At 47.0% G+C, this 288358-nt stretch overlaps 2 protein-coding genes and 1 non-coding gene across 3 annotated transcripts in view; 2 read left to right on the top strand and 1 right to left on the bottom strand.

The window, feature by feature from the left end:
- The window catches only part of LOC144685692 (coiled-coil domain-containing protein 183-like), a 122489-nt gene extending 105730 nt beyond the window's left edge, over positions 1 to 16759 (top strand). Inside the window, exon 10 of the mRNA XM_078550486.1 lies at positions 16375 to 16759. Coding sequence (XP_078406612.1) covers positions 16375 to 16524 — 150 coding nt within the window. The 3' untranslated portion in view covers positions 16525 to 16759. The remainder of the gene's footprint in view (positions 1 to 16374) is intronic.
- A 52268-nt stretch (positions 16760 to 69027) lies between these two features.
- LOC144686182 (small nucleolar RNA SNORA53) lies at positions 69028 to 69281 on the bottom strand. The gene has a single exon (XR_013577879.1). It is a non-coding gene; the product is annotated as a small nucleolar RNA SNORA53 (small nucleolar RNA).
- Positions 69282 to 123063: 53782 nt separating this feature from the next.
- On the top strand, positions 123064 to 244303 carry LOC144685684 (rab-like protein 6). The gene is given in 16 exon segments (XM_078550467.1): positions 123064 to 123332; positions 129190 to 129324; positions 138845 to 138892; positions 162205 to 162257; positions 166851 to 166942; positions 167922 to 168062; positions 186912 to 187017; positions 196793 to 196896; positions 212492 to 212856; positions 214921 to 215068; positions 215508 to 215678; positions 217366 to 217403; positions 217406 to 217725; positions 238457 to 238634; positions 242057 to 242115; positions 243017 to 244303. Coding segments are annotated over 16 exon segments (2334 nt in total). The 5' UTR covers positions 123064 to 123202; the 3' UTR covers positions 243263 to 244303.
- Positions 244304 to 288358: the final 44055 nt, after the last annotated feature.

Raw genomic sequence — 288358 nt, 5'->3', positions numbered from 1 at the left:
GCCCGCTCTGGCCAAAGGATGGGCAGCAAAGTCACCAACCCGGCTTGGGAGGCAGTGGCAGCGGTGGTCAGCGCCAACGCCCTGCAGAGGAGGACAGCCACCTAGTGCCGCATAAGGATGAATGATCTCCTTCGTTCCGCCAGGGTAAGTCATTCTTTTCATCACTCCCAACTCAAACACTCACAAACCCATCACACATTCACAGGGCCCTCACTCACTGCCAGTGCAAGGGACATCACTAATCACTCTTTCACACACACCATCATTGTCCTCATCACCACCCACACAGGCCAGACATACTTATCATCTGGCCTGGCAGACGTTCTTATACACTCTCCCCATCTCTTTCCATTCAGGACAAACTGGCACACAACAAGAGGAAAAGGTCACAGACAGGGGAAGGGATGCTGGAAATTCCTTTCAGCACAAGATAAAAGGCAGGTGTCTCAGTCAGGGCCTCTTTCCTGTGCTCTGTGCAGCCTTCAGACCACAGTGATGGTCCAGCCTCGCACTCTCTGGACACATTACTGATGCCTGCACCTCGGCAGTGCTGGTCATTGCTGCCAGAATGTAGTGGGCAGGCGCCAGAGTTTTCTCATTCTCTCTGTGTGCTCTCACCCTTAAGGTGGGGCTGGCCCCCATCACAGCAGCATCTGTGACCAGTGTTGCTGTGCACCGGCTCCTGAAGAGCCGAGGTGCTGAAGGTGGACATAGCATCAGATGTGTCTAAAGTTTCATGACACCATCTCTGAGATGGCCTTGATCATGGAGCGCAAGTGAGCTGCCCTCGGCCAGACAGGAGTCAGAGGCTATGTGGGGATCTATAGATTGTCCTCATTGCATGTCATCATCATCCTCCTGTGATCAAGTGACTGTTAGGGCCTCCACCGATCTCCATGACAGGAGCATTCTCACAGAGGGTATTCGTGCTGAGATAAGACAGACTGGAGTCAAACGTTCACAATTGCGATGTGAGGATCTATGGGAACACCTCACTGGATGTTGTCATCATCCTGCACAAACCTGGCAGCTATGAGGGCCTCCCGAGCGTGCCTGCCTCATCTGGCCACTGCGAGAGACTCATCCCCATCATCGTCACCACCGAAGACCCCCTCACCCTCATCCCCATTGGCATCCTCCTCATCGGAGGAGATGTGCACCTCCTCCATCTCCTCCTCAGCCAGCCCCATCCCCATTGCAGCGCCAGGTTGTAAAGGGCGCAGCAGACAATGACGATGCATGACATTCCTTGCGGACTGTATTGCAGGGCTCTACCAGACCGGTCCAGGCACCAGAACCACAACTTCAGCATCCCAATGATCTGCTCCACCAAGTTGCGAGCTGCTGCATGAGCCTCATTATAGCATTGCTGTGCTGGATCCTGAGGCTGCCGCATGGGTGTCATCAGCAACAGCTTCTGCGAGTAGCCCTTGTCCCCAAGGAGCAAGGAGCCAACCCTACATCCTCTGTGGACTCCGGAAGACTGCAGGGATCTGTGAGAGACTCAGAATGTATGCTTTGTGCACACTCCCTGGAAACCATGCGCACACCCGCAGGATGCGTTTCTGGTGGTCGCATGCCAGCTGCATGTTCAGTGTGTGAAAGCCCTTGCAGCTGATGAAGTCCATTGAGTGTAGCAACAGAGACCTGAGTGCCACATAAGTGCAGTCAATCGCACCCTGCACCTGTGGGAATCTCGAGGTCAGGGCAAATCCAATGGCCTTTGCATCCTGGCTGTCCCGGTCCCGGGTGAAATGCACAAAGTTGTGTGCCATGGAGAAGATGGCATCCCTGACCTCATGGATGCATTTGTGGGTAGCAAATTGTGAAATCCCACAGAGGTCACCTGTGGAGCCCTGAAAGGAGCCACTGGCATAGAAATTGAGCGCCGAGGTCACTTTCACAGCCACTGGCAGTGGATGCCCTCCATGTCCCCTTGGCGCCAAGTCCTGCAGTAAGTGGCAGATGTGAGCCACCAGGTCCCTTGACATGCGCAGCCGTCAACGACACTGGTTCTCAGTCATCTGCAGGAATGGCAGGCGGTGTCTATAAACCCTGGGCTAGGCGCCGACCAGCCAAGGCTCGCTGTCACTCCTGGGCAGCGTGTGCGGGAGCCCCTGCTGCCCCTTATTCATGAGGTTGCTGCTCCCGCCATTGTGCAGCCAGGTGCCTCAGTTGCTCTGTCCTCCGTCTTCTGTGGTCTCTGTAGGCCATCAGGCTTACAGCTAGGTCACCAGGATCTATGATCCTGACGTGGTCCTCCTGCAGCGTGAAAGAGAGAGAGAGACGTGGTTATCATGGCTGTACTTAGCACCTTTCCTGGCTCTGTGTGACTTCTCCTTAATGCTTCTCGGAGAGTGCTGGTCACCCCTCGGATGAGTGCGCTGCATGGCTGCCCTGTCAACCTGCGACATGGGGGACACTGGTCCAAACCGGGATGCTGAGATTGCAAGGGGCTGTGAGCACCTCTAGCAGTGACTGCTACATGGCCAGCGTTGGCGAGGAGATTGTACAACGTGTGCAGTCCAACTGCTCCACGGTCCAGTAAAGTGGTGGTGGACTCAAAGTCTGTGCTGGGGGGTGGGGATGGGGGGGCTGCTGGGAGGCAGGGGGTGAGGTATGGAGTGCCTGGTGGCACTTTGGTGCCTCTGCATTGCTTGCATGGGTGGGCAGGCTAGGAGCCTGACCCCAGTCATATCTCTGGGGCTGCACCTGATCTGTCTTAGTTGCAGAGACATGGTCAGTTTATATAGGTGTCCGTAATGCGTGACCACTTCCCTTGCTGACCCTGCCCCACCACCTTGATTGTCTGTGCATGGGATGCAAAGCCAGGGCAGCACTTGACACCCCCCCCACCTCAACCCACCACCAACAACGGTCACCTCCGAGGCTGGCCAGCACTTGCCCCCGGACACCTCCACCCCCACCTCAGCAGTCGCCTCCAGGGCCAGGCATCAGTTACCCCCACCCCCCAGCACCTCTGAGGCCTGTAAACAACGGGCGAGCTGTGGAGAACACTGCTCCTCACTCACCTCGGTTCCCCCAAAATGAAGGCCGCCAAGTACACGTCGCATGTGAAGCAGGTTGGTGTGCTTTCCCGCCGATGTGGACGGACAATATGGCGGGCTTCCAACAGCCTGGCGGGATGGCCTTTTAATTATATGCTGATGTATTACAATTAGCTCCCCACCAACCGTCGGGGAAGCAGAGACAGTAGAAATTTTCATGGGGCTTGAAGAAATGACGGCGATGTTGAACAAATACTTTGTGCCTTTCTTCACAGTAGAAGACACAAATTCCATACCAGAAATCTACGATAACCTAGGGGCTAAAATGGGTGAGGAGATTAGGGAAATTAATATCAGCAGAGATAAAGCATTGGAGAAACTCCCTGGGACCTGATGGCCTGCACCCTAGGCTCTAAAAGAGATAGCTGCAGAGATAGTGGATGTACTAGCTATGATTTTCCAAAATTCCTTAGATTCAGGAATGGTCCCGCAAGATTGGAAGTTGGAAAATGTTACACCGCTTTTCAAGAAAGGAGAGAGAGAGAAAAAAACCATGAACTACAGGCCAGTTAGGCTAACATCAATTATTGGGAAAATGCAGGATGATACGGTTTATATATTTAAATCCCCAGCTGCATGTAATAATTTCCTTACATGTCTTAATGGGCTCCATCCTGTGCTCAAATTCACGTTTGAAATGGAGCAGTCAAATCAACTCGCCTTCCTTGACATGCTAGTTGAGAAATCAGCCAGGGGATTCTCTATCGCAAGCTTGCCTTCAATGGTCAATATACACGTTGGGATTCTTACAGTTCCACACTCAAAAGATTGGTCTTATCGGCAACCTCGTAAATAGGGCCCGACATTTGCTCACCGTGCAAGCTTGATGCTGAAATAGGGCGCATCAAAGGCATCCTGCAGGATAATGGCTACCCTTGTCTGATCATTTCGCACTGGATATTGCGCAAACTCACGAATGGGCCTAAGGCTGTCACTTTCGGCCCTGAAAAGGAGTCCAGCACATCAATGCAAAAGATAAGGTTGAAGCATTTGTAGCAATCTTCAGCCAGAAGTGCCGAGTGGATGATCCATCTTGGCTTCCTCCAGAGGTCCCCAGCATCACAGATGCCAGTCTTCAGCCAATTCGATTCACTCCACGTGATATCAAGCAACGGCTGAAGGCGCTGGATACTGCAAAGGCTTTGGGCCCTGACAATATTCCGGCAATAGTACTGAAGACTTGTGCTCCAGAACTTGCTGCACCCCTAGCAATGCTGTTTCAGCACAGCTACAACACTGGCATCTAACCGGCTATGTGGAAAATTGCCCAGATACGTCCTGTCCACAAAATGCAAGACAAATCCAACCTGGCCAATTACCGCCCCAACAGTCTACTCTCGATCATCAGTAAAGTAATGGAAGGGATCATCAACAGTGCTATCAAGCGGCGCTTGCTTAGCAATAACCAACTCACAGACACCCAGTTTGGGTTCCACCGGGGTCACTCAGCTCCTGACCTCATTACAGCCTTGGTTCAAACATGGATAAAAGAGCTGAACTCCCGAGGTGAGCTGAGAGTGACTGCCCTTAACATCAAGGCCACATTTGACTGAGTGTGGCATCAAGGAGCCCCAGCAAAACGCAAGACCTGGACAATATCCAGGCTTGGGCTGACAAATGGCAAGTAACGTTCACACCACACAAGTGTCAGGCAATGACCATCTCCAACAAGAGAGAACCCAACCCTCGGTCCTTGACGTTCAATGGCATTACCATCACTGAATACCCCACTATCAACATCCTGGGGATTACCATTGACGAGAAACTGAACTAGACTAGCCACATAAATACTATGGCTACAAGAGTGGTCAGAGGCCAGGAATCCTGCGACGGGTAACTCACCCCCTGACTCCCCAAAGCCTGTCCACCATCTAAAAGGCACACGTCAGGAGTGTGATGGAATATTCCCCACTTGCCTGGATGAGTACAGCTCCCACAACACTCAAGAGGCTTGACACCGTCCAGGACAATGCAGCCCACTTGATTGGCACCACATCCACAACCATTCACTCCCTCCACCACTGACGCACAGCAGCAGCAGTGTGTACCATCTACAAGATGCACTGCAGGAATTCACCAAGGCTCCTTAAACAGCACCTTCCAAACCCATGACCACTACTATGTCGAAGAACAAGGGCAGCAGATAGATGGGAATACCACCACCTGGAAGTTCCCCTCCAAGTCACTCACCATCTTGACTTGGAAAGAATTCACCATTCCTTCACTGTCACTGGGTCAAAATCCTGGAATTCCCTTCCTAACAGCACTTTGGGTGTACCTACACCACATGGGCTGCATCGGTTCATGAAGGCAGCTCACCATCACCTTCTCAAGGGCAACTAGGGATGGGCAATAAATGCTGGCCCAGCCAGTAAAGCCCACATCCTGTGATTGCATAAAAAATAAGTCGACCCAATCTCTCCTCATATGACAATCCTGCCATCCCAGGAATCAGTCTGGTGAACCTTTGCTGCACTCCCTCTTTGGAAACTATATCCTTTCTTAGGTAAGGAGACCAAAGCTGCACACAATACTCCAGGTGTAGTCTCACCAATGCCCTGTAGAGTTGCAGTAAGACATCCTTGCTCCTGTACTCAAATGCTCTTGCAATGAAGGCCAAAAGACAATTTGTCTTCCTAACTGCTTGCTGCACCTGCATGCTTGCTTTCAGTGATTTGTCAAACATAATTTCCCTTTCATAAATCCAAGTTGACTTTATCTAATCCATTGATATTTTCTAAGAGTATGTTATCACATCTTTCTCCATAGACCCTAGTGTTTTCTCCACTACTGATGTTAGGCTAACCAGTCTGTAAATTCCCTGTTTTCTCCTTTCTTTTTTAAATAGTGGGGTTACATTTTCCCCCCTCCAATCTGCCAGGACCGTTCCAGAATCTACAGAATTTTGGAAGATGACAACCAATGCATCCACTATTTCCATGGCCTTTAGTACATACGAACAAATGAACAAGGAGCAGGAGTAGGCCATTCAGCCCCTCAAGCCTGCAACGCCATTTAATAAGATCAAGGCTGACCTGAGAGTAACCTCAAGTCTGCATCCCGCCTACCTCCGATAACCTATCACCTCCTTGCTTACCAAGAGTCTATCTACCTCTGCCTTAAAAATATTCAGACTCTGCTTCCACCACCTTTTCAGGAACAGAGTTCCAAAGACCCATGACCCTCTGAGAGAAAGAATTTCACCTCATCTCCATTTTAAATGGGTGACCTCTTATTTTTAAACAGTGACCCCTTGTTCTAGATTCTCCCACAAGAAACATCCTCGCCACATGCACCCTGTCAAGTCCCCTCAGGATCTTATATGTTTCAATCAAATCACCTCTTACTCATCTAAGCTCCAGTGGATACAAGCCCAGCCTGTCTAACCTTTCCTCATAAGACAACCTGCCCATACCAGGTATTAGTCTGGTAAATCTTGTCTGAAGTGCTTCCAACGCATTTACATCCTTCCTTAAATAAGGTGATAAATATTGTACACAATACTCCAGATGTGGTCTCATTAGTGGTCTGTATAATTGAAGCATAACCTCCCTACTTTTGTATTCAATTCCCCTCACAATATATGATAACATTCTATTAGCTTTCCTAATTACTTGCTGTGCCTGCACACTAGCCTTTTCTGATTCATGCACTAAGACACCCAGATGCCTCTGCATTTCAGAGCTCTGCAACCTCTCATCATTTAGATAATATGCTTCTCTTTTATTTTTCCTGCCAAAATGAGCAATTTCACATTTTCCCACATTATACTCCATTTGCCAGATCTTTGCCCACTCACTTAACCTATCTATATCTTTTTGTAGCCTCCTCATGTCCTCTTCACAACTTACTTTGCTACCTATCTTTGTGTCATCAACAAATCTGGCAACCATCCCATCTATCCCTTCATCCAAGTGCTTTATATAAATTGTAAACAGTTGAGGTCCCAGCACTGATCCCTGTGGCACATCACTAGTTACATCTTGCCAATCTGTAAAAAGACCCATTTATGCCTACTCTCTGCTTCCTGTTAGCCAGCCAATCTTCTATCCATGCCAATATGTTACCCCCTATACCATGAGCTTTTATTTTCTGCAGTAATCCTTGATGTGGCATTTTATCAAATGCCTTCTGAAAATTTAAGTACAGTACATCCACTGGTTCCCCTTTATCCACAGCACATGTTACTTCCTCAAAGAACTCCAATAAGTTGGTTAATCACGATTTCCCTTCCACAAAACCATCTTGACTCTACCTGATTACTTTGAACTTATCTATGACAGATGCTAAGTTAACTGCCCTGTAGTTTCTTGCTTCGTGTCTCCCTGCTTTTTCAATACTGGAGTTACATTTGCTATCTTCCAATCTAATGGGACTTTCCCCGAATCTAGGGAGTTTCAGAAAATTAAAACCAATGCATCAAATATCTCACTAGCCAATTCACTAGCCAATTCTTTTAAGACCCAGGCACTTGTTAGCCCACAGATCCAACTATTTACTCAGTACCACTTCTCTCGAAGTACCCTGGGATTTATTGGCTTTCCGTCCCATTAATTTCTCCAGCACTATTGTTTTTTTTAATTTCTATTAATTTCCTTCAATTCCTCCTTCTCACTAGACCCGTGGTTCCCTAACATTTCTGGGAGGTGATTTGTGTCTTCCTCTGTGAAGACAGAACTAAAGTAGTTATTTAATTGCTCTGCCATTTCCTTGTTCTCTATTATAAATTCTCCTGTTACGGACGGTAAGAGACCTATATTCACTTTTGCTAATTTTTTTCTTTTTATACACTGAGAGAAGCTTTTATAGTCCACTTTATGTTCCTTGCAAGTTTACTCTCATACTCTTATTTTCCCCCTTTTAAGCAATCCCTTGGTCCTCCTTACTGATTTCTTAAGTGCTCCCAATCCTGAGGCTTGCTACTTTTTCTAGCAACTTTATATGGCTCCTCCTTGGATCTAATACTATCCTCAATTTCTTTTGTTAGTCATGGTTGGGCTGCTTTTCCTGTAGTGTTTTTGCGCCAAAAAGGAGTGTATAACTGTTGCAACACATACATTTGTTCCTGAAATATTAACCATTGCCTATCCACCATCATGCCTTTTAATGAAGTTCCCTAAAATATCTTAGCCAACTCATGCCTCATACCTTTGTAATTTCGATTGTTTGGATTTAGGACTCTAGTTTCAGATCGGACTATTTCACTGTCCATCCTAATGAATAATTCTTTCATGTTATGGTCATTCTTCCGTAAAGGACCCTGCAGAACAAGATTATTAATTAACCCCTTGTCATTGCACAATACCAAATCCAGGATAGCCTTTTCCCTAGTTGGTTCCTCGATGTACTGGTCTAAAAAACCATCTCATAGACACTCCAGGAATTCATCTGCCACAGTATTATTGCGAATTTGGTTTGCCCAGTCTATATGCAGATTAAAGTCACCCATAATTATTGTAGCACCCTTGTTGCATGCATCATTAATTCCCTGTTTAATTCCATCCCCTACCTTATCATTACCGTTTGGAGGCCTATAGACAACACCCACCAATGTTTTCTGCCCCTTGTTGCTTCTTAGCACCACCCAGACTGATTCTACATCTAGATTTTTTGAGCTAATATCCTCTCTCACTATCACACTGATTTCATCCTTAACTAACAACGTCATGCCACCTCCTTTTCCTTTTTGCCTGTCTATCCTAAATATTGAGTACCCTTGGATATTCAGTTTCCATCCTTGGTCACCCTGCAGCCATGTCTCCGTAATCGCAATCATATCGTACCCGTTTACATCTATTTGCACTGTTAATTCGTTTACCTTATTGCGAATGCTCCATGCGTTCAGATACAATGCCTTTAGACTTGTATTTTTTACATTTTTACACATCTTTTTGTACTATAGCCCTAGTTGCTGCTAGCCCCTGTTTCCTCTGCCTTCCAGTTTTGCTTTCTACTTTTCTGTCTTTCATTCTTATCTTTGTTTCCCTCTCTTGTGCCTTCCCGCTCAGGTTCCCATCCCCCTGCCAATCTAGTTTAAACCCTCCCCCACAGTACTAGCAAATACCCCTGCGAGGATATTAGTCCCAGTCCTGCTGGGGTGCAACCTGTCCAGCTTGTACAGGTCCCATCTTTCCCAGAATCGCTCCCTTTAAATCCCTCCCTCCTACACCATCTCTCCAGCCACACATTCATCTGGTCTATCCTCCTATTCCTGATCTCACTAGCATGTGGCACTGGTAGTAATCCTGAGATTACTACCTTTGAGTTCCTGATTTTTAATTTATTTCCTAACTCCCTCTATTCCGCTTTCAGGACATAATCTCTCTTTTTACCTGTGTCGTTGATATTGGTATGGACCACAACCTCTGGCTGTTCACCCTCCTCTTTCAGAAAGTCCTGCAGCCGCCCAGTGGCATCCTTAACCCTGGCACCAGGGAGGCAATGTATCATCTTGGTGTCATGGCTGCAGAAATGTCTATCTGTTCCCCTTACGATAGAATCCTCTATCACTATTGCTCTCCCACTCTTTTTTTCCCCTCCGTGCATTAGCCGCTTGTGGTGCCACGGACATGGCTCTTGTTGCATTCCCCTGAGAATCCATCTCCTGCAGCAGTATCCAAAAACAAATCTGTTAGAGAGGGAGATAGACCCAGGGGACCCCTGCACTACCTGCCTAGTGCCTTTACTCTGTCTGGTGGTTAGCCATTCCCTTTCTTCCTGTGCACTCTTTATCTGGTGTGATCACCTAACTGTACGTGCCATCCACGAAGATCTCAGCCTTGCAGATGCTTCATAGTGTCTCCAGCTGCAGCTCCAGCTCTGAAACATGGATTTCCAGTAACTGCAGCTGGAGACATTTGCTGCACACATGGCCACCCTGGACACTGGAAGTGTCCCTGACTTCCCACATTGCACAGGAGGAGAATTCCACTTGGCCAAGCTGCCCTATCATGGCTTACCCTTAAATTACCCCCTTTACTTTTACTTCCTCTAGTTTAGAGAATATTAAGGACAGAAGAAATACTCACCAGGTCCTACTTACCAAGGTCACTGCTCTTCTTAATGAGGAAAAGTAGAAAATGGAAGGATCCCTCTTTCCCTCTTCACTGAACTCCTTCTCTCACCAAACTCCAACTGAAGCACTGTAATGCAGCCCAAAGCAGCACTCCAGTGCAGAAAAAAGCAGTGCTTGCTTTTATGCTGTCTGAATCTAGCTTCTGAAAACCTGTTTAAGCCAGTTAACTAATTAACTAGCTGCAGTTGCAAGCAGAGCCTAGCTTTTAGTTAGTTGCTAAATTAAAGAAAGACTTTAGATAGAAATTAATCCTTAAAACTCCCTCTCTCACCAACTCCAACTGAAGTGCTTTAATGCAGCCCAAAGCAGCACCAGTGCAGCACTTTCAGGCCACTGAGGGCACTTCTGCACCTGAGCAGGTGACCCTTATCAGGCCTGGGCCCTGCCAAGGTCATCACAGACGTCAGGTCGTAGCAGTCAGCAGTCTGTCTCCACCTCAGCTGCGGATGTCAGAGCTGCACCCAGGCGTAGCGATAGAGTTAGGAAAGTTAAGAAAAATTCATGTCACTTTTAAGTCATGGGTGTGCTATACATGTAAAGAAATTGCACTTTTGTGAATACATTTGATGGTTATGTGAATGTTTTGGACAACTGAAGGCGTTGTGATTTTGATCTTTGGAATCCTCTTATGTCAAGGTTTAGCCATCCTCCCACTCAGTGATAGTGTCCCACTGCGAGATTTACGTTCCTGTGATGTCAACCTCATTTGAACTAGTCTCCACAACCTTGTGTGATGTCAGGGAGATGTGTTTAAATCTTTATTTGAAGTGTGTGATTTAAGTGTTTCTAACCCTTCTTCCTCAAGGAACACCATTGAGTGAGGGCAGCTCATCAGCACTGATATTCTAGGGGCATTTGTGTCTCCTCGGTGGTAGTGGCAAAAGGCAAGACATACATGGGAGGAGGAAATCCCTAGGCATATCCACATCTCAGTCGCAGCAGTGTTTTCATTATTGGATGGCAGCGAAGATTTCAAGTCTCCTCTTGTATCGATCTTGTTCCTAAGTGGATTCTCAGTTCTCAGTTCCCAGAGTGAGCTCACTCACAGGACCCCACAGACTAAAGCAAAGATCATGGCCTGATGATTCACGAGGCCAGAATGCACAATGTGATTGCAGGACTCGTTCTTGTTGCAAGTGGATGGACATTCCCTGAGGTGAAAGTAACTGGTATTGAGGTCTAGGAGAGATGTGGCCATATGCCCTCACTTAACTGTACTCTTCCTGGAACCTGTCAGCATTTAACGTATCATGGGCACGTCTCCACATCTTCCTTACTCCATGGTGAGATCACACTCATACTGACCCTCAGCAGCCTCCTGAGGTTCCTGGGCCTCCGGATCTTCATTCTCTGATGAGCTCTCATCCTCGTCCAGTTCATTTTCTGGCAGGGGTTCACCTCTTTGCATTACCAGATTGTGAAGGGCGCAACATACTGCGATGATGCAGGAAACTCGGTCAGGGGTGCATTGCAGTGAGCTGGCTGAAAGGTCCAAGCATCTGAAGCACATCTTCAGAAGTCCTATGGTCTGCTCTCAAATGGAGCGTGTGGAGCTTTGAGCAGTGTTGTACCTCTCCTCGGAATGACCCTGAGGGCGACGCATCAGTGTCGTCAGCCAGAGTTTCAGTGGATGTGATCAGACCATGTTTCAGTGGGTGTGATCAGACCGTGTTTCAGTGGGTTTGATCAGACCATGTTTCAGTAGGTACCCTTTATCCCCAAGCAGACGTAATGGCTCGTCAAAAATGTCAAGCACCTGGGAATGACTCAGGATGTAGGAGTCATAGCAACTCCCAGGGTACCGTGCACAAACGTGCAGTATGTGCTTCTGGTGATCACATACCAGTTGCATGTTGATGGAATGATAGCCCTTGCGGTTTATAAACACTAGGGGCTGCTGCCATGGAGCCCGTATAGCCACATGGGTACAATCATTTTGCACTCTGCACGCTTGGGAAGCCTGAGATGGCGGTGAAGCCGGTGAATTTCACAGCTTAACTACCTTTGTCCATAGCAAACCTGACATAATGATGTGCATTTCTGTAAAGGGCGTTTGTGATCTCCTTTATGCATCGATGTGTTGCGGACTGAGAGATGCTGCACAGGTCCCCTGTTGATCCTTGGCAAGAACCAGAGGCAAAGAAATTTAGCGCTGTGGTCACCTTCAAAGCCACTGGCAGGGGATACCCTCCAACTCCACGTGGCATCAGGTCTTCACGAAGAATGTGGCATATATGATGTACCAGAGCTTGGGACAAGTGCAGACATGCACAGCATTGCCTCTCACCCATTTGTAAATAGGAGACTCTTCTACGATGAACCCCAGGTTTGGCGAGTCGCCCCATTGCCTGGGACTCTCCTCCTGACCCTCCTGTTCATGTTTGACCATGTCCCTCCTGCTGGAGCTGCGCATGGAGTCGCCTCTCCCTCCTTCGCCTCCTCCATTGCATTAAGACCCTGACAAAGGCAACTTTGAGCCCTGGATCCACATGTGCTTTTGCCTTCTCTCTGAAAGGAAACATTGAAGACATTAATGATTCAAGGAACAAGAAATTGATGCTTATAAAATGAAATGTATGGAAACTGTAAGGGTCCATAGATTTTCCTGCCCCTCTTGCATGGTGGCTGATGCTGCCTTGTGCCTGAGACACCAACACACACTTCGAAGAGACCAAGATGGCATCACAGATATGTAACACCTGGAGCCCTGTGTGGGCTGCTATAGCTTAATTGAGATGAGTGACCCAACCTAGCTCTGTGCTCCAATCTCTGATGTGGCATATTAATGACCAATCAGTTAATCAGTTGCTCATGGTCAAGGAGTGGACGTCGCTTGGCCCTTTAAGAATGTCAAATCTGGTGAACAGGTGACAGGCCTTCATTGATGGAATGCCATATATGATACAGCAATGCCTCCTTCACTATTGCCTGCATTGCCAAATTCTACATTCCTATGTGTTACTCTTGAGATGCAGTGACTGTGATGTGAAGCCACTGAGTTCTGAGTAGCCCTTTAACAGTGCTAATGAAGCCATTGGTTTTCAGTGCCTTTCATTGCAATGAGGTCTTCCTCCTTTCTTTCTAAGCAGACTCCTATTCACCCTTGTGGCAACAAGTTAGTGGGTGACCCCAGAAAGGCCCCCTGGTGTTCGCCCTTCCCCCTCACTTCCATTTCACAGCCTTCCCTCCCCTTGCCCCATTCGTGTTCGACCTTCCCCCTCACTGCCATTCCACAGACTTCCCTCTCTGTTGCCCCCATCATGTTCGCCTTTCCCCCTCACTGCCATTCCATAGGCTTCCTTTCCCATTGCCCACCTTGTGTTCATCAACCCCACCCTCGTCTCACAGCCCACCCCCCTGGTTGAAGTGCTAGTTTCTGAAAGTGGAGGCCTGCATGAGTACCACAGCACAGCGATGTTCTTTGGGACAATGTAGGCAAAGAGCAGGAGCAGACCAATCCTACAGCCCCAGCAGAGTGGCGTTCATCACAAGACCAGCGCAGCGCTATGGCAGATACGCTATGTATGTTGCACTCACCTTGAAGTTAACAGCGAACTGAGATCCACTCCTTTTCAAACGAGTTTGAGGCCGACATAATTTCCCGCTGGCGTGATGCAAGGTTGGAAGGCCTGACAAGATTCTGGTGAGCAGCTGTTTTAATGAGATGTTAATGAATGCAAATGGCGTTTACGCTACTAGTCGGCAGGACAACTGAACTGCCATCGGGAGAATTGCACACTGTTTTTACACTGGCGAATTTCCAACCTTTTGCTTGCCGCTGGATTCTCTGCTCCCGCCTGCCACAGGATGGGAAAATTCTGCCGATAGAATAGTTATAATGGGGAACTTTTACTATTCCAGTCTATATTAGGATAATTATAGTGTAAAGGGCAGAGAAGAGCAAGAGTTCCTGGAGTGGAGCAGAATTTTCTACAGCAGTATGTTTCCAGACTAATGAGGACGGAGGCATTTCTGAACCTGGGAATGAGGTGGGCCAAGTGGATCAAGTGTCAGTAGCGGTACATTTAGGGGACAGTGATCATTGTATCATAAGGGTTAAATTGGCTATGGAAAAGGACCAGGTACAATCCAGAATAATTAATAACATAATTAATAATATAATTAAAAGATTGGTTAATTGGGAAAGGGCAAACTTCAATGGGGTGAGAACAATCTGGCCCAGATAAGTTAGAATCAAAGATTGGTGAGCAAAACTGTAACTGAACAATGGGCTGCCTTGGGAGAGGAGATGGTTCAAGTCCAGTGTATTCCCACGATGAGGAAAGGTAGGGCAAACAAATCCAGAGTTCCCTGGATGATGAAAGAGAGAGAGAGTAAGCTGAAGCAGAAAAAGGGTGTATATGACAAATGCTAGGTTGATAATAAAATTGAGAATCAGGCTCAGTTCGAAGGTTCAGAGGGGAAGTTAAAAGAAACAAATAAGAAGCAAAGAAAGAGTATGAGAAGATCCTGGAAATAATAATAGACGGCCATCTAAAAGTCTTCTATAGACATATAAACTTTAAAATGGTGGTAAAAGGAGGAGTGGGGCCAATAAGGGACCAAAAAGTGGATTTATACTTGGAGGCAGGAGGCATGGCTAAGGTATTAAATACTTTGCATCTTCTTTAACAAGGAAGAGGAGGTAATTCAGACACTTGAAGGATTTAGAGTTGACAAGGAGGAGGTATTAGATAGGCTGGCTATACTTGAAGTTGATAAGGCACCAGGACCGGATCAGATGCATCCAAGGAAATTGAGGGAAGTAAGGGCGAAAAATTCAAAGGTACTGCTTCTTCAGAGACAAGGATGGTGCCAGAGGACTGGAGAATTGCAAATGTTACAAGAAGGGTATAAAGATAAGCCCAGCAACCATGGGCCAGTCAGTTTATATCGGTGGTGGGGAAGCTTTTAGAATTGATAATTCAACAAAAAATGACTCGTTACTTTGGCAAATGCAAGTTAATTAAGGAAAGCACAGATTTGTTAAGGTCAGATTGTGTTTAACTAACATGCTGGAGTTTTTTGATGGTGTCACAGAGAGGGTTGATGTGAGGTACATGTACTTCCAAAAGGCATTTGGTGAAGTGCTGCGCATCAGACTAATGAACAAAGTTGGAGCTCATGGAATAAAAGAGACAGTAGCAACATGGATACGGAATTAGCTGAGTGACAGGTAATGGGAGTAATGGTGAACTGTTGTTTTTCGGACTGGAGGAGTTTCCCAAGGTTGGTGTTAGGACCCCTGCTCCTCCTGATATATATTAATGACCTAGGCTTTGGTATATGGGGAACAATTTCAAAATTTGAGAATGACACAAAACTTGTAAGTATTGTGAACAGTGAGGTGGATAATAACAAACTTCAAGAGGACATAGACAGGCTGGTGGAATGGGTGAATAAGTACAGATGAAATTTAATGCAAAGAAATGTGAAATGATTAATTTTGGTAGGAAGAACAAAAAGAGACAATATGAAGTAAAGAGTAGAATTCTAAAAGAGGTGCAGGGGGACCTGGATTTCTATTTGCACAAATCATTGAAAGTGGAAGGACAGGTTGAGAGAGCATTAATAAAGCATACAGCATCCTGGGCTTTATCAATAGGAGCATAGAGTACAAGGGCAAGAAAGTTATGTTAAAACTGTATGAAACGCTGGTTCTGCCTCAACTGGAGAATTGTGTCCAGTTCTGGGCACCACACTTTAGGAAGGATGTGAGGGCATTTATCAGGGGGTTAAGACCTCATACTCTATATTTTTATAAAATATATGTATATATCCTAAGGCTAATTTCTAAAATTTAAAAACCAGATAAAGACCCTTTCAAAATGGCTGAAGCTATGTCTGCCTGTGACCTCAAACAATACCAGCTAATAAAACAGTTTCGCAGAAGCTGAACCTCTTTATCTCTGAGAGACCATAACAACCCCCTGTGGCTGCAGAGATCAAATTCAAAGGGAACTATTCAAAGGCCATCTATATTTCATAAGCCAGGCCTGGCCAACAAGAGCCAATTCATCTGCTAGGACAAAGGACTCCACAACCTCCCTTTAAGACTTAATGTTTGGAACATTAACAATCTCAGGGACCCAGACAAAGGGATTCACACACTCTTTTCAAACTCAGAGTGGATGGGTGGGAGTCATGTGACATGAACCCCTAGCTGGGGAAACCAGTACTATTGCCTTGTGGAGCTGAAAAGCTCAATTTGTCATTTTTCCATCTAACAAGCAGCAGCACAGGAAAGGGGCGCTGTCCAGGTTCGAATACCTGACTACCATCTACACTGTTTCTACTAGACCTTCTGTACCATCACCTACAAGGCTAAGTCATTTCTGTGGGCCTATCTCATCATGGAAGTCATCTCTACTGGAAAAGTGAATTATCCAGCATCAGTTTTCACCCTACCAGCCTCTGTGAAGGAATGCACCATTGGAGTGTGATTCTGGACTCTGGACTCTCGTGAAACAATAATTCTTTTCTCTATGGTCTTTGCCCTGTAAATCTTTCTTTCTCTATCCCTCTTCTTACTATATGAGTGCACATGAGGCTACGTAGTGAGCCCCCTCCTGTGTTTTGAGTGTTTGCAAATAAATCAACCATTTGAGTTCATCCTATCTTGAGCTTGCTGGAGGTTATTAACAGAAAATTGGATCATACTAAAACTGAGGGGTTGGGAAACACGCCACTGCTTATAAAGGGTGAAGCAAATCAAAACAGCTTTCTGTTTATGGACAGGTGGTGAAAGAAGACATCAGGGCTGTTAAAATTAACCCCCTGTCTCTCTCTAACAGAAATTGGGAGTTCAAATCCAGAATTTGACCAGAGTCTAAGTTAAGACAAGCCAAATCTGATATGAAAAAGTCAATTAGAAGCCAAAAGAGAAAACTTGGTGGCTGGAACGAATTTTAAAACACAAGTAACTTACCACTGCAAATTCCTTTCCCAGCACTAAGAAAATGGCAACCTTTGGTGCCCAGATGTGGGTCAAACAAAGGAAATTGAACAGTGAAACTTTGGTGGACCTCAGCACAGAACAACTGAAAACAATAGCAAGGGAGGTACAGTTTAAATTGCCCAGTAAAGAGAAGTGAACTGATCTAGTTGTTGGTAGAACATTTGGATCTCACATTACTGGTAGAACAGTTAGATGTAAAGCTCAACCATGACTCTGAATCCCCTCCCCTAACCAATTTTGATTTGGAAAAACTCAGTTTGCTTTTCAGGAGAGGGAAAGGGAAAAGCAAGCAAGGGAACAGAAGAAAGAAAGAAAGGGAGAAAGGAATAGAGAAGAATTCCAGCTCCGAAAATTAGAAATGGAGCTAGCAGCCCAAAGGAGAGAGAGACAATTGGAAGCTGCAAGGGAAAATCTCTCTCTACCCGGTAGCACTCCCTGCCTCCTCACCCTGGAACTACTCTCTGAGGCCCTCAAGTATGCGAGATTCATTCCCAAATTCAAAGAGAGTGACATGAAGTCATTTTTTGCCAATTTTCAGTAAATAGCAAGACAGCTAAAATGGCCATCGGATATCTGAACATTTTTAGTTCAAGGGCAGCTGTCAGGGAGAGCCCAAGAGGTCTACTCCATGCTTCCCCCTGATGTGTCCATGAACTATGACCAGACCAAGGCTGCCATCCTAAGTGCCTACAGGCTAGACCTGGAGCAATTCCAGAACGCTCGTAAAAAGCTCACACAAACCCACATCAAGTTCGAACATTGAAGCAAATTGTGTTTGACCGATGGGTAAGGCCCCTAAGAACCCCATGCATCTATGAGGGGTTGCATGAGTTGGTATTGTTGCAGAATTTCAAAAATTGCTTACTCTCCAACCTGCAAATGCACTTAGAGGAGCAGAGAATCCTCACAGCTAGGGATGCAGCAGTCACAGCAGCCATCTATGATCTTACCCATAGGCCTGCAAACGCAGGCAGACCCTTTCCAAACCATTTGCTTGAGCATTGGAAAGATAAGCAGGGTGATCTATATAGGAGAGGACTCCCCAATCCAGAAAGTAAAACACAAAAGAGGGTGTGAGAAGCCCTCCTGCACCCTGAATGGACACCGGTATGTTCCATTGCAATAAAATAGGCCATTCCAGGCCTGAATGCTGAAGATTGTGAGGGAAGCCCATTGGCCTAATAGGACTCCATACGAGTAGTCCCCTGAAGGATGTCCCAATGGGTAGTGCAGCAGAGCAGGCAGAGACTCTCGCTACTGAAACTTACCCCTTGGAGGACGTGGCGCTATGTGTGTCTCAGACAGACAAACTCCGAGAGCTTCCGGAGTTTTGACCTTTAAGGAACAGTGACCCCCTACCTAACCCAAAATGTGAGCAAGTCCATTGTACTGCTCTAGGACAGAGGGGCCACTCAGCCCTTAATGTTGGAGCGAAGCCTAAATCTACCCCACCCGATTCCTCCCTGAAAGCCAAAGTGGGAGGAGGGTCTGTGTTTGCAACCCTCCATAGGGTCCACTGAGAGTGTGACTATGTTTCAGGCCCTGTCACAGTAGGCACTGTCCCTGAACTACCAGTAGCAGGAATCGATTTCCTCCTGGGAAACGATTTGGCTGGCCAGATGTTAGTCAGCAAAAGAAAAGAGGCCAAAGTCAACCAGCAGAAAACTGCAGGCAAACAGAAATATGGGGAAAGTCCAGAGATCCAAAAGAGTGAAATAGTGAGGGCTGCATGAATGTAGCAAAGCCGAAGTCAGGCCAGTAAAGTTAAAAGAGGTCCCGGAAGGGCCAATAGAATTTAAAATAGACTCACAGGACATCCCCGAATTAAATCGGGACCAGAGAAGTCCCAGAGCAGGGAAAAAGATAGTGAGGGAGATGCCCTAGGTAGTTGAAGAGCCTGAAGGAAGGAACATTATTAAACCAGGAAAAAAAAAGGTTAAGGACTGTACGGAAGTATGTCTGGCAGAAACCTTCATTCAGACATTAAATAGGGACAAGGGGAATTCCCAAACCAATGAGCAGATAGGTAATGAATGCCTCCTCCAGTTGAAAAGCCACAAAGGGGTGTAGCTGGAGCTGCACCTTCACTTGAGGGCAGAAGTGTTCCAGGGCATGTGGAACAAGTTAGGAGAGCGTCCCCTCTAAAGCAAAAGGACCTAGCGAGGAAGCCACTGGTTGGTTTAGCCGATGGCTTTCTGGTGAATTTAAATGGGAAGCAGGAAACTTCTCAAATTGGCCTAGAAAGAGTGAGGGTGGTGCCTCACTTAGTTGAAAAGCCACCAGGAGGTATAGCGAGAACTGACCATCCACCAGAAAGCAGTAGTGTCTCAAAAGACACAGAGCCTATCACCCAACTGGCCAGCAGGATCTAAGATGGACAAGAGCAGCTCAGCCCCATAATCAACAGACCTCGCACTCAGAGTGAGATACCCAGTATTCCCCCATAGATAGCCCAGAGCAGCTTGACCATCACTCACCCCCTAACTGCTAACCACCCTGTAAAACCCCCAGGCCCTTTTGAGGATATTCAATCAGGAGTTGGACATGCAGAGTTCTGAACCCAATGGCTTTGTTTATGCCTGATCCCCAGCAGAGGAAATGCAGAACTTTAACCCTGAATAGACTTCTCCAAAAGACAGATTTTGAACCTTCCCAAGTGAACCTTCCCATTCCACATTCCAGGACAGGACTACATCTTTGCTGATGCACTAACCCAGATTTAGACCTCAGAAAGGAAAATGCAGCAAGGAACTGGCATTGCACCTGCTAGCTGGGTGCCTGATGTGCCAATGTGAATGAGAGAATATATGTATATTCCTTTACTTCATATTTTCCCTTTATAAGGCCACACAAAAAAAAATTCTCCAAGGCCACGAGGACAGTCAGGGGACTAAGACCCCGCATTCTATATTTTTATAAAATAGTTATATATATTCCTAGTTTCTAAAATTTTTAAAACTGGACAAAGACCCTTTTAAAACGGCTGAAGTTATGTTATGTCTGCCTGTGACCCTCGAATAATACCAGCTAATATGGCAGTTTCACAGAAGCTGACACCCCGTTATCTCTGAAAAGACCCTAACAACCCTCTGTGGGCTGCAGAGATCAAATTCAAAGGGAACTATACGAAGGCCATCTACATTTCATAAGCCAGGCCTGGCCAACCAGATCTGATTTGTCTGCTAAGGCAAAGGACCCCACAACCTCTCTTTAAGACTTAATGCTGGAACATTCACAATATCAGGGACCCAGACAAACGGATTCATGCACTTTGTCAAAGCCAGCGTGGAGATTTGGGATTCATGTGACATGAACCCCTAGCTGGGGAAACCAGTAATATTGCCTTGTGGAGCTGAAATGCTCAGTCTGTCATTTTTCCAGCTACCAAGCAGCAGTACAGGAAAGGGGCTTCGTCCAGGTTTGAATACCTGACCCCCATCTACACATTCTACTAGACCTTCTGTACCATCACCTACAAGAGTGATTCATCTCTGCATGTCTATCTCATCATGGTAGCCATCTCTATTGGAAAAGTGAATTATCCAGCATCAGTTTTCAACCTGCCAAACTCTGTGAAGGAATATACCATTGGACTTTGATTCTGGACTCTGGACTCATATGAAACAATATTTCTTATCTCTGTGGCCTTTGTCCTGTAAATCTTTCTTTCGCTATCCCTCTATTTACTATATGAGTGCACAGGGGACTATGTAGTGACCACCTCCCGCCCCCCGCCCCCTCTGAGTTCATCCTATCTCGAGTTTGTTTTGTGGTTAGTAATCGGATCATACCTAAACTGAGGGATTTGGAAACATGCCACCGCTTATAAAAGGTGAAGCAAATCACCTGTTTATAGGTGGCTGGCGAGAGAGAAATCAGGGCTGTTACAATTAATCCCCCTCCTGTCTGTAACTTCTAAGAATATTATATGTTTCTATGAGATCAGTCCTCATTATTCTAAACTCCAGAGTATATAGACCCATTCTACCCAAGGTCTCCTGAGATGGGTGGTGAGAGGAGAAATCAGGGCTGTTTAAATTAACCCCCCTTCTGTCTGTAACACATTAGAGTGGGTGCAGAAAAGATTCATGAGAATGGTTCCAGGGATGAGGAACTTCAGTTACATAGAAAGATTGGAGTAGCTGGGACTGTTCTGCTTGGAGAATAGAATGTTGAGAGGAGATTTGACATAGGTATTCAAAATCATGAGGGGTCTGAACAGAGTAGGTAAGGAGAAACTATTCCCATTGTTGAAAGGATCGAGAACCAGAGGACATTGATTTAAGATGATTGGCAAATGAAGCAATTTTGACATGAGGAAAAACTCTTTTATGCAGCAATTGATTAGGGCCTGGACTGCACTGCCTGAGATTGTGATGAAGGCAGGTTCAATTGTGGTTTTCAAAAGAAAATTCAATCATTATTTGAAGAGGAAATATTTGCAGGGCTACGGTGATGAAAAGGCAGGGGAGTGGCATGAGCTGCATCGCTCCTGCAGAGGATCAGCATGGATTTAGTGGAATGAATGGCCTCTTCTGTGCTGTAACCATTCTATGATTCTAGGTAAATAAGTCCGCTCCTAGTACAAGAAAATAAACTTACTCCTATGGGTCACACCTACTAAAAGATATAGATTAGATAGACTGTAATCAAAGGTCACGTTGCATCAGAAGTGTTCCTTGATTACTGGTTGGGTCATTAATCTCTTTTCTTCCCCATAATGCATTCCAAGGAAGTGGCAATCTCTGCCAAAGCCCCCTCCCCCCATGAGTGTGTCTGATATTCATGAAGTACCTCTGACCCTGAACCAGACTGACCATATCTGCTGTGCCATATTATAAGTCTGGTTTCTTTAAGTTAGCTGCTTATTTCTTCAATCTGATTGTCTTCCTCTGACGTAGCAGTAGGCTTTCCCTGCAGCTGCTGCACCAAATGTCTACATCTCATCCTGACTTTTTGTGTACCTCTGCATCCAACTTAACCCACCCTTCCTCGATGCTGCTGTTTGGCTCTGCATATTTAAATACGTTGACCCCCACAACTGAGGGCAGATTGGATATAAGGAGTAGAATTTTAACTGCTGAGGTGTGGAGGACTTGGGTGTGACTGCGGAGTTAAACTCTTGAATAGCCATGTCAAGTCGGAAACCTGATATAATCCTACCCGTTTCCAGGTTTAACTTGGATGGTTTTACAGACAAGCAGAGTTGCAGCTGTCTGGAAAGTTATTAAAATACCCAAACAGGCAATTAGCTTTGAATTTAACTCTGAACTCTGGCTTTAATGCCCAGAGAAAAGATTCATCATGCTCTCTGCATCTCGCCAGTGTCACTGAGGTGAGTGCAGAGCCAGGAGTGATTTTTTAATTAAATTAAGTATTGCTGAAAAAAGATACATGATGTTGAAGCTTTTTGTCTAGCAATTCATCAGGTCAATTTGCAAGAATAGAAACATAGAAACTAGGAGCAGGAGTAGGCCATTTGGCCCTTCAAGCCTGCTCCGCCATTCATTATGATCATGACAGATCATCCAACTCAATAGCCTGCTCCCGCTTTCTCCCCATACCCTTTGACCCATTTCGCCCCAAGAGCTATATTTAGCTCCTTCTTGAAAACATACAATGTTTTGGCCTCAACTACTTGTGCTGATTGGTTGGCAAATGGACTCTGGAATGCACTGCCTGAGAGTGAGGTGGAGACAGAGACCCTTGCCAACCAATCAGCACTCTCTTCTCATGAAGTATAAATTGTTGTTCCTTTTACATTTGGTATTCTTGCGAATTGTCCTGATGAATGCAAGACAAAAAGTTTCAACAACATGTCTTTTTTCAGCAATACTTAATTAATTTAATTAAATTGAAGACTTTGAAGAGTGAAATGACAAAGTTTGTGATATGAGCTCAATTTCAACTTTTTGAAACTACATTCCACTGCACTGAATTGTTCTCCTCTTCATCTCAATGTCTTGGTGTCAACCTGCAATGCAACATGGGAGCGACTCTAATAGTCTGGATCTTTGAACAGTAGGAGCAGGGACTACCACCACCAACAGCAGCAGAACCAGCAATCACACCAACAGCAGCAGCACCAGGAAAAACCACCAACAGCAGCAGCACCAGGAACCACCACCAACAGCAGCAGCAACAGGAGCCACATGAACAGCAGCAGCACCAGGAACCACACCAACAGCAGCAACACCAGGAAACAGACCAACAGCAGCAGCACCAGGAAAAACCACCAACAGCAGAAGCACCAGGAAGCACACATACAGCAGCAGTACCAGGAACCACACCAACAGCAGCAGCATCAGGAACCACACCAATAGCAGTCGCACCAGGAACCACACCAACAGCAGCAGCACCAGGAACCACACCAACAGCAGCAGCGCCAGGAAAAAGACCAACAGGAGCATCAACAGGAACCACAACAACAGCAGCAACAACAGGAAACAGACCAACAGCAGCAGCGCCAGGAAACAGACCATCAGGAGAAACACCAGGAGCCACACCAACAGCAGCAAGAACAGGAACCAGACCAACAGGAGAAGCACCAGGAGCCACAACAGCAGCAGCAGCACCAGGAACCACAGCAACGGCAGCAGCAGCAGGAAACAGACCAACAGCAGCAGCATCAGGAACCACACCAACAGCAGCAGCACCAGGAACCACACCAACAGCAGCAGCTCCAGGAACCACACCAACAGCAGCAGCACAGGAGACACACCAAAAGCAGCAGCAGCAGGAAACAGACCAACAGCAGCAGCACCAACAGCAGCACCAGGAACCACAGCAACAGCAGCAGCACGAGGAACACCACATGGCAGCAGCATCAGGAACCACACCAAAAGCAGCAGCACCAGTAACCACACCAATAGCAGTCGCACCTGCAACCACACAAACAGCAGCAGCACCAGGAACCACACCAACAGCAGCAGCACCAGGAACCACACCAACAGCAGCAGCACCTGCAAACAGACCAACAGCAGCAGCACCAGAACCACACCAACAGCAGCAGCAACAGGAAACAGACCAACAGCAGCAGCACCAATAGCAGCAGCAGGAACCACACCAACAGCAGCAGCATCAGGAACCATACAAACAGCAGCAGCTCCAGGAACCACACCAACAGCAGCAGCACAGGAGACACACCAAAAGCAGCAGCAGCAGGAAACAGACCAACAGCAGCAGCACCAACAGCAGCACCAGGAACCACAGCAACAGCAGCAGCACGAGGAACACCACATGGCAGCAGCATCAGGAACCACACCAAAAGCAGCAGCACCAGTAACCACAGCAACAGCAGCAGCACGAGGAACACCACATGGCAGCAGCATCAGGAACCACACCAAAAGCAGCAGCACCAGTAACCACACCAATAGCAGTCGCACCTGCAACCACACAAACAGCAGCAGCACCAGGAACCACACCAACAGCAGCAGCACCAGGAACCACACCAACAGCAGCAGCACCTGCAAACAGACCAACAGCAGCAGCACCAGAACCACACCAACAGCAGCAGCAACAGGAAACAGACCAACAGCAGCAGCACCAATAGCAGCAGCAGGAACCACACCAACAGCAGCAGCATCAGGAACCATACAAACAGCAGCAGCACCAGGAACCACACCAACAGCAGCAGCACCTGGAACCACACCAACAGCAGCAGCACCAATAGCAGCAGCAGGAACCACACCAACAGCAGCAGCATCAGGAACCACACCAACAGCAGCAGCACCAATAGCAGCACCAGCAACCACAACAACAACAGCATTACCAGGAACCCCCCTCCATGGCAGCAGCATCAGGAACCACAAAAACAGCAGCAGCACCAGGAACCACAGCAACAGGAGCAGCACCAGGAAAAAGACCAACAGGAGCAGCACCAAGAACCACAACAGCAGCAGCAACAACAGGAACCACACCAACAGCAGCGGCACCAGGAAACAGAACAACAGGAGAAGCACCAGGAGCCACAATGAAAACAGCAGCACCAGGAGCCACACCAACAGCAGCAGCACCAGGAAACAGACCAACAGCAGCAGCACCAGGAACCACACAAACAGCAGCAGCTCCAGGAACCACACTAACAGCAGCAGCACCAGGAGCTACAATGACAGCAGCAACACCAGGAGGCACACCAACAACAGCAGCACCCAAACCACACAAACAGCAGCAGCTCCAGGAACCACACCAACGGCAGCAGCACAGGAGCCACACCAAAAGCAGCAGCACCAGGAAACAGACCAACCACAGCGAATCAGGAACCAGACCAACAGCAGCAGCACCAGGAACCACACCAACAGCAGCAGCAGCAGGAACCAGACCAACAGCAGCAGCACCAGGAACCACACAAACAGCAGCAGCTCCAGGAACCACACTAACAGCAGCAGCACCAGGAGCTACAATGACAGCAGCAACACCAGGAGGCACACCAACAACAGCAGCACCCAAACCACACAAACAGCAGCAGCTCCAGGAACCACACCAACGGCAGCAGCACAGGAGCCACACCAAAAGCAGCAGCACCAGGAAACAGACCAACCACAGCGAATCAGGAACCAGACCAACAGCAGCAGCACCAGGAACACCCCATAGCAGCAGCATCAGGAACCACATCAACAGCAGCAGCACCAGGAACCACGCCAATACCAGCAGCACCATCAGCAGCACCGGGAACCACAACAACAGCAGCAGCACCAGGAACAACACCAACAGCAGCAGCACCAGGAAACAGACCAACAGGAGCAGCAACAGGAACCACAACAACAGCAGCAACAACAGGAAACAGACCAGCAGCAGCAGCACCAGGAAACAGACTAACTGGAGAAACACCTGGAGCCACAACAACAGCAGCAATCACAGGAAACAGACCAACAGGAGAAGCACCAGGAGCCACAACAACAACAGCAGTGCCAGGAACCAGACCAACAGGAGCAGCAACAGGAACCACAACAACAGCAGCAACAGCACGAAACTGACTAACAGGAGAAGCAACAGGAGCCACAACAACATCAGCACCACCAGGAAACACACCAACAGCAGCAGCGCCAGGAACCACACCAACAGCAGCAGCACCAGGAAACAGACCAACAGAAGCAGCAATAGGAACTACAACAACAGCAGCAGCAGCAGGAGCCACACCGAAAGCTGCAGCACCAGGAACCGTGCCAACATCAGCAGCACCAGGAAACAGACCAACAGCAGCAGTACCAGGACCACACCAATAGCAGCAGCACCAGGAATCTCACAAACAGCAGCAGCACCAGGAACCACACCAACAGCAGCAGCAACAGGAAACAGACCAACCGCTGCAGCACCAGCAAGCACACCAACAGCAGCAGCATCAGGAACCACACCAACAGCAGCAGCACCAGGAAACAGACCAACAGCAGCAGCAACACGAACCACACCAACAGCAGCAGCAACAGGAAACAGACCAACCGCTGCAGCACCAGCAAGCACACCAACAGCAGCAGCACCAGGAAACAGACCAACAGCAGCAGCAACACGAACCACGCCAACAGCAGCAGCAACAGGAAACAGACCAACAGCAGCAGCACCAGCAAGCACACAAACAGCAGCAGCATCAGGAACCACACCAACAGCAGCAGCACCAGGAACCACACCAACAGCAGCAGCACCAGGAACCACACCAACAGCAGCAGCATCAGGAACCACACCAACAGCAGCAGCACCAGGAACCACAACAACAGCAGGAGCCTCAGGAACCACAACAACAGCAGCAGCTCCAGGAACCACACTAACAGCAGCAGCCTCAGGAACCACACCAACAGCAGCAGCACCAGGAACCACAACAACAGCAGCAGCCTCAGGAACCACACCAAAAGCAGCAGCACCAGGAACCACACCAATAGTAGTCGCACCTGGAACCACACAAACAGCAGCAGCACCAGGAACCACACCAACAGCAGCAGCAACAGGAACCACACCAACAGCAGCAGCACCAATAGCAGCACCAGCAACCACAACAACAACAGCATTACCAGGAACCCCCCTCCATGGCAGCAGCATCAGGAACCACAAAAACAGCAGCAGCACCAGGAACCACAGCAACAGGAGCAGCACCAGGAACCACACCAACAGCAGCAGCGCCAGGAAAAAGACCAACAGGAGCAGCACCAAGAACCACAACAGCAGCAGCAACAACAGGAACCACACCAACAGCAGCGGCACCAGGAAACAGAACAACAGGAGAAGCACCAGGAGCCACAATGACAGCAGCAGCACCAGCAGCCACACCAACAGCAGCAGCACCTGGAAACAGACCAACAGCAGCAGCACCAGGGGCCACACCAACAGCAGCAGCACCAGGAAACAGACCAACAGCAGCAGCACCAGGAACCATACCCATATCAGCAGCACCAACAGCAGCACCAGGAACCACAACAACAGCAGCAGCACTAGGAACCACACAAACAGCAGCAGCTCCAGGAACCACACCAACAGCAGCAGCTCCAGGAACCACACCAACAGCAGCAGCCTCAGGAACCACAACAACAGCAGCAGCACCAGGAACCACACCCATATCAGCAGCACCAACAGCAGCGCCAGGAACCACAACAACAGCAGCAGCACCACGAAACAGAACAACAGCAGCAGCACCAGGACCACACCAACAGCAGCAGCACCACGAACCACACCAACAGCAGCAGCAACAGGGAACACACCAACAGCAGCAGCACCAGGAACCACACCAACAGCAGCAGCATCAGGAACCACACCAACAGCAGCAGCAACAGGGAAGACACCAACAGCAGCAGCACCAGGAACCACAACAACAGCAGCAGCAGCAGGAAACAGACCAACAGCAGCAGCACCAGGAACTACACAAACCACAGCAGCTCCAGGAACCACACCAACAGCAGCAGCACAGGAGCCACACCAAAAGCAGCAGCACCAGGAACCACACCAATAGCAGCAGCACCATCAGCAGCACCAGGAACCACAAGAACTGCAGCAGCACCAGGAACACCCCATAGCAGCAGCATCAGGAACCACATCAACAGCAGCAGCACCAGGAACCACGCCAATAGCAGTCGCACCAGGAACAACACCAACAGCAGAAGCACCAGGAACCACACCAATACCAGCAGCACCATCAGCAGCACCGGGAACCACAACAACAGCAGCAGCACCATGAACAACACCAACAGCAGCAGCACCAGGAAACAGACTAACTGGAGAAACACCTGGAGCCACAACAACAGCAGCAATCACAGGAAACAGACCAACAGGAGAAGCACCAGGAGCCACAACAACAACAGCAGTGCCAGGAACCAGACCAACAGGAGCAGCAACAGGAACCACAACAACAGCAGCAACAGCATGAAACAGACTAACAGGAGAAGCAACAGGAGCCACAACAACATCAGCACCACCAGGAAACACACCAACAGCAGCAGCACCAGGAACCACACCAACAGCAGCAGCACCAGGAAACAGACCAACAGGAGCAGCAATAGGAACTACAACAACAGCAGCAGCACCAGGAGCCACACCGAAAGCTGCAGCACCAGGAATCACACCAACATCAGCAGCACCAGGAAACAGACCAACAGCAGCAGTACCAGGACCACACCAATAGCAGCAGCACCAGGAATCACACCAACAGCAGCAGCACCAGGAATCACACCAACAGCAGCAGCACCAGGACCACACCAACAGCAGCAGCACCAGGAAACAGACCAACAGCAGCAGCAACACGAACCACGCCAACAGCAGCAGCAACAGGAAACAGACCAACAGCAGCAGCACCAGCAAGCACACAAACAGCAGCAGCATCAGGAACCACACCAACAGCAGCAGCACCAGGAACCACACCAACAGCAGCAGCACCAGGAACCACACCAACAGCAGCAGCATCAGGAACCACACCAACAGCAGCAACACCAGGAACCACAACAACAGCAGGAGCCTCAGGAACCACAACAACAGCAGCAGCACCAGGAACCACACCTATATCAGCAGCACCAACAGCAGCACCAGGAACCACAACAACAGCAGCAGCACGAGGAACGCCACATGGCAGCAGCAACAGGAACCACACCAAAAGCAGCAGCACCAGGAACCACACCATTAGTAGTCGCATCTGGAACTACACAAACAGCATCAGCACCAGGAACCACACCAACAGCAGCAGCACCAGGAACCACACTAACAGCAGCAGCAACAGGAAAGAGACCAACAGCAGCAGCACCAGGAACCATACAAACAGCAGCAGCACCAGGAACCACACCAACAGCAGCAGCACCAGGAACCACACCCATATCAGCAGCACCAACAGCAGCACCAGGAACCACAACAACAGCAGCAGCACCAGGAACACCCCATAGCAGCAGCTCCAGGAACCACACCAACAGCAGCAGCCTTAGGAACCACAACAACAGCAGCAGCACCAGGAACCACACCCATATCAGCAGCACCAACAGCAGCACCAGGAACCACAACAACAGGAGCAGCACCAGGAACCACACCAATAGCAGCAGCACCAGGAAAGAGACCAACAGGAGCAGCAACAGGAACAACAACAACAGCAGCAACAACAGGAAACAGACCAACAGCAGCAGCACCAGGAAACAGACTAACAGGAGAAACACCTGGAGCCACAACAACAGCAGCATCACAGGAAACAGACCAACAGGAGAACCACCAGGAGCCACGACAACAGCAGCAACAAAAGGAACAGACCAACAGGAGAAGCACCAGGAGCCACAACAACAGCAGCAGCAGCACCAGGAAACACACCAACAGCAGCAGCACTCGGAAACAGACAAACAGCAACAGCACCAGGAACCACACGAACAGCAGCAGCACCAGGAACCACACGAACAGCAGAAGCACCAGGAACCACAACAACAGCAGCATCAGGAACCACATGAACAGCAGCAGCAACAATCACCACACCAACAGGAGCAGCACCAGGAACCACACCAATAGCAGCAGCACCAGGAAAGTGACCAACAGGAGCAACAACAGGAACCACAACAACAGCAGCAACAAGAGGAACCACACCAACAGCAGCAGCACCAGCAGCAACAGCTCCAGGAACCACACCAAGAGCAGCACCACAGGAGCCACAACAAAAGCAGCAGCACCAGGAACCACACCAACAGCAGGAGCACAGGAGCCACACCAAAAGCAGCAGCACCAGGAAACAGACCAACAGCAGCAGCACCAGAAACCACACCAATACCAGCAGCACCAGGAACACCCCATAGCAGCAGCACCAGGAACCATGCCAAGAGCAGTCGCACCAGGAACCACACCAACAGGAGCAGCACCTGGAACCACAACTACAGGAGCAGGAACAGGAACCACACCAACAGGAGCAGCACCTGGAACCACAACTACAGGAGCAGGAACAGGAACCACACCAACAGGAGCAGCACCAAGAACCACACCAACATCAGCAGCACCAGGAAACAGACCAACAGGAGCAGCACCAGGTAACAGACCAACAGGAGAAACACCAAGAAACAGACTAACAGAAGAAACACCAGGAGCCACAACAACAGCAGCAACAACAGGAAACAGACCAACAGGAGTCACACCAGGAGCCACAACAACAGCAGCAGCACCAGCAACCACACCAGCAGCAGCAGCACCAGGAACCACACCAACAGCAGCAGCACCAGGAAACAGACCAACAGCAGCAGCACCAGGAAACAGACCAACAGCAGCAGCACCAGGAATCACAACAGCAGCCGCACCAGGAACCACAACAGCAGCAGCACCAGGAACAACCCATGGCAGCAGCATCAAGAACCCCACCAACAGCAGCAGCACCAGGAACCACACCAATACCAGCAGCAGCAACAGCAGCACCAGGAACCACAACAACAGCAGCAGCACCAGGATCCACACCAATACCAGCAGCACCAACAGTAGCACCAGGAGCCACAACAACAGCAGCAGCACCAGGAACACCCCATAGCAGCAGCATCAGGAACCACATGAACAGCAGCAGAAACAGGAAGCACACCAACAGGAGCAGCACCAGGAACCACACCAATAGCAGCAGCACCAGGAAAGAGACTAACAGGAGCAGCAACAGGAACCACAACAACAGCAGCAGCACAAGGAGCCACACCAACAGCAGCAGCACCAGGAACCACACCAACAGCAGCAGCACCACGAGGAAACAGACCAACAGCAGCAGCACCAGGACCACACCGATAGCAGCAGCACCAGGAATCACACCAGCAGCAGCAGCACCAGGAACCACACCAACAGCAGCAGCACCAGGAAACAGACCAACAGCAGCAGCACCAGGACCACACCAATAGCAGCAGCACCAGGAATCACACAAGCAGCAGCAGCACCAGGAAACAGACCAACAGCAGCAGCACCAGGAAACAGACCAACAGCAGCAGCACCAGGAAACAGACCAACAGCAGCAGCACCAGGAAACAGACTAACAGGAGAAACACCTGGAGCCACAACAACAGCAGCAATCACAGGAAACAGACCAACAGGAGAACCACCAGGAGCCACGACAACAGCAGCAACAAAAGGAACAGACCAACAGGCGAAGCTCCAGGAGCCACAACAACAGCAGCAGCAGCACCAGGAAACAGACCAACTGCAGATGCACCAGGAGCCACACCAACAGCAGCAACAGAAACCGCAACTGCAGCAGCAGCAACAGGAAACAGATCAACAGGAGCAGCTTCACCAACCACACCAACAGCAGCAGCACCAGGAAATACACCAACAGCAGCAGCACCAGGAACCACACCAACAGCAGCAGCACCAGTAAACAGACCAACAGGAGAAGCACCAGGAGCCACACCAAAAACAGCAACGGGAACCACAACTACAGCAGCAGCAACTGGAAACAGACCAACAGGAGAAGCAACAGGAACTATACCAACAGCAGCAGCAACAGGACACACACCAACAGCAGCAGCACCAACAGCACCAGCACCAGGAAACAGGTCAACAGGAGAAGCACCAGCAGTCACACCAAAAGCAGCAACAGGAACCACAACTACAGCAGCAGCAACAGGAAACAGACCAACAGGAGCAGCAACAGGAACTAAAACAACAGCAGCAGCACCTAGAAACAGACCAACAGCAGCAGCATCAGGCACCACTCCAACAGCAGCAGCACGAGGAACCAGACCAACAGCAGCAGCACCAGGAGCCACACCAACAGCAGCAGCACCAGGAACCACACCAACAGCAGCAGCACCAGGAACCACAACAGCAGCAGCAGCACCAGGAACCACACCAACAGCAGCAGCACCAGGAAACAGACCAACAGGAGAAGCACCAGGAGCCACAGCAAAAGCAGCAACAGGATCCACAACGACAGCAGCAGTAACAGGAAACAGACCAACAGGAGCAGCAACAGGAACTACACCAACAGCAGCAGCAACAGGACACATATCAACAGCAGCAGCACCAACAGCAGCAGCACCAGGAAACAGACCAACAGCAGAAGCACAAGCAGCCACACCAACAGCAGCACCAGGAACCACAACAACAGCAGCAGCACCAGGAACCACACCAACAGCAGCAGCACCAGGAACCACACCAATAGCAGTCGCACCAGGAACCACACCAACAGAAGCAGCACCAGGAACCACACCAACAGGAGCAGCACCAGGAACCACACCAACAGCGGCAGCACCAGGAAAGAGGCCAACAGGAGCAGCAACAGGAACCACAACAACTGCAGCAACAACAGGAAAGAGACCAATAGGAGAAGTACCAGGAGCCACAACAACAGCAGCAGCACCAGGAACCACGCCAACAGCAGCAGCACCAGGAAACAGACCAACAGCAGGAGCAACAGGAACCACAACAACAGCAACAACAGGAACAACAGCTACAGCATCAGCAACAGGAAACAGACCAACAGCAGCAGCACCAGGAACCACACCAACAGCAGCAGCACCAGGAAACAGACCAACAGGAGAAGCACCAGGAGCCACAGCAAAAGCAGCAACAGGATCCACAACGACAGCAGCAGTAACAGGAAACAGACCAACAGGAGCAGCAACAGGAACTACACCAACAGCAGCAGCAACAGGACACATATCAACAGCAGCAGCACCAACAGCAGCAGCACCAGGAAACAGACCAACAGCAGAAGCACAAGCAGCCACACCAACAGCAGCACCAGGAACCACAACAACAGCAGCAGCACCAGGAACCACACCAACAGCAGCAGCACCAGGAACCACACCAATAGCAGTCGCACCAGGAACCACACCAACAGAAGCAGCACCAGGAACCACACCAACAGGAGCAGCACCAGGAACCACACCAACAGCAGCAGCACCAGGAAAGAGGCCAACAGGAGCAGCAACAGGAACCACAACAACTGCAGCAACAACAGGAAAGAGACCAATAGGAGAAGTACCAGGAGCCACAACAACAGCAGCAGCACCAGGAACCACACCAACAGCAGCAGCACCAGGAAACAGACCAACAGCAGGAGCAACAGGAACCACAACAACAGCAACAACAGGAACAACAGCTACAGCATCAGCAACAGGAAACAGACCAACAGCAGCAGCACCAGGAACCACACCAACAGCAGCAGCACCAGGACCCACACCAACAGCACCAGCAACAACAGCACCAGCTCCAGGAACCACAACAACAGCAGCAGCACTAGGAGCCACACCAACAGCAGCAGCACCAGGAAACAGACCAACAGCAGCAGCACCAGGAACCACACCAATAGCAGCAGCCTCAGGAACCAGGCCAACAGCAGCAGCACCAGGAAACAGAACAACAGGAGAAGCACCAGGAGCCACACCAACAGCAGCACCAGGAACAACAGCTACAGCATCAGCAACAGGAAACAGACCAACAGCAGCAGCTCCAGGAACCACACCAACAGCAGCAGCACGAGGACCCACACCAACAGCACCAGCACCAACAGCACCAGCTCCAGGAACCACAACAACAGCAGCAGCACCAGGAACCACAACAACAGCAGCAGCACCAGGAAACAGACTAACAGCAGCTCCACCATGAACCACCCCAACAGCAGCAGAACCAGGAACCACACCAACAGCAGCAGCACCAGGAAACAGACCAACCGGAGCAGCAACAGGAACTATAGCAACAGCAGCAGCACCAGGAACCACAACTACAGCAGCAGCAACAGGAAACAGACCAACTGGAGCAGCAACAGGAACTACACCAACAGCAGCAGCACCAGGAACCACACCAACAGCAGCAGCACCAGGAGCCACAGCAACAGCAGCAGCACCAGGAACCACATCAACAGCACCAGCACCAGCACCAGCAGCATCTGCTCCAGGAACCACAACACCAGCAGCAGCACCAGGAGCCACAACAACAGCAGCAGCACCAGGAAACAGACCAACAGCAGCAGTATCAGGAACTACACCAACAGCAGCAGCACCAGGAACTACACCAACAGCAGCAGCACCAGGAACCACACCAACAGCAGCAGCACCATGAACCACACCAACACCAGCAGCACCAGGAAACAGATCAACAGGTGAAGTGCCAGCCATCACACCACAAGCAGCAACAGGAAACAGACCAACCGGAGCAGCAACAGGAACTACACCAACAGCAGCAACAACAGGATAGAGACCAACAGGAGAAGTACCAGGAGCCACAACAACAGCAGCAGCACCAGGAACCACACCAGCAGCAGCAGCACCAGGAAACAGACCAACAGCAGGAGCAACAGGAACCACAACAACAGCAACAACAGGAACAACAGCTACAGCATCAGCAACTGGAAACAGATCAACAGCAGCAGCACCAGGAACCACACCAACAGCAGCCGCACCAGGACCCACAGCAACAGCACCAGCACCAACAGCACCAGCTCCAGGAACCACAACAACAGCAGCAACACCAGGAGCCACAACAACAGCAGCAGCACCAGGAAACAGACCAACAGCAGCAGCATCAGGAACCACACCAACAGCAGCAGCACCAGGAACCACACCAACAACAGCAGCACCAGGAGCCACACCAACAGCAGCAGCACCAGGAAACAGACCAACAGCAGCAGCACCAGGAACCACACCAACAGCAGCAGCCTCAGGAACCACGCCAAAGGCAGCTGCACCAGGAAACAGAACAACAGGAGAAGCACCAGGTGCCACACCAACAGCAGCAACAGGAACAACAGCTACAGCATCAGCAACAGGAAACAGACCAACAGCAGCAGCACCAGGAAACAGACCAACAGCAGCAGCATCAGGAACCACACCAACAGCAGCAGCACCATGAACCGGACCAACAGCAGCAGCACCAGGAGCCACACCAACAGCAGCAGCACCATCAGCAGCTGCACCAGGAACCACCCCAACAGCAGCAGCACCAGGAACCACACCAACAGCAGCAGCACCAGGAAACAGACCAACCGGAGCAGCAACAGGAACTACACCAACAGCAGCAGCACCAGGAACCACAACTACAGCAGCAGCAACAGGAAACAGGCCAACCGGAGCAGCAACAGGAACTACACCAACAGCAGCAGCACCAGGAACCACAACTACAGCAGCAGCAACAGGAAACAGGCCAACCGGAGCAGCAACAGGAACTACACCAACAGCAGCAGCACCAGGAACCACAACTACAGCAGCAGCAACAGGAAACAGACCAACAGGAGAAGCAACAGGAACTACACCAACACCAACAGCAACAGGATACACATCAACAGCAGCAGCACCAACAGCAGCAGCACCAGGACACAGACCAACAGCAGAAGCACCAGCAGCCACACCAAAAGCAGCAACAGGAACCACAACTACAGCAGCAGCAACAGGAAACAGACCAACAGGAGCAGCAACAGGAACCACACCAACAGCAGCAGCACCATCAGCAGCAGCATCAGGAACCATAACAAAAGCAGCAGCACCAGGAACCACACCAACAGCAGCAGCACTAGGAGCCACACCAACAGCAGCAGCACCAGGAAACAGATCAACAGCAGCAGCATCAGGAACCACACCAACAGCAGCAGCACCAGGAAACAGATCAACAGCAGCAGCATCAGGAACCACACCAACAGCAGCAGCACCAGGAAACAGACTAACAGGAGAAGCACCAGGAGCCACACCAACAACAGCAATAGGAACAACAGCTACAGCAGCAACAGGAAACAGACCAACAGGAGCAGCATCAGGAACCACACCAACAGCAGCAGCACCAGAAATCACACCTACAGTTGCGGCACCATCAGCAGCAGCATCAGGAACAACACCAACAACACCAGCACCAGGAACCGCACCAGCAGCAGCACCAGGGCCCACACCAACAGCACCAGCACCAGCACCAGCAGCACCTGGTCCAGGAACCACACACCAGCAGAAGCACCAGGAGCCACAACAACAGCAGCAGCACCAGGAAACAGACCAACAGCAGCAGCATCAGGAACTACACCAACAGCAGTAGCACCAGGAGCCACACCAACAGCAGCAGCACCAGGAAACAGACCAACAGCAGCAGCATCAGGAACTACAACAACAGCAGCAGCACCAGGAACCACACCAACAGCAGGAGCACCAGGAACCACACCAACAGCAGCAGCACCAGGAACCACACCAACAGCAGCAGCACCAGGAAACAGATCAACAGGTGAAGTGCCAGCCATCACACCACAAGCAGCAACAGGAACCAAAACTACAGCAGCAGCAACAGGAAACAGACCAACCGGAGCAGCAACAGGAACTACACCAACAGCAGCAGCACCAGGAGCAACAACTACAGCAGCAGCAACAGGAAACAGACCAACCGGAGCAGCAACAGGAACTACACCAACAGCAACAGCACCAGGAACCACAACTACAGCAGCAGCAACAGGAAACAGACCAACAGGAGAAGCAACAGGAACTACACCAACACCAACAGCAACAGGATACACATCAACAGCAGCAGCACCAACAGCAGCAGCACCAGGACACAGACCAACAGCAGAAGCACCAGCAGCCACACCAAAAGCAGCAACAGGAACCACAACTACCGCAGCAGCAACAGGAAACAGACCAACAGCAGCAGCACCATCAGCAGCAGCACCAGGAACCACACCAACAGCAGCAGCACTAGGAGCCACACCAACAGCAGCAGCACCAGGAAACAGATCAACAGCAGCAGCATCAGGAACCACACCAACAGCAGCAGCACCAGGAAACAGACTAACAGGAGAAGCACCAGGAGCCACACCAACAGCAGCAATAGGAACAACAGCTACAGCAGCAACAGGAAACAGACCAACAGGAGCAGCATCAGGAACCACACCAACAGCAGCAGCACCAGAAATCACACCTACAGTTGCGGCACCATCAGCAGCAGCATCAGGAACAACACCAACAACACCAGCACCAGGAACCGCACCAGCAGCAGCACCAGGACCCACACCAACAGCACCAGCACCAGCACCAGCAGCACCTGGTCCAGGAGCCACAACACCAGCAGCAGCACCAGGAGCCACAACAACAGCAGCAGCACCAGGAAACAGACCAACAGCAGCAGCATCAGGAACTACACCAACAGCAGTAGCACCAGGAGCCACACCAACAGCAGCAGCACCAGGAAACAGACCAACAGCAGCAGCATCAGGAACTACACCAACAGCAGCACCACCAGGAACCACACCAACAGCAGGAGCACCAGGAACCACACCAACAGCAGCAGCACTAGGAACCACACCAACAGCAGCAGCACCAGGAAACAGATCAACAGGTGAAGTGCCAGCCATCACACCACAAGCAGCAACAGGGACCAAAACTACAGCAGCAGCAACAGGAAACAGACCAACCGGAGCAGCAACAGGAACTACACCAACAGCAGCAGCACCAGGAACCACACCAACATCAGCATCACCAGGACCCACACCAACAGCACCAGCACCAACTGCACCATCTCCAGGAACCACAACAACAGCAGCAGCACCAGGAGCCACAACAACAGCAGCAGCACCAGGAACCACACCAACAGCAGCAGCTCCAGGGTCCACACCAACAGCAGCAGCACCAGGATCCACACCAACAGCAGCAGCACCAGGAACCACACCAACAGGAGCAGCACCAGGAACCACACCAACAGCAGCAGCACCAGGAAAGAGGCCAACAGGAGCAGCAACAGAAACCACAACAACAGCAGCAACAACAGGATAGAGACCAAAAGGAGAAGTACCAGGAGCCACAACAACAGCAGCAGCACCAGGAACCACACCAGCAGCAGCAGCACCAGGAAACAGACCAACAGCAGGAGCAACAGGAACCACAACAACAGCAACAACAGGAACAACAGCTACAGCATCAGCAACAGGAAACAAATCAACAGCAGCAGCACCAGGAACCACACCAACAGCAGCCGCACCAGGACCCACAGCAACAGCACCAGCACCAACAGCACCAGCTCCAGGAACCACAACAACAGCAGCAACACCAGGAGCCACAACAACAGCACCAGCACCAGGAAACAGACCAACAGCAGCAGCATCAGGAACCACACCAACAGCAGCAGCACCAGGAACCACACCAACAGCAGCAGCACCAGGAGCCACACCAACAGCAGCAGCACCAGGAAACAGACCAACAGCAGCAGCACCAGGAACCACAACAACAGCAGCAGCCTCAGGAACCACCAGGAGCCACACCAACAGCAGCAACAGGAACAACAGCTACAGCATCAGCAACAGGAAACAGACCAACAGCAGCAGCTCCAGGAACCACACCAATAGCAGCAGCACGAGGACCCACACCAACAGCACCAGCACCAACAGCACCAGCTCCAGCAACCACAACAACAGCAGCAGCACCTTGAGCCACAACAACAGCAGCAGCACCAGGAAACAGACCAACAGCAGCAGCACCATGAACCACACCAACAGCAGCAGCACCAGGAACCACACCAACAGCAGCAGCACCAGGAAACAGACCAACAGCAGCAGCACCAGGAACCACACCAACTGCAGCAGCACCAGGACCCACACCAACAGCATCAGCTCCTGACCTCATTACAACCTTGGTTCAAACATGGATAAAAGAGCTTAACTCTAGAGGTGAGGTGAGAGTGACTGCCCTTGATATCAAGGCAGCATTTGACCGAGTGTGGCATCAAGGAGCCCTAGAAAAACTGGAGTCAGTGGGAATCAGGGGGAAAACTCTCCACTAGTTGGAATCATACCTAGCACAAAGGAAGGTAGTTGTGGTTGTTGGAAGTCAATCATCTCAGTTCCAGGACATCACTGCAGGAGTTCCTCAGGGTAGTACCCTAAGCCCAACCGTCTTCAGCTGCTTCATCAATGACCTTCCTTCCATCATAAGGTCAGAAGTGTGGATGTTCGCTGATGATTGCACAATGTTCAGCACCATTTGCGACTCCTCAGATACTGTCAAAATGCAGCAAGGCCTGGACAATATCCAGGCTTGGGCTAACAAGTGGCAAGTAACATTCATACCACATAAGTGCCAGGCAATGACTATCTCCAGTAAGAGAGAACCTAATCATTGAATGTCATTACCATCACTGAATCCCCCTCTGTCAACATCCTGGGGTTTACCATTGACTAGAAGCTGAACTGGACTAGCCATATAAATACAGTAGCTACAAGAGCAGGTCAGAGTCTAGAAATCCTGCGACAAGTAACTCACCTCCTGACTCCCCAGAACCTGTCCACTTGCCTGGATGAGTGCAGCTCCAACAACACTGAAGAAGATTGACAGATTTTGGAGAGAAAAGGGAGGTTAGAGATTGAGCGTTGTTTTCAAATGCAAAGGGGTCAAGAGCTATTTTTTGTGAAAGGAGTGATGCTGGCAGATTTGAAGGAAAGAGAGAGACAACTGTTAACAAAATCAACATGAAAGCTTGGAAAGGAAGTTGGGTGGTCAGCAATTTAGTGCGAATACGGTCAAGGGGATAGGAGGTGCGTCTCATGGAAAAGATGAGTTTGGAGAGGGCATGAGGGGAGCTGGGAGAGAAATTAGAGAAAGATGCAAGTTCAGGGCTAGGACAGAGGAAAACCTTAGAGGAAGTTTGGTCTGTTGAGCTAGAGAAAGGAGGAATGTGGTAGAGGCAGCTGAATAGATGGTCTCAGTCTTACTGACAAGTTCCTCAAAATTCCGAACACACAAAATAGAAGAAGAAGTAGGTAATTCGGCCCTTCGAGCCTGCTCCGCCATTCAATAAGATCATGGCTGATCTGTTTATGTTTCAAATTTCACATTCCCATCTACCACCGCCAACCTTTGATTCACTTGCCTAACAAGAATCTATCTACCTCTGCCTTAAAAATATTCAGTGACCCCACCTCCACCACCTTCTGAGGCAGACAGTACCCCAGAGAAATGAATTCTCCTGACCTCTGTCCTATAAGGGTGACCTCTAATTTTAAAATAGCGCCCCCTAGTTTTGGACTCACCCACAAAGGGAAACATCCTTTCCATATCCACTTGTCAAGACCATTCAGGATCTTATATAGTTTAATCAAGTCACCCCTCATTCTTCTAAACTCCAGTGGAAACAAGCCCAGCCAGTCCAACCTATCTTCATAAGACAACCCACTCATTCCAGGTATCAATCTAGTAAACCTCCTCTGAACTATCTCCAATGCATTTACAACCTTCTTTAAATAAGAAGACTAAAACTGCACACAGTATTCGAGATGTGGTCTCACTAATTCCTTGTATAACTGAAGCATAACATCCGTACTTTTATGTTCAATTCCTCTCGTAATAAAGGATAGCATTTCATTAGCCTTCTTGATTACTTGCTGTACCTGCATACTAACCTTTTGAGACTCATGCACTAGAACACCTAGATCCCTCTGTAACTTGGAATTCTGCAGTCGTTCTCTGTTTAAGTAATATTCTGCTTTTTTATTCTTCCTGCCAAACTGAACAACTTCACATTTCCCCACATTATACTCTATCTGCCAGATTTTTGCCCACTCAACTTATCTATATCTATCTGCAAATTCCTCATGTCTTCTTCACAAGCAAACTCCCTGTGTCTTCTTCACAACAAACTTTCCTAACTATCTTTGTGCCATCTGCAAATTTAGCTACCATGCCTTTGCTCCACTCTTCTAAGTCATTGATGTAAATTGTAAAATGTTGAGGCCCCAGCACAAACCCCATGCAGGACTCCACTTATCACATCCTGCCAATCAGACAAAGACCCATTTAAGCCTACTCTCTTTTTTCTGCCAGCCAACTAATCTTCTATCCAGGCTAATATGTTACCTCTTACACGATGAGCTTTCATTTTCTGCAATAACTTTTGAAGTGGCACTTTATTAAATGCCTTTTGGAAATCTAAGTACAGTACGTCTACAGGCTCCCCTTTTATCCATAGCACATGTTACTCCTTCAAAGAACTCCAAATGGTTAAATTGGTTAAACATGATTTCTCTTTCACAAAACCAATTGTTGGAAGAGAGGTGGAGGAGGTCAAGAGAAAGGTTTAATAAGACAGTTTGCATTTGAGAAGAGAAACTGAGATCCTGATGAAAGATCACGGACCTGAAATGTTAACTCATTCTATCTTCACAAATGCTGCCTGACCCGTTGAGTATTTCCAGCATTTTCTGTTTATATTTCAGATTTCCAACATCCATAGTATTTTGCTTTTGTAAAAGAAACAGCAACAGTAAGTATTTTTGGCTTTGGAGAGGACATAATAATGCTTTATGTGGTCCAGTCAGATCTGATGGTGATGGTGATGGAGTTGAATCCACAATCATCAGACTCAGACAAGAGTGCTACCACTGACCATCTGTGCAGAAAGTGAGACACATTCAGAACAATCAACTGGGAGGCCAATAGTAAAGAAATTTTGGGACATTCAGATAAGATTGTTATGAGAGAGTGAGGATACCAGAGGGAGGGGCTTCAATGGCAGAGTTAACATATCAGAGGGAGGGGCTTCAGGCAGAGTTAATATATCAGAGGGAGGGGCTTCAATGGCTCAATGTCTTTTTTTCTTGTTCATGTCTAATGTTATAATGTAGCACGAGTCAATATGATAGAGTGAAGACAAGAATAAGATTTTAAATTTACTTTATACAGGACATTGAGCAGAGGATAAACATGCAGAGTGCGACCAGTGACTACCTGCAGTGGAAACTCAGTCAGCGAAAGGAGAAACGGAGTGACCTGAACAAAGATTTACAGGATCTAATGCTGGAACATGCTGAACTAAAATTTGACCCCAACAAGAACATAGCCAGGTACAAACCACTCATTGTAACCATTTATGAGAAGCTGCAGCCCCTGTGATTCTCATCACTTGTTTTGAAATATCTTTCAGGAATTACCCCCAAAGGGTACCTCTCTCTGCACCTTAGCACTGACTCCAGAAACTCCACCCCGACAATGCCACGTTCCCTTTTCCAACACCGGCCATTTCCATTCTTTGCCTTTTTTCCCCCTCCTCACTGAAGATTTATATAGGAATGGGAGGAAGCTATTGACCCTCTCGATCCTGCTCTACCATCAATTAGATCATAGCTGACCTGTACCTTAACATAATTTTACACCTTTGCTCCATCAAAGATACCCTCACCATCCAGATACTTTTATCATCTACCTTAACATCTAGATACCTTAACGTCTAGATAACCTTCTCATCCACCTTAACATCTCAATACCCTTATCATCTAGATACCCTTATCATCTAGATACCCTTATTTTTTATTTATTCTTTCATGGGATTTGGGCATCACTGGCAAGGCCAGCATTTGTTGCCCATCCCTAATTGCCCTTGAACTGAGTGGCATGCCACACTATTTCAGAGGTCAGTTAAGAGCCAACCACATTGCGGTGTGTCCAGACCCATTGCTGTGTCCAGACCCAAACCCAAAGTCCACACCCATTGCTGTGGGTCTGGAGACACATGTAGGTCAGACCAGGTAAGGATGGCAGATTTCCATTAGTGAACCAGATGGGTTTGTACAACAATCAATAACGGTTTCATGGTCACTACTACTGAGATTAGCTTTTAATTCCAGATCTTTTAAAAAATTAATTGCTATGCTGGGGTTTGAACCCATGTCCCCGAGCATTAGTCTAGGCTTCTGAATTACTATTCCAGTGACTTTACCACTACGCCACCATCTACCCTCATGATAACCTTATCATCTACCTTCTGGTCTAGATAATACCCTTGTCATCTAGCTACCCTTACCATCTACTTTGTCATCTCGATACCCTTATCATCTACCTTATTGTCTGGATACCTTTATCGTCTCGGGACCTTTAACACCTACCTTATCATCGAGATACCCTTATCATCTACCTTATCATCAAGACACCCTTATCATCAAGATACCCTTATCATCTACCTTATCGCCTAGATACCCTTATCATCTAGGTACCCTTATCATCTACTTTATCATCTAGATACCCTTATTGCCTAGGTACCCTTACCATCTACCTTATCATCTAGATACCCTTATCATCTACCTTATCATCTAGACAACCTTATCATCTAGATAACCTTATCATCTAGATACCCTTAACCAACAAAAATCTATTGATTGTAGTTTTCAAAATTTCAGTTGACCCCCAGCAACAAAATCCTTTTCATGAAAAATTCTTCCTGATTTAACTCCTGATTGTCTTGGAGATTGAAAACAACGCGAGAGGAGAGGCAGCCGGGAGATTGAAAACAGTGCGAGAGGAGAGGCAGTCAGGAAATTGAGAACAGCGCGAGAGGAGAGGCACTCAGGAGATCGAGAACAAGCAAACTCCCTGTGTCTTCTTCACAACAAACTTTCCTAACTATCTTTGTGCCATCTGCAAATTTAGCTACCATGCCTTTGCTCCACTCTTCTAAGTCATTGATGTAAATTGTAAAATGTTGAGGCCCCAGCACAAACCCCATGCAGGACTCCACTTATCACATCCTGCCAATCAGACAAAGACCCATTTAAGCCTACTCTCTGTTTTCTGCCAGCCAACTAATCTTCTATCCAGGCTAATATGTCACCTCTTACACGTTGAGCTTTCATTTTCTGCAATAACTTTTGAAGTGGCACTTTATTAAATGCCTTTTGGAAATCCAAGTACAGTACGCCTACAGGCTCCCCTTTTATCCATAGCACATGTTACTCCTTCAAAGAACTCCAAATGGTTAAATTGGTTAAACATGATTTCTCTTTCACAAAACCAATCTATTGATTGTAGTCTTCAAAATTTCAGTTGACCCCCAGCATCAAAATCCTTTTCATGAAAAATTCTTCCTGATTTAACTCCTGATTGTCTTGGAGATTGAAAACAACGCGAGAGGAGAGGCAGCCGGGAGATTGAAAACAGTGCGAGAGGAGAGGCAGTCAGGAGATTGAGAACAGCGCGAGAGGAGAGGCAGTCGGGAGATTGAGAACAGCGCGAGAGGAGAGACAGTTTGGAGATTGAAAACAGCTCGAGAGGAGAGGCAGTTTGGAGATTGAAAACAGCGCGAGAGGAGAGGCAGTCGGGAGATTGAAAACAGCACAAGAGGAGAGGCGGTCGGGAGATTGAAAACAGCACAAGAGAGGCAGTCGGGAGATTCAATACAGTGCGAGAGGAGAAGCAGTCAGGAGATTGAAAACTGTGCGAGAGGAGAAAGAAAGTCTAAAAGTGGCATCACAGGAGTCCCGTAAGTTGATTGGTTGGTAAATATAGACCTTTCCAGATTTGTAACAGAGGAAATTGGTGAGTGACAGGTGAGTTATTATTTGAAATCATACTGTAGTAAATACTTTATATAAAGCTTAAGGTCTGTCAGTGCAGCTCAGCCATGTGGAATGTGCACCCTGTGGGATGTGAGAAGTCATGCAGGCACAAAGCGCCCTCAATGACACCTGCAGGAAGTGTCACCAGCTGCAAAAACTTGTTGTGGAACTCGAGCGGTGACTGGAGTCACTGTGGGATATCCGTAAGGCTGAGGATTACATGGATAGCATGCTTAGAGAGGTGGTCACACCGCAGATAAGAAATACACAGACAGAGTATCTAAGATAAACAGGCAGGTAGTGCAGGAATTCCTTGAGTCTATCTTGCTCTCTTACCATTTTCCTATTTCGAATATTGGTGAGTGAGATGGTTTGTCAGAGGACTGTAGCAAGAGCCAAGTTCGTGGCACCAGCTCAGCTGCACAGGAGGGGAGGAGGAAGAGTGGAAGTGATATAGTGGTAGGGGATTCCATAGTTAGAGCAGTCAGGCATTTCTGCATCTGTAGATGTGACTCCAGAATGGTATGTTGCCTGCCTGGTGCCAGGGTCAAGAATGTCACAGAACGGCTGCAGAACATCTTTTTACGGGAGGGTGAGCAATAACTGGCCTGGTCTGCAGTCCCCTTTCATCTTTGGCCAAATCCGGCATTTAAAAAAAAGTCCTATAAATAGATCCTTATCAGATTGTGCTGCTGCTTTTAGTGAGTTATGTATCTTTTTGATCCTCTACACTATTTGGTTTCCAAGAAATAAGTGGGTTTGTTATTCCACCTACCAAAATGAACCACCTCACATTTGACTCTCATTTGTTATTTAACTGTCCATTGTGCCAGCATGTTTATGTCTCCCTGTATTTTGGTGCAGTCCTCCACATTATTAAATATACTCCAAAATTTGGTATCATTTATGAATTTGACACTACCTTCAATTCAGAGTCACAATCATTCATTAGTATTAAGAAAACAACCATGGTCCTAGCACTGTTCTTTATGGAACACCAGCCACTTCCTCACTTCCTGCCAGCCAAGAAACTTCCTTTAACTCTTACCCTCTGTTTTCTGTATGTAGCCATCATTCAATCCAGCGTTTAAGTCGCTGTCCTCCTCTTCCAGGAATACCTATGAAGTCCTTCTGCTCTTCTGTCTGATGGGATTTCCATTTGTCTCTTTTACCATGTTTGCCTTGATAGTAATTCAGAGGCCCAGGCTCATTCTCTGAGATCATGGGTTCAAATCCCACCACAGCAGCTGGTGGAATTTGAATTCAATTAATTAATCTGGAACTGAAAGCTAGTCTTAGTAATGGCAACTATCATTAATTGTCATAAAAACTCACCTGGTTCACTAATGCCTTTTAGGGAAGGAAATCTGCCATCCTTACCCAGTCTGGCATACATTTGACTCCGTGGCTGACTCTTAACTGCCCTCTGAAATGGCCTAGCAAGCCTCTCAATTCAAGGGCAATTAGCGATGGGCAAAAAATGCTGGCCTTGCCAGTCACGCCCACATCCCATGAAAAAAATAAAGAATAAAAATAAGAGTTTAAATGTCCTAAAGCTTCTCAGCATGTTAGTGGACGGGTGAATGTGTAGGTGTGTAAGTGGGCAGCTTGTCCTGCCTTTGGTGGGAGCTGGTCAGGTGGTGGGGGTTAGTCGTGTCGAGGAGTCGAGGGAGTTGTATAGTTACCCAGAAGTTAGACTAGGATTTTTCTGTTTAACGTTTCCTTGGAAACTATCCAGGCTAGTAAGTTGGAACTGTCTGAAGTTTTCAATTCTAACTCCAAGTTGGAAACTTCCCAGGCAAATCTCACTGAATCAGAGGATTGGGACTTCTGAGGAGTCCTGTAGAGCATCTTGGGGGGTACATCCAATCTCTGACAATCCAGAGAGCAGAAGATTTAGACCACAAACCACTGTTCTCGCTGCCTCCCAAGATCCACACTCAATACCACATGTCACAATATGTATCCTCTCGATCTCTCACTTTTCAGCAGCACTGACTCATCCTATCTCAAAGCTGGCCTGGTTTGCAATTCCTTTACATCCTTCACCTCATCTGATGCTTTAATAAAAATGTTCTTTCTTCCTGTCAGGTGCCAAGGATCACAAGCTTCAACAACTCCTGGATCCTTCTTCCTCTTTGCTTTCCTCTGATCCCATCCCTCCTTCATTATCCCCTTTGACCTTACCTTTTCTGACCCTGAATGAACTGTCCTCAGCAAGAGCCTGTGCTTCATTTCCTTTTGGCTTCACCTCAATGTGTTTCGAGCTCAGCTTTTCTTCCATCACCTCCATACCCACTTCTTTGACCAGTCTTCCCTCTGCACATCAGATTCTCCTGCCTTTAGTATCTCTCTGTACCTGGATTCCTCCCTTTGACCTCTTGCCCTCTTTAGATATTTTCATTGAGAACTGTTGGCATGACATCGGCCATTTTGATTTCTCTGCTCCCGTCATTCACTCTAACCTACCTCCCTCAACTTGCTGCACTCCAATCTCTCTCTTACATAGTCTTTAAGCTGCTATTGTTGTTTGGTAAACTGACCTCTACCTCTGCGGTGGCACCTCCTGCTACCTCCCTCTGGACCATGGCTCATCACTGAACATCAACCATTGTTTTCCAGACTGTAACTGATCTCATCTGCTTTGGAAATCTTCCCTCCCTGGCTTCAAAAAATCCTTCAATCTCAAACAGCACACTTCTACTCTCTTCCCAAGTTCCACAAACGACTTCCCTGGTAGATACATCATTTCAGCCTGTTCTTACTCCCATGGAACTGATTTCTTCTTGTCTCGACTTTTTTTCCTCTTCCCTTTATCCAGTCACTTCTCAGCTACATCTGTGATTCTTCCCATGCCTTGCACCAGTTCATAACAACTTGCAGTTTCCTGGCCCTAACTGTTACCATGAAGATCCAATCCCTCTGCACCTCCATCTCCACCAAAATGGTCTGAGGACTCTTTGCTTCTTTCAAGAACCTTCAATAACCCAATCCACCAGCACCTTCCTCCTCCTGGTTGATCTCATTTCTCACATTGAACAATTTCTTTGACTCCACTCATTTCCTCCAAATGTTTTCACGGGATGTGGGCATCACTGGCTGGGCCAGCATTTGTTGCCCTTGAGAAGGTGGTGGTGAGCTGCCTTCTTGAACTGATGCAATCTATGTGGTGTAGGTATACTCAAAGTGCTGTTAGGGAGGGAGTTCCAGGATTTTGACCCAACAGCAGTGAAGGAACGGCGATATATTTCCAAGTCAGGGTAGTTTTTGGCTTGATGGGGAATTTGCAGGTGGTGGTGGTGTTCCCATGAACCTGCTGCCCTTGGGTGGAATATTCTGTGCCACTGGCGTCGGGCATGTTCCACGGTGTGAGAGAACAATATTGTGAGAAGGCCAAAAATTGGTTTCACAATGTCGTGAATCCAGTTTGCAATTCTCTGCTCTGCCCATCAATGGCAGGCCATGTTTCCCACCGTCGGACATCAGGAACCTCATTGTTAAGCATCTGCATATCATTATCAGGCCAGACTGCCAGAACCATCCCCCTAAGCTGGATCGTCCTAGCACGCCAATGTGCCTCACACAATATACATAAGGCATGCACTTGGCAGGCTGCACTTTGAGAGGAACTCAGAGCTGAGTGCACAGTAACATTACGGAGCGCTTGCGAGGGTCGCCTGTTGGACTTCAAGGTTGAGGCAAGTTGGTGGGGCAGCAAGGGCTGCCCTGCGGTTGATGGTGGCACACAAGCATGAGCGGTGTTGGCGGGGAGGGAAGTGGCCATGCATCAGGGAAACCTTGTTTAAAGTAACCATTCCTCTGCAGCTGAAACAGTTCAGACACAGCCACATTGACATGCTTGGAGTCAGGTCTCTATCTTATCTGCCCACTCAAGCAATGCAGAGGCATGAAAATGCCACCAGGTGCTCCAAAGCTTTTCACCCCTTAGGCACAGACTGCAAATTAATAAGTATTTTAGTGGACTGCAAGACAGTTGGACGAATGCACACATTGTACAATCTCCTTGCTAAAGCTGGACTTGGAGCAGTCACTGGTGGAGGTGCTCACAGCCCCTTGCAAAGTCATCATCCCAGTTTGGACCAGTGTCCCCCACAGTTCAAGCTAACAGTGCAACCTTGCAGTGTGGGTTAGGAGAATGCCTACACCTGAGCTGAGAGCACAGTGTGCAGTCCAGTGGGCAAAGCTGAGGCCAATCGGTCGGGCGGAGTGGGGTGGAGATAGGTGGGGTTTCGGGCACTAAATTCTGGCCATCCAAGTGGTGGCCAGCAATCTCCGGGATGCATTAAGGGCCTTCAGACTTAACCAAGGCAGGTTCTTAGAACACCCATGCTAATCCACGCATCTCTCTCTTTCATCCTGCAGGAGGAGTACATCAGGAGCATGGAGCCTGGTGACCAAGTTGTATGCCTTGTGGCATAGTGGAGATGACGGAGAAGAGAGCGATGGAGATGCCTGGCTGTGCAGAGGGAGGAGCAGCACCCTCAGGAAGAAGGGGTGGCTGGGGCTCCTGCACATGCCGATGAAGGGCCACATCGAGCCATCGCTGGTCAGCGCCAGCTAGACCCAGGGTCTATAGATGCCACCTTTCATTCCTGCAGATGACCGAGAACCACTGTTGCCGAACACTGCGCATGTCTAGGGAACTGGTCGGTCACATCTGCCAGCTGCTGCAGGATTTGGCGTCATGCAGACATGGAGGGCATCCATTGCCAGTGGCCGTGAAAGTGACCACGACACTCAATTTCTATGCCAGTGGCTCCTTTCAGGGTTCCACAGGTGACCTCTGTGGGATCTCACAATCCGCCACCCACAAATGCATCCATGAGGTCATGGATGCCATCTTTGCGAAGGCACACAACTTTGTGCATTTCACCCGGGACCAGGAAAGCCAGGATGCAAGAGCAATTGGATTTGTCCAGATCTCAGGTTTCCCACAGGTTCAGGGTGCCATCCACTGCACTCACGTGGCGCTCAGATCTCCATCGCAACAAGCAGTCAACTATGTCAACCGCAAGGGGTTCCACCCGCTGAATATGCAGCTGGTCTGCGACCACCACAACCAAATCCTGCAGGTCTGAGCACGGTTACCAGGGATTGTCCATGACTCCTACATCCTCAGTCGATCACAGAGCCCTGACATCTTCCAGGGTCCACAGAGGCTGCAGGGATGGCTCCTCGGGGACAAGGGCTACCTGCAGGGGACGTGGTTGATGACACCCGTGTGGCGGCCTCAGACTGCAGCAAAGCGAAGGTACAATGAGGCTCATGCTGCAGCTTGCAACTTGGTGGAGTAAACCATCGGGATGCTGAAAATGAGGTTCCGGTGCCTGGACCGGTCTAGTGGAGCCCTACAATATAGTCCACAGAGGGTGTCGCGCATCATCGTCGCCTGCTGTGCCCTTTACAACCTAGCGCTCCAATGGGGAAAGGAACTAGCTGAGGAGGAGATGGAAGAGCTGGATGTCTCTTCCGATGAGGAAGATGTCGAATGGGATGAGGGTGAGGAAGTCCTCAAAGGCGGCAATTAGGCCATCGCACTGGCCAGACAAGGAAGACACGCTTGGGAGGTTCATAGCTGCTAGATTTATGGAGGATGATGACGACATGCAGTGAGGAGACACCATAGATCCTCACATTGCATTTGTGAACTTTTGTGTAATAATTATGGTTTTACATAGTGTATAATGTACCTTTAAGAATAATACTGGTTAAGAGAGATCACATGTTCTATAGTAATCAATAGGAGAGTAGCACGGGCTATCTCAGCAGTCAGTGTAGAGATTGTCACAACTCACTGGGGGCAGTGCATTGTAATTTCAAGCCTCACTGTTCTCCGAGCCATGACAAATGTGAAAAGTTTGACCAATCCACCAGACTGCCCCAATTTTACCTAACTGTTTAATTTAGGTTAACAGAATATGAGCACCAGGTTTGTAAACTTAATAAATAAATAACTGTTTATTGAACAAATTGTCTTTAACTAATGGCAAAAGAAAGAAATATAAACTGCTAACTTCTAACTCAGTAATTTAAACTCTACCCCTTCTTAAACCCCTATACAAACACACGCACATACATAAGACACACAAAACATGGATTTTAAGGGTGAGATAAAACAGTTCAATAGCACCAATCTGGAGTACAGGATTAGATGAGTTGATTTTGATTGATGTCTTCCCAAATTCCTTGCAGTTCATTATTAATGACAGGAGATAGTCTTCCAGCACTCAGTCTGTAGTTCACTAGTTGAAAACTTGCTTTTCCATGTCTCAATTGGTGATTTTCCCCTTTTCCTCTTGACAGGGGTTTTTCAGAGAGAGCAGGTTACAAAGGTATGAAGAAACTTCCAGCTAGATAGCCTTGTAGATTTACTGGAATCTTACACACACAGGAGAGAGAGGTTTTAGATGTGTTCTCTTTGCAGGCTAGGATTTCTTTGCTCATTGCTATCACACAAAACCTTGGTCAGCTGATCAGAAGCCAATTAAAATTTTGTTGCTAGGCAGTTCCCCTTAGTTCAGAATCCCTTTCCGGCACCACTTTATCCAACCTGGCACACTCTATTCCAGGAAAAAGCAGCATTGTATATTCCTCATCCTGTTCCAGCGAACATGTCTTTCAGCGGCAGCCATGGTAGTTTTTAAGGCCACAGTCCAATTTTAAAGCCACCGTCCAGGAAAATAAAAATAGGTTCTTTACATGCCTCCACCCTTTAAAGGGATGAAATGCCATTTCAAAAATATGTTTCATCACATGGTATGTGACACATGGACAACAAAACACGAGACTTACATTCATTCGTTCTTCTTCCCCCTTATACAATTTTAAGCCTTTCCTACCCGTTTAATTTATTTCAGTATTTTACACCCGGCACAATGCTTCCGCGATCACATTATCTTTGACGGCAATATGAACAATCTTTATATTGAATGCTTGAAACAATAGACTCCACCTAAACAGTCTTGCATTTCGAGTTTTAAACTTTTCAATGAATGCCTGCAGATTATGGTCAGTGTAGATTAAGGTTTCCTTGTTATCGTGTCAGACATAAACTTGAAAGTGTTAAAGAGACAACAACAGTGCTAGAGTTTCTTTTTCTACGGTAGAGTACATCCTCTGATATTGATTTAGTTTCTGGAAAAGTACCCCACCGGCTTCTCTATCCTTTTCCTTGCTTCTGGATTTTGTTCTTTTTTTCTTGATCTTTACTTTTGCCCTGTTCTGCATTATTACTGGATTTAACCCAGCTTTCTTTGTGTTTTTATTCCTTGCCTATTGAGTTTGCATGTTTTTCCCTTGCTTCACTTTTTCTTTTACCCTATCTTTGCTTCTAGATTTGTCCTTTTTCCCTCTATCTTTGTCTTTACTCTGTTCTCTATCTTGGCTTCTAGATTTCGATTTGGCCCGTTTTGTTCTCTCTTTGCTTATACTCTGTTTAGGATCTCCACTTCTTGATTTTGCCTTTTTACTGTTACTCTATTCTGGATCACGTGTGCTGGATTTTGACTTGACTTGTTTCTCCAACTCTTTTCCATTAGTCTGCTCTCTTGCTACTTTATATGCTCCTGCTTTTGTTTCGGGTAATGGCCCTACACAATCTATTAATACTTAACTAAATGGTTCTTCAAAAACTGGTATGGGTATTAAAGATGCTGGTTTGATTACATGTTGAGGTTACCTACTACCTGACATGTATGACACATCTTACAAAATTGCACTACGTCCTTTTGAAGTCTTGGCCAGGTAAAATGCCTGTATTCCTATATGTCCTGCCATAGGAATTTCATGTACTACTCGCAATATCTCCTTACAATATTTGGGCGGTACCACTATCTGATGAACAACTGTCCATTCCTCATCTGCAGGTCTGAGAGGGTGTCTCCACTTCCTCATCAGAACTCCATTTTTAAGGTAATAGCACTCTGGAACTCCTTCCACCTCTGCTTCAGTGTGAGCTGACTGTGCTAACTTGGTTAACTCTGGATCTGCTTTCTGAGCCTCAATTAATGAAGACCTGTCAAACACTTCATTTGAATTATCTTCATCCTTAAAGAAGGTTTCGGCTACCCTAACATCTGATCGTGGTATTCCTTTGACCTCTGGTGATGGACTTTGTTTAGCCATTGCTCTGGTCACCACACACGATGGATAAATACCAGGAACCTGTTCTTGTAACTGCTCCATCTCTTTAGCCTCTCTGGAACTTTCTGTGATTATGGGTGAAGCTATAACCTTCACTCCTGCCAAATCACTCCCCAGGAGTAAAGCAACTCCATCCACGGGTAATTTCTTAACCACTCCAACAACCAACGATCCAGACAGCAAATCACATTCCAATTGCACTTTATACAATGGAACCGGGACATACTCTCCACTTATCCCATTTACCTATACTTTAGCTTTCATTGAACACTCTGGAGAGAAAACTAGGTCCTTCTCCAGCAAAAGAGTTTGAATAGCTCCTGTTTCCCTTAATATAGTTCTGGGTTTGGCTGCATCATTTGATGAAAAAGTGGTTATCTTTCCTTTAGACTAAAGCCCTTTATATCTCTCATCTACCTTATTCACTTCACCAGCATTCACAGCAGTGCTTATTTCTAGACCCTTATTTGTAGTTAAAGCTATAGTTTGATCCATGGAATTTTCTTTTTGAGTTCCCTTTTTGGTCTCGCTCTTATGAAGAACGTTTGAGGACTCTGGGTCTATACTCGATGGAGTTTAGAAGGATGAGGGGGGATCTGATTGAAACTTACAGAATACTGAAAGGCCTGAATAGAGTGGACATGGGGAAGATGTTTCCATTAGAAGGAGAGACTAGGACCCGAGGGCACAGCTTCAAAGTAAAGGGAAGACCTTTTAGAACAGAGATTAGGAGAAACTTCTTTAGCAAGAGAGTGGTGAATCTATGGAATTCATTGCCACAGAAGGCTGTGGAGGCCAGGTCATTGAGTGTATTTAAGACCGAGATATATAGGTTCTTGATTGGTAAGGGGATCAAAGGTTACGGGGAGAAGGCGGGAGAATGGGGTTGAGAAACTTATCAGCCATGATTGAATGGCAGAGCAGACTCGATGGGCCAAATGGCCTAATTTCTGCTCCTATGTCTTATGGTCTTATGGTCTAAGTCTAATAAGTCCCATTGGCTTCCCTCACAACTTCCAGCAGTCTGAGCGAATGTGTCCTACTTTATTACAGTGGTAACACTTCGGCCTTCAAGTTTCACCTCCACCCTCAGTACCTTCCTTCCTGATCTGGGGAGAAGATTTCAAAGTAGTCCCGGCTATCCATTCTTTATCCCAGCTACTTGCCTTCCTTTCACTCTCCCACTTTCTATCCGTTCCAAATTTATGGGTGTTATGGAAAAAAGGTTTAGTTTTATGGATCAGCTCATAATCTTCAGCCATTACTGCTGCCTGTCTAGCAGTTGCAACCCTTTGGTGTTCAACATGGGTTCTTATTACAGAGGGTAGGGAGTTTTTAAATTCTTCCAAGAGAATAGTCTCTCTGAGGACTTCATGGGTAGTTTCAACTCCTAATGCTTGTTTCCACCTGTCAAAACTATTTTGCTTAAGCCTTTCAAATTCAATGTAAGTTTGCCCAGGCTGTTTCCTTAAATTTTGAAACATTTGTCTTTATGCTTCAAGGACCAACTCATATGCACTCAAAATGACCGTTTTCACCACATCATAATCCCTAGAAACCTCCTCTGACAGTGAGGAATAAATTTCTTGTGCTCTACCTGTCAATTTGCTCTGCATGGGCAATGCCCAGTTTTCCTTTGGCCAATTCATCTGTTTAACTATCAAATGAAATAAAGAATGCTTCAACATCTCTTTCTTCAAATTTTTGAAGGGCTTGTCCAAATTTAAACATCTCCCCGATGCAGTCATCTGGACATAAGTCCTGCCTCACCCGCAGGTGTCACTTTTTTAACTGCCCGCATTCTAAGCTGGAATTCTCTGTCTCTCTCTTTTTCTCTTCCTTCTCTAACCTCACAATTTTGCTATGACACAGCAGATGGTAAAGGCTGAGCTGTTCAAGTCCCAGGGGGAAACTTAAAACAACTGTCACAACTAATTTTCAATTTGTATAAATTTTGAGATGCGTGCCTTGAATTCAGTAGTAATAAGACCACCAAGTCTTATAGGTTTTTATAAAACTAGATTAAACATTTATTAATAAGAGAAATTACTTTAAGTACATACATAGATCTACAAATTACTACAATGATAACTTCTAAATCCCCTATTCAATCTAACTCCCAGTTATACTTTCATTAAGACAACAGTAAGACACACACATTTTAAAAGACCCAGGCAAAGAAACATGATACCCTGAACAAGTCAAATTCCAAGTGAGTTTTCTTAACTTCAGTCCTTTGATGACATCAGCTTGAGACATAGACACTGAAGGCTTTTCACACACTTGTAAGATCTTAAAAATACCTTCCCTTACAAACAGTCTTCTTTATACATGTCTTCCTTTTCGAATGCAAATGCCCATTGTTTCACTATGTCTTTGGACTTTATCTCCCTGATAATAAAACCCTCTCAGAGCATACGTTGTACCAGTAACCTTTGGGAAAAATAAACACACTGTTTCTAAACTTAACCTGGCTAGGTGGCACATTTCATCCCTCCTTTGAAAACAATCTAGTCTGGTTTATTTCAAAACCCAAATGTTCCCTTGACACCTATGTTTCTAAACTTCCCCATGTTTGTCCAATTAACATCTCAAACCAAACCTCACTTGTTAGATCAAAGCACCCAGATGAGCTGTCTCTAATTCAATTAAATCTCTCTCACACACACATACACACACAGACACATCCCACTATTACTCTATTTTAAAATAAATTCTAATAACATTACGAGAATTATTATATCTTCTTGACAATTTCTAATTCCCTTTCTTATTTTCTTTCTCTCTCCTGCCTTTCTACCTGTTCCCTTTGAAATGCTCTTTCTCTTTCCTTTTCTCTTCCTGCTGCCTCTAGTTCCAATTTTTTTATTTGCAACTGAATTTGAGCCCGTTCCAATAAACCACCCCTTGGAGAACTCGATCTCTCAGGTATTCCTTCCAGTTATAAATGCTGTGCCATCTCTTCAATTATCTCTGCCATCCTAGCTTTGGCAGGCAATCCTACTCTTAATTTACTTGCCAATTCAATTAACCTGGCTTTTGGGATCCTTTGTAAAATTGTCAGGGATATCTCTTCCACGTGCAGGAAGGTTTTAGCAGTTTCCAGTGCCATCTTATTTTTGATAGCACAAACCTGGTGTTTCCTTTGATTTTAGTACTTACTAAATCTACACCCAAATCATTGTTGTCTTTCATTCCAAAATATCCCTAGCTAGCCTTGTAGATTTACTGGAATCTTACACACACAGGAGAGAAAGGTTTTAGGTGTATTGTCCTTGCAGGCTAGATCTCTCTGCTCATTGCTATCACACAAAACCTTGGTCACCTGATCAAGAGCCAATTAAAATATTGTTGCTAGGCGGTTCCCCTTAGTTCAGGCCCCTTTCCAGCACCATTTTGTCCAACCTGGCACACTCTGTTCCAGGAGATAGCAACATTGTATATTCCTCATCCTGTTCCAACGAACATGTCTTTCAACTGCAGGCATGGTAGTTTTTAAAGCCACAGTCCAATTTTTAAAACCACAATCCACAGAAATAAAGAAAAAATAAAAAGATATGTCCCTTACGAGATAGAGTTGAAGTTGAAAGCACAATTATAGTTGCTGCTGAGTATGTTGTAAATAAACTTAAAGTTTCCACCGAAGAAGTGTCTGCAGATCGACTCTATCATTAATAGTAGCAACCCAGCCACCCTGACAACAGTTTGACTCCAGTCTGGCTTATGGCAGCGCACATACCCTCTGTGATAAGGCTTTTGTCATTGAGATGCAGCGGAGGCCCTCATAGTCACTCAATTGCAGGAGGATGATGACGGCATGCAGTGAGGACACTCCATAGATCTTCACATAGCCTCTGAAAATGTCTGACTCCTGTCTGGACAAGGGCAGCTCAACTTGCGCTCCATGATCAGGGTCATATCATGAAGACACAGCTGTGAAACTTTAAATGCACTTGATTCATTATCAGCCTTCAGCACCTGGAGCACAGAGTCATTGGTCACAGATGCAGACGAGATGGGGGCCAGCCCCACCCTAAAGGTGCTGAGAGCACAAAGAGAGAATGACAGAACTCTGTTACACCTGCCCACAACATTCTGGCAGCAATGGCAAGCACCATCGTGGTGCAGGCATCAGTAATGTGTCCAGGGTGTTTGAGGCTGGACCATCACTTTGGTCTGAAAGATGTACAGGGAAGAGGCCCTGGACTGAGACAGCTGCCTTTATCTTGTGCAGGAACCAAGGTTTTACATCTGAGTGCCACAAACACTGCTCATCAGAACAAGGAACCATAGGCAGGGGGACATTCTTAGGAGTTTATTTACAATATTGAACATGAATGTACAAGTGATTAACACCTGTGCTCAGGCTATGCAACTACATTTTCTTAACCTTCCTAACTCTGCCACTACGTCTTGGTGCTCCCTGGACATCCATGGCGGAGGTTGAGGCAGCCTGCTGACTGATACGCCCTGTCTTTGATGACCCTGGAGGGTGTCCTCTGAAGGGCCGAGAGCTGGTGGGCCCCGGCCTGATTTTGGAGTCCTGCTGTGTGGCAGTGGCACTCTCCTTGGCCTGTTGAGCTGGAGCTGTTGGGGGTCACAGGAAGATAGGATTTGGATGGGGCAGACACTCCCGGAGACATCTGGGTGGATGGCCCTGGGGTGTGCATTTGCTGATCCTCCTCCCTATGGGTGACTGACTCCTTGAGGAGAAGAGGTAGCTGGAGTGAGACCAAGTTGCCCCATACCCCTCTCGCATACAGACTGTTGGAGGCCAACTATGACGTCAGCAATGGAGTCCAGCCCATGGTGCAGTGCAGAAGCTATACCCTAGGCCAAAGTCTCCATGGCGGCTGCCATCCTACCAGTGTTGACCTCGGTGCGTTGGCATGCCGGTGCTATCACCTCAGCCTGAAGGCAGACAGACTTGTGCTCACCAGATTGTGATCCCGAGGCTACTCGAGAACTAGGTTTCCACCGAGGTGTGTATCTCTGCGCTGGTGGAGATTGCGGGTGAGCACCGTGACAGGTCTTCAATGGAGGTGCCTTCAGATTCCTCTTCCGAGGTTTCTTTGGGGCTTGACTGGGGGCCCTGGGTCATGGACCCCACCAACTGTTTTCCAGATGTGCCTGTGAAAGCAAGGAGAGATTATTAGTGCATGGCAGTGGCCTGTGAAAGAGGACACATCACTCACAGCATGGTTGCCTGATGGATGTTGCACTGCTAGATCCTCACTTGGTAGAGCACCACCGACCTCACCATCAGCACAGGACCGGCCGAGATCCTCACCGGCCAGCTAGATGGCTCTATTTCCAAAGTCTGTGAGGACCTTGATTTCAGGCATTCCTCCACCAGTCTGCGACCTCTCTCTCTTGTTGTGTGCCAGCTTGTCCTGCATGAATAGAGATGGAGAGAGTGTACACAGGACACCTGCCAGGCCAGATGATAATTATGCCTGGCATCTGTGGGTAGTGAGTGGTCCCATGGACGGGATGAGAACAATGAAGGTGTGTGTGAGAGAGTGAATGGTGATGTCCCTTGAACTGGAAGTGATTGAGATCCCTGTGGATGTGTGATGGGTTTGTGAGTATGAGAGTTGAGAGTAATGAAAGGAGTGACTTACCCTGATGGAACGGAAGAGATCATTCATCCTTTTTCAGCACTGGGTGGCGGTCCTCTTTTGAAAGGCGTTTGCGCTGACCACCACTGCCACCACCTCCCATGCTGGATTAGTGATGTTGCTGCCCATCCCGTGGCCAGAGCAGGGGTAGAGGACATCATGGTAGGCATCCACGGCGTCCAAAAGGTGATGTGTCGTTAAACCAGGGGGTTTTCTTGCCTTTCGGGGGCATGTCTTCTGTGCAGCAGTCCTGGGCTGGAAGCACTGAGAGGTGTGTGCGCGGCTGCAATTTAAATATGGTGCCGGGCATGATGAACCGACAAGCTGATGGTGTGACGGTGAATGGGAGCTTGCCATCGAAACGGCATGTTTCCCGGGAATGCATAATTAATGCAGCGGGATTGGGACGATATGGCGTGAGAATCCGCCATTGCAGCCAGTGGGTAAAACATCGTTTTTCCCGCCCACTACCACACTTAGTGCAAACCTGGGACAATTCCGCCCCTTGTCCTTCTCGGAGGAAAAGATTGCAGGTTTGGAAGGTGCTGCTGTAAATATTGTAGATGCAGCCACTGTGCATCAGTGGTAGAGGGAGTGAATGTTTAGGGCTGTGGATGGGGCACCAATCGAGGGCTGCTTTGTCTTGGATGGTGTTGAGTTTCTTGAGTGACTTGGAGATGAACTCATCTAGACGAGTGGAGAGTATTCCATCAGACTCTTGACTTGTGTCTTGTAGATGGTGGACGGGCGTTGTGGAGGGGTGGGGGAGGGGGTGGGAGGTGATTGCGGGGGGTTGGTGGTGGTCAGGAGGTGGTTGCGGGGGGTTGGTGGTGGTCAGGAGGTGAGTACTCTCTGCAGGATTTCCAGTCTCTGAGCTGCTCTCGTAGCCACACAATTTATATGGCTGGTCCAGTTTAAGTTTCTGGTCAATGGTAACCCACAGGATGTCGACAGTAGGGGATTCAACAATGGTGATGCCATTGAATGTCAAGAGGATGATGGTTGGATTCTGCCTTGTTCAACATTGTCATCGTATGGCATTTGTGTGGCATGAAAGTTATTTGGCACTGATCAGCCCTATCCTGAGTGTTGCTCAGGTCTTGCCACCTGCTGTATTAGCTGGGTACTTCCGATATGACTTCCTTTTTCCTTAATCGTTGACAGAGCCCTCAGTCATCTCTATACCATTTCCCACACTTTTGCTCTTACTGCTTCCTCTTGTCTTCATCTTCCACCCCACAAGCCTCCCCTTTCAATGTATCATTCCCCTCCATTTCTGCTACCTCCAGCGTGATTCCACCACCAAAGACATCTTCCCCTCCCTCCTCCACTATCAGCATTCTGAAGTGACCATTCCCTTTACAACACCCCAATCTCAATCACTCCTAATACTTCATCCCTTTCCCATGGCACCTTTCCCTGCTAGTGCGGGAGATGCAACACCTCTCCTTTTACCTCCATCCTTCTCACAGTCCAAGGCCCCAGACAATCCTTCCAGTAGAAACAACGTTTACTTGTGCTCATTTCAATTTAGTATAGTGGATTTATTGCTCATAATGTGGTCCACTGGATGTTGCAGAGACCAAATGCAGCCTGGGTGGCTGTTTTGTGGCACATCTCTCTTCAGTCCGCAGATGGGACCCTGAGCTTGTAGTTTCTTGCTATTTTAATTCACCACCTCTCTTATCCTCTGACCTTCCTGACTTTGGCCTGCCGCACTTTTCCATTGAATCCCAATGTAAGCTCAAGTATCGGCACCTTGGCTTTTGATCAGGCACTGCACGGCTTTTCGGACTTGACACTGAGTTCAACAATTTTGGATTGTAACTACTGCCCATTTCTGAACAGCAGTTTTGGTAATTATCCTGCTTTTGCTCATTCATATCTCTTCTAGAGCCAATTTTCTGTCTTGTTCCATTATCATCTCCTTCTCTATCATCCCTTTTGTCATGCAACCTCTTCTGCCTTCCGTCCTATCACAGACCTTCCCTTTTGTTCTTTACTTCCCCACTTTTCCTTCTGTACTTGCTTAAACTTTGTTACATATCGCAGAATCACAGAATTTTAATGGCACAGAAGGAGGCCATTTGGCCCATCTTGTCCTGCAAGGTCATGTTTTACTAACTTTATCAGCAACAGGAAGAGACCAGGTCATTTCAGTGGATATAATATACTTGGACAAAGGCTCTCCAAATGACTTGACATTGAGTTCAACAACTTTGGATTGTAACTACTGCCCCATTTTTGGACAGCAGTTTTAATAATTATCCTGCTTTTGCAGGATAGTGTTAACTCTGAAGGAAGTGGTAACTCTGTTTCTCGCTCCATAATTCCGCTGATTGCTTTCAGCATTTTCTATTTTTATTTCAGATTTCCAACATCTGAAATATTTTGCTTTTATTTTCATATTACCTGACCCCCTGTCTCCAAATACATTGACCTTTGTCACAATCCCTTGTGACACCATCAAAAGCCTTCTCAAAGTCCAAGTATATTATATCCACTTAAATGACCTGGTCTCTTCCTGTTGCTGATAAAGTTAGTAAAACATGACCTTGCTTTTTAGTCCATACTTACTATATTTTAATATACCTATTGTCTCTAGATGTTTGATGTTCTGATCTTTAGGCAAAGATTCTGTTATTTTTTTCTATCACTGATGTAAAGTCAATTTCTGTGAGTTAATTCTATCTCCCTTTTTGAAGATAGAAATCACATTTCTGTTTACCAGTCCTCTGGACTGTTCCCTTTTTTGTTGATTTTTTAAAATATAAAATCACAGAATGCTGTAGTAGAGGAGGAAACTATTTAGCCCTTCATGTCTGTACTAGCTTTTTGAAAGAGCCATCCAATTAGCTCCTGCTCTTTCCCCATAATCCAGGAAATGTTTCCCTTCATTTATCCAATTGCCTTATAAAAGTTACTGTTGAATCTGTTTCCACCACTCTTTCAAGGATTCCAGATCACAGCAACTCATTGTCTGAAGAAAAATGCTCATGTCACCCGTGTTTCTTTTGTCAATCACTTGATATCCACGTGCTTTGGTTCCCAACCCTTCTGCCACTGGAAACAGTTTCTTCTTACTTACTTTGTCAAATCCCTTCATGGCTTCTGAATACCTCTGTCAGATCTCTTTTTAACATTCTCTGCTCTAAGGAGAACAATCCCAGCTTCTCCAGACTCCCCACGCTAACTGAAGTTCCTCATCCCTGATCACCTTCTAATAAATCTCTTCTACACTTTCTCTTAGGCTTTGACTTCCTTCCCAAAGTGCAGTGCTCAGAATTAAACACAATACTCCAACTGGCACAGTGCTTTATAAACGTTTAGCATAGCTTCCTTGCTTTTGTGCTCTATCCCCCTATTAATAAGGGGGATATTAATATATCCCCAGGATCCCAATGCTTTTTAGTATTCTCCTCAACCTGTCCTGGCACTTTCAAAGACTTGTGCACATGCACCCCCAGGTTTCTCTGTTCCTGCACCCCTTTTAAAACTGTACCTTGGTTTAAATTGCCTCTCCTTGTTCTTTCTGCCAAAATGTTTCACTTCTCTCCATTAAATTTCATCTGCTACGTGTCTACCCACTTCATCGGTCTATGTCCTCCTGAAGTCTGATACAGTCCCCTTCATTGTTTACCACATTTCCAAGTTTCATACCATTTGCCCACTTTGAAATTCTGCCCAGTATACCCAAGTTCAAGTTATTAATATATATCAAAAGAGCAGTGCTCCTCATACCAGATCCCCGGGGGAACACATTGGGGGAAATTTTATGGAGGTGATAGGGGTCTCACTTGCTGGCTGGAGAGTTAGGGAGAGACCCAAGTTGCCCACTTTGGGGAAGATTTGCCAAACCACAAGCCAATCAGGCAGTTGTGAGGCCAGCAACGGGCCTTCCACCAGGATCAGACTTTGGAGGGGTGGGGGAAGTCCTGCCCATCAAGAACTGCTGGCCAATCAGAGGCCAGCAGCTCTTTTGCTCATCAAAGTTACCGGGGAGACAACAGGATCGTGGGGCAAAAGCAAAAAACTGCGGATGCTGGAAATCCAAAACAAAAACAAAAATATCTGGAAAAACTCAGCAGGTCTGACAGCATCTGCGGAGAGGAATACAGTTAACGTTTCGAGTCCGAATGACTCTTCATCAGGACTAAGAAATATAGAAATGAGGTGAAATATAAGCTATTTGAGGGGGGTGGGACAGGTAGAGCTGGGTAGAGGGCCAGTGATAGGTAGAGGCAAAGAAGAGATTGCCAAAGATGTCATAGACAAAAGGACAAAGGGATTGACGGTGGTGATAAACAATCCTGTTGCCTCCCCGGTAACTTTATCACCACCATCAACACTCCTTTGTCCTTTTGTCTATGACATCTTTGGCAATCTCTTCTTTGCCTCCACCTATCACTGGCCCTCTACCCAGCTCTACCTGTCCCACTCCTCCTTCAACCAGCTTATATTCCACCTCATTTCTATATTTCTTAGTTCAGATGAAGAGTCATTTGGAATCGAAACTTCTACTGTGTTCCTCTCCGCAGATGCTGTCAGACCTGCTGAGTTTTTCCAGGTATTTTTGTTTTTGTTTAGGATCATGGGGCACTCAGGCCAGAGGTAAGTGATGGTGAGAGGGGTTTCATGGGGAGGGATGTAGGGGATCAGTAGCAAGGGCAGGGGGTTGCTCTCAGCGACCCACCCCACCCTGCTCCCAGTCCTATTGCTGGGTCCCTCGATTGGGCACTGAGTGCCTTTGAACAAGGGACCTCACACCCCCCAGTCCCCTCCCTACCCCCCACAACCCCCTCCCTCTCCCCCACCCCTGGGAGACCACACACAATCTGCCAGGGTTTTCTATTCTTTTGTTCCATCTCAACTACTTTAATATCTGTTTTGGTATCTTCCACTATTGTCCTTTATGTTAACTTCTTCACTGAAAACTGAAGAAAAGGGGAATTTTAACCCCTCCAACCCACGTCACCATCCCCCACAATGATGGCAGGGGAACTGGTTAAAGTTCGAATTTATGAAATCAGCTGCACAAGTATCCATTTATGTTTGAATCAGGTCTGAACCGTGTCTCACTGAGCCTTTAGGAGAGGCAAGTCCATCACAATATTGAAAGGAACCTTCCTTCCTGAGATATTGGCCATGATTTGAAATTAACATCTCCTGTCAGTGAAATGGAGGGAAGATTAAATGATGTTTTGTGGGATAGTTGAAAGTCAAAAGGTAGAATTGTCCCAGATTTGCACTAAGTGCGTTGGTGGGAGTGATCATACCTCAGCTGCTGGGGCTGCAAAGGCAAGCTCGGGAACATCAGGAAGGGATGTCCGCTGCACTCCTCAGATTGCAAGGCACAATGGAGTCCGCCTTCAGTCTGAGGTGATAGTGCCGGTATGCCAACGCATCGAGTTCAACACTGGTAGGGTGGCGGCCGCCATGGAGATTTTGGTCCAGCTCGTCACTCCTGCACTGCTGCCCGGGCTGCACTCCATCATTGATGCCATATTGGCCTTCAACAGTGTGTGTGCGAGAGGGGTGCCAAGCAGTTCAATCTCATTCTAGCTACCCTTTCTCTTCAAGGAGTCAGCCAAGGGCACTTGGGAGCCCATAGGGAGGAGGATCAGCAGGTGCACATCCCGGGGCCATCCACCTAGGTGACTCCGGGAGCGCCCGGCCTATCCGAATCCACTCTTCCTGTGACCCCAACAGGGGTCCAGCTACACAGGCCAAAGAGGATGCCATTGCCACACAGCAGGACCCTGAAAGCAGGCTGAGGCCCTCCAGGTCTCAGCCCTCCAGAGGATGCCTGCCAAGTTCATCACAGACAGGCAGTCACTGTCAGCAGGCTGCCTCCACCTCCACTGTGGCAGCAGGGCTAGGAAGGTTAAGAAGATGTAACTCTTTTGTTACAAAACAAATTAAATTAACAAATTAAGGGACAAAGTAAAAAGCAGAAACTGTAAAAACAAAAGACAAAATGCAAATGAAACTTACCAACATTAAATCAAAATGCAATTAAAGGGGATTAAGAAGATGTCGTTGTATAGCCTGGGCATGGGTGTTAATCACTAGTACATAATGTTCACTATTGTAAATAAACTCTGAAGAATGTCTCCCTGCCAATGGCTCCTTGTTCTGATGAGCAGTGTTCGTGTCACTCAGATGTGAAACATTGGTTCCTGCACAAGGTAAAGGCAGGTGTGTCCAGGGCCTCTTCCTTGTGCAGTGTGTAACCTTCAGACCAAAGTGATGCTCTGGCTTCACACTCGCTGGACACATTACAGATGCCTGCACCTTGATTGTGCTTGTTATTGCTGCCAGAATGACGTGGGCAGGAGTCACAGAGTTCTGTCATTCTCTCTGTGTGCTCTCGGCACCTTTGAGGTGGGGCTGGCCCCCTCATCTCTTCAGCATCTGTAACCGGTGATGCTGTGCTCCTGGAGGGGTCAGGTGCTGAAGGCTGACAAAAGATCAGGTGCATTTAAAGTTTCACGGCTGCATCTCCATGATATGACCCTGATCACAGAGTGCAAGCGAGCTTCCCTTAGCCAGACAGGAGCCAGACATTCTCAGAGGCCATGTGAAGATCTATGGAGTGTCCTCACTGCATGTCGTCATCATCCTCCTGGAATCTAGTGACTATTAGGGCCTCTGCCTCTTCTCCAAGACAAGAGCCTGAGCACTGAGGGTATGCACACTGCCATCAGCCACACAGGGGTCAAATGTTCACAGAGGCAAGGTGAGGATGTCAGGGCTGACCTCATTGCATCTTGTCATCATCCTCCACGAATCTTGCAGCTATTAGGGCCTCCGGAGAGCAGCTGCCTCAACTGGCCAGTGCGATGGCCTTATCGCTGATATCCTTGCCTTCGTGGATCTCATCACCATCATTCCATTTGGTGTCTTCCTCATTGGAGGAGATGTGCAAATCTTCCATCTCCTCCTCAGCCAGGTCCTCCTCCCATTGCAGCACCAGGTTGTGTAGCACGCAGCAAGCTAGGATGATGTGCAACACCCTCGGGGGCCTGTATTGCAGTGCTCCATCGGACCTGTCAAGGCATCAGAACCTAATTTTCAAGGTGCCTATTGTTTGCTCCACCAAAGTCTGGGTTCCAGCATGAGCTCGTGATACAGTCGCTTTGCTGTAGTCTGAGCTCGACGCATGGGCATCATCAGCCATATCCCCTGGATAGCCCTCATCCCCGAGGAGCCAACCCTGCAGCCTCTGTGGACCCTGGAAGATGTCAGGGATCGGAGCCCTGCTAAGGATGTAGGAGTCATGGACACTCCCTGGGAATCACACACAGACATATAAGATGCATTTGTGGTGGTCGCATAGCAGCCGAACATTCAGCAAGTGGAAGCCCAGTTGACTGCTCGTTGCCACGGAGATCTAAACACCATGTGAGTGCAGTTGATGGCACCCTACATCTGTTGAAAACCAGAGATCTGTGCCAATCCCAGCGCTCTTGCTTCCTGGATTTCCTAATCCCGGGCGAAATGCACCAAGTTCTGTCCCTTCGAGAAAATGGTGTCTGTGAACTCCTGGATACTCTTGTGTGTGGAGGCTTGTGAGATCCCACACAGGTCGCTGTGGAGCCCTGGAGCCACTGGTGCAAAAACCGATCAGTGCAGTCACTTTCACAGCCACTGGCAGTGGATGCCCTTGATCTCCCCATAGCACCAAATCCTGCACCAGGTGGCATATGTGACCAACCAGTTCCCTAGACACGCGCAGTCTTCAGCGACACTGGTTCTCAGTCATCTGCAGGAACGACAAGCGCTGTATATAGACCCAGGGTCTAGTGAGGCACCTACAAGCAATGGCTTACTGCAAGATCTTCAGCTGCATGCGCAGCAGGCCCTGCCCCCCCTTCATCTTGAGTGAGGTGCTCCTCCCTTTGCTGAGCCAGGTGCCTCCACCGCACTCTTCTTCTCTGCTCCCTGTAAGCCATGAGGCACACTGCTAAATCACCAGGTTCCATAATCCTGATGTTCTGCAGGATCAAAGAGAGAGGCATGTGGGTTAGCATATGTGTCCTAAGAACCTCTCTTGGCTAAGTCTGAAGGCCCCTTCATGCATGCAGGAGAGTGCTGGCCATCACTCGGATGGTCAGTGTGTAATGCGCACATTGGCTGCCTGAAACCCCACACACCTCTGCCCCACTCCACTTGACCAATTGGCGGCAGCTTTGGCCACTGGACTGCATTCTGTGCTCTCAGCTCAGGCGCAAGCATTCTCCTAACCCACGCTGCAAGGCTGCACTGTTAGCTTGAACCATCGGGGAGGCTTAATAAAGACATTGCAAGGGGCTGTGAGTGCCTCCACCAGTGACTGCGCCATGGCCACCTTTCACTAGGGGACGGTACAACTTGCCCAGTCGGCCAATTGCTCTGCTGCCCCTAAAATGCACATTAAGTTGCATTCTGCACCTGAGGGTGAAATGTTCTGGAGCATTTGGTGGCACTTTCATGCATTTGCTTTGCTTGAGCAGACAGAAAAACTTCAGAGGCCAAACTCCAAGCATGTCAATGGAGCTGCTGCTGAGCGCTCTCAGCTATAGGAGAAAGCTCACTTTTGACAAGCTTTTTCAAGTGCATGGCCGCTTCTCTCATCACACCCCGCCACCCCTCCTCCTCTCCCTGGCATGTGCTTGTGTACTTCCTTCAGTTTGTGCTGCCTTGCCCTCCTTCACCCTCGCCCTTCCCCCACCTGACCTGCACTGGAGGCCTTGTCCCAGCACCGCACTGAAAGCCAGCTGGAAAAAAGCGACTTGCCTGTGCCCCTCTGCCCCATCGAATGCACGATGCTCACGAGTGCTGTGCAAAGTTGTGTGCATTCACCTCTGAGTTCCCCTCAAAGTTCAGGCTGCTTATGTACAGTTGTGAAACACATCGGTGTGTAATCATGCTGATGTGCCCGGATGATCCAGCGTGGGGGGATGATTCTGGTGAGCAGGGCTTATAATGAGATGCTAAAGCATTGAAATGAGGTTCCCGACATGCAGCAGCAGGAAATGCAGCCTGCCTTTGACGGGTGGAGCAGACGATCACAAACTGGTTTCATGACACTGTAAAACCAATTTTTGGCCTTCTTGCCATATTGTCCCCAACTCCCACCTTCCATGATGCTCAACGCCAATGGGACTGAACAATTTCACCCAAAATTTCTGAGATTAATAAAGGCTCAGTGCTCTCAGCTGCTTTTTCAACTTATTCTGAGAAATGGAAACAGAAGGCAGCACCTGTGGAGAGAAACAATGTTAATGTTTCAATTTTCCAACTTCCACAGTATTTTGCTTTTATCCTCTGGGAAATGATTTGCAAAAAGTAATTGTTGTGAGAGACTTGTTTGTACAGTTTGGAGATATTCACACGCTGAACTGGGAGGCACATGCTGCTTTAAATTAGACTTTGGATGGGGAGGACTATCAGCAGCAGGGCTGTGGTGTGGAGGGAATTGCAGAGAGGACAGCGGCAGTGGAGAGATGATCAGCTCACAAGGGGCACTACTCACATCACAGGGTGTACAGACAGCGGCTCAGTTTCCTTGATCTCTCAGAAGAGGATTGCTCCTAAAGGATGAGGTTCTGCATCAAGCGATGGCAGACAGCTGCAACAGAAGGCTATGTTGGACCTAATGTCCACCTATTACCAGTTACTATGAAAGTCACCACTGCCTTCAACGTTTTTGCCTCTGATTCCTTCCAGATCTCTGCCATAGACATATCCAAGAACTCCAGTGGGCTGTATATAAATGAATAAAGCAGGTGACGGATTGATTGTGTGTACATTTTCCTGCTGATGACAACAGCCAGAATGTGCAGACACTTGAGATTGTCTCTCTGACTGGCTTCCAACAGCTACAGGATACCATCAATTGCACAAAGCGGCAATTTGAGCACCACCAGATCAACCAGGGGTATTCACCAGAAGCAAGGGATTCCAGTCCATCAATAGGCACTTGGTGTGCAGCCTCAAGAGAAGGTTTATGCAGCTGTGTCCCAGGGAGCTGCCATGATGCTTTCATAGAGGAAGAGAGAACAGAGGGAACAATAGATCAGTTAGCATTAATATTAACAGTCAGGAAAATTTTAGCAATTCATTATTAAGGATGTGGTATCTGACACAAAAGTGAAATACTGCAAATGTTGGAAATCTGAAATAAAAACAGAAAATGCTGGAAATACTCAACAGGTCAGGCATCACCTGTGGAGAGAAAAACAGAGTTAATGGGCAGTATTTTCTGCCTATCGGGCAGGCGGGCCCAACCCAATCGCCAGCGGGCGCGGACCCGATCCCCGCCAACGAAGCGGGCAGCACCACCATTTTACATGGGTGGGCCAATTAAGGCCCGCCCAGCGTGACGTCCGCCAGGAAGTGCTATGCGCTTCCTGTGCGGGCAGGGGGAATCCCTAAAATCGAGAGTGCAATATTTAAACCAGATGGATTTTGATAAGCGTGTCCACACAGCAGCAAAGTCCTGATGGCAGCAACAGCCTGGAGTAACAGATTGTTCACATCAGAACTGAGGGTCTACCGTGCAGCTATATTACTTTAACATGCCAATGACTCAAGCACCTTTGACTGTACAACCACAAGTTGATGAATGTCATCTGCGTTGGGACATGTTCATAATTTACACAATAACTTTATTACAATTTTTAAAACCCTGCATGAAAACTCATCCCACCGCTGGATGAGGTTTCATGTTTTCTCTATTTGCCGCCGGGGCTTTAATTGGTTAAATGATCCTGTCAATGGCCTCAATTGGCCAGGTCGGCAGGCCCGCAGCTGATTTTGCTGCGCCCCCGCCTTCCTGAAAATTTAAATGGGGCGGGGTGACGTCAAGGGTTCCACCTGACGTCATCCCGTGTCATTTTACGCGTAGGCGAGCGGGCCCCGCCCCTTGCTCGCCGACGGCAAAATTATGCCCAATGTTTCAGGTCTGCACAGAGATTGAAGATTAGTTAACAGACTGGAAATGGAGCAAAAATAAATGGCTCATTTTTGGGATGGCAGTGTGAAGTAGTGCAGTGCCACATGGATCAGTGCTTGGGCCTCAGCTACTCACAGTCTATATAAACCATTCACAAAAATGATTCCTGGGATGAAGAGCTGTAGCTATGAGGATAGGTTGGAGAGGTTGGGACTGTTTTCCTTCACGAAAGGAAGGCTGAGATGAGACTTGATGGAGGTAGTCAAGATCCTGAGGGGTATGGACAGGGTAAATAGTGAGAAACTGCTCCCACTCAAGAGAACATCAAGAACTAGAGGGCACAGATTTGAAATAATTAGCAAAAGGAGTAAATGTGATGTGAGGAAAATTTTTTCACCCAAAGGGTAGTTGGAATCTGGAACAAACTTCCTGAAAGGGTGGTGGGGGCACCACAGTTGAGGTATTCAAAATGGAATTGGATTGCTACCTGAAAAGAGAGAATGTGCAAGATTATGGGGATAAGGCAGGGGGGTGGGACTAGGTGGAATGCTCTTTCAGAGACCCAGTGCAGACTTAATGGACTGAATGGCCTCCTTCTGCACTGTAAAGATACTGCAATACTGTAATAGATGGGGAGACTGAATGTGATGTATCCAAGTCTGGTAATGATATAAAGTTAGGTGGGAAAATAAGCTGTGAGGAGGATGCAAAGAGGATGTAAAGGGAAATGGACAGGTTAAGTGAATTGGTAAGAAGGCGCTAGAGTTCCTATAATGTAGGGAAATGTGAAACTATCAATTTTGGTAGAAAGAATCAAAAAAGAGAATAAATCTATGCCTTTGTAACATTATGCTTCTATTTACCATGCTGCCATTGGCAAATGTGGATATGTAGCTTTCTATCCCTTCATCTAAGTCATTAATAAATATGGTGAATAATTGAAGCCCCAATACAGATGCATGCGATGCACCACTACCCACATCCTGCCAATTAGAGTACCTGCCCATTATCACTGCCACTCAGCCAATTTCTGAACCAGATCCATGATTTGCTTCAGTTCCATGAACTTCAACTTTAACTCCTTCTCCTTCAGTTCTCTGCCTGAAGGCAGGTCCCACCCACAGCGCCACAATCCCCACCATGGGTAAGGCTAGGAGGTAGGTCCTGGATCCACCCCAGCTGGAACGGGGATCGAACCAATCTGATCCACACTGGCCATCCAACGAATGTAGCCAACCGAACTCCCAAGGAGTTTGAGTTGCTGTGGCAACATGCATTTTTACATGCATGTTGTCTCCAGAGTAATGGTTAGTGACAGTAGAGGCTCCAATTTTATTTCCAATTTTATATGGCTGACCAGGAATCTCTCCCGCTCTTACCGCCTGCCATTGGCATGTTTTGGAAGGATTTTGCAGGTTAATGCTCAACCTGTTTGGCCATGTTATGATGCATCTTCCTTGGCCATCAAGTCCTGGAGTGGGCCTTGAACCCTGAGCTTCTGGTTCAGAGGCAGGGACTCTACCCATTGCACCACAATAATGGGCAGGTACCTTTAGCTAACAGTTTTTTATGAGGGATTTTATTAAATACGTTCCGGAATTCAATATAAACAACATCCACAGACATTCCCTGTCCACCACCTTAGTCACCTCTTCAGAAGATTCTATCAAGTTCATCGGCTATGACTTACCTATTACTCTCTGATAGCTGAAACTTTCAAGGTGTTCAGTCACTCTTTCTCTAATTATTGACTCTAGTAATTTCCTGAAAGTTGTTAGGTAACTTGTCTATAATTCCTTGTTTTCTCTCTCTTAAATGGCAATTTTCCAATCAGAAGGAACAGTTCCAGAATTGAGAGCATTTTGCAGATGCCCTAATTATAATTTTCCAATGTCCTCATTCATCTATTTCCTTTAAAATCCTGGGATGGGAGCCATCTGGTTCTGGGTATTTGTCATTCTTTGGTACCATTATTGTCTTCCTTGCTGTTACTTTGCTGAGATCCTGACTCTGATTCAATATTAGTTTCTCAGGGATGTCTGGCATGCTGACCTCTTCCTCTACAGTACCTACTGATGCAAAGTAAATTACTCAGCATATTGTTCCTGACTACCCTCTTTTCCCTAATAAAGTTGTTAAAAATGCTTGTGTTGATTTTGATATTTCTTGCAAGTTTCTTTTCATATTTCTTTTTGTAGCTCTTGGTCCTCCTTTATATATTTCCCATGAGCTAGGATTTGTGCTAGTTTTTAAATTTTTGTATGCTTATTCTTTTAGTTTTATGTTGCCTCTTACCTCTCTAGTTGTCCATGGCTGTTTTTGTTGGCAAGTAGAGCCAACAGGGATATAAACTGGCCTGTATCATATTAAATTCTTTTTTGAACACCTCCCAGTGATTTTCTGTTGTTTTACCCATTAACAGACTTGCCCAGTTTACTGTGGACAATTTCCATCTCATCCCATTGAAGTCAGCCTTACCTAAATCTAGGATCCCAGTAGCTGTTTTGTGTTTCTCCCTTTCAAACAGTATATTGAGCTCGATCACATTTTGCTCACTATTAGATAAATGTTCATGCATCCAGAAGTAAAAGTAACTTAAATTTCTTACTGGAACAATTGTATCACAACCGCCCCTTACCACCTCCACTTCTGGACACTTAACTTCATGGATTCCTTTGCATAATGGGAAGGAAGCGTGACTAACGATAGAACTGCCATTGTTACTTTTGAGATTGTGTGGGGAACTTTTTATTTAAGTCAAATAAAATGTTCATTGCAAGAGCAGTGCATCTAAATGTAGGTCTGCTGAGGTCTTAGAATACATTCTGCAGATCCGTGTAAGTAAGTTTGATCATCTGAGCACATGATTCAGCAGTTGAAATATTAAAATATACAGACAAAGCTGCACTCACAAAATGCCTTCAAGGTAAGTAGGAGCCGACACTGAAGATGATGAAAGTAAGGTCTAGCAAGTAAATCTACGATATGCAATTGGATATTGCAAATATGGTGTGGACCAATTGCATACGGACGCTTGGAAAATCATTCATCAGAAATCGCTGCTTCCAACATAGTCCCAAATGGATTAATCAATTACGCATGGCTGGACGGAGGATGTAAAGATTTGGATGGTGTTCTTCTCTCCAATATTTCAAAGTAGGCATTAGCTAATCAAAGGAAATGGGTCATCGCCTCTGTTAAAGTTGTGGAGAGCAGGATCACAAAGGAAGGAAATTAAAATTCCTCTGTTCTTACGCGACCAATAATTTTAACCCTTTGAATAAATGAAGATAGTCTCCCTGTATTAGTGAGCAGAAGAATTTCATGCAGGTACTTTAATCCTTGAGTTGCAATTATTTCACGGTACAGAGCAGCATCTGGTGGAAATATCTTGGGTAGATTTTCATCTGTACCACATAGGTGGGAACTACTGTAAGGAGGAAAATCAGTCGGGGAAATAAATGATGTAAATGATGATCTGCGAAGGGTCGAGTGGTCTTTAATCGGCCTTGGGTTATGAGTTATTCTATAAGGCTATAGGAGCAGCGCAGCAAAGAGCAACATTAACTCACTACTTTCTTAACTAGTATGCCAGACCAGGCCGTACCGACTTACTTTCACCTCTGCACGCACCGCTAAACTATTAACTAAATTCGCCTTATTGCTAAACCTAATATGGCCTGTGCCCTACTTGATTTTAGGATATATTTTTGCAGAAAACTCTCACGGACAAGAAATTCCCTACCTTTCTGACATGTGCTAGTCTGCTGATGCCAAACTACCTACAAGTTAAAATCCCCCCATTAAACTTTGCCTTTGCTACATACGTGTCTAATTTCTACATTAATACAATTTACCACTTCACAGCTCCTACCAGGGGGCCCTGTACATAACTTCCACTACAGTCTGACATCCTTTTCTACTCAATTCCACTCTTAAATGTCCACTGCCTGCTTATCTCTTATTATACTCGCTTATCATTGAAATGATTTCATCCTTAACCCTCCACCCTATCATTTTCTGTATCTTTCCTGTTGACCTTATAAGATGGTCCACTTAGTTCTCAGTCTTGACTGTCTTACAGTCGTGTCTCTGTATTGGCTGCCATGTTGCAGCCCCCAAGTTGAATTAGCGCCTACAATTTTTTCCGCTTGTTCCATATACTCCGTGCGTTTCTATGTTACATGTTTCTGATTTCTCCCTCCTGGTTTAATGATTTTGTGTATTGGTGTTCCCTTTATCTGTAATACCTGAAGCACAATTACTGACTTTTTTTTTGCAAAAATATACTTTATTCATAAAACATCTTCAACCACATTCCAAACCATTTCAAAATCACCATTACAAAGGTACAATCAGGTTCAACTTTTACAACATGTATCACAAGGTGCATCAGTACAAACAATGAATATTACAATCATTTGCAGACATTCATTTTGGGCTGTACAGCCCGAGGGGCTCTACACAGTTCCCAGTCCCTCGATGCACTATGGCTGAAAGGTCTTAGGCAGCGACCCTTCCCCATTGCACCTTTGCGGCAGCTGCCCCAAGCTTTAGTGCATCCCTCAGCACGTAGTCCTGGACTTTGGAATGTGCCAGTCTGTAACACTCGGTCGGGGACAACTCTTTGCGCTGGAAGACCAACAAGTTTCGGGCAGACCAAAGAGCGTCTTTCACCGAGTTGATGATCCTCCAGCTGCAGTTGATGTTTGTCTCGGTGTGTGTCCCTGGGAAAAGCCCGTAGAGCACAGAGTCCTGTGTCACAAAACTGCTCGGGATGAACCTCGACAGAAACCACTGCATCTCTCTCCAGACCTTCTTTGCAAAGGCACAATCCACAAGGAAGTGAACAACGGTCTCTTCCCCACCACAGCCACCTCGAGGGCAATGTGCCGACGAGGTGAGACTCCTGGCGTGTTGGAAGGATCTGACGGGGAGGGCCTTTTTCACCACCAGCCAAGCTACGTCTTGGTGCTTGTTGGAAAGTTCTGGCGATGAGGCATTCTGCCAAATGACTTTGACAGTCTGCTCGGGGAACCATCCCACAGGATCCACCCTCTCCTTTTCCCTCAGGGCCTCTAAGACGTTACGTGCCAACCACTGCCTGATGGACTTGTTGTCAAAGGTGTTTTTCTGCATAAATTTTTCCACGAGGGACAGGTGGTACGGCACGATCCAACTACTTGGAGCGTTCCGCGGCAGCGTGGCCAGACCCATCCTTCGCAACACCGGGGACAGGTAGAACCTCAGCACGTAGTGACACTTGGTGTTTGCGTACTGAGGGTCTACGCATCGCTTGATGCAGCCACACACAAAGGAGGCCATCAGTATGAGGGCGATGTTGGGCACGTTTTTTCCCCCTTTATCTAGGGTTTGTACATCGCGTCCCTGCGGACACGATCCATTTTCGACCTCCAGATAAAGCGGAAGATGGCTCGGGTGATCGCCACCACTCAGGAGTGTGGAATGGGCCAGACCTGCACCACGTACAGCAACAGCGAGAGTGCCCCACACCTGATGACCAGGTTCTTACCTGCAATGGAGAGGGAGCGTCGCTCCCACATGCCCAGTTTCCTTTTCACCATAGACACTCGCTCCTTCCAGTTTCTAACGCATGCCTGGTCCCTCCGAACCATATCCCCAGCACCTTCAGGCCGTCAGCCTTGACAGTGAAGGGGACAAAGGATCGGTCAGCCCAGTTCCCGAAGAACATGGCCTCGCTCTTCCCACGATTTACCTTGGCTCCCGAGGCCAGTTCGAACTGGTCGCAGATGTGGATTAGTCTGCGCACTGACAGAGGATCCGAGCAGAAGACAGCGACATCGTCCATGTACAGGGAGGCTTTGATCTGAGTGCCTCCACTGCCTGGGATCGTCACTCCTCTTATGCCCGGATCCTTCCTGATGGACTCAGCAAAGGGTTCTATGCAACACACGAAAAGAACAGGCGAGAGAGGACAGCCCTGCCTGACTCCAGATTTAATCGGAAAGCTATCTGGTTCCCACCCATTGATTGAGACTGCGCTACTGATGTTAGTGTAGAGCAGTTGGATCGAATTGCGAATTCCCTCCCCAAACCCCATTTTGGAGAGCACATCCACCATGTAGGTGTGTGATATTTTGTCAAACGCCTTCTCCTGATCCAGGCTGATGAGGCAGGTATCCACACCCCTGTCCTGCACATAGGCAATCGTATCCCTGAGCAGCGCAAGGCTGTCAGAAATCTTCCTGCCCGGCACAGTGCAGGTCTGGTCAGGGTGGATCACCAATTCCAGAGCGGATTTGACCCGATTGGCGATGACCTTGGACAGAATCTTATAGTCCACATTCAACAGTGAAATGGGTCGCCAATTTCTAATTTCCTCCCTTCCCTCCTTGTGCTTGTAGATGAGGGTGATAATGCCTTTCCTCATGGATTCTGACAGACTGCCGGCCAGGAGCATACTCTCGTACACTTCTAGCAGGTCTGGGCCGATCCAGTCCCACAGAGCTGAATACAACTCCGCCGGCAAGCCGTCGCTTCCGGGAGTTTTACTCTTCTCGAAGGACTCAAGGGCCTTAGTCAGTTCGTCAGGAGTTAGTGGTTTGTCCAGGCTCTCCCGTGTACTGTCATCTAAGACCTCCGTGATAGAGGACAGGAAGGACTGGGAGGCCGTGCTGTCTGTGGGCTTCACGTCATACAATCCGGCATAAAAGGATTTGCTGATCCTCAAAATGTCAGACTGTGATGACTTTACTGAGCCGTCTTCTTCCTTCAGGCTGCTGATCACAGAGCTCTCCCTGTGTACCGAGCATGTCTCATCCTGCTCCACGGAGCAGACTCTGGAACGGAAGATGATCTTGGAGGCCTCCGAGGCAAAGAGCGAGGCTTGCTGGCTCTTCACCTCTTGGAGTTCCTCCTTGACATCGACTCCCATCGACTGCAGCCAGAGCAGATTGTGCATGTTTTTCTGGAGTCGGGACATTTCCCTCTGTTCCTTTCTAGCATTTTTTTTTTGCAAAAATATACTTTATTCATAAAATATCTTCAACCACATTCCAAACCATTTCAAAACCACCAATACAAAGGTACAATCAGGTTCAACTTTTACAAAATGTATCACCAGGTGCATCAGTACAAACAATATTACCATCATTTACAGCCTTTCATTTTAAGCTGTACAGCCCGAGAGGATTTAAACAGTTCCCAGTCCCTCGGTGCCCTGTGGCAGAAAGGTCTTAGACAGCGACCCTTCCCCATTGCGCCTTTGCGGCGGCTGCCCCAAGCTTTAGTGCGTCTCTCAGCACGTAGTCCTGGACTTTGGAATGTGCCAGTCTGTAACACTCGGTCGGGGACAACTCTTTGCGCTGGAAGACCAACAAGTTTCGGGCAGACCAAAGAGCGTCTTTCACCGAGTTGATGATCCTCCAGCTGCAGTTGATGTTTGTCTCGGTGTGTGTCCCTGGGAAAAGCCCGTAGAGCACAGAGTCCTGTGTCACAGAACTGCTCGGGATGAACCTCGACAGAAACCACTGCATCTCTCTCCAGACCTTCTTTGCAAAGGCACAATCCACAAGGAGGTGAACAACGGTCTCTTCCCCACCACAGCCACCTCGAGGGCAATGTGCCGAGGGGGTGAGACTCCTGGCGTGTAGGAAGAATCTGAAGGGGAGGGCCTTTCTCACCACCAGCCAAGCCACGTCTTGGTGCTTGTTGGAAAGTTCTGGCGATGAGGCATTCTGCCAAATGACTTTGACAGTCTGCTCGGGGTATCATTCCACAGGATCCACCCTCTCCTTTTCCCTCAGGGCCTCTGTTCCTTTCTAGCTATGCTATCTTTCCTTTCATTGATTTTTGAATGTTTACTTATCCTACTTTTTTCAACTGAACCCCTGCCCTTCTTATTACTTTTAAGTCCATGTTACTGCCTGAATTATCCATATGCTCGGACTCTGGTTCCAGTCTGGTTCAGGTGGAGCATGTCCCAATGGTAAAATTCTTTCATCCAGGTGCAGTACTGGTGCTAATGTCCCTTATCATGCCTTCAAAATGTGTTCACCTTCCTAATCTGCTTATCTTTATACAAACGTGAACTTAGTCTAGATAATAAACCAGAGGGCAGAAATTTTCGTTTGGCAGCCGCGGGCACACCCAACCTGCTGGAGCGTGAAATAACGCGCGATGATGTCAGCCATCAACACGCACTAGCATGATATTTCGGTAGGCGAGCACACAATGGAGACAGAGGCGCGCCTGCCATTAATTAAGAGGCCAGTTAAGGCCCTTGACACACCAATAGTCTCTGGGTTTATGTAGCCCGTGTGATTTTTAAGCTGTTGCTCAGGCAAAACAGGCAGGTGGGCAGGCCACAATTAGCAAAACCTCATCCACAGGCAGGATAAGAAGGGTCAGTGACCTTGTCAATGTGAGTAGTGAGGAGTTTTGGATCAAACTTGCTGCTGGTTGCTTCTGGGAGCTGGACAGCTTCATCTCGCTTCGGAGCAGCATTCTGAGCATTTCTAGGTTTCATTTCAGGACTCATTGTTGTCTTCCAGGCCCCCAGAGGATTCAAACCATGTGGACCCTTCCAGGTATCAGACAGCCTTCCACAACCCTGGTAATGGGGATTGTGGTCTCTGCTGGGGGCACCTCCTCTGAGGAGGAAGAGAGGGACAGAAGGAAGGGGAGGCCAGATGACCCAATGCAGCTTCCAGGGGAATGACCTGTGGGAGGAGAGGTGCAGGCACAAGGGGCGCAGGGCCAGCAGGCAGTGCAAGGTGGAAGGGGCCGCAGAAGATGCCACTATCCTGCTGCCAGGGTTTACAGGCAGTGATGCAGCTACCTCAATATGCCTGAGGTGCAGTGCCAAAGGAGGCTCCGTCTCTCAAGGCAGACAGTGACCTCCATCGGTCAGGGGATCGGGCCTGAGATCAGCTCCAACTGTGTGGGTGGACACCCCACGCCAGTGGCTTTGAAAGTCACAGTGACCCTTAACTTCTAAGCCTCCGGCTCTTTCCAGGGCTCAGTGGGGAATCTGTGTGTGGAGTCTCCCAATCAGCTGTCCACAGTTGCATCAAGCTGGTGACAGACACTCTGTTCAGGTGCGCATTGACTTTCATTTATTACCTTATGAACGAGGCCAGCCAGGCTGAGCGAGCCAGAGGCTTCATGGCGATTGCTGAGTTCCCCCACATCTAGGGTGCAATAGACTGCACACATGTGGCCATCAAGGCATCAGCAGGTGAGCCTAGTGCCTTCATCAACAGGAAGGGCTTCCACACCATGAACGTGCAGATATTGTGTGATCACAGGATGCAGATTCTACAAGTCTCTGCAAGGTACCCTGGCAGCTCCCATGACACTTACATCCTGAGGCACTCCCAGGTGCCGGGGCTCTTCAGTGCTCCAGCCCAACTGGATGGATGGCTGCTGGGTGACAAGGGCTCTCCCCTCAGAAGGTGGCTCATGATGCCTTTCCACCATTCAAGAACAGAGGCCGAGCAGCAGTACAACAGGAGCCATGCCTCCACAAGGGCTGTGGTAGAGAGAACAATAGGTCTTCTCAAGATGTGCTCCGTTGCCTGGACATTCAGGGGGAGCACTGCAATACGCCCCAGAGCATGTGTCACTGATAGTGGTTGCATGCTGCGCTCTATACAATCTGGCACTGGCAAGGGGGGACCCAGTGGAGGAAGAAGATCTTGACACAGCTGCACAGGCCACAGATGATGAGTCCAGTAGTGAGTCTGAAGACAAACACGGTGAGGAGAATGCTGAGGGCATGGATGCTGACCTGGGCAACCTCAAGTGAGGCAGGGACACCCGGGATGCTTTGTTCCAACGCTCCTTCAGCTAGCCTACCAAATAAGACCCACCACCACATGCCAGGACTGCAGGCTCCCTACTCGATCCCTGACAGGTACAGTTCCTTGGTCAACAACATATGCTCTGTGCCTGTGCAATAAGGTTTCAGGAGACACACGTCCATCATAAGATCATGGCCTTCCCTGCGCCAACAGAACAAATGAAGCTTACAGAAGCCAATAGCATAAAATAACTTCTCAATTAATTGTGAATGTGAAACATAGCAGAAATTAACATTAACTGGTATTTTTAATCACATCATGAAAATATGTAAACCAAAATGGGAAAGCAAAATATCACTTGTGATAAGTCCGTCTTGTGCTTAAGATGCTTTAAATTTATGTTTGCAGGTGCTACATCTAGGTGCTCCCCCCTCACTGACACCAGCATTGGAGACAGTCTGCAGACTCTGCTGTCTTGTTAGCCTTGATGGTCCTGGCAGTCGTCATCTGCCCATGGAGCTTGTGAAGGCCCAGCCTGGAGGGAGTGGCCAGTGCCATGGCTGGCATCTACCCAGTCACCGCACCCTCAGCAGATGCCATGGTCACTGGCAGAGGGGCAGAGGAGCTGCTGCCCTCATCCGGAGCGCCCTGAGAGGAGCCTGCAGAGATGACAGGCAGCCCGTGCACCAGGTCATATTGCACCTCCCTGCTCACCATTGATGGCTGGGCACCTAGCTGGGATACTGGGTGCCCAATCCATCTCCCACACTGACAATGACCAGCTGAGTTCATTGCTGCTGTGTGGGCTTGCAGGTCCAAGCGTATCCCCAGGAACCCCTAATTGAGTCTCTGGAGGAGCCTCTCCATGAGGGTCGCCGCTCTCTCCATGGAGGAGGCATTGGGCTTGGGTCAATGCAGTGGTCATGCTCCACAAGGACTCCTCCACAATGGACACCCATGGCATGCATTCCCTCATGTATCTCCTCTGGCAGATCTTCCCACGCACCCGCTGTACTTCCAGCACCTACTGACTAATGGACAATTCCAGAGGCCCATCATCAGCCATCAACTGAGCATGTTCCTTGTCCCCAGCATTCCTCCGACTGCCATGGCCCGGGCACTCTCCACCTCCGCCTGCACCTCAAGCGAGTGTGAAGTGCTCTCACCAATGTGCACCGATAGACTACACGGCGATCTTATTCCCACCAAGGTACTGGTATCTGCGCTGGTGCCTGCATGACATTAGGGTGTTATGCATGTGCTTGCTCAGCATGGTGGCCCTCCGTAGTCAGGGGTGGGCCTTCAGGCTCCTCATAGTGACCGCCTGCTGGTGAGCCTAAAAGGGACAAGAAGGACATGTCATTAGTTTAAGTCATGACACTATCACTGTGCATGCCAGGCTCCCTGGTGAGACAGAGGTATGCATCATGGTGTCCTCATCTTTCCATTATCAATGGGGATTCCAGGTTCAAGGCTCACATCAATATAGAGACTACGCTGGAATGGTTGCAATAGCCGACATTCTCACCTCAGTGCACTGCACTCTTACCTTCCTCTGGCACTCCAACCTCGCTGCGGCCACTTGACCGAGATGCATGGCACCTCTCGAGCTCCAGGGCCTCCTGCTCGTATTGCATGAGGATGAGGAGGTGTGGGGTCCCCCGCCAGTCCGCAACCTCTCTGCATTGTTATGGAATGTTTTCTCCTGAAAGGACAGAGGAGCATTAATTAGTCCACTCTCTACCTGCAGCGCCAGTGCAGCCTGGCCAACCCCACCTGAGGAAGACCTCGCAGGGCTCAGCCGATTTGTGACCCTGGAGCCGCAAGGCACTCAGTCCAAGTAGCCAGGGCTCACCCCCTTGGCCAGCTCCTGCCTCACTGACATTTGCCACTCACACTCTAACACCTCTGAGGTCCATGGAGGGGATGGGCACCTCTTAACCACTCTGCAGAGTGACCTATGCCAACACGGTACTCACTCTTCTCAATCGCAGCAGATCGTTGAAGCACTTTAGGGCACTGCACCCATGTGTGCCTCATCACATCACGGCCGCTGACCCTGGCTGCCGCCTCCTCCCAGGTCTTTTTGATGAGGTGGGGGGGCCTCCTCCTCCCGTCCCTGGGGACAAGGGTTTCTCTCCGTGCTGCCACCTCCTCCAGGAGGACAGCGAGGCACTCACCCGAAAAACGTGTGGCCGACTGCCCCGCCATCCTGCCCTCCCAGCTGACGTGTCCAACTGCAATGGATCCATCTCCAGTTCAGTGTCCTTCCGTTGCAGCCTTCCAGGGGCTGCCTGGGCAGGTTTTGAATCAGCCGCCGGGTCGCCGGTGGACATCATGCCTTCACCCCCAACCCACCTCTTCTTGCTGATTCCCCAGCCGCCTTTCATGCTGGGCAGGCCTTAATTGGCCAACCCCCGTCAGTGTGAAATTGCGGCTTCCTGACCGCCACTGCCCGCCCAAACTGAACCCGCACGCCAAGAGTAAAATCCTGCCCAAAGATTATAACCCTTGAGAGATATTCTTTAATTTAGCTCCCAGTTCCAGGTATTCTCCAAGCAGGATCTTTTTCCTGCTCTTCCCTAAGTTGCTAGTCCGAACATGTATTATAATGCTTGTATCCTCTCAAATACCGTTTCAAGCTGGTTTGAGATGTCCTTCGCTCTAGGACCAATTAGGCAGCATACCGTGTAGGACTCTCAATCCTGCTTGCAAAAATCTGTTCCCTAATTATTGAATCCACTACAACGACCACATTTTGCTCTCCTCCACCTCCCTGCTTTGGACAGCCTCCTGCTCCAAGATTCTTGTTCTTCTGACAGTCTTTATCCTCATTCTCACAAGAAGAAAGTACATTGTACCTGTTGAATAGGATTAGTTTCTGCAGATTCTCATTCTCTATTTCACCTCGGGTTCCCCTTACTTATTGGTCACACCAGCCCCATTCTGATCCTGCACCCCTCTACAAAATGTATCCTAAGTCTGGAACCAACTGTCCAGACACTACATTGCCCTCCCTTATGTCTCAGAGTGTTTCCACCTTGTGCTCAAACTCAATGACTCTGAGCCAGAGAGATTTGAATGGAGACATCTCCTGTAGATGTGTTCACTCAGGACAGTCTCACTGTCTCTAAAAACCCACATATAACATAGCCTGCTCTGCCATATCTTAGTCTAGATTGTTTACATTCACTTTTTAATTTGTTGTAAGTTTTGTTTCTTTCTCTACAATGTTACATACAGGAGAGAGGCAAAACTGAACTCCTTTATTCTCTTGCCATCTACCTGTAAGCAGAAGTGTTTTTTGTTTTAAAATAGGCTGTGCTTATTCCAAAAAACCTTTGGTTTATGTAGTCAATTTTTCAAGTCACGCACAGTGAATTCTCTTAGGATTAAATTGGAAGTTTAGTTTATTCAAATATTCAAACCCAGAGGATGATCACAACTTCACACATACACACGCACATAAGTATACAGTGAGCTATGAATAACTTAATAGCAAAAAGAGCCACAGAAATAGATATCAGTTCATGTGATTTCCAGAGTCCAGAAAGTCCAAATCCAGAGGGGGTTCCCTCATGGAGAAGTTCCAATTCAGACGGGTTCCTGGCTGAAGGCAGAAGTGCAGAATTCCTTTAAGATGCTGGCGCTGTGGTGAGATGAGGTTGATATTCAAAGACTTGGTCTGCTTGGAAGGCAATGGCCAGTGGCTTCCAGATAAACAGTCTTTGAAAAGGGCTTGCTGCAGTCTGCTTGGTCAGCTTGGAGTCCTGCAGTTGAATGGTTGCAGGTTGGAGTTAACTCAGCAGACTGGCTTGCTTCTGAGTTCTCTATTGTATGCAGAGATTTCAAAATGGTCACTCGAGTCACATGACCTCCTTCCTCCGCAATGATTTCATAAAGGGATTTTTATCTGGTGCCTTGACCTGGCCTTTGTTTTATGGCTTATAATGTCCCAGTTATTAGCCTCTGAAAGAGTCAGTATCCATATTAAAGACCCCATTCAGGCTCGCTGTTATCTTGGGAGACCCTAGGACTCCGCTAGAGGGGTAAACTTATCAAGATGCAAATGACATTCATTTCCTTTCAATAGGTCTTTTTTGAAATGGACCTTGACAGTCCCAGGTGTGAGATTCCATGAGCAACATGTCAGCGCATGTCTCAAAAACAAAAATAGCTAGAAAAACTCAGCAGGTCTGACAGCATCTGTGGAGAGGAAGACATATCTCTATGTCTCCAGTGCAATCCATATAATGCCTTAGTGGCCCCCTTATAATTCCAGATATCAGGTGGTCATCTTTGGGCTCAGCAAAGTTCATTTTTAAATAAGAAAAAATACTAAAGTTTGATTTTCATAGTTTATGATTTCTTTCATGTCTTAGGGACCTGTCAACACCACTAACTGGAACTAAAACAACGGACAAAAATTTTAAATATTTACTCCCTCACACTTTCCCGAACTGTTACAAGTATCGGAGGAGAAAAACAGCGTCTCCTTCCCCCTCTGCACCAAATTCCCAACTGTTGCACTCTGTTTAAGATGCATTCTGTGCCAAACAGTCAGTGCATTGACAAATACTGTTTATGTATCTTTTGGAGTCACATGCAAGTTGCAAGTGCTCGTTTAGCTTCACCTCAAAATAATTAGCACCTATTCAGACCATAGTAGCACTGACATATGGTTCAGTGTAACTGACAGTTTCTTTTAAGTGTTGACTAACCTGCAGTTTCTTATATAGTTTTAAAGTTCTAAATTAAATCCAAAAGGTTAAACAAAAAGCTCAAAAGTTAAACTAAATTTCAGTCAGATGCTAATTAGTACTACTTACCGACAAGTCCTATTTGCGCCAAATTCTCAACTTTTGCACACTGCTTATAACGCATTCAGTTCTAATAATCACTCAGTACTGACCACTATCACATTCCCTGCCACCTCTCACTCTCCCCACCCCTAATGGCACCAAATACTTTACCTCTTCCTAACACTTCTACATGGTGAGATCCCTGCTCTGCCTGTTATGATGCTCTTGTCCGACATCCTCAGGGCATTGGAGCTGAAGGCCCTACCAAATACTGCTCCACCTCCACCTCTGCAGGAACAGACATGGCCATTGGAAGAGGAGGCAGCATGTCTGGTACTGGTTGAGGGCGGGGGCAACAGGTGAGTAGTGGGAGCACTTTGAGTGGAGTTCCCACTTCAGTGTCTCTTTACAGCATCATCCCTCTCCTGAGCTGGCTGCACTTCACTGCCACCATTCTGCTGGAGAGCTACTGGGTACAGATCAGTGAGGTGCTGTAATGTTAAGGTATTTGTCATCCTGTTTAAGCAGGCAGACATGTTGATATCCAGAGTCTGCACGGGCACAGTCAAGGTCCCTAGTGATTGATTAATGTTCTGTGATTGATGTTCCAGGGAACATGATGTTCCAATCTATCGATGGAAGACAACCTCTCAATAGCTTGTGACATCAGTCTGAAAAGGCTTGACTCCTGCATCTTCTGTGTTATTGTGGACGATGTGCCTGGTACATCTCTCAGTACCTTGCACATCTGCTGTTATCTCTTTATCATTCTTCTTTTCATTGATGGATGCCTGGGTTCAGCATCTCTGTCTGGCTGAGCAGAGCTTGGACAGGATTGCAACCCTCCGATGTGGACTCCACATTATCACTGTCTCCCTATCTGCTCCTGCTCACTTGTGAACCATGATTCACCAGGTGAAATTCCACCTAACTCACACAGAATCCACTGCAGTGCAAGATTCTGCTGCGTGATGCCTGGTTAACATGTCCTGTGAAACTTCTCTGAGGAATCCTCATCACCCCTGGGCCAGGGCTGCTGTTTTTGTGTGATGGCCCCGGAGAAGAGCAGGGATAGAAATGATTTAATCATGAGGATGTAAAAAATGTTGAAATTAATATTATCAAATATTTCACTCAATGCTGAAATCAAGTTGTACATGATGAGGGTGGGAGAGATATAATGTTGTCACATTGCAACAATGAAGCCCTGTTGGATCCTGGTCACTAGTTCAGTTGGACTAATGGATCCAGGTATACACTTGTTTCGGGGTGACCGAGTTAGCACTATAGACAGAGTAGATCAGCAGACAGTTCTTATGTAGAACACATTCTATTTATGAACAAAGGAACTTAGCAGTTACACTTGTGTGCTTACATCCCTGTCTCTACATTACAGACTCTAACTCTAGATGACTCCTATTGACTACTGACTACTAAGGTAGCCCACGCTACTCTGCTATTGGATGCTAAGATCATGTGATCTTCCATTATAACATTCTTCTTAAAGGTATATTACCACATCCCTCCCCCTTTACTCAGAAATACATATATTTACAATTACAATTTTTCTCAAAATATCAAATTATTTACACAGATTATTTACAAATTCAGTCTTTCTGGGGGTTTTATTATGCGTGTTAAACAGAATGACAAATACCTTAACATTACAGCACCTCACTGATCTGTACCCAGTAGCTCTCCAGCAGAATGGTGGCAGTGAAGTGCAGCCAGCTCAGGAGAGGGATGATGCTGTAAAGAGACACTGAAGTGGGAACTCCACTCAAAGAGCTCCCACTACTCACTTGTTGCCCCCTCCCTCAACCAGTACCAGACGTGCTGCCTCCTCTTCCAATGGCCATGTCTGTTCCTGCAGAGGTGGAGGTGGAGCAGTATTTGGTAGGGCCCTCAGCTCCAATGCCCTGAGGATGTCAGACAAGAGCATCTTAACAGGCAGAGCAGGGATCTACAGCTTCAGATGCTTTGTCAGGAACCTCCTTTTCTGGTGTTGTCCAAACATCAGGCTCTGCAGTGGGCATCTGCAAATCTGTTTCCTCAACTCTTACAGGTACAGCCAATCCTTCAGACACATCTGTACTCAGTTGAGCTCTTTCAACAGGAGATGTTGACGCAGTCGTAAACACTGGAAGAATCATTTCCTGATACTTTGTTTCTCTCCTCCTTATATGGCCTATATGTCTCCGTATGACTCGGTCTTCTACTTTCATGTGGTAAGAAAGAGGTCCAGTAACTGCACTTATTTCACCTGATAACCACTTGGGTCCTTCTCCAAAATTTTTCACCTATACCATCTCTCCTACGGTAAACTTTCTGTCACAACTATGCCAGTCCTGTCTAGTTTTCTGACTTCCCTGACTCCTTTCCACTTTCCCCGCTAAATTTGGCATTATTAAGCTCAATCTCGTTCTGAGACGACGTTTCATCAACAATTCCACAGGTGTGACACCTGTTGTTGTGTGAGAGGTGGTCCTATAATGGAAAAGAAAATGTGCTAGCTTGGTCGCTATGGAGTCTCCAGTTAATTTCTTCATGCCAGTTTTGAGTGTTTGAACCGCTCTTTCAGCCAGTCCATTCGATGAAGGGTGGTACGGTTTTCACATGAGTGATAACGATGAAGCTGAGAAGCCGTTGAAACTCAGCACTCGTAAATGCAGTGCCGTTTTCTGATATGACCACTTCTGGTAGTCCGTTGATAGCGAAACTTAGACATAGCTTGTCAATTGTAGCAGAAGATGCTGATGACTTCACCTCATATATGTCCATCCATTTTTCATGAGCGTCAACAATAAGGAGAAACATTATTCCCATAAAATGTCCCACATAGTCAATTTGTAATCGCACCCATGACCTTCCTGGCCACTCCCAAGGGTGTAACGGAGCTGTTGGAGGTAGCTTTTGCACTTGCTGGCACTGCATACAACTTCTCACTAAACTCTCTATTTCTCCATCCATTCCAGGCCACCATAGATAGCTGCGTGCTATGGTCTTCATTCGGGAAATACCTAGATGTGTGCTACGTAATTCAGTTAACAAAGGCTTTCATCCTTTTGGAGGAACAATCACTCATGCTTCCCACAATAAGATATCATCCTGGCCGGTTATTCAGTTATTTCATATTTTCTGTGGAAATACGGTGGCATTTTGTTAGATTCCTATTCTTGTGACCAACTGTGAAGAACTTGTTCTTGTACTCTAGATAAGACTGGGTCTCACTTGTCCAATCTCTGATCTGTCTAGCACATACCAGTGAGGAATCTAAGAAGTTTAATAATAAAATGAGTCTTGAGGAGCTGGAACATCTTCATCGTTTTCTTTCAAAGGCAAATGACTAAGTGCATCAGCGTTTCCAATCTGATTTCCAGGCCTGTGGATGAAAGTATACTCATACGCTGCCAGGATCAACGCCCATCTCTGTATTCTTGCCAAGGCTATGGGTGGTATAGCCTTGTCCTCACAGAACAATCCTAGCAAAGGCTTGTGGTCCAAAACTATAGTAAAATGACGACCGTGTACATGCTGGTGAAATTTCTTGACACCAAAGATGATTGATAAGCCTTCTTTTTCTGTGAGTATCCCTTTTCTTCTGTGTTGAGCTTCTTGATACATATCCAATAGGCTGTTCTGAGCCATTGTCCATTTGATGGGAGAGCACTGCTCCCACTCCATAAGGAGATGCGTCACATGTCAAACTAACTCTTTTCTTTGGTCAAAATGTACTAATAGGGTGAATGAGTGTAACAGTTGTTTCACCTTCATGAAAGCTTCTTTCTGTGGTGTTCGCCAAGGCCAATGTTGGTTTTTCTTAAGTAGGTAATACAGGGATGCCAGTCCTGTTGACAAATTAGGCAAGAAGCGTCCACAGTAATGGATCATCCCCAAGAATGATTTGAGCTCAGAGGTGTTCTTTGGTGCTGGTGCCTCTCTAATGGCTCTCACTTTTTCCTCAATCGGGTGGAGGCCCTGTGAATCTACCCTGTGACCTAAATAAATGACCTCTTTTGCTTGGAATGTGCACTTTTCTTTTTTTATATGCACTCCTGCCTGTGAGAAACATTTCAAAACTTCTTCCAAGTTTGCCAAATACTCCTTTGCAGTGAGTCCTGTCACCAGAACGTCTTCTAAATAAACTACAGCGTGAAACAATCCCTGCAGTAAACTTTCCATTGTTCCCTGGAATATGGCACAAGCTGATGATACACCAAAGGGCAAACAGGTTTTTTGGTACAACTCTTTGTGAGTATTAATTGTGACAAATTTCTGGGAGGCCTTCTCTAACTCCAATTGTTGATAAGCATGACTCATATTAAGCTTTGTGTAGGTGGTTCCACCTTCCAGCTTAGCAAACAGGTCTTCAATTTTTGGTATAGGGTGTCTGTCCAACTTAGCCACTTTATTAACAGTCAATGTGTAGTCTCCACAAATTTGAAAGCTTTGGTCAGGTTTCAGTACGGAAAGTATTGGTGCTGCCCATTCTGAGAAGTGCATAAGTTGTATAACTCCCATTTTCTCTAATCTATCTAATTGGGCACCTACCTTTTCCCGCATTTGTACAATGAATAAATACCTGAATCTGTTACTTCAGGCTCTTCTACGTTATGGATCTCATGGGTTTTTTTCTTTTGATTGAAAATCTGCCTGATTCTATCCTTGCAATGTCTCATGGGTGTCCATTTCGATGACTGTAAAAACATTCTACATTTTAAAATTTCCATCCATTATAAGGTTGTCTGCTTCCACCTCTGTTACCATTATTCCATGTTTTTGCTGCTAAGTCAATTCTTTTTATCTGTCTGCAAGCGATGGCTGCTTCCCACTTTTCATCAGAGCTGTGCATTTTCACGCCCTTTTTGGCTAGGGTTTCCCACCCAACGTGGAGGATGGCGCCATTTTGTGCTCTCTATGGCTTTCGAGTCCTTCACTGCGCTTTCCATAGCCAGTGCTATTTCTAGCGCCTTCTGAAAATCCAAATTTGTTTCAGACAGTAATCTCTTCTGAATTGCATCTTCATTTATTCCGCACATGAAACAATCTCTAAGCATATAATTTATGGATGTACCAAACTCGCAATATTCTGTTAACTGTTTCAGACTTGCCACATAACAAGCAGCAGTCTCTCCCCTGGGGCTTTATTTCTTGAATTAAATTTGAACTGTTGTACCTTTACTGAGGGCTTGGGCTGCTAATGACTCTTCACAAGGCTCACTAAGCCATCAAAACTTTTTGAATCCGGGGCACTGGGTGCCGTCAAACTTCAAATCAATCCATAGGTCTTACTCCCACACGTGGATAAGAGAATCGCTTGCCTCTTCTCCTGGGCAATGTCGTTAGCTTGGAAAAAGAATGTGAGGTGTTCAACATAATGAGGATAATCGTCTGTGGTTGGGTCAAAAGAATCAACTCTTCCAAACTGTGGCATGCTTCGAGGGGACTGTTTCAACAATCAGGACGGAAATTTAGCTTACAATTACCGTGCGTGGTACGGCCTGATTTTGGTCCACTTGATTTCCTTCCTTGCTTTTTCTTGCTTTTTTCTCATCCTTCCTTGCTTTCTCTTGCTTTTTCTCTCATCGCCAGTTTGTTGGATCCTGGTCACTAGTTTAGTTGGACTAATGGATCCGGGTTGCACGCTTGTTTTGGGGTGACCGAATTGGTACCATAGGCAGAGTAGATCAGCAAACAGTTCTTATGTAGAATGCATTCTATTTATTTACAAAGGAACTCAGCAGTTACATTTATATACTTACAACTCAAACCCTGTCTCTACATTACAGACTCTAAATCTAGACGACTCCTACTGACTGCTAAGGTAGTCCATGCTACACTGCTATTAGACACTAAAATCACGTGATCTTCCATTATAACATTCTTCTTAAAGGGATATTACATATCAGATTACCACAAGTCCCAATCTTGCAAACTCCAATGTTCAGAAATGCAGTTTATGTCCAAAGCTTCCATTTTGGCATTGGTGAGTTCCATGATTTGTGGTGGTCTCTTCCCCTTCCCTTGTATTTTGTGCTCCCTTCTCCTGCAAGAGGCCTTGGTAGTCTTGTGTCATAAGGTGTGTGTGCATTCTTTTTATTTTTCATGGGATGTGGGCATCGCTAACAAGGCCAGTATTTGTTGCCCATCCCTAATTAACCTTGAACTGAGTAGGTTGTTAGACCATTTCAGGAAACAGTTAAGAGTCAACCACATTTCTGTGAGTCTGGAGTCCCATGTAGGTCAGACCAGGTAAGGACAGCAGATTTCCTTCCCTATAGTGAACCAGATGTGTTTTCCCAACAATTGATAAGAGTTAAATGATCATCATTACTGAAATTAGCTTTATATTCCAGGTTTAAAAATTGAATTTAAATTCCATCAGCTTCCATGGTGGGATTTGAACCAGTGTCCCCCAGAGAATTAGCCTTGGCCTCTGGATTCCTAGTCCAATGATATTACCACTACACCACCATCTCTCCAATGGATAAAGTGCATTCAGTGAGGATGACTGTTAGGAAGATGCATCATGAGTGGCACTGGCAGCGTTTGAGGATGTGTGCTGAGAACTGGGGGAGCTGATGATGTGGGATCACTTTGCATTGGGATGCATGTCAATGGTCAATGGAGGAAGTGTATAGAAATGAAACAAAGAATGCTGCTGAACGTGATGTGACTGTGAGGAGTGATGTAATGGATTACACTTGGCAAGTCAGATCAAGAGGTGGGTACGCTACAGGACGTAGGCAAATTCATTTTTTAAATTCATTCATGGGATGTGGACTTCGCTGGCTGGGCCAGCATTTATTGCCCGTCCTTAGTTGCCCTTGAGAAGATGGTGGTGAGCTGCCTTCTTGAACCACTGCAGTCAATGTGGTGTAGGTTACACCCACAGTGCTGTTAGGAAGGGAGTTCCAGGATTTTGACCCAAGTCTGCAGCTGTACACACCTTCCCTTACCTGCTTAGGTTGTTAAAATGCTTTCCACACTACTTGCTGGTCCTGAACACAACACTCCTTTTGTTTAACTCCTCCAGCCACCTTCAACCTTGTGTTCTTTGTTAGATTATTTACTGGGGAATAGGCCCTCCTTCCTCACCCTCATTGCACTCAGTTGTACCTCGTTAAACTGGGATGTAGCCTTTGCCTTTCCTGAGTGCATTTGAAATTATTTTTCCTCTCCCACAATGCTCCGAACCACTTCAAATCCATCTGCATCGACCCTTTAATTAGTCTCAATGCAATCACGCCTTGTGAGTGTTCATCATGCCCACTCTCACACATTGGAGACATGAAACCCAGAAATAAAATGATCATGAAGTGTCTATTGAAATTGGACATTCACATATGTCCCCCAGTTTTCCATGTTTCACACCCACTATCTACACTCTCCACATGGTACCAGCTGCTGTAATTTTATCTTGTTCATGCCTTTGCAGTTGTATCTCTCTCTTAATTCTTTATTTGTTGCTATGTGCCTATAACAATAGTAACTATTTGCATTTATATAGCGCTGATAATGTAATAAAATAACCCACGGTGCTTCATTGGAGCATTATTAAACAAAATTTGACATCAGGCTACAGAAGGAGATATTAGCTGGTGATCAAAAGCTTGGTCAAAGCTATAGGATTTAAGGAGCATCTTGAAGGAGGAGAGAGGTGGAGAGGCTTAGGGAGACAATTCTAGGGCTGAGGGCCAGGCAGTTGAAGGCACATCCTTGTTTCTCAAAAAAGATGAGAATTTTAAAATTGAGGCATTGTCAGACTGTCAACAAGCACATGGGTAATGGGTAAATGAGACTTGTAGTGAATTAGGACACTTCACTGTTTAATTTCATATTTCCTGTTGCCTTCTGAATTGCCTTTTTTAAATATCTTTCCGAAGCTCACTATATTCATTTTTGTCATCCTTTATTGTTTATTTATTTGCTTTTACCTTTAGAAGGTCATTCAGATACAAGGGAACAGAAACTGGAGCCTAGAAAGCAGCAGGATCAAATCTAACTTAGTGTGGAGGGAAAGTTTACCAATACGTGAGCAAAAATCTATGAATGCTGAAGGAGCCTAGAGGTAGTCCAACAGAGGATACAGTTTCTATAGAAATAAATTGCAATGGTGAAGGTCACAGTGAACAGTGAGACTCTGGGCTATGCCAGGGGAGAGCAGGCGTGTACAAACTACAGGCCGAGAGTGGAGGCCTGAGCAGACTACAGGCTGAGAGTGCAGGCCTGATCAGTACAGGCTTAGCAGACAGGCCTGAGCAGACTACAGGCAGTGAGTGCAGACCTGAGTAGAGCACAAGCTGAGCAGACAGGCCTGAGCAGAGTACAGGCTGAGAGTGCCAGCCTGGGCAGAATATAAGACGAGGGTGCAGGCCTGAGCAGACTACAGGCTGACAGTGCAAGGCTGAGCAGAGTGCAGGCCGAGCAGAGTATAGATCATAAAAGCAGATGTAGGCTGTAACAATCTAGCTTAAAACTTGAGGCAGCTGAGGAGCAGGGAGGTGATTTGGAAGCTGAGTCTTAGGGTGTCACCCAGCAGAGCAGCAACAGAGGAAGCCAGGAAGATAAATTTGAGTAATGTACCAGCTGTTGAAAGAAGATCAGTAAACACTCTGAACAAGTGGTGCCAGGCAATAGGGCAGTATGCTCTACACAGGGGCTGGGATTTTCTGGCCCTACTGCCATTCAAGTCTAATTAATGCATCCACTGCTTTGCATAAGAGATCTTAAACAATGGAGAAAGGAAAGAAAAACCTTGCATTTCTGCAGCATCTCCCATGACCTGAAGACGTCCCAAAGCAATGTACACCAAATGAAGTACTTAAGAAATGTAGTCACTGTTGTAATGCAGGAAATTCAGCCACCAATTTGTGCACAGCAAGATCCCAAAAACAGTAATGAGTTAAGTACCAGATAACCTGATTCAGCGATGTCGGTTGAGAGATAAATATTGGCTGGGAGAACTCCCCTGCTCTTCCAATAGTGTCATCAGATTGTCCACTTGAGAGGGCAGACAAGGCCTTGTTCAACATCTCATCCAAAAGATGGCACCTCTGGCAGTGCAGCACTCCCTTAGGTCCCTGCAGTGAGACTTGGGCCTACAACCTCTGACTCAGAGGCAGAGGTATACCCATTGAGCTTCAAAATGGAGGAGAGGAGACTGTGGGAGGAAAGGGCATTGGATAGTTACATTGTGAGAGAGGAGCTGACAGCTCATGATGACTCAGCGCTCCTGTACATTCCCAGGCCAAACAGCACAATGGCCTCCTAAATCAGATCGTTGTGCAGGACAGAATCAATCGTACTGTGAGGAGGCTACATGGCAAAGTGACACTCTTAAAAAGAAAGTACTAGCCTGCATTAAATTTTAAATTGGTTGCTTAAGTAGCTGCTGAGATGAGCCAAGAGATTATAGTTACCACAAAGTGACCATGACAGTATTATGATAAACTCTCTGTTTCTGTCCTGTCAGCCTGACCAGTTTGAAGGCGGGTACAGAACAACAGTTGAAGCTTGAAAAGGACAATCTCGCGACAGTGTTACAACGACTTTGCAACAGTGACCGTCTCCTACTGATAATTGAGAATGGGATTGACAACCTGTACTACTCCCTGTACGGCATTCCTGGTACTACTGAGGTCTGTGCTAAATATACCACTGTGTAGAATAATTGTCATTTGATCCATGGTGATGAGAATAATTGGGTTTATAATTGACATTCTCTCAGCCACATCGCTGTGTACATCGAACACCGTATGCTCTACATACAATAACTGGGGTCAACTGATATCATTGGAACTGGAGGAGGCCATTCTCCCCCTCCTGCCTGGCCACGCAATTAAATCACAGCTGATGTATATCCTCAACTCCATTTACCCAACTGTCATCATCTCTCTCGATACCCTTGCCCAACAAAACTCTATCAATGTCAGTCTTTAAAGCTCCAATTGTCCCCTGGCATTCATAGACTTTTGGGAGCAAATGTTCCAGATTTTCACTGCCTGAAGAAGTTTGCTGCTATCCCTTTAAATGTGGGGTGATTACAGGATTCAGAATTGCACAGTGGCTCAGCCCACAGACTCTGTGCCACTTGCCCCATCATTCCCATGCAGGGAGGAGTCTACTGAAGACATGGGAGCTCTGGTTGCAAATCACTGGGGTCTCATAAATATGAGTTTAGAACCCAAATGCCATTTTCATTTCTATCAATGATTCTATCACTCCTTCCTGGACAAGCTCACAAACTGTTAGGCAGTCATTTCCAGCGGTGCTGAAGGGGGTTTGTGCTTACGGGGCTTTAAGGGACTTCTGGCAATGCAGTTTATTCATGGGGTGGGAGCGTTCCTTCATCTGAGATGGAGGAAGTGGACAAAACAGAGCATATCAATTTTTTCCCCACCCCTGAAAGTGACATACACTGACTCTCACTGGGCTACAGTTCCACACACAGTGACGATAACTGGGGTACAGTTCCACACACTGACACTTACTGGGTACAGTTCCACATGCACTGACTCTCATTAAGGGCATCAAGGGGTATGGAGAGAAAGCAGGAATATGGTGTTAAGATAGAGGATCAGCCATGATCACATTGAATGGTAGAGCAGGCTCGAAGGGGCGAATGCACTACTCCTGCTCTTAGTTTCTGTACACACTGACTCTCATTGTGCAACAATTCCAAATGATGACATTCACTGGGGTACAGTTCCACAGGCATTGACTCTCATTGGGGTACAATTACACACACACTGACTGTCACTGGGGTTCAGTTCCACACAAAGTAACTCTCACTGTGGTACCGATCTAAACAATGATACTCACTGGGGTACAGTTTCACACACAGTGACTCTTACTGGAGTACATTTCCACACAAACTGAGTCTCAATGGGGTACAGTTCCACACACACTGACCCTCACTGAGCAACAGTTCCAAACAATAGCATCCACTGGGGTTCAGTTCCACAGACACTGACTCTTATTAGGGGACAGTTCCACAGACACTGACTCTTATTAGGGGACAGTTCCACAGACACTGACTCTCACTGGGAACAGTTCCAATCAATGACATACACTGGGGTACAGTTCCACAGACAATGGCTGTCACTGGGGGGTACAGTTCTACAGACAATGGCTGTCACTGGGGGGTACAGTTCCACAGGCACTGACTGTCACTGGGATACTGTTCCACACACAAACACATTGGGGTACACTTCCACAGGCACCTAATCTCTCTGGGGTACATTTCCACACACACTGAATCTCACTGGGGTACAGTTCCATAGATACTGACTCTCACTGGGGTACAGTTCCACACACACTGACTCTCACTGGGCTATACTTTGAAACAATGACACTCACTGGGGTACAGTTCCACACACAGATTCTCACAGGGATACATTTCCATACACATTGACCTCACTGGGGAACAGTTCCACACAGACTGCCTGTCACTGGGGTAGAGTTCCAAACAATGACGCTCACTGGGGTACAGGTCCACACACACTGAGTTTGTCTGGGGTAGTTTCAGACGCACTGTCTCTCATTCAGATACAGTTCCACACACAGAGTCTCACAGGGGTACAGTTCCACACACACTGACTCTCACTCAGCTACAGTTCCGAACAAATGCTCTCACTGAGGTACATTTCCACATACACTGATTCTCACTGGAGTACAGTTCCAAACAATGACACTGACTGGGGTACAGTTCCATACATACTGACTCTCACTGCAGTACATTTCCAAACAGTGATACTGACTGGTGTACATTTCCATATACACTGACTCTCACTGGAGTACATAGAACCATGGAAAAGTTACAGCACAGAAGGAAGCCATTCGGCCCATCTTGTCCATGCCAGCCCGAGGACACCCAGGTGCCCTTTCTAATCCCACCTTCCTGCACCCGGCCCATAGCCCTGCAGCTTACAGCTTTTTAAAAGAGTTTAGAGCTTCTGCCTCTGCCACCAACTTGGGCAGCGAATTCCAGACACCCACTACCCTCTGCGTAAAAAAGTTCTTCCTCATGTCCCCCCCCCTACACCTTCTGCCACTTATCTTGAATCTATGTCATCTGGTTCTAGAATTCTCCACCAAAGGAAACAATTTTATCCTGTCCACTCTATTTATTCCCCTCATAATTTTGTACACTTCAATCAAGTCACCTCTCAGCCTTCTTTGTTCTAAGGAAAATAACCCCAACCTATCCAATCTCTCCTCATAGCTACACTTTTCTAACCCTGGCAACATTCTTGTAAACCTCCTCTGCACTCTCTCCAGAGCTATTACGTCCTTCCTGTAATGTGGTGACCAGAACTGCACACAATACTCCAGTTGTGGCCTCACCAGTGTTTTATACAATTACAACATTATATCCTTACTTTTATATTCTATACCTCTGCCAGTGAAGGAAAGCATTCCATATGCCTTCTTTACAACCTTGTCTACCTGAACTGCTGTGTACTTGTACGCCAAGATCTCTCACTTCATTTACCCCTCTTAGTATATTCCCATTTATTGTGTAATCCCTGTAACTGTTTGACCCCCCTAAATATATGACCTCACACTTCTCTATGTTAAAATCCATCTGCCACTTTACCGCCCACTCCACCAACCCATCTATATTGTTTTGGAGATTATAGCTATCCTCAACACTATCCACTACTCGGCCAATCTTTGTGTCATCTGCAAATTTCCCAATTGTGCCCACCACGTTCACGTCCAAATTGTTAATATATAACACAAACAGCAAGGGTCCCAACACCGAGCCCTGTGGAACACCACTTGAGACAACTTTCCATTCGCAAGGGCATTCATCAACCATTACCCCTTGTTTTCTGTTATACAGGCAACCTTTTATCCAGTTTGCCACATTACCCTGAATCCCATGGGCTTTTACTTTCCTGACCAATCTGCCATGTGGGACCTTGTCAAATGTCTTGCTAAAATCCATGTACACAACATCCACTGCACTACCTTCATCAACCCTTCTTGTCACTTCCTCAAAGAATTCAATCAAATTTGTGAGGCAAGACCTTCCTTTAACAAATCCATGCTGACCATCCCTGACTAGTCCATGCCTTTCCACATGACAGTTAATCCTATCTCTCAGGATTGATTCTACTAATTTGCTCACCACCAATGTAAGACTAACTGGCCTATAATTGTTTGACATTTCCTTTGATCCCCTTTTAAACAATGGAACTACGATTGCATTTCTCCAGTCCTCCGGTACCTCCCCTATATCTAGTGAAGATTGGAAAATCATCCTCAGAGCATCTGTTATCTCCTCCCTGACTTCCTTCAGCAGCCTCGGAAACAATCCATCTGGCCCTGGTGATTTATCAACCTTCAAGGATTTCAACCCTTCGAGTACTTCCTCTCTCTTTATGACTATCCCGTCCAATATCTCACGGTGTTCCTCCTGGACTACTATATCTACATCCTCCCTTTCCTTTGTAAACATGGAGACAAAATATTCATTCAAAATCCTTCCCACAGCCTCTGCATCTACACACAAGTTTCCATCTTCATCTCTGATGGGCCCCACTTTTTCCTTAACTAACCTTTTAGCATTACTGTATTGGTAAAACATCTTTGGGTTCTCTTTAACTTTACTTGCTAATCTTTTTTCATGCCCTCTCTTTGATTTCCTTATTTCCTTTTACTTCGTCCCTGCACTTCCTATATTCGTCTAGGCTATCTGCAGTGCTTAGTTCTTTGTGCCTATTGTACACTTTCTTTTTCTGTTTGATCTTCCCACGTATTCCTCTAGACAACCAGGGGGGTCTTTGTACAATTAGGATCTTGCTTTTTAGTGCTTCCCACTGGTTGTCCACTGTTTTATCCTCCAGCAGTGCTGTCCAGTCCACCTCAGCCCTTCTCATTTCTGCAAAATTTGCCTTCCCCCAGTTCAAGACTTTTACTCCTGCCTTATCTGTCCTTTTCCATGGTAATGCTAAATTCAACTGAATTGTGATCACTGTCCCCGATATGGTCGCCAACTGTCACTTCACCCACTTGCCCTTCTTTGTTCCCCAATACTAGGTCTAGAATTGCATCTCCTCTCGTTGGGTTTGTCACTAATTGGTTGAAAAAATTTTCCTGGACACACTGCATGAATTTTTCTCCCTCAGTGTCCCTTGTATTGTTTGTATCCCAGTTGATATTAGGATAGTTGAAGTCTCCTACTATTATTGCCCTCTTGTTCTTACAAGCAGAAATTTGCCTACATATTTGTTCTTCTATCTCCCTTTCACTATTTGGGGGTCTGTAGTATACTCCCAGTAGTATGATTGCCCCTTTTTTATTTCTAAGCTCAATCCATAAAGCCTCGTTTGTTGACCCATTTAGTATATCATCCCTTCTCACAACTGGAACTGATTCTTTAACCATTAGTGCAACCCTCCTCCACCTCCTTTTTTATCTCCTACTCTATCATGTCTGAAGACTTTATAGCCAGGGATATTAAGCTGCCAGTTTTGTCCCTCCTTTAGCCAGGTCTCCGTTATAGCAATGACATCCTGCTGCCATGTGTCGACCTGTGCCCTTAACTCATCTAGCTTGTTTGTAATACTCCTTGCATTGAAGTATAAACAGTTTAACCCGGTCAATTTCCCTTGCTGGACACTTTGTAAACTTTGCCTCTCCTGTAAGTCCATGCCTATCACAACGTCCCTAGCTAATGTTCTACCTCCATTTTTCTGGTCTGAATCTGACCTATCTGATCCTACTCCTGGGATCCCATCCCCCTGCCACACTAGTTTAAATACTCCCCAAAAGAACTAGCAAAAGCCCCCGCAAGGACACTGGTCCCAGCTCTGCCTGGGTGCAGCCCTTCCGGTTTGTACAGGCAGGATCAGCCATGATCATATTGAATGGCGGAGCAGGCTTGAGGAGCCGAATGGCCTACTCCTGCTCCTAGTTTCAATGTTTCACCAGGGAACAGTTCCACACAAAATGAATCTCACTGGGGTACAGCTCTACGCAATCTGATTCTCACTGTGCAACCTTTCCACACACACACACTGACTTTCACTGGGCAACAGTTCCAAACGCTGACATTCACTGGGGAACAGTTCCACAGACGCTGACTCTCATTGGGGTACAGTTCCACAGATACTGACTCTCACTGGTGTAATGTCCAACACACACTGACTTTCGCTGTGATACATCTCCACAGACACTGACTCTCAAGTGGGTACAGTTCCATACACGCTGAGTCTCACAGGGTTACAGTTCCATGCACACTGGCTCTCACTGTGGTACATACCCACAGACACTGACATTCACTGTGATAGAGTTCCACCCACACTGACTCTCACTGGGGTACAGTTCCATGCGCAGTGACTTTCACTGGAGTTAGGTTCCATAGAAATTTAAACTCACTGGGGTACTGACTCTCAAGTGGGTACAGTTCCACATACGCTGACTCTCACTGGGGTACAGTTCCATACACATTGACTCTCACTGTGGTACAGATCCACAGGCACTGACTCCCATGGTGGGTACAGTTCCACAAACACTGACTCTCACTGGGGTACAGTTCCAAACACACTGGTTCTCACTGGGGTAAAGTTCCACAGAAATTTAAACTCACTGGGGTACATTTCCGCACACAATGACATTCACTGTGGTACAGTTCCACAAACAATGCCTCTCACTGGAGTACAGTTATACACACGCTGACTCTCACTGGGGTAAAGTTCAACACACACTGACACTCACTGTTGTACAATTCCACAGACACTGACTCCCACTGGGGTACAATTCCACACACACTGACTTTTAGTGGAGTACATTTCAACAGACACTGACTCTCACTTCAATACAGTCCCAAAGGCACTGCCTCTCACTGAGTTATAGTTCCACATGCACTGACTTTCGCTGTGGTACAGTTCCAAACAATGACACTCACTGGGATACAGTTCCACACACACTGACTCTCACTGTAGTACATTTCCCCGGATCTGACTCTCACTGGGGTACATTTCCACAGATACTGACTCTCACTGGGGTTAATTTCCACATACACTGACTCTCACTGGGGTATATTTCAAAACAATGACTCTCACTGGGGTTAATTTCCATATACACTGACTCTCACTAGGGTATATTTCCACAGACACTGAGTCTCACTGGGGTACAGTTCCACACACACTAACTCACACTCAGATACAGTTCCACAGAGACTGCCTCTCACTGTGATACAGATACATGGACACTCACTCTCACTATGGTACAGTTGCACACACGTTGACTCTTACTGGAGTACAGTTACACACACTCAGACTCTCACTGGGGTACTTTTCCAACCACTGACTCTCACTGGGATAAAGTTCAACACACACTGTCTCCCACTGTGGTATATATCCACAAACACTGACTCACTTTGGTACAGTTCCAAGCATACTGGCTGTCACTGGGGTACAGATTCATGGACACTGACTCTCACTTTGGTACATATCCACAGACACTGACTCTCACTGAGGTACAGTTCCACACACATTGGTTCTCACTGGGGTACAGTTCCACACACACTGACTCTCACGGAGGTACAGTTCTGCAGAAACTTAATCTCACTGGGGTACAGGTCCATAGACACTGCCTCTCACTGTGGTACACTTCCACTGGGATACAGTTCCACACACACTGACTCTCACTATGGTAGAGTTTCATACATGCTGAATGTGACTGGGGAACATTTGCACACACACTGACTCTCACTGGGGGGCAGTTCCACTGGCACTGTCTCTCACTGGTGTACAGATCCACAACCACTGACTTTCACTGGGATACAGTTCCACAGACACTTAATCTCACTGGTGTGCAGTTCCATAGACACTGCCTCTCACTGGGGTACAGTTCCACATGCACTGACTCTCACTGGTCTACAGTTCCACACACACTGACTCTTATCGGAGTACAGTTCCACAGACACTGGCTATCATGGGGGCACAGTTCCTCTCATTGCGGCATATATCCATGGACACTGACTCTCACTGGGATACACTTCCACACACACACTGACTCTCACTGAGGTACAGTTCCACATACATTGACCCACACTGGGGTACAGTTCCACATACATTGACCCACACTGGGGTACAGTTCCCCACACACTGACCCACACTGGGGTACAGTTCCCCACACACTGTCTCTCACTGGGGTGCACTTCCACACACACTGACTCTCAATGGAGTACAGTTCCCCAGACACTGACTCTCAATGGGGTACAGTTCCATATATGCCAGCCTTCTCTGAATTGTTTTCTTCGTGTCAACATTCTGCAGAGGTTTACTTCAGATTTTGTGAATGGCTCATGTGCGAGAAGTATGTTTTCCCGAAACGGCTGTGTCTCATATCCTGCTGTTTGTGCTGGACTTGTACCTACAGTGAGCAATCTATCCATCTCTGTTTTGTGTCTCAGCTTTCAACTGGTGAACCACAGGATACCTATGAGAAGTTATTAGTCTGTGAGGAGAAATTAATTTTCTTGGAAAATAAAGTAGCAGATTTCACCATGGAAGAGTGGATGTTAACTGAACAGGAGAAGGTAAAGTTTGGTTCAGTTACCGTGAATCAGTCATGTCCCTTGCCTGAACTGCAATGAGTTTGTGGGTGAGGAACTTGTCCTCTGTTAAACCCAAACAACATTTTGGGAGAAATAAGGAATAGATCAAATGGGGACACTTTGTAAAGTGTAGAAGAGCAAGCGACTTCTAAAATAGGAGGGTCAAGGTCGTAAAGATGTGAAGGATTCGGGTTAGATCCTCACCTTTATAAATAAGGATCCAGCATAGGAAAAGAAGGCAGTGACAGTGAACCTCCATAAAATCTGCTTTTGGTTATTGTGGGGAATTGAAGAATCAGGGAGAGATTCCTGAAGCAATGAGATCCTGAAGGAAACTAATAAAAGGATCCTGATAAAATGTTTGAAATTGTCACAGACTCTGCTCCTTGGGACACAGGCTCAAAATGGAATGGCCTAGGTGGGTTAAATTAAACTATTTTACACAAGTGGGTTGAGGAGGTGGGGGCAGAGTGTGGCTAGCTTCAGACAGATTAAGGAGAGTGGGTGATTTTGGGTGTTAGTATTAGGGAGCAGGCTGTAGGGCTTTGTTTATCATGGTACTTTCCAATGTTGGTTGGTGACCAATCTCCAGGGATTCTGTCTCCAATAATGGGCCTTGGGGAAGAGGACAAAGCAGCCAACATCCAGCTGACCTTCCTGGAAGTTCCAGAAAGGCCCAAATTGACAACAGCCTGAGGCGGGGCCCTACAGACCTAATTGTAAAAAGCAGCACACCTATCTCAGCTGCAGAGAGGTTTGTAAAGTCACCCCAGCAGTCCAGTTACAACATGAACTAGCATTCCAATCTATCTCCTGTGAATTAACATTGATCATTCATCTATTTCAGTTAACAGAATTAATTGAGAAGACATTTGGTGAGAATCAACAGAACAGAAACGTCATGGTTGATATAGATGAGTTTGAAATACATGGTGAGTAATGAGGTGAAACTTCCACAAACCGAGATCTCCTGCTTACTAACATGAACCTCTCAGACTAGGGGGTGTGTGATGTAAAATTAGAGCTTTTCCTGTACCCTTTCCTTTCATGAAGATGGGTGGAATGAGGTGTAAGTGATTCCCCCCTCCCAAATTATGGCTTGTGGGAGCACATAAAACCTTCTCACTGTGTAGGACTAAATGCCTGGTGAGCTGGGATGAAGGCGGTTACAGTCATGGAAGGAGAGCTCTTGCCGCCTCTTGACAGACTTAATCAGACCACAAATTCTTCCACTACTTCACACTGTCCTCCAGGAGAACAATGTGGATATAAACACAATGGTTTAGCTCATATATAAGGCATAAAATGTGTGACCACTGCTTACTTTAGGCTCTAAAACCTCTCACATTCACAGACAGTGCACAAGAAACAGTTTGTTGAAAGATAGATGAGATGAAAAAAGAGATAAAAGAGACAGGAAAATAAAGGGAAAAAAATTAAATTATTTTTAGTTATTTCCAACAATAATTAAAATCTGAAGAAATTAATCTCTATATCTGTGAAAGCTAATACTTGATGCCAGAGAATGTGTTTGATAGTAATTAAGACTTATTGTGTCTTGCTGAAAAAAGAGACATTTTTGTGAAAGCTTTTCATTTGTCTTTATTCATTCACAAGATGCGGCTGGGCCAGCATTTATTGCCCATCCCTAGTTGCCCTTAAGGGTGGTAAGCTGCCTTCTTGAACCACTGCAATCCATGTGGTACAGGTACACCCACAGTGCTGTTAGGAAGGGAGTTCCAGGATTTTGACCCAGCAACAGTGAAGGAATGGTGATATATTTCTAAGTCAAGATGATGAGTGACTTAGAGGGGAACTTCCGGGTGGTGGTGTTCCCGTCTATCTGCTGCCCTTGTCCTTCTAGATGGTACTGGTCATGGGTTTGGAAGGTGCTGTCGAAGGAGCCTTGGTGAATTCCTGCAGTGCATCTTGTAGATGGTACACACTTGCTGTTACTGTGCATCAGTGACGGAGGGAGTAGATGTTTGTGGATGTGGTGCCAATCAAACGGGCTGCTTTGTTCTGGACAGCATCAAGCTTCTTGAGTGTTGTGGGAGCTGCATTCATCCAGGCAAGTGGGGAGTATTCCATCACACTCCTGACTTGTGCTTTGTAGTTGGTGGACAGGCTTTGGGGAGTCAGGAGGTGAGTTACTCGTCACAGGATTCCTAACGTCTGACTTGCTCTTGTAGCCACAGTATTTATATGGCTAGTCCAGTTCAGTTTCTGTTCAGTGGTAACCCCCAGGATGTTGATAATGGGGAATTCAATGATGGTAATGTCATTGAAAGTCAACGGGTGATGGTTGGATTCTCTCTTGTTGAAGATGGTCATTGCCTGACACTTGTGTGGCGCAAATGTTTCTTGCCACTTGTCAGCCCAAGCCTAGATATTGTCCAGGTCTTGCTGCATTTGGACGTGGACTGCTTCAGTATCTGAGATGTCGTGAATGGTGCTGAACATTGTGCAATCATCAGCGAACATCCCCAATTCTGACCTTATGATGGAAGGAAGGTCATTGATGAAGCAGCTGAAGATGGTTGGGCCACAGATACTACCCTGAGGAACTCCTGCAGTGATGTCCTGGAGCTGAGATGACTGACCTCCAACAACTACAACCATCTTCCTTTGTGCTAGGTATAACTCCAACCAGTGGAGAGTTTTCCCCCTTATTCCCATTGACTCCAGTTTTGCTAGGGCTCCTTAATGCCACACTCTGTTAAATGCTGTTCTGATGTCAAGGGCAGTCACTCTCACCTCACCTCAGGAGTTCAGCTCTTTTGTCCATGTTTGAACCAAGGCTGTAATGAGGTCAGGAGCTGAGTGGCCCTGGTGGAACCCAAAATGGGCATCAGTGAGCAGGTATTTGTTAAGCAAGTGCCACTAGATAGCACTGTTGATGACCCCTTCCATTACTTTACTGATGATGGAGAGTAGACTGATGGGGTGGTCATTGGCTAGGTTGGATTTGTCCTGCTTTTTGTGTACAGGCCATACCTGGACAATTTTCCACATAGCCAGGTAGATGTCAGTGTTGTAGCTTGTCATTGGGACAATTCGCAAGCATACCAAATGTAAAGGGAACAACAATTTATACAATTTATGAGAAGAGAGTGCTGATTGGTTGGCAATTGGACTCTGAGTGGTAGAGGAATTGCTCTGGAGAATGCACCAGCGAATGGCGGTCACATATTTTGTTTAGCTGAAACAGTCACAATGTGTATACATGTTCTTTCTGTCTGCAGAGAACAGGGCCCTGTGTATTAATATCTGTAGCTTCCAGTACACGCAAATGCGCCACACTGCGAGCCTGAATGACAATCTTAAATCAGTTATCAGCATAATTCTTAGCACACTGAAGATTATTTAGCAAATCTTGTCTAATCGCGGAATCACATCTAATGTTGGACACTGTGTTTTGAGTTTTGCATGCATGGGCTTGCGAAGCCATTATCCTGCAGGATGCCTTTGATGTTCCCTACTTCAGCATCAAGTTTGCATGGTGAGCCAATGGCTCGGGCTCTACTCATGAAGTTGCCAATACGTCCAATCTTATAGCATGTGGAACTGTGAGAATCCCAATGTGCATATTGACCAGTGAAGATAGGTCTGTGGTAGACCTTGGTAGAGAACCCCCTGGCAGATTTCTCAACTGGTACGTCAAGGAAGTGGGGTTCATTTGACTGCTCCATTTCAAAAGTGAATTTCAGTGCAGGATGGAGCTCAATAAGCCATGTTATGAAATTATTGCATGCAGCTGCAGATTTAAATATAGCAAATGTATCTTGCACATATTGGAATATCCTGCTGGATAATGGCTACCCTGATCAGATCATTTTGCACTGTATATCACGTAAACTTATGAACGGGCTGCAGGCCATCACCTTCAGTCCTGAAAAGTGCCCAGTCTACCTCAGATTATCCTGGAAGGACAAGATATGTCAAAAAATTTGAGCAACAGGTGAACTATGCAGTAGCAACACGAGTGGTATTTGCCACTAACAGGAAGCTACCGTCAAGCCAAAAAGACGTTCTGCCTACCACACAAATGAGTAATGCAGGATATGAATTTCAGTGCCAATGTGATGCTAGATATGTAGGCCATACATCCCAAAGACTGGCAAATTGTATCAAACAGTATGTCCCTTCCACTGTTCGCAACGGGCAAGGTACAGACTGTACCCAACCAGCCGTGATTGCAAAAGTCAAAACACAGTGTCCAACATTAAATGTGATTCTGCCATTGGGCAGCATTTGCTAAATAATCCTCTGTGTGCTAAGAATTAAGCTGACAACCAATTTAAGATTGTCAGTTGGGCTCCCAATGTGGCACATTTGCATTACTGGAAGCTACATATATTAATACACAGGGCCCCATTCTTTGCAGACAGAAAGAACATGTACACACATTGCGCCTGTTTCAGCTAAACAAAATATGTGACAGCCATTCGCTGGCTCATTCCTCAGGGCAATGCCATGACCAATCACAGTCAAGCTGCTGGTTTAAATTTCAAACAATGAAGTTGTCAGTCATCATCATTGGTGCATTCTCCATGGCAATGCTTTTACCAATCAGTGTCCACTTGCCAACCAATCAGTACTCTCTTCTCATACAGTATAAATTGTTGTTCCCTTTATATTTGGTATTCTTGCAAATTGTCCTGATGAGTGCAAGATGAAAAGCTTTGACAAGAATGTCTTTTTTTCAGCAATACTCAAGTTCTGTACAATCAAATGACTACTTATTACGTCGTTAAAAATTCACTGACACTTGAATGGACAATCCCAAACTGTTATGGACGGGGAGAGAAGGTAGAATAGCTCCCCCTTTATCGTCCTTTTGAATGACCAAAGATGGACATGTTCTTAAAAAGAACAAAAGGTGTTATAACCCCCTGAGTTCTGTTACTGTTAAGGATAGAAAAATGACAGGTTTTAAAAACAATACATGTTTGTTACCTAGCAGCCAAAATGTATTCGCAACTGCACCCACTCTCTCACACATACACAAACATACATGCACACACATGAAAAGATGGTGATTACAAAAGAGATAGCATGCACTTAGGTCTTCAAAGTCAAAACATTGACTGTCACACTTGCTTCTCTTGAGATTAAGTCTTGAAAGGTGGCAGACCTGTGATTCCTTTTTGGTCCACTGAAGAAATAAAACCTGAAGGTTGATGAAGATGAATTCGAAGTGGTTTGCCACCTGCAGTAGTAGGTTTCTCTCACTTCACTCCAGACAAACTGCAGTCGAAGCCCTGTAGCTGAAAATCTGATTTGGTTCTTCAAACAGATGGGTAAAAACCAGCCTGAATTCTCTGCCTTCTGATGGATCTTAGGCAGAGATCCTGTTCCTTTGCTGGTCTAGAACTTTCTCTCTGTCTTTGCTCTGAAAAATGTGTCCTGTTAATGTCCCTTATCAGAAACATGGTTTCTGTAATGTGACCATAGTATCTGTTTCCCATTGTCCTCACAAATGGTCTCTGAAGACCTGGCTATTGACATACTATAGGGTCCAAATTTCACCCATTCACGTTTCATTGAGATAGGATAGGGCTCTTCACACATTCTTTGAAATTCCACCCTGAAGGCAAGAAGTCTGCAAGCCTATTATGAACCAGTTTCTGTAATTACTTGGATAAGGGTAGCCATTAATCCACAGGAAAGTTTTGTTGCATTTTAATGATTTCGATATGAGATGTCACAAAAGTTCATGTGCATTTTAATGTCTTATCTAGAGATGAATGCTAGCTCCAGGGTCTTGTGTAGTTTCATGTATATTGCCAGGAAAGAGAAGATCACCTCTTAGCTCAATTTTGTTTTAAAAATAAAATGTCCATTTTCCATAAATCCATGAGTCTACATTGCGTGAGCATGACACCTCCCTGCAAAATGCTGCCCATTGTCCCACACGGGATCGGAGGAACTAAGTCTAAGTAAGTCAACCTGCATGGGTTCTGTTTAGTAGGTGAGGTCTCCCCTATATCCACATCATGAAAGACCAAGGAAGTACAGCCTGGCTTGTTCCTATACATTTCCCTAAACTCCCCTAGCAGTTCTGTTATGTCATTCTTCCATTTGATATTTAAATAATCAAGTACTGTGTTTAACCTCCCTAAAACCTCTGTGTCAGCTAGTTTCATGGGGTTCAATCTGGGAATTTTCCAGGTCCTCTTCTTCCCCTAGCTCTTCGTCACTATCCTTTGCATCCTCACTACCTGCCATACATTCACCGGTTTTTCTTGTTCCCGATTATAAACATGTTTTTTTAAACATGTTATGCGGCACAGCTATTGTTTCTATCTCCGGTCATGGTGTTGATCAGGTAATTGACCTTGCTGATCTTCATCCCCATGCAGTTCAGGCCACTTGACCTAGCTTTTAGAGGTTCACCCAGGACCGGCAACAGCACTTGGACCCGATACCCTGGTTTGAATGTCTGAGCTTCAGCATGTCTGTCTGCCTGCCTTTTCATGATTTGCTGGGAGGCTTTATGGTGTTCCACAGTCACAGCAAAATTCTGTAGTGAGTTGCTCATAGAATTTGAGCCTTGATCCAATTGGGTCTTTTTAGGCAATCTGTAGTGGATGAAAAACTGAGTTAGCCCCTCAACCATGGCTTTTGTTGTGCTTTTCCTTCGAGATATGGCCTCTGGAAATTGGGTGGCCATGTCCATGAGGGTTAGGAGGTATTGATAACCTATCCTGGTTTTTGGTAGAGGTCCCACACAATCTACCAGAACTCTGCTAAAGGGTTCATCAAAAGCAGGTATAGAGATTAGTTGGGTGGGTTTGATTACAGTTTGTGGTTTCTCAAAAACCTCACAGGTATGGCAGGTTGTACAAAATTCAACCACATCTTTGTGGAGGTGCAGTTAATAAAAATGCTGGCTTATCCAAGCCTAGATCTTTCGAATACCCAGCCATTGGGAGTTTGTGGGCAGTCCTCAAGATTTTCCTATGATATCCAGGAAGAACTACAATTTGGTGAACAGCTGCCCACTCTTCCTCTGCAGTTTGCTGAGGAGTCTCCACTTCCTCATCGCTACCCCATTTTTAAGTAATAACATTCAGCTTCTGCCTCAGAACAGGTAGTCTGTGCTATTCTTTTTAGGTTGGGCTGTTGAATCTCATTCAAGGAGGCTGAACATCACCTTCTCCTCATTCAAATCCTCAAAAAGTCTAGGACAGCTGGATCACTGGGTCACCACACCGAGGTGCTGACTCAGCTCTCTCCACTGCAGCTAGTTACCACATAGTCAGGGAATATACAGGGAATATACCTTCCTCCTGTAACTGTTCCATCTGCCTGACCTCATTTGGTTTATCTAAGATGACCGGGGAGGCTACTCTACCCCCAGACAAATCATTACCCAAAAGCAAATCTACCCCAGCCGCAGGCAGACTAGGGACAATCCCTATTGTAACCAGTCAAGAGATGAGGCCACACTCCAAGTGGACTGGATATAGGGGTGGGCATGTACTGACCTTCAATACTCTTTACTAGAACCTTTGCGTTCACCAAACTCTCTCAGAGGAAGGTCATAGCTTTATCCAGAATTAATGATTAGGTGGCCCCTGTATCCCAAGCAGGACAACGGGCTTGCTCACCTCATTAGAGGGGCACAGGATCACCTTTCCCTTAAAGACAAAACCCTGGTAACCCTCAGGGATTTTGTCTGTTTCTAGCACACTCACGGTGGTAATCCTTGAGCAGTCAATCACTGTAGTTAGAGCCACAGACTTGTCTGCCATGCCACCTGTTAAGGCATCCTTCCCTGGACTAGTTTTGTGAACCCCAACAAAACCCACTGTCTTTCCCTTCAACTTCTAGCAGATGGCTTTGATGGCTTTGCTTTACTACAGTGAAAACGCACTGGTCTTTGGGAATCATTCCTACCCTCTGCACCTTCCTCCTTGACCTGGGGAGGGTTTCCTACGTTCTCATTTTTATTCTCCCTTGCACTACAACCCCACTGCCTATCGGTCTCCCACTTACTGTCCTTCCTGGACCTCTGGAGACAATTAGGAAAGTGTTTTTCTTGTTTAAAGGGTCTTGATTTTGTAATCATTTGCAATTATAGCACCATCCCTCACCTTTCAGATCCTTTATTCCTAAACATGGGTCTTAATATTAATTGGGGTACTGTTTTTAAATTCCTCTAATAGAATTGCCTCTCATAGGTTCTCATAAGAAGATCTAGCTTTAAAGACCTCATCCATCAAAAGTAATCTATTTAACTTGCTCAAATTCAATGTAGGTTTGGGCAGGCTTTTTCTGAACATTGCTAAAGTTTTGACTGCATGCCTCAGGTACTAACTCAGATGTGTTTAAAATAGCAATTTTATTCTGTTCACAATCTAACTCTTCTGATAGCATGGAGTAAGTTTCATGGGCCCTTCCAACTAATGTAACTTCTAAAAGAAGGGTCCAAAACTCTTTTGGCCATTTTACCCTATTAGCAATTTTATCATAGAAATCACAGAAAATTTATGACACAGCAGGAGACCATTTAGCCCATGCTGCTTGTGCTAGTTGACAAAGAGCTACCCAGCCTTAACCCACCTTGCTGTTCTAGCACAGCTTCTGGAGGAGCAGGGGTTTCAGGCAAAAACTCCCTGATTTCTGCGTTTTAACAGTGCATGCAGCAGTGCTGGAAGTTGCTGCCTGATTTACACCTGAATGATGGTGAACACTGACGGTCTCAGTGTTATTTTTATCACAAAATCTGGGCCCTTGTGCCAGCCATTCAGACTGGGACTGACCCCATGAGGAATGTTCCAGACCACTTTGTGACCAGACCAGAATTTGACACCATTCTGAATTGTGTCCCATTCTCCTCTTCTTCTCTTCCAGATGATTTAGACTATTTAGCAGTAGGAACTGATGGTATTCTCACAAGAGAAGAAATTAAAAGACGGAGCGAGCTTCTGGTGCAAGATAAAACGAGGATAGTGAGGAGAGTGAAGAAGAAGGGCAGGAAACGATATGTCAGCAAGAAGAAGGTCGTTTGTGATATGGGTGCCTGAGAATCACAGAAAATAAACAGCTGTCTATTTACTGCAAGAATAAATACCTCTTCATTGTTACAAGAGCAAAATACTGCAACTGTTGAAAATCTAAAATCAGAACAGAAAATATCAGAAATACTCAGCAGGTCAGGCAACATCTGTGGAGAGAGAAACAGAATTAACATTTCAAGTTGATGACCTTTTATTAGAACTGGGTAATAGGTTTTAAGTGAGGTAGGGAAGTGTGATAGGTTTTAAGTTAGATAGGGAAGTGGGAGGGGAGGAAAGAACAAAAGGGAAGGTCAGTGATAGGGTGGAAGGCAGGAGAGATTAAATGACAAAAAGGATGACAGTAAAAGACTAAGGGAGTGGTATTGGGACAAGTAAAATAATCAAAAGATCTGTCCAGAGGAGATGTAAATGGAAAAGCAGAATCACCACCAAAAATTGCTATCCAAAAAAGGGACAGAATATTCCAACCCTGCCCACCGCTGGGATTGTCCAGTCCCACCAAAAGTCAATAGATTTTTGGCTGGGCTGTCGAATCTCCCGCAGCAGGTCCCCCGCCACGATAGGGCCAGAAAATCCCGGCCAAAGTTTCTGATCTGAAATTATTCAACTTCATGTTGATTCCAGTTGACTATAAAAAACCTAGTAAAAAGATGAGGTGCTGTTCCTCAAGCAAATGTTGAACTTTCGTGGGTTGTTGATGTGCTGAATGGGAGTGACCAAGGACAGGGAAGTCAGAGTGGGAGTGACTGACATTCCCAAAATTGCATCATTTCACAGACCTTCTTCTGTTCTGTGCTTTCCTCCTCTTCCCTTTTTCCCTGCCTGCTTTACGAGGGGTTGCATCTCTAAGCAGTACCAGTTCTGATGAAGGGGCACTAACTTGAAATGTTAACTCTGTTTCCCCCTCCACAGATGCTGACAGACATGTTAAGTATTTACACCATTTTCAGTACTTGTTCATTCTATTTATACATCAAATTTTGGACAAGAAAATAGAGTGGAAAATGTTTATCTTTTCAGTGCTCAAAATACAGTCAGAGCAGGATGTAAAGGATAATAGACTGGACAAATATCTCAGCATCTCACTGTACCAATGTGGGTTCTGTGTACTTATCAAGATTAGTGCTGGTAGGGCTATGCAAAAGAAAGGATGCTCCAAAACCCATCAAACACTCCCAGGACAGGTACACCAGAGGGTAAGATACAGAGTAAAGCTCCCTCTACACTGTCCCCATCAAACACTCCCAGGGCAGGTACAGCCATGGGGTTAGACGCAGAGTAAAGCTCCCTCCACACTGTCCCCATCAAACACTCCCAGGACAGGTACAGCATGGGTTCGATACAGAGTAAAGCTCCCTCTACATTGTCCCCATCAAACACTCCCTGGAAAAGGTACAGCATGGGGTTAGATACAGAATAAAGCTCCCTCTACACTGTCCCCATCAAACACTGCCAGGACAGGTAGAGCACGGGGTTAGATACAGAATAAATCTCCCTCTACACTGTCCCCATCAAACACTCCCAAGGCAGGTACAGCATGGGGTTAGATACAGAGTAAAGCTCCCTCTACACTGTCCCCATCAAACACTCCCAAGGCAGGTACAGCATGGGGTTAGATACAGAGTAAAGCTCCCTCTACACTGTCCCCATCAAATACTCCCAGGATAGGTACAGCACGGGGTTAGATGCAGAGTAAAGCTCCCTCTACACTGTCCCCATCAAACACTCCCAGGGCAGGTACAGCACGGGGCTAGATACAGAGTAAAGCTCCCTCTACACTATCCCCATCGAACATTCCTAGGACAGGTACACCAGAAGTTTAGATACAGAGTAAATTGACCTTTACACTGTCCCCATCAAACACTCCCAGGACAGGTACAGCACGGGGCTAGATACAGAGTAAAGCTCCCTCTACACTGTCCCCATCAAACACTCCCAGGACAGGTACAGCACGGGGTTAGATACAGAGTAAAGCTCCCTCTACACTGTGCCCATCAAACACTCCTGGGACAGGTATGCCAGAGGGTTAGATACAGAGTAAAGCTCCCTTTACACTGTCCCCATCAAGTACTCCCAGGGCAGGTACAGCACGGTATTAGATACAGAGTAAAGCTCCCTCTACACTGTCCCCATCGAACATTCCTAGGACAGGTACACCAGAGGTTTAGATACAGAGTAAATCTCCCTTTACACTGTCCCCATCAAGTACTCCCAGGGCAGGTACTGCATGAGGTTAGATACAGAGTAAATCTCCCTTCACACTGTCCCCATCAAACACTCCCAGGACAGGTTCGGCACGGGGTTAGATACAGAGTAAATCTCCCTTTACACTGTCCCCATCAAACACTCCCAGGACAGGTACAGCATGGGGCTAGATACAAAGTAAAGCTCCCTCTGCACTGTCCCCATCAAACACTCCCAGGACAGGTACAGCACGGGGTTAGATACAGAGTAAAGCTCCCTCTACACTGTCCCCATCAAACACTCCTGGGACAGGTACGCCAGAGGGTTAGATACAGAGTAAAGCTCCCTTTACACTGTCCCCATCAAGTACTCCCAGGGCAGGTACAGCACAGTGTTACATACAGAGTAAATCTCCCTCTACACTGTCCCCATCGAACACTCCCAGGACAGGTACAGCATGGGGTTAGATACAGAGTAAATCTCCCTCTACACTGTCCCCATCAAACACTCCCAGGACAGGTACAGCGTGGGTTCAGTACAACAACAACTTGCATTTATTTTGTTTTTTCAAAGTAGTAGAGCATCCCTTGCCACTTGAAAGCAGCAAAATCAAACAATATTTGATGCCATGAGTTATAAGGACAAGTGACAAAAAGCTTGGCCAAAAAGGTAGGGCCTAAGGAGCTGCTAATAGGAGAGAATAGGCTTGGAGATGTTTAGGGAGGAATACGAGAGCTTAGACGGCACCAATGGTGAAACGCTTAAAATTGATGATGCTCAAGAGAGCAGAACTAGTGAAGCGCAGGTAACTCAGAAGGAGGAATTAGGTGATGGGAGGGGTTTGTAAACAAGGATAAGAATTTTCAAATTGAGGTGTTGCCAGACCAGGAGTATTGTAGGGCAGTGAACACAGGGGTGTTGAGTGAACAAATCTCGTGCGAGTGAGGACACAGGCAACAGAGTTTTGCATGAGCTCAACCTTCTGGAGGTCAGAACATTGTTTTTAATTCAGTCACGGGATGTGGGTGTAGAGGTGGGGGAAGTGAATGTTTGTGGAAGGGGTGCCAATCAATTGGGCTGCTTTGTCCTGGATGGTGTCAAACTTCTTGAGTGTTGTTGGAGCTGCACTCATCCAGACAAGTGGGGAGTATTCCATCACAATCCAGCTTGTGCCTTGTAGATGGTGGACAGGCTTTGGGGAGTCAGGAGCTGAGTTACTCGCCGCAGGATTCCTAGCCTCTGACCTGCTCTTGTAGGTATATTATTTATTTAGCTAGTCCAATTCAGTTTCTGGTCAATGGTAACCCCCAGGATGTTGATAGTGGGGAATTCAGTGATGGGAATGCCGTTGAACGTCAAGGGGCGATGGTTAGATTCCCTCTTGTAGGAGATGGTCATCGCCTGGTACTTGTGTGGCATGAATGTTACTTGCCACTTGTTAGCACAAGCCTAGATATTGTCCAGGTCTTGCTGCATTTGGACATGGACTGCTTCAGTATCTGAGGAGTCACAAATGGCGCTGAACATTGTGCAATCATCAGCGAACATCCCCACTTCTGACCTTATGATGGAAGGAAGGTCATTGATGAAGAAGCTTAAGATGGTTGGGCCATGGACACTACCCTGAAGAACTCCTGCAGTGATGTCCTGGAGCTGGGATGACTGACCTCCAACAACCACAATGATCTTCCTTTGTGCTGGTGTGGCTCCAGCCAGTGGAGAGTTTTCCCCATGATTTCCATTGACTCCAGTTTTGCTAGGGCTTCTTGATGCCACACTCAGTCAAATGCAGCCTTGATGTCAATGGCAGTCATTCTCACCTCTCCTCTGGAGTTCAGCTCTTTTGTCCATGTTTGAACCAAATGAGGACAGTAGCTGACTGGCCCTGGTGGAACCCAAACTGAGCGTCAGTGAGCAGGTTATTGCCAAGCAAGTGCCGCTTGATAGCACTGTTGATGACCCTTTCCGTTATTTTCTTGATGATCGAGAGTAGACTGATGGGATGGTAATTGGTTGGGTTGGATTTGTCTTGCTTTTTCGTACAGGACATACCTGGGCAATTTTCCACATAGCCGGGTAGATGCCAGTGTTGTAGTTGTACTGGAACAGCTTGGCTAGAGTTCTGGAGCACTAGTCTTCAGTACTATTGCCAGGCCCCGTAGCCGTTGCAGTATCCAGTTCCTTCATGTGGAGTGAACCGAATTGGATGAAGACTGGCATCTGTGATGCTGGGGAACCTCTGGAGGAGGCCGAGATGGATCATCCACTGGGCACTTCTGGCTGAAAATTGTAGCAAATGCTTCAGCCTTATCTTTTGCACTTAATGTGCTGGGCTCCCCCATCATTGAGGATGGGGATGTTTGTGGAGCCGCCTTCTCCAGTGAGTTGTTTAATTGCCCATCACCATTCATGACTGGATAAGGCAGGACTGCAGAGCTTAGATCTGATCTGTTGGCTGTGAGATTGCTTAGCTCTGTCTATCACTTGCTGCTTGTGTTGTTTGGCATGCAAGCAGTCCTCTGGTTTAGCTTCACCAGGTTGACGCCTCATTTTTAGGTATGCCTGGTGCTGATCCTGGCATGCCCTTCTGCACTCTTCATTGAACCAGGGTTGATCCCCTGGCTTGATTGTAATGGTACAATGGGGGATATGGTGGGCCATGAGATTACAGATTGTGTTCGAGTACAATTCTGCTGCTGCTGATGGCCCGCAACACCTCATGGATGCCCAGTCTTGAGTTGCTAGATCAGTTCAAAATCTGTTCATTTAGCACGGTGGTAGTGCCACAAAACAGGATGGAGGGTATCCTCAATGTGAAGGCGAGACTTTGTCTCCACAACGACTGTGCTGTGGTCACTCCTACCAAAACTATCATGGACAGATGCATCTGCAGCAGGCAGGTTGGTGAGGATGAGGTCAAGTATGTTTTTCCCTCTTGTTGGTTCCCGTACCACCTGCCACATACCCAGTCTAGCAGCTATGTCATTTCGGACTTGGTCAGCTCAGTCAGTAGTGGTGCTACCAAGCCACTCTTGGTGATGGAAATTGAAGTCCCCCATCCAGAGAACATTCTGTGCCCTTGCCACCATCAGCGCTTCCTCCAAGTGATGTTCAGCATGGAGGAGCACTGATTCATCAGCTGAGGGAGGGCAGTACGTGGTAATCAGCAGGAGGTTTCCTTGCCCATGTTTGACCTGATGCCTTGAGACATCATGGGGTCCGGAGTCGATGTTGAGGACTCCCAGGGCAACTCCCTCCCAACCGTATACCACTGTATAGCCACCTTTGCTGGATCTGTCCTACTGGTGGGACAGGACATTCCCAGGGATGGTCATAGAGTCAAAGAGGTCTACAGCACAGAAAAAGGCCCTTCAGCCCATTGAGTCTGCACCGGTCAAACAAGTACCTAATTATTCGAATCCCATTTTCCAGCACCAGGCCCATGGCCTTTTATGCCATGGCATCGCAAGTGCACGTCCAAATACTTCTTAAATGTTATGAGGGTTTCTGCCTCTAACTCAGGCAGTGAGTTCCACATTCCCACCACCCTCTGGGTGAAAAAATTCCCTCACATCCCCTCTAAACCTTCTGCCTCTTACCTTGAATCTATGCCCCCTGGTTATTGATCCCTCCGCCAAGGGGAAAAGTTCCTTCCTGTCTTCCCTATCTATGCCCCTCATAATTTTATACGCCTCAATCATGTTCCCCCTGAATCTCCTCTGCTCCAAGGAAAATAACCCCAGTCTATCCAATCTCTCCTCATAACTAAAACTCTCCAGTCCAAAAAGCAACATCCTGGTAAATCTCCTCTGCACTCTCTCTTGTGTAATCACATCCTTCCTATAATGCGGATTCCAGAACTGTACGCAATACTCTAGCTGTGGCCTAACCAGCGTTTTATACAGTTGCAGCATAATCTCCCTGCTCTTATATTCTATGCCTTGGCTAATAAAGGCAAATATCTCATATGCCTTCTTAACCACCTTATCTACCTTAAGGGACCGGAGGACATGCACACCAAGGTCTCTCTGATCCTCGGTATTTCCCAGGGTCCTACCATTCATCATGTATTCCTGTGCCTTGTTTGTCCTGCCCAAGTGCATCACCTCACATGTATCCGGATTAAATTCCATTTGCCGCTGATCAGCCCATCTGACCAGCCCTTCTATATCCTCCTGTAATCTAAGGCTATCCTCCTCACTATATACCACCCCACCAATTTTCGTGTCATCCATGAACTTACTGATGAACCCGCCTACATTCAAGTCTAAATTGTTTATATATACCACAAATAGCAAGGGACCCAACACCGATGCCTGTGAAACCCCATTGGACGCAGGCATCCAGTCACAAAAACACCCCTCGATCATCACCTTCTGCTTCCTGCCACTCAGCCAATTCTGGATCCAATTTGCCAAATTGCCTTGGATCCCATGGACTCTTACCTCCGTTATCAGTTTCCCATGTGGGACCTTATCAAAAGTCTTGCTGATGTCCAAGTAGACTGCGTCAAATGCATTGCCCTCATCTGCACTCCTGGTCACCTCTTCGAAAATTCAATTAAATTGGTCAGACGTAACCTCCCCATAACAAAACCATGCTGACTGTCCTTGATTAATCCCTGCCTTTCTGAGTGTAGATTAATCCTGTCCCTCAGGATTGCTTCTAATAGTTTCCCCACCACTGAGATTAGACTGACTGGCCTGTAGTTCCCCAGTTTATTCCTTCCTCCCTTCTTGAATAACGGTACCACATTGGCTGTCTTCCAGTCCTCTGGCACCTCTCCTGTGGCCAAAAAGGTATTGAAAATTATTGCCAGCGCCCCTGCTATCTCCTCCTTTGCCTCACTCAACAGCGTGGGATACATTTCATCCAGGCCTGCAGATTTATCTACTTTTAAGCCTGCAAAACCACTTAGAACGTCCAGCATTTCTATGCTAATTTCTTTAATTGTATCACAGTCCTTCTGCCTGATTTCCATACCCACGTCATCCCTCTCACTTGTGAACACTGACTCAAAGTATTCATTTAGAACTCTACCTACGTCTTCTGGCTCCACACACAAATTACCACTATGGTCCTTAATGGGCCCTACTCTTTCCCTAGTTATCCTCTTGCTCTTAATGTACTTGTAAAATAACTTTGGATTTTCCTTTATTTTACCTGCCAGTGTTTTTTCATGCCCGCTTTTTGTTCTCCTAATTTCCTTTTTAAATTCTCCCCTACACATTCTATACTCCTCTGGGGCTTCCGCTGTTTTGGTGATGGTGATGGTGGGACATGATCTGTAAGATATGATTCTGTGAGGATGACTATGTCAGGCTGTTGCTTGACTGGTCTGTGAGGCAACTCTCCCAATTTGGGCACTAGCTCCCAAATGTTAGTAAGGAGGACCTTACAGGGTTGTCAGGGCTGATTTTGCCATTATTGTTTCCAGCACCTAGGTCGATGCCAGGTGGTCCATCTGGTTTCATTCTTCTTTTTGTGACTTTGTACTTTGCGGTTTGATACAACTGAGTGGCTTGCTAGGCCACTTTAGAGGGCATTTAAGAGTCAACCACATGGTTGGCTGGTCAAGAGTGCATTGGAATAGTCAAGTCTAGAGGTAACAAAAGCATTGCTGAGGATTTCAGCAGCAGATGAACTGAGGCAGGAATGAAGTTGGATGATGTTACCAAGGTGGAAATTGGTGGTCTCAATAATGGTGTGGTCATATGGTCAAAGTGTCATCTCGGGGTAAAATATGACACCAAAGGTTGTGAATGACCTGGTTCAGATTCAGAGAGTTGTTAGGGAGAGGAATGGAGTCAGGACCAAGAAAACAGGGTTTATGGCAGGAGCTGAAGACAATGGCTTCAAACTTCCTTGTATTTGGAAGAAATGTCTGCTTATGTCTGGATGCCGGACAAGCAATCCTACAATTTTGAGACAGTAGTGGGGTTGAGAGAAATGACGATGAGGTAAAGCTGGGTGTTGTCAGCATACATTGTGAAAATTGACACTGTGGGCAGAATTTTCCGTGCTCGCTAGCATCGGGCGTGCTTGACAATGTGAGCGGACAATAAGGTAAGAATGGCAGAAATCGGGTTCCTGACGTCGTGAAACCAGTTTGCGATCGTCCGCTCAGCCCGTCGATGGCCACGTTTCCTACCATCAGACATCAGGAACCTCATTGTAATACATCTGCATATGATTATAAGGCCAGCCCACTGGCTGCATTCTGAGGGGAACTCAGAGGTGAGTATGCAGTAATGTTGCACAGCGCTTGCCAGGGTCGTCTTTGGACTTCAAGGCTGAGGCGGGGGTCGGGGAGGTGGTGCAAGGACTGCCCTGCGCTTGAGGCAACGTGGGGGTGGGGGCAAAGGCTGCCCTGAGGTTGAAGATAGTGCACAGCCAGGGTTGCGGGGAGGGAAGCCTTAGGGAAACCTTGTATAAAGTGATCATTTGTCTGCAGCTAAGACAGCTCAGACACAGCCACATTGACATGCGTGGGGTCTTTGATGAATTTATTAGATATTTTTGAGGATGTAACTAGTAGGGTAGATAAAGGGGAACCAGTGAACGAAGTATACTTGGATTTCCAAAAGGCATTCAATAAGGTGCCAGACAAAAGGTTAGTAGGCAAAAAAAGGGCTCAGGGAGTTGGGTATGATATATTATTATGGATAGAGGATTGGTTAATGGACAGGAAACAGAGTAGGGATAAATGGGGCATTTTCAAGTTGGCAGGTTGTGACTAGTGGAGTGCCACAAGGATCAATGCTGGAGCCTCAGCTATTTACAATCTACTTTAATGATGACTTAGACAAATAGACAGAGAGTAATGTATCTAAGTTTGCTGATGATATAAAGCTAGTTGGAAATGCAAGCTATGGGAGGACACAGAGGCTACAAAGAGATATAGACAGGTTAAGTGAGTGAGCAACAAGATGACAGTTGGAGTATAATGTGGGAAAGTGTGGGGTTATTCACTTTGTCATGAGAATAGAAAAACAAAATATTATTTTAAATGCATGAAACTTGTAAATGTTGATGTTGAGAGAGATTTGGGTGTGCTGATTGCACAGTGAGTGGTTAGGATCTGGAATGCACTGTCTGAGAGTGGTGGAGACAGGGTCAATCGAGTGGTTAGAATCTGGAATTCGCTGCCTGAGAGTGTAGTGGATGCAGGGTCAATCGAATGGTTAGGATCTGGAATGCACTGTCTGAGAGTGTGGTGGAGACAGAGTCAATTGAGGGGTTAGGATCTGGAATGTGCTGTTTGACAGTATGGTGTAGGCAGGGTCAATCGAGACGTTAGGATCTGGAATGTACTGTCTGAGAGTGTGGTGGAGACAGGGTCAATTGAGGTTTTCAAAAGGAAATTTGATCATTAGCTGAAAGGGAAACTTCACATTGCTAAGGGGAAAGGGCAGGCGAGTGGTATGAAGTGAATTGCTCATTCAGTGGTAAGCTCAGTCATGACTGGCTGATGTGCTGCAACCATTCTATGATTCTATGATAAAATTCATAGAATGTTTCCTCTTGTGGGGAAGAGCATAATTAGAGGCCATCAACATGAGACAGTCACCAAGAAATCCAATAGGGAATTCAGAGGAAACATCTTCATCCAGAGAATGGGGAGAATGTGGAACTCACGACCACAGTGAGTATAGAAGTGAATCATTTAGATGCATTTAAGAGGAAGCTAGATAAACATATGAGGGATAAGGGAATAATGGGTTTTATTTATTCATTTACAGGATGTGGGCAATGCTGGCTAGGCCAGCATTTATTACCCATCCTTAATTGCCCTTGAGAAGGTGGTGGTGAGCTGCTTTCTTGAACCGCTGCAGTCCATGTGGTGTAGATACACCCACAGTGCTGTTAGGGAGGAAGTTCCAGGATTTTGACCCAGCGACAGTGAAGGAACGGCGATATATTTCCAAGTCAGGATGGTGAGTGGCTTGGAGGGGAACTTCCGGGCAGTGGTGTTCCCATGTATCTGCTGCCCTTGTCCTTCTAGATGATAGTGATCAGGGGTGTGGAAGGTGCTGTCTAAGGAGTCTTGGTGAGTTTCTGCAGTGCATCTTGTAGATGGTACATACTGCTGCCACTGTGCGACGGTTGTGGAGGGAGTGAATGTTTGAGGAAGAGAGGCCAATCATGCAGGCTGCTTTGGCCTGGATGGTGTCAAGCTTCTTGAGTGTCATTGGAGCTGCACTAATCCAGGCAAGTGGAGAATATTCCGTCACACTCCTGACTTGTGCCTTGTAGATGGTGGGTTGGCTTTGAGCAGTCAGGAAGTGAGTTATTTGTCGCACGATTCCTAGCCTCTGACTGCTCTTGTAGCCGCAGTATTTATATGGCTAGTCCAGTTCAGTTTCTGGTAAATGGTAACCCCCAGGATGTTGATAGTTGGGGATTCAGCGATGGCAATGCCATTGAATGTCAAGGGACGATGGTTAGATTCTCTCTTGTTGAAGATGGTCATTGCCTGGCACATGTGTGGCATGAATGTTACTTGTTATTGGTCAGCCCAAGCCTGGATATTGTCCAGGTCTTGCTGCATTTGGACATGGACTGCTTCAGTATCTGAGGAGTCATGAATGGGGCTGAACATTGTGCAACCATCAGCCAACATCCCCAGTTTTGATAAAAACAAAAAACTACTGTGGATGCTGGAAATCCAAAACAAAAAACAGAAACAGAATTACCTGGAAAAACGCAGCAGGTCTGGCAGCATCGGTGGAGAAGAAAAGAGTCGACGTTTCGAGTCCTCACGACCCTTCAACAGAACTGAGTATAGTTAGGAGAGGGGTGAAATATAAGCTGGTTTAAGGTGGGTGGGGGGAGAGAGAAGTTGAGGGGGGGGGGTGGTTGTAGGGACCAGCAAGCAGTGATAGGAGCAGATAATCAAAAGATGTCACAGACAAAAGGATCAAAGAGGTGTTGAAGGTTGTAATATTATCGAAGAAAATGTGCTAATTAAGAATGGAAGGCAGGACACTCAAGGTACAGCTCTAGTGGGGGTGGGGTGGGAAGACTGACAAAGTATTAGTTGTAGATTTTAAAATAATGGAAATAGGTGGGAAAAGAAAAATCTATATAAATTATTGAAAAAAACAAAAGGGAGGGGGAAGAAACGGGGTGGGGATGGGGGGAGGGAGTTTAAGATCTAAAGTTGTTGAATTCAATATTCAGTCCGGAAGGCTGTAAAGTGCCTAGTCGGAAGATGAGGTGCTGTTCCTCCAGTTTGCGTTGGGCTTCACTGGAACAATGCAGCAAGCCATTTTAACACTCCATCCCATGTGGGCAAGAGAGCAGGGTGGAGTGTTAAAATGGCAAGCAACAGGGAGGTTTGGGTCTTTCTTGTTCCTTTTGTCTGTGACATCTTTTGATTATCTGCTCCTATCACTGCTTGCTTGTCCCTACAACTCCCCCCCCCTCCCCCCCCCCGCCAACTTCTCTCCCCCCACCCCCCCCCCACCTTAAACCAGCTTATATTTCACCCCTCTCCTAACTTTACTCAGTTCTGCTTAAGGGTCATGAGGACTCAAAATGTCAACTCTTTTCTTCTCCACCGATGCTGCCAGACCTGCTGAGTTTTTCCAGGTAATTCTGTTTTTGTTCTGGATTTCCAGCATCCGCAGTAGTTTTTTGTTTTTATCTATGCGGAGAAATTACTTCACTCAAAGGGTTGTGAATCTTTGGATTTCACTGCACCAAAGGGCTGTGGCTGCTCCATGGTTGACTATATTTAAGGCTGGATAGAGTTTGGGTCTCTCAGGGAATTAAAGGATATAGGGAGCAAGCGGGAAGATGGAGTTTAAGGCCTAGATCAGCCATGAATCGATTGAATTGTGAGGTAGGTTCGATGGGCTGAATGGTCTACTCCTAAGTGTGTTCCTGTGCATGTTCCGGGCAACCGGAGCGTAACGCAGGCGCGGTGAGGTTAGCGGAGGCACAGTGCAGACGAGCAGTCGGCGCAGTGCGTTGCGCTGAGGACGGCACAGGCGCAGTGCGGTCAATCGGTCGGCGCAGGCGCGGTCAAGCGGTCGGCGCAGGCGCGGTGCGGTGTGGTGAGGTCGGCGCAGGCGCGGAGCGGTCGAGCGGTCAGCGCAGGCGCGGTGCGGTGTGGTGAGGTCGGCGCAGGCGCGGAGCGGTGTGGTGAGGTCGGCGCAGGCGCGGAGCGGTGTGGTGAGGTCGGCACAGGCGGTGCTGTCCCCGCCCCCTGAGCCGGAGTCGGGCCCTGCTGGGTTGATGTTGCTCCTGTGGTCGTTCAACCTCTCTGTCCCCGGCTCCTGACTGGATGCTGAGTTGAGGCCGCTTCCCCGACGACATGTTTTCGGCACTGAAAAAGCTCGTGGGCACGGAGCAGGCCCCCGGCAGGGAGAAGATCATCCCGGCCGGGCTCCAGAGCATGAACCAGAGCCTGCAGCGGAGATTCGCCAAGGGAGTGCAGTACAACAGTGAGTATAGCAGAGGGCAAGGGTGGCAGGGGCAGAGGGCAAGGGTGGCAGGGGCAGAGGGCAAGGGTGACGGGCTGGGGCAAAGGGCAAGGATGATGGGCAAGGTGCTACGGACGGGGGTAACATGTCTAAAGGTGACGGGGCTGGGGTGGAGAGTGACAGCTGGGGACTATACTGACTCCATCCCTCTCCCTGGCAACAGCCTGAGACTGATGCTGATGAGAGTCATTGTGGCAGGGCAGAAACCTGACTGGAGGGATTCAAACATGGAGTTCCTGAAAAGATTGGCACGGATTTGAGAGGTGATGACATGTTCAACAACTTTGGGAAGGAAAAGTAGGTTGGTGATGCGGCAGTAGTTTGCGAGGGTTGTTATTTTGAAGAGGGGGATGATAAAAGCCAATTTGATGGAGAGAGGGACACTGTACCTGAATAGAGAGAATCACATTGAAATCTTATTGGGAAAACGGCCATGCACATTAACTGAGACACCCCCAAATTGAGGGGCCGGAAGTTCATTTGGATGGAGAGTAGCACCTTAGGTTGCATGGAAGGGCAGACCCTGGAGTTCAGGGTTACTTTCAGTGCCATGCAAGCAGCATTAGTGATGGAGTCATTGGATGGACAATCCTATTTAATTTCATACTGCACTCTCCATTTGTACATAGAGGAATTTGTCTCCAAGGGAGGGTCACTCCCTGCACCAAGGATGGAGCATCCCTAGCTCAAGATTCAGGTGCCTGTCCCTCCACCTCATCATCAACCTTGATCCTTTTCCCACCATCACACCTATTTCCCCCAGATTCCTTCAGTTATCCTTCCCTCAGACATGGTTGCCCCCTCTATCAAAGTCACATGTGACATCCTATGTGACTGATAACAGTAAACCTTCCCACCACATCCTTCTCAACCTGTCTGCAGCCCTTTACGTGGTTGACCACAGCATCCTCCTGCACCACTCCACTATCTTCCAGCTGGGACTGCGTTCACCTGATTGCATTCTTATCTATCTATTCATAGCCAGAGAATCCCTGCAATGGCTTCTCTCCCCGATACTGCACTGTTACATATGGTGACCCCCAATAAACTATCATTGGCCACCTGTTTCTCATCTATATGTTGCTTCTCTGTGGCATCAATTGAAAGTGTTATTTTCCATCTGTACACTGATGACAACAGCTCTACCTCGCCACTAACTCTCTTGACCCCTCAATTGTCCCTAAATTGCCTTAACTGCTAGTCTGCCATCCAATACTGCATGAGGAGAAATTTCACCCAGCTAAATACTGGGAAGACCGTTGTCTTTGGTCTCTGCCACAAACTCCATTTGGAGCCACCGACTCCATTCCTCCCCTCGCAATTGTCTCCGTCTGAAGCAGACTGGTCACACAACCTTACTGTCATATTTGACCCCAAGATCAGCTAAGGTCCGGTCCACATATCCGCATCATGACTAAGACAGTCCCCATAAGATTACCAACTCTACCCTACCTCAACTTATCTATTGCTGAAACCCTCATCCATGCTCTGTCTACTTCCAGACTTGACTATTCCATGAAACTCCTGGTCAACCTGCTATAAGCATGAGGTCATCCAAAACTCTGATACCCATGCCCTAACTCTAACCAAGCACTTATTCACCTGCCTTCCTGTGCACACTGACTTACATTGGCTTCCATCTAACCAACACCATGATTTTAAAATTCTCAACCTGGTTTTCAAAACCCTCCTTGGACTTACTCCCTCCCCATCCCTGTAATCACCTTGAGCCCTACACCCCTCCACAATATCTGCACTTCCCCAATTCTGGCCACTTGTGCATCCCTAATTTTAACTGCTGCTCTGGAATTCCCTCCCGACACCTCTCTACCTTGCTTTCCTGCTTTAAGACTTCCCTTAAAACTTAGCTCTTTGGCGAAGCTTTTGGTCATCTGACCTAATATCTCCTTATGTGGCTTGTATCAAATTTAGTTTGAGACTCCTGTGAAGAACCTGGGATCTTTTATTACATTAAAGATGCTATATAAATGCTGGTTGTTGTTCCATTCAGGTCTGTCGCCATATAACACTGGGTACACCATATGGACTCCAGCGGTTCAAGAAAGTGACTCACCATCACCTTCTCAAGGGGCAATTAGGGATGGGCAATAAATGCTAGACTTGTCAGTGACACCCACATACCATGAGGAAATAAAGAAAAAAAAAGATAGTGGCAAGGGTTTAAAATGATAGAATCCAATGCCAGGCTGCAGACACTGAGCTGTGCCCTCAGTTCTGCAGGTTCCTCTCCCAGAATGTACTGTCCAGCACGATATATGGATGATTCCTGCGTATTCTAGAGAATCTGAGGTAGGGGGGCTGCTGTCTGCTGCATTGCAGCTCCTTCACTTATCTTTACCAGTGCCAGATTCCACATCTGATGGACTGTCTTAAGCCAATGCCTCAACCAATGCATAGCAATTCATTTAATAGTCACACTTACTGTGATTGCTGAGTTAGTACAGGCATTCTGAAGGTGACTGGCAGAGAGATGGTTGATCTGCAGTCCGTGCGGATTTGCATCCCAGTGTTATACAGTGACAGACCTGTCCCCACCAGTGTTGTACCCCAGTGTTGTACAGTCACAGAACCTGTCCCCATCAGTACTGTACCCCAGTGTTATACAGTGACAGACCTGTCCCACCAGTACTGTACCCCATGGTTATACAGTGACAGACCTGTCCCACCAGTACTGTACCCCATGGTTATACAGTGACAGACCTGTCCCATCAGTACTGTACCCCAGTGTTATACAGTGACAGACCTGTCCCACCAGTACTGTACCCCAGTGTTATACAGTGTCAGACCTGTCCCCACAAGTCCTGTACCCCAGTGTTATACAGTGACAGACCTGTCCCCACAAGTCCTGTACCCCAATGTTATACAGTGACAGACCTGTCCCCACAAGTCCTGTACCCCAGTGTTATACAGTGACAGACCTGTCCCCACAAGTCCTGTACCCCAGTGTTATACAGTGACAGACCTGTCCCCACCAGTCCTGTACCCCAGTGTGATACAGTCTCAGACTTGTCCCCACCAGTGCTGTACCCCAGTGTTATACACTGACAGACCTGTCCCCACCAGTCCTGTACCCCAGTGTGATACAGTGACAGACCTGTCCCCACAAGTCCTGTACCCCAGTGTTATACAGTGACAGACCTGTCCCCACCAGTCCTGTACCCCAGTGTGATACAGTCTCAGACCTGTCCCCACCAGTGCTGTACCCCAGTGTTATACACTGACAGACCTGTCCCCACCAGTCCTGTACCCCAGTGTGATACCGTGACAGACCTGTCCCCACCAGTGCTGTACCCCAGTGTTATACAGTGACAGACCTGTCCCCACCAGTGCTGTACCCCAGTGTTATACAGTGACAGACCTGTCCCTACCAGCACTGTACCCCAGTGTTATATGGTGACAGACTTGTCCCCACCAGTGCTGTACCCCAATGTTATACAGTGACAGACCTGTCCCCACCAGTCCTGTACCCCAGTGTGATACAGTCTCAGACCTGTCCCCACCAGTGCTGTACCCCAGTGTTATACAGTGACAGACCTGTCCCCACCAGCACTGTACCCCAGTGTTATACAGTGTCAGACCTGTCCCCAGCACTGTACCCCAGTGTTATACAGTGTCAGACCTGTCCCCAGTACTGTATCCCAGTAATATACAGGTAACACAACAATCAGCTAAAGTTGTGATGAATGAGATGGCAGTGTGTATATATGTGGATAATTGTGTCATTTTATTAGTTGCTGTGCGGATATAGATAGCGCAGAATTTTGCAGGCTGCAGGATCCAGGCATTGTAATTAGAAGACCTGTGTTCATACAATGTCAGCTTTCAGTTTCTCTGTCAGCTGCCTGCAAAAGGCTGAACCTCACCACGACTTTACTTAAACACCTTGTATGCTGGTTTTGATTGATATAAAATCAGTGGAAATGTCACACTTCAAAAAAAGACTCCCTTTCTCTCTGGCCTCTCATCCCTCAACTTGTCTTGTGCAGTACCTGGTGTTTAACTGTTGTGTGGGCCTCGGAGTGTGATTAGAGGAGTACAAAGGCTTATTTCCCTTGTGATTTATGCTGCGACTTTAACAGGCTGTATTTCTACAGGTGAGTTCTGTGAGGTGTCATGGGTAACAGTTCGGTAAAGTATTCCCTGAAACAGAATTGTTGGGAAATACTGTGTTCTTCTGCTTTCTCCAACACTAGCTATATCCCTCCCACACTGCTGTCTTCCGCTGTTCCTGCCACTCTCTCCTTCCCCCACCTTTCCACCATTTCCATTCAAACCCTTCTGCTCATGTTTCCCCTCGCCCCTTCCCCAACTATTTGTTTGCTTAAGTATGAGCTGTGAAACCCTCCCCTTCCCTCCCCTCGCCAATTGCAATACCGCACACATTGTCCGTTATCATAGACTGATTGAGCAGGGATTCCTGGTGATCCATCCCTCCGAGCAGGGATTCCCGGTGAACAGTCCCTCTGTGCAGGGATTACCAGTGATCCATCCCTCTGAGCAAAGATTCCTGATGATCAGCCCCTCTAAGCAGGGATTCCTAGAGATCCATCCCTCTGAGAAGGGATTCCTGGTGATCCATCCCACTGAGAAGGGATTCCTGGTGATCCATCCCTCTGAGCAGGGATTCCTGGTGATCAGTCCCTCTGAGCAGGGATTCCTGGTGATCCATCCCTCTGAGCAGGGATTCCTGGTGATCCACCCCTCTGAGCAGGGATTCCTGGTGATCAATCCCTCTGAGCAGAGATTCCTGGCGATCAGTCCCTCTGAGCAGGGATTCCTGGTGATCCATCCCTCTGAGCAGGGATTCCTGGTGATCCATCCCTCTGAGCAGGGATTCCTGGTGATCCACCCCCCTGAGCAGGGATCCCTGGTGATCAGTCCCTCTGAGCAGATATTCCTGGCGATCCATCCCTCTGAGCAGGGATTCCTGGTGAACAGTCCCTCTGAGCAGGGTTGCCTGGTGAACCACCCCTCTGAGCAGAGATTCCTGGTGATCAGTCCCTCTGAGCAGAGATTCCTGGTGATCAGTCCCTCTGAGCAGAGATTCCTGGTGATCAGTCCCTCTGAGCAGAGATTCCTGGTGATCAGTCCCTCTGAGCAGAGATTCCTGGTGATCAGTCCCTTTGAGCAGAGATTCCTGGTGATCAGTCCCTCTGAGCAGAGATTCCTGGTGATCAGTCCCTCTGAGCAGAGATTCCTGGTGATCAGTCCTTCTGAGCAAAGATTCGCTCTGAGCAGGGATTCCTTGTGATCAATCCCTTTGAGCAGGGATTCCTTGTGATCAACCCATTTGAGCAGGGATTCCTGGTGATCAGTCCCTCTGAGCAGTGATTCCTTGTGATCAGCCCCTCTGAGCAGAGATTCCTGGTCATTAATCCCTCTGAGCAGAGATTCCCGATGATCAGTCCCTCTGAGCAGAGTTCCTGGTGGGCAGCCCCTCTGAGCAGGGATTCCTGATGATCAATCCCTCTGAGCAGAGATTCCTGGTGATCAGCCCCTCTGAGCAGAGATTCCTGGTGATCAGCCCCTCTGAGCAGAGATTCCTGGTGGTCTGTCCCTCTGAGCAGGGATTCCCGGTGATCTGTCCCTCTGAGCAGTGATTCCTGGCGATCAGTCCCTCTGAACAGAGATTCCTGATGATCAATCCCCCTGCTCTTGTTCTCCAGTCTGATTTCCTCAGTTGGACTGGGACATTCCATGGGGCAGAGTGTAGGAAACAGAGGGTTGCAATAATTGGTGAATGAAAATTGTTTTTACAAGTTAGTGAATCTTGCTGGCATTTCTTTTTCATTCTTAGTGAAAATCCTGATTCGCGGTGATAGAAACACAGGAAAGACAACACTATGGCACAGACTGCAGGGCAAGAAGTTTGTGGAACAATACATTCCAACTCAGGAGATCCAGGTCACCAGCATTCACTGGAGCTATAAAAGTAAGTTGCAAGAACAGCAAATTTTAGAAGATTTAGAAAAGAGCAGATAAAGTGAGTGTTGGTCCTGTAGAGAGTGACGGGGGAGTTAATAGTAGCTAATAAGGAATTGGCAGTTGAAATAAACAAATATTTTGCTTCGGTCTATAGAAGATACAAAAAACATTTCATTAATTGGTGTAAATCACGAGTTGGAGGGGACAGAGGGAATTGGTGAAATTACAATCATTTGGGAAGCAGTACTGAGCAAACTAATGGAGCTGCGACTGACATGTCTCCAGGCCCCAGTGGACTACATCCTAGGGTCTTAAAAGAAGTGGCTAATGAGGTGGTTGATGCATTGGTGTTAATTTTCCAAAATTCCCGAGACTCTGGAAAGATTCCATCAGGCTGGAAACTAGCAAATAAAACCCCTGTATTCAAGAAGGGAGGAAAGCAGGAAACAGAAACCTGTAGGCCAGTTAGGTTGACGTCTGTCATGAGGAAGGTATCAGAGTCGATCAATAAAGAGGCTATAGCTGGGCACTTAGAAAAGCTCAAGGTAATCGGGAAGAGTCAGCAAGGTTCTGTGAAGGGAAATCATATTTAACCAATTTATTAGAGTTCTTTGAAGCAGTAACATGCATTGTGGATAAAGGGGAGCCTGGAGAGGTACTGTATCTGGATTTCGACAAGGCATATGGTAAGGTGTCATATCAAAGGTTATTGTGGAAAATAAAAGTTCAGGGGCAAACATATTAGTCTGGGTAGAAGATTGGCTGGCTGGCAGAAAGCAGAGTACGCATAAATGGGTCTTTGTCTGATTGACAGGATGTGACGAGTTGGGTCCCACAGGGGTCTGTGCTGGGGCCTCAACTTTTTACAATTTACATCGATAACTTCGATGAGGGGAGCAAAGACATGGTAGCTAAACTTGCAGAAGACACACAGATAACTAGGAAAGTTTATTATGAGGAAGACATAAGGAGTTTGCAAATGGATATAAATAAGTTGAGTGAATGGGCAAAAATCTGGCAGATGGAGCATAACGTGGGAAAATGTGAAGTTGTTCAATTTGCCAAGAAAAACAAAAAAGCTTAGTATTACTTAAACAGAGAACGACTGCAGAATTTCGAGGTACAGAGGGATCTAGGTGTTTTAGTGCATGAATCACAAAAAGTTAGTATGCAGGTTCGGCAATTAATCAAGAAAGCTAATGGAATGCTATCCTTTATTATGAGAGGAATTGAACATAAAAGTAAGGGTGTTATGCTTCAGTTATACAGGGCATTGGTGAGATCGCACCTCGAATACTGTATGTAGTTTTGGTCTCCTTATTTAAGGAAGGATGTAAAAGCATTGGAGGCAGTTCAGAGGAGGTTTACTAGATTGATACCTGGAATGAGCGGGTTTTTTTTTAATTCATTCATGGGATGTGGGCATCGCTGTCTGGGCCAGCATTTATTACCCATCTCTAGTTGCCCTTGAGAAGATGGTGGTGAGCTGCCTTCTTGAACCGCTGCAGTCCATGTGGTGTAGGTACACCCACAGTGCTGTTAGGGAAGGAGTTCCAGGATTTTGACCCAGCAGCATTGAAGGAACGGGGATATATTTCCAAGTCAGGATGGTGAGTGACTTGGAGAGAAACTTCCAGGTGGTGGTGTTCCCATCTATCTGCTGCCCTTGTCCTTCTAGATGGTAGTGGTCGTGGGTTTGGAAGGTGCTGTCGAAGGAGCCTTGGTGAATTCCTGCAGTGCATCTTGTAGATGGTACACACTGTAGTTACTGTGTGTCGGTGGTGGAGGGAGTGAATGTTTGTGAATGCGGTGCCAATCAAGCAGGCTGCTTTGTCCTGGATGATGTCAAGCTTCTTGAGTGTTGTTGGAGTTGCGCTCATCCAGGCAAGTGGGGAGTATTCCTTCACACTCCTGAACTGTGCCTTATAGATGGTGGGCAGGCGTTGGGGAGTCAGGGGGTGGGTTACTCGTCGCAGAATTTCTAGCCTCTGACCTGCCCTTGTAGCCACAGTATTTATATGGCGAGTCCAGTTCAGTTTCTGAACAGTGGTGACCCTCCAGGATGTTGATAGTGGCGGATTCAGTGATGGTAATGCCATTGAACATCAAAGATTGATGTTTGGACTCTCTCTTGTTGGAGATGGTCATTGTCTGACATTTGTGTGCTATGAATGTTACTTACCACTTGTCAGCCCAAGCCTGGATATTGTCCAGGTCTTGCTGCATTTGGACATGGACTGCTTCAGTATCTGAGGAGCCGTGAATGGTGCTGAACATTGTGCAATCATCAGCGAACATCCCCAATTCTGACCTTATGATGGAAGGAAGGTCATTGATGAAGCAACTGAAGATGGTTGGGCCAAAAACACTACCCTGAGAAACTCCTGCAGTGATGTCCTGGAGCTGAGGTGACTGACCTCCAACAACCACAATCATCTTCCTTTGTGCTAGGTATGACTCCAACCAGTGGAGAGTTTTCCCCCTTATTCCCATTGACTCCAGTTTTGCTAGGGCTCCTTGATGCCACATTCTGTCAAATGCTGCCTTGATGTCAAGGGCAGTTACTCTCACCTCACCTCAGGAGTTCAGCTCTTTTGCCTATGTTTGAACCAAGCTGTAATGAGGTCAGGAGCTGAGTGGCCCTGGCGGAACCCAAACTGGGCATCAGCGAGCAGGTTATTGATAAGCAAGTGCCACTAGATAGCACTGTTGATGACCCCTTCCATTACTTTACTGATGATGGAGAGCAGACTGATGGGGCGGTAATTGGCTAGGTTAGATTTGTCCTCCTTTTTGTGTACAGGACATACCTGGGTGATCTTCCACGTAGCTGGGTAGATGCCAAGTGTTGTAGCTGTACTGGAACAGCTTGGCTAGGGGCATGGCAAGTTCTGGAGCACAAGTCTTCAGTACTGTTGCTGGAATATTGTCAGGACCCATAGCCTTTGCAGTATCCAATGTCTTTAGCCGTTTCTTGATATCAGGTGGTGTGAATCAAATTGGCTGAAGACTGGCATCTGTCATTCTGGGGACCTCCGGAGGAGGCCGAGATGGATCATCCACTCAGCACTTCTGGCTGAAGATTATAGCAAATGCTTCAGCCTTATCTTTTGCACTAATGTGCTGGGCTGCTCCATCATTGAGGATGGGGATATTTTTAGAGCCTCCTCCTCCAGTGAGTTTAATTATCCATCACCATTCACGACTGGATGTGGCAAGACTGCAGTGCTTAGACCTGGTCCATTGGTTGTGGGATCGCTTAGCCCTGACTATCACTCGCTGCTTATGCTTTTTGGCATGCAAGCAGTCCTCTGTTATAGCTTCACCAGGCTGACACCTCATTTTTAGGTATGCCTGGTGCTGCTCCTGGCATGCCCTCCTGCACTCTTCATTGAACCAGGGTTGATCCCTTGGCTTGTTGGTAATGGTAGAGTGGGGCTTGTGCTGGGTCATGAGGTTACGAATTATGTTCGAATACAATTCTGCTGCTGATGGCCCACAGGGTCTCATGGATCCCCAGTTTTGAGTTGCTTTCAAAATTTATCCCATTTAGCACGCTGATAGTGCCACACAACACAATGGAGGGTATCCTCCATGTGAAGGTGGGACTTCGTCTCCACAATGACTGTGCGGTGGTCACTTCTACCGATACTGTCATGACAGATGCACCTGTGGCAGGCAGGTTGGTACGGATGAGGTCAAGTACATTTTTCCCTCTAGTTGGTTCCCTCACCACCTGCCGCAGATCCAGTCTAGCAGCTACGTCCTTTAGGACTCGACCAGCTCGGTCAGTAGTGGTGCTATCGAGCCACTCTTGGTGTTAAACATTGAAGTCCCTCACCTAGAGTACATTCTGTGCCCTTGCCACCCTCAGTGCTTCCTCCAAGTGATGTTCAACATGGAGGAGCACTGATTCATCAGCTGAGGGAGGGAGATATGTGGTAATCAGCAGGAGGTTTCCTTGTCCATGTTTGACCTGATGCCCTGAGACTTCATGGGGTCTGGAGTCGATGTTGAGGACTCCCAGGGCAACTCCCGACTGTATACCACTGTGCCGCCACGGATAGAACATACCCATGGATGGTGATGTGGTGTCTGGAACATTATCTGTAAGGTATGATTCCATGAGGATGATTATGTCAGGCTGTTGCTTGACTAGCATGTGAGACAGCTCTCCCAATTTTGGCACTAGCCCCCAGATGTTAGTGAGGAGGACTTTGCAGGGTCCACAGGGCTGAGATTGCTGTTGTCATGTTCGGTGCCTAGGTTGATCCCGGGTGGTCCGTCCAGTTTCAGTTCTTTTTTGTTACTGTAGCAGTTTGATATAACTGAGTGGCTGGCTCGGCCGTTTCAGAGTCAACCACATTGCTGTGGGTCTGGAGTCATGTGTAGGCCAGACCAGGTAAGGACGGCAGGTCCTTTAAGGATTTCCTTCCTTAAAGGACATTAGTGAACCAGATGGGTTTTTACAACAATCAACAATGGTTTCATGGACATTATTAGGCTTTTAATTTCAGATTTTTATTGAATTCAAACTCCCTATTTGACGTGGCGGGATTCGAACTCGGGTCCCCAGAGCATTACCCTGGGTCTCTGGATTACTAGTCGGCTGTCTTATGAGGAAAGGTTGGACAGACTGGGCTTGTTTCCATTGGAGTTTAGAAGAGTGAGGGGTGAGTGATTGAAGTATGGAAGATCCTGAATAATGTTGACGAGTGGACGTGGAAACAATGTTTCCCCTTGTGGGTGAGTCCAGAACTAGGGGGCACTGTTTTAAAATTTTAAAATTAACAGTTGCCCTTATAGGACGGAGATGAGGAGAAATTTTTTTCTCTGAGGGTTATGAGACTTTGGAACTCTCTGCCTCAGAAGGCGGTGGAAGCTGAATGTTTTTAAGGCGACGGTAGATAGATTCTTGTTAGGCAAGGCAATCAAAGGTTATTGGTGTTACATGGGAATGTGGGACTCGAAAGACACAGATCAGCCATGATCTTATTGAATGGCGGAGGAGGCTTGAAGGACCAAATGGCCTACTTCTCCTATTTCATATGTTGAACACAATGTGAAATAATCCCTGTCAGTATGGGGAACACTCAGCAGATCAGCGTCTATGTAGAGCATGGATAAGATAATGGTTCAGCTGTGAAACTTCATCAGAGGCTTTCAGGTTTGAATCATTTGTGTTTTACAGGGCAGTGGAATCAGAGTCAGGGAGAGTGAATACACGCACATGCAGTGATGGCTCTGCCTTCTCAGTTGCTGTTAGAGATCTTACAGCAGTATCTGGATATCAGTGTCTTTGGTGTAATACACAGGAGAGCACCTCCCCCATCATCCTGGGATCAAATGTTGCTGAGGACAGTGCGTCAGTGTCAACATATCGAGTAAAGTTCCTTCTGCACTGTCCGCATCAAACACTCCCTGGGCAGGTATAGCACGGTGTTAGATACAGAGTAAAGCTCCCTCTATACTGCCCCCATCAAACACTCCCGGCACAGGGACAGCACGGGGTTAGATACAGAGTAAAGCTCCCTCTACACTGCCCCCATCAAACAACCCCAGGATAGGTACAGCACAGGGTTAGATACAGAGTAAAGCTCTCAATTCTTGTAGATCTGAGGGCAGTGACTCAAAGGTGTACAAGATTTGGTTGGCTCAATAAGCCTTTTAAATGACCCTTTGTCTACTGATATACAACCTCTGTTGTTAAGCATGTCATTACAGGAGATGATTAGTTATGAAAAATCATTCTAAACATTACCCTGTGCATCTACTCTGCTTTTAATCAAATAGTCAGTTTTCATTAGGCTATTGCAAACGGATTGAATTTTAGTTGGAACATGTACAGATACTTTGATTCCTGTTCAGAAATTGATCTGTCAAATGTTGCGTGCACGGGCAATTTCTGGAAGCAATAATTTGAGTAAGCAGAGTGCCAGATATCACTGCTGTTTATTTGATGTCAGCATTGCTGCATTGAATTTCATGGAAATGATCTGACAGAACCTACTGCCTTTCCCCCCTCACTGGCCACTGCTGCCAGCAATTGGCATCTGTTATACACTGAGCCCCTTCAAAACTCATCAAATTCTTTGTTTTTCCCCCAAGTGTTCCCCGTATTCACAAACATTAAGAAGAATTGGACTGCACTGAGCTCCTTGAGTAGACAGATCAGTATTATCTGTTGCTTGCTGAGTTAGCTGAACATTGTAGGACAGCCACTCCTGGCCCCAGGACCTTGAGCTGGGTGAGCGGGCATCAGGGTCCCACTCTGAAGAGCTATCCTACCAGCGGAGGAAATAAACAAGAATGTAAAACTAAGCCGGACCGATGATTTTGAGTGTAATGTTCTGGGACGATAGCTGAGCCGATGAATGCTGATTATTGCACCAGGATCACTGCACTCCACATTCACTTCATCCAGTGCTGCTAGTGTTCTCTCTCTGAACCACCCACTTAACACAAGCCCATCTCTCATTTAGTTCAATAATCACCCAAAGCAGGAGGAATTGATGGACCTTTTCTGTCAAAATGTCAGTTGTGTTAGCAGCAAACCAGTTACCAACTGTACAATTGTTGTCATGGGGTCACTTATTTGGGCCATGGCTATCTGGGGTATGGTTACACTGTGTCGTCCGTGTCCGAGGCTTGGTTCTACATGCATTTAGTGTCAGGGACAGGGCTACCCTGTGTCATTAATGTCCAAGGCTTGGTTACCCAGTGCAGTTCGTACCAGGGGCTCGGTTACTCTGTCGTTGCTGTCTCTGGCTCGGTTACTTTGTCGTTGCTGTCTGTGGCTCGGTTACTCTGTGCCGTTGCTGTCTGCGGCTCGGTCACCCTACCGTTGCTGCTCGGCACTCGGTCACCCTGCGACATCGCTGCCTGGCGCTCAGTCACCATGCGCGGTTGCTGCCCGGCGCTCGGTCGCCCTGCGCGGTTGCTGCCCGGCGCTCGGTCGCCCTGTGCCATCGCTGCCCGGCGCTCGGTCGCCCTGCGCGGTTGCTGCCCGGCGCTCGGTCGCCCTGTGCCATCGCTGCCCGGCGCTCGGTCACCCTGCGCCATCGCTGCCCGGCGCTCGGTCGCCCTGCGCGGTCGCTGCCCGGCGCTCGGTCACCCTGCGCCATCGCTGCCCGGCGCTCGGTCGCCCTGCGTGGTCGCTGCCCGGCGCTCGGTCGCCCTGCGCGGTCGCTGCCCGGCGCTCGGTCGCCCTGCGCCGTCGCTGCCCGGCGCTCGGTCGCCCTGCGCCGTTGCTGCCCGGCGCTCGGTCGCCCTGCGCGGTCGCTGCCCGGCGTTCGGTCGCCCTGCGCGGTCGCCCTGCGCCGTCGCTGCCCGGCGCTCGGTCGCCCTGCGCCGTCGCTCCATTACCCTGTGCGGTCACTGTCCGGTGCACGGTCGCCCTGTGCGGTCGCTGTCCGGTGCACGGTCACCCTGTGCGGTCGCTGTCCGGTTCACGGTCGCCCTGCGCGATAAAGGGGCACTCGGACTCAAAATGTTAATTCTCTTTCTCTCTCCACAGATGCTGTCTGACCCTGCTGTGTTTTTCCAGCATTTTCTGTTTTTATTTCATTTAAGACAGAGATGAGAAGAAATTTTTTCTCTGAGGGTTGTGAGTTTTTCAACTCTCTTTCTCAAAAGGCAGTGGAAGCAGGGTTTTATTTTCAAGGCAGAGCTAGGTAGATTCTTGATTAACAAGGTGGAGAAAGGTTATCAGGGGTAGGCGGGAGGTTAAAATCAGAGGAGCCATGATCTTATTGAATGGCGGAGCAGACTTGAAGAACTGTTCCTAGTTTATATGCTTGTATGTCCTATATTGACTGCATTTCTACACTTTGCTGTTCTCCCCTGTACAGTCCCTTGCCTATTGGAGTGATGGTCTGTACTATACTCCTTCAAGGTGCCCTCATTCCTCGCAGTCTCCAATTCTGAGTACTGTTGAGAGAGAGGCAAACATCCCGACGACTCCTCTTCCTCCTGGCCATCCATCTACGATCTTGAACTCTCCAGCCTGTGGGGTGACCACCACCTGGAACGTGTGATTCAGGAAACTCCCATCCGCCCTGATGCTCCGCAGTGACTTCAGCTGCCCCTCAAGATCAGAAATCCTGAGCTTGAGCTCAAGCAGCTGGAGGGGATTATTAAAGACACATGAGGTGTCCTGAAGTTCCCTCAAGGTGCAGAACTTGGAAACAAAAGGTCTCAGCAGCCCATCATGATCTAAAAAATTTGTATTGCACTCTGTTTAAATCTCTGCTCTGACTCTCAGCTCCCGCTCTGTTTAATTCTCCGCTCTGACTCTCGGCTCCTGCTCTGTTTAATTCTCCGCTCTGACTCTCGGCTCCCGCTCTGCTTAATTCTCCGCTCTGACTCTTGGCTCCTGCTCTGTTTAATTCTTCGCCCTGACTCTCGGCTCCCGCTCTGTTTAATTCTCCGCTTTGACTCTCGGCTCCCGCTCTGTTTAATTCTCCGCCCTGACTCTCAGCTCCCGCTCTGTTTAATTCTCCGGCTCTGACTCTCAGCTCCCGCTCTGTTTAATTCTCTGCTCTGACTCTCAGCTCCCGCTCTGTTTAATTCTCCGCTCTGACTCTCAGCTCCCGCTCTGTTTAATTTTCCGCTTTGACTCTCAACTCCCGCTCTGTTTAATTCTCCGCTCTGACTCTCAGCTCCCGCTCTGTTTAATTCTCCGCTCTGACTCTCAGCTCCCGCTCTATTTAATTTTCCGCTTTGACTCTCGGCTCCCGCTCTGTTTAATTCTCTGCTCTGACTCTCGGCTCCTGCTCTGTTTAATTCTCCGTCTCTGACTCTCGGCTCCCGCTCAGTTTAATTCTCCGCTTTGACTCTCGACTCCCGCTCTGTTTATTTCTCCGCCCTGACTCTCGGCTCCCGCTCTGTTTAATTCTCCGCCCTGACTCTCGGCTCCCGCTCTGTTTAATTCTCCACTCTGACTCTTGGCTCCTGCTCTGTTTAATTCTCCGCTCTGACTCTCGGCTCCCGCTCTGTTTAATTCTCCGCCCTGACTCTCGGCTCCTGCTCTGTTTAATTCTCCGCTTTGACTCTCGGCTCCCGTTCTGTTTAATTCTCCACTCTGACTCTCGGCTCCTGCTCTGTTTAATTCTCCGCTTTGACTCTCGGCTCCCGCTCTGTTTAATTGTCCGCTTTGACTCTTGGCTCCCGTTCTGTTTAATTCTCCGCTCTGACTCAGCTCCCGTTCTGTTTAATTCTCCACTCTGACTGTCGGCTCCTGCTCTGTTTAATTCTCCGCTTTGACTCTCGGCTCCCGCTCTGTTTAATTGTCCGCTTTGACTCTTGGCTCCCTTTCTGTTTAATTCTCCGCTCTGACTCAGCTCTCATTCTGTTTAATTCTCCACTGTGACTCTCAGCTCCACTCCGTTTAATTCTCTGCTGTGATTCTCTGCCCCTCTTTCTAAATCACTGTCTGGTGGCTCCGGCCACTGAGGCAGCTGTAAAGTAAATGAAATTGGCATCTGTTCAACAAAGTCATGCGAATTGTATCTTGTGCTTTATTGCAGCCACTGATGACATTGTGAAGGTGGAGGTGTGGGACATAGTGGATAAAGGTAAGTGTTTAATTTTCTTTTCAAGTTTTTGGGATAGAACGGAATGTCACATTGTAGCTCTGTGGAGTTTGTCTCTTTACCCCTGCCTCTTATTGTTCGCGTCTTCAATCCTCCTTGGTATATAAACTTGATGATTCTTCTTTGGCCCCCATTATACCTGTCCTAACTCTTTGACGAGCTTTCTTATTTAATTAGTGTCACTCCCCTTCTCTTTGACCATATCCCTACAAATATTTATCCAATTCCCTTTGGAAGTTATTATTGAAGCTGCTTCCTGTACTTTTTCAGTGCATTCCATATCACTACAACTTGCTACATTAAAAATAAACCCTCATGTTGCTTCTGATTCTTTACCCAGTTACCTTAAATCTGTGTCCTCTATTTATCGACTCTCATACCACTGAAACTATTTCTCCCCATTTACTCTGTCAAAACCCCTCATAATTTTCAACACTTCTATTAAGCCTGCCCTTAAGCTTTTCTGCTCTAAGGAAAACAACCCCATCTTATCTAATCTCAACATATAACTGAAGTCCTTCACCCTGGTAAAATTCTAGTAAATCTCTACTGCCTCCTATCTGAGGCCGTATCATCCTTCCTAAAGTGTGGTGCCCAGAACTGGCCACAGCTCTCCTGCTTGGGCCTAAACAATGATTTCTATAGGTTCAGCATAACTTTCTTCCTTATGCACTCCATGCCTCTTTTAATAAATCCAATAATCGCTTCACTCGAAATTATTATGCAATAAACAGAAAATTAGAAACATCCTGGTTTCCAAAGGCTTGATCCTCCTCGTCCACAGCTGTTCCACAGTCCTGGAAAATTCTTTTCCTCTGCCTTCTGAACATCCACCAACTTGGTTGCTCCCAGCTACAACCCCAAAACCTCCTGAAAAAATCCCACAGAACAACTTTCCAGAATTCCAACCAAGGCTCCACCCTGAATCATTCATCTCCATGGTAACAGAGGCTAGTTGAGATGTCTGATAAATATTTACATTAATTAACTTTTAGCATTTGATTCTAGGACTCATGAATAAATTATATATTTAATGGGATTAACAATCCTCTGGACAAACTTGCTCGTTCCACCAGGAAACCCTCTTGTTTACAAAGTTACTTTTAGCTTTGATCTGGGAACTACATAACTTAATTTAAGCCCCTTTATGAAGACACTGTAGACATTTCATCTCTACAAAGAAATTCAGGAAAAATAGCTATTATTTAGTATTTTCACACTTCCACCTGTACACAGTACTCTAGGTATTTACTCAGCAATGCACAGTACAATTTTGGCAAGACTTCTCCACATTCATACCTCATCCCCCTTGCAGTGAAGGCCAACTTTTCATTTGCCTTCTGAATTACTCGCTGTACCCCCATGCTGACATTTTGGACTCCTGTACAAAGACATAGATCCCTCTGTACTGTGGCATTCTACAGTCTCTGTCCATTTAGATAATACTCTGCTTTTCTATTCTTCCTTGCAAAGTGGACAATCTCACATTTTCCCATATTATACTTCATCTGCCAAATTTTTGCCCACTCACTTAAACTTCCTATATCTCTTTGCAGACTCTTTGTCTTTTTCACAACTTGCTGTCATACCTATCTTTGTACTGTCAGCAAACTTAGCTAGAATACCACTCGGTTCCTTTATCCAAGTCATTTATCTAAATTGCAAATGGTTGAGGGCACAGCACTGATCTCTGCGGCACTCCACGAGTACAGTTTGCCAACCTGAAAATGACCCATTTATCCTGACTCTGTTGGATGTTCGTTAACCAGTCCTCTAATATGAGACCTAAACATTATGAGCTGTTATCTGGTGCAGTCACCTTTTATGTGGCATCTTATTAAATGCCTTTTGGAAATCCATATACACGAGATCTACTGCTTCCCCTTTATCCATCTTGCTTATTACATCCTCAAAGAACTCTAATAAGTTTGTCAAACATGATTTCCCTTTCATAAAACCATGTTGGCTCTGCTGATTCTATTATGATTTTCTAAATGTCCTACAGCTAGTTCCTTAACAATGGACCCCAACATTTTCCCAGTGACAGATGTTACGCTAACTGGCCTATAGTTTTCTGCATTCTGTCTCCCTCCCTTCTATAATCCAATCTGATGAAATCTTTCCAGAACCTAGGAAATTTTGTAAGATTGGGATTGATTAAGAAAGGCAAAATAGAGTACGAGAGTAAGCTTGCAGGGTACATAAAAACTGACTGTAAAAGTTTCTAAAGGTATGTGAAGAGAAAAAGATTGGTGAAGACAAATGTAGGTTCCTTACAGTCAGAAACAGGGGAATTTATAATGGGGAACAAAGAAATGGCTGACCAACTAAATACATACTTTGGTTCTGTCTTCACAAAGGAGAACACTAATAACATACCAGAAATGTTGGGGAACACAAGGTTTAGTGAGAGGGAGGAACTGAAAGAAATCAGTATTAGTAGGGAAATGGTGTTGGGGAAATTGATGGGATTGAAGGCCGATAAATCCCCGGGGCCTGATAATCTACATCCCAGAGTACTTAAGGAAGTGGCTCTAGAAATAGTGGATGCATTGGTGGTCATCTTCCAAGATTCTATCGACTCTGGAACAATTCCTACAGATTGGAGGGTAGCTAATGTAACCTCACTATTTAAAAAGGGAGGCAAAGAGAAAACACGGAATTATAGACCAGCCAGCCTGACATCAGTAGTGGGGAAAATTCTAGAGCCCATTATAAAAGACTTAATAGCTGAGCACGTGGAAAACAGTGGCAGAATCGGACAGAGTCAGCATGGATTTATGAAAGGAAAATCATGCTTGACAAATCTACTGGAAATTTTTGAGAATGTAACTAGTAGAGTTGATGATGGGGAGCCAGTGGATGCGGTTTATTTGGACTTTCAGAAGGCTTTCGACAAAGTCCCACATAAGAGATTAGCGTGTAAAATTAAAGCGAATGGGATTGGGGGTAGTGTATTGAGATGGATAGAAAACTGGTTGGCAGACAGGAAACAAAGAGTAGGAATAAACGGGTCTTTTTCCGAATGGCAGGCAGTGACTAGTGGGGTGCCGCAGGGATTGGTGCTGGGACCCCAGTTATTCACAATATATATATTAATGATTTAGATGAGGGAATTAAATGTAATATCTCCAAATTTGCAGATGACACAAAGCGGGATGGGAGGGTGAGCCAAGAGGAGGATGCAGAGATGCTTCAGTGTGATTTGGACAAGCTGAGTGAGTGGGCAAATGCATGGCAGATGCAGTATAATGTGGATAAATGTGAGGTTATCCATTTTGGTAGCAAAAACAGGGAGGCAGATTATCATCTGAATGGCTGTAAATTGAGAGAGGGGAATGTGCAATGAGACCTGGGTGTCCTTGTACACCAGTTGCTGAAGGTAAGCATGCAGGTGCAGCAGGCGGTAAAGAAGGCAAATGGCATGTTGGCCTTCATAGCCAGAGGATTCGAGTACAGGAACAGGGATGTCTTGCTGCAATTGTACAGGGCCTTGGTGAGACCACACCTGGAATATTGTGTGCAGTTTTGGTCTCCTTATCTGAGGAAGGATGTACTTGCTATAGACGGGGTGCAGCGAAGGTTTACCCGACTGATTCCTGGGATGGCGGGACTGACATATGAGGAGAGACTGAGTCGGTTAGGATTATATTCGCTGGAGTTCAGAAGAATGAGAGGGGATCTCATAGAAATCTATAAAATTCTAACAGGACTAGACAGGGTAGCTGCAGGAAGGATGTTTCCGATGGTGGGGGAGTCCAGAACCAGGGTTCACAGTCTGAGGATATGGGGTAGACCATTTAGGACTAAGATGAGGAGAAATTTCTTCACCCAGAGAGTGGTGAGCCTGTGGAATTCATTACCACAGAATGTCATTGAGTCCAAAACATTGGATGTTTTCAAGAAGGAGTTAGATATAGCTCTTGGGACGAAAGGGATCAAAAGGTATGGGGAGAAAGTGGGAGCAGGCTATTGAGTTGGATGATCAGCCATGATCATAATGAATGGCGGAGCAGGCTCGAAGGGCCGAATGGCCTAGTCCTGATCCTAGTTTCTATGTTTCTATTACAACCAGTGCATCCACTTTCTCTGCAGTCACTCTCTTTAAGACCTTGGGATGTAGGACATCGGGTCCAGTCTTTGGTCTCATTCGTTTTCCTAATACTTTTGCTCTAATGATAGTGATTGCTTGAAGATACTCCCTCCCTTTTGCCCCTTGATTTTCTCCTATTGTTATTGGGATTCATTTTGTGTCTTCTACCATGAAAATGGATAGAAAATACTTGATCGAAGCTTCTGCCATTTCCTTGTTTCCTGTTATTCCCCAATCCCATCCTCTGAACCAACGCTCACATTAGCTACTCTCTTTTTTCTAAATGTATAAAACCAGACAGTGAGAAATATTACACTTCTTGCTAGTTTACTCTCATGTTCTAATTTCTCATTTTTAGTCATCCTTTGCTGGTTTCTAAAATTTTACCAGCTCTTCTGGCCGACCACTAATCTTTGCAGCATTATATATGTTTTCTTTCAATTTGATACAATGCTTAATAGACTCACAGAACATAGAATAGTTACAGCTCAGAAGGAGGCCTTAATTTCTTTAGTTAGCCATGGATGGTGTATCCTTCTCATAGAGTCTTTCTTTCTCAATGGAATATATTTTTGTTGACAATTATGAAGTATCTCCTTAAATATCTGCCACTGGTCCTCTGCATCTTACCTTTTAACCTTATTTTCCCACTCCACTGTAGCCAACCCTGTCTTCATACTTACACTAAGGCCTTTAAATAACTTTAAGACACTAGTTTCAAACCCAAATTTCTCATCCTCAAACTGAATGTAAAAGTTCTACCATGCTAGGATCACTCTTGCCTAGAGAATCCTTTACTATAAGATCATTAATTAATCCTGTCTCATTAAGCATTGCCAGGTGTAAAGTAGTTTGTTCCCTGGTTAATTCCACAATGTATTGTTCTATTCCTGAATACATTCTATGAACTCTGGTTAGCTTTGCCTGTTTGAATTATCTAATCTCTATGAAGATTAAAATTGCCCATCATTATTGCAGTACCTTTCTTACAAGCCTCCATTATTTCATGACTTATACTCTGTCCTACACTGCGTAGTAGGCGGTAGGTCAGGGGGCATAGAAATTACTCCTACCAGTGATTACTTTGCCTTGTTATATCTTATTTTCACCCAAACTGATTCTACATCTTGATCTTCTGAGTAAAGAGAATTTCTCACTACTGTACTGATCTCATCCTTTATTAACAGAGCTTCTACACCTCCTTTTCCTACTATCTGAAATGTCAAACACCTTTGAAACCCAAGCCCTAGCCTTGTTCACCTAGCAACCATGTCTGGGTAACAGAGCCATTTACAGCACAGAAGGAGGCCATTCAGCCCATCGGGCCCATGCCGGCTCCCCGTGAAGCAATCCAGTCAGTCCCATTCCCCTGCTCCATCCTGTAGTTCTGAAAGTTTGTTTTCTTCAAATGCTTACCCAATTTCCTTTAAACCATTGATTGTTTTTGTTTCCACCACCCTAGTGGGCAACGAAAAGGCCATTCAGCTAATTTTGTCTGTGCTGTCTCTGTGAAGCTCAAATATTGAATGTATCAAGTCTCAATTATGCTTAAATAAAATAACTTATAATGGGAAAATTATTCTCAGAATTCCCCTTGTATGAGATTTCCTTTAAAATATTTGATTAATAAAACCACATATCTATTGCTTTCACTAGAGCCAGCGTTTCTGTGGCTAAGGTACTTTTAACCACTCTTTCTATTTTCATAGCTTCCCAGGAAAGGGCCAACATTTTCTATTTTCACCCTCCAAGAATATTATAAACCCAGCTGTACTCAAATCCCCACCTGTAAGATTGGCATGGGAAGCGTCACTAAAAAGGACTAAATGTCCTTTAGGTTGCCCAAAGCTGGAAACTTGAATACACGTTTCCCTGTATTTAATTTCTTTAATGTTTTATTTGCTCTGAAAGCAAACTCAATTATAGCATGTTTCATCACAGCACTTAATTCCAATACATAAAAACTGACATTGGATCATGTCCAAGTACATAGCCAATTTAACCATCCAATTAATCTTCTTAACTGCTCGGTTTCTTCTTTAAATGTAAGATCATCTTTCTGTGACAATCTAGCCCTATTTATTGGGATACAGATAACACTTACAAGATACAATTGTTGATTCAAGATTACTGCTGACGTATTCTGCTTAATGTCTCAGCCTAATATCTAATATTTGAGATTGGAAGCCTATCTTCTAATCTTAAACCCCCTTAAATCTTATTTATAATAAATTGCCCAAATTCCACAGATTCATCCCATAGAAAATCAGCAACATGCATCATAAAGATGCTTGCAAATTTCCTTTTGTGCTACTAGTAGAACATTGCTGGATCTGCTTTCAGTTGAGTACAGCCTATTTTCAGCAAGACAGATTTAAACGGGAAATAGCAAACCCTCAATGCACCATTCAATCCATACATACATTTGTTTAATTTCCACAGCTTTCACTTGCCACTGCAATTCTTCTCCCAGCAAAATGCTGCTTTTATATCAATTAGCAAATGAAGTGCAGCTGAGTGAGGACTTGGAGTTTGGTGAGAGGGAGAGCTTTAAGTGTTAAATTTTGTTATTAAATTTTACTTTTATAATCTAATCTAGCCTGTGATTAGCAGTAACTGGAAAGTACTGTGTAAGCAGGCTAAGTTTTCTTTCTTGCAGTTTAGACAGGGTAAACTCACTCTCAGCTGTAGGAGCTGAGCAGTTAATTAGCTAACTGGTTGAATCAGGTTACTGTAGCCCCAGTTCAGTTTATTGTAAATTCAGGGTGTTTTAGTACAGCCATGGCAAACGGAGCAGCACCAGGCATACCTAAAAATGAGCTGTCAACCTGGTGAAGCAATAGCAGAGGACTACTTGCGTGCCAGACAGCATAAGCGGCAAGTAATAGACAGAGCTAAGCAATTCCACAACCAACGGATCAGATCTAAGGTCTGCAAACCTGCCATATCCAGTAGTGAATGTTGGTGGATAATTAAACAACTCACTGGAGGAGAAGTCTCCACAAATATCCCCATCCTCAATGATGGGCAAGCCCAGCACATCAGTACAAAACATAAGGCTGAAGCATTTGTTACAATCTTCAGCCAGAAATGCCGGTTCGATGATCCATCTCGGCCTCATCCAGATGTCCCCAGCATCGCAGATGCCAGTCTTCAACCAATTCAATTCACTCCCCTTGATATCAAGAAATGGCTGAAGGCAGTGGATACTGCAAAGGCTATGGGCCCTGACAGTATTCCGGCAATAGTACTGAAAACTTCTGCTCCAGAACTTGCTGCACCCCTAGCCAAGCTGTTCCAGTACAGCTACAACTCTGGCATCTAACCAGCTATGTGGAAAATTGCCCAGGTATGTCCTGTACACAAAAATCAGGACAAATCCAATCTGGCCAATTACCGCCTCATCAGTCTACTCTCCATCATCAGTAAAGAAATGGAAGGGTCATCAACAGTGCTATCAAGCGGCACTTGCTTAGCAATAACCTACTCACTGACACCCAGTTTGGGTTCCACCACAGCCACTCAGCTCTTGACCTCATTGCAGCCTTGGTTCAAACATGGACAAAAGAGTTGAACTCCTGAGGTGAGGTGAGAGTGACTGCCCTTAGCATCAGGGTAGCATTTGACCGAGTGTGGCATCAAGGAGCCCGAGCAAAACTAGAGTCAATGGGAATCGGAGGGGAAAACCCTCCACTGGTTGGAATCATACATAGGCTATTGGTTGTGCTTGTTGGTGGTCAGTCATCTCAGCTCCAGGATATCACTGCAGGAGTTCCTCAGGGTAGCGTCCTTGGCCCAACCATCTTCAGCTGCTTTATCAATGACCTTCCTTTCTTCATAAGGTCAGAAGTGGGGATGTTCGCTGATGATTGCACAATGTTCATCATTCGTGATTCCTCAGATACTGAAATAGTTCATGTCCAAATGCAGCAAGACCTGGACAATACCCAGGCTTGGGCTGACAAGTGGCAAGTAACATTTGCGCCACACAAGTGCCAGGTAATGGCCATCTCCAACAAGAGAGAATCTAACCATCGCCCCTTGACGTTCAATGGTATTACCATCACTGAATCCCCCACTGTCAACATCCTGGGGATTACCATGGACCACTAACTGAACTGGACTAGCCATATAAATACTGTGGCTACAAGGGCAGGTCAGAGGCTAGGAATCGTGTGACGAGTAACTCACCTCCTGACTCCCCAAAGCCTGTCAACCATCTACAAGACACAAGTCAGTAGTGTGATGGAATACTCCCCACTTGCCTGGATGAGTGCAGCTCCTACAACACTCAAGAAGCTTGACATCATCCAGGACAAAGCAGCCTGCTTGATTGGCACCAGACCCACAAACATTCACTCCCTCCACTACTGACACACAGAAGCAGCAGTGTGCACCATCTACAAGATGCACTGCAGGAATTCACCAAGGATCCTTAGACAGCACCTTCCAAACCCAGGACCACTACCACCTGGAAGAACAAGGGCAGCAGATAGATGGGAACACCACCACCTGGAAGTTTCCCTCCGAGCCACTCACCATCCTGACTTGGAAATATATCACCATTCCTTCACTGTCACTGGGTCAAAATCCTGGAACTCCTTCCTTAACAGCACTGTGGGTGTACCTACACCACATGAATTGCAGCGGTTCAAGAAGGCAGCTCAACACTACCTTCTCAAGGGCAACTAGGGATGGGCAATAAATGCTGCCCTAACCAGCAAAGCCCACATCCTGTAAATGAATAAAGAAAGTGCAGCTGAGCTAACTGAGTGAAGACTTGGAGTTTGGGGAGAGGGGGTGTTTGGTGAAGCTGGGGAAGGAGATGTTTGTTTCCTTTTTTCTATCTTTCTCACTCCATAGAAATTGGTTCTTGCTTTACTACAGGGAAAGGAGCTAGCTGTTTGGTGAGTATCTGGTAAGTGGGTCAGTTCTTTTCTATCCCTAAGGTTTAAAATAGTACACAAACTGGTGGTAAAATTAATAAAGTATATAAGAAAGCAACGTAAATAAGTGATTAATATAATTAAGTTATTATTTAAAACACATTAAGGATGGCAGGACAAGTGATGTGTCATGGCTGCAGCATGTGGGAGCTCCTGGATAATACTGATCCAGGGCAAACGCGTCTGCAATAAGTGCTGTGGCTTCTTGAGCTTTGGCTCAGAGTCATTGAGCTGGAGGTTGAGCTGCAGACACAGACATATCAGGGAGGTGGAAGTTACCTGGATGCTTTATATCAGGAAGCAGTCATACCACTTAGCAAAGGGCCTTTTGATTTGGTCAGTGGCCAGGGACAGGAGGGTGTGACTCCGAGTGAGTCAGTTAAGGGGACCCAGAGGGCAGGAGTGTGAGCCTCTGCAATTGTCTAATAGATTTGAGGTTCTCTCAGCTTCTTTGGATGAGAGCAGGGGCTGCAGGGTGAGCAAACTGACCATGGCACTGTGGTACAGGAAGCCATCTAAGTGGGGCAAGCAAGAAGGAACGTAGTGGTAGTATGGGACAGTATAGTGAGGGGGATTGACACTGTTCTCTGTAGTAAAGAGCGAGAGTCCAGGCGGTTGTGTTACCTACCCGGTGCCAGGGTTCGGGACATTTGCTCAAGGCTGGAGAGAAACTTGCAGTGGGATGGGGAGGATCCAGTGGTCGTAGGTACTAATGACATTGGCAAGATGAGAAAGGAGGCTTTGCATAGTCACTACGAGGAGCTAGGCACCAAATTAAGAAGCAGAACCTCAAAGGTAGTAATTTCTGGATTATTACCTGAGACATATACAAATTGGCATAGGATAAATAAGATTAGAGAAATGAATGCGTCGCTCAAAGACTCGTGGGTTCTGATTCGTGGGGCACTGGCACCAACAACTTATAACAATAACTTATACTGTATGTGAAGAGAATTTGAAACAAGGCTTGGCAGATAACTGTCAGCCACCATCAGTGGTGCATTCTCCATGGCAACACCACTTGCTAACCAGTCGGCACTCTCTTCAGATACAGAGGAATTGTTTTTCCCCTTATATTGGTATTCTTGTGAATGCCCTGATGAGTGCAAGATGAAAAGCTTAGACATGCCTCTTTTTTCAGCAATACTCAAGTTCTGTACTACCAAATGACTATATACAAATCTAAGAGTAAATTAGCAGATGAGGCTGGACGCTACAAATTTAATAAAAGGACCAAACTAAAGGCTCTGTATCTAAACACATAGCATTTGAAACAAAACAGATGAACCGATAGTGTCAATAGAAATAAATAAGCACGACCTGATAACCATTACAGAAACATGGCTACAGGATGACATAGATTGGGACCTGAATATTGAAGGGTACGTGACATTTAGGAAAGACAGGAAGCTAGGAAAAGGTGGAGGGGTGGCTCTGTTAATTAATGATGGTATTAGCACATTAGAGAGGGATGACCTAAGTTCAGGAAACCAGGATGTAGAAGCGATTTGGGTTGAGATGAGAAATGATAAAGGCAAGAAGTCACTTGTGGGAGTTGTGTACAGACCCCCTAATTGTAACTACATGGTAGGACAGAGTATAAAAGAAGAAATAATGGGAGCTTGTCAGAAAGGTACAGCAATAATCATAGGGATTTTAATCTACTTTATAGACTGGAAAAATCAGATGGGTAAAGGTAGCGTGGGTGAGGAGTTCATAGAATGTTTGTGAGATAGCTTTTTAGAACAGCATGTTCTGGAGCCAACCAGAGGGCAGGCTATAGTAGCCCTGGTATTGAGCAATGAGATGGGATTAATTGATAACCTCATAGTGAAGGCACCCCTAGGTAGCAGCTATCATAGCATGATTGAATTTTACATTCAGTTTGAGGGAGAAACTAGTACGTCCAGTACTAGTATTTTAAACTTAAATAAGAGAAACTATGAGGGCATGAAAGCGGAGCTAGCTAAAGTGAACTGGTAAATGAGGTTAAGGGACAGGTCAATAGAGGTTCAGTGGCAGATATATAAAGGGATATTTCAGAATTCAGACAATAGATACATTCCAAGAGAAAGAAAAATTCCGAGGGGAGGGCCCACCATCCGTGGTTAACTAAAAAAGTTAAAGTCTGAGTATCAAACTTAAAGAAAAAGCATATAATTATGCAAAGATGGGTGGCAGGTCAGAAGATTGGACAGAATATTAAGAAACAGCGAAGAGTGACAAAAAGATTAATAAGGTGAGAAAAATTAGAGTACGAGAGGAAGCTAGCTAGAAATATAAAGAGTTTTTGTAGATATTTAAATGAGAAAATAGTTAACAAAGTGAGTGTTGGTTCTGTAGAAAGAGCGTCTGGCGAATTGATAATGGAAAGTAGGGTAATGGCAGTTGAATTAAACAGGTATTTTGCTTTGGTCTTCACAATCGAGGACACAAGTTGAGCAAATTGTTGGCGCTACGGGCTGACAAATCTCCAAGTCCAGATGGACTTCACCCTAAGGCCTTGAAAGAAGTGTTAGTGAGATAGTTGATGCTTTGGTTTTAATTTTCTAAAATTCCCTAGATTCAGGGAAGGTTCCATTAGATTGGAAAATAGCAAATATAACTCCTTCATACAAAAAGGGAGGGAGAGCGAAAGCAAGATACTACAGGCCAGTTAGTCTAACATCTGTCATGGGGAAAATGTTAGAAGCTATTATTAAATATGTTACAGCAGGGCACTTAGAAAAATTCAAGGCAATCAGGCAGAGTCAACATGGTTTTGTGAAAGGGAAATCACGTTTAACCAATTTATTGGAGTTCTTTGAAGGAGTCACATGCACTGTGGATAAAGGGGAACTGATGGATGTACTGTACTTGGATTTCCAGAAGGCATTTGATAGAGTGCCACACCAAAGGCTATTGTGGATAATAAAAGCTCATAGTGTAGTGGGTAACGTATTGGCCTGTTCCCCTAATTATGCAGTTCCTTACTACAACTACATTCCTTTTTTACTCCCCCCACTTAAATGGCCCCTTTTACCAATGTGGCATGGTCAGTTTGCTCATCCTCCCAGCAGTCCCTGCTCTCCTCCAAGAACCTAAAATCTCTTGGGCATTTGCTAGGGCTGAGGCTCCTCCATTGCTACCTTCTGGATCCCCATACCTGCTCACTTACAGTCACACCCTCCTTGACCACAAAAAAAAATCGAAGGACCTAGGTTAAGGGGTGTGACTGCTTCCAGGAACAAAGCGTCTAGGTAACTTGCCCCCTCCCTGATGCTTCCTGTGTCTGTAGTTCGGATTCCAGCTCACCAACTCTGAGCCGAAGTGCCTCAAGCTGCAAGCACTTGCTGTATATAAGGTTGCTGTGGATCACATTAGTGTCCACCAACTCTCACGTGGTACAACTGCAACACATCATCTGCCCTACCATCTATATTGTGTTTTATTGAACTAATCAGAGTTTCAACTTCAGAAATATCACTTGATGAAGTATATAAAGTAGCTTAACTAGCTAAGCTATACATGTAATACAGTACTTGAATATCACCAGTACTAGTTTAAACAACTCCCTCAATTTATAGAAACAAAAAGGAACCTTAAAACTCACCAACCAATCACTTACCTGCTTACCTAGCTACTGCCTCTGGACTTTAGCTCGCAGGTCTCACTGTCTCTCACTCTCTCTCTCGGACCGCTCCTTGCCTTGCGAAAGACCAGAACAGCACCTCTTCCCTCACTGACTCTTAAAATTCCCTCACTCACCAAATTCCTTGCGTTATTTAAGTGTTCTCTCTAGCAGTACTCTGTCACGCTGAACTTTGTGCTACTCACTAGAGCTGTACTGGAATCAAAGGAATTTAGGAAGACCAAAGCCAATGTGCCCAATATTTCTAAAGCTTCCTCTTCTAAAACCCTAGGATGCCAGTCGTCAGGCCCAGGGAATTTGTTGTCACTTAGTCCCATTAATTTTTCCAGTATTACTTCTTTATTTGTATTGATTTCTTTAAGTTCCATCCTTGCTCGACCCTTAGTTCCCCATTATTTCTGAAACCTTTCTTGCGTCTTTTACTGTGAAGACGGATACAAAGTATTTGTTTAAGGTTTCCGCCATTTCCTCATTCCTCATTCTAATTCCAAGTGTCGCTGCCTTAAATGGGTCCACGTTTACCCTTGCTAATTTCCTCCTATTAATATACCGACAGAAATGTTTACAATCTGTTTTGATATGTCTTGCTAGTTTACTCTATTATTCTCGTTTCTCTCTCCTGATCAATTTCTTCTCTTTTATTGAGTTCTAAAATCCTCCCATTCCCCAGGCTTACTACTTTTTTAGCAAAATTATAAGCTTCCTCTGATCTAATGCTGCGTTTAACTCTTGTTAATCACGATTGGTCCACTTTTTCTGTGGAGTTTTTGTGCCTTAAAGGAATGTATATTGCAAATTAAATATTCATTATTTAAATGCTTCATTGCTTGTCTAACATCATATCTTTTAATCCAGTTTCCTAATCAATCTCCATATGGAAAATCATATTATGGTCACTCTTCCCAAAAGGCCACTTTGCTACAAACTTATTAATTAACCCTTCCTCGTTGCACAACTCTCAATCCAAAATTACCGCTTTCCTAGTTGGTAGCTCAACATAATGATCTAAAAAACTACCTTGTATGTATTCAATGAATTCATCCCCTGCACTATTATTGCAAATTTGGTTTACCCAGTCTACAAGATTAAACATCTCCATGATTACTGATTTACCTCTATTATATGCACCTCTAATTTCCTGAATTATTTTATTTTTTTTATTCGTTCATGGGATGGGAGTGTCGCTGGCTAGGCCAGAACTTATTGCCCATCCTTAATTGCCCTTGAGAACTGAGTGGCTTGCTAGGTCATTTCAGAGGGCATCTCACAATGCTGTGGGTCTGGAGTCACATGTAGGCCAGACCAGGTAAGGACGCAGATTTCCTTCCCATAGGTTTTTACAACAATCCGCAATGGTTTCATGGCCATCATTAGACTTAATTCCAGATTTTTTATTGAATTCAAATTTCGCCATCTGCTGTGGTGGGATTCAAACCTGGGTCCCCAGAGCATTACCCTCGTCTCTGGATTACTAGCCCAGTGACAATATCACAACGCCACCGCCTCCCCTATTATACTCTGCCTTAGACTGCAACTACTATTTGGAGGCCTGTAAACAGCTCCCACTAACGTTTTCTGGCCCTTTATTGTTTCTTAGCTCCACCCAAATTGTTTTGACATCCTTGCTTTGCAGAGCTAAGATCCTTTCTCTCTACTGTCTTTAATCCATCCTTTATTATCAGTGTTGCGAATCCTCATTTTAGATTTTCCCTATATCCTCTATAAGTTATTTATGCTGGAATATTTAGTTCCAAATTGTGGTCACTCTGCAACTATGTCTCTAACGACCATAGATTAAACCTATGAATTCCGACCTGTGCTATTAATTCATCCAGTTTGTTGCAAATGCTTCACATATTTAGAAATAGAGCCTTCAGCTTTGATGTTTTTCTAATTGTCCCTGACATTCCCTTGGTTATAAAGCATGTTGAGATAAAATCAGAAAGGTGCTATGTCTGTATTAGGTAAAACTCCATCAATAACTCTGTTCTATTTTTAATTTCATATTCTTTTTAAGTTCCTTGTCATCCTTTTCATTATGTTCTCCTCTTGGCTCTGTTCAGGTCAGATGGTTCTCCTCCCAGGTACATTAGGTGAGAGCTGGTCTGGCTCAAGTTGATTCTGTTTGATAACTGGGTGTGTACTTCTTTGTGTTTGCAAGTGAGAGAGTGCACACAATGAATGTGTATTGCTGCTTCTGCTAAGGTGCATGGTGTTGTAGTGAATAATAAATCTGAAGTGCTGCTGGTGTGCATATGTAATATCTAACTCCACTCTTCTCTCCAACAAGCACTGACTCTCACTGGGATACAGTTCCACATACACTGACTCTCACTGGGGTACAGTTCCACACCGACTGGCAGTCACTGGGGTATAGTTTCACACCCACTTGCTCTCGCTGCAGTACATTTCCACGCATACTGCCTCTCACTGGGGTACATTTCCACACTCACTGATTCCACAGGGTGGATGTACCCTCAAAAGTTTGTCCTAGTGACCAACCATTCTTTGTGTATGATTCCATATATGGAACGTTTGAATTCAGGGATGTTACAGGTGAACAGAGCCTGTTCCAGTTCTACCCTGTGCTCCACAAACATGCACTTAGTAGTCAAGAGTCACTGGGTAGGAATCTGTTTTGTCAAGTATGGTTGGCTGCCCACCCCCACTGAAGACAACAGCATTATATTTATATAGCACTTGTAATGTAATAAAATGTCCAAAGGCCCTTTACAGGAGTACAAAGCAAAGTATAAGGCATTGAGCCACATAAGGAGATGTTTGGCCAGATTACCTAAGCTTGGTCAAAGAGGTAAGTTGTAACTAGTGTCTTAAAGGAGGAAAGTAAGGTAGAAGTGTTAGGGAGATAATTCCAGAGTTTAGCCACCAATTATGGAGATTAAATCAGGACAGAATTGGAGGAGTGCAACAGGAACCTCAGAGGCTTGAAGAGTTGGAGGAGGTTCTAGAGATAAGGAAGGGTAAGGCCAATCGAAGGATTGTGAATCTTTGAATTTCTCTACCCCAGCTTGGTGTGTATGCTCTATCATTGCATGTATTTAAAGCTAGGATAGATATTTGGTGTCTCGGGGAATTAAGGGATATGGGAGCGGGTGGGAAAATGGAGTTGAAGTTCAACACAGCCATAATCATATTGAATGGTGGAGTAGGCTCGTTGGGCTGTGTGGCCTTCTCCTCTCTGTTGTGTTCTGGTGCCATGGAAGGATTTGTAAGATCAAGAGATTGCTTGACCGGGAGCTATTAGGTTAATGAGCACGGAAGTGAATGGGACCTGGTGTAAGTTAAGTCACGGACAGCAGAGGTTTGGATGACCTCAAGTTTATGATGGGTAGAATGTGGGAGACCAGTCAGGTGCGCATTGGAATTGTCAAATCTAGATGTAATGAAGGAATGAATGGGGGTGTCAGCAGCAGATGATCTGAGTTGGGGCGAAATCAGGCAATGTTACGGAGGTGGAAATAGGTGGTCCTGAAGTCGGAAGCTCATCTCGGGGACAGAGGTGATATCAAGGTTATGAACTGTCTGGTTTCAGCTCAGACTGTTGTCAGGGGAGAGGGTTGGAGTCAGTAGCTAACTTAACTCACTATCCTCACTAACCCAGCAGCGGTGCAGCCAGTGTCATAACTGAACATCCCAGGCAGTGATTGCCTGTCTAAGGCACATTGACCATGTGTGATAATGTGCTTGGGACTTGCTGGTGGTTTTGTTTTGCATATAGTGTCCAGGATGGTGCATTAGACTTTCACAGAATCACAGTGCAGAAGAGGCCCTTTGGCCCATCAAGTCTGCACTGACATGAGAAACACCTGACCTACCTACCTAATCCCATTTACCTGCACTTGGCCCATAGCCTTGAATGTTATGATGTGCCAAGTGCTCATCCAGGTACTTTTTAAAGGATGCGAGGCAACCCGCCTCCACCACCCTCCCAGGCAGCGCATTCCAGACCATCACCAACCTCTGGGTAAAAAAGTTTTTCCTCACATCCCCCCTAAACCTCCTACCCCTCACCTTGAACTTATGTCCCATCGTGTCTGACCCTTCAACTAAGGAGAATAGCTGCTCCTTATCCACCCTGTCCGTACCCCTCATAATCTTGTACACCTCGATCAGGTCCCCCCTCAGTCTTCTCTGCTCCAACTAAAACAACCCAAGTCTATCCGACCTCTCTTAATAACTTAAATTTTTCATCCCAGGCAACATCCTGGTGAATCTCCTCTGCACCCCATCCAGTGCAATCACATCCTTCCTATAATGTGGCGACCAGAACTGCACACAGTACTCCAGCTGTGGCCTCACCAGGGTTCTATACGACTCCAACATGATCTCCCTACTTTTGTAATCTCTGCCTTGATTGATAAAGGTAAGTGTCACCACCCCACTAACATGCCCCTCCGCCTTCAGAGATCTATGGACACACTCACCAAGGTCCCTTTGTTCCTCAGATCTTCCTAGTGTCATGCCGTTCATTGAATACTTCCTTGTCAAATTATTCCTTCCAAAGTGTATCACCTCACACTTTTCAGGGTTAAATTCCATCTGCCACTTATCTGCCCATTTGACCATCTTGTCTATATCTTCCTGTAGCCCAAGACACTCAACCTCACTGTTGACCACCCGGCCAATCTTTGTATCACCCGCAAACTTACTAATCCTAACCCCCACATAGTCATCTATGTCGTTTATATAAATGACGAATAATAGGGGACCCAGCACGGATCCCTGTGGTACGCCAGTGGACACTGGCTTCCAGTCACTAAAACATCCTTCTGTCATCACCCTCTGTCTCCTACAACTAAGCCAATTTTGAATCCACCTTATCAAATTACCCTTCCTTAAGCCTTACTTTCTTAAGGTAAATATTAGCAACCCAGGCAGCTGCAAAGCAGGTTGTTAGCATACTGATTAACCCGTCCAGCACTTGATGGCTTTTCCTGTATTTGTCTCTTCTTTCAGTTGTCTTCCCACCCAGTTGCTTTATGCTGTCTATTCTGTTTCCATTGCTTAACTGAATGCAAAGACGTTACATTACTGTGTGTGGTAAAATACTGAAACCACTGACAATTGGCTTATTAGAATGAAAATATCATGAATGGATTTTTTAAATTCCACCCTTGACAGCGTTTTGCTTTCCTTGAATCCCTTCCTGATATAGGCTTGGAGTCAGGGTGCTAACTGTCAGGGGCAATTATTCTGCAAATATTACAAATCAGTTTAGGCTGATAACCTCTCAACTTGTCCTTTGCAATACCCTTGCCATAAATACCAGCAGGTAACTGGTCCCAAAGCAGTGCAGACAAAATGCCTGCCAATGTGTCAGCCACAGCCCTTCTCTGTTCTTAGATGTATATATATCTTAGGTAGTTAGGGAGTCCTCTCACCTCTAAAGTCAGAAGATTGTGGGTTTGAGCCCCACTCCAGGGAATTGACCCCATAATCCAGGCTGACACTCGAATGTAGCTCTCAGGATGTGTTTCAATGTGAATTAAAATCTGAAGCCTGGTCTGTCTGTACAGTGGACATAACGATCCCATGACAGTATTAAAGCAAGTTCTTTGCAGAGCTCTGTAAAATAGTTATCCCTCAAACACCATTTCTAAAACCATATTGTCTTGTCTTTCCCGCCTGGCCGATTTTGGGAGATTACTGTGTGTAAATTGTCAGCAACCTTTCCTACTTTCCAGCAGTGATGGCACATCAAAAGCACTTCAATGGCTGTAAAGTGCTTTGGATAACCTGTGATGGTGGAAGGCGCGATAGAAATGCAAGTTTGTTTTCAAGAAGCTCGAATCCTCGGAGAAGGCAGCCTTTCAGCTGGAATTAATTCCCCTTAGACTTTCTCTGTTCTCACAGCAGCTATTTCAAAGCAGGTTTCAGGACTGCGCACAGTGATCCAGAGGTACTCGAGCCAAGGTTAGATAGAATTGTTGAATAACTTCCAATTAGGGATATACATCCCTTAACTGGACATCCAGCATTCTGGGTATGTAATAACAATGTGAACGCAGTACTGTGCCAGTGGTTCATGTGGCCTTTTAACCAAAACATGAGTTATTTCCCTTTTTTCCATTTACCAAGTATCGGCGCTCGGTGCAGTAGGAATTACCGAGTATCGGAGCTCGGCACAGGAGGAATTACCGAGTATGGGAGCTCGGTGCAGGAGGAATTACCGAATATCCAAGCTCGGTGCAGAAGGAATTACCGAATATCCAAGCTCGGTGCAGGAGGAATTACCGAGTATCGGCACTCGGTGCAGGAGGAATTACTGAGTATGGGAGCTCGGTGCAGGAGGAATTACTGAGTATCGGCGCTCGGTGCAGGAGGAATTACTGAGTATCGGAGCTCGGTGCAGGAGGAATTACCGAGTATCGGCGCTCGGTGCAGGAGGAATTACCGAGTATCGGAGCTCGGTGCAGGAGGAATTACTGAGTATCGGCGCTCGGTGCAGGAGGAATTACCGAGTATCGGCGCTCGGTGCAGGAGGAATTACCGAGTATCGGAGCTCGGTGCAGGAGGAATTACCGAGTATCGGAGCTCGGTGCAGGAGGAATTACCGAGTATGGGAGCTCAGTGCAGGAGGAATTACCGAGTATGGGAGCTCGGTGCAGGAGGAATTACCGAGTATGGGAGCTCGGTGCAGGAGGAATTACCGAGTATGGGAGCTCGGTGCAGGAGGAATTACCGAGTATCGGAGCTCGGTGCAGGAGGAATTACCGAGTATCGGAGCTCGGTGCAGGCGGAATTACCGAATATCCAAGCTCGGTGCAGGAGGAATTACCGAGTATGGGAGCTCGGTGCAGGAGGAATTACCGAATATCCAAGCTCGGTGCAGGAGGAATTACTGAGTATCCGAGCTCGGTGCAGGAGGAATTACCGAGTATCGGAGCTCGGTGCAGGAGGAATTACCGAGTATCGGAGCTCGGTGCAGGAGGAATTACCGAGTATCGGAGCTCGGTGCAGGCGGAATTACCGAATATCCAAGCTCGGTGCAGGAGGAATTACCGAGTATGAGAGCTCGGTGCAGGAGGAATTACTGAGTATCCGAGCTCGGTGCAGGAGGAATTACCGAGTATGGGAGCTTGGTGCAGGAGGAATTACCGAGTATCGGAGCTCGGTGCAGGCGGAATTACCGAATATCCAAGCTCGGTGCAGGCGGAATTACCGAATATCCAAGCTCGGTGCAGGAGGAATTACCGAATATCCGAGCTCGGTGCAGGAGGAATTACTGAGTATCCGAGCTCGGTGCAGGAGGAATTACCGAGTATGGGAGCTCGGTGCAGGAGGAATTACCGAGTATCGGAGCTCGGTGCAGGCGGAATTACCGAATATCCAAGCTCGGTGCAGGAGGAATTACCGAGTATCGGAGCTCGGTGCAGGAGGAATTACTGAGTATCCGAGCTCGGTGCAGGAGGAATTACCGAGTATGGGAGCTCGGTGCAGGAGGAATTACCGAATATCCAAGCTCGGTGCAGGAGGAATTACCGAGTATCGGAGCTCGGTGCAGGAGGAATTACTGAGTATCCGAGCTCGGTGCAGGAGGAATTACTGAGTATCCGAGCTCGGTGCAGGAGGAATTACCGAGTATGGGAGCTCGGTGCAGGAGGAATTACCGAGTATCGGAGCTCGGTGCAGGAGGAATTACCGAGTATGGGAGCTCGGTGCTGGGGGAGCTACCGAGCATTGGAACTTGGTGCAGGAGGAATTACCGAGTATGGGATCTTGGTGCTGGGGGAGCTACCGAGCATTGGAACTTGGTGCAGGGGGAGTTACTGAATATTGGAACTTGGCGCAGAGGGAGTTACCAAATATTGGAACTTGGCGCGGGGGATTTACCGAGTGTTGGAGCTCGGTTCGGGGAGCGTTGCTGAGGTTAGGAACTGTCATGATAATGAAGGAAAAACACCTGATCGCGTCCAAAAATATTGGACTTTAAAAACAAGACCTGAGTTTTTAAAAGTGCACACAAGCCACTGGCTGGAATGCTGCAGGGTGACTCTCTAAGAGTTAATGGAACCCCACCCTGTTACCAGAAGAGGTACTTCTAAAGACATCCAGAAACTAATTGCTTCCTTTGGTAGAGACAGTGGGACATAATGGGAGATGAATATCACTCATCAAGAAATCCTGTGAGCAATGCCCAGACAGACTTGTGAATTTGCTTCCCACTTGGAATATACAAAGGAGGGGTTAAAAATGAGCTAACAAGCTGCCCCACTGTCTGTATGTTGGTGGGTGTTCTGAGAGAGAACAGTGCTGGAAATTTGACTCAGAAATAACAGCCACATACAGCACCCCTGTAAATCGCCATTTTGCAGGTATCCTGATCTCTCTCCCTTTCTACTGAATTTAACACTACCGACTATTCATCTACCAGAGTCAGTTATACTAGAACCTCAAAACCGATTATTCATCTACTGAATTCAACTCTACTAGACCCTTGAAAGCGACTATTCATCTACCAGAATCAACAGAATTGCAACGGCCGCAATGCTCAATCACATACTCCCCACGAGCTGAGGACTGTTCCGTATACCTTTGTTTAAATATGTATATATTCACTTCAAGCTAAATTCTTACTTTTAACCTGTATGACCGTATATGCATGTGTTTTATCCTTTCCTGCCTTTAATAGTTAATAAACTTACACTTACCTTTAACTCAAGAAAGTCTGATCAAATTGGCTCCTTCAAAACCAGATGATTGGGTCTGGGAAAAGGGTATCTGAAAAGGGATCCTTTTTAGATTAAATCTTGTTGTGTACAACAGAAGGGGAGGCTGAATAAAGGCAGGGAACTAGTTCATCCTTCCTTACCTAGGGCATAACAATTTGCGGGGGGGGTCCCAGCCAGATGGTGACAAATTGAGGGGCCTCACCTGGATCAACAACTCTGGCGAACCTCACCTGGGGGGTGGGTCATAACAGTGCACGTCCAGAGGCAGTTACCGAGTATCGGAGTTCGGTGCGGGGAGAGTTACCGAGTATTGGAACTCAGTGCAGGGGGAGTTACTGAGTGTCAGAGCTCGTTGCAGGAGGAGTTACCGAGCATCAGAGCTTGGTGAATGGGGAGTTACCGAGCATTGGAGCTCGATGCAGAAGGAGTTACCAAGTATTGGAACTCCGTGCAGGGGGAAGTACTGAGCATCAGACTTCGGTGCAGGGGGAGTTACTGAGCCCGGTATGTTTAAAGAACAAAAGGATTGACCAGATGCCATCAGATGTAGTTACACACTTTCTTGCAGGTGCATTTCGGGTGGGAGAAATGGGTTTAACTCCCTTCTGTGGGGCTGAGAATGAGTTGCCTGCTGCCTCCCTGACCCGAATTGACAAGAGTTTAGAATTACTGAGGGGTGTAAACCAGTATGTGGGAAGGACAGCAGATAACATGGAAAAGCTTTTTTCAATAGTTACACTGCTTCCTACCTGATGGTAAGGGTTTTTCTGGAGGTGGTCATAGATTCTACTTACAATTCCTCACATGAAATGAGTCCTAAGTGTTTAATTTAACCACAAATTCTGAGTTATCAGGGACAGACTAAACAAAGGCAACTGGGGGCTTTTGTGTTTATTTTGTGTATAGAATGTTTGTACATTGGAAATTTGAAAACTTGTCTTTGCACTGAAACCGTGCCACTTGTACTTTTTCTAAATCAAAATACTCTGAACGGAGATTGCAGATGGGCCAGTGGAATCTGCAGGAGAATGTGGCATTAAACAATGGGGTTTACCCAGTTCTTATGGAGAGATTGTTATTCTGAATTCCTAGTGACAGTCCAGTACTAAACCTGTTTGTCTGTTTTGAAACTGATTCCAACTTGCATTAGCATGCTTTTACTCTTTATCGAATCCACGCTCTGCCTACATTGTGAGTGCTCAAAGGGACAATGTAGAGGGAGCTTTACTCTGTATCTAACCCTGTGCTGTACTTGCCCTGGGAGTGTTTGATGGGGACAGTGTAGAGGGAGCTTTACTCTGTAACTAACTCCGTGCTATACCTGCCCTGGGAGTGTTTGATGGGGACAGTGTAGAGGGAGCTTTACTCTGTAACTAACTCCGTGCCGTACCTGTCCTGGGAGTGTTTGATGGGGACGGTGTAGAGGGAGCTTTACTCTGTATCTAACCCTGTGCTGTACCTATCCTGGGAGTGTTTGATGGAGACGGTATAGAGGGAGCTTTACTCTGTATCTAACCCCGTGCTGTACCTGTCCTGAGAGTGTTTGATGGGGACAGTGTAGAGGGAGCTTTACTCTGTATCTAAAGTATCGAGGAAGATTTATTTTGTTTCTTAATGTTCAATCTTCCATCACTATAATCTGTTAAAAATGATCAAGAAAACCAGAAAGTGGAAATATTAACATATAGTAATGATATAATTAAAGCATATTATCAACATAGAAGAATGTAATGGAAAGGAAAGTGGAATAGAACACAATGGGACCCAGTTGTAGCAGACAGATGCTTCATGTTTGCAGTTGTTTTGCAACTGAAAGCTTCAAGTTCTTTAATGTTTCTTCGCTGGTACTGAAATGGGGTACAGATGGGCTCTTGTAGTTTGGTGGAAAATTGCTACTCTAAAACCATTAACCAGTTGTTGCCTTTGTTTAGGTAAAAGTCGGAAAAAAGGAGATGGCTTGAAACTGGAGAATGATCCACAAGAGGTACTGTTGGATATACTTAGAATTGGAGTAGAGTGCGACCCTGATATCGATGTATTGAATAGCTCATTCAGACACTGTTTCTAGTATATTTGCAAACATTCCCTCCCCATCCATTTTTGTCTAATAATCCTTACTTCCGATTGCCACAATAATTACACCCTCCTGCCATTAGTGGCATCACAGCACCTCATTTTCACATCTCCCAGCACCTCGGCCTATGCTATAGAGGATCTCTAATACTTACTGCAGTTTTGCTTCCTTGCTTCCACAACTGAACTAAGTTTTGCTATAAGCAATAATAAATATGAATATTATATGGAAGTAGAGATAGCTTGTATGATTTCAGAACGAGACTGAGTGCCACCTCAAGACCACACTTGGTCTTGAACCCCCTTGTATGCAGAAATGCAAGATTACCTGGAATATTGTAATCATTGCCATGTAGACATGTCCCAGGAGGGAGATCATTGAATAAGGAGGCCGACTTTTACTGAGCTGGCAGCAGCTGCTTTGAAGAATATGGTCAGTCCAGCTCTTCTTCCCAGCAGTAAGATGTGGCAGTAAGTATCAGTTGGCATAGAAGTTGTTGTATTTGCACCGAATGTAGCCTCCAGTTTAAATTTACACACTGCAAAGTCTTCTGTCATATTAGAAGTCTTTGCAGATATTTCTAAAAAGACATGAGCATATTGCCTTACAGATAGTTATTGCAGTATCCCAGATCTGAGGTGTGTCTGAGATGTATAAGATACACTGTGTATCTCATACACCAAATTCTTCGTTTGGTCATTTACAATATACATGTAAGGTTCCTTTTGATAGCAGTTCAATGGTTTCCACCATAATGGAAGATCTGAAATACTATTTTAGCCAACGACTCATGTATTCTAAGATTGGGAGTGGATGTGATGGCTGTATTTGTGTCTCTTAGTGAAGTTTGTGGTTTCCAGCCTCAGTTGTTTGCATGAGTCTCCAGTGCTGAAGTTAGTTTGCATTCAGTTGCTACTGATTCTTCGAATTTGCAGGGTCCCTTTCCAGTGACTAACACGCTGGAGAAACACATGCAATATCTGTTCAGCCTCGTGTCCAGGAGTGCACAGTGTTCATCATTCCTGATCACCAGTGTAATCCATGCATGTCCAGTTCACTGGAAAGAAGTTGCTTAAATTGGCGTAGCTCCGTATTTGAGCTGAGACTGGGGATTTAAGCTCTGAATCTCAGTTCTGCATGGTTCAGAGAGCAGAGCATAAAGCTTGTGCTTCTGGAGGGGTATTTCAGTTGTTCTGTTTCAGAAAGTGAGGAAAGAACTGTATATAGTCCAGGGCTCTGCCTACTGCCACTGAAGCTTTGGGAATACATACCTCTGAATCCTGTTGTTGTACCAGCAAATGTACACGCACCAGTCAAAGCGTGGTTACATTCATATTGTGCAACAGGAGCAGCGTCAGATCCCTGGCTGAGGCAAGTCTGTCGAGCTGCACTGAAGCCAGCACAACATCAGCCATAAAAACTTTTGAAGATTTTCAAGGTGGGAGTGGTAACAATGAGGAGTAAGATTATTTTTACGGTTACACATTGTAAACTTTTGCTCTGAAAAGATCAGTTGTTACCTTAAAAACAATCCTTGGAAGAACTGGTAAGCCTCAAAGTTTTGGATAGCGTCCTCTGCCTGACGTCTACAGGAATGACTTGGACATGTGAAAGAGGTAGTTATATAGAGTGCAGGATGGGAATATGGACAGGATCTTACTGCTGATTGGTCAGGCTATGTCAGGCTTTGTAACATTACCATTCTTGCTGCTGATTGGTATGCTGTGCAGAATGGATGGTTATGTGTTTCTTGAGTAAGGGTAGCCAAATGTCACTGGTCGCAGTCTTGAGGGATGTGTGATGTTGGTAGATCTCCATGGCGTGCCTTGTATGCCAGTGTGTGATGGATGAGAAGCTTAGAGTTGGATGTGAAGGTTATTAAGTTGAGCGTGTTTAACAATAACTGACATGTCCCATTCACTCTGCTTGAAGCAGGTTTGACATTCCTTGAGCCTAGAGTGTAACTCTTTCGAGTTATCAACAGTCACAGATTGTAACTCTTTCGAGTACATTCACAGTTCTTGGTTTTCCGGGAGTGGGACATGAACCCACAACCTTCTGACTCAAAGGCGAGGGTGCTATGAACTGAGCCACAGCTGACACCTCAGCAGCTTGTTTCCCCCAATGTAGACGAGTCCTTAATTGCATGGTATACTGTTTATAATAGATGCTATAAATATGCTCAGGTAGAACTAATGCCCCAAATTACTTGAAATAATGAATAAATTAGGAATAATGTGCAGGCATTGGAGAGGGTGCAGAAAAGATTCACGAAAATGGTTCCAGGGATGAGAAACTTCAGTTATGTGGTGGATAGATTGGAGAAGCTGTAATTGTTCTCGGAGAAGAGAAGGTTGAGAGGAGAGGAGTTCAAAATCATGAGGGGATTAGACAGAGAAGATAGAGACATTGGGTTAACTTCATTTTCACCAAGCTCAGTCAGCCAAAGGTGGTAGATATGGGCCAGATCCTGCTATATTTTAAGTATAAAACCCATATAATATCCTTCATTGGATCTTTGTATAATCTGAACTATGAATAATCTGCGATCAGAACACATGAAAGCTTGGGGTAAAAGAAATGCATTTGGCTCGTCCAGTGAATCTCCTAAGCATGTTGTTCTGAAGGCCCGACCAGAGGGGATTGAGTGAAACTAAAGAATTGCTGAGTACCTGACCAGCCTGGTATATTCAGTCTGAGCTGCTGTATTTTATACATGGTGAGAGGTACATCCAGTGTACAGCATTGGATAATATGACAGTCTATAAATGGGTCAGGGGGAAGGCAATACAATAATACGATGTAAAACCAGTACAAGAGTGACCTATAGCTAGCACTATAGCTGCCTCCTGCACTGAATGCTCTTGTGTGTCTATTAGCTCAAGGATCATTTAGGCCTTACAATCCCTAGCCCAAACTGTTAGTTCCAGGATAATGACTTCAAGGTTGGGCCTTTTAACTTGTATCACCTCAAGTACAAAAATAAGACACAGCCCTTGGCTCATTGTTAATAATACTTAACCTAGACCGATGCCCACAATGTGGCTGGTAAATAAGGATTGGTCAGTCATCATGGAGAGTCTCTGCATCCATTCCCACCAGCTCTGCAGGTCACTGCAAGAGGTAAAATTGAACTTCAAACTGGCCCACAGGGAAACAAAGATGAATTCAATTCGACAAACATATCATGTGCCCATTTATTTGCTGAACCTCAGCCAGATGCTGGGCATTAACCTATATATGCTTGGCTCCAAGCACCTTCACCTTGCATTATGTGTAGAACAAAGCCAGCACCTTTGCTTTGAAGTGAGAGCTTATTTGCACCTGGCATTCAGCCAATTCCCTGATGGCTGTCATTAAAAAAATCTTTCGAGTTATCAACAGTCACAGATTGCAACTCTTTCGAGTACAATCACAGTTCTTGGTTTCCGGGAGTGGGACATGAACCCACAACCCTCTGATTCAAAGGCGAGGGTGCTATGAACTGACCCACAACTGACACCTCCATGGCTGTCATTAAACCATAGGCATTAAAGGAGCTTGTTAAATGGGAAAACAGAGATTTCTGATTGCCCTCTTACATAGTGTAGTGAGGTTTCCCTTTGAGAATGGGTTGGGCTTTTTGGGTTGTGCATGATTGTTTCTGGTCCTAACAGTCGTGTGTTAGATTGCTCTCTGAAAGGGGATACTGTATGTGGCTTATCTCTGGCAGGTTATTACCTGCCTCACCCAAACTGATTCACTCAAAATAGCCACTAGGAGATGTGTTCTTGTGCTGTGGTTAGTTCTTGCATCTTGTTGGTTGTGAAACAATTCCTATCAGGAGCTAGTGCTTCCTTCACCAATCATTCAGAACATACCCGGCACTTTTCATTCCTGCAGGACCTTCCAAAGTGCTTCATAGCCAATGGAGTTGCTTTATGCAGCTGCTGTTAGATAGGAACAGAAGGAAGCCATTCAGTTCGTCAAGCCCTTTCTGCCATTCAGTGAGACCATGGGTGATCAGGACCTTAAGTCCATCTACCCACCTTGGTTCATATCCTTTGGTACCTAACCCCATCAAAAATCTATCAGTTATTAAAAATTCAGTTGACACCTCCAGAGAGTTTTTGGGGGAGAGTATCCTAGATTTCCACTACCCATGTGTGAAGTGCTTCCTGAGATCACTCTTGAAAGACTTAGCATTATCTTAAGGGTATGTCACCTGGTTCTGGACACTCCCACCAGAGGAAATAGTTTTTACCTTATCAAATCCTTTAATCATCAACATTTCAACTTAGTTTGTGCAATTTATCCTCATAATTTAACTCTTTTAACCCCAGTATCATTCTGGTGAACCTACACTGTACCCCCTCCAAGGATACCATATCCTTCCTGAGGTGTTGTGTCCAGGATTGAACACAGTTACTCAGATTCTAATTGATGTTTATTTAACGTCTCAGTGTGCTGTGTAATGTAATTGGTTTCTATGACATTCTAATTCTCATTATATCCTGTTGCTAGTCGGATGCAGAGCTGGCTCTGGATGCAGAGTTCCTCGATGTCTACAAGAACTGTAATGGTGTTATCATGATGTTTGACATCACCAAACAGTGGTAAGCATATTTCAAAATTCACAATAGATCTCTATTGTATGTGATTCTGTGAACGTAGAACTTACTGCTCTAGATGTGACCCTCACTGATGTGTTGGTGTATGGCAGCTCGCTGTAGGTTTGAACAGCAGATCAAGAAACAGCACCATGACTGAATACACTGAGGGTGCAACCCTTCATCCCACCCCCTCAATCCCTCACGTCCCCGCAACTCCTCACCCTATTACTCTCTCAGTCCCCCGTAACCACTCAGCCCCTCACCTCTCACCTCTCCCACAACCCCTCATCCCCTAACCTCCCACTCAACTTCCTTACCACCCCCGCAACTTCCCTTGCCCTCCCCTCACCCCTTGCCCCACCCCATGCCCACCCCTGAGTATGGGCCCTCACCTCCCCTCATCTCCTCACAGCACCACCTCCCCCCACCTTGAGTGTGCGCTCCTCCATGTTAAAGATGACTGGGAGACCCAGATCTGAAAACTCCTGAAGTTGTGCTGTGCTTTTCCAGTTCCACTTCTGTCTCTGCCAGAACATCTGATGACTGCTTTCGTTCATTTTATATTTGCTGAGGTTGGTTTCTTCTGGTGTTTTAATGTGTAGAAGGCCCACTGCTGCATCTAAAAGGATTGATATTTCATCAAGTTTATTTTAGATGTTTTTTCCAAACTCACGTGGTTAAGGGATGCTTTTTCTAAGACCTTCCTCCTGGCTCAGAGTCTTGCTTCATGGTGGAGTGATCGGAGAATGTGGCCTTTGCCCTCCTGCTTGCTGCCACATTGCCATCAATACCGAACTGATTAACCAATCAACTCATTAACCGACACTTTTACTGATAGAAGCTTTTTATTTAATTTCTAGATTTAAACTTTCTTCTCTGGATTACCAGATCAACATTGTAGTAACAACACTAATACGTATAAGGACTGGCTCAGTCAGGAGGCAGAAGGTGTGTTGATTAATTCCCTCCTTTGTTTCTGCAGGACATTCAGTTATATCATGAAAGAACTTCCAAAGGTACCTGACCACATTCCAGTCTGTGTGCTTGGGAATCACCGTGACATGGGAGAACATCGGGTCATCCTGCCTGATGACGTGAGGGACTTCATAAAGAGCACCAACAGGTATGGTAAAAATTGACATACAGCAACATTCCCACCCGGGTTAGCTCAGTCTCACTTGGAAAAATGTGGGTACGTGGATAAAATATAGGTTAACAAACATGAAGCAAATTTGATGACAGTTACTAGGATTGGAAAAGGTCTCTAAGTAGCCAGTGTTGTATTCTATTTTATTTTAAAATCTCTCTCTCTCCGAGTGAGATTAGATGCCATAACCAGTTGATGCAGGGCTGTGGGGAGAGAGCAGAGCAGTGGGATTAATTTAGGATTGATACAGGGCTATGGGGAGAGAGTGGAGCAGTGGGATTAGTTTGGGATTGATACAGGGCTATGGGGAGAGAGCGGGGCAGTGGGATTAGTTTGGGATTGATACAGGGCTATGGGGAGAGAGCGGGGCAGTGGGATTAGTTTGGGGATTGATAGAGGGCAATGGGAGAGAATGGGGCAATGGGATTCTTTTGGGATTGATACAGGGCTATGAGGAGAGAGCAGAGCAGTTGGATTAGTTTAGGATTGATACAGGGCTATGGAAATTTACAGTGCAACCTAAAAGCAACTGGTTATGGCATCTAAACTGAAGGCAAAGGTAGATGCTTGAACTGTTACTACTTCATTCACTATGTCCAGGTTTGCACAGTTCCTGACATGAAGTTAAAAGTTGAGAATAACAGTGTGTAGAGGTTATTACAATCACAATGAAAGAGGTTATTAATCAACAGCTTTCCAGCATTAAAATTACAATGTGAGTGCAAGTTGTTGACAGAGTATAAATTGCAGACACAGATGAAATGTTTATATGTTAAACAATCTCAGCTGTAGCTATGTGCTCTTCATTATCATGGACAGGTTTATAATCTTTGTGACTCCCCAGGTTATCACCCTTTTACATATTTTCTATGTATGAGGCTTGTACATCCACTTACTCATAGAACCCGCTTTCCCATAATATCGTAAGGTTTCCTGGAGTTATTTACAGCATTGAAGTAGGCCATTTGGTCCATCAAGCCATTACCAGCCCACCCCTGCAGATAAATCCAGTCAGTTCCATTACCCAGCTCTATCCCCGAAGGCCTGCAAGTTTATTTCCTCCAATTGCTCATCCAGTTTTCTTTTGAAATCATTGATGGCCTCAGCTTCCACCACCCTCATGGGCAGCAGATTCCAGGTCATTTCCATTCGCTACATAAAAAAGTTTGCCCTCACATTCCCCCTGCATCTCATGCCCAAAACTTAAATCTGTGTCATTGAGAACTTGTACCATGAGCTAATGGGAAGAGTTTTTCCTTATCTACCTTATCCAGATCTGTCATAATCTTATACACTTCTATCAAATCTCTCCTCAATCTCCTTTACTCCAAGGAGAACAACCCCAGCTTCTCCACCCTTGTTGCTAAGTCCCTGGTCTACCTCTTCTGCACCTTCTCAAGGACCCTCATATATTTCCTAAAGTGTGGTGACCAGAACTGGACGCCGTACTCTGGTTGGGGCCTAATAAGAACTTATCAGCATTACTGGCAAACCTGTTTCTCCACATGCCCCTCTGGTTAAGGATGAATAATTCATGGGCAGGAACGACAACAACTTACATTCAAATGAAAAAGACAGACTTGCATTCATATAGCTCCTTTCACAACCTCATGACGCCCTAAAGTGCTTTACAAGCACTGAATTACTTTGAAATGCAGTCACTGTTGTAATGTAGGAAACAGGGCAGTTTAGGGAAGGAATTGCAGAGGATGGGGCCTAGGCAGAAAAGGCATAATAATGTTGGAGTGAAGGTTGGGGGAGTGCGAGGTGCCTAAAAGGCCAGAGGAATAAGGAGTTAGAGGGGATAGGGATAGAATTGTGGGAAGAGGTTACAGAGACGAAAGTGGGGGAGGCCATGAGTAAATTCTAGCTCCAACAAGATCTTTTTAAACTTGAGGTTTTGGAAGACTGGGAGCCAATGAAGGTCAGCAAGCACTGTGGTGAGGAGTGAGTGGGACGTGGCACAAGCCACCATACGGGCAGCAGAGTTTCAGATGAGCTGATATTTACGAAGAATGGAGGTTAGGAGGCTGGCCAGAGGGCATCGGAATAGTCCAGTCTGCAAGTAGCAAAGGTATGGATGAGGTAAATGGGCTGAGACAGGGCTGGAATTGGGAATTGTTACGCATTACAGGAAATGCTTATTTTGAAAGACTCATGGAACCCAGAAATCAAAAAGCTGTTAAATTTCTCAGTCACATCAACCAATTTCTTCACATGGCTTTAAAGCTATTGGTAAACATAAGACATGCCCAGTTGCACAATCGAAAAGCAAAGCAGTTCTCCATGTTGGGTACACAGTGACAGCTGCACTCTATATTTTGAATTGAAAAGCTAGTTAAAGTTCAAGGTGTAGGACGTGACCAAAGAGAAACTCGGAAAATCAAGAGGTAGGTTTTAGGTAATAACAAGTGTGAAGGCTGAGGAGAGACTGAGAGAAAGTCTTGTATATTTTTATCTTGTAGATCTGTGGGGTAATTGTGTTAAAATGAGTTTGCTCTTTCCTGATGAAACCCGGAAATAGAGACAGGAGTCCAGGTGCCTGAGAAATACAGGCCTTTGCTGGATATGCAGATTTCCCAGGATGCAGAAGGTGTTACATTATTGTTCTTTGAAAGGTCAGTGCAGACTGCTGTACCTGTTAATAATTAGAGTACTGTCTTGCCCTTGACATTTCTACTTCTGGGCTTACCCTGACCCTAATTACATTCTGCTCACTATTTCCCTAAGGCCTCCCCTATTTTTAGATCACCCACTTGCTTCATTTCTCTACCCTGAAGCAGGTTAAGAGATTCTTATTTCCCTGTTTGCAGCTAGCTGAGCATACAGTGCTGAACACAAGATAGAATCTTACAACCATACAGCACAATAAGAGGCCATTCTGGCCAACGGCTCCATGGTGAATACTTTTGTTAAATCTCTTATTTAACCTCCTGTGCTTTAGATATAAACCCTTTTCCACCTTAACCGTTTTCTTTATCACTGTATATTTTTGGACAGGTAAGATTATGGTTGATCTTCCTGTTGGAGCTGTACAAGTTAACAACACAGAAGGCCATTTGACCTGTTGTAGCACTGCCTGTTTCATTGTGAAATCTCCTCTTGAATTTGTCTACAAACTTTATGCTGCGTTTGCTGCTCATTGTGTAGTGAGTTGTAATATACACTGGGTCTCTGCCAATGCAAGATGGTCACACAAGTGTTAGACGAGGATTCACAGCAACTTACAATCCACTTACATTGCTGGAATAGTGAGACAGAGTTTAGAAACACTGACCAACTGCAGTAAAATACCCCACAAGGAAAAGATTTTAGTTTCCCGTCTGCAAGTCCTTCCCTTCTAAGCCCCTGTAAAAGGAATTTCCAAAATCCATCGCTGTCAGTCCAGGGTAGAAATTCAGAACATTCTACCGTCCTGCTACCAGTGATGACCGTGCATGCGTCCTGCTGTACATTGCCCCCTAAAAATATGGCAGCTGATAACCCAGGCCTGCCATCAGCACACAACTATGCATGCATGGCATTGGTAGCAAACACAGCCTGTAATATATCCGCAGTCATGTGCCTGATTTGCCACTACTTCTTAGTTTAACTCAAAGAGCCTCTGCAGCCAATACATAAAACTCAGGCAATTCAGCCATGTTTCAATAGGGGCTTCTGTCCTGGACAGTTTTCTTCAATAGGAGCCACCTGTGCTTGGAAACAAATTGTGTTAAAAAATTGTCTTGCAGTGATCTGTGTTGGGGCCCCAACTATTCACTCTGTTTACTAATGGCTCAGATGATAGGATAAAAAGCTGCAAATCCAGGTTTGCTGGTGACACAAAGACGTAGCCAAGTGTAGATGGAAGCATAAAATTACCAAGAGACATTAAGAGATTAAGTGAACAAAAGTGGGGCAAATGGATTTTGTTATAGACAAATATAAGGTCATCCATTTTGGACCTAAAAAGAATAGAATGGAGTGCCTTCTAAATGATGAAAACAGAAACAGTGGAGATCCAGAGAGACTTAAGAGTCCAGATACATAGATCGTTAAAATGTCATGTACAGGTACAAAAAATAACCCTAAAGGCTGATGTACTGCTGGCCTTAATATCTAAAGGAATGAATACAAGGGCTTAGGCATGCTACAGCTATTGTTGGCTGTCCCTCAATTCGAGGATGATGTCTATTCAGGGTCTCTGATTTCTGCCATGGGTCTTCATGTGACTGAACAGGCTGCTTTTCAACCCACAGATCTTTATACACATGGAACAGGACATCCCACAAAGTAGTGGGGTCCAGAGTGTAGGAGTTGCTTCCTTCTCTGCTGTCGCTCTGCCTTATCATTAAGACATTGGGACTTGAAACACGGGACCTGGTAGAAGCTTATGTGTGACTTTGTTTAATGTGGAGTTTAACCTTACGGTGCCATCATTGTCCACACAATCTTGATGGGTTAGTAATCAGATTTTGGTGACATGTCAAGCCACAATGAAAGGGGCCACCTTGCCACTGGCGCTTTCTTCCGTTTTGGCAGCCGGTGAGATGCACAGTCTCCCTTCACCAGTTCTGCTGTTGAGGGCTTTTTGAACCACACTTTGTCATAAGGTTCTGGGTCCGAGTTCCACTCCAAGGTTTGAGCACAAAAATAAAGACAGATGCTTCACTGTTGTATTGAGGGAGTGCTGCACTGTTGGAGATGCTGCCTTTCAGATGAAACATTAAAACGAGGCCCCATCCCCATCAAGTGAATGCAAAAGATCCAATGGCACAATTTCGAAGAAGAGATAGGGAGCTCTCCCTGGAGTCCTGGACCAATATTTATCCCTCAATCAACATCACAGAAGCAGATTATCTTGTCATTATTACATTGCTATTTGTGGGAGCTTGCTGTGTCCAAATTGGCTGCTGCATTTCCTACATTACAACAGTGACTACACTTCAAAGGTACTTTATTGTTTGTAAAATGCTGGTTGAGAAAAGCGCAATATAAATGCAAGTCTTTCTTTTAACTCATCAGGTAAGAGAGGGAAATTATTTCTGCTAGTTGGGGAGCCTGGGTCTGGGGGCATAGACTAAAAATTAGAGCCAGACCTTTCAGGAGTGAAATTAGGAAGTACTTCTACACACAGAGGGTGGCAAAATTCTGGGACTCTGTTTTATAAATGGCACTTGAGGCTAGACCAGTTGTTAATTTTAAACCTGAGATTGCTAGATTTTTATTATCCAAATATATAAAAGGGAATTAGGTCACAGTTCAGCCATGTTCTCATTGAATGCCTGAACCGGTTTGAGGGACAAATTGGCCTCCTCCTGTTCCCATGCCTGGGCCAGTGTCACCTGAAGTGTTAACATATGAATTTGCAGCTGAGCGGAAAAAGACAAATCCGTTACCTGACCTATCCGGTCACCTCAAAAAGAAGAGGGTTAATGTTTCAGATTTAACAGACGTGCTCTGAAACATGTTGTTGTTGTAAAGGCATTATCCTCAACAGTCACCTTCAGGTTTTCTGCTTCCATCTTACTTAGTGTTTGCCTTCCGTGCAAGCAAATAGTTCTGATCTTACTAACCCGCTCTGTTCCTATACTTCTTCCACCCTTTTTCATCCGCCTATTCAAACTAATCTTGAAGGTCTATATAGTTTTTGTGTCAAACTCTAACCTTATAACTGAATCTCACAACTCCACAATTCTTTTAGTTGTACTGAGCTTTGGTCAGACTCCTTCCGCAGCACTATATTCAGTTCCAGGCACTGCACCCCTGGAAAGATGTATTGGTCTTGGAGAAGCTGCTGTGCAGGTTTAACTGAATGATACCAGGATTTGAAGGATGCAGAATATTGGCTTGTATTCCTTTGAGTTTATAAGGTTGAGGAGTGACCTAATGGACGTGTTTAAAATGTTATAAGGATTTGACAGGTTAAATGCAAATAAACTATTTCCTCTGGTGCAGGACTCCAGAACAAGGGGAATGGAATCTGGAAGTACTTTTCAAACAAATGGTAGTGGAGATTTAGAATACTCTCTCCTGAAGGCTGAGAGTCAATTGGAGCTTTCAAGACTGTGATAAATAGACTTTTCTTTGGTGAGAGCATCATAGGATATGGAGTTGAGGTGATGATCAGGCATGATCCAAGAGCAGCCTCTTGTGTCCTAATGTTTGTGTATTCCTATCTATGTGAAGAAGTTTCTTCTAAGATCATTAGAAATAAGGCTAGGAGAAGGCCATTTGGCCCCTCATTCTGCTTTGCAATTCGATAAGATCATGGCTGATCTGATTGTGGACTTAACTCCACATTTCCTGCCTGTCCCTCATAACCCTTGACTCCTAGTTGATCAAAAACCTGTCTAACTCTGCCTTGAATAAATTCAATGACCCAACCTCCACCACTTTCTGTGGAAAAGAATTACAAACATTAAATGACCCTCTGGGAGAAGAAATTCCTCCTCATCTCCATCTTAAATGGGAGACCCATTATTTTCAAACTGTGGCCCCTTGTTCTAGATTCCCTCACAAGGGGAACATCCTCTCAGCATCTACCCCGTCAAGCCACCTCAGAATCTTATATGTTTCATATATAGGTAGGAAAGCTGTGAAGAGGATACAGAGAATCTGGCCCATTTATCCCAACTCTTCATTTTTTGTTAGTTAGCCAATCCTCTATCCATGCTCATGTATCACCCCCAACACCATGAGCTCTTATCTTATGCACTAAACCTTTATGTGGCACCTAATCGAATGCCTTTTGAAAATCCAAATGCACTACATCTACTGGTTCGCCTTTATCCAGCATCCTTGTTACATCCTCACAGATGTCTAATAAATCGTCAAACATGTTTTCCCTTTCACAAAGCCATGTTGACTGCCTGTTTGTATATGATTTTCTAAATATCCTGCTGCTAGCTCCTTAATAATGGATTCTAGCATTTTCCTAATGACAGATGTTAGATTAAGTGGTCTACAATTTCCTGCTTTCTGTCTTCCTCCTTTCTTGAATAGAGGTGTTACATTTGCAGTTTTCCAATCCACTGGGACCTTTCCAGAATCTGGTGAATTTTGGAAAATTACAATCAATGCATCCACTGGGTCTGCAGCCACTACTTTTAAAACCCCAAAATGCAGGTCATGAGGTCCAGGAGACTTGTCAGCCTTTAGTGCCATTAGTTTTCCCAGTGCTTTTTCTCTAGTGATCGTGATTGTTTTAAGTTCCTCTTTCCCTTTTATCTCATGTTTTTGTACTATTCTTGGGATGATTTCTGTGTCTCCTATCATGGAGACAAATACAAAAAACTTATTCAAGGTCTCTGCCATTTCCTTGTTTCCCATTATTAATTCCCACGTCTCACCCTCTAGGGACCAGGGAGTGTTCCATGCAGGAAGTGGTTAAGGTCTGGACTGCACTGCCTGAGAGTGTGGTGGAGACAGGTTCAATCAAGGCATTCAAAAGGGAATTAGACTGTTATTTGAAAAGGAAGAATCTGCAGGGTTATGGGGGGAAGGCGGGGGGGGGGGGGGGGGGGGGTGGAATCGCACTAAGTAAACTGCCCATTTGGAGACCCTGTGCTGACACAATGGGCTGGATGGCCCTCTTCCTGTGCTGCAACATTGTAATTCTGTGAAAAATTAGTGGTAGGCCAGAAGATTGGGAGATTTTAGAAAACAGCAAAGGATGACTTAAAAACAATAAGATAGGGAGAAATTGGAGTATGAGAGAAAACTAGCAAGAAAAATCATGTTTTTTGAAAAGGTGACAGTGAGGGTTGATGAGGGTGATACTATTGATGTGGTGCATTTGATACAGTACCACACAACAGACTTCAGGTGGCAGATGAAGTTCAATGCGGAGAAATGTGAAGTGATTGATTTTGAAAGAACTCAGAGAGAAAATATAAAGTGAAAGGTACAATTCTAAAGGGGATGCAGGAGCAAAAGGCCCTGAGTGTATATGTGCATAAGTCATTGAAAGTCAGGACAGGTTGAGAAAGCGGTTAAAAAAGCATACAATATCTTAGGCTTTATTAATAGGGGCATAGAGTACAAGAGCAAGAAGGTCATGTTGAACTTGTATGAAACACTAGTTCGGCCTCAGCTGGAGTATTGCATCCAGTTCTGGGTGCTGCACTTTAGGAAGGATGTGAAGGCATTGGAGAGAGTGCAGAAAAGATTCATGAGAATGGACGAGGGATGAGAAAGTTCAATTATGAAGGCAGCATCCCCTTTAGAATTGTACCTTTTATTTTATATTGCCTCTTTGAGTTCTTCCTACCAGAATCAATCACTTCACATTTCTCTGTATTGAACTTTATCTGCTACCTGTCTGCCCGTTTTTTTTTTGAAGTTCTACATTATCCTCTTCACAGTTTACAATGCTTCCAAGTTTCATATCATCCGCACACTTTGAAATTGTGCCCTGTACACCGAGGTCTAGATTAATATATATCAGGAAAAGCATGGGTCCCAACACTGACCCCTGGCAGACTCCATGACAAACCTTCCTCCAGCTTGAAAAACATCCATTAACCACTACTCGCTGTTTCCTGTCACTCAGCCAATTTTGAATCCATATTGTTACTGTCCTTTTTATTCCACTCTAACTTTGCTCAGAAGTCTGTTGTGTGGAACTGTATCAAATACACCACAGCAACAGGAGCGCCCTCATCAACCCTCGTTGTCACCTTTTCAAAAAACTCCAAGTTAGTTAAACACGATTTTTCCCTTAAGAAACCATGCTGGCTTTCCTTAATTAACCTGCATTTGTGCAAATTTCTTTCAATTTACCACCATCTTTAACATCCTTAGTTAGCCATCCTTATCATAAAGTCTTTCTTTTTCAATGAATATATCTTTGTTGAGAGTTATGAAATATCTCCTTAAATATCTGCCACTGCTTCTCTACTGTCATACTTTTTAACCTATTTTCCCATTCCACTTTAGCCTTCATTCCTTTGTAATTGCCTTGATTTAAGTTTAAGACACTATTTCAGAACCAAATTTCTCACCCACAAACTGAATGTGCCCTCGATTCTAAAACTCTTATATTTAACCTTTTATCTTTGGTCCCTCATTCTAGAATCCTCATCTACTGGAAGCAGTCTGCTTCTATCCACCAGGCTCCATTCTTTCAAAATATTAAACACTTCTATCACATTGCCCCTAATTTGTATTGTTTTAATGAATTAAATCCAATTTTTCAAACCTTCATGTTTGTGAAACGTTGAATATTTTTTCAGAACTGTTAGTGCGGCATATAGTTTACTGTGAGATTGGACTAAAGATATTAAACTTAAAATAGGCATATCTCTGGTTTATATCTGAGGATCCTGAGGAAAGCAATAACAAATGTTCTGATTTATTATTTTCTATATATTGGAGAGGAGGATTGTAAACCCTGTTCAAAAAGGGAAGCTGAGATAATCAGGACACAACAGAGTTAAAAGCAAAAAACTGTGGATGCTGGAAATCCAAAACAAAAATAAAAATACCTGGAAAAACTCAGCAGGTCTGACAGCATCTGTGGAGAGGAATATAGTTAACGTTTCGAGTCTGTATGACTCTTCAACAGAACTAAGGAAAAATAGAAGAGAGGTGAAATATAAGCTGGTTTAAGGGGGGTGGGACAGGTAGAGCTGCATAGAGGGCCAGTGATAGGTGGAGATTGCCAAAAGATGTCATAGACAAAAGGACAAAGAGGTGTTAACGGTGGTAATATAAAAATAAATTTTTTAATTTTAAAAAATTAAAAATATAAGCACTAAGAAATGTGCTAATAGGTGACATTGAGGGTAGAAAGCAGGACGAGCAAGGTACAGATAGCCCTATTGGGGGGTGGGGTGAGGGGAAGGGATCGAAATAGGCTAAAAGGTAGAGATAAAGCAATGGATGGAAATACATTTAAAAATAAAGGAAATAGGTAGGAAAAGAAAATATATATAACAGAGTTAGTTAGGTTGTTGTCAGGTTTATAATCCTGTGGTCCCAGCACTTGGCAAAGGTTGAGGCACTTGACAAAGGTTGAGGCAATTGGGGCAGTCATGTTTAACTGTATATAATTCTTTGAAAATTAGGGAGATTTAGACATAGGAGCTGCAATGAATGTGGTTTATCTGGATTTTCAAGAAGCATGTGATAAGGCCCACATAAGAGACCAGTGGTAAAGATATTAACTCTTTTGAGTTCAACCAATTAAACAAAATTAACAAAATCAGGGACAAAATAAACGCAGTCCCTTAAATTAGGGAAACTGCAAAAACAAAGACAAAATTTAAAGGAAACTTACAAACATTAAACCAAAATGTGATTAACAGGGTCAATAAACACCCCTGTTCCCGCGGTATCCACCGAGCACGGAAGGCCTGTACAGTGCCAGCAGACACCGCATGTTCCCTCTCCAGGGACACCCAGCCGCGAACATAGCCGCGGAAGAGGGGCATACAGTCAGGTCGGACGACCCCTTCAATTGCCCACTGCCTGGTCCTATGAATAGCCAACTTGGCTGGGCCCAGGAGCAGGTTCACGAGGAGGTCCTCCTCCCTCCCGCCCCCCCCCCCCCCTCCGCACAGGGTTGGTGCATGGAATTAGTGTGGATCAGGAGATGGCTGGAAGGAGGAAAGCCAGTCTAGGAACCGAAGGAATTTTCCTTAATTGCAGCGATGTGGAAAGAAGGTGGGTCTGTGTTCAGTCCTCTCTCATGAGATACAGAATGATCTTCCCCATAACATTTGAAGCAACAATATCAAAGTTTGTTGCTGACACCAAACCGGGGGATATAGCAAATTTGTGTCAAGCAAAGTGATAGATTGCAATATGATGTATACTGGTTGGATGGGCAGGGAATTAGCAGATACAGTTCAGTATATAAAAAAAAGTGGTGATACATTTTGGAAGAAAGTATATGTAAAGGAAAAATTCTTGAAATAGTAAGAATTTATATGGAGCGGAGGAGAGATTAGATAAAAGCTACTGTCAATGTTTCAGGCTCCCGCTTTGAAAAAATCCACGTGGTATTTAAGTGAACAAGTATGGTTTCGACAGGAAAAAACAAAGCAAGTTTCATGGAGGCAGTTACAACAGTAGAGCAAATGAGAGGTGTTCAGAGATCAAAACAGACTGAAAGTATATGATATAGATCAAAGATAAAGTACTCAGATTGGAACCAATGTAGTTATACAGAAGAGAGAAATGAGAATGCTTCATTGAAATGTAGTGAACCAGGTGTGGTACTCTGAGCTCATTGAGAAGCTTGAGGCACACCTGGCGAGGTGGGTGCAACAACTAAAACAGCTTATTTGCCTTTAATATAGTTAAACATCCCAAGGCACTTCATGGGAGCATTATAAAACAAAACTTTCAATCAAGCCACATGAGATATTAGGGCAGTTGACCAAAAGTTTGGTCAAAGCGAGAGGTTTTAGGAAACATCTTAAAGGAGAGAAATGATGTGGAGAGGATTAGGGAGGGAGAGCTTATGGCCTTAGCAACTGAAAGCATGGATGTCAACGATGGAGCAAATAAAATCAAGGATACACAGGAAACCAGAATTAGAGGAGTGCAGATTTTTCAGAGAGTTGTGTGGATGAAGTAAGTTACTGAGATACGCAGGGACTAGGCCTTGGAAGGATTTGAAATCCAGGATAGAAATTTTAAAATTGTGACATTACTTAATTGGGAGCCAATGTAGGTCAACGAGCACAGGCATGATAGACTTGGTTAAAAACAAAAGGCTAAAAGCTACTGCGGATGCTGGAAATCCAAAACAAAAACAGAATTACCTGGAAAAACTCAGCAGGTCTGGCAGCATTGGTGGAGAAGAAAACAGTTGATGTTTCGAGTCCTCACGACCCTTCGGCAGAACTGAAGTATAGTTAGGAGAGAGGTGAAATATAAGCTGGTCTAAGGTGGGGGGCGGGGGGAGAGAGAAGTTGAGGGTGGGCTCGTTGTAGAGATAAGCAAGCAGTGATAGGAGCAGATAATCAAAAGATGTCACAGACAAAAGGATCAAAGAGGTGTTGAAGGTGGTGATATTAACTAAGAAAAGTGCTAATTAAGAATGGATGGCAGGACACTCAAGGTACAGCTCTAGTGGGGGTGGGTTGGACAGACTAACAAAGTATTAGTTGTAGATTTAAAAATAATGGAAAAAGGTGGGAAAAGAAGAATCTATATAAATTATTGAAAACAAAGGGGGAGGGGGAAGAAACGGGGTGGGGATGGGGGGAGGGGGAGTTTAAGATCTAAAGTTGTTGAATTCAATATTCAGCCCGGAAGGCTGTAAAGTGCCTAGTCTTTTCTTAGATAATATCACCACCTTCAACACCTCTTTGATCCTTTTGTCTGTGACATCTTTTGATTATCTGCTCCTATCACTGCTTGCTTATCCCTACAACGACCCCGCCCTCAACTTCTCTCTCCCCCCGCCCCCCACCTTAGACCAGCTTATATTTCACCTCTCTCCTAACTATACTTCAGTTCTGCCGAAGGGTCGTGAGGACTCGAAACGTCAACTGTTTTCTTCTCCACCGATGCTGCCAGACCTGCTGAGTTTTATGATAGACTTGGTGCTGGTTAGGACATGGGAAAAAGAGTTTTCGATGAATTCCAATTGTTTGGGGAGGTAGAACATGGGAGGCCAGCCAGGAGAGCATTAGAATAGTCAAGTGTAGAAATAATAAAAGCATTGATGAGGGTTCCAGCAGATGAGCCGAGGCAGAAGAGATGGGTGAAATTACAGAGGTGGAAATAGGTGGCCTTGTTGATGGCATGAATATGAGGTCAGAAGTTTATCATGGACAAAATATGACACCAAGGTTGCCGACAGTCTGGTTCAATTGCAGACTATTGTCATGGAGAAGGACGGGTCAGTGGCTCGGGAGCAAAGTTCGTAGTGGGGCCTAAAGACGGTGCGATCTTCCCAATATTTAGTTGAAGTTCTGCTTTTAGTTAAATATTTAGCTCTGCTCATCTGGTGCTGTTTAACAATCAGTCACAATTTAGAGACAGCGGAGGGACCAAACAAGGTTGTGGTGAAGTAGAACTGGGCTTCATCGGTGCACATGTAAAAACTGACACTTGGCCTTGGATCATATCACTGAGGGACGACACATGGATGAGATGCAGAAGGGGGCTCTGGATAGATCCTTGGGAGACACTAGAGTTTACAGTGTGGGAACAGGAAGAGAAGCAATTGCAGGTGATTCTCTGTTACGATTAGATAGATAGGAATGGAACCAGGTGGGAGCAGCCCCACCCAGCTGGATGGCAGTGGAGAGGTGTTGGAGGAGGATGGTGTGGTCAACCATGCCAAAGACTGCAGACGGGTCGAGAAGGATGAGGAGGGAAAGTTTACCTTTGTCACAATCACATAGGATGTAATTTGTGACATGTATAAGAGCCATTTCAGTAGTGTGGCAGAGACCTTCTATTTGGAGGGATTCCAACATAGAATTCTGGGAAAGCCAAACATGGATTTGGGAGGTGACAGCACGTTCAAGCAATTCAGAGAGGAAAGGGGGTTAGAGATGACATGTTTGAAGTCAGATTTGTCATGGAAATGGGTCATTCGGACTCGAAACGTTAACTGTGTCCCTCTCCGCAGATGCTGCCAGATCTGCTGAGTTTTTGCAGGTATTTTTGTTTTTGTTTTGGATTTCCAGCATACGCAGTTTTTTGCTTTTATCTTATTGTCATGGAAATTGTTGGGTCAGTTTACACAACAGCACTTCAGGGAACTTCGTGTTTGGTTCATTCTGCATGTCTTCAGTTATCTGGTGATTGTTGTAGTGTGATTTTGTTGATGGCACAGTCTCCATGGAAATCACTCCAAGAAGTGGGGAGAGGAACGGAGTGTTATCTGTAGCCTGAGATGCCCAAGATAAATTTACAACGGGAGTTCTCCCTGGTGTACTGGCCGATTATAATCCCTCAACCAACATCATTGAAACAGATTATCTGGTTATTATCACATTGCTATTTGTGGGATCTTAATGTGTGTAAACTGGCTGCTGCAACAGTGACTAAATTTCAAAAATGTACTTCATTAGCAGTGATGTAGAAATAAAGTCTCACTTTTGAGCTAACTCCATGATAACTCCCACTGCCACACCTTACTAGATTATTGAATCCCCACAAAGTCTCGAGTATTTAGATCAACCCTCCGTATTTATTAAAAGCTTGCAATGCTGGAGATACACAGCAGTACAGCAGTGTCTCTATGATGTAATGAGAGGTTAGCGTTCCCACTGTATACATTAGAGCTCCTTGTATACACTGTATACATTAGAACTCCTTGTCTTCCACATTCATGCCAGGATACTGAGAGCTGGTGCATCAGAATGGCCTGTGCCAGATGGAGAGTTTTGCCCAGAACACACTGGTGCCTCCTGTCCTCTGCTTCCAACTCTACAGTTTAGTATCTTGAAGTTCAAAAAAGCAGAATTAGCCAACAGATGCTGATGGGAGTTGCCACTGCACGGATTAGGCTGTGGGAATGCTGATTTGCCTGCCTTTATTCTGTGCATTTTTACCCAGTCTCTCTCTACTCCTGGCAACTGCTTGTCTCCAGCCACCCCCTGCTGTCGGCTTCTAATATACAAAGAAAATATTTACATTTATCTCCCAGGCTAATGAGCAGCCTTACAGAATAAGGGTCATAGTCTGCTGTTTGTCTTTTGATGTGGCGATCTGTTAGGCTGGCCATGGAGCAGATGTAATGTTCCTTCTGCATATTTTATAGCACCATTGTAAGCTGTTTGAATTCCCAGAAGTACTTATGTCACAATCTATTTTTGAAAACCGTTTAAATATTGGATTAATCTCATTAATAACACTATTTCCATACCCACAACATCTGTGCTGAGACTATTACTGTTTTAACCCTTGGATGAATGCCCTGCTGACTGTTTATAGGCAGTAAATGTTACTGTTAGAATAGAACATAATTGCAACAGTGTAACTTGGCTGCAGCGTAACTTAGTTGCTGGAGAAGGAATCTGAGGCTTTTGATGAAGACTGTTTGAAGGATCCCCACTTTATTATACATTGCTGGTATTCTTATTTTTGCTGACTCTTGTTTTCTTCTCTCTTTCACTGAACGCTGTATGACTGTTTACAACATGAGAACGATAAGTGTTATTTGGCCCATCTTTGCTCATTCTAAAACCTCCCCCACTGCAGCATCCAGCTATTTATGGAACAAAGCCAGTATTTCTGACATGGTGATGGGAACGCAGGATAATGTGTACAGTACTTTGTACTACACACACAAAGCTTACTATAGATGGGAGCATAGGAAGTTACAGAACAAGACCCATGAAGTTCCCCTTCTACCATCCTGGTAGTCACATGATGCAACAATACTGGGAATATTGGCTAAGCAGGGTAATCAAACTCTATTGATTAGTGCACAACAGACCCAGATGTGAGGTGAGGGAAGCCCCAGTGTTGGAGAGTTTTTAAGACCATTGTTCTGAAGTTACACTTATCATGTCCTGTCTCAAACTAATCAGTACTAATCATACTGTGTGCAATTGCAGAACGTTACAGCAGAGAACCAGGCCATTTGGCCCTTGGTGCCTGTGCTGGCGCTTTAAAAGAGCTGTTCACATTAGCCTCACATTCCACTTTGCTCCCCATAATCCTCCGAACATCTGTCACGACCATGCAAAAGGCATTTCCTTAAAGTCGTCCATGAGCTAAGAATATAAATATATATATACATATATAAGTAGCCCCATTTTCATTTATGAATGGTTCAATTTAAAAAATAACCCAGCAGACAAGCTTTAATCTTAAACAAGATAAAGGTTATTAAACTACTACTGAAAGTTGCTTAGATAAAAGTGACAAAGTTAATAACTAAAATACAAATACAAAGATTGAAAAAGCAGATAAAGATAAAAAGGATACTTAAAGATGAGATTCAGATCATTCTCTATGAAGTATCGCTGCAAGCTCATTGCTTGAACATCTTTCCAAAGTGAAGGTGTTGAACCTTAAGGTTCGGTTTAGCAGCAACGATGGCTTCTGCAGTCGACTTTCAAAGGTTTCCTTTTCAGGCGGACTCAGCAGGTTTTTTGGTAGAGAGAGAATGTTTTTATTCCTCACTAATTCTGCGGTTATGGCACTTGCAGATTGCCGGGACAATTTCAGCAGAACAGCAGTTGATTTCTTAATACCTTTGTCTTTGTCCTCGCTTGGTCAGGAACGCTATCTGATAATGTTTCTCAGAGTTCTTCCCTGGGTTCTGCATGCAAAATGGTTGTTCTCAAACAGACATTATACAGTTCCAAACTTAAAATGGTTATCCCAAACTGTCAATCATGCTTCCATACTAGGTCTTGGGTTAGTCCCAGCCTGGCGGGGGGGGGGGCATAGTCCCACCCATTGTCTTTTTAGCCAAAGTAATTAACTTTTTAAAAACAAAAAGCTAAAAGCTACTGCGGATGCTGGAAATCCAAAACAAAAACAGAATTACCTGGAAAAACTCAGCAGGTCTGGCAGCATCGGTGTTCTCCACCGATGCTGCCAGACCTGCTGAGTTTTTCCAGGTAATTCTGTTTTTGTAATTAACTTTTTAAATGACCTTAGCCCTTAACTTGAATGGTTTCCATTCTCCCAGGTTTGAGGAGATAGGAAAGAGCTATTCACACCTCCAGGGAAGCCGCAATGCGTTTCTGTTTACCCCTGTGAAAGTGCAAATTGCATTTCAAATGCCTGGGTGTGCCTACCTGCAGTCCACTTGGAGCTTTCTAGAGCTTGACCACATTGCAGTTTTAAAAGGTCAGGTGACTTTTGGCAGCCATCTTTAAGGGTTCTTGTATCCATTTAAAAGGAAGATTAGTTTTTTTCAAAAATCTATAATATCACAACTACACGTTCATGACACATCTACTTGCTTTTTGAAAGTTACCATAGAACCTGATTCCATCACACTCTCAAGTTCTGCGTTCCAGATCTCAGCAGCTGTCTGTGATAAAGAAATTTCTCATTTACCCTATTTGCTCCTTCAAATCATAATTTTGAATACTTCTACTGTATCTCCCCTTAATCTTTTCTGCTCTAAGGAGAACCATCGCAGCTTCTCTAATCTTTCTCCGTAACTGAACTCCCTCATCCCTGAAATCATCCTGGTAAGCCTCCTCTGCACCCTCTCCAAGGCCTTGATATTATTTCTAAAGTGTGGTGTTCAGGATTGTGCACAATACTCCAGCTGAGACCTGACTAGTGATTTGTAAAGGTTTAGTATGCCTTCCTTGCTTTTGTATTCAATGCCCCTTTTTACAAGAATAGATATGCCTTATTACATGCCCTAACACCTTTAAGAATTTGTAAATATGCACTCCCTGGTCAGCCTGTTCTTGACTCTCCTAGGATAGTGCCATTTAGATTATACTGCCTCTCCATGTTGTTCCCTTGAAGCTTACCACTTCACATTTATCAGCATTAAATTACACCTGCCATCTGTCTGCCCATTTCATCAGTCTAAGTGTTCCTGAAATTTGCTATTCTGCTCCTGATATGTTATGTCTCATCTGTAAACTTCAGCGTTGTGCTTCCCATATGGAAACTGAGGTCATTTATGTATAACAAGAAAAGTAATGGTTCTAATAATGACCCCTAGGGGGGGACTCCAGTGTGATTTTCCCTCAAGGCAGTAAAACTGTTAATCATTACTGCATTTTTATCCCTTAGCCAATTTTATACCCAAATTAGCACCACTCCTTTAATACATTGTGCTTCTAATTTTTGCATAAGCCTGTTATGTGATACCTAATCAAAGCCCGATGAGAGGTTGTGGAGGATGTTAGCTGTGTAAAACACTGAGAATGCATAGAATCATGCCATTAGTGAGGTGATGCTATAAAGGTAAAGGATACAAGCAAAGGAATTGGTGTCTGTTCCCAGTCGGAAGAGGTGATTCCCAGTAAAAGCAGGTTGAGGTTTTGTGTGTGAACTGGTCCTACTGAAAACCTGGAGTTTACTAAATTAGTTACTGAACCCTTTGAATCTCAATCTTCATTATCAGGTGTTTTTTATTGATCAGATCCCCCTGCCTCTCCCTCCCAGATGTTACTAACATCCCTCTGGGTTACCAGTGCCCAGGAGCTGGACTCAGTAGCTTGGTCGAGGAAAATATTGAGTGTTGACAGGCTTTTTGATGATAGAGAGGGAGCAACATTACTGAGCTGAGCCTGTCTTGCACAGTGTCCACACACCTGTACACATGGAGCAGGCAGTATTGGATAGTGAGCAGCAGCGGAAACCCTGGCTCACCTCATCTTCTTTAGCCCAGAGATGCTGAGGTTACAATCCAACATGACGGCTTACTGCAGTTAAGTTGGTGCAAACCTGGCACGTTCTGGTGTGCCTCAGCTACACTTTACATAGGGAGTTGTATAGGTTGCCCACAGCGATTGAAACAACGGCTGGAATTTTCCAGCCCCTCATGCCAGCGGGATCTTCGGGCCCCACTGATATGAATGGAGATTTCAATGGCTCCCCGGCCATGTGGTGGGAGGGGTGGGGTTGGAAAATTCCGGCCGATATTGTTGGCTAAAACTTCAGCCAGACCATGATGTATTTGTCTAAATGACAATGACCGCAGTTCCAAATTAGTTCATTGTAAAGTTCTTTGGGATATCCTGGGGCCATATAAATGAAACCCTTTTGTTCCTAACCATTTTCTAAACATCCCTGAGTTGTGATGCATTTGAGTTTGGCCCATGTAGTTTCTAATGGCCTGTGTAACTTGACCTTAGTACTGGGCTTTGTCACTGAGGAGTGCACTTATCATTCTGCTGAGTGTTTATTCCCTTTAACTAATGTTGCCTTTTCTTTCATCATTAGGTTACCCAGATCATCTTACATTCACTATGCAGAATCATCAATGAGGAATGGCTTTGGCCTGAAGTATTTACACAAGTTTTTCAATATTCCGTTTCTCCAGCTTCAGGTGAATGGCTCTGATTATGTTTTGAATTCTCCATTACAGCCCTAGTATTGGTGCTCCAGTATTGATGCTGATTGGTATATATGCCACTACCTAAATTGTGTAACTTTCTCCTAATTACTAAAATACTTCCTCAAATGAGCTAAAATCCTGGGTACTTTGCAACTTGTTGACTGAGCAGGTCTGGGTCTGGGCCGGAACCCCAGTAAGTGCATCATGCACAGACTGATGAAACATATGGGAGTGGACTGGGCCTTACAAAACAGGAAGGTCCCAGCTTTTCTTTCTTTGTGCTGAGTTCAGCAGGGTGGCAGTGGGGATGGAGCATTTGACCCTGAACGTTCCAGGAGAGGGGAGGAGAAGATCAACAGCATTCCTTCCCCTGGTCACTAGCTGGGTGAGTGGATGTGTGAGTGTATATGTTGTATTGTATGTGTGTGGCGTGTATATTTGTGTGTAGTCTACACTATGGTGTTCCCCTCCTGATATTATTCTGATACTAAGCTGAGGTATGGGTGAGATATTGGCTTGTGGAATTGTAACCAGCACCCGTCAGTGACCATGAGACAGGAAGGGCGAGGATTGGGAGTAAGGAGGAAATGTAAAATAAAATATGTAGAATATTTAAATTCCACCAGAAATATCAAGTAACTTCTTTTGGAAAGTGGGTTCAGTCTCAGACTTTTTGGCCCTGATTTTGCAGTTAATGGTGAGGCGACAGTACTCGCTACTGACCTCGAAGAAAGCTGCACACAAAGATCTACCATTGTCTGCAGCATGGATTTCCCCTTTTCTGATGTCAGTTTGAATCTGGTGCCATGTCCAGGGGATCTCCAGGCATCCAGCAGCAGTGGTCATCAAGCAGGATAAGTAGCCAATCAAACTAAATTTGTCTCTCAGACGACAAACCAGGAAATAAAATGCACTGATTATCCTTCACTTTTAATTACATTTTACAGAGTGAAATAAATGATTGACATATGCATGGGATTAAGGTGGAAGCTGAAATATCATAAGCTTTTTAAAAAACTAAGAATATATGAAAAGTTTTACCATAATGGAGAAATTGGACATTTCACAGATGTAAAATTAGCTTCTCAGGACCAGTGAGGCTTTTTAATGGTAATTATGAACTTAGTACCCAGTTAAAATCCCAGTTACGCCTCATTCAACAAGGTCGAACTTTTTCATTAGTTTTTACAGTGGTACTAACAGTATAAAAGGGCAAGCCCTTGTCAGTTCAGTGACTTCTAATCGATTGTCTGGGGGATTTCAGCAACATGCCTTCTGGATTTCCTTAGTTAACTGCACATAAACCTACTCCAGAAGTTGCTGTCAGTTTTTGAGGAGTAATGACAGTGAACTGACAGTTTCGCTGTCATTGCCACAAAAGAATCTGGGCCTTTGACAATTTTACCCAGGTTTGAAAGGATAACCCTGTGTAATATTTGTTAGCTGCTCAGTTTTGCTTATTCAGAGTTAGCTAAGGCCTGGGAATCTTCTTTGATTCCATTGAGTCCTTTCCAATTTCAGAACCATGTTCGAGGGTGCACTCATTGGTGATGTCCAGTTCAGTTTTTTGAGTTTCAATAAATTTAAAGTCAAGTAACAAACTTATTAGATTTTATGGGATTGTACCATGTTTCAAAATAAAGGTGAGTTTTGATTCCAAGTTCTATGTGAAATATGGGATGGTTGGTTTGATGAAAAATTCTGGGAATCGATAAAACAGAATACTGCAGTTGCTGGAAATCTGAAATTAAAACAGAAAATGCTGGAAATACTCAGCAGGTCTGGCAGCGTCTGTGGAGAGAGAGAGGGATCAACAACCTTTCATCGGAACTGGGAAAAGTTAGAGATGTAATAGGTTTTGAGCAAGGGGTGGGTGGGACAAGGACAAAAGGAAGGTCTGTGATCAGGTGGAAGGCAGGACAGATTGAATGACAGAAGAGTTAGTCTGACAGGGCCAAAGGGGATGGAGATGGGGCAGGGAAAGAAACAGAAGGTGTGCCTGGAGCAGGTGTTTTGGCCTGAAAGCGACAATACAAGAAAAACCGAAACATGTAAAGGTTCTGGGAGGGAGGGAGGGGAAGAGGTGAGAGCAGAAGTTGGGGGAATAGGTCGGACATAGTTGAGGGCCCTGTCAACCACTGTGGGGGCGGAGAATCCTCAGTTAAAGGAAAAGGAGGACATATCAGAAGTGCTGGTAAGGAAGGTTGCATCATCGGAACAGATGTGACAGAGACGGAGAAGCTGAGAGAATGGAATGGAATCCTTACAGGGTGTAGAGTTTGAGGAAGTGCAGTCACGGCAGCTGTGGGAGTCAATGAGCTTACAGGGAACGTTTGAGGATACCCTATCTCCAAATATAGAGACAGAGAAGTCTTGAAAGGGTAGAGTCAGAGATGGATCATGCGAAGGTGAGAGAAGGGTGGAAATTGGAAGCAAAGTTGATTAAATTTTCCAATTCTAAGCAAGAGCGGGACAGGGCACTGATAGTCATCTATGTACCAGAAAAGCAGCTGAGGGAGGGGCTTAATTAGGAGTGGAACAAGGAATGTTCCACATATCCCATAAAAAGATAGATATAGCTAGGACCCATGCAGGCACCCACAGCAACTCCTTTTATTTGGAGAATCTGGGAATAGTTGGTTTGAAAGCTGTTGTAATCTAAAGAACTTGATATTTGTATTTCATTCAGTTAAAGCTGATATTTACAACAAAGTGAGATTTTTTCAATGAGGAATAGAGAAAGTCATGTTCTGGTTAAATGAAGACCAGCAGGGCAGGATTTGCTCCTGACCCATATTCTGTATAGATGGATAAATATTTCACAGGCAATGCAGTTCGTGTTACACCTTATATCTGAATAGGCTCTAACAATGGATTTACCTGGAAAAACTCAGCAGGTCTGGCAGCATCGGCGGAGAAGAAAAGAGTTGACGTTTCGAGTCCTCATGACCCTTCAGCAGAACAGTTCTGCTGAAGGGTCATGAGGACTCGAAACGTCAACTCTTTTCTTCTCCGCCGATGCTGCCAGACCTGCTGAGTTTTTCCAGGTAATTCTGTTTTTGTTTTGGATTTCCAGCATCCGCAGTAGTTTTTTGTTTTTATCTAACAATGGATAACCTGTTAGTCCAGTTCACTTGGTACAACTCTGAACTCGATGCAGCCCTGGTGTGATGTACCATTGCTACTGCCACTCTGGTTGGTTGCTCGTCAGCACCAGTTACTAACCTGGGCGCATTAGGCTATCAAAACCTGGGGGCTAGTGCTTCCCTGAAGCTGTGAGACTGCTCTAAGCCTTGTTGACTTTCTGGAAAACAGACTTTAATGCCCACCATTGCTGGAGGGAATGTGGTGGGAGCTCGGCTGAAACCTGCCCATTCCACAGCACTGATTGTTAGCATGGCAACATGATGGGCAGACTTTAATCCCACCCCTGGAGGTGAGTTCTGAGGCAGAGGGTGCTGCTTGATTGAGCAGGAGAGTGCAGGATGGCAGGAAGACTGCCAAGCAAAACCTGTCTGATATGCCAGTGGCCTAACGGGTGGGGCCTCTCTTTCAAAGGCACTCGGTGCCTGATGAAGGAACCTGACATTAGGCAGGGGGGCTGCTGAGAGCCAATGCCCCGCCCTTTTCTCTGACACCCCTCCCCACCACTTGCCAATGACCCTATCCTGCCATCACTTACTTTATTCCAGGGTTCCCACGATGAACCCTGGTAAATGGCCAAGTGTATTACTGGCAGCAGCCACCACTCCTGCGGGTGCTGCTGATAATGGAGAGGCGCCAGCCTCTGATTGGCCGAGAGCTCTTGAGGGGGGTGGGATTTTCTTCCGGCTGGGGGAAGTGCAGCAATTAAATGTCTCTGATGGAGCCGGAAACTCCTGGGAACCCAAGCTGTAGGTTTCCCGCTGCCTATTAAGGATTTGGAGCTCCCAGAGATCGGGTCAGGCAGTGGTCAGTACCTGAGCCCCGCTGTCTGGCAGCGTCCGGTACCTGAGCCCCACTGTCTGGCAGCGTCCGGTACCTGAGCCCCGCTGTCTGGCAGCGTCCGGCACCTGAGCCCCGCTGCCTGGCAGCGTCCGGTACCTGACCATCTACAAGATGCACTGCAGGAACTCACCAAGACTCCTTCAACAGCACCTTCCAAACCCACAATCACTACCATCTAGAAGGACAAAGGCAGCAGACATATGGGAACACCACCACCTGGAAGTTCCCCTCCAAGTCACTCGTCATCCTGACTTGGAAATATATCGCCGTTCCTTCACTGTCGCTAGGTCAAAATCCTGGAACTCCCTCCCTAACAGCACTGTGGGTGTACCTACACCACATGGACTGCAGCGGTTCAAGAAGGCAGCACAGCACCACCTTCTAAAGGGCAACTAGGGATGGGCAATAAATGCTGGCCCAGCCAGCGAAGCCCACATCCCATGAATGAATTAAAAAAAACCTCCCACTGTCTGATGATGGCAGGTCTTTGAGCTGAAAACTTTTTCAAAGGTGAGTGATCAAATTCATGAATAACAGCCCTGAAATCTTTGAAAATGAGTGTCAGTCCATACTCTTTCTACAAATACCATCTGTATCAGCAGTACAAGGGTTAACGTGTCAAGAATTTGATCACTGGCAGGTTTGAGGTTTAGTCTGCGGCAGTCAATAAACAGAGTGACTCCTCTTTAATATTGGATGAGAGCAGTGTCGTGTATCGTTGACAGTACTGATAAAGTTCTCGAGTTCTGACAAATGCTGCCATGGATCACTGTGCCTCGGGACTATAGCCATTCTGATCCACAGCTAATAATAGCCTCTGCCTTTATTTCCCTCTCTCAGAAAGCACAGAAAAACAAGCTCATTATTCTACCTGCTAAAAGAAGAATTCTTTCCAATGCTGAGGGCTGTGTTGTCATCTCACTATTTGTATTTCAGTATTCACTAAAGTAGAATGAAGGAGCCCGGACGTTGCTTTTTATGATGTTTCACATTAAATTTTCAAACTCTTCTCCAGAATCGATAACTAACGATATCCTGCTTATTTTATCCTTATAAGTAATCTCAATTATCTTCGGCTTTTATACTGAAGAATTGGGGCCTAAATTTACAGACACAGTATTGTTGGGGCCGCCCCGCTCGTCGTGTTGGTGAGCTTGTCATATATGCATGTGAGGCTAGCAGCACTCAATTATGTCACCGTTGGATGTACACAATGGCTTCTTTCTTGGTAATATCACATAATTACATGACCATGTCATTGCATACATTAAGAAAAAGCACCTTTCAAGAACACAAGTCGTCCAAAAGTTCGTTCAAGCCAATGAAGCACTTTTTGAATCCCTGTTGTAATGTATGAAATGTGACAGCCTATATACTCACAAATAATCTGTGGTAGTGATGTCAGCTTGAGGGATAAATATTGGCCAGGACATCAGGGAAAGATCACCTGCTCCTCTTCAAAACAGTGCCGAGGGATAGTTTATGTTCACCCGACAGGGCAGATGGAGCCGTGGTTTAGTGTATCATCAGAAAGCCAGCCACTTTCGACAGTGCAACACTCCCTCAGTACTGCACCAGAATGCCTGGATTTTGTGTTCAAGACTCTGGAGCGTGATGGGGTGAACCCTCCTGTTGACCTGCGAAGAGGGTGGCTCCAGCCAAAAAAGACAACTATGGATAACCAGATGTGAGAGACAACATAAAATTAGGAGAATGAGTTTAAACAAGTAGCACAGATCCTAGCAAACAGGAAAAAATACAAAAACAGCAAAAAGTGACAAAACAGACTTTAAGGTTCAACACGAGAATATGAATAGAAGCTTGCGAGATATCTGGCAGAAAAAAAAAGCTTTGTTTTAAACCATTATATTCGGAAAAAGAGGGTGGTCAGGCGGCTTTGAAAATTGATAGCAGTGATATTGTCAATGAACAGAAGGAAATGGTGAACACACTGAATAATAACTGTGTCAGTATTTACAGGGAAGGAAGAGGTCAGCATGTCAGACACCCAAGGAAATTAATATTGAATCAGGGACAGGGACTCACCAAAATTAACCCAAGCAAAATAACAGTAAGGAAGCAAATAATGGCTGCACAGAGTGAGAAATCCCCAGAACCCATCCCATAGTTTGAAAGGAAACAGGTGAGAGCATTCTGATGTCCTAACTATAACCTACTAGAGTTAATTTGACTCAGGAACCATTCCTTTAGATTAAAAAATTGTCCATGTCTATCTACGATTTAAGAAAGGCGAGAGAGGGAAACCAGGGAATTATAGACCTATGTTAGCCTAACATTTGTTGTTGGAAGATTAACAAAGTCTATAATTAAAAATAGCGTGACTGAAGACCCCAATTATTCAGCATTTTTATTAATAACTTAGATATTGGATAGAAAGTCAAGTATTCAGATTTGCAGATGACACAATGATAGGTAGCATTGTAAGCAGTGTAGAAGGAGACATAAAATTGCAAGAGATATTGAGAGGGGAGGTGAGAGCGACTACTCTTGCCATCAAGGCAACATTTGATGAATTTAGCATCAAGGAACCTAGCACAAAGGAAGATGCTTGTTGTTGTTGGAGTTCAATCATCTCAGCCCCACACCATCACTGCAGGAATTCCTCAGGGTAGTGTCCTAAGCCCAACCACCTTCAGCGGCTTCATCAATGACATTCTTTCTAGTTTAAGAATGTTTGCTGATGACTCAGTACTATTCACAACTCCTCAGATACTGAAGCAGTCCGTGCCCTCATACATCAAGACCTGGACAACATCCAGGCTTACGTAGACAAGTGCCAGGCAACGACCATCTCTAGCAAGAAAGAATCTAACCATCTCCCCATGACATTCAGTGGTATTGCTAAATCCCCCACTATCAACATCCTGAGGGGTTGCCATTAACTAGAATCTGAACTGGACCAGCCATATAAATACTGTGGCTACAAGAGCAGGTCAGAGGCTAGGAATTCTGTAGCAAGTAACTCAACTCCCGACTCCTCAAAGCCTGTCCACCATGTGCAAGTCAGGAGTGTGATGGAATGCTCCCCACTTGCCTGTATGAGTGCAACTCCCAACAACACTCAAGAAGCTTGACACTGTCCAGGGCAAAGCAGTCCGTGTGACCGACACCCCATCCACAAACATTTATTCCCTCCATCACTGACGCACAGTAGCGGCAGTGTGTACCATCTACAAGATGCACTGCAGCAACTCACCAAGGCTCCTTTGACAGCACCTTTCAACTATCCACTTTAAACTGGAAAGGGATTGAAAAGGAGACTTTCTAAATGGTGAAAAGCTGGATATGGTGGAGGTTCGAAGAGACTTGGGGAATCCAGGTACATAGATCATTAAAATGCCCTGAACAGGTACAGAAAATAATCAAAAAGGCTAATGGAATGCTGGCCATTATATCGAGAGGACTGGAATACAAGGGGGTAGAAGTCATGCTTCAGCTATACAAAGCCCAGTTAGACCCACACCTGGAGTTACTGTGAGCAGTTCTGGGCAGCATATCTCAGGAAGGATCTATTGGCCTTGAAGGGAGCGCATTCTAGATTTCTCACAATAATACCTGAACTCTAAAGGTTAAATTATAAGAAGGAATTACACAAACTAGGGTTGTATTCCCTGGAATTTAGAACGTCAGGGGGTGATTTGATTGAAGTTTTCAAGATATTAAGCAGAACAGATAGAGTGAAACTATTTCTACTGGAGTGAAAGGGTGGTGGAAGTTTGGAACTGTCTTCTGCAAATGACAGTTGATGCTTGATTAATTTTAAATTTTAAATCTGAGATTGATAGACTTTTGTTATCCAAAGGTCTTTAGGGATATGGGGCAAAGGCATGTGTATGAGCTAAGCCACGGAGAAGCCATGACCTTATTAAATGGTAGAACAGGCTTGAGGGACTGAGTGGCCTCCTACTGTTCCTATGTAACCGATAATATTGTCACAAGTTACTGTAATCAGTGATTAATATAAAGAAAGATTGCATTTATACAGCAAATGGCAGGATGTCCCAAAGCACTTTAGAGCCAATGAACTGCTATAAATTATGTAGGCACTGTGATAATGTAGGAATTGTGGCAGCTACTTTGACCTCCCTAAAACAGCAATGTGATAATGACCAGTAATCTGTTTTGTGATACTGATTGAGGGATAATTATTAGCCAGGACACCAGTAAGAACCCCTCTGCTCCTCTTCGAATCGTGCACATGATTGGTTACGTTCTCTTGAAAGGGCAGAGAGGGATTTGGTTCAACGTTTCTTCCGAAAGACAGTGTGGCAACCTTGCTTTTAAGTCCTCAAGTCCTGGAGTGGAACTTGAACCCCCAGCTTTTTGACTCAGAGGTGAGAGTGCTACTCACTGAACCACAGTGTTATATTTGGCCTCCCTTGATGTTGATTTAGTTCTATTTGTTCATGAACATAAGACTACTGAGGTTTCATGTTGCTTTCATCAAGGGATTGGGAGCTTTTGGTTGATTGCATATGAATGAGGAGCAGGAATAGGCCACTCGGCCCTTCAAGCCTGCTCCGCATTCAATAACATCATGGCTAATCTGATTGTAACCTCCTGCCTACCCCGATAACCTTTCACTCCCTTGTTAATCAAGAATCTATCTAACTCTGCCTTAAAAATATACAAAAACTCAGCTTCCATTGCCTTTTGAGGAAGAGTTCCAAAGACTCTCGACCCTCTAAGAAAAAATATTTCTCCTCATCTCTCATAAATGAGCGACCCCTTATTTTTAAATCGTGCCCGCTGGTTCTAGATTCTCCCACAGGAGGAAATAGGGTTACTTCAAGGGCAAAGTACTTTCGTTAATCTGATTTATAGTTTGATGCAGAGTCAAAACATTGAGGAAACCAAGCACTAATAAAAGGTTATTGAAATGGTTTGTGGTGTGGAACCACCGGGAGAGGTGAGAACACTTGACCAGCATCATAAGGGTTTCCCTGGAAACTGTGTAAGGCAGTTGCTTAGACCAACTCTCAAATCATTATAGTCTTCACCTGTCGGCTGAGGAGGACAAGCCTTTGTTCCTGTGTTTACTGTAAACTAGCCTGAAAGCTCAGGTTCTCTGTGCCTGTTTGTATTATTTTATACATGGCATGCTTCTCATTGGTTTTGTGAATATTGAATGAATGCGAACATGTGAGCAATAGGCTAGTCCTGTCCATTCTTTTATAGCCTAACCTTTACATGCAGAGCTTCCCCATGTCTGAGTCCAGGTGTCTGACTAGTACTGTAGTTCTAAAATATTTAAAAAATCATTTTATAGCTTTTATAGCTTAGAGATATTTGTATTGCCTCTCACTGTGGTTGCTAGATTCAAAGGTCCCTCCCTCAGTTGCTTTCACAAGTAAAGAACAGACAAACAGTTAACCACAATCTTAGAGGCAAGACTGAGGGAGGCGTGGAGTTTCAGGGTTGAAGCCCTTAGAAGAATGAGTTAGAGTTGGAGTCTTGAGTTCACCATAGTGAAAATGAAGAGTGTGTACAACAGAGGATTTGGAGCTTAGTAAAAGAAGGGAAAAACATCAGGGGATCACTAAAATGGTATTGATGAGATAGGAATGAGAAGTGTTGCAATGGGGAGAGGGATCACCTATCAAATAATGAGCTATTTCTTGGATACAGTTTGAGAGTGAGAGAGATATACCCAGAACAGTTAATTCTGGGAGTTGATGGTAATCTATGTTGAAGTGGGATTGTGCATGAGTGGGTACTCTGTTTTCCGGAATGTTCACTGGCCCTCTTCTCCCTACAGCGAGAGACGTTATTGAGGCAGCTGGAGACTAATCAACTTGATATCGATGCCACGCTGGAGGAACTCTCTGTACAGCATGAAACTGAGGAGCAGAATTATGATCTGTAGGTGTTTCATTAACATCACACAATGGGCAAGGCATGACAGTAGGACTTGAAAAGCTCAGATTGCTTTTCATCAAAAGTCATTGGGTTTATTACATTTTTAGCTAGATGTGTTCTGCAACATGCTATTTTATCATGTCTTTTTATTCCCCCCCCACCCCCCATGATAAAACGAGAATCCATTAGTGGAATTGAATTATTTGGGGAACATGATACCATGTCGTCAAAGAAAGAATTTTGATTTGGAAATTTCCCCTTACATCTTAAGGGCTATCTGGAGCACTTCACAAACATTTGCTTTTGAAGGTTATTCACTGTTATTATGTAGACAAACACTGATATTTGCGCAAATCAAGGTCCTATAAATGCCAATGAGGTAAATGACCGCATAATTTGTTTTAGTGATGATATCAATTGAGGGATAATATTCACAAATTACCAATAGAACTCCCTTCACTTCAAGTAGTGTCATGGGATCTTTCACTTAAACCTGAGGGGACAAACTGGAACTTGATTTAACATTTCATCTAAAAAGTGGCACCTCTGGTAATTCAGTACTCCCTCAGTACCCCACCGGAGTGCCAACCTAGATTACCTACTCAACAGATGGAATAGGGCTTGAAGTAACAGCGATCTGGCTTGAAACAAGAGTGACACATTGAAAGCCAAAGTTAATTTGTTGTAATATTGTGAGACCTTGGATCCAATTTAATTAATAAAGCCAGGGCTGTTGCCTGATTGGATCGATTGAATTCGAGTGGACGGAGGGTGTTCACAAGATCAGGCCATTAAAAACCGCTGTAATTGAGCCAGTTTCCATGTCATCTTGTTTACCAGAGAGGAGGAATTAGAAGCTGATCCCAGAGAGTTCCTTGGGATCGGTTGGAACCTGACCCTGGAGTGCATTGTTGGATCAGTCAGGGGCTGATCCCGGAGTGTGCCATGGGATCGGTTGTAATCTGATCCTGGAGTGTGTCATGGGATCGGTTAGAATCTGATCTTGAAGTGTGCCATGGGATCGGTTGGAATCTGACTCCAGAGTATGCCGTGGGATCGGTCAGAGGCTGATCCTGGAGTGTGCCATGGGATTGGTTGGAGGCTGATCCTGGAGTGTGCCATGGGAACGGTTGGAGGCTGATCCTGGAGTGTGCAGTGGGTTCGGTTGGAGGCTGATCCTGGAGTGTGCAGTGGGTTCGGTTGGAGGCTGAACCTGGAGTGTGCCATGGGAACAGTTGGAGGCTGATCCTGGAGTGTGCAGTGGGTTGGGTTGGAGGCTGACCCTGGAGTGTGCCATGGGATTGGTTGGAGGCTGATCCTGGAGTGTGCAGTGGGTTGGGTTGGAGGCTGATCCTGGAGTGTGCAGTGGGTTGGGTTGGAGGCTGATCCTGGAGTGTGCAGTGGGTTGGGTTGGAGGCTGATCCTGGAGTGTGCCATGGGAACGGTTGGAACCTGATCCTGGAGTGTGCAGTGGGTTCGGTTGGAGGCTGATCCTGGAGTGTGCAGTGGGTTCGGTTGGAGGCTGATCCTGGAGTGTGCAGTGGGTTGGGTTGGAGGCTGATCCTGGAGTGTGCAGTGGGTTGGGTTGGAGGCTGATCCTGGAGTGTGCAGTGGGTTGGGTTGGAGGCTGATCCTGGAGTGTGCAGTGGGTTGGGTTGGAGGCTGATCCTGGAGTGTGCATTGGGTTCGGTTGGAGGCTGATCCTGGAGTGTGCAGTGGGTTCAGTTGGAGGCTGATCCTGGAGTGTGCAGTGGGTTCGGTTGGAGGCTGAACCTGGAGTGTGCAATGAGATCGGTTGGAGGCTGATCCTGGAGTGTGCAGTGGGTTGGGTTGGAGGCTGATCCTGGATTGTGCAGTGGGTTCGGTTGGAGGCTGATCCTGGAGTGTGCAGTGGGTTCGGTTGGAGGCTGATCCTGGAGTGTGCAGTGGGTTGGGTTGGAGGCTGATCCTGGAGTGTGCCATGGGAACGGTTGGAGGCTGATCCTGGAGTGTGCAGTGGGTTCGGTTGGAGGCTGATCCTGGAGTGTGCAGTGGGTTCGGTTGGAGGCTGATCCTGGAGTGTGCAGTGGGTTCGGTTGGAGGCTGATCCTGGAGTGTGCAGTGGGTTCGGTTGGAGGCTGATCCTGGAGTGTGCAGTGGGTTCGGTTGGAGGCTGATCCTGGAGTGTGCAGTGGGTTCGGTTGGAGGCTGATCCTGGAGTGTGCAGTGGGTTCGGTTGGAGGCTGATCCTGGAGTGTGCAGTGGGTTGGGTTGGAGGCTGAACCTGGAGTGTGCAATGAGATCGGTTGGAGGCTGATCCTGGAGTGTGCAGTGGGTTCGGTTGGAGGCTGATCCTGGAGTGTGCAGTGGGTTGGGTTGGAGGCTGATCCTGGAGCGTGCAGTAGGTTCGGTTGGAAGCTAATCCTGGAGTGTGCAGTGGGTTTGGTTGGAACCTGACCCTGGAGTGTGCCATGGGATGATCCTGGACAGTTTTCCCATTTTTTCTGAGATTCAGAGCTGCAGTTCCTGGTTTTGCTCCATGTTTTAAGAAGTGTTTGGTTTGGGGCTGTGAATTCACCTGTCCTGTTTTGGCTATGTATAGATCTTTGGTAAATATCTTATGTTAACGGTGTTTCACTGGAATCTTGCTGGAACTCCCTTTTCTCTCCGATAACATAATGTTCTGCTTTTATTTTCCGGGTATATCGTTGCAGCGTGAGATTAGTTTCCATGGGTTACGAGTTGTCCCTTTCTCTCTCACACACTGTCAACTTTATCTTGTTAGAAAACAGGCTCATCCTGACAGCTGCATTTGGAGTTGATATCAGCAGGACAAGGAAGGGGGTGTGAGGAGGAGGAGGAGTGCGTGAGGAGGAGGGTGTGAGAAGGAGGAAGAGGAGGGGGATGTGAGGAGGACGCTGAAGAGGTGTGAAGAGGAGGGTTGTGAGTCAGTGGGAGGAGCGTGTGCTCATCCCCCCCACCCCCAGCTGATCACATGCCCACCCAATGCCCTGGTCGATCGGGTGTCCATCCAGTGTTGTTAAAATGACAGTGCACCTTATCATTTCTCATTTGAGACGGAAAAGGTTTCCACTGTGCACTGTAAAATTGTAAACCAATGCTACTTAAGCAGCACTTGCCCCCCCCACCCCTTGTGACGCCCCCCCACCCCTTGTGACGCCCCCCCACCCCTTGTGACGACGCTCCCCTCCCCACCCCCTGTGAACCCTCCCCACCCCTTGTGATGCCCCCCACCCCTTGTGGGTTCTAGTATCAAGAAAGAGGATTGCAGCAGCAACATAAGAACACCATCACTCCCAGGTTACCCTCCAAGTCACGGTGACTTGGATATGTATTGCCATCCCTTCATCGTCATTGGATTAAAATCCTGGAATTTCCTGCCTAACAGCACCATGGGTGCACCATCACTTTCTCAAGAGCAATTAAGGGTGAGCAATAACTATCGGCCTGGCCTACAATGCCTACGTCTCAAGAACATTTAAAGTTTTGGAGGACCATTCGCACAACAGGCCGAGAGAACCACTCTCCCAGAGTTACACAGCAACTCCTAGCCCGGCTACCCCACGACCTGGTTGCAGTGTGTTCCAAATGTTGCAGAGCAGTGTGACTAACTGTCTGCTGTACATGCAGACATTCAGGCTGTTGCTCCAGCAGGTTGTATCTGCAGCCAAGGGTCCTGCTCGTAATCCCTGACAGCAGCTCTGCCGCTAGTACCTAACGTACCAAGCTTTCTCTATTGCAAGTCATCTTCCCTTCCCGCTGTCTGCTCACCACCTATAGTGAGTGCAGGGAGCTCGTGGAGCTTCTTTATCACTAAATCGATACCATCTGATTGGCTGCCTCTGCAGTGACCCACCTATTCACTAGCCCACTGGGCTAGACTTTCTCTAAAGCTCCCCCATGCCCTAACTCTGAACCCCATCTTTCTCTAGTTTCTCTCCTATCTCTCCTCATGCCCTCTTTGAGCTCATCTTGTCCATGAGACCCACCTCCTGCTCCCTCAACCCTATTCCCACTAAACTGTTGATCATCCAACTTCCACTCCAAGTCCCCATGTTAGCCAATAATGCTAAAGGTTCTCTTTCTTCAAGTGTTGCCCCTCTCTCCTTTAAATCTGCCAGCATAACACTCTACTCCTCTCCTGATTGACCCCACCATCCCATCTCCAACCTCCCTTTCCTTTCCAAAGTCCTTGAACGTGTTGTTGCCTTGCAAAACTTTGCCCATCTTTCCCAGAACTCTGTGTTTAAATTCCCCCAATCAGGTTTTGCCACTGCCACAGTACTGAAGCGGCTCTTAAAGTCACAAATGACATCCTGTGTGACTGTGACCACAATAAACTATACCGTCTCATCCTTCTCTACCTGTCTAGAGCCTTTAACATGGTTGACCACAGCATCCTCCTCCAACACCTCTCCACTGTTGTCCAGCTGGGTGGGATTGTACTCACATGGTTCCATTTTTATCTATCTAACTGTAGCCAGAGTATTGCTTGCAATGGCCTCTGTTCCCACTCCCACATTGTGACCTCTGGTGTCCTCCGAGGATCTAAGCTCAGCCCCCACCTAACTCTTGTCAACATGCAGCCCCTTGGTGACATCATCCAAATGCATTAGTTTTCATATGTATACATACTAATGAAACCCAGCTCTACCTCACCACTACTCCTCCACTGTCTCTAAATTATCAGACTGCCTATCCAACATGCAGTAGTAGATTAATAAATTTCCTCCAAGTAAATATTGCGAAGACTGCAGTCATTATTTTTGGTCCTCACTCCAAACCCTGTCCTGTAGCTGCCAACTCCATGCCTCTCTGGCAACAGTCTGTGAACAGACTTGTTTAATCCCAATCTTGGTGTCACGTTTCATCTCAAGATGAGTTTCTGAGCTAATCATGCCACCACTAAAACCCCTGTTTCTACTCTAGCATTGCTCGACTTCGCCCATCTCAGTTCATCTGCTGTTGAAACCTTCATTCATGCCTTTATTATGTCTAGCCTTGATTATCCCAATGCACTTGTAGCTGGACTCCCACATTTTACTCTCTGTAGACTTGAGGTCATCCAAAACTGCTGTCCATGTCTTAACTCGCAACAAGTCCTGTTCATCTATTATCCCTGTGCTCACTGACATTGGTTCCTGATCAAGTAACGTCTGATTTTAAAATTCTCAGCTTTGTTTTCAAATTCCTCCATGGCCTTGCCCCTCCCTATCTCAGCAATCTCCTCCAGCTCTAATATCCTCGGAGATGCATGCACTCATCTGGCCTCTTGGGCATCCCCGATTTTATTGGTGGCTGTGTCTGTAAAAGCCTCAGTCTTAAGCTCTTGAATACCCTCCCTAAACCACCCCACCTCTCTACTTCACTGTCCTCCTTTAGGATGTTCCTTAGAAACCATAGAAACGTTACAGCGCAGAAGGAGGCCATTCGGCCCATCTTGTCCATGCCGGCCTGAGGACACCCAGCTGCCCTTTCTAATCCCACCTTCCTGCACCCGGCCCATAGCCCTGCAGCTTACAGCACTTAAGGTGCAGATCCAGGTACTTTTTAAAAGAGTTTAGAACTTCTGCCTCTACCACCAACTTGGGCAGCGAATTCCAGACACCCACTATCCTCTGCGTAAAAAAGTTCTCCCTCATGTTCTTCCTCTACACCTTCTGCCACTTATCTTGAACCTATGTCCCCTGGTTCTAGAATTCTCCACCAAAGGAAACAATTTTATCCTGTCCACTCTATCTATTCCCCATATAATTTTGTACACCTCAATCAAGTCACCTCTCAGCCTTCTTTCTTCCAAGGAAAATAACCCCAACCTATCCAATCTCTCCTCGTAGCTACGCTTTTCTAACCCTAGCAACATTCTTGTAAACCTCCTCTGCACTCTCTCCAGAGCTATTACGTCCTTCCTGTAATGTGGTGACCAGAACTGCACACAATACTCCAGTTGTGGCCTCACCAGTGTTTTATACAATTCCAACACTATATCCTTACTTTTATATTCTATACCTCTGCCAATGAAGGAGAGCATTCCATATGCCTTCTTTATAACCTTGTCTACTTCAACTGCTGCCTTCGGGGACCTATGTACTTGTACGCCAAGATCTCTCACTTCATCTACCCCTCTTAGTATATTCCCATTTATTGTGTAATCGCTGTAACTGTTTGACCTCCCTAAATGTATGACCTCACACTTCTCTATGTTAAAATCCATCTGCCACTTTACCGCCCACTCCACCAACCCATCTATATTGTTTTGGAGATTATGGCTATCCTCTACACTATCCACTACTCGGCCAATCTTTGTGTCATCTGCAAATTTCCCAATTGTGCCCCCCATGTTCATGTCCAAATCGTTAATATATAACACAAACAGCAAGGGTCCCAACACCGAGCCCTGTGGAACACCACTTGAGACAACTTTCCATTTGCAAGGGCGTCCATCGACCGTTACCCTTTGATTCCTGTTACAAAGCCAACCTTTTATCCAGTTTGTCACATTACCCTGAATCCCATGGGCTTTTACTTTCCTGACCAATGTGCCATGGAGGACCTTGTCAAATGCCTTGCTAAAATCCATGTACACAACATCCCCTCCACTGCACTACCTTCATCAACCCTTCTTGTCACTTCCTCAAAGAATTCAATCAAATTTGTGAGGCAAGACCTTCCTTTAACAAATCCATGCTGACCATTCCTGACTAGTCCATGCCTTTCCACATGACAGTTAATCCTATCTCTCAGGATTGATTCTACTAATTTGCTCACCACCGATGTAAGACTAACTGGCCTATAATTGTTTGGCATTTCCTTTGATCCCTTTTTAAACAATGGAACTACATTTGCATTTCTCCAGTCCTCCAGTACCTCCCCTGTATCTAATGAAGATTGGAAAATCATCCTCAGAGCACCTGCTATCTCCTCCCTGACTTGGTTCAGCAGCCTCGGAAACAATCCATCTGGCCCTGGTGACTTATCAACTTTCAAGGATTTCAACCCTTTGAGTACTCCCTCTCTCTTTATGACTATCCCGTCCAATATCTCACGGTGTTCCTCCTGGACTACTATATCTACATCCTCCCTTTCTACATCTTTGACCAAGCCTTTGGTCATCTGAACTAATATCTCCCTAATGTGGCTCAGGATCATAGTTTGTTTTATGATGCTCCTGTGCAGCACTTTGGGACATTTTATTAGGTTAAATACAAATTATTGTTGTTTTGAAAGTCTGGCTGCCAATGCTAGAATCCAATAGACCTTCCTTCAATGAAAATGCTGGAAATTCGGTAGGGGAGCTACTGAACATCAATCGAAGATCAGCTTCTGTGAACAGGATCAAAGTCCAGTTATGGAAGTAAATCTTAAATTGGACCTGTGGGCCATGTCTCTAGCCACAGATGACTAAAGCACTCCAGTACTGCTCTTCTGTCACCAGTAAACTCTGTATCTCTGAGGCAATTTTAAGTTGCAGTGGGTCTTCATGGCCTTTCCGACCTTTGGTGCTTTCGTTCCAGCCCAGGTGGTGTCCTACTCTTGGAGGTCCTCCTTAAACGTACTTTGCCATGTCTTCTTCGGCCAGCCTCATCATCAGCCTCCCCTGGGAGTCATGGAGGTGAAATACGTGTCCTGCCAACCTCAGCCATCTCTCCATCCCAATGTTCTGCAGGCACCTCTAACCAGCCCACTGTAGTATTGCTATTTCCCTAAACATTAGAAAGAAATCAGCTACTTTTGATCAATGGTGATCCATGATAGACTGCAAGTCTCCCTTCCAGCTCCCCAACCCTGACCCATTAACCTCCTGATACTAACTCTTACTGAAGAACAGCAGCTTGGATGGAATGTGACTGGTGCCTATGGAGCCATTCCCAGTGAGAGGCATTGGGAAAATGCATCTTGGTTAGCAGAAATATACAGTATAAAAGATTTTTGATAAAGCAGTTGTCTATATCCATTTATTTGAAATGTTGGGAATAGCATTCCATGGTCTTGGGTATGGGCCAGTTAGACCCCTGGAACAGTTACAATTCCTGGAACTGTTCTTGGCCCTTCAACAGTCTGCTGAATGAAGATACTAGCTGGTACTGAGGGGGCTCACTTAAAACAAATATAAGTTTGTGTTCAGTGGAAATGTGTTAAAGGTGAGTTCAGGGATTCACTTGTCGTATACTAAGATTGCTTTGTTTTCAGCTTCTCAGCAGGGTTGAGGGGTCACCTGACCTCTTGCTAGACAGTGCAAGATGCAGTGACTGAATTATCATTGCTGTTCAGTGACTCCCTCATTCTCCCCCCAGAACTTCCCTGATCTGGCACTTGGCAGTACACATGGAACTGTTTCACCATAAATGATGGAATTCCAAGCCGAAGGATTGAGTACAGGGATAAACCAATAGGTTGGGGCCGGAGCAGCATAAGAAAATGGAAGGTGAACTGGTTTGCATGTCCTGCAATAATGCACCATTAGTGATCAGTTTAGACAAGTTGCTGAAGGAGAGGGCAGAGGGGCAAGAGAGCATGATTGGTAATCAGGAAAGATTCATTGTCTGATAACAGGATACTGGACCCAATAGGGGAGAGAACTGTGTGGGATTGGCCGGAGCTGGGGAATGTCCATCATGTTAGGGAAGCAATTATGGAGCAGGAGTGACTTCATTTCAGGAAAGATGCTCAGTAAAGCTAGGGGAGTAACACAGACACTAAGCGTCAGATCGGTTGAAAGGTGTTGGTTAATAATGAGTATTAGAAAGGAAATGAAATGGGGAGGGAAGGAAGTCATATGATTGTACGAAAAGACCACCTGGTCCATCAAGTCTTTCCCATTCAGCCATATTGCAATTAAGCAACATGACTCTTTATACTACCCACGCTTCAGCATTATTGTAATCACCAGGGAGGGGTATGAAACCAGGAAATGAATCCAGACCAATTCATGAGAAAATAAATAGTGGGAAATACCTGTTCAACTCCCGAAGGTGATAGAAGAGAAGTTCCAGGAGTGTCATGGAGGAACATATCCCACCCTGTGTACACATTGATTGAAGAACATCATCCACCCTCTGTACACAAGGACTGAGGAACATCACACACCCTGTGTACACGGGGACTGAGGAACATCACACACCCTGTGTACACGAGGACTGAGGAACATCACTCACCCTGTGTACACGAGGACTGAGGAACATCACACACCCTGTGTACACGTTGACTGAGGAACATTACACATCCTGTGTACACGAGGACTGAGGAGCATCACACACCCTGAGTACACGGGGCCTGAGGAACTTATCAGACCCTGTATACACATTGACTGAGGAGCATCACTCATCTCCTGAGTACACATTGACCGAGGAGCATCACTCACCTGTGTACGCATTGACTGAGGAGCATCACTAACCTGTGTACACATTGACTGAGGAGCATCACTCACCTCCTGTGTACACATTGACTGAGGAGCATCATTCACCTCCTGTGTACACATTGACTGAGGAGCATCATTCACCTCCTGTGTACACATTGACTGAGGAGCATCATTCACCTCCTGTGTACACATTGACTGAGGAGCATCACTCATCTCCTGTGTACACATTGACTGAGGAGCATCACTCACCTCCTGTGTACACATTGACTGAGGAGCATCATTCACCTCCTGTGTACACATTGACTGAGGAGCATCATTCACCTCCTGTGTACACATTGACTGAGGAGCATCATTCACCTCCTCTGTACACATTGACTGAGGAGCATCACTCATCTCCTGTGTACACATTGACTGAGGAGCATCATTCACCTCCTGTGTACACATTGACTGAGGAGCATCACTCACCTCCTGTGTACACATTGACTGAGGAGCATCATTCACCTCCTGTGTACACATTGACTGAGGAGCATCATTCACCTCCTGTGTACACATTGACTGAGGAGCATCATTCACCTCCTGTGTACACATTGACTGAGGAGCATCACTCATCTCCTGTGTACACACTGACTGAGGAGCATCACTCACCTGTGTACACATTGACTGAGGAGCATCACTCACCTGTGTACACATTGACTGAGGAACATCACTCACCTGTGTATACATTGAGGAACATCACTCACCTGTGTACACATTGACTGAGGAACATCACCCACCTCCTGTCTACACATTGACTGAGGAGCATCACTCACCTGTGTACACATTGACTGAGGAACATCACCCACCTCCTGTGTACACATTGACTGAGGAACATCACCCACCTCCTGTGTACACAGTGACTGAGGAACGTCATCCACCTGGCGTACACAGTGATCTGCTGCCTGGAGCTGTCCAGCTTCTTTTTAAATGTTTGCAGTGAATCCACATCCGTTGCTCCAGCCACTAACTTATTCCAGCGATCGGTGAGCCTCTAGGAAATGGAATAGCACTGGACCCCTACCCTGTAATTTGTATGCATGTCTCATGGTTCTCACTAATTTATCTAATTCAAATAATCTGTCCCCATGTAAATTCTTGTCTCTTCATTATTTTAAAGACTTCAGCCAAATCTCCCTGGTGACTACATTTTTCAAGAGTATTAAGTTCCATCTGAGTCCTGGATACTAAATGTTGTTAAAGTGAACTATTAATCTAGTGAGCCTTCTCTAAACCTTTTCCAAGGTCACAACATGAGGGTTGACCAGGACTGGACAAAGTATTCTGGATGAGGATCTGGTAATAAGGACACTCACCTCCTGTGTACACATTGACTGAGGAACATCACTCACCTGTGTACACATTAACTGAGGAACATCACCCACCTCCTGTGTACACAGTGACTGTTCCTCAGTCAATGTGTACACAGGAGGTGAGTGATGCTCCTCAGTCAATGTGTACACAGGAGGTGAGTGATGCTCCTCAGTCAATGTGTACACAGGAGGTGAGTGATGTTCCTCAGTCAATGTGTACACAGGAGGTGAGTGATGCTCCTCAGTCAATGTGTACACAGAGATCTGCAAAGTTCCTCAGGCCTCGTGTACACAGGGTGTGTGATGTTCCTCAGTCCTCGTGTACACAGGGTGTGTGTTCCTCAGTCGTCGTGTACACAGGGTGTGTGATGCTCCTCAGTCATCGTGTACACAGGGTGTGTGATGTTCCTCAGTCCTCGTGTACACAGGGTGTGTGATGTGCCTCAGTCCTCGTGTACACAGGGTGTGTGATGTTCCTCAGTCATCGTGTACACAGGGTGTGTGATGTTCCTCAGTCCTCGTGTACACAGGGTGTGTGTTCCTCAGTCGTCGTGTACACAGGGTGTGTGATGCTCCTCAGTCATCGTGTACACAGGGTGTGTGATGTTCCTTAGTCCTCGTGTACACAGGGTGTGTGATGTGCCTCAGTCGTCATGTACACAGGGTGTGTGATGTTCCTCAGTCCTCGTGTACACAGGGTGTGTGATGTTCCTCAGTCCTCGTGTACACAGGGTGTGTGATGTTCCTCAGTCATCGTGTACACAGGGTGTGTGATGTTCCTCAGTCCCCGTGTACACAGAGTGTGTGCTGTTCCTCAGTCCTTGCGTACAGAGGGTGGATGCAGGGGCAATAGTCCCTGTATCGGTGGAGGGGGAGTGTGGCTCAAGAGAATGGCGGGGGGGAAGGAGGGGGGGGCATGTGGTGAATGGTCCCTGGGGTAATATGGTGGGGAGGGGGGCTCTGAATGGCCCGCCGGATATTGTGGTGGGGAGAGGGGGTCTGAATGGTCCCTGTGGTATCATGGTGGGTGGGAGGAGGTGAATGGTCCCTGGGGTATTGTAGAGGAATGATCCTGGAGCGGAGTGGGGAAAGGCCTAGGAGTTAGGGGTTAATCATTGGGTCATGTTGTTGGCGGGGGGCGCTGATGTGGTTGGTCTAGGGTACATGTTGGGTGGGATATGCTTCTGGGGTATGGGGTCAGAGGATGACCTTGGGATGAGGGAAGAAGGGTCTTGGGTAAGTGGTGTCCCCTGGAGAGGGGTGTGTTTTGGTCTAGGGTGGGGTATGGAAAATGTTCATGGGCATAGCAGAGTTGTGCTGAATAGATGTATCTTGTCCTTGATGCTCACGTTCTATTCCTTGTCTAAGGAAACATGGTTTGCAGTTGGTTGTATAATGTGTGAGGCAACGCCCTCTAATGCTGACTGTTTGACAGTGAATTAGGGGATGATCATCAGTGAGGGCCACAAATGTCCTCAGCTCAGTTATCGGCTGTAAGAGAAGGCTATTGGAACTGATATTGAATCCAGAGTGCCTCTAATTTATTTATTTGAAGCCATTGTAATGTTCGATGAGAAGCTGCACAAGAGATTAGATTTTCAATCAGCAGTCACCTTTCAGCACTGCGACACCAAGCTTCTTGGCAAGAGCTCAACACTCTGAGCTAATTGAGCCTCTATAACCTACTCTTGCACAAAGTGGGTGCTCTCCAATAGCTTAATGTCCTGCAGATTTTATAAGGTCTGCATTTTGATTAGAAATTTGGAGCTGCTAGAGTGACAATCTCTGTCCTGTGTTAGTAATTCTGCCTCTTCCTCAGGTATGTGATTGACCAGGTGGGTGGAATCATCACAATTACATTCGAGGCTCAGAACTGTGAATGTTATCTGTAAAACTGCAAAGAGTTTGCCTAGATTGACTTGCCTTTTACGTTCTGTATCGGAGGCAGAATTTTGATCTTATTTTCTCATTTTCCTTATTCTTCTGGTTGGAGTCCATAAATCCTTTCTTGAGCTAATGTGAATTGTGAATGTGCATGTGATGGTTTGAGTTCAGAATGTAATACATGACTACTTCAGTGCGTCATGGAAGCTCACACCACTTAATAAGTGGCTCCGAGGGGAGAGGTTTCTGACAGGCTAAGACCAACAGCCCTGAAGTTATTTCTGTCAGGTTGCTAAGAGAGACAAAGAATGGGATCTATGCTAGAAATTGTCCTGGTAAAGCCATTGAATGCTGAGGAAATCCCACTGCATTGGAGAGAAATACTTGGATGTATACTGTTCAATTAATGTGGAAAACATGCTAAGGGGAAGAACAGGCATTAAATGGAATGGATGTCGGCCTGGAAAAGGTAAAGGAAGTGACCAAAAGATGGGTTTGAAGGAAAGTTGTGAAGGTGAAGAGTGAAGTAGAACAATGGAGTTCAGTGAGGAATTTGAGAGTAGTACAGAGGCAGCTAAAGACTTTGCCATGAGTTGTGAATTGAAGAGAGTGGGAGATGTACAGGGACTCCAGAGGGCAAAGGGTAAAGGAGCAGAGATAATGCCGAGGGACAGCGCAGAGGTAGGGTTGGCTAAGACCTTGGAGCACTTGAAGATGAGGATGGACTTTTTAAATTTCTTGTCTTCAGCTGCCCATCATGTAGCAACCTTGCTGAGTTTATGGAGAAGTGAGAACAGGCATGTGACAGTTTTGGTGAGTTTGAGGGAGGGGTAAGGTTGGAAGTAATCAGTACTGGTAATGGGGTGTTTGGGATGTTGTGGTTTGAAGCTCAGCTCTGGGCCTCTCAGGTTATGAATTGCCTGAGCTATGTAGGGAATGGAGTGAGTGGCCAGGGAGAGAGGGAGGTTTGTGGCTGGGTGCCAGACAATGGTCACTGTGATATTCGCAGGAAATTCCGACTGTTCTGCTCAATGTCAGATGAACAATTTGCATCAGATACATCAGTACAGAGGTTATTAAGGGCAGTGATGGAGATTTAAAGCTCAGTATTAACAACAAACAGCAGTGTCTCTTGTGCTAGTGTATGATGGCACCAGATGTCAGTGTGTAGGTGGGGCATTGGGCAGTGAAAGGATCTCAGGATAAATAAATCCTTGAGCAGCTCTAGAAGTGCCTCTGTGGAGGTGGGAAGTGAAGCTGTTGCTGGAGATGCTCTGAACTCGAAGTGGAGCCATGTGAGGACAGTAGAATGGAGTTGGGTACTAGAGAAGTGAGGATGAAGGAGAATGGCACGCAGACATGTCGAACAGAAAGAGGTCGAGGAGAATGAGGGATAACACATCATAAGCATTTTCACTGAGGTTCTTTGCAGGTTTGGTATGGGGATCTTGCTGCTGAACAGAGTGGAGGTCAGACTGAAGGGAATTAAAGAAAACTTACATTTCTGTAGCACCTTGCATGGCCTCAGTGACATCCCAAAAGTTGAAACATGAGCAATGACTAAAAGCTGTAGTCAAAGATGTAGGTTTTAAGGAGCATCTTCGAGGAGGGAGAGGTGGAGAGATCTTTGGGGAATTTGAGTTTAGGGCTTTGGAAGTTGAAGGCATGGGCAGAATGGTGCAGCACTTAAAATCAGGGATAGACAAGGGGTCAGAATGAGAGCATAGATATCTTAGAAGGTTGTAGGATTGGAGAAGATTGCAGAGATAGAGAGGGGTGAGGCCATGGAGAGATTTGAAAACAAGGATGAGAATTTTAAAATCAATGCATTGCTTGATTGGGAGCCACTGACACAGGAAGTGGAGAATAGTTTTGAATAGTTGTCTTTTGGATTGGAGGGGTTCTCAGAACTTAGGTTAGGACCACTGAATTTCCTGACCCATATTAATGACCTAAACTTGAGTGTACAGGGTATAATTTCAAAATTTGAGAATGGCACAAAACTTGGAAGTATTGTGAGCCGTGAGGTGGATAGTGATCAACTTCAAGAGGACATAGATTGGTGAAATGGGAGGACATGGAGCAGATGAAATTTAATGCAGTGTCTGTGAAGCGATTCATTTTGGTAGGAAGAATGAGGAGAGGCAATATGAAATAAAGGATACAATTCTAAAAGGGGTGCAGGAGCAGAAGGGACCTGTGTATAAATATTTGAAGATGGCAGGGCAGGTTGAGAAAATGGTTGATAAAGCATACAGAATCCTGGGTTTTTTAAAGAGGGGCATAGCGTACAAAAGCAAGGAAGTTATAATAAAGCTGTTTAAAACAGTGGTTCAGCCTCAACTATCTGGGTAACACAATTTAGGAAAGATGTGAAGGCATGAGAAAGGGTGCAGAAGGACAAGGGCAGCAGACACATGGGAACACCACCATCTAGAATTTCCCTTCCAAGCCACTCACTATCCTGACTTGGAAATATATTGGCGTTTCTTTACTGTTAGTGGGTCCAAATCCTGGAACATCCTCCCTAACAGCACCTACACCACATGGACTGCAGCGGTTCAAGAAGGCAGCTCACCACCACCTTCTTGAGGGCAATTAGGGATGGGCAGCAAATGCTGATCTAGCCAGCGATGACCACATTCTGTGAAAGGATATTTTTAAAAAGGGATAAGCATTAACCAGGGCAACAGGGAATATTGCTCGAAATAGTGCGATGGGATCTTTCTCTTCCACCTGAGAGGGTATTCCTCAGTACCACGTGGGAGTGTTGACCTGGATTATGTATTAATCTGTAGTAGAACGTGAACTCTTAGTTCAATAAGAGATTTGTTCTAATCTTGAAAGGAATTTTCATGGATCCTAGGGTCCATCCATTAGAATCTAATGAGCTCTGATGAGAAATTACGGATCTGAAATGTTAATACTTTCTCTCTCCACAGATCCTCCCAGACCTGCTGAGTATTTCCAGCATTTTCTGTTTTCATCTTGAATCCTCTGTGTCTTTCAGATTTCTTGAGCTAATGGATACCAAGAATCGGGGCTTCAATTCTCCTTTAGCGACCAATGGTCAAAGCCCATCATCTGGGTCACAGTCACCTGTGGTACCCGCAAGCTCAACTTCCACCACCAACTCCAGCCCTGGAACTCCGCAACCTCCTGTGCAAGCACCTCCCACTCCATCAGGGTCCCCTCCCCCACCATCAGTGTCTCCCTCTGCTGAGCCAGGCTCTGCTCCTGAGATATCACCCACACCACTCAGCACACCCTCCCCCTCCGCCAACACCCTGGCTGCACCTATTGCTCAGAAACGCAGCTTTATCTCGCGACTGTTTGGCTCCTCCTCCACACCAGAGATTCCCGCTACCAAAGCTGGTAAGATATTGAGCGATTCCGGATGTACTCGGGACTCAATAAGGTAGATCGGAAAAGCTTCATCCTCTGGTAGGGGAGAAAGAGGGTATAATCACAATTACAGCAATGTCATTTAGGAAGGAAATCAAGAAGCATTTCTTCACACAATGGGCCGTGGATAATGGAAACACCCTCCTTTAAAGGTTGTGAATGCTGGAGATCAGTTGAAAATTTCAGGACTGAGATGGAGTTATTTTTGTTGGATAAGGCTATCGAGAGGGATCACACTAATGCTAGTAAATTGAGTTGAGGTTTAGATAAGCCATGATCTCATTTGAATTTGGGTATATAACCAATCGCCGGAAGAATCTCCCACTGTTTCTATGTTGCTGATGAATGAGGCTTGGGAAACAGCTCAGTCACTACTTTTACATTTCTAGTGTCAGTTTGAAGAAACAATGGAGGAAAGCAGCCAGTCAGACTGAAATAGCTACAGTCAGTTTTTTGTCAGTGTTAACAGGAAGTTCTCTGTTCAATTTACATTAATTAATTTAAAGCCCCAGGTGTGATGTAATTACAAAAATTGTCCCTCCTCAGCACCTCCTGCCCCCGTCCGCGACCCCTCCTTTCCTCACCACCCCCTGTCCCCGCCCCCTCTCTCTCGCGCCCCCCTCTCTCTCGCGCCCCCCCTCTCTCGCGCCCCCCCTCTCTCGCGCCCCCCTCTCTCTCGCGCCCCCCTCTCTCTCGCGCCCCCCTCTCTCTCGCGCCCCCCTCTCTCGCGCCCCCTCTCTCTCGCGCCCCCCCTCTCTCTCGCGCCCCCCTCTCTCTCGCGCCCCCCTCTCTCTCGCGCCCCCTCTCTCTCGCGCCCCCCTCTCTCTCGCGCCCCCCTCTCTCTCACGCCCCCTCTCTCTCGCGCCCCCCTTCTCTCTCTCGCGCCCCCCTTCTCTCTCTCGCGCCCCCCTTCTCTCTCTCGCGCCCCCCTTCTCTCTCTCGCGCCCCCCTTCTCTCTCTCGCGCCCCCCTCTCTCTCGCGCCCCCCTTCTCTCTCTCACGCCCCCCTTCTCTCTCTCGCGCCCCCCTCTCTTTCTCGCGCCCCCTTCTCTCTCTCGCGCCCCCCTTCTCTCTCGCGCCCCCCTTCTCTCTCTCGCGCCCTCCTTCTCTCTCTCGCGCCCCCCTTCTCTCTCTCGCGCCCCCCTTCTCTCTCTCGCGCCCCCTTCTCTCTCTCGCGCCCCCCTTCTCTCTCTCGCGCCCCCCTTCTCTCTCTCGCGCCCCCCTTCTCTCTCTCGCGCCCCCCTTCTCTCTCTCGCGCCCCCCTTCTCTCTCTCGCGCCCCCCTTCTCTCTCTCGCGCCCCCCTTCTCTCTCTCGCGCCCCCCTTCTCTCTCTCGCGCCCCCCTTCTCTCTCTCGCGCCCCCCTTCTCTCTCTCGCGCCCCCCTTCTCTCTCTCGCGCCCCCCTTCTCTCTCTCGCGCCCCCCTTCTCTCTCTCGCGCCCCCCTTCTCTCTCTCGCGCCCCCCTTCTCTCTCTCGCGCCCCCCTTCTCTCTCTCGCGCCCCCCTTCTCTCTCTCGTGCCCCCCTTCTCTCTCTCGCGCCCCCCTTCTCTCTCTCGCGCCCCCCTTCTCTCTCTCGCGCCCCCCTTCTCTCTCTCGCGCCCCCCTTCTCTCTCTCGCGCCCCCCTTCTCTCTCTCGCGCCCCCCTTCTCTCGCTCGCGCCCCCCTTCTCTCGCTCGCGCCCCCCTTCTCTCGCTCGCGCCCCCCTTCTCTCTCTCGCGCCTCCCCCTCCTCTCTCCTATATACCTCTCGCGCCTCCCCCCTCTGGCCCCCCTCACTTTCACGCTCCCCCTCCCCTCCCTCCACCCTATTCCTCTGTTCCCCTCCACCATCTCCGCCCCCGTCTCTTTGTCTTTCCTGAGCTTCTTTCCCAGTATTGTTGACTGTTCCTCCATTATCAAGACTCCTGTTATTGCCTGCTGCTCTGCCTCACTGTCTCCCGTGTCAGTTTCCCATTGACTTGTCTCTTCTCGTCTCTGTTCTTCCTTCAGCCTTCTCTGAAAAGTAAAACCTCTTCTGATGTCAGTTTTCTTGTGCAGATGCAGCATTCCCGGGTTCCTCTGAGGGAGAAGTGAAGACACAGAATGTTGATGACTTTGTCCCTGAGGAGGGAATTGACAAGAGTTTCCTGGAAGATACAATTCCTCAAAAGGAAAGTGGTAGTGCAACACGGCATGAGAGTGACAGGTAGGAATTTCAGGACATCCATAGTTGGACGATCACAATGACGGAGCAGTTCAGCGCCCTCGGGACTCAGGACTTGTATACCACTCAGTTCTTTATTACCTTTTCGTTAGTGGATGATAATCTCAGAAAATGAAACAGTGACAGATACGCCATACACTGACTGTGATGTCAGTGGAATTAGTGTTATACAGTGTTATTACAGAAGAGGCACTGGTAGTGTTGGGAGGGTGGGTGCCAGAGGATGTTCTGTAGGTGATGGGTGAGGGTGCGGGCCACTGATGGTGGACTGGAGAGGTCCTGTAGGCGGTGGCCACCGGTGGAGTGATTGCACTGTTGCTGTCTGCCACCATCTTAGCTTGAGCTGAGTGACACATTTGGTACAAGTGGTTTAACAGCTGTGAGTCACCTACTAACTGCTGCTTGCCTCATCCTACTGCAGTGATGGCGAGAGGAGAGGAAATCCCATGGTAGCAGCATTCCAGGATGATTTGGACCTCGATGACCAGATGTTGCAGATTCCAAGTGTGAAATCACAGGTTCCCAGTAAAGACATAACCCTGTCCAGTGATGAAGATGAGAGTGCAAAGGTCATCATTGATCCACCAAAATGGTCAGTGCTTCATGAATAGTTGTTTTTCAGACTTGAGGAAAGTACAGAGTTATTTACCCTGGGTCAGCATTAGGAGCATTGCTCTGTTGATTTATACGAATGACCTGGATTTGGATGTACAGGGCCAATGATTTGAAACTCGGAAATGTAGTAAATGATCAGGTGGATAGTAACACATTTCAGGTGGGTACAGCCTGGTGAAATGGTCAGAAACATGATGGGTGAAATTTAACACAGAAAAGTGTGAAATGATCAATTTTGGTAGGAAGAATGAGAAGAAGCAAAATAAACTAAATGGTGGTGGGGTGCAGGATCAGAGAGCTGGGGGTGTATGTACACAAATCTTTAAAAATTACAGGGCAAGTTGAGAAAGTTGTTTTAAAAAAAAGCATGTCGAATTCTTGGTTGTATTAATAGAGGAATAGAATTCAAAAGCAAGGAAGTGATGCTAAACTTTGACACAAGACTGGTTAGGTCTCAGTTGGAGTGCTGTGTTCAATTCTGAGCGCCACACTTTAGGAAAGATCTCAAGATCTTGGAGAGGGTGCAGAGGAGATTTACTACAATGGGACCCAGGATGAAAGACTTCAGTTACTGTGGAGAGGCTGGGGCTGTTCTCCTTGGAGCAGAGGTTTAATAGAGAGGTTCTTTTGAAAGAGCTATTCAATTCGTCTCACACTCCCCTACTGTTTTCCCCTAGCCCTGCAACATTCTCTTTTCAAGAATCTGTCCAACAACTCGTGCACCTTCTCTCTGGTCCTTTTTCCATTCATGTTAAATTCATTTCCTCTGATTACCAACTTTACTGCCACAGTTTCCCCTTCTTTACTCTTATCAAGAATGAGAGGTGATCTTACTGAAATTGAGGGGGCTTGACAGAGTAGCTGCTGAGAGGATGTTTCCCCCTCATGGGGGAATCTAGAACTAATTAATGAGACTAATTGGATAGTCCTTTCAAAGAGCTGGTACAGTCATGATGGCCCAATGGCCACTTTCTGTGCAATAGAATTGCATGAATAGTTTTAATAGTAAAATACCCTACAGCATCAGAGTTAAATTAAAGATAATTGGACCTCAGTGTTCCAACTTCATGATTACCATAGTAACTTCTGACCAGCCCTTGCTGCACTGAGATCCCCTGGATTCACAAAGCCTCTGCACATGGTCATTGTTCACAAGAAAGACAAACTAGTGCCTTGGAACGACTGTTTGATCAAGAGGCCATTAAATTGTAGCTGAAATCTATCATCCATCTTGGTTGTATTAATAGAGGGATAGAATTCAAAAGCAAGGAAGTGGTGCCAAACTTTGACACAAGACTGGTTAGGCCTCAGCTGGAGTGCTGTGTTAGATTCTGAGCACCGCACTTTAGGAAAGATTTCAAGATCTTGGAGAGGGTGCAGAGGAGATTTACTACAATGGGACCCAGGATGAAAGACTTCAGTTACTGTGGAGAGGCTGGGGCTGTTCTCCTTGGAGCAGAGGTTTAATAGAGAGATTCTTTTCCATTCACTACGTTGTTCCACCACCCCCCTACCTATGCCCAATGGTCTACTTGAATGGCCTGAGTGGCACTATGTCTATTATAAAAGGAGTAAGTGCTCAGCAAAAACAGTTTAACAGCGTGGGCGCTTTTCTTCCATCAGTAACCCCGTTTGTATTTATATTATTTTCCCTTCCTCTTCAGGGCTTCCAAAAGTTTATTAAAATCCCAGGACAGAGCTCCACCAAAGCCTTCGAACAGGACCCCGGCATCAGCTCACCCGCCCCCATCCAACCAGAACAACTCAGCAGCAGCAGAAATCCAGCCTCCAGTCTCTCTGGTAACAACTCCCTGACCTCTGGCCCATCTCTGTCCTCCCCGCTAATCCCAATGCCAGCTCCACTCCACAGGACTGAAAACAAGGGCCAGAACAAACCTAAAACACGAGAATACAAGGACTCATCTGACAGTGATCTCGAGGGACCAATTGCCAAACAGTTGCTGTCTTTTGTCATGGATGACCCCGACTTCGAGAGTGATGATTCCAACAGAAAAAATACAATTGTACGTTTCATTTTGATCTTTATTTTTTTCAAACATCTTTTGTTTCAAGTGTGTGGCTTTGGACTGATCAAGGTGAGGAAAGTAATGAAATAGTAACCATTTCAAACACCCAAAGAAACTACGCTGGGGCTACCCAAATCATTACGATGTAAGAGTGGACGTGACACTTAATCCCTCCAGCCCAAGCTGATTCTGTGTGCTGCCTGAGACGGAGCACTCCGACTGACCGCTCTCTCAGACCTAGCACTCTGACTGACCGCACTCTCAGACCCAGCACTCTGACTGACCGCTCTCTCAGACCCAGCACTCTGACTGACCGCACTCTCAGACCCAGCACTCTGACTGACCGCTCTCTCAGACTCAGCACTCTGACTGACCGCTCTCTCAGACCCAGCACTCTGACTGACCGCTCTCTCAGACCCAGCACTCTGACGGACCGCTATCTCAGACCCAGCACTCTGACTGACCGCTTTCTCAGACCCAGCACTCTGACTGACCGCTCTCTCAGACCCAGCACTCTGACTGACCGCTCTCTCAGACCCAGCACTCTGACTGACCGCTCTCTCAGACTCAGCACTCTGACTGACCGCTCTCTCAGACCCAGCACTCTGACTGACCGCACTCTCAGACTCAGCACTCTGACTGACCGCTCTCTCAGACCCAGCACTCTGACTGACCGCTCACTCAGACCCAGCACTTTGACTGACCGCTCTCTCAGACTCTACACTCTGACTGACCGCTCTCTCAGACTCAGCACTCTGACTGACCGCTCTCTCAGACTCTGCAGTCTGACTGAGTGCTCTCTCAGACCCAGCACTCTGTCTGACCGCATTCTCAGACTCTTCACTCTGACTGACCGCTCTCTCAGACCTAGCACTCTGACTGACCGCTCTCTCAGACCCAGCACGCTGACCGTTCTCTCAGACTCTGCATTCTGACTGACTGGTCTCATGCCCAGCACTTTGACTGACCGCTCTCTCAGACTCAGCAGTCTGACTGACCGCCTTCTCACACTCAGCACTCTAACTGACCGCTCTCTCAGACTCAGCACTCTGACTGACCGCTCTCTCAGACTCTGCAGTCTGACTGACCGCTCTCTCAGACTCTGCAGTCTGACTGACCGCTCTCTCAGACTCTGCAGTCTGACTGACCGCTCTCTCAGACTCTGCAGTCTGACTGACCGCTCTCTCAGACCCAGCACTCTGACTGACCACTCTCTCAGACTCTGCAGTCTGACTGACCGCTCTCTCAGACCCAGCACTCTGACTGACCGCACTCTCAGACCCAGCACTCTTACTGATCACTCTGACTGACCGCACTCTCAGACTCTTCACTCTGACTGACCGCTCTCTCAGACCCAGCACTCTGACTGACCACTCTCCCAGATTCTGCAGTCTGACTGACCGCTCTCTCAGACCCAGCACACTGACTGACCACTCTATCAGACTCTGCAGTCTGACTGACCACTCTCTCAGACTCAGCACTCTGACTGACCGCACTCTCAGACCCAGCACTCTTACTGATCACTCTGACTGACCGCACTCTCAGACTCTTCACTCTGACTGACCGCTCTCTCAGACCTAGCACTCTGACTGACCGCTCTCTCAGACTCTGCACTCTGACCGCTTTCTCAGACGCAGCGCACTGACTGACCGCGCTCTCAGACTCTGCACTCTGACTGACCGCTCTCTCAGACCCAGCACTCTGACTGACCGCTCTCCCAGACCCAGCACACTGACTGACCACTCTCTGAGACTCAGCACACCGACTGACCGCTCTCTCAGACTCTGCACTCTGACTGACTGCTCTCTCAGACCCAGCACTCTGACTGACCGCTCTCTCAGACCCAGCACTCTGACTGACCGCTGTCTCAGACCCAGCACTCTGACCGTTCTCTCAGACTCTGCATTCTGACTGACTGCTCTCATGCCCAGCACTTTGACTGACCGCTCTCTCAGACTCAGCAGTCTGACTGACCGCCTTCTCACACTCAGCACTCTAACTGACCGCTCTCTCAGACTCAGCACTCTGACTGACCGCTCTCTCAGACTCTGCAGTCTGACTGACCGCTCTCTCAGACTCTGCAGTCTGACTGACCGCTCTCTCAGACTCTGCAGTCTGACTGACCGCTCTCTCAGACTCTGCAGTCTGACTGACCGCTCTCTCAGACTCTGCAGTCTGACTGACCGCTCTCTCAGACTCTGCAGTCTGACTGACCGCTCTCTCAGACCCAGCACTCTGACTGACCACTCTATCAGACTCTGCAGTCTGACTGACCACTCTCTCAGACTCAGCACTCTGACTGACCGCACTCTCAGACCCAGCACTCTTACTGATCACTCTGACTGACCGCACTCTCAGACTCTTCACTCTGACTGACCGCTCTCTCAGACCTAGCACTCTGACTGACCGCTCTCTCAGTCCCAGCACGCTGACCGTTCGCTCAGACTCTGCATTCTGACTGACCGCTCTCTCAGACTCTGCACTCTGACCGCTTTCTCAGACGCAGCGCACTGACTGACCGCGCTCTCAGACTCTGCACTCTGACTGACCGCTCTCTCAGACCCAGCACTCTGACTGACCGCTCTCCCAGACCCAGCACACTGACTGACCACTCTCTGAGACTCAGCACACCGACTGACCGCTCTCTCAGACTCTGCACTCTGACTGACCGCTCTCTCAGACCCAGCATTCTGACTGACCGCTCTCTTAGACAATGCACTCTGACTGACCACTCTCTCAGACTCAGCACACCAACTGACTGCTCTCTCAGACTCTGCACTCTGATTTACTGCTCTCTCAGACTTTGCACTCTGACTGACCGCTCTCTCAGACCCAGCATTCTGACTGACCACTCTTTCAGACTCTGCAGTCTGACTGACCACTCTCTCAGACTCAGCACTCTGACTGACCGCTCTCTCAGACCCAGCACTCTGACTGACCGCTATCTCAGACCCAGCACTCTGACTGACCGCTTTCTCAGACCCAGCACTCTGACTGACCGCTCTCTCAGACCCAGCACTCTGACTGACCGCTCTCTCAGACCCAGCACTCTGACTGACCGCTCTCTCAGACTCAGCACTCTGACTGACCGCTCTCTCAGACCCAGCACTCTGACTGACCGCACTCTCAGACTCAGCACTCTGACTGACCGCTCTCTCAGACCCAGCACTCTGACTGACCGCTCACTCAGACCCAGCACTTTGACTGACCGCTCTCTCAGACTCTGCACTCTGACTGACCGCTCTCTCAGACTCAGCACTCTGACTGACCGCTCTCTCAGACTCTTCACTCTGACTGACCGCTCTCTCAGACCTAGCACTCTGACTGACCGCTCTCTCAGACCCAGCACGCTGACCGTTCTCTCAGACTCTGCATTCTGACTGACTGCTCTCATGCCCAGCACTTTGACTGACCGCTCTCTCAGACTCAGCAGTCTGACTGACCGCCTTCTCACACTCAGCACTCTAACTGACCGCTCTCTCAGACTCAGCACTCTGACTGACCGCTCTCTCAGACTCTGCAGTCTGACTGACCGCTCTCTCAGACTCTGCAGTCTGACTGACCGCTCTCTCAGACTCTGCAGTCTGACTGACCGCTCTCTCAGACTCTGCAGTCTGACTGACCGCTCCCTCAGACCCAGCACTCTGACTGACCACTCTCTCAGACTCTGCAGTCTGACTGACCGCTCTCTCAGACCCAGCACTCTGACTGACCGCACTCTCAGACCCAGCACTCTTACTGATCACTCTGACTGACCGCACTCTCAGACTCTTCACTCTGACTGACCGCTCTCTCAGACCCAGCACTCTGACTGACCACTCTCTCAGATTCTGCAGTCTGACTGACCGCTCTCTCAGACCCAGCACACTGACTGACCACTCTATCAGACTCTGCAGTCTGACTGACCACTCTCTCAGACTCAGCACTCTGACTGACCGCACTCTCAGACCCAGCACTCTTACTGATCACTCTGACTGACCGCACTCTCAGACTCTTCACTCTGACTGACCGCTCTCTCAGACCTAGCACTCTGACTGACCGCTCTCTCAGACTCTGCACTCTGACCGCTTTCTCAGACGCAGCGCACTGACTGACCGCGCTCTCAGACTCTGCACTCTGACTGACCGCTCTCTCAGACCCAGCACTCTGACTGACCGCTCTCCCAGACCCAGCACACTGACTGACCACTCTCTGAGACTCAGCACACCGACTGACCGCTCTCTCAGACTCTGCACTCTGACTGACTGCTCTCTCAGACCCAGCACTCTGACTGACCGCTCTCTCAGACCCAGCACTCTGACTGACCGCTGTCTCAGACCCAGCACTCTGACCGTTCTCTCAGACTCTGCATTCTGACTGACTGCTCTCATGCCCAGCACTTTGACTGACCGCTCTCTCAGACTCAGCAGTCTGACTGACCGCCTTCTCACACTCAGCACTCTAACTGACCGCTCTCTCAGACTCAGCACTCTGACTGACCGCTCTCTCAGACTCTGCAGTCTGACTGACCGCTCTCTCAGACTCTGCAGTCTGACTGACCGCTCTCTCAGACTCTGCAGTCTGACTGACCGCTCTCTCAGACTCTGCAGTCTGACTGACCGCTCTCTCAGACTCTGCACTCTGACTGACCGCTCTCTCAGACCCAGCACTCTGACTTAACAGTCTCTCAGACCCAGCACACTGACTGACCACTCTCTGAGACTCAGCACACCGACTGACCGCTCTCTCAGACTCTGCACTCTGACTGACCGCTCTCTCAGACCCAGCATTCTGACTGACCGCTCTCTTAGACAATGCACTCTGACTGACCACTCTCTCAGACTCAGCACACCAACTGACTGCTCTCTCAGACTCTGCACTCTGATTTACTGCTCTCTCAGACTTTGCACTCTGACTGACCGCTCTCTCAGACCCAGCATTCTGACTGACCACTCTCTCAGACTCTGCAGTCTGACTGACCACTCTCTCAGACTCAGCACTCTGACTGACCGCACTCTCAGACCCAGCACTCTTACTGATCACTCTGACTGACCGCACTCTCAGACTCTTCACTCTGACTGACCGCTCTCTCAGACCTAGCACTCTGACTGACCGCTCTCTCAGACTCTGCACTCTGACCGCTTTCTCAGACGCAGCGCACTGACTGACCGCGCTCTCAGACTCTGCACTCTGACTGACCGCTCTCTCAGACCCAGCACTCTGACTGACCGCTCTCCCAGACCCAGCACACTGACTGACCACTCTCTGAGACTCAGCACACCGACTGACCGCTCTCTCAGACTCTGCACTCTGACTGACTGCTCTCTCAGACCCAGCACTCTGACTGACCGCTCTCTCAGACCCAGCACTCTGACTGACCGCTGTCTCAGACCCAGCACTCTGACTGACCGCTCTCTCAGACCCAGCACTCTGACTGACCGCTCTCTCAGACCCAGCACTCTGACTGACCGCTCTCTCAGACTCAGCAGTCTGACTGACCGCCTTCTCACACTCAGCACTCTAACTGACCGCTCTCTCAGACTCAGCACTCTGACTGACCGTTCTCTCAGACTCTGCAGTCTGACTGACCGCTCTCTCAGACTCTGCAGTCTGACTGACCGCTCTCTCAGACTCTGCAGTCTGACTGACCGCTCTCTCAGACTCTGCAGTCTGACTGACCGCTCTCTCAGACTCTGCAGTCTGACTGACCGCTCCCTCAGACCCAGCACTCTGACTGACCACTCTCTCAGACTCTGCAGTCTGACTGACCGCTCTCTCAGACCCAGCACTCTGACTGACCGCACTCTCAGACCCAGCACTCTTACTGATCACTCTGACTGACCGCACTCTCAGACTCTTCACTCTGACTGACCGCTCTCTCAGACCCAGCACTCTGACTGACCACTCTCTCAGATTCTGCAGTCTGACTGACCGCTCTCTCAGACCCAGCACACTGACTGACCACTCTATCAGACTCTGCAGTCTGACTGACCACTCTCTCAGACTCAGCACTCTGACTGACCGCACTCTCAGACCCAGCACTCTTACTGATCACTCTGACTGACCGCACTCTCAGACTCTTCACTCTGACTGACCGCTCTCTCAGACCTAGCACTCTGACTGACCGCTCTCTCAGACTCTGCACTCTGACCGCTTTCTCAGACGCAGCGCACTGACTGACCGCGCTCTCAGACTCTGCACTCTGACTGACCGCTCTCTCAGACCCAGCACTCTGACTGACCGCTCTCCCAGACCCAGCACACTGACTGACCACTCTCTGAGACTCAGCACACCGACTGACCGCTCTCTCAGACTCTGCACTCTGACTGACTGCTCTCTCAGACCCAGCACTCTGACTGACCGCTCTCTCAGACCCAGCACTCTGACTGACCGCTGTCTCAGACCCAGCACTCTGACCGTTCTCTCAGACTCTGCATTCTGACTGACTGCTCTCATGCCCAGCACTTTGACTGACCGCTCTCTCAGACTCAGCAGTCTGACTGACCGCCTTCTCACACTCAGCACTCTAACTGACCGCTCTCTCAGACTCAGCACTCTGACTGACCGCTCTCTCAGACTCTGCAGTCTGACTGACCGCTCTCTCAGACTCTGCAGTCTGACTGACCGCTCTCTCAGACTCTGCAGTCTGACTGACCGCTCTCTCAGACTCTACAGTCTGACTGACCGCTCTCTCAGACTCTGCAGTCTGACTGACCGCTCTCTCAGACCCAGCACTCTGACTGACCACTCTATCAGACTCTGCAGTCTGACTGACCACTCTCTCAGACTCAGCACTCTGACTGACCGCACTCTCAGACCCAGCACTCTTACTGACCGCTCTCTCAGACCCAGCACTCTGACTGACCGCTCTCTCAGACTCTGCAGTCTGACTGACCGCTCTCTCAGACCCAGCACTCTGACTGACCACTCTATCAGACTCTGCAGTCTGACTGACCACTCTCTCAGACCCAGCACTCCGACTGACCGCTCTCTCAGACCCAGCACTCTGACTGACCGCTCTCTCAGACCCAGCACTCTGACTGACCGCTCTCTCAGACCCAGCACACTGACTGACCGCTCTCTCAGGCCCAGCTCTCTGACTCACCGCTCTCTCAGGCCCAGCACTCTGACTGACCACGCTCTCAGAACCAGCGCTTTGACTGATCGCTCTCTCAGACCCAGCACTTTGACCGCTATCGCAGACTGCATTCTGACTGACCGCTCTCTCAGACCCAGCACTCTGACTGATCGCTGTCTCAGACTCAGCACTCTGACTGACCGCTCTCTCAGACCCAGCACACTGACTGACCACTCTCTCAGACATAACACTCTGACTGACCGCTTTCTCGGACACAGCATACTGACTGACCCACTCTCTCAGACCCAACCCGTTTTTTGACCGCTCTCTCAGACCCAACACGCTGTCTGACCGCTCTCTCCAACCTGAGCATTCTCTTAGTCCCAGCAGGTTGACTGACCGCTCTCAGACCCAGCATGCTGACTGACCAATCCCTCAGACCAGGCACGCTGACTAACCGCTCTCTCATGCCCAGCACTCGCACTATCCGCTCTCAGGCCCAACACTCTGACTGACCGCTCTGTCAGTCCCAGCATTCTGACTGACCGCTCTCAGACCCAGCAATTTAACTGACCACTCTCTCGCATCGAGCACACTGCCTGACCGCTCTCTTAGGTCCAGCACGATGACTGACCGCTCACCCAGACCCAGCATGATAACTAGCATCTCATTCAGACCAGGTACGCTGACTGACCCCGCTCTCAGCCCCAGCAATCTCACTGACCGCGCTCTCAGGCCCAGCAGTCTGACTGACCACTCTCTCAGGCCCAGCATGCTAACTTACCCCTTTCTCAGACCCAGCACGCTACCTGACCACTCTCTCAGGCCCAGGAATCTGTCTGACCGCTCTATCAGACCCAGCACTCTGACTGACCGCTCTCTCAGGCCCAGTAATCTTACAGAGCGCTCTCTCAGGCCCAGCAGTCTGACTGACCACTCTTTCAGACCCAGCACGGTGACTGACCGCTCTCTCAGGTCCAACAATCTAACTGACCGCTCTCTTGGATCCAGCACTCTGACTGACCGCGCTCTCAGGCCCAGCAATCTAACTGACCGCTCTCTTAGACCCAGCACTCTGACCACTCTCTCAGGCCCAGCAATCTAACTGACCCCGCTCTCAGACCCAGCAGTCTGATTGACCACTCTCTCAGACCCAGCACTCTGACAGACAGCTTTCTCAGGGCCAGCACGCTAACTAACCCTTCTCAGTCCCAGCCTGCTGACTGACCGCTCACTCAGACCCAGCCTGCTGACTGACCGCAATTTCAGACCTGGGAAGCTGCCTGACCACTCTCTGAGACTCACATGCTGACTGACCGCTCTATAAGACCTGACATGCTCTTTGACCGCTCTCTCAGGCCAGACCTCTGACTGACCGCTCTCTCAGGCCCAGCACTCTGACTGACCACTCTCTCAGGGCCAGCACGCTAACTGACCCCTCTCAGGGCCATCATGCTGACTGACCGCTATTTCAGACCTGGGATGCTGCCTGACCGCTCTATAGACCCAGCACTCTGACTGACCGCTCTCCCAGACCCAGCACTCGCACTGACCGCTTTCCTAGACCCAGCACTCGCACTGACCGCTTTCTCAGGCCCAGCACTCGCAGTAATCACTGTCAGGCCCAGCACTCTGACTGACCACTCTTTCAGACCCAGCACTCTGATTGACCGCTCTCTCAGGCCCAGCATGCTGACTGATCGCTCTCTCAGGCCCAGCGCTCTGACTGACCGCCCTCTCAGTCCCAGCACTCTGACTGACCGCCCTCTCCGGCCCAGCGCTCTGACTGACCGCCCTCTCAGGCCCAGCGCTCTGACTGACCGCCCTCTCAGGCCCAGCATGCTGACTGATCGCTCTCTCAGGCCCAGCGCTCTGACTGACCGCTCTCCCGGGCCCAGCACTCGCGCTGACCGCTCTCCCGGGCCCAGCACTCACACTGACCGCTCTCTCGGGCCCAGCACTCGCACTGACCGCTCTCTCAGGCCCAGCACTCTGACTGACCACTCTTTCAGACCCAGCACTCTGATTGACCGCTCTCTCAGGCCCAGCGCTCTGACTGACCGCCCTCTCAGGCCCAGCGCTCTGACTGACCGCCCTCTCAGGCCCAGCGCTCTGACTGACCGCCCTTTCAGGCCCAGAGCTCTGACTGACCGCTCTCTCAGGCCCAGCACTCGCACTGACCGCTCTCTCAGGCCCAGCACTCGCACTGACCGCTCTCTCAGGCCCAGCACTCGCACTGACTGCTCTCTCAGGCCCAGCACTCGCACTGACCGCTCTCTCAGGCCCAGCACTCGCACTGACCGCTCTCTCAGGCCCAGCACTCGCACTGACCGCTCTCTCAGGCCCAGCACTCGCACTGACCGCTCTCTCAGGCCCAGCACTCGCACTGACCGCTCTCTCAGGCCCAGCACTCGCACTGACCGCTCTCTCAGGCCCAGCACTCGCACTGACTGCTCTCTCAGGCCCAGCACTCGCACTGACCGCTCTCTCAGGCCCAGCACTCGCACTGGCCGCTCTCAGATCCAACATGCTGACTGACCGCTCTCTTAGACGCAGCACCCTGACTGACCGCCCTTTTAGGGCCAGCACGCCAACTGACCGCTGTTTCAGACCTGGGATGCTGCCTGACCGCTCTATAGACCCAGCACTCTGACTGACAGCTCTCTCAGACCCAGCACTCTGACTGACCGCTCTCTCAGACCCAGCACTCTGACTGACCGCTCTCTCAGACCCAGCACTCTGACTGACCGCTCTCTCAGACCCAGCACTCTGACTGACCGCTCTCTCAGACTCAGCACTCTGACTGACCGCACTCTCAGACTCAGCACTCTGACTGACCGCTCTCTCAGACCCAGCACTCTGACTGACCGCTCACTCAGACCCAGCACTTTGACTGACCGCTCTCTCAGACTCTGCACTCTGACTGACCGCTCTCTCAGACTCAGCACTCTGACTGACCGCTGTCTCAGACTCTGCAGTCTGACTGAGCGCTCTCTCAGACCCAGCACTCTGTCTGACCGCACTCTCAGACTCTTCACTCTGACTGACCGCTCTCTCAGACCTAGCACGCTGACCGTTCTCTCAGACTCTGCATTCTGACTGACTGCTCTCATGCCCAGCACTTTGACTGACCGCTCTCTCAGACTCAGCAGTCTGACTGACCGCCTTCTCACACTCAGCACTCTAACTGACCGCTCTCTCAGACTCAGCACTCTGACTGACCGCTCTCTCAGACTCTGCAGTCTGACTGACCGCTCTCTCAGACTCTGCAGTCTGACTGACCGCTCTCTCAGACTCTGCAGTCTGACTGACCGCTCTCTCAGACTCTGCAGTCCGACTGACCGCTCTCTCAGACTCTGCAGTCTGACTGACCGCTCTCTCAGACCCAGCACTCTGACTGACCACTCTCTCAGGTCCAGCACTCTGACTGACCGCTCTCTCAGGCCCAGCCCTCTGAATGACCGCTCTCTCAGGCACAGCACTCTGACTGACCGCTCTCTCAGGCCCAGCACTCTGACTGACCGCTCTCTCAGGCCCAGCACTCTGACTGACCGCTCTCTCAGACACAGCACTCTGACTGACCACCGTCTCAGACACAGCATATTGACTAACCCACTCTCTCAGACCCAACCCGCTTTTTGACCGCTCTCTCAGACTGAACAAGCTGTCTGACCGCTCTCTCCGACCTGAACATTCTCTCAGTTCCTGCCGTTTGACTGACCACTCAGACCCAGCATGCTGACTGACCACTCTCTCAGACCAGGCATGCTGACTGACCGCTCTCTCAGGCCCAGCGCTCTGACTGACCGCCCTCTCAGGCCCAGCATGCTGACTGATCGCTCTCTCAGGCCCAGCATGCTGACTGATCGCTCTCTCAGGCCCAGCATGCTGACTGACCACCCTCTCAGGCCTAGCATGCTGACTGACCCTGCTCTCAGACCCAGCACATTGCCTGATGGCTCTCTCAGGCCCAGGAATCTGACTGACCACACTCTCAGACCCAGCACTCGCACTGACCGCTCTCTTGGATCCAGCACACTGACTGACCGCTCTCTCAGGTCCAACAATCTAACTGACCGCTCTCTTGGATCCAGCACTCTGACTGACCGCGCTCTCAGGCCCAGCAATCTAACTGACCGCTCTCTTAGACCCAGCACTCTGACCACTCTCTCAGGCCCAGCAATCTAACTGACCCCGCTCTCAGACCCAGCAGTCTGATTGACCACTCTCTCAGACCCAGCACTCTGACAGACAGCTTTCTCAGGGCCAGCACGCTAACTAACCCTTCTCAGTCCCAGCCTGCTGACTGACCGCTCACTCAGACCCAGCCTGCTGACTGACCGCAATTTCAGACCTGGGAAGCTGCCTGACCACTCTCTGAGACTCACATGCTGACTGACCGCTCTATAAGACCTGACATGCTCTTTGACCGCTCTCTCAGGCCAGACCTCTGACTGACCGCTCTCTCAGGCCCAGCACTCTGACTGACCACTCTCTCAGGGCCAGCACGCTAACTGACCCCTCTCAGGGCCATCATGCTGACTGACCGCTATTTCAGACCTGGGATGCTGCCTGACCGCTCTATAGACCCAGCACTCTGACTGACCGCTCTCCCAGACCCAGCACTCGCACTGACCGCTTTCCTAGACCCAGCACTCGCACTGACCGCTTTCTCAGGCCCAGCACTCGCAGTAATCACTGTCAGGCCCAGCACTCTGACTGACCACTCTTTCAGACCCAGAAACTCTGATTGACCGCTCTCTCAGGCCCAGCATGCTGACTGATCGCTCTCTCAGGCCCAGCGCTCTGACTGACCGCCCTCTCAGGCCCAGCGCTCTGACTGACCGCCCTCTCAGGCCCAGCGCTCTGACTGACCGCCCTCTCAGGCCCAGCGCTCTGACTGACCGCCCTCTCAGGCCCAGCGCTCTGACTGACCGCCCTCTCAGGCCCAGCATGCTGACTGATCGCTCTCTCAGGCCCAGCGCTCTGACTGACCGCTCTCTCGGGCCCAGCACTCGCGCTGACCGCTCTCCCGGGCCCAGCACTCGCACTGACCGCTCTCTCGGGCCCAGCACTCGCACTGACCGCTCTCTCGGGCCCAGCACTCGCACTGACCGCTCTCTCGGGCCCAGCACTCGCACTGACCGCTCTCTCGGGCCCAGCACTCGCACTGACCGCTCTCTCGGGCCCAGCACTCGCACTGACCGCTCTCTCGGGCCCAGCACTCGCACTGACCGCTCTCTCGGGCCCAGCACTCGCACTGACCGCCCTCTCGGGCCCAGCACTCGCACTGACCGCTCTCTCAGGCCCAGCACTGGCACTGACCGCTCTCTCGGGCCCAGCACTCGCACTGACCGCTCTCTCGGGCCCAGCACTCGCACTGACCGCCCTCTCAGGCCCAGCACTCGCACTGACCGCTCTCTCAGGCCCAGCACTCGCACTGACCGCTCTCTCAGGCCCAGCACTCGCACTGACAGCTCTCTCAGGCCCAGCACTCGCACTGACCGCTCTCTCAGGCCCAGCACTCGCACTGGCCGCTCTCAGATCCAACATGCTGACTGACCGTTCTCTTAGACGCAGCACCCTGACTGACCGCCCTTTTAGGGCCAGCACGCCAACTGACCGCTGTTTCAGACCTGGGATGCTGCCTGACCGCTCTATAGACCCAACACTCTGACTGACAGCTCTCTCAGGCCAAGCAATCTAACTGACCGTTCTCTCAGATCCAGCAAGCTGCCTGACCGCTCTATAGACACAGCACACTGAACTGACCTCTCTATAGACCCAACATGTTGACTGACCGCTCTCTCAGCCCTACCACTCTGACTGACTGCTCTCTCAGACTCAGCGCACGGACTGACTGTTCTCTCTGACTCAGCACGCTGACTGACCTCTCTCTTAGGCCCAGCTCCATGCCTGACCGCTCTCTCTGACCCAGCACGCTGACTGACCGCACTCTCAGGCACAGCACTCTGACTGACCGCTCTCTCAGGCCCAGCACTCTGACTGACCACTCTCTCAGACACAGCACTCTGACTGACTGCTCTCTCAGATCCAGCACTCTGACTGGCCGCTCTCTCAGACACAGCACGCTGACCGTTCTCTCAGACTCTGCACTCTGACTGACCGCTCTCTCAGACTCTGCACTCTGACTGACCGCTCTCTCAGACTCTGCACTCTGACTGACCGCTCTCTCAGACCCAGCACTCTGACTGGCCGCTCTCTCAGACACAGCACTCTGACTGACCGCTCTCTCAGACTCTGCACTCTAACTGACCGCTCTCTCAGACTCTGCACTCTGACTGACCGCTCTCTCAGACCCAGCACTCTGACTGACCGCTCTCTCAGACCCAGCACTCTGACTGACCGCTCTCTCAGACACAGCACTCTGACTGACCACCGTCTCAGACACAGCATATTGACTAACCCACTCTCTCAGACCCAACCCGCTTTTTGACCGCTCTCTCAGACTGAACAAGCTGTCTGACCGCTCTCTCCGACCTGAACATTCTCTCAGTTCCTGCCGTTTGACTGACCACTCAGACCCAGCATGCTGACTGACCACTCTCTCAGACCAGGCATGCTGACTGACCGCTCTCTCAGGCCCAGCGCTCTGACTGACCGCCCTCTCAGGCCCAGCATGCTGACTGATCGCTCTCTCAGGCCCAGCATGCTGACTGATCGCTCTCTCAGGCCCAGCATGCTGACTGACCACCCTCTCAGGCCTAGCATGCTGACTGACCCTGCTCTCAGACCCAGCACATTGCCTGATGGCTCTCTCAGGCCCAGGAATCTGACTGACCACACTCTCAGACCCAGCACTCGCCCTGACCGCTCTCTTGGATCCAGCACACTGACTGACCGCTCTCTCAGGTCCAACAATCTAACTGACCGCTCTCTTGGATCCAGCACTCTGACTGACCGCGCTCTCAGGCCCAGCAATCTAACTGACCGCTCTCTTAGACCCAGCACTCTGACCACTCTCTCAGGCCCAGCAATCTAACTGACCCCGCTCTCAGACCCAGCAGTCTGATTGACCACTCTCTCAGACCCAGCACTCTGACAGACAGCTTTCTCAGGGCCAGCACGCTAACTAACCCTTCTCAGTCCCAGCCTGCTGACTGACCGCTCACTCAGACCCAGCCTGCTGACTGACCGCAATTTCAGACCTGGGAAGCTGCCTGACCACTCTCTGAGACTCACATGCTGACTGACCGCTCTATAAGACCTGACATGCTCTTTGACCGCTCTCTCAGGCCAGACCTCTGACTGACCGCTCTCTCAGGCCCAGCACTCTGACTGACCACTCTCTCAGGGCCAGCACGCTAACTGACCCCTCTCAGGGCCATCATGCTGACTGACCGCTATTTCAGACCTGGGATGCTGCCTGACCGCTCTATAGACCCAGCACTCTGACTGACCGCTCTCCCAGACCCAGCACTCGCACTGACCGCTTTCCTAGACCCAGCACTCGCACTGACCGCTTTCTCAGGCCCAGCACTCGCAGTAATCACTGTCAGGCCCAGCACTCTGACTGACCACTCTTTCAGACCCAGAAACTCTGATTGACCGCTCTCTCAGGCCCAGCATGCTGACTGATCGCTCTCTCAGGCCCAGCGCTCTGACTGACCGCCCTCTCAGGCCCAGCGCTCTGACTGACCGCCCTCTCAGGCCCAGCGCTCTGACTGACCGCCCTCTCAGGCCCAGCGCTCTGACTGACCGCCCTCTCAGGCCCAGCGCTCTGACTGACCGCCCTCTCAGGCCCAGCATGCTGACTGATCGCTCTCTCAGGCCCAGCGCTCTGACTGACCGCTCTCTCGGGCCCAGCACTCGCGCTGACCGCTCTCCCGGGCCCAGCACTCGCACTGACCGCTCTCTCGGGCCCAGCACTCGCATTGACCGCTCTCTCGGGCCCAGCACTCACACTGACCGCTCTCTCGGGCCCAGCACTCGCACTGACCGCTCTCTCGGGCCCAGCACTCGCACTGACCGCTCTCTCGGGCCCAGCACTCGCACTGACCGCTCTCTCGGGCCCAGCACTCGCACTGACCGCTCTCCCGGGCCCAGCACTCGCACTGACCGCTCTCTCGGGCCCAGCACTCGCATTGACCGCTCTCTCGGGCCCAGCACTCGCACTGACCGCTCTCTCGGGCCCAGCATTCGCACTGACCGCTCTCTCGGGCCCAGCACTCGCACTGACCGCTCTCTCGGGCCCAGCACTCGCACTGACCGCTCTCTCAGGCCCAGCACTCGCACTGACCGCTCTCTCGGGCCCAGCACTCGCACTGACCGCTCTCTCGGGCCCAGCACTCGCACTGACCGCTCTCTCGGGCCCAGAACTCGCACTGACCGCCCTCTCAGGCCCAGCACTCGCACTGACCGCTCTCTCAGGCCCAGCACTCGCACTGACCGCTCTCTCAGGCCCAGCACTCGCACTGACCGCTCTCTCAGGCCCAGCACTCGCACTGACCGCTCTCTCAGGCCCAGCACTCGCACTGGCCGCTCTCTCAGGCCCAGCACTCGCACTGGCCGCTCTCTCAGGCCCAGCACTCGCACTGACCGCTCTCTCAGGCCCAGCACTCGCACTGGCCGCTCTCAGATCCAACATGCTGACTGACCGCTCTCTTAGACGCAGCACCCTGACTGACCGCCCTTTTAGGGCCAGCACGCCAACTGACCGCTGTTTCAGACCTGGGATGCTGCCTGACCGCTCTATAGACCCAACACTCTGACTGACAGCTCTCTCAGGCCAAGCAATCTAACTGACCGTTCTCTCAGATCCAGCAAGCTGCCTGACCGCTCTATAGACACAGCACACTGAACTGACCTCTCTATAGACCCAACATGTTGACTGACCGCTCTCTCAGCCCTACCACTCTGACTGACTGCTCTCTCAGACTCAGCGCACGGACTGACTGTTCTCTCTGACTCAGCACGCTGACTGACCTCTCTCTTAGGCCCAGCTCCATGCCTGACCGCTCTCTCTGACCCAGCACGCTGACTGACCGCACTCTCAGGCACAGCACTCTGACTGACCGCTCTCTCAGGCCCAGCACTCTGACTGACCACTCTCTCAGACACAGCACTCTGACTGACTGCTCTCTCAGATCCAGCACTCTGACTGGCCGCTCTCTCAGACACAGCACGCTGACCGTTCTCTCAGACTCTGCACTCTGACTGACCGCTCTCTCAGACTCTGCACTCTGACTGACCGCTCTCTCAGACTCTGCACTCTGACTGACCGCTCTCTCAGACCCAGCACTCTGACTGGCCGCTCTCTCAGACACAGCACTCTGACTGACCGCTCTCTCAGACTCTGCACTCTAACTGACCGCTCTCTCAGACTCTGCACTCTGACTGACCGCTCTCTCAGACCCAGCACTCTGACTGACCGCTCTCTCAGACCCAGCACTCTGACTGACCGCTCTCTCAGACCCAGCACTCAGACTGACCGCTCTCTCAGACCCAGCACTCTGACTGACCGCGCTCTCAGACCCAGCACTCTGACTGACCGCTGTCCCAGACCCAGCACTCTGACTGACCGCTCTCTCCGACCCAGCACTCTGACTGACCGCTCTCTCAGACCCAGCACTCTGACTGACCGCTCTCTCAGACTCTGCACTCTGACTGACCGCTCTCTCAGACTCTGCACCCTGACTGACCGCTATCTCAGACTCTGCACTCTGACTGACCGCTCTCTCAGACTCTGCACTCTGCCTGACCGCTCCCTCAGACTCTGCACTCTGACTCACCACTCTCTCAGGCACAGCATTGGCCTGACCGCTCTATAGACCCAGCACACTGACTGACCGCTCTCTCAGGCCCAGCACTCACATTGACCGCTCTCTCAGGCCCAGCACTCGCACTGACCACTCTCAGACCCAGCACTCTGACTGACCACTCTCTCAGACCCAGCACTCTGAATGACCGCTCTCTCAGGCCCAGCAATCTCAGTGACCGTTCTCTCAGATCCAACATGCTGACTGACCGCTCTCTTAGACGCAGCACCCTGACTGACCGCTCTTTCAGGGCCAGCATGCTAACTGACCCCTCTCACACCCAGCACACCGACTGACTTCTGTTTCAGACCTGGGATGCTGCCTGACCGCTCTATAGACCCAGCACTCTGACTGACCGCTCTCTCAGGCCCAGCTCTCTGACTGACTGCGCTCTCAGGCCAAGCAATCTAACTGACCATTCTCTCAGACCTCTCTATAGACCCAGCATGTTGACTGACCGCTCTCTCAGGCCTACCGCTCTGACTGACCACTCTCTCAGACTCAGCGCATGGACTGACCGTTCTCTCTGACCCAGCACGCTGACTGACCGCTCTCTATGACCCAGCACACGGACTGACTGCTCTCTCAGGCCCAGCAAACTGCCTGACCGCTCTCTCAGGCTCAGCACGCTGACTGACCGCTGTCTTAATAGCAGCACCCTGACTGACCACTCCCTTAGTTCCAGCATGCTGACCGACCGCTCTCTCAGACCCAGCACTATGACTGACCGCTCTCTCAGACCCAGCACTATGACTGACCGCTCTCTCAGACCCAGCACGCTGACTAACCTCTCTCTCCGACCCGGCACGCTGACTGACCGGTGTTTCAGACCTGGGACGCTGCCTGACTGCCTTATAGACCTAGCACTGTGACTGACCGCTCTCTCAGGCCCAGCACACTGCCTGACCACTCTATAGACACAGCACACTAAACTGTCCGCTCTATAGACCCAGTACATTGACTGACCGCTCTCTCAGATCGAGCACTCTGACTGACCGGACTTCCGGACCCAGCAATCTTACTTGCTGCTCTCTTAGACCCAGTACCCTGACTGACCGCTCTCTCAGGTCCAGCAGTTTGACTGACCGCTCTCTGAGACCCAGTACACTGACTGACCACTCTCTCAGGCCCAGCAACCTAACGGACCGCTCTATCAGACCCAGAACGCTGACTGACCGTTCTGTCAGACTTGGGAAGCTGACTCAGCACTTTCATTGCATTTTTATATGACAATGTTATCCGTAACAATAGCACTCCATTTTTATTTGTCCAGTCTGTTTTGGTTGGTCAGTTTAAGAGGTGAATCTATGTGTGGGATCATTTGGTCTATGGTACCTGGTCCACATGTGGACTCCAGGACTGCAGCCTGGGATGGCCATGCCCTGCCAGTGGTTGTGGTGTCAGCAGGGCAGGTGGTGGAGAACAAAAGCAGCAGTTGTCATTGGGGAGGCCAACAGCAGAGTTGCAGAGAGTGTTTCCATGAGGGGTGGGTGGAATTGATGGGAGGGATGGGCTTGGCACGGGAGGGGTGACCTGGTATGGGGTGGATAAGATGATGGAATTGGTTAAGAGTGGCAAAATGGCAGAGATTTTGACACAACTTATTATTTGAAAGCTATTCTTTTTGTTAAAAATGAAGATTCACTAGATTTGAATGTAAAAGTTTTAGAAAGTCTTTCAGATGAATTAAAAGAATGCTTCAGCATTATTTCTATAGATGACAGAGATGATAATTGCCTATACCCTCTGGAGTTTCTACACAGTCTAACTCCAATAGGCAAGCTGCCACAAAAACATAGACTCAAGGAAGAAGCAGTATTAATGTTGCTACAAAACTTGAATCCTAAACAAGGACTTTGTCATGAAACAAGCTGTTTTCTTCAGTGATAGATGCTGAAATTATAACAGGCAGATTTCAAGGGAATTAGAATGTTTATGCCTTGAACAGTATTGAGCCTAAGAGATGTAAACCTGCTTTACACATGGACTGTATGTAGCTATTACCAGAGTGAGGAATTCTGATTCTGTTAAAGTCTTTGGTGAAAGAATAGCAAGAAATACTGTTGCAATAAGGATACTAATTTGACTGAAATATTTTGCAGGTCTGTGTGTATGTAATATATTCTTTACTCAGAATGGTGAGAACATGGAACTTGCTACTGCATGGATTGGTTAAGGCAAATAGCATAGATAGAAACAAGGAGATGCTAAATAAGTACAAGGGGGAGAAAGGAATAGGCTGAAATGAAGTAGGAGGACGCTTGTCTGGAGTATTAACACTGTCATAGACCATTTGGGCCAAATGGCCTGTTTCTGTGCTTTAGGTTACTTACAAATTAGGAGTAGGAGTAGGCCATTCGACCCCTCGAGCCTGCTCTGCTATGCGATAAGAGCATGGCTGATCTGACTGTGGCCTCAACTACTTTCCTCTCTAACCTCAAAACACTCTGACTTCCTTGTTTATCAAGAATCTATCTAACACAGCTTTAAAAGTATTCAATGACCCAGCCTCTACTATCCTCTGGGAAAGAGAATTCCACAGACTAACGACCCTCTAAGAGAAAGAAATTCTCCTAATCTCTGTCTTAAATGGGAGGCCTCTTATTTTTGAACTGTGTCCCCTAGTTCTAGTCTTTCCCACAAGAGGAAACATGCTCTCAGCATCCACCCTGTCAAGTCCCCTCAGGATCTGATATGTTTCAATAAGATCACCTCTCATTCTTCTATACTCCAGTGGGTATAGGCCTAGCCTGTCCAACCTTTCCTCACAAGATAGCCCCCTCATCAGTTGAGTGAACCGCCTCTGAACTGCTTCTAATGCATTTATATCCTTTCTTAACTAAGGAGACCAAAACCGTACACAGTACTCCAGATGTGGTCTCACCAATGCCCTTTACGATTGTAGCAAACATACCTATTTTTATATTCCATTCTCCTTGCAAGAAACAACAACATTCCATTTACCTTCCTAGTCACTTGCTGTACTTGTATACTAACTTTTTGTGATTCTTGTTCCAGGACACCCAGATCGCTCTGTACCACCGAATTCTGCAATCTCTCTATATTTAAATAGTACACTGCTTTTCTATTCTTCCTGCCAATGTGGACAAGTCCACGTTATACTTCATCTGCAAGTTTTTACCCACTCACTTAAGGAGTCTGCAAAGATTATGTCCTTTTTTTTTATTCGTTCACAGGATGTGGGCTTCGCTGGCTGGGCCAGAATTTATTGCCCATCCCTAGCTGCCCTCAACTTACTCTCCTGGCTATCTTTGTATCATCAACAAATTTCATGACTACATATTCAGTCCCTTCATCCAAGCCATTGCTATAGATTATATATAGATTATGAATAGTTGAGGCTATTTTTAATATGGCAGCTTTCAGAACCTCAGGATGTCCCAAAGTGCTTCATTGTTCTTTTAAAGTGTAGTCACTGTTGTAGGAAATGCAGCAGCCAATTCTCCCACAGTCAGCCCCCACAAACAGCAATGTGACAACCAGCAGATAATCCGTTCAAGATATGTTGGTTGAGGGATAACTGTTAGCCAAGACACCAGGAAGAACTCGGCTTGTCTTCGAAATAGGATCTTTTATGTCCACCCGAGAGGGCGGACGAGGTCTTGGTTTAATGTCTCATCTGAATTACGGCACCTGCTATAGTGCAGCATTCCCTCAGTACTGCACTGAGTGTCAAAAAGATGATATGTTCAATTCTCTGGGGTGGGACTTGAAGCTATGCCCTTCTGACTTGGATGTGAGTGTTACCACTGAGCTGGAGCTGTTAAGTTTACCTGGCTTTGAGTTCTGTGAAGTCATATTCCATTTTTCTATCTCTTCTCCCACCTCTCCTCCCCAAGTAATAACTGTTGACTTGTTATGCTTCTTGCAGGAGGTGTTCCCAGTTCGAGAGGACAGCTCAGAACTCTCCAACGATGACCTCAGTGTAACAAAGCTCAGCGTGTTGGTGAAACCGCAGGCCCGAGCCATGAAGCCAACCACTGACCTTGACTTGTTTGGTTTGGGCATTGATAATAAAAGCCCTGCAGCCCCAGAAAGCAGCGATGAAGGTGACATCAAGAACTTGTGGTCGATAAATGTTTTGAATTTGTTAATGAGAGGAGTAGGCCTGGGTTTTATCACAAGACATGGCGATGCTGCCAAAAGTTTGATTAAGTTTACCAGTGCTAGATTGGGTGTAGGGCACTGGATTATTGGCAAGATCCTATTCCTCCTTCAATACATTTCATTTTTCCTGGTATCGTGAGCATCACATTCTATGATTCCCATCATTTTTCCTTGAAAGCTGCAAATTTGTGTTTGCCTGTATTCTCAGTGTTAATGTGTGTGGGCCTTGGTTATATTTGCAGGAGAGTGGCAAGGTAACACTCTGAATTGATTCCATGCACATGTATCTCATATGCCTTCTGATATCTTCTGTCTAACTTCCTGTGTCAGTGCCGTCAAACTGGTCATTTTTTGCATTCTGAATTGTCACAAGGTATGAAATCAGTCACTTGGGCCTCTAATGGGCTGAACCCAAATCACTGTTGACCTGGTAAGCAATAAATTGCCTAACCTCATAGCCAACAAATACCCTTAGGATGTACAAAAAAGGGTCTAGTCTCTGATGCCAGTAAATAGTTATCAAAGTTGAGAATGAAACCAAGCTTTGAAGTTGGTGGGTGTTGGCACCAAGTGTCCCAGGATATTTGCTTCTTGTGACGGTGCAGTGGTCAAGTAGAGTCTATGGAGAGAGGGTAGCCTCCCCTACCCCCCGATCCTGGAAAGAGGGCTGGGTCCCCCCACTCCCACCCCGGCCTCCAACCCTCTTCCTCCCCGCCCCGACCCACCCAAGAGAGGGCTGCCCCCTGAGAGAGGACCCCCAGGCTACTTGGACTGCAGGAAGAGGTCCCTAAATAGGAATGTAGTTGAGGTCCCAATATAGGTAGAGACCTTGAGGTTTAGTGGACAGGTCACTAAAATTATTAGCACAACAGTCTCAGGCTGCTAATGAAGCACACAGAATGTTCAGATAAGAACACGAGTATGAGTAGACCATACTGCCCCTCAACCCTGCTCCACCATTCAATAAGATCTTGGCTGATCCTTGACCTCACCTCTGCTGTCCTGTCCAATATCCATATCTGTTGATTCCCTTAGAATCCAAAAATGTGTCGATCTCAGCCTTCAATATGCTCATTTATTGAACATCCACAACATATGTGGTGGAGAATTTCATAGATTCACAACTCTGAGGGAAGAAATTTCTCCTTATCCCAGTCCAAAATGGCTGTCTCCTTATCCTGAGTCTGTGACCTCTAATTCTTGACTGTCCAGCCGGGGGAAACTGTCTCTGTGTTTACCTGGTCAAGCCCCCTCATAATCTTATGTTTCAAGAAGATCAGCTCTCATTCTTCTAAACTCCAGAGAGTTTTGGATCATTCAATAAATGCCAACATACTTTCCTAATTGCTTGCTGTATGCACAGGCTAACTTTGTGTTGAATGGCTCTTTGGCTCTGCACCATTGCCAATGATTCACATCTACTGCTCATCTGTTGAGAGTCCAATTCAAGCAAGCCAGTGGGGGCATCGTAGGTCACTCACTGAAGCAGGGCTGCTGAATGTTCCTTCCTGCAATGGCATATTTCTGTAGCAATCTGAAAATATATTTCTTCAAATTTCTGTGCTCCAGTGTGGATACTTTGGCGCCAAGTGCTTTGACCATTTACAGATTGTTCTCGGTTGTTGAAGTCAGTCTGATATGAAAGGATATCCCACTTGTATGAATCCTGCGTTGCGGCACAACCCATCTGGCGTGTATAGGCCCCACCTCCCCAGAACCAGTCCCAATGGCCCAGAAACCTGAAGCCCTCCCTTCTGCACTCTCTCTCCAACAATGTATTCATCTGTTTGATCCTCCTATTTCTATACTCTATGCTCCGGGTTCGAATCCCACTCCAGGACTTGATGGCCAAGAAAGGTGCATTCATAACGTGGCCAAACAGGTTGAGTATCAACTTGTAAATCCTTCCAGCACACACCATGGGAGGCAGTAAAAGCGGGAGAGATTCCTGGCCACTCGTGATGGAAAGGAACTGGAGCCTCTGCCATCACTATACATAGCTCCGGACTACAACGTAAGTGTATGTTGCCACAGCAACTTGGACATCTATTGGGGGCTAGTGGGCTCATTTGGCTGATGGCTGGTGTGGATCAGATTGGTGCCAACAGAATGGAGTTCAATCCCTGTTCTGGCTGGGGTGGTGTCAGGACCTGCTTTCGGGCAGAGAACTCAAGAAGAAGACAACATCCTGGAGGCTATTGTTATTTGGACATATTCAATGAGGGTGGGGGTGGGGGTGGGGGGAAGGGCAGTGGCGAAGGGACAAGAGGGGAGGAGTTAGTTATTGAGGTGGAGACTGAGCTCTTTCTGCATTCGGGTATTCTGCCCTTGTCCATTCGTTACTGAAGATGAATTGAGTCAGGATTTTATTCCACACGTGCTGGAAGCCCCTCTTTGATTCAGTCACATTACTGTACAGGAATTCAGCTCTGCCACTGACTCCTCCTGGGGTTCAGTGAAATACCTCACTCCGGTGAGTGCTTTGAGTGTCTTATGTTTAAGGCAGTTGACTTGTACTGCCAGGTATCTACTTGTACATTCCAACCCAGAGACGTAGCAATAGTATCTCTTATTGGTGGCTTTCACTATTCTACGTCTGTAGATGAACCTCTAACATTTCAAACCTCTTCCCCTCATTGCAACCTTTACAGTTTTCCCTTCAACAGACCTGAGTGCCCTCGCAACCTCCCTTAAAGCCAGTCCCCTGTGCCTTTTTATCTCCCAGCTGTTCACAGATAGGCCAGGATCAAAAACCTTTCTAACACAATGTACATGAGTTGCAACCTCCCTTAAAGCCAGTCCCCTGTGCCTTTTTATCTCCCAGCTGTTCACAGATAGGCCAGGATCAAAAACCTTTCTAACACAATGTATGTGACATGTTCTTCAAGCACAGAGACCAAATTATGACACTGTCACTACAAGTCTGCACAAACACAGTTGAGCCAGGGACATCCTCATCTAGTATATCCTAGGCTGTAGATCTTGCCATTGGAAGCCTGGGACCTGATTACTCAGGTCACCTGGGGAGTGGGCAGGGAAGGAGCAGAAATAAGAGGGAACCTTGTCATCAGAATAACCAAGCTGCTAGTGGGCAGGATCTTAATACGGGAATTCACAGCTTTAGGTAGAGGGAAAAGCAGAACTATGCGAATCCTAAGTACTTTCAGAAGTAGTATCCCAAGTATATTTGAGTTGCTGCAGCTTTCAGTATCAATTAGGCATCCAATATCCTTACTGGTTTACTTAACCTGCCAAGCCTCTCACTGAAATACCTGGCTATACAACTGAACTCTAGGTGGATGTGTAGTCCAGAATCTCTCACATTGTTAGCTCACTGTTAACTGAATTTCGATTCCCTTTACAGAGAAAACGAGTAAGGGCTCCTCTAAAGAGAAGAAGAAAAAGAAGAAAAAAGTGCGAGAGGTAAATGTTATTTCAAACTAATGCAGCTTTAAGTGTTCTGTCGGCAAATATCCAAAAATACAGACAAATATTGAAGGGTAGAAGAGAGAGAAAGGGGATCAGCAGCTGTGACTCCATTAGTAACATTCTCGCCTCTGGGTCAGAAGCCCATTCCAGAAACTTGAGCCTCCAATGTGGTACTGATGGAGTGCTGCACTGTTCAAGATGCTGTCTTTCAGAAGAGACATTAAACCGAGGCTCCACTGACCCCTCAGGTGAACATTAAGGATCCTTGGCACCGTTTAGGAGAGCAGTGGAGTTGTTCCCCATTTCCCAACCAACATCACTCAAAACAGCTTATGCTGATTTCATGGCTGTTTGTGGGATCTTTGTGTGTAAATTGCTGTGTTTCCTACATTATTACAGTAATTACACTTTGAAAGTACTTCATTGGTTGGATTGTCCTGAGACCATGAAAGGAAGCATAAAAATGCAAGTTCCTCGTTGGGAGGGCTCTGAAATACTGGGAGTTTATAACCAAATCCAGTAAAGGTGGAGCTTTAATGGACTGTAAAACATGTTAATTAAATGGCTATTTTCATAGTTAACTCAGCAATTGAATATTTATAGGATGTAATGTCTCCATTTTGATGGTTCTTTTTGTGAAAAAAGACAGACTAGTAGTTTGATAGCACCTTTCATGATCTTAGGACATCCTAAAGCTCTTTCCAGCCATTGAAGCTAGCTGTGAAGTATAGTCCCTGTTTTAATGTAGGAAACAATGTTGGGAAGAAATAGCAATAGGTTTGAGTTTATAAAAATGCTGAAAGTATTGAGAGTAACTTTCCCAATAACTTCACCTGGGGGATTCGGGAAGCCAAGACCTGAGAGTAGTTGTGCACCGTATGTTTTATTTTTTTAGGAGGATGAGAAATTGGAAAAAAAGAGGCACAAGCCAAGGAAAAGCAAGGAGAAGGAGAAAGAAGCAACTGACGAGCGGCAGAAAAAAGAGAAGCAAATGACGTCTGAGGAGAAAAGGAGGAGGAAGAAAGTGAAGACCAAGGAAAAAGCTGATGAGGACACCGAGGATTTGGAGAAGTTTCTGATTGGCAGCGGTGATAGTCATGTTGTGAGGAGCAAGGGCAGTGGAGACTATGAGGAGCTATAGACTCAGCTTGAATTCTGTTGTATTGTCTTCATGTTACTACCCTGTTTCCACACTTTAAAAATCCCTCTTTAACATTGGCACAAAGCATGTGCCTGGGCTTTGTGAAAGAAGCTGTTTGTGCCGAGCTCAGGTTATTTCCACTCAACTCCCATCACAGGCCGATTTTGTAAGTTTCTAACTATTTATAGGGTGGATTGTGTTGAAGGTGTACTGCTGTGGATTAGGGCCTCTGCTCAGCGCACGGTGTCTGGTTTCAGCTGGCTTTGATCGAGTGATCAGTGCTTCACCAGCTAAATGAGCCCTTGTGGTAACTTCATTCTAACCTTATTCCAGTGTCTTGAAGTGAATGGGCTCTTCAAAATGATACAGAAAATTTTAGCTTTTAGCAGAGTTTATCTACAGAATCCATTGCGTTTGAATCAAATCTGGTTTCAGGATCTCTGAGCAGGTACAAACTGCCAGCCTTTCTGAAACCCAGCACTCCACTGTTTGCCAGCTTGTACCCAGGTAAGAATGGCTCAGTGAACACACCTTCAACCAAGGTGCTCTGCCAGTACCTCCCCCACCAGCCCCACCTCCAATCTTTCGCTGGGTGACAAACTCACAGGCACTCCCATTTTGGATGTCTGTAATTTAAGGATCGTTTACCTCCCCTAACCCATTTCCAAAATTAATCTTCTCCCTCTGTAATGCCCCGATCCGTAAACCACCTCAGCAAGGGTTTCAGTGTTCTACCCCCTGCATTTCCACACCCTCCACGCCCGATGTCAAGCTGCTGGAAGCCACACTGTGGTGTTCATTGACATTCTTTACCCCCCAACCCCCAACCTCATTGGCATGTTGGGAATGAGTGGAGTCCCATAGCTTGCTGATTGGTGAGCCCTGTCTCACAAATTATCCCAGTCTATGGACCCGCATTTCATTTCCATCCTCACAGTTAGAGTCACAGGTTTGGCTCAGTATGACTTGGAATTGACTGAAATGATTGAACAAATGTAATCAAGGCAGCCTGTAGCTTCAAATAAAACTCTGTTTAGTGTCAAATTGTTGGGCGCAGAGCTTTTAATGGCTAATGAAGTAACCTACCAGAGTATTAACCAATTAACTCTGGTCCTGTGCGTTTTCCAGTTACAGGTGTGTGGTGACGTTGTTAGACGACTAGTCAAAGCTCGGTTATTTCAAAGCTTGGCAGGTGACATGAAAGTTTGGCTGAATGGGTGGCACAAACCCAAGAGCCAGGAGTCTGAACCAAATCAGTAGAAGTAGCTCCAGTCTGACTTGGGAATTGGACCCAAAGGCATCAAGGGCAGCTAATGTGAAGCAAATGCTGAGCCTGAAGCAGGTGCAGTTACAGATTTAAAATACACATGCACCGTGCTATTCCGCAGTTGTGGGATTTTCCTCTTGAAGCGTTCTGTACACCACAGACTATGCTGTCCCAGAGCTGTCAGTAAGTGAGACAATGTCCATTCCAGCAAACGACTTCTGATATAAGATTTAATTTTCACTCATGCCCAATTAGGTTTTGGCCAATCATGTGGCAGATTACAGTGCACTAGCAGGCGATTCCTGTAACTCTTCTGAGACACAAGAGTCTCACTGCAGCCTGCAATTGAGAACTCTTTCATTACAAAATACGCTGGTGTAGTCTCCCATGGTGGCCCGCGTTCCCCCTCTCCCGTGGCAGCCCGCGTTCCCCCTCTCCCGCGGCGGCCCGCGTTCCCCCTCTCCCAAGGCAGCCCGTGTTTACCCCCTCCCACGGCAGCCCACATTCCCCCCCTCCCACGGCGGCCCGTGTTCCCCCTCTCCCAAGGCAGCCCGTGTTTCCCCCCTCCCACGGCAGCCCGCATTCCCCCCCTCCCACGGTGGCCCGCGTTCCCCCTCTCCCACGGCAGCCCGCATTCCCCCTCTCCCAAGGTAGCCCACGTTCTCCCTTTCCCGCGGTGGCCCGCGTTCCCCCTCTCCCACGGCAGCCCGCGTTCCCCCTCTCCCGTGGCAGCCCGCGTTCTCCCTCTCCCACGGCAGCCCGCATTCCCCCTCTCCCAAGGCAGCCCGTGTTCTCCCTCTCCCACGGCAGCCCGCATTCCCCCTCTCCCAAGGCAGCCCACATTCTCCCTCTCCCACGGCAGCCCGCGTTCCCCCTCCTGCTGCAGTCCGCATTCCCTCTTATGCATCAAGTTCCCTCACTTACTGCATTAACTGTACATCTGGGGCGGCTGCTCTATTGGGCATCCTGAGAGCAGGAGGTGGGGCGGATGTCAAAAGGCAACTTCAAACTAAATTAGGACTGAACTTGAGTTCACTGACTCATTCCTCAGAGTAATGCCTTGACCAATCAGAGTCAAGCTGCCTGGTTTAAATTTCAAACAAGGCTTGGCAGTTAACTGTCAGTCACCATCAATGGTGCATTCTCCAAGGCAACACCATTGCCAATCAATCAGCACTCTTCACATACAGTATAAATTGTTGTTTTCCCCTTATATTGGTATTCTTGTGCGTGTCCTGATGAGTGTAAGATGAAAAGCTTTGACGTCTCTTTTTTCAGCAATACTTAAATTAGGACTGTTGCTTGAGAGTTTGCCTGCAGCTCAAACACAGTTTCAGCAGTGATGGTCCCGTTTGTCAATCCATCGTGAGTTTTGGAACTCGACCGAGAGAACATTTCCCTATTTAGACTGGTGAAGTTTCTTAAACAGGAATTACTCCGATGAAGCTCAATATTATTGTACATCGAGATTCTGGAAAAAGTAATGGTGTTCTTGCAATTTCTAAGTTCTGATTACCCTTGGGGTTGAGTCCCAGGTGTGGAAGGTTTCAGTAAGTTGTCAGTGTTTTCTCTACGTTACCTCATCCCATGCTACAAGGATCTATACCTATCAAAGCTTGACACCTCAAACAATATTAACCCTTTTACATTGCTCCAAGTTGGCAGCCTTCAAGTGGTGCCTGTGTACAGTGTGTCAGGGAGGCTGGGTTACACATTTGTGTTGCCACTTCTTTTATTGGGTCACTTCCCAGGCAGTCACAGTCCACGGGGCACTGGATCCCAAATAGCAGCTGAGACACAATCTTAGTCCCTCCTCTCCCGGTATGAGATATCTAAACAGCTACTTCTAATTTCCCTGCTCACATTGACCTGAACACTGAAGCCTAAGATATTGGAGTTTTCGTTGCTGATTTCTAACATCTCAGTTCTTAATACATCATCTATGCTCTGGCTTGGTTTGGCAATCCATGTTATACCTGATTTGCTATTGAGGCTTTATTAAGGGAGTGAGGAGAGGAAAGAGACCCAGCTTAGTAGCTCTTGTTAGAGTTTGGACTCCTGTTTTGAGAGTCTAGGCTCAAATCCCAACTCTCGCCAAGCAACCTCCATTCTGCTGGCTAATGTGTAAGGTGCAAGGAGAAAATGTGACCCATTCCAGTCAGTTTGCACTGGGATTTCCGTGGCAGTCTGCTGAATGAGTAGGAGGAGAGAAGGCCATGAAAAGGTGGACCCCAGATATTGGATCATACTCTCACTCTCTGAAATGCAGCTTGCCCAGGAGGATGTGTGCTGATGTCTCACTGCCGCTGAGCATCTCGGCACATCACACTCCCATATGGGATGTGATAGGGAGGGTTTCTGCTGTAGTGTGCTAAACGCTGCCTGTAACATTGCTTTAAGGTTTTTAGTTTGAGTTTAGAGAGGGTGTTCTTTGAAAAACCTATCCAATTTGGCTCACTGCCCTGCTCTTTCCCCATAGCACAATCTTAAAACGAGAGCTGGGATAATGTTGAAGTACGTTTTCACACTAAGGCCATTGGAAATCTGAAACTTACTGTCCCAAAAAGCTGCAGATTCTGGGAGCCAATTGGAGCTTTCAAGACTGAGATTGATAGATTTATATTGGATAAGAGTATCAAGGAAAATGGAGCAGAGTTGGGTAAATGGCATTAAGATACAGGTCAGCTATAATCTGAATGGTAAATCAGGGTTAAGGGGACGAATGGCCTCTTCCTGTTTCTAAAGTTTGGAGAATCTGTATTAAATAGTCCTGGATTATAAGGCAATTTCAAAACATGGACAGATTGTTTGGGATGCTTATTTACTGACATGAATGGCACTGGGGAGGCTTGAGTTCTGCCTAACTCAAAGGGGTGTTAAGGATCGAATCCCCTCTATCTGGCTGATATTTTTGGGAATGTGGCCAGTAACAGGAGGGCTGTGTATGGCTCAAACCCTCCCCTTGCACTCTGTATGTAAACTTATCTTCAATTATGTTTGTTCATTAAAGGCAAAAATATTATTTTCTTCCTTAAGAGGCTGGCCTAATGAATGTTGTTTTGAGTATTTGGTCAGTTTTATTTTATGCCCTTAAGGGCATCACCTTGCATGTCGTGCAGTGACTGACAACTTGTTGGATAAACCACCAGTGATTGGGAACTCACTGAATAAATCCCAATCAGTGGGAACTCCCAGTTTAAATCCCAATGATTGGGAGCTCAATAGTTAAACCCCAATGATTGGGAACTCACTGAATAAATCCCAGTGGTTGGGAAGTCACTGGTCAAACTCCCAATGATTAGGAACTCACTGGATAAATCCCAGGGATTGAGAAGTCACTGGAACAATCCCAGAGATTGGGAACTCAGCGGTTGAACTGCCAGTGGATGGAACCTTACTGGACAAACTTACCAGTAGTTGCAAACTGACTGGACAAACTCCCAATGATTAGGAACTCACTGAATAAATCCCAGTGATTGGGAACTCACTGGACTAACTCCCTGTGATTGGTAACTGACTGGATAAACTCCCAGTTATTGGGAACTCACTGGATAAAACCCAATGGTTGGGAACTCACCGGAAAAAATCCCAGGGATTGGGAACTGACTGGATAAATTCCCAGTGATTGGGGACTCACTGGATAAACTCCTAGGGATTGGGAGCTCACTGGATGAACTCGCTGGATAAATTCCATGTTTGGGAACTGGCTGGATAAATTCCCTGTGATCAGGAATTCACTGGACAAATTCCCAGTGGTTGGGAACTCACTGGAAAAATTCGCTGTGGCTGCGGACTCACTGGATGAATTCCCTATGATTAGGAACTCTGGATAAACTCCCTGTGATTGGGAACTCTCTGCATCAACTCCCAGTGGTTGGGAACTCACTGAATTAAGCCAAAGATTTGGGAACTCATTGGATAACAAGCCAGTGATTGGGAACTCTGGATAAACTCGCAATGATTGGGAACTCACTGGACTGACTCCCAGTGGTTGGGAACTCATTGGACAGACTCCCAGTGATGGGGAACTCACTGCACAAACTCCGAGTGATCAGGAACTCACTGGACTAACTCCCAGTGGTCAGGAACTCGCTGGACAAACTCCCAGTGGTCGGGAACTCGCTGGACAAACTCCCAGTGGTCGGGAACTCGCTGGACAAACTCCCAGTGGTCGGGAACTCGCTGGACAAACTCCCAGTGGTCGGGAACTCGCTGGACAAACTCCCAGTGGTCGGGAACTCGCTGGACAAACTCCCAGTGGTCGGGAACTCGCTGGACAAACTCCCAGTGGTCGGGAACTCGCTGGACAAACTCCCAGTGGTCGGGAACTCGCTGGACAAACTCCCAGTGGTCGGGAACTCGCTGGACAAACTCCCAGTGGTCGGGAACTCGCTGGACAAACTCCCAGTGGTCGGGAACTCGCTGGACAAACTCCCAGTGGTCGGGAACTCGCTGGACAAACTCCCAGTGGTCGGGAACTCGCTGGACAAACTCCCAGTGGTCGGGAACTCGCTGGACAAACTCCCAGTGGTCGGGAACTCGCTGGACAAACTCCCAGTGGTCGGGAACTCGCTGGACAAACTCCCAGTGGTCGGGAACTCGCTGGACAAACTCCCAGTGGTCGGGAACTCGCTGGACAAACTCCCAGTGGTCGGGAACTCGCTGGACAAACTCCCAGTGGTCGGGAACTCGCTGGACAAACTCCCAGTGGTCGGGAACTCGCTGGACAAACTCCCAGTGGTCGGGAACTCGCTGGACAAACTCCCAGTGGTCGGGAACTCGCTGGACAAACTCCCAGTGGTCGGGAACTCGCTGGACAAACTCCCAGTGGACGGGAACTCGCTGGACAAACTCCCAGTGGTCGGGAACTCACTGGACAAACTCCCAGTGGTCGGGAACTCACTGGACAAATTCCCAGTGGTCGGGAACTCACTGGAAAAATTTGCTGTGGCTGCGGACTCACTGGATGAATTCCCTATGATTAGGAACTCTGGATAAACTCCTTGTGATTGGGAACTCTCTGCATCAACTCCCAGTGATTGGGAACTCTCTGAACAAATTCTCAGTGGTTGGGAACTCACTGAATTAAGCCAAAGATTTGGGAACTCACTGGATAACAAGCCAGTGATTGGGAACTCTGGATAAACTCCCAATGATTGGGAACTCACTGGACTGACTCCCAGTGATTTGGAACTCACTGGACAGACTTCCAGTGATCGGGAACTCACTGGACCGACTTCCAGTGGTTGGGAACTCACTGGACAGACTCCCAGTGGTTGGGAACTCACTGGACAGACTCCCAGTGGTTGGATACTCACTGGACAAACTCCCAGTGATTGGGAGCTCTCTGTTCAAACTCCCAGTGATTGGGAGCTCTCTGGATAAACTCCCAGTGATTGGGAGCTCTCTGGACAAACTCCCTGTGATTAGGAACCCACTGGATAAATCCCAGTGATCAGGGACTTTCCCTTTTCAATTCTTTAGTTTATTTTTATTTAAGAAGACACCATCAGGGGGCAGTAGAGACCAGTTTACAGAAATCCTGCAATCCCTGTAAAGATGATGTCACCATGTGGCCCCCCCTCTCCCAATCTGCTCCTCGTGATTCCTCTGCTCTGTCACAGGAGCTGTTCTCTGTGTGAGAAGCTGGTACCTGGTAGATGGGTTTTCTGGGTTAAACCACAGAAAACACAGAATTTGCAACACAGCAACAAGCCATTTAACCCATTGAGTCCATGCTTGTGTTTACTGTCCACACCTGCAAGTAGCCCTGATTCTGTTATCCCATCCTGTCCCATATCCCTTTAAACATTTTCACTTCATCTGCCTAATCCAATCTAATCTATAATATTGGCCCAATGTTCAATTCCGCCTGTCACACTAACCCTGTGGCTGTATATCCACAGCCTCAATTTATAGTCAAACAATCCGACTGCAATCTTACTCCAGCCTGTGATTTAATCCAATGGTATGTTGACCCCCTACATCACACTGAAGCTCTCTCCGAAAATTTATTTCCTTTCTTGAATTGCTGTCTGAATAAAGCTAAAATCAACAAAACTCATTAAGCCTAACATAGCTGTCCACATTTGATTGGCCAACCCCATCTACACACCCTCCCATTTCCCTCAACCCGCCCGCCCGCCCTCTCCCCGTATCCCTCGACCCCACCTGCCCTCGCCCCATATCCCTCAACCCCACCTGCCCTCTACCCGTATCCCTCAACCCCACCTGCCCGCCCTCTCCCCGTATCCCTCGTCTCCACCCGCCCGCCCTCTCCCCATATCCCTCAACCCCACCCGCCCTCTCCCAGTATCCCTCGACCCCGCCCGCCCGCTCCCCGTATCCCTCGACCCCGCCCGCCCTCTCCCCGTATCCCTCGACCCCGCCCGCCCGCCCGCTCCCCGTATCCCTCGACCCCGCCCGCCCTCTCCCCGTATCCCTCGACCCCGCCCGCCCTCTCCCCGTATCCCTCGACCCCGCCCGCCCGCCGCCCTCTCCCCGTATCCCTCGACCCCGCCCGCCCTCTCCCCGTATCCCTCGACCCCGCCCGCCCGCCGCCCTCTCCCCGTATCCCTCGACCCCACCTGCCCTCGCCCCGTATCCCTCAACCCCACCTGCCCGCCCTCTCCCCGTATCCCTCGTCTCCACCCGCCCGCCCTCTCCCCATATCCCTCGACCCCGCCCGCCCGCTCCCCGTATCCCTCGACCCCGCCCGCCCTCTCCCCGTATCCCTCGACCCCGCCCGCCCGCCCGCTCCCTGTATCCCTCGACCCCGCCCGCCCTCTCCCCGTATCCCTCGACCCTGCCCGCCCGCTCCCCGTATCCCTCGACCCCGCCCGCCCTCTCCCCGTATCCCTCGACCCCGCCCGCCCGCCGCCCTCTCCCCGTATCCCTAGATCCCACCCACCCTCTCCCCGTATCCCTCGACCCCGTCCCCCTCGACCCCACCCTCCCGCCCTCTCCCCGTATCCCTCGATCCCGCCCACCCTCTCCCCGTATCCCTCGACATTGCCCGTCCGCCCTCTCCCCGTATCCCTCGATCCTGCCTGCCCTCTCCCTGTATCCCTCGACCCCGCCCGCCCTCTCCCTGTATCCCTCGACCCCGCCCGCCCGCCCTCTCCCCGTATCCCTCGACCCTGCCGCCTGCTCCCCGTATCCCTCGACCCCGCCCGCCCGCCCTCTCCCCGTATCCCTCGACCCCGCCCGTCCGCCCTCTCCCCGTATCCCTCGACCCCGCCCGCCCGCCCTCTCCCCGTATCCCTAGATCCCACCCACCCTCTCCCCGTATCCCTCGATCCCGCCCACCCTCTCCCCGTATCCCTCGACATCGCCCGTCCGCCCTCTCCCCGTATCCCTCGATCCTGCCCACCCTCTCCCCGTATCCCTCGACCCCGTCCCTCTCGACCCCACCCTCCTGCCCTCTCCCCGTATCCCTCGATCCCGCCCGCCCTCTCCCCGTATCCCTCGATCCCTCCCGCCCTCTCCCCGTATCCCTCGATCCCTCCCGCCCTCTCCCCGTATCCCTCGACCCCACCCACTCGCCCTCTCCCCGTATCCCTCGATCCCTTCCGCCCTCTCCCCGTATCCCTCGACCCCGCCCGCCCTCTACCCGTATCCCTCGATCCCGACCGCCCTCAACCCCACCCACCCGCCCTCTCCCCGTATCCCTCGACCACGCCCACCCTCTCCCAGTATCCCTCGACCCCGCCCGCCCTCCCTCTCCCCGTATCCCTCGACACCGCCCGCCCTCTCCCCGTATCCCTCGATCCCGCCCGCCCTCTCCCCATATCCCTCGACCCCGCCTGCCCTCTCCCCGTATCCCTCGACCCCGCCCGCCCGCCTATTGCAGTTGATCCATGGAGTTCTTGAATTTCCAGGAAGAGCACCAGGGGCTTGATTCCTGCCAGGGAGATCTTACCTCTTGCTTCCATTTATGTGTGTTGTACATTGTGCTGTGAGGTGCTAATGTGAGGATATTGCCACTTCATCCATATATTTCCCTTACTGGTTGAATATTCTTCCCTCCACTGTGTATCTGTGTCTCTCCAGCCAGCAAGCAGATTTTTGAATAATGATATTGAACTAACCAGGATATCCCATTTGGACCAGACATCTTCCATTAGACACTCTGGTGTATGGCCATTCCAGCTTTGTACAGTTGGGTCTCTCAGAAAGACATATCCATTCCCCATATTCCCCTCTCCCTTTGCCCCCGTCACTGAACCCAGCACCTCTTGGACTGATGGACAATGCCGCACTGAACAGCTAAGCCCGGAGTTCCTTGTCCTGTGTTAAAGCAAGGAAAGTCACACTCAGGCCAGGGTGATATATAATTTCTGGAGAAATGGACTGTGCTTTTAGTGGAATTGACGATAAACCTTTAGAGTTAATTGGAAGGTTTTTGTCTCCACTTTGCTTGGTCAGGAATTTTTTGGGTATAATATGGCGCAGAGTAAAGGATTTAACTCCACATAAATTAATACTACCCAAGCTAAGCACAGTGAGAGGCACCTTGAGTCTCTGAGCTGGAGCTTGCATTAGTGTGAAGGTCATCAAAGAGTCATCGGGGAAGAGTCAGACACAGGAGGTGTTTAGACAGTGCACTGTCCTATAGGGACAGTGGGGGAGAGTCAGACACAGGAGGGTGTTTAGACAGTGCACTGTCCTATAGGGACCGTGGGGGAGAGTCAGACACAGGAGGGCGTTTAGACAGTGCACTGTCCTATAGAGACAGTGGGGGAGAGTCGGACACAGGAGGGTGTTTAGACAGTGCACTGTCCTATAGAGACAGTGGGGGAGAGTCAGACACAGGAGGGCGTTTAGACAGTGCACTGTCCTATAGAGACAGTGGGGGAGAGTCGGACACAGGAGGGTGTTTAGACAGTGCACTGTCCTATAGGGACAGTGGGGGAGAGTCGGACACAGGAGGGTGTTTAGACAGTGCACTGTTCTATAGAGACAGTGGGGGAGAGTCAGACACAGGAGGGTGTTTAGACAGTGCACTGTCCTATAAGGACAGTGGGGGAGAGTCAGACACAGGAGGTGTTTAGACAGTGCATTGTTCTATAGAGACAGTGGGGGAGAGTCAGACACAGGAGGTGTTTAGACACTGCACTGTCCTATAGGGACCGTGGGGGAGAGTCAGACACAGGAGGGCGTTTAGACAGTGCATTGTCCTATAGAGACAGTGGGGGAGAGTCAGACACAGGAGGGTGTTTAGACAGTGCAGTCCTATAGAGACAGTGGGGGAGAGTCAGACACAGGAGGGTGTTTAGACAGTGCACTGTCCTATAGGGACCGTGGGAGAGAGTCAGACACAGGAGGGCGTTTAGAGTTGCTAATTTTACTTGTTGTGTTCGCAGAGGTTTAATCACATGATCACAGTGCCTTCATCTGTCACTGATTGGAAATTGAATGGGATCTTCACCACATGATTGGCTGATTGTCAACCAAACAGCTTGTTCCCAATTTCCAATGTCTTTATAATTAGTAAATGAAAGTCTTCAAAGAAACTGCGCCAATGATTTTTCTTTGAGTTACTCCTGAAGATTAATCATCAATTCCAGGGAGAGTGCAATCCCAGAGGCTCTAACCAATTGGGGTGAGTTCCACTGAACTCAGACTGGAGCACCCTACAATCCCATCCTCAATCAGGTCATGTCATAATAGGATCGGTGCTAGAAAACCATTTCCCAATCCAGGCACTTCACTCCTGTAATATCACACTGTCCCTATGTCACATCATATAACACTGTCCCTTTGTTACATCATAACAAAATGTCCGTCCATTCAGTCATATCACACTGTCCCTACATCCTGTAATACCACGCCTTCCCTAGATTCTGTAATATCTCACTATCCCTACATCATGTAATATCACACTATCCCTACATCATGTAATATCACACTATCCCTACATCATGTAATATCACACTATCCCTACATCAAGTAATATGACATTGCCTCTACATCATGTAACATCACCCTGCCCCTATATCCTGCAATAGCTCGCTGTCCTTACGTCCTGTAATATCACACTTTCACTACATCCTGTAATACTCGCCCATCCATACATCATTCAATATCACACTGTCTCTATGTCATGTTATGTCTCAACTTCCCTAAATGTTGTAATAGCTCACCGTCACTACTTCCTGTAATATCCCACCTTCTCTATGTCCCGTCATATCACACTGTCCCTACATCCAGTCATATCACACTGTCCCTACATCCAGTCATATCACACTGTCCCTACATCCAGTCATATCACACTGTCCCTACATCCAGTCATATCACACTGTCCCTAAATCCCATCATATCACATTGTCCCTACATCCCATCATATCACATTGTCCCTACATCCCATCATATCACATTGTCCCTACATCCCATCATATCACATTGTCCCTACATCCCATCATATCACATTGTCCCTACATCCCATCATATCACATTGTCCCTCCATCCCATCATATCACATTGTCCCTCCATCCCATCATATCACATTGTCCCTCCATCCCATCATATCACATTGTCCCTCCATCCCATCATATCACATTGTCCCTCCATCCCATCATATCACATTGTCCCTCCATCCCATCATATCACATTGTCCCTCCATCCCATCATATCACATTGTCCCTACATCCCATCATATCACATTGTCCCTACATCCCATCATATCACATTGTCCCTACATCCCATCATATCACATTGTCCCTACATCCTGTATTATCTCACCATCCCTATGTCATGTAATATCACACTGTCCCTACGTCCTGCAATAGCACGCTATCCCTACATTCTGTATTATCACACAGTCCTATGTCCCATCCTATCACACTGTACCTATGTCTGATCATACCACACTGTCCCTACATCACCTCATATCACTGTCCTACACCCCGTCCTATCACTCTGCCCCTATATCTGATCATATCACACTGTCCCTACATCCCAACATATCACACTGTCCCTACACCCTGCAATGGCACACTGTCCCTACATTCTGTAATATCACACTGTCCTCCATCACATCATATCACATTGTCCCTACGTCACATCATGTCACAATGTCCCTCCGTCCCCTTATATCACACCTTCCCTAGATCCTGTAATATCTCACCATCCCTACTTCATGTAATATCTCACAGTCTCTACATCCTGTAATATGACATTGTCTCTACTTCATGTAATATCACAATGTCCCTATGTCCCATCATATCACACTGTCCCTACAGTCTGTAATAATACACTGTCCCTATGTCCCATCATATCAACTGTCCCTACAGTCCGTAATAACACACTGTCCCTATGTCCCATCATATCACACTGTCCCTACATCATGTAATATCACTCGGACTCTACAGCCTGCAATATCACACTGCCCCTATGTCATATTGTGTCACACCTTCCCTAGATGCTGTAATGGCTTACCATCCCTATATCCTGTAATATCCAACATTCTCTATATCCTGTAACATCGCACCGTCACTACTTTCTGTAATATCCCACCTTCCAAATGACCCGTCATATCGCACTGTCCCTATGTCCCATCATATCACACTGTCCCACGTCCCAACATATCACACTGTCCGTACATCCTGTAATATCACACCTTCCCTACATTCTGTAGTATCTCACCATCCCAACGTCATGTCATATCACACTGTCCTTACGCCCCGTCATATCACACTGTCCCTACGTGCTTCAATGGCATGCTGTCCCTACATTCTGTAATATCACACTATCCTCTGTCACATCACATCACATTGTCCCTATGTCACAATGTCCCATCGTCCCCTCATATCACACTGTCCCTACATCCTGAAATATCACACCTTCCCAAGATTCTGTAATATGTCACCGTCCCTACTTCAGGTAATATCACAGTCTCAACATCCTGTAATATGACACTGTCTCTACATCATGTAATATCATGCTGTGCCTAAGTCCCATCATATCACACTGTCCCTATATTCTGCAACAGCTCACTGTCCCTATATCCTGTACTATCACAACTTCCCTACATCCTGTAATACCCGCACATCTATATGTCATTCAATATCACACTGTCCCTACATCCCATCATATCACACTGTCCTACAGTCTGTAATAACACTGTCCCTACATCATGTAATATAACTCAGACCCTACATCCTGTAATATCACACTGCCCCTATGTCATATTATGTCACACCTTCCCTAGATGCTGTAATAGCTTACCGTCCCTACATCCTGTAATATCCAACACTTTCTATGTCCTGTAATATCCCAACGTCACTACTTTCTGTAATATCCCGCCCTCCCTACAGCCCATCATATCGCACTGTCCCTATGTCCCATCATATCTTACTGCCTATACATCCTGTAATAGCACACCTTCCCCTGCAATAGCTCACTCTCTCTACATTCTGTAATATCACACAGCCCCTATGCTCCATGATACCACACTGTCCCTACATCCTGCAATAGCTCACTGCCCCCACCTTCTGTAATATCACACTGTCCCTTCAACCCGTCATATCACACTGTCCCTACATCACGTCATATCACACTGTCCCTATATCCGCAATAGCACCTCATCCTTACATTCTGTAATATCACACTGTCCCTATGTCCCGTCCTATCACACTGTCCTTACATCCTGTAATATCTCACCATCCCTTCATCATGTAATATCACACTGTCCCTACGTCCTGTAAGATTACACTGTCCCTACCTCCTATAACATCACACTGTCCCTATGTCCCAGCATATCACACAGTCCCTACATCACGTCTTATCACACTGTCCCTATTTCCCATCAAATCACACTGTCCCTACGTCATTCAATGTCACACTGTCCCTACATCACATCATATCACACTGCCCCTACATCCTGTAATATCTCACCATCCCTTCGCCATGTAATATCACGCTGTCCCTACATCCTGTAACATCACACCTTTCCTACATCTTGTCATATCACACTGTCCCTACATCATGTAATATCACACAGTCCCTACGTCATGTCTTATCATACTGTCCCTCATTGTGTAATACTACACCTTTCCTAGACCCTGTAATATCTCACCATCCCTACTTCATGTAATATCACACTGTCCCTGCGTCCTGTAATATAACACTGTCCCTACATCCCATCATATCACACTGTCCTACAGTCTGTAATAACACTGTCCCTACATCATGTAATATAACTCAGACCCTACATCCTGTAATATCACACTGCCCCTATGTCATATTATGTCACACCTTCCCTAGATGCTGTAATAGCTTACCGTCCCTACATCCTGTAATATCCAACACTTTCTATGTCCTGTAATATCCCAACGTCACTACTTTCTGTAATATCCCGCCCTCCCTACAGCCCATCATATCACACAGTCCCTACGTCATGTCTTATCATACTGTCCCTCATTGTGTAATACTACACCTTTCCTAGACCCTGTAATATCTCACCATCCCTACTTCATGTAATATCACACTGTCCCTGCGTCCTGTAATATAACACTGTCTCTACATCATATAATATCACAATCTCTCTATGTCCCCTCATAGCACACTGTCCTTATATCCTGCAATAACTCACTGTCCCTACGTGCTGTAATATCACACCTTCCCTACATCCTGTAATACCCCCATCCCTATGTCATTCAATGTCACACCGTCCCTAGGTCCCATCATATCACACTATCACACTGTCCCTACATCCTGTAATATGACACTGTCCCTTACATCATGTAATGTCACACCTTCCCCACGGCTTGTAATGTCACACCTTCCCCACAGCCTGTAATATCACACCTTCACCATGTCCTGTAATATCACACCTTCACCATGTCCTGTAATATCACACTGTCCCTATGTCCTGTAACATCACACTGTCCATATGTCCTGTAACATCACACTGTCCCTATGTCCTGTAATATCACATCGTCCCTATGTTCTGTAATATCACACCTTTCCTACATCTTGTCATATCACACTGCCCATACGTCACGTCAGATCACACTGTCCCTATGTCCTGTAATAGCACACTGTCCCTACATTCTATAATATCACATTGTCCTAGGTCATGTCATATCATAATGTCCCTATGTCACATCATATTACAATGTCCCTCCATCTCATCATATCATACTGTCCCTACATCATGTAATATCACACCTTCCCTCGACCCTGTAATATTTCACTGTCCCTACATCATGTAATATCACACTCTCCCTATGTCCCATCATAGCACACTGTCCCTATATCCTGCAATAACTCACTGTCTCTACGTCCTCCAATATCACACCTTCCCTTCCTCCTGTAATACCCACCCATCCCTACACCATTCAATATCACACTGTCCCTACATCCCATCATATCGCCCTGTCCCTACAGTCTGTAGTAACACTCAGTCCCTACATCCTGCAATATCACACTGACCCTATGTCATTTTATGTCACAACTTCCCTAGATGCTGTAATATCTCACCATCCCTACATCCTGTAATATCCAACACACACTATGTCCTGTAGTATTCCGCTGTCACTACTTTCTGTTATAACCCACCTTCCCTACATCCCATCATATCGCATTGACCCTACATCCCATCATATCGCACTGTCTCTACATCCTGTAATATCACACTGTCCTTACGTCCCGTCATATCACACCATCCCTCTGTCCCGTCATGTCACACTATCCCTCCGTTCCATCATGTCACACTATCCCTGCATCCTGTAATAGCACTCTGACCTACATTCTGTAATATCACACTGTCCTTAACATCCTGTAACATCACACTGTCCCTACAACCCATGATATCACACACTCTCTCCGACCCGTCATATCACACTGTCCCTCCACCCTGCACTAGCACACTATTCCTATGATCTATAATATCACACTCTCCCTAGGTTCTGTAATATCACACTATCTTACACATCACACTGTCCCTACGTCCGGTCATATCACACTGTCCCTACGTCCGGTCATATCACACTGTCCCTACGTCTCGTTATATCACACTGCCCCTGCATCCTGTAATATCACACCTTCCTTAGATCCTGTAATTCCTGTAATATCTCACCGTCCCTACGTCATGTAATATCACACTGTCCCTACGTCCTGTAATACGAAACTGTCTCTACATCCTGCAATAGCTCACTGTCCATACGTCCTGTAATATGACACTGTCCCTTACGTCATGTAATGTCAAACCTTCCCCACAGCCTGTAATATCATACCTTCCCCATGGCCTGTAATATCACATTGTCCCTTCATCATGTCATATCACACCGTCCCTTCATCATTTTAATATCACATTGTCCCTACAATCCATCATATCACACTGTCCTTATGTCCTGCAATATCACACTGTCCCCTTGTCCTGTAATATCACACCTTCCCTACGTCATGTCATATCGTACCTTTCCTACATCTTGTCATATCACACTGTCCCTATGTCCTGCAATAGCACACTGTCCCTACGTCCCAGCCTATCACACTGTCCTTATGTCCTGCAATAGCACACTGTCCCTACATTCTGTAATATCATACTGCCCTACGTCATGCCATATCACAATGTCTCTATGTCACGTCATATCACAATGTCCCTCCATCCCATCATATCATACCGTCCCTACATCGTGTAATATCACACCTTCCCAACTTCATGTCCTGTAATATGACACTGTTCCTTACATCATGTAATGTCACACCTTCCCCAAGGCCTGTAATATCACACTGGCCCTACAACCCGTCATATCACACTGTCCCTACATCCAGTAATATCACACTGTTCCTCTGTCATATAATATCACATCTTCCCTATGACCTGTAACATCATGCTGCCCATACGTCTTTAATATCACACTGTACCTACGCCCTGTAGAGGTTGTAGCAAGACCTCCCTACTTTTACACTCCATCCCCCTTGCAATAAAGGCCAACATTCCATTTGAGAGACAGAGACAGAGAACCAGTTACTGGGGGAGAGAGAGAGAAAGAAAGATATATAGAGTGTACCAGTTGCTGAGAGAGAGAGAAAGAGAGAGAGACAGAGGGAGGGAAAGATGGGGGGAGGGAGAGATGGATGGAGGGAGAGACGGAGAGAGACAGATAAAGAGGGAGAGAGTGGTAGGCAGAGAGAGGGATAGAGAGAGAGAGAGACAGTGTGTACCAGTTACTGGGAGAGAGAAAGAGAGGGTACCAGTTACAGAGATAGAGAGAGAGAAAGAGAGACAGAGACAGACAGAGAGACTGAGAGAGGGTGGGAGGGAGAGAGACAGAGACAGATGAAGGGACAGACAAAGAGGGAGAGAGAGGAAGAGAGACACAGGCAGAGATATAGAGATAGAGAGAGAGAGAGTACCAGTTACTTGGGGGGGTAGAGAGAGAGAGAAAGTGTACCAGATACCGGGAAAGAGAAAGAGAGAGAGAGAGAACCAATAGTACCTGTTAATGGCAAGGTGGGGTGTAGAGAGTACCTGTGACTGGGAGAGAAAGTACTTTGCACTGTGGATCGTGATTTTGTTGTAAAGTTGATGTCTCAAACTCTGTGCTGCAGAATAAACCCCAGAGGAGAGAATCTGCTAGAGAGAACTATTGGGGTACTGTTTCTCAGTGAGGGGAATGATCAGGTTCGCCCAGTACCCAGGGGTAATGTGGACTGTCACTGTGTGGTCAGGATTTGAGGGGTGTCCCTCAGTTGGAGTAGGTGGAATATGACTGCGCACAGACTATAATGGGGAGAGGGTCACTCAGCTCAGTTCCAGCTCCTGTAGGAATTGGCTGATGGGCAAACTGCAGATTACGTCAAGAATGAAACTGTGAACAGAGGGAACAGATGGACAAACTGAGCAAAGAGGCATGCGGGATTTAACCCATGCAGTGCTGAAGGTAAAGCACTGTGTAAAGCAGCATCTCCTCACCTCCATACACGTGTGAAATAATTGTTCAGGATCATGTTTGATGGGCTGTACCTTATTAACATTTGTGTAATTGATGTTTGAGTGGGAGGTGAGGGATCTGATGACACAGGATTTACATTTCTACCTTTCATCATCAATACTACCCAAAGTGCTTTCCAGCCAATGAAGCACTTTGGAGGCATAATCTCTGGAATGTAGGGGAAACAGCAGTCAGTTTGAACAGAGAGAGAACAGGCAAACAACAAAGGAGAAATCACAGAGTTTTTCTGATGTTGATTGAGGGATAAATTATGGCTAGGGCACAGGGGAGAACTCCCCTCCTCCTCAAAATATTGACCATGGAATCTTTACCATCCACTTGAGAGGGCAGACGTGACATCAATTTAATGTCTCTTCTGAAAGGCAGCACCTCCAACAGTGCAGCACTCCCGCAGTACTGCACCCAAGCATCAGCCAAGATTATATGGGTTCAATTATCTGAAGTAGGTTTTGAACACACAACCCCTGACTCCAAGGTGACACCTGATCAGGTGGATAAGTGGCATTGATCTTGAAATAAAATGTTCATCGTGTATTATGCTGCAATTCATAGATATTTCACAATGCAGTGATCAGAACTTGAATTAAATATAATTCTGTGTTTCAGCAGCAGCATCTGAAATCACTCGGTAACTATAGTAACCATGGCCTGTTGCTAACTAGCGAGTGTGTGGGTGTTGATGCTGACAGTCATTTTGGGGCCTGTGCTCTGGATCCTGCTAGAGTTCATCGGTTAGCATGTCAAACCAGAACATCAGATTCCCAAGAGGAACTGGGGATCCCAGCAACAACTGGCTCTGCACCTTCTCAAAGGGACCGCACCCCCTACCAGCTCAGCAGCCTCTCACAGGGCCCACACCTACTAGCCCTGCACCCTCAAACAGGGCCTACACCCACCAACTGGCCCTGCACCCTCTCACTGAGCCCGTGCCCTCTCACTGGGCCCTGCACCCTCTCACTGAGCCCGCGACCTCTCACTGAGCCCGCGCCCTCTCACTGGGCCCTGCATCCTCTCACTGAGCCCGCGCCCTCTCACTGAGCCCGCGCCCTCTCACTGAGCCCTGCATCCTCTCACTGGGCCCGCGTCCTCTCACTGGGCCCTGCATCCTCTCACTGGGCCCTGCATCCTCTCACTGGGCCCTGCATCCTCTCACTGGGCCCTGCATCCTCTCACTGGGCCCTGCATCCTCTCACTGGGCCCTGCATCCTCTCACTGAGCCCTGCATCCTCTCACTGAGTCCTACATCCTCTCACTGGGCCCGCGTCCTCTCACTTCGCCCTGCATCCTCTCACTGGGCCCTGCATCCTCTCACTGGGCCCTGCACCCTCTCACTGGGCCCTGCATCCTCTCACTGAGCCCTGCATCCTCTCACTGAGCCCTACATCCTCTCACTGGGCCCTGCATCCTCTCACTGGGCCCTGCATCCTCTCACTGGGCCCTGCATCCTCTCACTGGGCCCTGCATCCTCTCACTGGGCCCTGCATCCTCTCACCGGGCCTGCGTCCTCTCACTGGGCCCTGCATCCTCTCACTGGGCCCTGCATCCTCTCACTGGGCCCTGCATCCTCTCACTGGGCCCTGCATCCTCTCACTGAGCCCTACATCCTCTCACTGGGTCCGCGCCCACCCACAGGCCCCCAATATATGAGCGGGGTGCAGGGCTGAGTGTGTCAGGGATCCCCCGTCTCTCTCTGGACCCTGATGTTGTGGTTTTAATTTAGTTGTTAACCGATGAACTCTAGCAGAATCCAGAGCACAGGCCCCAATCTGACTGTCAGCATTAACACCCACACACTCGTGGGTGCCATGGTTACTATAGTTACAGAGTGATTTCTGATGCTGCTGCTGAAATGCAGAATTATATTTAATCTAAGTTCTAATTACATTCACGCCCAACAGTCACTCCACACTATGAAATATTTATAAATTGCAGTGAAATGCAGGATGAGCAACAACAAATTGTATTTATATAACATCTTTCACATAACAAATCATCCCGAGGCCCTTTATCGGAGTATTAGGAAACAAAATTAGACATTGAGCCACATTTGGTCAGATGACCAAACATTTGGTCAAAGAGGTAGGTTTTTAAGAAGTGTCTTAAAGGAGGAAAGTGAGGTAGAGAGGCAGAGAAGTGTAGAGAGGAAATTCCAGAGCTTGAGGCCTTGACAGCTGAAGGCACAGCCACCGATGGTAGAGTGATTAAAATTGAGGGTGGCCAAGAGGCCAGAATTGGCAGAGCACAGAGCGTTGTGGAGCTGGAGGAGATTATAAACATATAGAGGGGAAAAGCCAGAGGTTGGAAAACAAGGAATTTTAAATAAAATCCAGGCGTTTCTTGACCAGTAGCCTGTGTAGGTGTGAGCATAGGGGTGATAGGGGGATGGGATTTGCAGTGAATTAAGACACAGGCATCAGAGTTCTGTGGAGGCCAGCCAGGAGAGCATTGGAATAGTCAAGTCTGGAGGTAATAAAGCCATGAATGAAGGCTTCAGCAGCAGATGAGCCGAGATGAGGCAAAGTCGGGGGATGTTTTGGAGGTTGAAATAGGGGCTCTTAGTAATGGTATGAATACCAAGTCAGAAGTTCATCTCTGGATCAGTCTGGAAACAGTCTGGCTTATTCTCAGACTGTTGTCAGGGAGAGGGATGGAGTCGTTAGCTGAGGAATAGAGTTTAGAGCGGGGACTGAAAACAATGGCTTTAGTCTTCCCAGTATTTAATTGGAGGAAATTTCTGCTCAGCCAGTACTGGGTGTCGGATAAGCAGTCTGATCATTTAGCATCAGTGGAGGAGTCGAGAGAGGAGGTGCTGATGGAGAGCTGGTTGTCATCAGTGTACATGTGAAAACTAAGTGTTTTCAGATTATGTCACCGAGGGGCTGAGTGTAGATGAGAATTAGGAGGGGGCCAAGGATAGATCTTTGGTGGACACCACAAGTAACGATGTGGGAGCAGGAAGAGAAACCATTACAAGTGATTCTGTGGCTATGATTAGATAGATAAGAATGTAACCAGGTGAGAGCAATCCCACCCAGCTGGATGACAGCGGAGAAGTGTTGGAGGAGGATGATGTGGTCAACTGTTTCAAAGGCTGCAAGCAGGTTAAGAGGGATGTCACATTCACATCGGATGTCATTTGTGACTTTGTTTAGAGATTGTTCACTCCTGTGGTGGGGCAGAAAGCTGATTGGGGGATTCAAACATAGAATTCCCTGAAAGATGGGCACGGATTTGGGAGGTGACACATGTTCAACGACTTTGGAGTAGAAAAGGAGGTGAAGATGGGGTCAGAGTTTACAAGGATGGTGTGGTCAATCGTTTTTTTAAAGAGAGGGGGCGATGTACAATGTTCCCTTTAAAAATTAGTTGGGTTTGACCGGTTCTTTTCAGAAGACACATTATTTAGCATAGAACAAGACCAACATGGTATCTTCCAGGCAGCATTGCAGCCAATCAGTTTAGCGAGAATTGGGTGTGAGCCATTGGCACTCTATAAAAGCAGGCAGGTTTCCAAGTCACACAGAGTAATCGGTCTCACGGACTGGAGGTGACACCTGAGTGCAACGTAGATCAAGTGCTGAGTAAGTGTTTGCTACAAGTGGGGATTTGATGCAGAGGGGGAAGAGGTGCTGCTTTCTCGACCCTTTTTTTAGCCCCGAGCAGCTGGTGAGTTGTCTTCTTTTGTCTTCAAGCTAAGACAGTGTAACTTACTATTACTTTAGCTGAGTTTAAATTCATAACTAATTAGCTAATTAAATAAATAATGTTAGATAGATGTGGTGGCAATGATGATGTGCTATGATTACAGCATGTGGGAATCTGGAATGCACTGCAATCTTGGACAGTCATCCCTCTGGTAAGTATCTCTGCAGGTCAAACAACTCTGGCTCAGAGCTGTTGAACTGGGATCTGAGCTGCAGACATTGTGCAGCATCAGGAAGGAGGAGAGTTACCTGGGCAATCTGTTCCAGGAGGCAGTCACACCCCTTAGGTTAGTCAGAAATGTAGTGTTGGCTAATGGTCAGGGACAGGAGGATGTGACTGTGAGTCAGGCAGGTAAAGAGAACCAGCCTGTAGTGATGGAGCAGCCTTGAACCTTTGACCAACAGGTACAAGGTACTTGCTAGCTGTGTGGATGAGGAGAAGGACTGCAGGGTAAATGAGCAGATTGATTATGGCACCATGAGGATGGGATTAAAGTGGGGGAGTGAGGAGGAATGTGGTAGTGAAAGGAGACAGTATAGTCAGGAGGATAGACACTGTTCTCTGCAGGTGCAGCCAGGAGCACTGAAGGTTGTGTTGCCTGCCCGGTGCCAGGGTTAAGGACGTCTCCTCATGGCTGGAGAGGAACTTGGAGTGGAAGGGGGAGGATCCAGTTGTCATGGTCTACGTGGGAACCAATGAGATAGGTAGTACCAGGAATGATGTTCTGCTAAGAGAGTTTGAGTCCAAATTAAAACACAGAACATCAAAGTTAATCATTTCTTGATTGAGCCACGTGCCAATTGACATAAGGTCAAGCAGATTAGAGAATTAAACATGTGGCTCAAAGAATGGTGATTGTTAGAAGGCATTTCAATTCATGGGACACTGGCATCAGTACTCAGGGAAGAGGAAGCTATTCCATTGGGATGGGCTCCAACTGAACTGGGCTGGGACCAGTGTCCTGGCCATTCATATAACTAGGGCTGTGGGCAGGGCTTTAAACCAGCAGAGTTGTGGAGGGGTGGAGATTGTGGGGTGGGGTCAGGGGTGGTGGTGACTGGGTTTGGGTGAAGGGGGATTTATAAATCCAAAGAGAAAAGTAAAGACAATGGAACAGTGTAGTGATGGGGCAGGAAAGGACAGAGAGTTTAACAGTAATTGTGCATCAGCCAATAAGGTCCATGCAGGCAATAGAAGTGAAAAAATGAAATTAAAAGGTTCTCTATCTGAATGTTCAAAGCATCCACAATAATATAGATGAACAAGTGGCACAAATAGAGGTAAATGGTTTCAATTTAATCATCATTACAGAGATATGGTTACAAGGTGACCAAGGTTGAGAAATAAATATTCCGGGGTATACAATATTTTGCAAAGACTTACAGAATGGCAAAGCAGGAGGGGTAGCCCTGATAACAAAGGATGACTTAAGGACATTAGTGAGAAAGGATCTTGGCTCAGAAGATCATGAAATAGAGTCAGTATAGGTAGAGATTAGAGACAAGAGTCTGAAAATACTAGTGGGAGTAGTTTAAAGCCCCCCTAACAGCTGTTATACCATTGGGCAGAGCATTAAACAAGAAATTATTGGAACTTGTAACAAAGGCAATGTAAAAATTATGGGGGACTTTAATCTTTATTTAGTCTGGGACAATCAAATTGGTAAGGGTAGTCTAGAAGATGAGTTTGTAGAATGTTTTCATGACAGTTTCCTAGAGCAATACAAAGTGGAACCAACTAGGAATAAAGCTGTCTTGATTTAGTACTGTTTAGTGAAGCAGGGTTAATTTGTAATGTCATAGCAAAAGTTCCACTGGGAAATAGTGATCATACTTCCATTGAATTCCATGTTAAGTCTGAAAATGACATATTCCAATCACAAAACAAGAATCTTAAGCAAAGCCAATTACATAGGTATGAGGGGAGCACTAGCTAAGGTAAATCAGGTAAATAGACTGAAAGGTATGGAGGTACATTTACAAATTATCATGGCAAATGAGGAAATGACAGAGACATTGAACAAATATTTTAAGTCTGCCTTCACAGTTGAAGTCACAAGTTGCATCCAGAAATAGACAGTAACCTAGGGCTAATAAGAGTGAGGAAATAAAGGTATTAGTACTGGAGAAGCTCAAGGAACTAAAATCTGACAAATCCCTGGGACCTGATGACCTACACCCTAGAGTTCTAAAAGAGGTAGCTACAGAGATAGTGGATGTGTTGGCTATGATTTTCCAAAATTCCTTAGATTTAGGAATGGTCCCATTAGATTTGGAAGTTGGCAAATGTTACACCACTTTTCAAGAAAGGAGTGAGAGAGAAACCAGTGAACTACAGGCCAGCTAGCCTGACATTAGCCATTGGGAAAATGCTGGAATCTATTATTATTGATGTCTTAACAACGAACTTAGAAAAGCATTGTTTGATAGGACAAGTCAACATGTTTTTACAAAAGGGCAATCCTGTTTGACAAACTTAATAGAGTTTTTTTGAAGATGTACCTATTGGATAGTTAAAGGGGAACCAGTAGATGTAGTATACCTAGATTTCCAAAAGGCATTCGATAAGACGTTACACAAAAAGTTAATAGGCAAGATAAGGCTCATGGAGTTGGGAGTAATATATCAGCATGGATAGAGGATTGGTTACAGATAGAAAGCAGAGAGTGGGCATAAATTAGGCTTTTTCAAGTTGGCAGCCAGTGAATATTGGAGTGTTGCAAGGATCAGTGCTGGGGCCCCAGCTATTTACAATCTATATTAACGACTTAGATGAAGAGACAGAGAGTAATGCATCAAAGTTTTCTGATGATACCAAGCTAGGTGGGAAGGTAGGTTGTTGGGAGGACACAGAGAGACTGCAAAGAGATATAGACAGGTTAAGTGAGTGGGCAACAAGATGGCAGATGGAGTATAATGTGGGGAAGTGTGAAGTTATTCACTTTGATTGTAAGAATAAAAAAGCAGAATATTCTTTGAAAGGTGAGGAACTTGTAAGTGTTGATGTTCAAAGAGACATGGGTGTACTTGTACAAGAAACACAAAAAGTTAGCTTGCAGGTGCAGCAACAATTAGGAAGGCAAATAGCATTTTGACCTTTATTTCAAGGGGATTGGAGAACAAAAATAAAGAAGTCTTGCTACAATCGTACAAGTTTTCAGTGAGACCGCTTCTGGAGTATTGTGTGCAATTTTGGACTGTGCGTTTAAGAAAGGATATACTTGCATTGGAGACAGTACAGCAAAAGTTCACTAAATTGGTCCCTGGGATGAGGGATTGTCCTATGCTGAGAGGCTGAGAAAATGCGCTTATATTCTCAGGAGTTCAGAAGAATGAGAGGTGATCTCATTGAAACCTACAAAATTCCGAAGGGGCTTGATAGGGTGGACACTGAAATTGTTTCCGCTGGTCAGGGAATCTAAAACATGGAGACAGTTTCAGGATGGGGGCCGATCATTTAGGACTGAGATGAGGAGAAATTTCTTCACTCAGAGACTTGTAAAACTTTGGGATTCTCTACCCCAGAGGATTGTGGATGCTCCATGGTTGAATACATTTAAGGCTGGGATAGACAGATTTTTGGTGTCTCAGGGAATTGAGGGATATGGGGAGGGGGTAGCAAAGTGGAGTTGAAGCCCAAGGACAGCCATGATCATACTGAATGGTGGAACAGGCTCGATGGGCCGAATTGTCTACTCCTGCTCCTATTTCTTATGTTCCTATGTTCTGGCTTCCTCTTGTACTTATCTAGCTCCTCCTTAAACAAATCTATACAATTGGCCTCACTTACTGCTTATTATAGCAAGTTTCACACACTCCCAGAGCACTTGCTGGGTAAAGAAGTTTCTCCTCAATTCCCTGTTGGATTTATTTGTGAAGATCTTATATTTATAGTTTCTAGTTTTAGACTTTTTCACAATTGTAAACATCCTCTCTACAATCACGCTATTAAACCCGTTGATAATCTTAAAGACCTGTATTAGCTCACCCTCAGCTTTCTCTTTTCTGGAGAAAAGAACCGCAGCCTGTTTAGATTTTGCTGATAATTATATCCTCTCAGCTCTGGTATCATATTTTTAAATCTTTGCCAGTGTCCCTATACCTTTATATGGTGATCAGAACTGTGCTGAGGATTCAGTGTGTGATCTCTGCTTTTGAATTCTATCCACCTGGAAGTGACTCCCAGGGTTTGGTTTTCTTTTTTCAAGGCTTTGTTAACCTATGTTGCTACTTTTAATGATTTGTGTATCTGTACTCCTCGATCCCTTTATTTCCCTACCCCATCAAATACTTCAAAACCTTGATTCGTTTACTCCTTAATCTCTTATACTTAAGGAAATACAAGCTTAGTTTATGCAACCTGTCCTCATGTTTTTTTTAATTCATTCACAGGATGTGGGCGTCGCTGGCTGGGCCAGCATTTATTGCCCATCCCTAATTGCCCTTGAGGGTGGTGAGCTGCCTTCTTGAGCCGCTGCAGTTCATGTGGTGTAGGTACACCCACAGTGCTGTTAGGGAGGGAGTTCCAGGTATTTGACCCAGCGACAGTGAAGGAACGGCAATATATTTCCAAGTCAGAATGGTAAGCGACTTGGAGGAGAACTTCCAGGTGGTGGTATTCCCATCTCTCTGCTGCCCTTGTCCTAGATGGAGCGGTCATGGGTTTGGAAGGTGCTGTCAAAGGACCCTTGGTGAATTAATGCAGTGCATCTTGTAGATGGTACACACTGCTGCTACTGTGCATCGGTGATGGAGGGTGTGAATGTTTGTGGAAGTGATGCTAATCAAGTGGGCTGCTTTGTCCTGGACGGTGTTAATCTTCTTGAGTGTTGTGGGAGCTGCACTCATCCAGGCAAGTGGGGAGTATTCCATCACACTCCTGACTTGTGCCTTGTAGATGGTGGACAGACTTTGGGGAGTCAGGAGGTGAGTTACTCATCACAAGATTCCTAGCCTCTAACCTGCTCTTGAAGCTGCAGTATTTGTAGGGCTAGTCCAGCTCAGTTTCTGGTCAATGGTAACCCCCAGGATGTTGATAGTGGGAGATTTTAACCCTTTTAGTCCTGTCTGTGTGTTTTGCCCATGCATTAGTTGTTTAGTTTTACTGAGATCTGATTCACCATGGATCAATGTGAATAGCCCCAGTCTCGATCCCTGCCCTGTTTGGCAGTGCAGCCCCTGATTCACTAATCCCCTATGTCAGGAGATCTTAACATCCACCTGGAGGACAGTCAGATACTTGGCCCCAATCTCATTGGAAAAGCAGCGGTTCTGACAGTGCAGCACTCCTTCATTACTGGCACTGGAATATTACAGAATCGTTAAAACAGCACAGAGAGAGGCTCCTGCCTAGCCAGTGATGCTCACACCCTGTAAGTGAATAAAAAAAAGGTCAGTCAACCCAGATTTTTACCTCAAGTCTTTGGAGTAGGGGTCACCTTCTGACAACCTTCTGACTCAGAGCCACGAGACTGACATGTGAGTCAAGACGCAAAGAACAGTTTGCGAAATGGAGCCAGGGACAATGCAGTGCTCACTCCTTATTCTGGTCTATTATTCACTGTGGTGTCAGAGTTACACCCAGCACACACTGAAGGACCATGGAAACATAAAACAGGAGGAGACATTCAGCACCTTGAGCCTGTTCCACCATTCAATGAGATCATGGCTGATCTGTGATCGAGTTCCAAATAGTCACCTTTGCGCCATATCCCTGAACGCATTTGAATAAAAACCTATCAATCCCAAATTTAAAATTTATAATTGAGCAAGCATCAATTGCTGTTTATAAGAAACAAAGAGTGGCAATTCTATCACACCTTTCACAACCTAAGGACATCCCAAAGTGTTTTCCAACCAATGAAGTACTTTCTGAAGTGTTGTGACTGTGATAATGTAGGAAACATGACAGATAATTAGTGCACTGCAAGCTCCCACAAACAAAATTGTGACCAGATAATCTGTTTTTGTGATGCTGGTTGAGGACTAAATATTGGCCAGGACACGAGGGCGAACATGCCACTATTCTTCAAAATACTGCCATGGGATTCACATCAACCAAAGGCAGGAGGCAGAATCTCAGTTGAACATCTCATGCAAAAATCAGTACGTCTGACACTGCAGCACTCCGCCAGTACTGACCATCTGACAGTGCAGCGCTCCCTCAGTAATGACCCTCCGACAGTGCAGCATTCCCTCAGTTCTGACTCTGACAGTGCAGCACTCCTTCAGCACCAATCCCCTAACAGTGCAACTTTCCCTCAGTACTGACCCTCTGAGAGTGCAGCGAACCCTCAGTTCTGACCCACTGACAGTGCAGCACTCCCTTAGTGCTGACTTTCTGACAGAGAAGCTCCCCCTCTGTACTGACCCTCTGTCAGTGCAAATCTCTCTCAGAACTGACCCTTTGACAGTTAAGTGCTCCCTCAGAACTAACTCTTGACGGTGCAGTGGTCACTCAGAACTGACGCTCTGACAGTGCAACTGTCCCTCAATGCTGACCCTCTGACAGTGCAGGACTCCCTCAGAACTGACCCTCCGACAGTACAGCACTCCCTCTGTACTTACCCTCCTCAGCGTTCCCTCTGTACTGACCCTCTGACAGTGCATCACCTCTCTCAGCACTGACCGTCTGACAGGGCAGTACTCGTTCAGTACTGACCCTCTGACAGTGCGGCACTCCGTCAGTACTCATACTCTGGCAGTGTAGTGCTCCCTCAGTACTGACCTCCTGATGGTGCAACTCTCCCTCAGACCTGACCCTCCGACAGTGCAGCTCTCCCTCAACACTGACCCTCTAACATTGCAAATCTCCTTCAGATCTGACACTCTGACAGTGCAACCCTCCCTCAGTACTGACCCTCTGACACTGCAGCACTCCCTCAAAACTAACCTTGAGACAGTTCAGCACTCCCTCACCACTGACCTTTGACAGTGCAGCACTCCCTCAGTAATGACCCTCCGACAGTGCAGCACTCCCTCATTACTGACCCACTGACAGTGCAGCACTCCCTCAGTACTGACCCTCTGACAGTGCAGCACTCCCTCAGTACTGACCCTCTGACAGTGCAGCGCTCCCTCAGAACTGACCCTCTGACACTGCAGCGCTCCCTCAGTACTGACCCTCTGACACTGCAGCACTCCCTCATTACTCTCCTTCCGAAAGTGCAACTCTCTCACAGCACTGATCTTCTAACATTGCAAATCTCCTTCAGATCTGACACTCTGACAGTGCAGATCTCCCCCAGTACTGACCCTCTGACAGTAAAGCGCTCCCTCAGTACTTAATCTCCTCAGTGCACCATTTGTACTGACTCTTTGATGGTGCAGCACTCCCTCAGCATCAATTCCCTTACAGTGCAACTCTCCTTCAGAACAGACCCTCTGACAGTGCAGCATTCCCTCAGTACTGACCCTCTGACAGTGCAGCACTCCCTCATTACTGACCCACTGACAGTGCAGCACTCCCTCAGTACTGACCCTCTGACAGTGCAGCACTCCCTCAGTACTGACCCTCTGACAGTGCAGCGCTCCCTCAGAACTGACCCTCTGACACTGCAGCGCTCCCTCAGTACTGACCCTCTGACACTGCAGCACTCCCTCATTACTCTCCTTCCGAAAGTGCAACTCTCTCTCAGCACTGATCTTCTAACATTGCAAATCTCCTTCAGATCTGACACTCTGACAGTGCAGATCTCCCCCAGTACTGACCCTCTGACAGTGCAGCGCTCCCTCAGTACTTAATCTCCTCAGTGCACCATTTGTACTGACTCTTTGATGGTGCAGCACTCCCTCAGCATCAATTCCCTTACAGTGCAACTCTCCTTCAGAACAGACCCTCTGACAGTGCAGCATCCCCTCAGTACTGACCCCCTGACAGTGCAGCACTCCCTCAGTACTGACCCTCTGACAGTGCAACTCTCCATCAGAATAGACCCTTTGACAGTGTAGTGACCCCTCAGTACTGACCCTCTGACAGTGCAGCGCTCCCTCAGAACTGGCCTGCTGACACTGCAGCACTCCGCCAGTACCCTCTGACACTGCAACTCTCCCTTACTGCTTATCCTCTAACAGTGTAGCTTTCCTCTCTACTGATCCACTGACAGTGCAGCATTCGCTCATTACTGTCCATCCAACTGCGCATCACTCCCTCAGTACTGACTCTCTGATGGTGCAGCACTGCCTCAGAACTGACCCTGTGACAGTGCAAGTCTCCCTCAATACTCATCCTCTGACACTGCAGTATTCCCTCAGTACTGACTGTATTGCCCCATCAGCACGAACCCTCCGACAGTGCAACTCTCCTTCAGAACTGACCCGAATCACAGCGAATGATTTAAAATATATTTTTTCATTGGTTAATGCCAGTACACACCAGGGGTTTAACGTGCATTGTCACTAATTTATTAATAGCCTGTTTCCAAGGCAACCCCATGTATGCTGATGGAAGCAAAGAATCACTTCAGCCCTATGTATCCCACAGATCCAGGAGCTGCTGTAGATTGTTCCAGAATCCTGTTCCTGAGTCCACATACCAGAGGGATAAATTGCTGAATCTACCTCCAACTCCCAGTGAAGGAAAGGTCTGATCGAGTCTGTTTCCTCATACTGTAACTCTCTGTGCAACTCTTGCTCAGACATCCTGGGGCAAGGAACAGGCCACCAGCCACAGACTGGCCATTCTACACTTTAAATGGATTAGTCAGAAAGGCCGTTAACAGTGGGGTTAGAGCTCAGATTGGATAGAGAGGCTGGGACGAGGTGTGACTAGCCTGGCTGAATTCCCCTGGCCCCAGGGAGTGGCGAGCTGGGAGGAGGGGTTGGGTGTTGGGAAAATAGTGGGGGAGCTCCCCAACACATGTCCACTTTCGGGGAAATTCCCCGTGTTGGGCAAGGGAATAGATTGACTTCCCTCTGAACAGGATTGGGTAGCCAATTAGCAATTTGAGGGTAGCGGTCATTTTGCCAGTTCTGCCATTCGCCTGCCATCCCCAGTGGGGCAGAGGTCACCACCCATGGAGGCAGCCTCCCTATGGCGGGAATGGCAGCCACCTGAACCCCAGTTATTGATTCTGGAGGGGATTCCCCTCTAACCCAAGAGGCATGCCTGCTTGGACCTTTTGACATTTTATTTTAAATTTACCCCCTCCAAATTCTCCTCCAATTTCAAGACTCCTTACACTCACCTCAGTAGCACCTAACTTTCCCCTGGGGCTGCCGAGGCCCCAGAGTTACTGGTCTTTTGATTACTGCCGGCATCCTTACTAGGACGGTGAACATGGAGGCAGCCTGTTAGGAGGCTGCCACGGGGAAAATTGAGCCACTGGGCACTCTGCTGGCAGGAGCAGGCTCAGCATCCCACATTTGGGCCTGACGTCATGGTCTGAAATCTCACAGGGAAATCCTACCAGGTGTATTTCACAAGGATCTGCTTTGGGGCCTCAACTATTTACTGTATTTATTAATGACTTGGGCGATGGGATAGAAAGCCACAAATCCAAATTTGCCAAGGATTCAAAGAGAGTTGGGACTGTGAGGACAGTGTAGAACCGGTGTAAAATTACAAAGATTTATACAGAAATGTGAGGTGATTCATTTTGGTAGAAAGAACACAGAGAAACAATATAAAATAAAGGGTACAGCCCTTAACAGGGGTGCAGGAGCAGAGGGACCTGTGTATAAATCATTGAAGGTGGCAGGACAGGCTGAGAGTGTGGTTAATAAAGCATATAGAATCCTAGGCTTTATTAATAGGGGCATAGCGTACAAGATCAAGGAAGTTATGATAAATCTGTCTAAAACACTAGTTTGATCTCAACTAGAGTGTTGCGTCCAGTTCACTACCACAGAAAGTAGTTGAGGCCAAAACATTGTATGTTTTCAAGAAGGTGTTAGATATAGCTATTAGGGCGAAAGGGATCAAAGGATATGGGGAGAAAGTGGGAGCAGGCTATTGAGTTGGATGATCAGCCATGATCATAATGAATGGTGGAGCAGGCTCGAAGGGCCAAAAGGCCTACTCCTGCTCCTAGTTTCTATGTTTCTATGTTTCTGGGCACCACACTTTCAGAAGGATGTGAAGGAATTAGAGAGAGTGCAGAAAAGATTCACGAGGATGGATGAGGAACTTCAGCTACATGGATAGATTGGAAAAGTTGGGACAGTTGTCCTTGGAGAAGAGAAGGTTGAACAGAGATTTGATAGAAATCATGAGAGATCTGAACAGATTAGATAGGGAGAAACTTCCCACTGGCAGAAAGATTAAAAACCAGAGGGCACAGATTTAAGGTAATTGGCAAAAGAAGCAATGGAGACATGAGGAAAAACTTTTTCACACAGCGAGTGGTTAGGATCTGGAATGTGTGCCCGAGAGTGTAGCGGAGACAGGGTCAATTGAGTGGTTAGGGTCTGGAATGCACTGCCTGAGAGTGTGGTGGAGTGGGGGGCTGGGGGTGGTGGTTGGGGGGGTGGGGGGAGGGTGGGGGGCGGGGGCAGGGTGGGGGAGAGGTGGGGGTGTGAGTGTCAATCGAGTGTTTCAAAAGGGAGTTGGGTTGTTATCCGAAAAGGAAAGTTTTGCAGGCCTATCAGGAAAAGGCAGCGCAGTGATACCATATGAATTGCTCCCCTAGAGAGCCAGCACGGACACGATGGGCCAAAAGGTGTACTCTCAGACATGCCGTCTTTTGGATGAGTCATTAAGCTGTGGTCCAATCTGCCCTCTCAGGTAGATCTGAAAGATCTTTTAGCACTATTTAGAAGAAGAGCAGTGGAATTAACCCCAGTGTCCTGGTCAATATTGATACCTCAACCAACATCATTAAAACAGATAGTCAGGTCATTTATTTGATTGCTGTTTCTGGGAGCTTGCTGTGGGCAAATTGGCTGCTGTGTTTCCAACATTACAACAGTGACTATACTTCAAAATTGCTTTATTGGCTGTAAAGTGCTTGGGATGTCCTGAGGTGATGAATGGCGCTATTTAAGTGCAAGTCTTTCTTTCCTCTGACAGTCTGCTATCTAATAATGCATACTAAATCAACCATGCAGCATGACACAAACCTCACTATATTGATCTGCACCGAATCTCAACCCTCATTTATCCATTTCCTACCTTGGAAGCATTAGCACAGGACAATAAGAACTCTCTCCGCATTAGGCTTATCAAATATTAATTTCCTACTTTCTTACCACTGTAAGTGCCTGACACAAGTCCTGCTAATTACTTCAATTGAGGACAAATGCTCTGTCTTGGACTGGCAGGCCCAGGGTAGGGAATTGATATATACAAATGGAGATTAACTCTCATCAACAGTGTTTACCACATGCCTCAACCTGTTGAGGAAGGGAAAACCATCAATTGGAAGGATTGAATTGGTTCAATTGGTCATTCCTTCATATCCTTGCTGAAAATAGGCGCAAAACCCAGGCAGGTGTAAAAGATCCCATGGCATTAATTGAAGAAGAGTAGGTGAGTTCTTTCCTAGTGTCCTAGCAAATATTTATCCGTCAACACTTAAACAAATTATCCGGTCATTATCACATTGCTGTTTGTGAGATCTTGCTGTGCACAAAATTGGTTGTCACATTTCCGACATTACAAAAGTGATTTCACTTGAAACTAAACGTTTAATTGGCTTAAAGTGCTTTGGCATGTCCTGTGTTTGTGAAAGGTGCATTATGAATTCAAGTCTGTCTTCCTCTCTTTTTCTCCCTCCCTCACTCCTTCTCTCTCCCTCCCTCTTCCCCTCCTTCCCTCCCTCCTTTGTCCCCTCCCTTCCACCTTCTTAGTTCCTCTGTCCCTCCCTCCCTTCCTTTCTCCTTCACTACTTCACTCCCTCCTTCCTTTCCTCCCTCCCTTTCTCCCACCTTCCCTGCTTAATTCCTTCCTCCAAGCTCAAAATTTGAGCCAGGGTGTTCAGGGTGATGTCAGGAAGCACTTCTTCACACAAAGGGCAGTGGAAACCTGGAACTCTCTCCCAAAAAATCTTTGGTTGCTAGGAGTCAATTGGAGATTTCAACACTGAAATTTGTTTTTACATTTGTTCATGGGATGTGGACGTCGCTGGCTGGGTCAGCATTTATTGCCCATTCCTAATTGCCCTTGAGAAGGTGGTGATGAGCTGCCTTCTTGAACTGCTGCAGCCCATGTGGTGTAGGTACACCCACAGTGCTGTTAGGAAGGGAGTTCCAGGGTTTTGACCCAGCGACAGTGAAGGAACGGCGATATATTTCCAAGTCAGGATGGTGAGTGACTTGGAGGGGAACTTCCAGGTGGTGATGTTCCCATGTGTATGTTGCCCTTGACCTTCTAAGCGCAGGAGGTCATGAGTTTGGAAGGTGCTGTTGAAGGAGGCTTGGTGAGTTTCTGCAGATTTCAGTTGGGTAAGGTGATCGACAGATATAGAGTAAAGGTGGGTAAATGGCATAAAGAGCAGCCTTCAATTAGTTGAATGGCAGAGCAGGTTTGAGGGGCTGAATGGCCTCCTCCCATTCCTATTATTTTCCTTTCGCACCTGTCTGATCTTTACATTAATTCCAGTGACCCGCTATTATTCCATATTGCTGCAGCTTCTGTTATAGCAGAGTTGTGTCCCACTGCACTCTGTATCCAAGAAACAGAAATGTGTGACAGTGAAATGTTGATGAAGGGTTTTCAGAGGTTCTCTGCTGGTCTTATTCAGCACTGTTACCCAGTGTGACTAGCACTCATCATTGTGTTGGCTCAGATAGATGGGAACAGGATGACATATACCCCATGTGTTCTCTGATTGGTCTATCTGAATTACATGATGAATAACACAGTGACCAATCAGAGCTGAGAGCCACTAGTTACGTGGAGTTGGCTGATGATATAGTGGAAGATCCCAATGTTTTATGTGTGGGTCTGTTGTGGATACAGGTACATAAGCAGCTGAGAGTGGGCCTGAGGCAGAGATTCTACAGTTGCAAGAGGGAAGGGGATGTGGAGTCTCAAAGAACAATTCAATGACGTCTTTAATTCTGCTGTGCCCTGGATGTCAGCCTATCCTGATTAGCCTCTGATGCTATTGTTTGAAATGTGTCTGTGGTTATAAAACATGGCACAGCAGATTACTGGGCAGATCTCACACTTCTGGGTTTGTTGCTCCTGAAACTCACCGCAGCCTCTGTGCAAAGGATTTCAGAAGCAGGCAAGTAAGATGCCAGTCAGCTTGGAAAAGCTGCATTGAATTTGATCATCCCAAATACTTTTCCCCTCTTTTACCCACACACAATGTGACAATGACTGTCGGAGTTGGGATTGATCCACATTCTTATCCCCAGACACTAGAAGGAGTGTCTCAACAGGAGGTAGGGAAGAATTCCAGTTCCTATCCACATTGTACTTGAATGCCAGGATAATGAATGAAAGGCGTCTTTGCTCTCTCACAGATCTTGTCCTGACTGATTTGCTGAGTGTGCTGATGAATGTTCCACCACTAATCTCAGAAGCCTGTCACCAATGAGAAACAAACTGAGTTAAATACCAACGTGAAATAAAATCAATCTAACAGTGATGAGATTTTACACAGTCTGGTGTTCACAAGGGAGAGGTAGTGGAGTGCAATTAACCCTTATCCCAAAGTGAAGTAAGTAATATGACAGATCAGAACACCCCACCCCCCAACCCCGCTGCACTGTGACACTGTCCCTTTAAATATTCCCCACAGTATGACACTGTCCCTTTAAATATTCCCCACAGTGGGACAGTGTCCCTTCAAATATTCCCTACAATGCAACACTGTCCCTTTAAATATTCCCATGCTGTTGCACTGTCTCTTTAAACATTCCCTGCAGTTTGGCATTGTCCCTTTAAATATTCCCAAACTGCGACACTGTCACTTTAAACATTCCTCACACTATGACACTGTTCCTTTGAACTGTCCCCAGACTGTGACACTGTCTCTTTAAATATTTCCTGCAGTGTGCCACTGTCCCTTTAAACCTTTCCCACACTATGACATTGTTCCTTTAAATATTGCCCAGGCTGTAACACTGTCCATTTAAACATTTTCTTCACCCTAACATTCTCCCATTAAACATATTGTGATACTGTCCCTTTAAGAGAGGGAGCTTTAAGTTTGAGAGAGAGAAGAGTGGGTTCAAGACCAGTATTTTAAACTTAAATAAGGGCGGTTATGAGGGTGTGAAAGCTGAGCTGGCTAAAGTGAATTGGCAAATTAGGTTAAGCGATAGGTCAATAGCTTTGCAGTGGCTAATATTTAAAGGGACATTTCAGAATACACAGAAGAGATACATTCCAATGAGAAAGAAAATTCTAAGGGGAGGACCCACCATCTGTGTTTAACTAAAAAACTTAAAGATAGTATCAAACTTAAAGAGAAAGCATGTAAATGCGCAAGGATGGGTAGCAGGTCAGAAGATTGGAAGGAATATAAAAAACAGCAAAGAATTAATAAGGAGGGAAAAATTAGAGTATGAGAGAAAACTAGGTTCTATGGGACATAGGTTCAAGATAAGTGGCAGAAGGTGTAGGGGGGACATGAGGAAGAACTTTTTTACACAGAAGGTAGTGGGTGTCTGGAATTCGCTGCCCAAGTTGGTGGTGGAGCCAGAAACTCTAAACTCTTTTAAAAAGTACCTGGGTCTGCACCTTAAGTGCTGTAAGCTGCAGGGCTATGGGCCGGGTGCAGGAAGGTGGGATTAGAAAGGGCACCTGGGTGTCCTCAGGCTGGCATGGACAAGATGGGCCGAATGGCCTCCTTCTGTGCTGTAACTTTTCTATGGTTCTATGATTCTAGTTAGAAATATAAAGACAGACTGTAAGAGTTTCTGTAGATAATTAAAGAAGAAAAGAGTTAAAGTGAGCTTTGGTCCTGTAGAAAGTGAGTCTGGGGAATTAATAATTGAAAATAAGGAGATGGCAGATGAATTGAACAGGTATTTTATATCAGTCTTCACTATATTCAATACAAGTAACATCCCAGAAATAGCTGTAAATCAGGAAATGGAAGGGAGGGAGGAACTCAGGAAAATTACAATCACCGCAATCAATCTAAATAGTCCCGTATTGTGACACTGTCCCTTTAAACATTCCCCGCACTGTGACACTGTCCCTTTAAACATTCCCCGCACTGTGACACTATCCCTTTAAACATTCCCCGCACTGTGACACTGTCCCTTTAAACATTCCCCACACTGTGACACTGTCCCTTTAAATATTCCTGTGCCGTGGCAATTTAGGAATCCTGGTGATTCAGAGATTCAGTGATCCATGTGAACAAAAGATTAAAAGACTCATGAATGATAGTCTTTATACCTCGAGGGCTGGAATATAAAGGGGAGGAAGTTTTGCTCCAGCTATATGAACCCTGGTTAGATTACACCTGGAGCACTGTTACACCTCACCTCAGCAAGAATAGACTGGATTTGGAAGAATGCATCATATTCACCAGAAAGTTACCCAGGTTCCTGGTTTCAATTCTGAGGAGAGATTACACAAACTAGACTTCTATCCCTGCCAATACAGAAGGTTAAGGTGTGATTTAATTCAGATTTTTAGGATTTGAAATGAATTAATTCGGCCAATAGACACTTTTTTTGTCAGTGGAAGAGTTTAGGACAAGGGAATATATAATGTTAAAATCTGACTGAGACCTTATAGGAGAGGAGTTAGGAACAGTCCTTCACCTAAAGTGTGGATTTGTCTCCCGCAGAAAGTAGTTGTTCCTAGCTCAGTAAATAATTTTAAACCTGTGATTGATTTGCTAGCCAAGGGCATTAAGAGATTATGATTTCAAGGTAGGTATGTGGAGTACACATCAGACTTGGCTGAACTGGATGGCCGAACATGCCAGAGGGGCTGAATGGCCTGCTGGTTTTCCTATTTTAAAAAATTCATACATGGGATGTGGGCATTGCTGGCCAGGCCATCATTTATTGCCCATCCCTAATTGTCCTTGTTCAGAGTGCATTTAAGAGTCAACCACATTGCTGTGGGTCTGGAGTCACATGTAGGCCAGAACAGGTAAGGACAGCAGATTTCCTTCCCTAAAGGACATTGGTAAAGCAGGTGGGTTTTTACAATAATCAACAATGATTTCATGGTGATCATCAGACTTTTAATTCCAAATTTTTAGTGAATTCAAATTTCACCATCTAGGGAATTCAGACCCAGGTCCCCAGAGGTCCCCTGGGTCTGTAATACCCCTACACCAACACCTCCCCTAACCCTGTAAATATTCCTATACCATGTGACAATCTCTTTCAATATCTCCTGTACTGTAACAGCATCCATAAGATGTGTTGGACACATTTTAAACTGGCTGTGACACGACTGCTTTCATTCTGCACCACGTGTTCTCACACCTTCACTACAGCAGTGGCCCAGCAAGCTGTTCTATGTGTTTCCCTGGACATAAATCAGTTTGTCTTAGAGTTTTGCATGAGAAATGTTGTTTGTCTATTAGGGATTCCTAGTCAGTGAGATGACTCTCTGGTGATGTGTTTGTGTTGTCCAGTCTGGGTTGGATGGGAGCCACAGCTGAGGTGTAATTATTTCTTCCCAGACACACTGTCCTTGAGGCATCTCTCAGTGAACAGATCTCATCAGTTGGTATGAGAGTTGACAGTCTGGTGGATTAAGCACTTGTCCACTGGGATCGGGCAACAGTCTGCTAACTCCTGATGAACTGACTAAGGCCCTCGAGTCCTTCGAGAAGAGTAAAACCCCCGGAAGCGACGGCTTGCCGGCGGAGTTGTATTCGGCTCTGTGGGACTTGATCGGCCCAGACCTGCTTGGGGTGTACGAGAGTATGCTCCTGGCCGGTAGTATGTCAGAATCCATGAGGAAAGGCATCATCACCCTCATCTACAAGCACAAGGGGGAAAGGGAGGAAATTAGAAATTGGCGACCCATTTCACTGTTGAATGTGGACTATAAGATTCTGTCCAAGGTCATCGCCAATCGGGTCAAATCCGCTCTGGAATTGGTGATTCACCCTGACCAGACCTGCTCTGTGCCAGGCAGGAAGATCTCTGACAGCCTGGCGCTGCTCAGGGATACGATTGCCTATGTACAGGACAGGGGTGTGGATACCTGCCTCATCAGCTTGGATCAGGAGAAGGCCTTTGACAGAATATCGCACACCTACATGGGGGATGTGCTCTCCAAAATGGGCTTTGGGGAGGGAATTCGAAATTGGATCCAACTGCTCTACACTAACATCAGTAGCGCAGTCTCAATCAATGGGTGGGAAACAGATAGCTTTCCGATTAAATCTGGAGTCAGGCAGGGCTGTCCTCTCTCGCCTGTCCTTTTCGTGTGTTGCATAGAACCCTTTGCCGAGTCCATCAGGAAGGATCCGGGCATAAGAGGAGTGACGATCCCAGGCAGTGGAGGCACTCAGGTAAAAGCCTCCCTGTACATGGACGACGTCGCCGTCTTCTGCTCGGATCCGCTGTCGGTGCGCAGACTGATGCACATCTGCGACCAGTTCGAACTGGCCTCGGGAGCCAAGGTAAATCGTGGGAAGAGCGAGGCCATGTTCTTTGGGAACTGGGCTGACCGATCCTTTGTCCCCTTCACTGTCAGGGCTGACGGCCTGAAGGTGCTGGGGATATGGTTCGGAGGGACCGGGGCATGCGTTAGAAACTGGAAGGAGCGAGTGTCTATGGTGAAAAGGAAACTGGGCATGTGGGAGCGACGCTCCCTCTCCATTGCGGGTAAGAACCTGGTCATCAGGTGTGAGGTACTCTCGCTGTTGCTGTACGTGGCGCAGGTCTGGCCCATTCCAGACTCCTGCGCGACGGCGATCACTCGAGCCATCTTCCGCTTTATCTGGAGGTCGAAAATGGATCGTGTCCGCAGGGACGCGATGTACAAGCCTCTAGATAAAGGGGGAAAAAACGTGCCCAACATCGCCCTCATACTGATGGCCACCTTTGTGTGCGGCTGCATCAAGCGGTGCGTAGACCCTCAGTACGCAAACACCAAGTGTCACTACGTGCTGAGGTTCTACCTGTCCCCGGTGTTGCGAAGGATGGGTCTGGCCACGCTGCCGCGGAACGCTCCAAGTAGTTGGACCGTGCCGTACCACCTGTCCCTGGTGGAAAAATTTATGCAGAAAAACACCTTTGACCACAAGTCCATCAGGCAGTGGTCAGCACGTAACGTCTTAGAGGCCCTGAGGGAAAAGGAGAGGGTGGACCCTGTGGGATGGTTCCCCGAGTAGACGGTCAAAGTCATTTGGCAGACTGCCTCATCGCCAGAACTTTCCAACAAGCACCAAGACGTAGCTTGGCTGGTGGTGAGAAAGGCCCTCCCCGTCAGATCCTTCCTACACGCCAGGAGGCTCACCCCCTCTGCACGTTGCCCTCAAGGTGGCTGTGGTGGGGAAGAGACCGTTGTTCACCTCCTTGTGGATTGTGCCTTTGCAAAGAAAGTCTGGAGAGAGATGCAGTGGTTGCTGTCGAGGTTCATCCCGAGCAGTTCTGTGACACAGGACTCTGTGCTCTACGGGCTGTTCCCAGGGACACACACCGAGACAAACATCAACTGCAGCTGGAGGATCATCAACTCGGTGAAAGACGCGCTTTGGTCTGCCCGAAACTTGTTGGTCTTCCAGCACAAAGAGTTGTCCCCGACCGATTGTTGCGGACTGGCACAATCCAAAGTCCAGGACTACGTGCTGAGGGACGCACTAAAGCTTGGGGCAGCTGCCGCAAAGGCGCAATGGGGAAGGGTCGCTGTCTAAGATCTTTCTACCACAGCGCACCGAGAGACTGGGAACTGTTTAGAGCCCCTCGGGCTGTACAGATCAAAATGAAAGGCTGTAAATGATTGTAATATTGTTTGTACTGATGCACCTGGTGATACATTTTGTAAAAGTTTAACTTGGATTGTACCCTTGTAATGTTGTTTTTGAAATGGTTTGGAATGTGATTGAAGATATTTTATGAATAAAGTATATTTTTACAAAAAAAAACAGTCTGGCCACATATTTTCTGACTGCCTCAAACAGGCCCCAGAGACAGTAAACAATCAGCTGCAGATACAGAATAGGAACAACATCCCAATCAATCCTTCCTGTGGGGCACAGCCTGTTCACTGGAAAGTGAAACACCTTCAAAGGTCTTTGTGAGGCTGTACACACATATCTTAAAGGGGACAACCTGTGAGCAGTCCACACGGGTTGGTGTGCGTGGCAGAGCACACAGACAAAACTTACGGAGAACAGTGCAGAGGAATAGCAGGGGGTCATTCAGCAGTGAGGTAGGGGTCAGGGGAAGGGAGAGGCTGAGGGATAAGGTTAGAGAGAAAGGTTTTGGAAGAGGATGGGAGATGGAATGGAGAGAGGAGAGGGGATGGATGGGGAAAAGGAATTGGGAGGGAGAGGGGAGGTGAGGTGTTGGAAAGAGGAGAGGGAGATGAGGAAATGAAGGAGAGGGTGGGAGATGCGATGAAGAGTGGGGATTGGGAAAAGGGAGCTGGAATAGGGAGGGGTGAGGGGAGGGGATGAGAGAGGAAGGGGGAGGGGGAGGTGGGGAGTGGCCTAGCTGTTTGTAATTTCTATTGGTTCTGTGCATTTCTAAAAGGGGACATTTTGAAATGAGTTACATTGATTGGATCAAATGAGGTAAGTGAGGGAGTATTGGCCTGTTGAAGAGCTGGACATTGGAGAGTTGGTTTTTCTGAAGTGACTCTCCTCAAACTGATAAACATTGAATTCTATTCTTGTCTACTTGATGAACTTTATTTTATCCTGAATTGATGCTGGGACTTTGCTAATAAATAAAAAAAGCTTCTGATCTTCAGCTGTGGAATGGGCTAAAGCCAACCTTGGGAATATCATTCTGATAGTTAATCTGAGCTGGAGTCAGCAGTCTGTGTTTGTTGCAGTGGGATTGAGCGTTGATAGAGAGATCAGACCCATCAGTGGAACTAAGCTGTAAACTCAGGATTTCCATCGGGCTTGAGAATTCACCTTTATACTCCTCACATCAGGAATGTGCTGCCTGAAAGGGAGGTAGAAGCAGATTCAATAGTCACTTTCAAAAGGGAATTGGGTAAATAGTTGAAGGCAGAATATTTTTAGGGCTGTAGGGCAGGAGCATGGGGACAGGGATGAATTGGATAGCCCCTTCAAACAGCTGGCACAGGCCAAAGAGCCTGTGTGTGTGCTATCCAATTTGAATGGAGGTAAATAGCTGGCCAGCAATCAGGATATCATTGTAATTATACACAGCGAGATCACTCAGCCCATCAAACCAGTCTGCCTCTTCAACTTCAGCTGTCTAACTTCAACAACAGCCTTTATTTATATAGCACCTTTCACATAATAAACGTTTTTATTAATTGAATTTAAATTCCATCAGCTAGTGCTAGAGTGGCATTTGAGCTCAAATCCAAAGTTAGATGATATTATGGAGGTGAAAACAGATGGTCTTGGTGATGGCGTAGAAATTGGACACCAATGTTTTTCACCTCATGAACCTGCCCTTTTCTCCATGTTCTTTTACAGTCTTACTCCAGAGAGTTGAACACATGGTCCAGTGTAACTCAGAGCAGTACTGAGGGAGTGGCACTGTCAGAGGTGTCAGCTTTTAGATGAAACGTTAAACCAGGCTGATGTAAACAATTCCTTGGCATTATTTCAAAGTGGAGTGGGGAACCTCTCCCCCGTGTCCTGGCCAATATTTATCCTTCAACCAACATCCCGAAAGCAGTTTATCTGCTCATTATCACACAGCTGCTAATAGCATCCTGCTGTGCCCAAATTGACAGCTGTCTTTCCTGCGCATGGGGTCACTACTATAACTAGAATGATCTTAATGTGTCCAGCTACAGGTCCCACAGTGTGACCAAAATGCCTCTAAGTGCATTTGCTCATCCTGGGACCCCTCACACAACTCCACCAGCTCACTTCAGGGGGATAGAAGGCTCTGAAAGATACCCAAACCTCTCTGTCAGAATCAGTAAAACGACGAGACAGAGTTTGGTGAGGAACAAGCCATCACAATGACAACTCGATCCCAGAAAACCAACTAACAAATAGCAAATCCCTGTCAAGGTTATGGGGTTTGGGGTGGGGTGGGGGGGTCATAAAAATCTTAAAAACACATTAAATATTCTTTGCACATTCCTCCTCCCTTCATGAGGGCTCCTGTAGCTGACAAGCCCAGGTATGTCCCATTTAGATAGGCAGAGACTGTCTCACACAGAGCTATGAACCAGCTCAAAAAGTCAGTGGCCCCCTTGTTACAGCCCTGGGTCCTCTTTAAAGCCCTGGCTCCCTATTACAGTCCTGGTTCCTCATTACAGCTTCAAAACCTCTAAAATTATTGACAAACTTTCTGATAAACAATTGCACCAAATTTTTCCAGCTGCATTTATCTCAACAAAAATAAGATACTGCCGATGCTGAAATCCTTGCATTCATCTCATTTCAGTTTCTCTCTCATTTGTTTCATTTCGCACCCCCTGTTTATTTTTAACCAGCTTTCTGATTATTTCTAAGAATATCCCAGCTTGTTAACACAATGTGTAACTCTCCACTCCTCAGAAAAAGCACAGTCATGATTTAAATCTGAAACTAGCACTGTCACTCTGGGGTCACTCGCACTGTCACTCTGGGGTCACTCGCACTGTCACTCTGGGGTCACTCGCACTGTCACTCTGGCGTCACTCGCACTCATTAAACCAGAGACCCTGACACTAAACTGCACAATACACTGGATATAATAGAACAATAAGCCTAACAACCCACCCAGAGGAACAGCACTGGACATGCACTCACCCAGAGTAACAGCACTAGACAGACACCCACCCAGAGTAATGCCGCTGGACAGGCACTCACCCAGAGTAATGCCACTGGACAGGCACTCACCCAGAGTAATGCCACTGGACAGACACTCACCCAGGGTAACACCACTGGACAGACATTGATTCCACAAAAATTGGAAAATAAGATTGAGAAAGAGAGCAGGGTGCTGGGAGAACAAGAACCCTTTGATGCAAGGGGACATTCCTACCTCCGATGCATAAGTTGAAGGGTTTGAGCCTTACTGCAGACACTCCCAGAGAGTATTGCCTGTTAATGGTATGTTAATTATGTTGTTACAACACACAGGGTGAAGGGCATTGTTTAATTAAGTACTTGGAGCACATATAAATAAGGAACAACTGGGACATTGGGTGTTGGAAGGAGAGCTATGAGACTGAACAAGTTAATAAACTGTCTCAGTAAAGAAAAGCTCTGTGTCTTGGTTCTAACTTCACCAACTGGCTTGGATTCTATTAATGTTGGCTGCCATCCATTGGAGGATCTTGTATACAATGGATGCCCATGTCCAATGTTTTGGAAGAGGTCAATGGAGCTGCTTAGCCTTGAAGGCTACTGAGAATATGTCAGTGAATAGTCCTAGAATCCAATGGGGCCATGGGCTGGTACAGCCAGAAACAGGAGATATGAGCAAAGAGCACCGAGGAACGCGGAAGGGGAGATAGCTAAACTAACACACATATTTATTGATGACTACATCTTATGTATATTGCAAATTGGTTGTGAGTATGTTCATTTCACCCCTAATAAACTTCCAAATCTTCTCTGCCTTTCCAACCCATTGCTGGTATATACACAGGGTGACAGCTCGAACAGAAAATTACACCCTCAACAAAGGAAAAATAGAGAGCAAATCAAACCAGCATGAGTTACATGGAATTGTATTAGGGAGGTGGAAACAAGCACAGGGGATGTAGCAGAGACCGAAATTCACTCTAAACCATGCCCAGTGCTGATCCCTCTCCATTGCTGATCCCTGTCCAGTGCAGATCTCTCCCAGCACTGATCACTGTCCAGTGCCAATCCCTGTCCAGTGCTGATCCCTGTCCAGTTCTGATCCATGCATGGCTCTGATCCCTGTCCAGTGCTGCTCTCTGTCCAATACTGATCCCTGTCCAGTGCTGATCTGTCTAGTGCTGATCCCTGTCCAGTGCTGATTCCTGTCCACTGCTGACCCCTGTCCAATGCTGTCCTCTGTCCAGTGCTGACCGCTGTCCAGTCCTGATCCCTGTCCAGTGCTGATCCCTGTCTAGTGCTGATCTCGGTCCTGTGTTGAACCCGGTCCAGTGCTGTCCTCTGTCCAGTGCTGTCCTCTGTCCAGTGCTGATCCCTGTCCAGTG

Source organism: Cetorhinus maximus, chromosome 10 (genome assembly GCF_964194155.1).
Source record: "Cetorhinus maximus chromosome 10, sCetMax3.hap1.1, whole genome shotgun sequence".
In the NCBI taxonomy this organism is placed as follows: Eukaryota; Metazoa; Chordata; class Chondrichthyes; order Lamniformes; family Cetorhinidae; genus Cetorhinus; species Cetorhinus maximus.
This window is presented reverse-complemented; position numbering and strand designations above follow the sequence as displayed.